Below are 257,500 nucleotides of genomic sequence, written 5' to 3'. Positions count from 1 at the left end.
GCCTGGGATGGTTTATAACACACACACACACCACACCACTGCAGACCATCCAGCCAGAGCCATGGTGTGACTAACCCAGCCTACAGACAGACGGGGGAAGGTACAAAACGCACAAGGCCAGCATGGAGAAGAACAAAACAGCAGAAAAAAGGTTTCGTATTATATTATTAAAAAAATGAAACACAGCCAGACACTCATTTGCTGAAGGAATTTGGAGGGGTGTGTGAGGGGCTCAGATCGGGGCTGTGTGCAGCAGTTCTGTCTGGTTCTTGCTTTGCTCAGTTTTGTAGATTTTGTGAGACGGGTAGCTATTGTGAAGGAATGCAAGGAGTGTTCCAGCTCCACCCCGCTGCCTGACGCAGTCTCAGGTGGCGCTGACCTCTTGGCCAGGGGCATCGCTATGAAGAGCATTCCAAAGTCACTCAAAGGTGAATCCCCCTCCCCAAAAAAGAATCTCCCAATCATTCAAGCTTCAAGATGATCATAGCTGTTCGAGAGGGCATTCAGGTGATATTCTTTCTGCCATCTAGCGATAATCTTTACCCCAACAGTTGCTAAACAACCTTTTGGAAATTTCCAGAAAAGGACCACAGACTGGGAGACATCGGTCTACTTAAAAACCTTTTTGGGCTTCGAGATAAGAAACAAAGGGGCTATGTGAGGCAAGCACCATCTTGTTTAGAGTCCAAACATTCTAGCAGTTTGGCAGGACGTTACATTGCTCTGTTGGTAGCTGCAGTCGAGTGGTTTTCCAGCGCAGTTTTAAATCAGTGCAGCCATTCATCTTGAATCCAATATTGTGGCATTTCTGATGCCTTTGTAATGCTAAGCTGTAAGTCACCTGCCCCCCTAACTTATTCGCTTTGGATTACGAGCACTCTTCATTATGTCACCCTTTCCGACTTCATTGTCCCTGAGTAAGACTTGATGATCGTACATGAACGTTAGCCGTACCTGCTGACATCTAACTGGAGGACTGACTCCCTCTGTGGGCACCTCCCCCTCTTTTCCCACTGTGCTGATGCTCTATACCTGTTTGTACTTGACTTATTAAAAACCCGAAATGCACCTCTCCATTCTAGTCTAAAAAAATACATTCGATGCCGAAACTTTAGCGCAAAAATGCCTCTGGGTCTCTAAGGCTTCTGGCTAAAGTATTGTTGCTGCAGTGAGGCAACTTTGTGGGACTTAAAAAACTTCAGACTCCTGGTTCAGAATTGTGTGAACTCTTCATTTCTCTAGAGTGCATGTTTCATCAAAATAATCAGAATGATTTTAAATATTTTTTAAGAAGTTGCTTCCCTATGTGTGTTTGTGTGTGTGTGTGTGTGTGTGTGTGTGTGTGTGTGTGTGTGTGTGTGTGTGTGTGTGTGCGTATGTGTGTGTGTGTGTGTGTGTGTGTACGTGCATGTGTGTGTGTGTGCAAGCATGGATTTGTGTGTGTGTGTATGTGTACATGTGTGTCTGTGAGTGTGTGTGTGCACGTTTATGCGCCAGAATGTGTGCATGTGTGCAGGCATGTGTGTGTGTGTGCACATGTCTGTGTGTGCATGCATGCAGGTGTGTGTGTGTGTGGTCACGTGTGTGTGTGTGTGTGCCTGCACCTATGTGTGTGTTTGTATGTGTGCATGCATGCAGGTGTGTGTGTGTGTGGTCACGTGTGTGTGTGTGTGCCTGCACCTATGTGTGTGTTTGTATGTGTGCGTGCATGTGTGTGATTATCAGAAATTAAGTAGAACATGTCCTCCTCCCAGCTGCTGTATGCGTGTGGTCGTTTGACCCTGCTGTGGAGTCAAGGGTCATTGCAAATCATACTAAATAAATCCTGACCCTTCTGACCTCTAGGGAACAAGCCTCACACTAACGCTCTGTGTGTGTGTGTGTTTATATGTGTGTGTGTTCAAACGTGTCTGTTTATTTCTGTGCGCATATGTGTTGTGTTGGTCATTGTGTGTGTTACACAGTGTATTTTACATTGTTTAATTTCATTAATTGCCTTGGCTGGGGGAGATGACATTATTAAAACACAGAGTGTCATTCAGCCCAGGCAACCACAGCAGTCTCTTAATTTGAATAGTTTATCATCACGACATCTGAATTTTGCCACTAAACATTAAACATGCCTTCAGAATTCCCTCAATTCCTAAATTCCAGAGTGAGCTAAATTTGGGTCCAGATATCACCATGAAGTGAGGACACATTTATAAAGTTTTATGAAAACTTTATAGAATGATGAGTTTAGGAGTCATTGCAGAAAAGACAGTGGTTAATCTAACACACTAAAACTCACTCACATAGTTAGTGATCTAGCACACTGAAACCCACTCACATAGTTAGTGATCTAGCACACTAAAACTCACTCACATAGTGATCTAGCATACTAAAACTCACTCACACTAAAACTCACTCACATAGTTAGTGATCTAGCACACTAAAACTCACTCACACAGTGATCTAGCATACTAAAACTCACACTAAAACTCACTCACATAATTATTGATCTAGCACACTTAAACTCACTCAGTTATCTAGCACACTAAAACTCACTCACAGTGATCTAGCACACTGACACTCACTCACATAGTTAGTGATCTAGGACACTAAAACTCACTCACATAATTAGTGATCTAGCACACTGAAACTCACATAGTGATCTAACATGCTTAAACTCACTCACATAATTAGTGATCTAGCACACTGAAACTCACTCACATAGTTAGTGATCTAGCACACTTAAACTCACTCACACGCTGAGTGATCTGGCAAACTTAACCTCCATCAAGGGAAATCTCTCTCTCTCTCTCTCTCTCTCTCTCTCTCTCTCTCTCTCTCTCTCTCTCTCTCTCTCTCTCTCTCTCTCTCTCCCTCAGCTCTATATGGGAATCTTGGTGTGTGTGTGTATGTGTGTGTGTGTGTGTGTGTGAGGCCCATGTGCAGTGCCTTCTATCTCAATATCTCGCCAAACTTGTACTAGTAAGACAGATTAAATTGCACCAAACATTCTGCAAACAAAATTCACAACATTCCAGTCCAGCTTGGTCTGAACTGAGTGTTGTGGTGTTCTGACTGACCCAGCGGTTTCCCTTGCCTCCTACACTAAAGCTTCCTTTGCTCTAAAGATGCTCTTGAAATTCATGGAATAACAGTCCACTCGTCCACCTGGTCTCTCAAAGGTCCAGTAAGCTGTGTGCAAACATGTGCCTCCACACATGCCTGCTACATCTTCTAACTCACTTCAGCTCTCTCAGCTTCAGTGGATCTGCCTTCACAGGCATTCACTGTTATACCTGCTTGGTGATTAAGTGCTGTCCTGGGCCTGTTTGACATGCTGCATCATTTCCCTGCAAGTATAGTGGAAAAGGATGCTTGTGGTGTTCCAAGGTAAAGTGTGCGTGGTAGAACTCTCGGTTGTAACAGGTGTAGACTATATCTTGTAAAGTGTGCACCCACATGTGACAGTCTTCTGGGGTTTTGTTCAACAGCACGTTTGCAGTAGTGTTTATTGAGCCCCAGGTTGTGCAGGACTGAGTGGTGGACTATGAATGTTTTGGTTCTAAAGCCAGATGTCCTCAGTCAGTTCCTCCGGAACCGGTGGTCAGTCGAGTTTTTAGTTATGTTCCTACTCCCCATACACCTGAATTAAGTAATCAGAGGCCACGCTTCATCACCTGGCCAAGGTGTGTTTGCGGGTGGAACCCAGTAAATATGCCATCTGGCTGGGTTTCCCTGGACTGGATTGAAGGTAACCAAAAGCTCTGCCAAAGCAACTGGGATTGTTGAGTGTAGTTCTATAATGATGGCTCATTTTGGCCTGGCCCCACAAATACTTTTGGAATTTGTTTGTTTGTGTGTGTGTGTGTGTACTGTCAGAGCAGAGGAGCTGGTCAGTATGGATGTTCTTTTCACGCTGAGTGAACCAGTGGTGTGTCTGCGGAGACACCTGTCTCCCCTCTCTGTCCTGGACATGCAGCTAATGAGGTGTTACACTTATAACAGCTGAGTGTCTTCAGAGCTTTATGGAGGTGAAGGAGAGAACAATTGTTTAATCAGCGTATGAGAGAAGCCTGCAGACAGACAGGCAGGGAGGATGTCTCAGATGTCTGCGTTCGACAGCTGTGTGCCACACACGGTTCCTGTCACTCTTTGTCCCTGCAGAAACAGCAAAGGAACAGAAGCTGCATTGGTGTCCTCAGAAACAGTACTGGAAACAAACACATACACAAACACACACACCAATACATGCACAGCAGTCAGTCCTTGCACTCAGAGAACAGATAGACACATGTGCACATGCGTCTCAGAGGACACATCTGCATAAATAGCCCCCACACTTTTGCTTTCCAATCAAATAATTTCTGGTACAACTATTCCTCAGAATATCTGGGGTTTATTTATAGCTCACTGTGATTGGACTCTTTATGGCGCTAATGTTTGGTGGTAACTGCCAGGAAAATCTTATCAGGTCTGCGTGTCGCAGTCAGAAAATGTCACTTACTGGACATTTCCATGCAAGGTTGTTTTGAGGGGATAAAAATGAAACCCTTGCTGTTGTTTCAGCCGTACTGGCCCTGCGGTCTGGCTAAATATGTGGCCGCGTGTAGGGTTCTGACCCATTCCTCTTGGGGTCACACAACGGCTGGTGCTGGTCGGAATACTTGGAACGGTTGCAGATGGTGCAGCAGTTGAACAGAACAGAAGAGGCGTCTCAGCTTGTAGCAACACGTTGGTTTACTGCCTTTATTCTCAGAGCTGCAATTAAGGATTACTAAACCACAAAATGTGCATTTCAGTAGCACAGAAACAATTAAAAACAACTCAGATCACGCTTTTTCACGATTTCCACATCCATATTTCTGGAAAAACCAGTATATCTAGTACATGGTGTGCAAATCAAATTATGTGCTAGATGTATTCTAAGTCAGAAAGCATGGTTTCACACATTTCTTGTTCAGGTGATAACAGTCACCATACATAACACTGTTCTGTTCACTTAGGTTGATTTAAATTAATAAGCTTGTATGGTCTCCTAATGGACTGCATTAACTTAAGTTCTAAAACTTTACTGTATTTTCATCCTCATTGGTTTTAATGTTTAATGGAGCAGGGGAGTGTAATATGCATTTTAATTCATCCAATAAAATCAATAAATCAGTCAAACAAAGTTGCAAAGTTAAGGGAGCAGCACAGTTGTAAATTGAGAGTTCTGTAAGATTTATTACTGCTGTATTTAAAAATGACTAAGTAGGTATTTAGGTATCCATCCATCCATTTAACATTCAGAGACAGACAGCTTAATATAACACATAGCTAGCCCACGTTCCTGAATTCCCCATTACTGTCAGCCAGGACCACACAGAGAGTGTCCTCAGCGTAAGATGAGCACAGAAATGTGTCTGTATTCCAGTGTTTTTCTCCTGCACTTAATAAGGCCTTTGTGAGTGGTTTTGAGAGATCAGGCTCCAAATGCCTGAGTTATCAGTCTGAAAAGCACATTTTTGTTGCTGGACAAGCATTTCTCACAATGGACACAACATTAATGTTAGTTCAAACATATTTTACAATATTTTTCAGATGCTTGTAGCAGGGGAGGGGAGGATCACTTCATTTCTTTAACAAATGTATTATTTGTTTCCATATTAGCTTATCTCATATACAGAAATATCTATTCAGTTAATCATACATCTAAGCCTACAAAAGTGGTAAGCAGCATGTTAAGGAATTTGGACTATATCAGTATGAGCCATGGAGAAGTGTAGTGGATGCTGTGCTTAAAGTAGAATAGTCAGCAGACTTGGCAATCACACAGCTTATGCAAAAAACATCTGAGTTGCTTTTTTATTCAGGGAGCTGCATCCTATTAACGGCTGTGAAAGGTATTGGAGAGGTATGAGAGCAACCCAGGAGTGTGTGTGTGTGTGTGTGTGTGTGTGTATGTGTGTGTGTGTGTGTGTGTGTGTGTGTGTGTGTGTGTGTGTGTGTGTGTGTGTGTGTGTCCGCGTTGGAAGACTTAGCAGAACATTCTCCAGTGTACTAGAAGCATGACTGCAGTCTCAAGCGTTTAAGATTTCATCATCATAATTAATCACAGGCACCAAAAACCACTTCATTTTTCCACCACCTCCTACATCCCCCCTTCTCTTAACACACACACATACACACACACACACACACATACACACACACACACATACACACACACACACACACACACACACACACACACACACACACACATATACACACACATATATATAAGTTCACACACACATGCATGCACACATATGCACACAGTCACTCAGACACACACACACACACACACACACACACACACACAGAGATCCCCACTGCTGTTTTTGCAGTTAGGTATGTGTCATTTGTATATTCATTACTGTGCATGTGTGCCTATGTGTGTGAGTGTGTGTGTGTGTGTGTGTGTGTGTGTGTGTGTGTGTGTGTGTGTGTGTGTGTGTGTGTGTGTGTCTGTGTGTGGGTGGGTGGTTGTGTGTATGTGTGTTTGTGTTGGGCGGCGTGAGTGGGTGAGCTGTGTAGTGGCTTATATGGTAACCCCTGCAGGGCTGTATGGCAAACTGCCTGTCTGACTAAGGTTAAAGGTTATGCATCACCCTGTCTCACCCTGATGTCTCTCTGTGTGTGTGTGTGTGTGTGTGCATGTGTGTGTGTCTGTCTCATTTAAGCAGACGTAATATATCTTCATTTTTTACTCAAGCGCATGCAGAAACACAGTAACACAAATAAACACTCTGCATTCATCATAAATCTGGAACATCTCACTAACATGTTCTGACACTCTTAAAGTATCTTTCTCTTTCTCCCCTTTTCTTCCTGTCTATTTCTGTCTTTACCTCTCTGTTGCTAAACAGGACAGACAAATGAGGAGAGACCAACAGATGCAGGTCTCACTGGAGACTGGTCCAGTGGCAGTGGTACCCTCAACCCCTGCTAACCAGAACACACACACACCCTATGCAGGAGTGCTTCCCAATATCGGGTCCCAATGCTATCCCTTGAATGTGCAGTGCGGGGGTTAGTTGAGCATCAGGAAACTACCATGTAAAAAAGTCTTATAGCAGCATAGTGAGTCACTGCACTGCAGTGTGACACAGGTCTGTGTTTACTTGAGAGGACACATGTAAACAGGACAATAGGAACTGGTCTATTCATTACACGAACCGGCACACACAAAAAGAGCCTTTTCTTTATATACTGATCTGCCAGATTGGTAAAAAAGATTCTTTTGCTTCCTACTTTGAAATTATTTACTGTCATTCCTTGACATTCCCCAAGTATCCAATTGTTTCATTCAATACACATTAAATAGAAATAAAGATGCAGACTCAGGAATTAATGGAAGAGAAGAGCTGGTCCAATATTTATTGATGAGCTCAAAGTTACACTCGAAAGTGGCATAGTCCAGAATATGCCTAACAGTCTCAGATGGGTTCAATCTTTAGAGATTTTCATGAAGTTCAAGTACATTTTTTTATTACACAGTATTCTCCAAAATTTCCACCAATATGTTCAAAACAGATCACAAAGCAATTGTTCAAGTCGATACCGTTATCTCCAAATCACGGTTTGTAGTACTTTTTTAAATACAATAGCTCCACCGGGTACCCGTCACAATAACATCGTATCTTTAGGGGGTATCCTGGCCTCCAACCTGGACTCGCCACAGAGGCCTAATTTGGTCATTCATCCTTCCCTTCTCCCCTTTATGGAGAAGTCAGTCTTCCATGGTTTAAGCATATAACTCATACATTTTCATGTTTTCTTTTTCTGTGGCAAAGAACATTACTTTTTATGTATTTATTGTTCTAAAACTTTTATGGATCACAGTGAGCTCAAGAGACGTTTCTAAGGTAATTTGGAAAAATTCTCCATAGATATTTTCCATTCATATGAATTATTTTGTTATGAATTGTTCATTTTCTGTGTCAGCTGCTGAGAAGAAACAGCAGTGATTCCCCAGCAATAAATGCAAAAAAGCCTGTGGTGTGAACACGCGTGCCTCTGGAAGAACCTGACGGTGCTACTGTGTGAAAGGGCGGGAGTGTGCTTCAGATCAAGTCATGTGGTGCTCCTGTGCACTGAAGTACGCTGGGCCGCGTGTGTAGCACACATTTCTAAAGGGCCTGCTCTTCCCTTCCATTCTACTTCTGCTTTTTGCAACCTTGAGAAAGAGTGGGGGGGGGGAGTGAGAATGAGAGAGAAAGAATGAGGGGGGGCGGGAGAGAGAGAATGAGAGAGAAAGAGTGAGAGTGGGAGAGAGAGAGAGAGAGAGAGAGACAAACCCAACACGGATTACCACTGAACGTGCCAAACACCTCTCAGCGAGTATATACCAAGACATCTTTCTCTCTCTTTCTCTCTCTCTTTCTCTCTCTCTCTCTCTCTCTCTCTCTCTCACACACACACACACACACACACACACTCTTTCTCTCTCTCTCTCCCTCCCTCTTTCTTTCTTGTTCTCTCTCTCCTTTTCAAAACAAAATCACACTGCTGCTTTTCATTTCACTGATTTGCACTTGTTCTCTTCCAGTACCCTGTATGTATTCCACCAGAGTGATGGTGGCTAGTTTGGCAGAGACCAAGCCGTGTGTGTGTGTGTGTGTGTGCATGTGTGTGTGTGCATTTGTTACACTTATTTGGCCGGTGTTAAGCTGGTTAGATGACTACGAGTTCCATATGGGCAGTGGAGACAGAAGATGAGAAAAAAGGGCTTTTAAAATCTACTGATATTACAATTCTGGAGAAAATGACATAACCCTCTTACATACATGTGCTGCGACAGCTTCTAAAATGCTTCTGCTTTTTGGTCCTTCATCCATACAAGGTTAGACCCTTCTAACAGGTGTGCATATTACATACAATGATGTCATCACTACTGAATCTTTTAGACTGGTTTAACATGGTTTAGCATAGAATTAAGAGGTCCTAACTTAGTTTATCCAAGCATTTAAAGAGTTTGACAGTCCTGCTTTTAAAATGACTCTTTCTTATTCACACTTGTTCATTTGGCAGTTGTTTTCGTACTTATTATTAAATCAGTGTTTTTAGATCAAATTTATGAACTGTACAGGACATTAATGAATATCATTACATGATAAAATGGTAAAACATTACAAATAAAATGGAATATAAATGAAATGCCACAACAGTTATTGGAAATCAGAATCATAATGGACAAACTATATCTAATAGGTTCAGCAACTTATCCCACAGAAACAGAATATCCATAAAGCACATGGAATATGACATTAAAGCAGTCTACAGACATAAATTATACACACTACGAGCTACATTCTAAGATCAGTACCTGTTTTATGTATACTTTTCTATTGCTCAAGGACCGAGAGAGGGAGTTCACACATCTGTTTCTGTGTCCAAGTACATCCCGCTCCAACATTTCCTCATCACAGCTCAACCCCCCTGCAGACCTGACTCTTCCAGCCCAGAGCCTCTCTCCATCCTGGGATGACCAATATCTCCCACAGACAAACTGACCTTACTCTGCCCTGTACATGTGCCAGCCAACATTTTGTATGTGTGAAAGTGTGTGCATGTATGGGTGTGTGTATAAATATGTTTGTGTGTGTGTGTGTGTGTGTGTGTGTGTGTGTGTGTGTGTGTGTGTGTGTGTGTGTGTGTGTGTGGCTGTTATGCATTACAGTAGGCAGTGTCGGATGGTGCAATAGGTTTTCAGCCTCTCAGAGGGGATGCTGGGATGCTGGGCTCATGGTCTTCCTACACTTCATAATGGAGCAACAATAGGACCATTGCCGCCAGTTTGGGGGTGCGGAGCACGGCTTCATGGGAAAGTGCTTCACTTTAGGCTCTTACTAGGGTCCAGAGGGTCTTTCTGTTTGTCAGTTCTGTCCTAAGACTGACGCAAAACCATCTGCATGGTGTTTGTTAATTGATCTCTTTGATGTAAATGTTTAATTGGCATTCATTCGGATTCAGTGTGGAGTCTGGCACTTTGGCCACTGTTTTATTCACTGCTTACTTCTCCATTTTAAATATTGTCATATTTACACACACACATACACCCAGGCCTTGGCATGTGTTAACTTGCCCTTTATTTGACATGACAAGCAGCCATAAAAGGGGGTTTTGTAAGGTGGGTGGTAAAGCTTTTAACTGAATTAGATCTCATATTTTGCTCATACTGTGCTCATATTTTGCTCATACTGTGCCTCAGGAGACTGAGAAGACTCCTTACTGGCCTGGCAAGGGGCTGATAAAAGCCCTGTGGTTACAAAGCTCCGAATAAACCTCGGAAACACCTCAGGTGCTGCTGCTTCCTAAAGCCTCCCCCGCCACACACACACACACACACACACACACTCGGCTGCACGTGGACAAGTTTGCATGTGTGTGATGTGTGAGACAGGCCATGACAGCACACTCCATTCCTGCAGAGTCAGAGGTCAACTCAGAGGTGAGAGGTCATATAGGAAACAAGCCCTTGGGCGACAGGGTGTGTGTGGAGGGCTTTGTCACCCAGATCAGGGTGAGATTGGGGTGAATAAGTTGGAGTAATAGGAAAGGTTGGAATCATGGAATGGGACAAGGGCTTTGGAGTTTGTGGGATCAGATAACAACTCTGGCTTCTTGTCTGCTCTTTATTTCTTGTTCAATAAGCACAGGATTCGAGTACTGAGTTAAGAGGTTATCCCAGCTCAGTAGTGATGTATATAAATGCACCTCTGTGAGTGCACAGTAATCCTGCCCAATCCTGTGCTCTATGTGTGTGTGCGCGTGCGTGTGTGTGTCAGTCCACACTCGGTGATCCTGTCCCATCAAGGATTGTCTGTTTGCAAAAAAACATCACACAGCTGGACTGAACGTTCCTGGCTTTTGTTGCCTTAATCAAACAGTGTGCTTGCCCAAACCACAGCTCCTCCACCCTCCCTCCCCACAGCCCCACACCCCCCACACCTCCTCTCCTCTTCTCCCTTTTCCTCTCCTGTGGCATGCTGGGTCAGCAGAGCGGGATGTGTGACAAGAAGGATCCTCCTCCTCGTGTTTCAGGCCCTCTCAGCCTATCTGCCATGTGGTGGGGCTTCTGGGGTATGCAGTACTTTCAGAACATTTCGGTTCCGGGTGGAAAAATTGGCCACATTGCTTATCTCTAAGTTTAGTTCTGGTCGATTTAGACATGGCTGCATAGCCATAAACATGTTTTATCTGACTGCTGATCTCTACAAGCTACACAATTTTGCATGTATAATTGTATCCACATGCAGAGTAAAAGGCACAAACTGACCCCAGGTCAGCACTCTTACTGAATTAGACAGGTAAACTCCATCCCATCCCCTATTACCAGCTGGTGCTACAAAGCGTTGCTGTCCTCTGATAGTCGCTGGCCATTTACCTTCGGAGGTCATATTATGTAGTTAAAACGTCCTCAAGCCTAATGAAGCAGTTCATTTCATTTGATGTTTCCTGCTCTTCTTCCTCCCGGTTCTGTCTTTGATTCTCTGAGCCTTTTGCTTGCTGAACTGATTTTTTCTTATTTTTTTCCTCTCATTTTTTCCACCTCTTGTTCTGCCTCACTCTCTCTAGCTGTGTATATTGGCTGCATATGGCAGTATGGGTTTGACCGGCAGTCACATATCTGCAAGCACTTGGTGCTCTCTCTCTCTCTCTCTCTCTCTCTCTCTCGCGCGCGCTTTCTGTGTGTGTGTGTTTTTATTTTATGTGTTCAAGTTGATGTGTATTTGTGTATGTGAGTTTATGTGAGTTTGTGTGTGTGTGTGTGTGTGTGTAGGGGAAGGGGTTATATGGCCAATATAAGCTGTTATCAAATCCAACCATCAGTATCCACTTGAGTTCCACCTCCTCCCCCGACAATACCTTACTCACCCTGTTTTTCTCTATCTCTATCTCGCCCCCACTCTCTAACCCTCAATAACCCTGCTCTCGGTTTATTAGCACCAGATTTTTCTGAATAAATAAAACTTGCTGTTTTCCGCTTCTCCCCAAACACTCAGCAGCCCTCACTAGTCCTGCAGATGAGAAATGCATGTACACAGACCATTTACATTTGTCACTTCATCTTAGTTCTGTTTCATGTATATGTTTTCCCTTATGTACTGGCCACAGGTTTATGGAAGGGACAGGGAGGCATATTTTATTGAGAAGTCACATCTTGTTGTCACATGTGTAGCCATGTGGTTTCATACAGCATTAAAAAAAATGTTGGCCCAACATTATCCTGGGGGGTTGGTTCAGGAGTGGGGGTGGTTCGTTCAGGAGTAGGGGGTTGGTTCAGGAGTGGGGGGGGGGGGGGTTGGCTCAGGAGTGGGGGGGGGTTGGTTCAGGAGTAGGGGGTTGGTTCAGGAGTGGGGGGGGTTGGTTCAGGAGTAGGGGGTTGGTTCAGGAGTGGGGGGGGTTGGGTCAGGAGTGGGGGGGGTTGGTTCAGGAGTGGGGAGTGGAAGCAGTGAATTAGCCTTCGGATCTTCCACCCACTCCTTCTCTTACTGTTCTGTCACTCACACCCCCACTAGTTTAAAAGACTTTGGGCCTCACTCTCTACACTTACTTTTTGTACAGTTCTTTGCATTCATATGTTACAACCATATTAAGAGGAATTAAGAGTTTTGGCACTGATGCATATAATGTAGCATTTCTATTATTTTAAACTTACATTTGTGATGAGACAGTACTGCTAAATCCATTATGTTTTAGCAATATCCCAGTCCTAGCACTGAACTTCAGTTCTCTCCCATTAAGCTTCATGTATCTGCCACGCCCATTAAAAATACATTTCTTATTTTACATTATCCTATAAAGTAAAATTATTCTGCATTACTATGGGGAAGTGTTTCAGAATATTTTCCTTCTCTGCTATTGGTAGCTCTGTAGGTAAGGTACTACTGCAATAGTAATTGATAGTTTCCCAGTTCAAGTCCCACCACCAAGATGTCACTGTTGGGCCCCTGAGCAATGCCCTTAACTATCAATTGCTCAAGCTGTGTTCAGTCATAATTGTTGCTTTGGATAAAAGTGTCATCTTAATGTAAATGAGTTCTGCTTAAGACAGTGTCACAATTACAGATTTGCAGAAATGTATGACTTAAGTTCTGGGGGTGACCATAGCTGTTGTTCTTTTATGGCCTCTGTAATATAAAATCAAAGTCCCTTGTTGTTACTCCACTGTATCAATGTATTGTATCACTTTTGCATCTCTCCACTGTTAATGAGAGGTCATTGCTCAGTTACAGTTAGCACACTGCCAAACCATCATAGCCTAAACTGATGTTTAGCTGCAAGCTGAGAGACATTCCTGCAGTACCTAACATGGATCTTCTGCCAAGAAACTAATTGCACACATTCTTCTTAATGTTAAAGTGAACCTTTAATATCCTTTAATAGCTAGCTGCCTACAGTTGGCAGCGCTGGTGTGGGATTGGCCTAGGTATGGATCATGTGATCCAGGTACAGGTACACAGTGTCGGCGTGGGGTTGATAAGTGGGATTGGTAAGGGTCATGTGATCCACGTACAGACAAGTTACAGCAGTGAAGGCATGTGGTATGTGGGTCAGTTAATAATGTTTGGTCCTAAATGTCTTGTTAGCCCAGTGGCCGTGTCATAGTGGCTGCAGGTGCTGGGAGTGGCCTATAGGCCTGTCTGCAATTTCACTTATCTAAACTATACATTTGGCCACAGGCTGTTAACCTCATTTTGCCTGCACCCTATTTGTAAGGATATCCCTGGGCTGTTTTAAAATTCCTAATGTCAGAAAAACTTGGCTCGGTGGAGCACAATAAAACAAGAACCTGCGTGGTTCACCAGTTTGTCTCACACCTTGCTGATTCTAAACACTGTTTAGTGCCTAAACATCCTGTCTGTAGACTGGCTTGACAGCTGGGGAAAAAAACTTTGTGTGGTGTTTGCTTATTAGTTAAGTAAAGATTTTCATGTAGCTCTTATAAGTGATATAAGCTTACGTGAAGTTGCTGCTAGCTACCGTTATTCAGCAAGTGTAACATGAGCAGTCGTTTGATAATTAGATAGCTAACCAGTTAGCTATATAAATAGTTGAATTAGTTTAATATTATAAATACCTATAATATCTACAGGTAGCATTAGTTAACTGTGGGAATTGTCTACATTGTATAAGGGTACAGATGATTTTATCTAAAAGTGCTCAGATTCCAAACTGTCTTGGCAGTCATGGGGTCTAATATGGCAAACCAGTCTGCATCACAGGCAGGTTTTTATTCGTTGTGGTATATGGTACAAATTAAAACTGACTGGGCCCAAAAACTTTGCCGTGTCAGTACTTTTTGTGCAGTTATTAAACATATTTATTTCTGAGATATATTCTATCAAGCAATGAGGTTCTTTGAACAACAGTGTAAGTGTGTGTATGTGGGTGTTTGTGTGCCTGCGTGTAGGTAGCTGGCCTTTATTAGTGTTCTGTCATCGCTGTTGCATGGTTCACATACCTCAGGGCTGACTTCTCTCTACAGACTGACCTTAATCAAACCATTTATTCTGTTACCATAGATGCTAAACACAGCAGAACTCAAGCAGGGAAGCAAGAATGGTGAGAGAGAGAGAGAGAGAGAGAGAGAGAGAGAGAGAGAGAGAGAGGGAGAGAGAGAGAGAGAGAGAGAGAGAGAGAGCCAGAGAGAGAACCAGAGAGAGAGAGAGAGAGAGAGAGACAGAGAGAGAGAGAGAGAGAGAGAGAGAGAAAGAGAGAGAGAGAGAGAGAGAGAGAGAGAGAGGGAGAGAGAGAGAGAGAGAGAGAGAAAGAGAGAGAGAGAGAGAGAGAGAGAGAGAGGGAGAGAGAGAGAGAGAAAGAGAGAGAGAGAGAGAGAGAGAGAGAGAGAGAAAGGCAGGGGGGCATGAGGCAAAAAAAAGAAAAGAAAGAGGGTGTTAGAACGGCGGGAGATTGTGAGTGATCAGTCTTAAAACATAACACTCACATTTGCTCACACTGGTAATGAATGAATGCGAGAGGCATGGTTTGCATTTTTGGAAGTAGAGTCCCATTAAGATTTAACTGTCATGTACGCGGGAGGACTGAGGCCTCCCTTAAAAGTCCAACCAAACAATGCGAGTGTGGCTGAAATGAGCGAGAGGCAGCTTTCCATTATCATTAGCCACAGTTAGCCCCTTTTGTGTCATTTTGATGTATTATTCCTTTAATTTGGGGTGAAGAGTTGTAACATCAGTTCAAGACAGAGCAAACTCCTTTCGAACAAAAACTAATCCCTAACATTTTCAGAAATGGGTTCAACTTTGGCTTATCCCAGATGAGAGTCGAGGGCGGGACCCTTATGTGTCTTGTGTCCGTGAGTCAGAGAGCTGGTCTGGGATCAGCACCTTTGTATATGTGTCATTATACTCAGCAGGAATGAGGAAATGAATAGGAAAAGACCATTTTTAGAGCAGCTCTCCCACTCTCCCATAAGGTTGAATTATTTAACCATCAGAACGCTGTGGTTTTACATCCTGCCGCCCATTGCACAATGTCAGCAAAAGACTTTGGCAGGAAAGAAAGAACACTGACAAAAGTGTTTTTTTTTTAAATCCCTTTGTATTTTCTCAAAAGACACCACTTTTTTTTACAACACAAATATGTGTTTTTACATTTAAAAAAAAGGAAATAAACTTGCTTTTGTATACACAAAACATTACAGAGAAAAATAAACTTCCTAAAGCAAACGGTGAACTTGAAAGTGGGTTTGAGTATATTTGAAATTACTTCAGTCCCTCACACTGTCTGAAGCCATCCAGTCAGTCCAGTTTAAATGTTTGGATGTGCCTGGTGCTGCACCATCTGTGTGCACTGGGTAGTGCTTGAGGAACTCCATAACCTGTGGCACAGGAGCCCAAAATGCTGTTTCCATCTAGTCTGACTGCCTCATACTGCAGCCTACTACAACGCTCTAGGCTGGGTTTTCCAGGAACAGATCAAACCTAGTGGTGGAGCAACAGTTTTTTCACAATACAACCCACAGACTCCTGTGCTGAGAACACCTTTCCCACCACAAAGCTTGTCTTGATGTCCTAAAATTAAATCTTGGCAATGCAGGCCATGCCCACTGCTGTTATAGTGACCTTCCAAACTACTGCCAAATATCCTTAGGTCGCTGGGTATTCATAACAACAATGTAGTCATGGCAACGGGCAAAGACCCTGCGGTATGAGACTCTAAATGACATGGTCTGTGGGGAACTGTCATTAAAAATAATTTAGTCCAAGACCAGGCTCAATATTGGCCTGCAAAACCAGCCCTTTGTGCAATAACTGGCAAATGCTCCACATTTGTAAACATGCACATTCATGCAAAATCTCCCTGCCACACCAGGGTTTCTTCTGTTGTTTAATGCTGCATTTGAACTACAAAACAAACAGCAAAGAAGCTTTGCTTTCTTTAGTGTTACAACATGATCGTAATTCTCAGTTCCAGGCAGACTACACATAAACACAAAGTTCACTTGGCTTTGAACCTTTTCCATAGCTTCTGTCAGCAGATGCCACGGACACAGTTAGCAAACTCTTGGGACTAACATCCTACAACATGCTCAGTCAGAAGGCAAGAAATCGCTACCCTCATTTTGGAGTTCACTTTAACTTTCCTATATGTTCTTAGTCTGTGCAATGTATGAGTGTACAATGTCTAAAAAGCACTTTTAAAAGATAAGAGCTTCAAAAGCAGACTTTAGTTTGAGTTAGTACTGCCCAGAACTATGTCTGTGGTGAACTAAGGTTTTTGAGGTATGGATCTGTTCTGGGTATTTGGAGTATTTGCTTGGTTATACTGGTTGAACTGATAGACTAGTTCTCCCCATAGAGCTGTACTGGGATAAACATGAAACCAAGGTGTTAAATTCACTTTTTAGACCATTGTTTTATGAAAAAAAGCACTGTGGGAAATTGAACATTCAGCTGTCACCAGAAAACAGTTAACTGGTAATGTGAGAATGTAAATGAAGTGTTTCAGTATCTGTTACACTGTAATAGAATAAAATGCTGCCAGAGTGAACAACATCCTGGACAGAAGACTGTGAATGAGCCTTTCTTAGATGTTTAAAAAAATGTTTGCTAATTACTAATTGTCTTACAATTACAAAGCAAAACACACAAAGATGGCACTTGTAATGACGTCAGAGGTTTCAGGATATAAAAAATGTCAGCTCGAATAAGCAAACCTTCACATAAAGAGCACAAAGTACAAAAAAGAGTAAACTGTCTCTTCATCATGTTACAATCTTTCACATCAAATCTATAAAAGGCCTGTAGAAGGAGAGGATGGCAGGTAGCTCTGAAGCTGCAGTACAAAGGAAAGGTAACTGAAAATCCGATCACCGATGTTCTCTGTTTGAGGCCTTTTAAAGAGTTTAAATGCTCAAATTAGTGCATGGTTTCTCAAAGGAACATAAACCCTCACAGACTCCCACCTCATGTCAGTGCATGTGTTTCTAGGGGAACAGGTACCCCTAAGTCCTTTTTAGAAAACCAGTCAATCCCATTCTTCTGTGTCAGCAAGTACTGAATGTGGTCTCCTCTTAAACTGATATAACTGCATTGATATTTGTCCTCAGTTCTGGACCATGATATCACCAATATCTCAGCAAAGGATGAGCAACAAATGGGGAGCTTGCACAAATTGAAAATATGCACAGAGAAGAAAGCCTTAAGTCTTAAGGTAGATATGTTAGAAGTGTTCCGAATTCCCACCCTACTTTTGTTTGCCCAGCTCTCCCCATTATCTCAGTACCAGCACCTGTAAATGCAGGTATTTCAGCGAAACACTGTGTGCTGCTCTTCAGAAACATACCACTCCATTACGTGTACTTTCTAGTTTCATTAGAGAGCAATGCAGTTGAAGCCTGACTTTTCTTTATACACGGGAAAAGGCACTTTTGATTCAGCAACGGTGAATACCTTAGTTGGCAATTGCACTTGACTTTGACAAAATTAACACTAAGGTAATTGCAATCTGCTCATTTGCCCAATGAAAATGCTTCACCTGCCAGCAGGGGTAATGGAGGGTCCGGAGGCCTGAGCAGCACATTTTTGCATTTAAAAAATTGGTGGTGTTCTGCCATCTGTGCTGTTGACTGCAAACTGTTCTTGGATAAGTGGGACAGCGTAATCCCTGCTGTTCTGGCACACTGTTGGGCAGGGCATGATCTCCGACTGTTTCTGAGGCCCTGTCCCATTCTCCAGGAATGTTTTCACTCCTTCTAGCTCAAAAGGAGCTGGCTCGCCTAGATCCATATCCACAGGAGATTTGGCCCTTCTCCTTTGCAAAACCACCACCACTGCCGCCACTATGGCCACTGCCATCACCACTGCCACAGCCACCAACACTGGTACGAGAGCAGTAGAGGAAGGTTCACTCTTATTCATTCTGGGTTCATGAGGAGGGGTGAAGATTTCAGCAGTGCGAGCTTCCATGCAGGAGCTCCCGGCATCTTCCACAGGCTCCCCCAGTGGACTGGCACATACGAAGTACGTGCAGTTGGGCTGGAGCCCTCTCAGTGTGTACTCTGGGTAGGAAGCAGGGACATTGAGATGGAGGGGTCTGCGGTCGGGCCCTGACAGGTTCCGATAAGTCAGGCGGATGCCGCGGATGTATGGACGAGACTCAATGTAACGGTGGAGATCCAGAGAGATGGAGGTGCTGGTGACGTGATGGGAGCTGATGTTGTCTGGTTCTGCTGTAGCGACCGTCACCACAGAGACCCTCGGAGACAACGGAGGAGGCTGGACCTCGTTCTCGTTCTCGCAGTATGTTCCAAATGTTGTTGGAGGGCATAAGCAGTCCACCTGCCCCCAATGGTCAAACCTGCATTTGCCCCCATTCAGGCAGATGTTTGAGGGACACAGGAGCTCCTCATATTTCTCAACACTGCCTGGAGAGGCAGGGACCTCGGGTGGGAGATACTGATTCACGTCATCCGGCTCCCGATCCGGATCGCTGGGGGAGAGAGCAGGGAGGAGCTGCGTGGTGCCCAATGCAGTGGTGGGATTTGGAGTGTCATGCTCGCTACTGGTGGTGAAAATGTTGGATAGGTCAGTGGTGGTGGGACAGCCAAAGTCCTTATGCTCCAGCTCTGCGAGCATCCGGCCAGCATTAGCAGGAGGGAAGTGACAGCGTGTATCTTCCTTCTGATTAAGTTCCACTTTCTTCTCTTTTAGCCAGCTGGGGAACCAGGCCAGTGGACAAAGACAGTTGAAGGGGTTTTTGGCAGCTGTGAGGTGCTGCAGCTTGGGGAACATGTGGAAGAAGCCCACAGGGAAGCCGTGTAGGTTCAGGTTACTCAGGTCCAGTTTCAGCAGCCCCACCAAGTTCTGGAAGTCTTCTTGTCTGAGCGGGCCAAGAGGGTTAGAGGCCAAGTTAAGGCGGATCAGCCCCTTTGCCGATTTCAGAGCAGGTGGCATCCCTGCCAGCTGGTTCTGGGACACATCCAGCTCATGGAGGTTTCCCAGGCTTCCTATCAATCCTTCGTCCAAAGTGGTAAGTCCCATCCCAGCCATCTTCAGAGACTCCAGGTGTGGTGTCTGCAGGTCAGAAGGCCTAGGTGCTGGGATGATGTTGAAGCTTAGGTCCAACAGGAGCAACCTGGGAAGCTGCAAAGCAGGAAGCACATTGATCTGATTACCCTGCAGCTTCAGCTCCAGCAGGTGCTCCAGATCCCTAAATGCATCCACATGGATGTTCTGGATATGGTTCCTGTGGAGGTACAATCTCTCCAGCTTCACCAGCCCGGCAAAGCTGTCCTTGGTAATGTGGGTAATGGAGTTCAAGGAGAGGTCCAGGTTGCGCATGGATATAAGGGAACTGAAAACCCCATCAGGAATCTCTGCCAGATTGTTCTGGCTGAGATCCAGCAGGTCCAGCTTGTCCAGACCAAGAAAGTCCTGCTGCTTAATGGAGCTGATGCCATTCTGGAATACATAGAGATGGACTGTGGAGGCAGGCACGTCGAGGGGCATGGAGGAGGAACGCCGATGGATGCAGAAGATGAAGTTCTCGCTTTTGCAGGAGCAATCCTGAGGACATGAGCTGTGGCAGTGCCCAGGGAGCACCAGCAGGGGGAGCAGGAGAATTCGCCACACAGATGAACTCAGCTCCATCATTGTCTCACTGATCTCCTACAAAATAGGAAACATTGTCAGAACCTCACTGAAATTTCCTGTACAATACATATATTTTCTCTGCGCACACAAATGCTGCACATTGTTTGTTCAGGCACATGCAAAAAAATTGTTTTTTTACATTTAGGCTTTAAAATCAACAGCAACATTTTAATTATCCTCTTATAAGACTATGACTGTGGCCAGAGAGTTCTATAAACCCAATATACATTATGGAGAGATCCTTCTGGATATTGCCAGTGACAACCAAGTACTGTAACTGACACCACTTTGCGGTATGACTGAAACTCTCCCTTCAGGATCTGCCAAAAGCAATGCTCGTTACACTGGTCTGTGGTACATGGTTGCACTGTTGACCTGGCCAGGATCAGAGACACTGTCTCAGAGATTCCACTGTTTGCTTGGCGATGTCATCATTCAAGGTTTAGGTCCATGGTGCTAAAAGTCACCCACTTTCTCTCTCGCTCTCTTTCTCTCTCTCTTTCTCTCTCTCACTCTCTCTCTCTCTCTCTCTCTCTCTCTCTCACTCTCCCTCTCAATCTCTCTCTCTCTCACACACACACACACACACACAAACATAAAACTAGCTAGTGCAAAGACAGGAAATATGCAGACAAATAAACGTAGGCAGTGGTGAAATATGAGTCTGTCAATATACCGCCACAGAAATACCAGCCCCACTCAGTTACACTTACATCCACGTGTACACACAAGTGTATGAGAGAGGGTTGTGTGTGGCCCTGGTTGTTCTACGCTGATATGCTTAATCTAGCCTGAGCTCATAAGCAGCACAGAAAGCACAAAAATAAATCATTTTTCAGTTCGTGTATGGTGTGCATAAAGGGCCCCTTTGTCAAAATCTGCCGCATCACACCATCCAGCTCAGCACTCTGACTGGTTGCTGAAGGCATCCAGCACAGGCTGCCTAGTGATAGCTGCTATCTGCTGTTGCCAAGGCCAAGGCCACGCAATATACAGTGTCTAGTGTAAACTGCAGGCAAGACTAAGTGCCCGTTTCCTGGACAAAGATCCATCCTAGTGCTAAACTAAAAAAAAAAGCTTTTAATCATCACTGATATTATAAATAAGTAGACGATTAGGTATAATCCATGTCCAAGAAACCATCTTTATTAGTAATATAGGTAGGCCCAGTCTAATTGTTGACTCAGCTCTTTGCAGAAGATTTTGAAGTATCATATGCTTGGTATTCCTTACTTCACTTTCTCTCATCTCTGTCTCTTTCAGTCTCTCTCTCTCTCTCTCTCTCTGGCTGTCTTTATCTTTCATATTCATGCATCATTGCTCTCTCACAATCCACTTTCTGTCTGCTGTATATTGTTTTGTAGCATAACAGGCATCTGTTGATGGAGGGGCTGAAGTCAATGGCCTTGTGTTGTTATACTAAATTCCACAGTAGAGAATCAACTTGACACTTTAAAAAGCACAACACAGAGAGGGCAAGAGTGTATGTGTAGTCATTTTTACAACCAAGTCACAAAGCACAAACCATGTGCATGTGTGTGTACATGCGTGTGTAGGCGTGTGTGCATGCGTGCACGTGTGTGTGCACGCGCAGAACAGAGCTTCTTGTCAGGCGGGCTGTGGATCAACCCCGACATTGGGGCAGAATCTGAGCCTGCTTCATTAATGTGGGTAAGCAGCCCTCATATCTCCCCACCCCCTCCTGTCTCTCTCTCTCTCTCTCTCATAAAACAGAATCTCAACAACACAGCAGGAATTTTTCAATAACTTTAAAAAGCCATCTTGACTAGGGGGGGAGGAACAGAGCTCCCTGAGGAAAATAAGGACTCTCATTATATTTCATTCTCTCTATATATCACTCTTTCTGTCTATTTCTCTCTTTCATTTCATCCCCCTCTTCCCAATATTAGAGGTTGTCAACTCATGGCCAGCAATATCTCAACACCTTCAGTCTCTGTCTGAGACAGCAGGGGAGCTACAGGCAGAGACCCACATACTGTGTAAGTGGAAGCAGGTGTAGCTGAATCACACAGTTCTCGCAACAGGTGTAACACCACGATGTGACCGAATCATTAGCTAATTATGATGCATTAGCTAATTATGCTCTCTACTCCTCCCTTCTGCCCTGTGTCACACACACAAACACATAGCATATATATGATATTACGTGTAAATTACATATACATATATAACATATATACTTTTTGTCATAAACACAATATGCCAGCACACATTCATTCCTTATAATGTAGCACCATAAAAAGCCTCATGTAACCCATCAGTAGTCCTTATCAAATGTGTGAGAAGTGTGTCTTTTTGTGTGGTCAACCCAAAATATCACTTTGGTTGTGGTCAAAGCTAGGGGTGGCCCAGTTCAGTCCTGGACATTCAGCACTCTGCAGATCTTAGCTCTAACCCCAGTCTTGCACACCTGATACAATGCCATTGGTCAAAACCTTATGATGCCATTACATTAAACAGAACTGCAGCATAATTGCAAATCATAAACATGTAATGAAGTTCACCTCCACTGCCCATCCCCTTTACAGCTGACTGGACATTTGAGCTCTTATGTAAACAACTAAATCCTCTGTTTTCTAAACAAATGGTGGAGCGAACGTGAACTTTGACCCTTAGCTCTTGTAGTGGAATGGAGATCTCAGCCAGGGGTCACAGGGGTTAGGCCTTTGATGTATATGAACAGCTGGGTGTGGCCTGTGCATGTGTACACACAGTCCCATGTGCTGTCAGACACTCTAGAGCACAGCTGGACTGTGTTACCCAGAATGCACTGGGCCAGTGCTTCAGAGTGACAGTATGTAGCAGAAACATACATGCTGCCTAAATTTTTTCCTTCTTCTTCTGATGTAAGCAGTAAATGTCATGAGTTAATATTAATGAGATGTAAAACAATAATTATCATCAGCACCCAATTACCTTACTGTGCTGTCATTTTAGTCTTCCAGAAACACAGCCTGAACTAAGACTGAGAGTAACAATAGGCTCCTACAATAGAAAAAAATGCAGTACAGAAGTCAGCAAGACACAACTGTCCACGAGACAATTAAAACTTGAGCTGGAAACCGGAAAGCCAGTTTTTGCCACAACAGACAGTTTTCAATAATAAAATGAGCACTGAATCAGCTCCATTTGCCATGTGCTTTGTTGGTAAACTCAGGGCGGAGTCTGAAATAGCTGCCATGTGCTTTGTTGGTAATCTCAGGGCGGAGTCTGGGGTAGCTGCCATGTGCTTTGTTGGTAATCTCAGGGCGGAGTCTGGGGTAGCTGCCATGTTGTATTGTGGAGAGTGGTTTTAAGCCACAATATAATCAGGACTCTACAATACTACACACAGAGATCAAAACAAAAGACCAGAGCTACACACTCATCCCTAGACAAATCAACACATGTCTTATGACCACACAAACACGCGCGCGCGCACACACACACACACACACACACACACAGAGTGAGAGAGGGGGGAGAGAGAGAGAGAGAGAGAGAGAGAGAGAGAGAGAGAGTTAACCCCATTTAAACACACAAAGACAGACATTCAGTGGATTAAGAGGTTCCCAGCCTGAAGCACATACTATAAAACACAGAGCAGCTTATTCTGTATTGCCCAGGGCTGCACAGGTTAGTGTTACACCGTGTGTGTGTGTGTGTGTGTGTGTGTGTGTGTGTGTTCGCATGCATGCGTGCGCAATTCAAATACTGCTTTCATGTCTCACACACACACAGCCTACCTGGATCAGGTTCCTCTCTGTCTGCTCTGGATATGTGCACATGTGTGTGTGTGTGTGTGTCTGTGTGTGAAACATGACCTCTCAGGAACATGGCAATAACAGAGCCAGAACATTTCAGACCTGCCACTGACACTATAGGATGTCACTCACCCCATTATATATATATATATTATACATACACTCACAGTATATGTATACACACACACACACAGACACCTACCTCCTCGCAGTGTGAGATGTATAATTCCTATAGTAGGGGTCATTGACAGACAACAGGTGTTGTAGCACACCGGTTGAAGTGATTTCTTGGACACATCCCAAAGACAATGCCAAGCTGAAGTCATGCATGCACCACAGGCGATATAAGATACAAGGCCTAGCTGCTCAAGGACCGTGTGGCTCCACCTATCCAGCAAGAACAGAACACTCACAGGATGCAGGCGATAACCGACCGATGCGAGGGTTCAGGCGATAACCGACCGATGCGAGGGTTCAGAAGACAAGAAGGACAGAAGGGAAGGCAAGGGACATTGCAAGAGGATAGAAACGTGGAACCTTGGAGCAGATGGGCTACAGCAGCAGAGGTCCACATCAAGTGCTATGCCTATCAGCTAAGAACAGGCAACTCAGGCTACAATTCATACTAGAAGATTTGAAAAACATGGCCTGGTCTGTTGAGTCTCAGATGGTAGGGTCCGAATCTGGCATAAACAACATGAAAGCACGGATCCATCCTGCTCTGTATCAATGGTTCAGGCTTTGGACCCCTTAATACCACTTATAATATAATAACCAGTATATATATATATATATATATATATATATATATATATATATATATATATATACACACAATCAATAGATGTCTTACTCCACATACAAACATACACACACAAAATTAACATCACATATGGCACCATATCATTGACTCATAGATACTGGAACCAGAATAACAGTGTAGAACCAGAATAACAGTTATTCAGGGATATGGACACACAAGGTGGCGGTGTGTGAGGACACACACCTTGGTGATGTGGGAGTGTGGCTGATCTTACTCAGGTCAGGAGCATCCAGCCAGATGTAATGAAACTCATAACTGACACATTCTGCTCCACCCAGCTTGCTTACTGCACTCACACAAAGACACAGGACCTCAAGTATTCTATGAATTTGACAGAGTGACATATTGTTCTTTCACTTATTAACTTTCTATTCACCTGACATTCACACCTCTGTCCTCCCATGTATGAAATGTCTGATTTCCTCTTACAGCATTCAGGCAAAGTGCATCTAAACACACACACTCACACACACACACACGCACATAAACATTGCTGCTTCCTCCAGTTAGCCTGACTGCTTATTTGTATAAAGCTATACACACATATATTATCTATTTAGATTGTGTATACTGTAAAGAGAATATTCCCCTTGCTGCACTGTTCTGGGGGTTAAGGGTTGGGCTTTGGCTCATGCCTGGCATTGTTTTATTCCAAAGAGCTCGAACTCAAATCTTCAATCAGTTCAGAGTTCTGGAATCTTGCGCTACAACCACAACCAAATAAACTCTTGAGAATGAGTGTTCCAGAACTTCTCTGTCCAGACGCCTGGCCACCAACAGCCTTCTGCGCAGAGCCGTGCAGAATTAGTCTCACTTATTAATGGTTCTCCTGAGAGTTACACTTAACACGTGTTTAGTACTACAACAGGGGAATCAGCAGTGAAAATGAAAACAGACATGAAAGGAGCGGTGACTTCTTCTCCATGTGTTTGTCTCTATGCATAAGAAATGTTATTCCAGTGCGTGGAATTACAGCACAACCATGATACATACGTTTGTAGCTATCCTGTGCAAAGAGTGTGTGTGTGTGTGTATGCGTGTGTGTGTGTGCGTGTGTGCGTGTGCGTGTGTGTGGGTGTGTGTGTGTGTGTGTGGGTGTGCGTGTGTGTGTGTGTGTGTGTATGCGTGTGTGCGTGTGTGTGTGTATGTGTGTGTGTATGCGTGTGTGTGTATGCGTGTGTGTGTGTGCGTGTGTGCGTGTGCGTGTGTGTGGGTGTGTGTGTGTGTGTGTGGGTGTGCGTGTGCGTGTGTGTATGCGTGTGTGTGTGTGTGTGTGTGTGTGTGTGCGCGTGTGTGCGTGTGTGTATGCGTGTGTGTGCTTTCACATTCCCAGAGGGAGATAATACAGCCCAACACCAATTCTGTGTTTGATGTAGTTCCATCTCTGTTTGCTTTACGTTTGCGTTTGCTTATATACTCTCTTCTCCTCCTCGGTTCTTTTCTTCTCCCTTCCTTTATATCTGTCCTCATGCCCCCACCCTCCATGCCAGGGAGTCAGGCACGCCAGCTTTGGTTTGACCTGTTCTGCAGGCCGCCTGTCATCGCGAGCTGAACATTCGCAATGAAGCTCGACATTTCAACTGACATCACCCACAGCACACGCGCCCACGCGCTCTCACACACACGCTTGCACGCGCTTGCATACCTGCCACACAGGCAACCATGCCAGCAGTACAGTCATGCTGGATTTCAAATGTAGTGTCTGGACATTTTCTGGGTTGTCTGGACATTGTCTGTGTTGTCTGGACATTGTCTGGTGTGTGTGGGTGTGGGGGGGGGGTTATCAGAAGTAAGCGGTTAATCTATCTGACGGAAGCCGAATATGCTTGGTGTGTGAGAATCAGAGAGGGAGAGAGAGAGAGAGAGAGAGAGAGAGAGAGAGAGAGAGAGAGAGAGAGAGAGAGAGAGAGCAAACCATGAGCAAGCAGGAACACACACCCTGCTCCATCCAGCTCCTGCCATCCTGCCTTCCACTCAGCATGGTGACAACACATGTGTGTGTGTGTGTCCTCTCCTAACCAGTTATATAGATTGTCAACTGTATAACTTTTTTTCCATCACATGGATGGATTGAGAAAATCTCACTTCAGTACAGTTCTGAGGTCTGAAATGAAGTCTTGAAGAGAAAATATGAGTGACTGAGTAACTGTCACTCTCAGTGGTGAAAGAACACAGCAAAGATGCTGTTTAGGGTTTGACTCTCAGACTGATCACCGTGTTCTGTTTGTTCTGGAACAGTGTTTGTATGACTAGTGACAGAAGCTTTCAAACACACATTCCCTCCACACACTTGCTTGGGTTCCTGAACTAGATTGGTCTGTCTGGGAGCCTAACACGTCCTGACATGTCTGTTTGATAGGTTAAGCAACAACCTCAGGGGTTAAAGAGAAGCAGCGGACACGCAACTACACACACACAAACAGAGCAGCTATATTCTTCATTTGCAGCTTCACAACTTCAGTGTGTGTGTGTGTAGCTCAGTTGGGTGATCAATGAGGCAAAACAGCTGTTTAAAAAGAGAAAAAAGACCCTGCTGTGTGTGTGTGTGTGTGTGTGTGTGTGTGTGTGTGTGTGTGTGTGTAAAGTGTTGACATGACAAGCCTTCAGTATCTTTGTGCTTACAATACCAATACACATGAAGGAAACTTAGTATCTCTCTGGCACAAAAGAGAATTTGTAGTTTTAGTGCACCACGAAGAAGGAATGGCATGTGTTTGTGTGTATGTGAGAGTGAGGGGGGGGGGAGATAGAGAGAAAAAGAGAGAGAGAGAGACAGGGGGAGAGAAAGAGAGCATTGGAGAGGTTGAGAGGTTTTATCTTTGAGTCCTAGTTTCTTTATCTATGTACTGACCTCTTATGGGAACAAATACGCTTCTCTTTCAGCCCCCAGTGTCAGCCACACTGATTGATTCTACCAAGGTCTCATTATGTATGTGTGTGTGTGTGTGTGTGTGTGTGTGTGTGTGTGTGTGTGTGAGAGAGAGAGAGAGAGAGAGAGAGAGAGAGAGAGAGAGAGAGAGAGAGAGAGAGAGAGAGAGAGAGAGAGAGAGAGAGAGGCCGCTGATTATGCACTGAAATAGTGCTGCTGTTAAAGTAAGATAGGACTCGCATTCTCACCCTTAACACAAGAGTGAATGTCCATGATTTCATGACCTTTCATAAGCACTCATGCTATCTGCTGAAATTTTGTGTGTTGAAGGGACTGTGTAATGGCAAAGAATGCTAAGCAGTAGTGGTTGTGCACACACACACACACACACACACAGGAAAGACCATGATGGGTTTTTTGGATGCTACCCTGTAGCAAAGTGTACTGAGGAATTTGTGGATAGACAATTCAATGTTGTTTTATAGCATTATTTCATAGGGCCTTGTTGCTAATGGTGTTATTTTATAGTGTTATTTTTAAAGGCATTGCTCACCTCTGTGTTGCCTTGAAATGCTACAGACACATACAGGATGTCAGAATGTCTGGAACTGCCTCGTCAAAACATGCCCTTCATGAAACACACTGCTCCAGTTCAGAGAGAAGATACTTCTCTCTTTCTCTTTCTCTCTCTCTCTCTCTAATCACTCCCTCTCTCTAATCGTTCTCATGTTTTGTCTAACGCAGCCCGAGGGGGCTGTTTATGGAGATGTAAGACGCACAGGTGAGAAACAGGGAGTCATTGCAGGTAGGATGAAGTGCAGGAGAAGGAGCAGGAGCTGGGAGGAGCTTGGAGGAACAAAGGCGGAGCAGAGGAGGAGCTGATGAGGATCTGGGAGGAGCACATGATGAGCAGAGGGGGAGCAGAGGAGGAGCTGAGAGGACAGACGGGCCCAGAGCCACTGTCAGACAGCAGTGGGTAACATGGATACTATCAGCACATGTTCTGTATTTTATCTTGACTACAGTAACTTATATGGTGCTATATACTGCCAGGTGGGAAATACTGAAAAGACATTAGTGAGATTAAGAGAGGAACAGAAGGGAGAGTGAGTGAAAGCGTCGGAGTGGTCATGCATGGTTGTGTGTGTGTGTGTGTGTGTGTGTGTGTGTGTGTGTGTGTGTGTGTGTGTGTGTGTGTGTGTGCGTGCACCCATGCATGTTTACACACACACACACACACACACACACACACACACACACATCTAATTAGGCTCTGATATACTGGCTGAGTAGAGTGGTGCAGGAAACACCTTTTCACAAAAGAAGCTCTTCATTAGATGTGGCTCAGTGGTTGCGAGTGCATGTTTGAAACCCGAAGGTCATAGGTTTAAATCCCAAGCAGCATACCAACAGCTGCATAAAGACATCCTAAATCATATTTTTTTGTGTGCTTTTTTCTGACTAGCCTGCAATAATGAGCACCTGGCAACTGCTGGTTGTCTTGAGGTCCTGACTGACCTTAAAGGAACGAATGCAGAGGATGTGGTGGAGTTCGAGTGAATCTGTACAACAAAAAGCAAACGGTTCACAAAGATCAGCCGTTAAGCATGGCCAACTAACCTACGAGTTACGGCCTGGGTCTGAGGCTTGCCATGCTGTTTATGCTTTTTACGTTTCTTTATTTGCTTTACCAAGCTCATGATTATCCTGTAGTGAGTATGATGTAGAGGGTCCTTAGGAATGAATAAAAAGAACTTCATATGTGCTAAGTTTTGGTTGTATTAAAGAAGTAATCCTTCACAAGCAGAGAATAAGAACTTCCATTAGTTGCCCTTAATATTACAAGCTTCTTTACAGTAAAGACCCACAATGCTGATGACACTGAAGATGCTGTTGTCTTTACTACTCACAGGGAATGCTTACAATTCACTTAGACATGATTGGCAGGAGCACCTGTACACGTATCTCCACACACACACACACACACACACACACACACACACACACACACACACACACACACACACACACACACACATATGTGGCCCCTAGAAGAAAACCACTGAATACCACGATCTGAAATGTGAGCACATCTTTACAAAACAGGAAGACTGCTTCCTAGTTCGTGGCGAAACCATGTTTTGGCAGTGCTGTATGTTTTCATCGAGAAACAGACCCTGCTGATATCTGACTCTGACACTTGAGTGACTCTTCATAAACTAATTAAGACATTCTCATAAACATTGGCATGTGCACACACTTTTGTATATACAACTTCTCATGTTCAGTGTTTTACCTTTACCATCCAGTTATTAACTCTGCAACTGCTAAGCTTCCACGCCGATTATGCCCCCCTCCCATTGGTCTTTATGGTAACGTGACCCAAGCACTTATTAGCTGACCCCGGGAATTAGTCCATGCTGACTTTGTCTGTGTGTGTGTGTGTGTGTGTGTTTCAGTGAGTGTATGTATGTATGCATGTGTGTGTATGTGGGTGTACGAATGCATGTGTGTGTGTGTGTGTGTGTGTGTGTGCGTGTGTGTGCGTGTGTGTGTTTGGCCGAGATTTAAGCTGTCACCTCTGAGTGCCCACTCCAGCAGCTCACAAGCCCTTAATTAAATTGCTGAGACACCGAGTCAGGAATGTTTGCTTGTTCTTTTTCGACCACTCTGTCCCGCATCCCTCCATCTCTGTCTTTACTTTTCTCATACGCTCATCCGTCACCCTGGGCCTGAGCGCCCACTCCATGCCCTGTGAGTGGGTGTGTTGGCAGCATGCCAGCACCCTCCACCTCCCTGTGACCACCCAGTCACCTTTTTGTGAAACTCCTTCTACCAGCATTTCTGAAGCTTCATGCGGTTCTCTGGTTCTGTACTACGGTGCAGAACTGTGGAGGCTGCTGTCAACAGCACAGGCAAAGCAGTGGTGAACGCAAGTTGAAATAAAAGTAGGTGATGTGTTAAGAACAAGCTACAGCCCACACGGGTACAGGGTACACGGGTTCTCACTGTACTGTAGAGAGTCAGCCTGACTGTCCTGTCCCAGGAATAAAGCACTGCTCTGTAGGACAGTTTCACAACCTTCTGTAAAATAAATAAATAAATAAATAAAGTGGCACTTAACAATAAAACATCTATATTTGTTGGACAAGATTCATCATTTAGTCCGTTCATACATTTAAACATTTAAGGTTAAGTCAAACATTTATATTCTGTGATTGCACTTTAAAAGTTTTCTTTCCCTCAGAACGTACTACAGCAGTCACCTTAGTCGCACGTATTTCTATGCTACTTTAAGATAGGATACAAAGCTTAGTATACTGTTCTAACAGTAAAACGGGCGTTTCATCAACGTGAGTTAGAGAAATTAGACAAAGTGAAGCTTTGAAGAGGACTCGATTAATCTCGGTCAAAGCCAAAATCGCATAGTGCCACTCAAACAAAGTTCCAAAAGGCGCTACTTAAGACTACTTACAAACAAGTTTCCCACAAGTCCTCTGGTTCATTTGAGAAAAGAATAATGGACCTAAAAACCGGAATAACAGAGCGTAATCTCCTTCACGCCCCGTGTAACTAAACAGATTTGCACCAGACCAATCTACCCCCGCTATTGGGGGTATTAAAGGGGGCATGTGGGGAGAGATGGGGATGCTTTGGCGGAGCCAGGCGACTGGTTTTAAAACAGTTACATGGAGAATTCCCAAATCCATTATCGCCTAGCGTGCTGCAAGAAGACCTCCGTAGCCCTAACCCGTTCCGGCCGTAGATTATAAAGGGTCGAATGATGTATAATTGTAGCGAGTACCTGCCAATATGTTGATTTAGGCTCTTTCCCCTTCTCCTCGTTCGTATTACTTCGGCACGTGGATCGAAACAATCAAAAGGGGATAAGACTGTTCGGCGTCAGTGTAATAAAACATGTCACGACACAGCTACTGCACAAGAACAGTCTGCAAGGTTGGCCGAAACAGAGCACAGCCGACTGCACTCGAATTAAGGTGTACGGAAAAAACAGTGGCGTGGCGTGCCGACAGCATGCGCGCATCGGAGAGGAAAGCTCGCGCAGGTAAGGTGTTATTGGGCACTGGTAAAACTCGGAAGGGTCCCAAAGTATGAAGCCAACTAAATGATTCACTGTTTTATTGTTAAAGCAAACAGGCATATTGTTTGCATATAATAATCTACTGATCTGGTTTTTGCACATACAAAAAGTTTTATCTATGTTCTGTGTCGTTCCAGAGCTTCTAGTCAAGCTGTAAAACGTTTAACTTATAAATTATAACTCGTCTTTTTCGTGCAAGTACAATGACATTAAATTACCGACTAAATAAATCTTCATCAAATACACAATCATCAGTAGAGAACAGGTTGGCTAAAACACTTACCTAGACAAGCAGCGATATGTGGCGCAAATTGAATGCGACCCTGTGGGGTCCCGTAAAATCTGAGAGAGCGAAGGAAATGTCTACTAGAAAGGTCGCTCCTCGCGCTCCTCACAAAGCTTCGAGACGCGCGCAATCTGGAGACCAAGAGCACGACAATATGCTGAAGAGATCCGTAGCCTGCTCTGACGCGGCCGGGAGTGACTTGGTATTTTCTGAATGGCCCGAGTCGGGACGAGCTAGCGTAATACTTCTGAAGTCTTGGAGAGGAGGAGCAAAACCTTTCATGAGTTCGCCGCGAGCGCTCCCCGCTGCCGGTGTTGGTGATGGCATAGGCGAGCATTGCAGTTCCCTCAGAGCTTTACTGAGACATTTATGCCAACGCATGGACTGTTTTTAAAATTGTCTTTTGCGCGCAGGAATTCTCGTGTAATCCTATCAATTGCACGTACGTTTGACTTTTTGCAGGCTACAGGTTATGTAGCGAAAGCTCGTGCACCGTCACGGTATACTTCCGACCCAGTACCCCAAGGGCCACGCCAAGTCCTATTTGAGCATGTGAATGTCAAATACTCAAAGAGGAATGGAAACGCGATCCGTCCTGCATAAGATTATCCTCGTGCTTGCTTCGACTTCACTGTGGTCTTCAGTAATATGAGGGGAACATTATACAGTTGTTCAACACCAGGCTGTATTAAAGGCATGGCTGTCCTGCAGACATAAGCCTCCGGTCACATTGTTTACACTGTTTCGTCAGCGATGAGCATGGTCCGTAAAATGATCTTGGTATTGAATGTAATGTTAGGGCTAATAGTACAACTACGACACTTTCGCAAAACCAACAAAGTAATTAATTGGAGGTCTCATATTCTTACACTGGTTTCCAATAGATAAGCTTACATTTTTGTTTGTTATCTTGCAGCGTACAATTTACATTTGCAAGCATTTTAAATACAGAGTTGTAATCGTTAATCGTTCTTTCCCTTCTTGTTGTCCTTAGAGTAGTTTGTAAATAGCAGTGGTTCCTTGTAAGGGTTTTAGATGCACGTATAAAGGCATCTGTATACATAACACGGTTCGAAGTGCAGCGCGTGGATTATCCCTGCGTACCTAAACTTCGGGTCCGGGGGGTCCATGTGCGTATGCGCTCTCACGTGTGTGTATATGTGTATGTAATGTACGATCTTGACTTTGGCTTCTCGTGAAACTCTCAGAGTTTACACTGCGAAGTTGAACTATTTATAAGATCACGCCGGTGCTCTCACCCAAACACAGCTCTCGTATATACTGCTGATGTATAAAACGGGATTATGACAAGTATGTGTGCATGCGCTCATGTACTTACGCTACATGTGTGTGTACATGCGTGTGTGGGCCTGCGAGCGTGCATACGTTTGTGAGTTACAAGCGTGTCTAAGCTTGTTTTTCAAATTTACATCTCATATGGAATATCATTATCAGCTGAGTGTGTGTATGTGTGTGTCAGTGTGTTAAAGAGTGAGGCAGAAACAGACAGACTCCTTATGTAGGACAGGAAAACACAGGTCCAGAGTGCTGATGGATCTTCTGTTCTGAGGCAGCATCTGTCACAAGACTGCACAGCTGCTAAAGATATGCCTCCTCACCCAGAATAGGACACTACCCCCCCACCCCCCACCCCCCCAAAAAAATACTCCCCATATTAACCCTCCATCAACAGAGCCGCCAGACCTTTAACTCATAGGATCAAGCTAGAAGCCTCTTCCTAACTATATTCCATTCCGATCTAGACTCCACTCAGTGGGCAAGCTAGAAGCAAAACTGGAGCTGGGTTGAGCCTATATTATCTCAGTCTAGCTGCAGTGTATAGAAAGGAGGTGTGCCATGCAAGAGTAATTGTCAGTGACAACCATTACCTTGTCTTCATGGACTGGAAGCACTGTGATTGGCCAGTGTGAGGTTATCAGCTGTGATTGGCCAGCGTGAGGATTGGTATCAACTTCCCTGTGAGCACTATGTCATATGAGTGTTCAGGTGGGCAAGTTTCTCATTAATCCTTAAAAACCATAGCCTTATAACTTTTAAAGTATAAGCAGTATATGAATTTAATATGTACTCTCTCTCTATGTCTCTCTCTCTCTCTCTCTCTCTCTCTCTCTCTCTCTCTCTCTCTCTCTCTCTCTCTGTCTTTCTCTCTCTCCCTTCTCTTTCCCCCGAAGATACTGTTTATGTCTACCAGACCTTCTTGCATAGTGGAAATGGCTTTATTCTGTTCCACCTCCCCCCCCCCCCACCCATCCTCTCTCCATCTCTATCTTTTTCTCCAGCTCATGAGTTATGAAGTTTGCCAGCACTGTCAGAAATATTCTCCAGGATGTTTGGAACAAGATGAAATGTTGATTTAGGATGCATTTGTGTGTGTGTGTGTGGTGTGTGTGTGTGTGTGTGTGTGTGTGTGTGTGTGTGTGTGTGTGTGTGTGTGTGTGTGTGTGTGTGTGTGTGTGTGTGTGAGTGTGTGTGTGTGTGTGTGTGTGTGTGAGTGTGTGTGTGTGTGTGTGTGTGTGTGTGTGTGTGTGTGTGTGTGTGTGTGTGTGTGTGTGTCAGGGGAGCCAGTGTTTGGACCTTAACCAGTTACTGTCTCTTACAAACCAGCACATCAGCTCACACTTTCTCTTTCTCTCACTGTCCCTCACTCTCTCACATTTTTCTTCTGTTATGTTATGCTAACTGCTATTCCCTCTTTAAGAACACCATGTTTAGAATTTCCTTTTATTCGTGTTGAGTTTCATCTCTTAGCAGAAATAATTTCTTTCTCCCCTTCTTTCTCTCTCTCTTGCTCTCTCTCCCCCCTCTCTTTCTCTCTCTCTCCCTATCTCTTTTTCTCTTTCCCTCTCTCTTTCTCTCTCTCCCTCCTGCTGTGTTAGTTTTTCTCTGAGCTGTGTCTACTCTGTTTGATTTACTCCCTTATCAGATAAAAAGGAAGGTCAGACAGGGCCTGAGTATTGCCTCAGAAACACATACCACACAAACGCACACACTCTCATAATATTATATATTATCTTTATAGGTGTTTAGTATTTAACTATTTATAACAAGTTAAAAAAACTGATGTGTTTACACCTAACCTAATCATAACCTTTACCTCACTAGCAAGAATAATACTTTGGTGGGTTTAGTTTTACAAGTAAAAGTTGGATTCTGTGTAAAAAGGTGAAATAATTCTAACATCGATCTGCCAACTAATCACATATCATCAAAATTGTTGTGCACCCCATGCTGGCCCCCAAAAAGGAAAAACAACACACACACACACACACACACACACACACACACACTTGGCATTGAGATTAAATAAATAAAGTATCTCATTCATTCTTACTGTCTGCCAGACCAAGTGTCTTCATGTTTGTCATTCTGTTCAGTTCAGAAAGATTTAATCCAGTTCACATTTATTTGTATACTGCTTTTTACAACAAATGACACAAAGCAGCTTCACAGAAATCATCTATACAGAGAATCTGGTTCCAGGCCTCTAATGAGCAATATGTGACATTTGTAAGGAAAAACTCCCTGAGAGTGTGAGGAGGAAACCCTGAGCTGAACCAGGGCACAGAGGGGGAACCCATCCTCCTTTGGTCTACACCGGATGGCAATCAACTAACACACAATGAATAAAGTTGCTTTTGCTTTTACCTTTAACTTGCTATAAAATGAAAAGAGTATCATATAAGCCTTAAGAAATTACTAGTAATTTTGCCTCTACTTTGTATTAATAGGCCTTTATATGAAATTATTTAACCCGCTGACATACACTAGATACAGAACTAACACATTAGTGTGTGTGTGTGTGTGTGTGTGTGTGTGTGTGTGTGTTTAAACATCCATATGCTCACACATCCACATGATTTTTCACTCTCACACATAAATACCCACCATGCGCATGGTCATCTTGCACTCTCTTTCTCACACACACACACACACACACACACACACACACACACACACACACACACACACACACACACACACACACACACTTTCCCATACATCTAAACCTAGCTCATCAATAATAAACAGATTGTTGATAGTTCCTCTATGACTTAGTTGACACTGGCGTGCAACCTGACAGGGTCTTGCTCATCTTTTTCTCTTTATACATGTGTAAGAGTATATGACTGGGGGAACTGGATCCTGATACATGCTCATGTTTTGATATGTTTCATGCTTCTGCCAAGTTTGCCTTGAGCAGGTGCAGATGTGTTACTTTCAATGCTATCCTATGAGGTTCTGTTAATTTTATTGCCATCCTGTGAAAATATGGAACAGTTGGCAAATTTTAGCTAAGCGAAACAGAATGTTTCCCTTAGACTATCTGGTTCCTTGTTTGTTTGCATGCACATATACATATACATGCACACACACATATATATGCACACACATATACATATACATACATATATGCATACACACATATATATACATATATAATATATAACATATATATATATATATATATATATATATATATATATATATATATATATATATATATATAAATAAAACATGATGTACATTTTCAGTTTTTAAGGTTCAGAAATGTTTAACCATTACTAGAGACAGGGAAGCTGAATTCAAACAGCACAGAGTCTCCTGTCCTAAGGGATGATGGGGTAACCAAGAGAGTTTCTCTGAGTGACTGTTCACTTGTGTAAGGAGAGAGAGAGAGAGAGAGTGTGTACACTGGGCAATAGCAGTTGTTTTTGTTTTGTGGTATTAGTGTGTGTTGAATTATTAATACTATTTTTCATAAGTGATAGTTGTATGGAGCTTTTCTGCAGTACCATGTGCATGCTTGTGAAATATTGCCAGTCTTGCTATTATTCAAAGCCCTCAAATTAGCTGCTGCTGCTATGGCAACATTTATTCAAGGTCCCAGTATTCCAGTATTCATATGTCCTGTGTGTGTGTGTGTGTGTGTGTGTGTGTGTGTGTGTTAACAGGACTGTACTGAGGCATCAGAGAACAGCTGTGTTTGTTTACCCTGCTTTAGAGCGTGTGAGACTCACAGTCTTACTGCACACATAGTGTGTATATGCTGACTGTGAGTGGTGAGAATGCATACAGTATTAATGCAGTTTGCAGAACTGTAACAGAGCTCCAGAAGCAGGGGTTATCTATCTGTGTGTGTGTGTGTGTGTGTGTGTGTGTGTATGTGTGTGTGTGTGTGTGTGTGTGTGTGTGTGTGTGAGAGCGAGAGACAGAGAGAGAGAGTGAGTGTGTGTGTGCATGTGTGTGCATGCGTGTAAGTGCTCTGTGTGTGTAACCTCGGGTTAAATGCGTTCCCACAGCCTAAAGTACATGGACACCCTATGCACCATGGGAACTCAGTAGCTAACCTCACTGCTCCTCTGCTGTCCCAGGCTCCCAGTGAAAGGTGAAGATATCTTTATTACATCATTCATCATTTCAGCCATCACCTTCTCTTGTTTTGTACACCAATTTAACCTGCAATTAAAAGAATACACAAAAAAATCCTCAAGCTATTTTGAACTGATGTGTGTGTGTGTGTGTGTGTGTGTGTGTGTGTGTGTGTGTGTGTGTGTGTGTGTGTGTGTGTGTGTGTGTGTGTGTAAAATAAAGCCTGTGGTCTCTCATGTTCACTCTCTCTCTCTCTCTCACACACACACACACACACACAACTCCCACAGGGACACACTACATATCACTGAGGCACAGAAAATAAAAACAAGCTTACTAGATAGATGTAACCCTTACCTCCTTTTCTCTGCTTTTCATTTCACAGTGTGTGTTTACTCTGAAATCATTTTCAACCTCCGTGTTTGTTTGTTTTTTATTTCAACCTAAAAGAAGTAGACTGGTATTGAATGGGAACTGAGTAAATGTCTATGATCTTCTGATTCAATTATATGATTTTTTTTTTATTTTTGGTAATGTCTGACTGTATGAAGTGTAAAATAAGATTTCAGGTAGAGGAAACATTAGATTGTGTTTGAAATTTTGGCTTTTATTAGCATTTATCTTAATGTATCAGTATATCTGTGTAGAGTAGCCCTTTGTAATCATAGTGTTCTATGGGGTCAAGTTGTCCAAACTCATCTAATTTTTCCCTCTGCAGGCCAGTTAGGCAGCATGTGGAAATCTACTCATACCTCTCTGCATATAACATTCCTGTGCTACTCTCTCAATAGAACAAAATTGTTTGCGGAGTTTTAGTTGTTAATCACAGATAGAAATTATACAGAAACCAGTAACATAGGTAAAAGCTCTTTAATGATGTCATTTCAGCTGAGATTCGAATTTGAACCTCAGTTGTGCCATGTGCCATTTACGTGTTTCATTGTGGCTCTACCTAAAAGATTTTTTATTTTAAAGCCTTCACAAAGAATCACTTATGAAAGGCATCTTGGGTAACAAACACTAATGTGTATGTTTATAGGCAAGGGTGAAGGTATTGCAGAGAAAACGCTGTCTTAAGATTGTTAAAATCAAAGTAATTCTCTATACAGCGTAGTAGGTTATCTCTGTTTTAAATTACGAGCCAGAAGACACAGCCATTAATCATAATGTGTTTTGTAGCAGGCTGTTGCCTGCTCTGCTCTTTGATGACAGACACATGACATGTTTGTCATGACTGTGCAGGCCTGTGCAGTTTGCACCCTTTGTTTGCAATTACATTTTTTCAGTTCCAGGAAAATGTTTTGTGCTGCCTTTTCTGTTAGGTTCTTATTAAATGAATTCCAGGTGGCAAAGAATAACGGCTATAAATGAGTCATAAGTCACAGTTTGTTTTAAATCCAAAGACAGAAAGTTCTCAAAAAGTGAAATGCAGCAGTTCAATTTAAACACTACTTTAGAATGGCAGAAAATAGCCTTATTTAATGTGTGAGTGGTGATAAATACACTTGGAAGGGTAAAGATATACCATACCAGGAGGTCAAGCATGTTCTTATGCCTGCTCCTATATGGGCAGAATGTTTTAGTAGTACTGTTATCATATGAAACCTAACGTACTCTTTGCCAGTCTGTATTGGCCATTCTACTGTTCTACAGTGGCACTATACTCAGATATTACTGAGTTATATAGATAATTTTCTTGGTTCTGTGCCACTTTTTTTTTTTTTTTTACATCTAAACTAGGATGAGATATTGATTGTATTTATTTAAATATTAACCGATTTCAATTGAAATTGAGAAAAGTTGTTTTTCTTTTCTGACAAGATGTTGTTGTTATGGTGTAGCTGTCTGCAATGCTATGACGTAATAGCCACCTCATCATGTTAGCTCTGCTTGAACCAGAATTTCAAGATGATGTTTTTACACATTTTTTTTTCCTTTTCAGTGAATTAATACCTATAAAAACATGATACATCTTCATATTCTGCTAATTCATCTGCTAATTTAAGGATGGGTTACATAACAAAATGCATTTTTAATTAATTTAGTTCCTCTTCTTATATCATCAATAGATACAAGAGGAATTTTGAAACCCTTAAGACACCATCACTGACACTTTCCACAGGCTAAATGGACAAGGCCTAATGTGGGCCTGTTTAGCTTAACGTGAGACTTGATAGTCTTGACAGTCCTTAAAATCATTTAGTGCCTTTCTAATTCGAAGCCCTTAAAACACGTAAAGAGTTACTTTCCAATGTACCATAAGTGTGTTATTTAAGTTTAAGTAATGTCTTGATTTAAGGTTGGTCTGGTAGGCTAGGAAAAATCAGAGAAAATTGGCTTACATTTGGAGAGAAGGAGACATGCCAATGGTGTCTATCGTTAAAGGGGTTTGGTTAGGAAGCCACTGTCACTGCATTCTGTACAAGACCTTATGGCATAAATATCACAACTGACATAATGTTGTTTACTTGTATTAATATTTTGTTTACAACTTAATTATCGGACTGAAGACTTTCAAAACTGTAGTAAATGAACTTGAATCGACTAACGTTATATAACTAATCATTGGGCTTATAAGAATTACATGAGACCTACATATAAACATATATAGAATATGAAAAATAAATGTATGATAAATTCTCACAAATAAGTTGCATGAACCGATTATAAATTCCATCAAATAGGTTACTTGCCTGCCCTATAATTCAGGGGAAACAGTCATTAATCTCTCTAAATAAGGTGGTGCTAAGGCGCTAAATGACGCGAAACATCTAAAACAAATAAAAAGCCCGTTTCTGCGGTTTCTGTCCCGAGGCGTTTTTACAAAACTAGCTTTGCTTTGGTTAGATTGACTATCTTAGCTGCTCTAAACGAAGATATTTTGACCGGTGAGATCAAATACAAATACATATAACTACAAACACAAGTAGAAATGGACATTAAGGAAGTTTCTCGCTTTTATTTTGAACCGCACTAGCTATGTATTTTAACTAGGTAACCAAAAAACAGCCACCTCCTGTGCGCTTAACGGGATTTTAGAGCTAAATTAGGTAACCCTAGTTATTTTAGCTAGCAGCTTTGTTACTGGTTAGAAAGCTATGTTGACAATTTTTTAATCATTTCTGCATTTGTTCTAGTTAGCTAGCTAATATTAAATTTAAACAACCTGTTTTGTTTTACTTAGCTAGCTAGCTAAATATTACAATTTAAGGCCACAATACAGTAGTAACAGTTGCGAGTTGTAGAGTTGCGAGCTAAGTAGCGTTAGCTAGGTTAGCTAAGCTATCTTGCTAGTTAAATGTTACGTCACATATATTAGCATACCAACATATCGTTAGCTAACTAGCTAGGCCCATCTGCTGTTATTTGGAAAATTTTGATATTGTTTCGGTAAAATTTAAATTAAATAACATGTTGGACCAAGTAAGCCAAGCCATGCCAATATTAAGATGATGCAAGTCTTTCTTAATGAAATTTACATACAAGAAGTGGATATCGTTTGTGTCAGTTGTGTTGAATTAGGTTGGTGCAGTTCGTATTCCAGTTAACAGGTAACACATTAAAGCACATATTTTATTTGGATGTACATATTATCACAGGTTAGAAGACTCCAGCTCTGTTGTCGACTGAAAGAAAGATAAACATGAATTCATTTTGACAGCCTTAGAATAATGGCAGATTCTAAGTCATCCACTTTTGTAAATCTCATCTCGCTCACTGACTAGGAAAAATGTATACTATATATCCAATGGTGTTCAGTCAGGCCCTTCTAACTCTTCAAAGAAGGGGTTACAAAAAAGTGGGCAGAAAAAATGTTTCAAAGGTCAATTAGTATATGTATTTGCTAACTTGCCAACTAACTTTGAATGGTGACTACAGATGAGACATTGAGACATACCTAACTGAAAAGAATTTGAAGGCCATATTTCAATGAAAATCTCACAATAGTTGAGGTTGGCAAACTCAACTATAAATCTTGGCCAGAAAGGAAACGTTATGTATATAGGTTCTATATAGACAAACTATGGGAAATATATATGTGTGTAATCTGTTTGGCCATAAAATAGTTTGGGTTTGTTTGTTTTTATAATGTCACTATATTAACATTATACATTAGATACATCACTTTGTATACTTGTCATTAGGATTACCTGTGGCTCACATTGAACTTGTAGTGAACTGTAAAATAAACTTGTGGACAATTTTTAAAAAGCAGAAGTAAAAAAAAAAAATAAAAGCAAAGTTAAAACAAATAGAGCAGGGATACATTTAAGCACAAAGTCCTATGTCCAGCAAGTAGTCTGGACGTGTGTGGATGCACTTGTGTGGTGTGTGTGTGTGTACGTGTCTGTGCACAGAAGATTGGGACAGGATTAAATTTATAGCCTATAGACTGGAGAGAAAAGCCAGGAGCTTTACAGTTCTTTATTTTATGTGTGTGTGTGTGTGTGTGTGTGTTTCTCTCGCACAGACACACACACACACACACACACACACACACACAGTGGGAGCACACGCATGAGAGAGGAGATGCTATAAGTAATTATTAGTAAAATAGTTAAGCTCTTTATTTAATATTGCATGTTAGAGCTGGGCATTTTGAAGGGCTGTTTTTTTTATTTCAAAAATTATTTACTGCATTATTGTTTTATTTTAGTGGAAACCAAGGAGTTAAGACTTTTGTTGTCTACTGCCATCTAGTGTTGCAGGGTAGCTGTGGAAGGTAGGTTTATGATTTTTTTTTTTAGCAGTGATAGTGATAGAAAATAATTACTTTTTTGGACTACATGCAAGGAAGAACAGAAAGCCTAAGAGTGCTAATGTGTACAAAACCCATATGTGGTAGATTAGTTTTTTTAATTGCTTATAAACATTTCTCTGAACATCACACATATTTCCCAAACCTAAAAACTCAAACCTGTTATACATACAAAATAATCTCAAAAGAGAAAAAAGTTAAAGAGTTAAAATGTATTTAGCAATTAGGAGGCCTGAGTAAATAATTATCATGCACCGTGTTTTCACATGTGGGATTGTGGTTTAGTTCATTTGCATACTGAGTTGTGATTGGTGACGCCATTGTTTAAGAAAATGAGACAGGTGTGTTCCCAAAGAGAAGTGTGTGCAGGGTTTGCAAAATTAGTGCAGAAGATTGTATGATTATGGGATTTTAGCATAAGGAATACATTTTTTATGTATTAATTCATATACAGTGCATAGCCAAATTAGAAAAACTGTAAAACAATGCTGCCATTAAAAGGTTTGGGTTTTTTGTTTGTTTGTTTGATTGATTGATTTACTTATGTTTTGTCCAGCCAAAATATGGAGTGTTACTGTATTGGAAGTAAATGTAAAAATGATTCCAGTGAGACTTGGCCCAAAACAAATTAAAACCTATAACTTGACTGATTTACAATGTAAAAATATCTAGTGCAATAAAGATTCGTTTTAGTTTAGTATAAAGCAAATATGAAAACTTTTTTAAAAAATGGCAGCAAATGGGCTAGTCTGTGATTGTATCCTCATAAACAAGATAAGGAGATGCACTAAAGAGGTTTGTGTGTGTCTACTCTGTCTATTTCCTAATTAACCTGGACACTCTCATCCAGTGCTGTCACTTAACTTCACGTTATTGCTTAGTTTCCCTGATTACTCTGCTTGCCTCTGCTTCCATCTAGTGGTTATAAGGTGTGGATGAGAAATTGTGCACTAGTACAATTGTTACTATTACCAAGGGCACAGAGGGTGGGGGATACATGTCCCCCCCAGTTTCATAGGCACCCCAATCAGTCTGTGCCCCCGCTCCCCCCTTTTTTAGGGGAAAAACTTCCGCTGGGTAGCATTACCTCCCTAATTACCGTGGGATGTCAAATGTTTGACATCACCTTTTAGCCTATTGTGATGGCCATCAGGAACTTTTCACCCTGTTTGCTAACTAGACATTGAGGAGTGTATGCAGTGCTATTAACATAATTGCCATGTCACTATTTAAAATACCCTAATTATTTAATGAAGGGTAACCTAGGTTCTAAAACATTTTATTTCAAAACAATTTATTTCAAACTTGAATACTTAAATATGTAAGTTTGCCACCTGGGTTAACTTTATGCATATATCCAGAGATGGGCTTGGATTGCTGATATGTCCTTTCTGTTACCATTCTAGAGTAATAAAATTAGTTGCAGTCCAAGCTGCCTCTGTTGTGCTTGTCACAGATGCAATCTCAAAAGATACCCATATAATCACATGGTCAGGTGATTCTTAAAAAAACAAAAGTGATATTGGAGACTCAGAAATAAGTAATGGCCAGCTGGAAGAACTGTAGAATTAAAACCCTACTATATTAGAAGTTGGTTCTAATTGTGTCTTCAGGGTCTGATAGAAGCATTCAACCTCTCCCCAGATGGTATGCACTGCACTTCAAGGCTTTTGAGAATGGTCTTAAAATACAACTTGTCCCTTGATCAGGCTGTATAACCTTTGGGATACCAAAAATGGACATGAATTTAATCAAAACCATTAAATTGCTTTTGCTGTAATGGAACACTGCAGGATAATGTGAAGATTGAAACACAGTAGTGAGAAGATAGTGCTGTAGTGTTTTTGACCATGGCAGCAGACCTACACAATTCAAGAGCAGATTCTCAAATGGAACAGACACAGCAGGAATAAAGCACAGTAGCACTAGAGGCACTTTCTGGTTTGGTTTGCCTGTAACTGCACGTGTGACAAGACTTGGCTGGAGTAGTCACATCTTTCTATAATCTTGGCTAGAAGAATCTCTGCATTATGTATCGTTTCCTCATCCTGGTGTGATCAGATATCCCACCATGTGACAACTCTAGTACAAGCTCTCTAAATTTAAAAGGTATGAAAACCTGAAGCATTTCATTGATTAAAGACTCTCTGAATAACACTTCCTACAAAAGGAAACCTTCCTGCAGAAGGTTAAAGGATGGCAATGACTTATCTGGATTTTCCTCAGGAACTACCAGTGAAAACAGGTTCTGCAGTGTACTATCATGCTTCTGTTTCCTTATTAGCTCTTCCCAAGACACCTTAAAAATAATGGACAACAAAACACATTCCACAAACTCAGTCATCACAACTCCCTTAATTAGTCAACAGTACTATCAGGCACAACCATCTTCGCTTGCTCCGTTGAGTTTTGATCAACATCTGGCTCAAAATCACAGTCGGTAATGACAAGCTGTACAGAGAGCTTATTGTCAACTTTGCCTATGGGTTGACCTGGTATCTGTATAGTATCTGTAGCAAAAGATATCACACGGTGATAAAACATGCTGGTTGACAAGACAGTCGAATGCCATACGTAAATCACTGCTCTTACAGTTGTTACTCAGACTCAAGACCAGGTGTATTACTACATATATTTCGATTTGTTCACACAATACACATGCATACATACATGCAAATACATACACAATCCATTCATTAAAAATAAAATGATAGTATTTTTATTTCTATTAATGACAAACATTGTGACAAAATGTATATTTAAAAAAAATATAATGTTTAAAAACACACACACACACCACACTGAACTGACAAAAAAAGAACTCCCTCTTAACTATTCGGGTATTATACTCCAGTATATCTTAAGGGGATATTCCCCTTATTTCCACTTATAGAAGCCAATCTAAACACAGTTGATTCAATTTATACTATTGCTTCACACTCACCCATCAATACATAGAGTGCCGTAGGGAAAGGAGCAGGACGTACAGACTCGCTCGACAGACAAACGTTTACAGAACTCACATCTAACACAAGCGGTGTACACAAACGCAGGCATGGTGGCGGTGGACAGAGGCACAAACAGGACCAACAACTGACAATAATGCACACTGACAAGGGTTTAAATAACTACAAACACGACACGACTAAATCGATGTAGGTGTGCACTTAACAACGTAGGCGTGGGTATAAATACACAGTTAATGCAGAACTCCCACTGCACGCAGTGGGCCATACCACGTGACCAGTGGAAGGGGCGAGTACCGTGGCAGACCAGTTGTCCCAAGGGAGGGAAAGACTACAGTAAATGGTAACCTGAGCCTGTCCATAAGACTGTACTAAAGACAAAATAATGAAGTGCCTCTTACCCATCATCTTAACCCTGCTTCACCCAAGACTCTAGGAATAGTTGATCAGCCTCATCATTATACATACATATATTATACACAGTATAAACATAGCATACAGTATTAGCCAGATTCATATATTTCTTTAATAGCTCTTAACAAGTCTACAGGCCCTGACGTGTCAGGCTATCTTGTGAACATATATATGAACTCAGTAAATCTTTTGCCTGGCCTTACAACTCTGCCACACCTTGTGCAAGTCACACTGTCTCCACAAGTACTTTGTCACCCTTGGCCTGTCTCCCTGCAGGAGGTACACACGCACTCCGGTTCGGTATAATAGCAAGCACCTGCCTAGCTCTAAATCACCCACATATTGATTCAACTCAACTGTCCATTGTGTCTGTTTCTCACTATTTAAACCCACAGGTCCCAGCAGACAGTGCTGCACATTAGTGGACTATACTTGGACACATTGAGATGGGGTGCTATGCTACATCCTGCTGTCTTGTCTTGTTTTGCTATGGAGAGTAAAGAGCACTATTCTTCAGCCACGCCTCTTGCTTCCTCTGTGTTGCCATTGCCACATACTTAAGGTATTTAACCGGTCTGAATTGTCCTGAGGCCAAATTTAACAGTAGAAGAGCTGTTATACTGAGACTGTTAGTCAGAAGCAGCTCTGCTATTACGGTAGCTTTGTAGCATTATTGATGTTTGGACCTTTTTCATTTGAAATTGTAAGTACCATGCCTCCAGCTACTGGGCCCTCTCACATGATGACTGTCCAGAAACATTTACAGTTACAGTACTGGCTGTGTATATACATGATTCATCACTCAGGTGAAACCCCTTTAAAGAGCTGCCCAACCGAGCTGTCAACTGATCACCAACCTGGTAGTTAGTTAAAGATAAGGAGGCTGCAACATCATCAGTGGAAAGTCAAGGTATTTGTTTTGCACTTGGGCTCTGTCCAGCAAAACTAAATTCCATGTAGTAAATGTGTTCATTATTTAACATGGAAAGTTGTCAACTGCGAGCATACTGCCAATTCACAGTTGCCACTGAGGTGGGACCTCCACAAAGTTCCCTTGTCTTCAAGGTTCCACAAAAAGAATATGAGCCAACCCTGAATCTTTCTTGGGACACTGTGTGCTTGAAGTCACAAGCAGCTTGGTATGGTCGGACATTTGTTTTCTGTGTAGTTGGAAGAACTTTCCTTGGCTCAGGAAAATGATCGGTTTTCACACTCAGATCTCAGGAAAAAACAAAAGACTAATGGGATCGTCTTCTAGGTCATCTATTACGATGGAAAGCAAATATAGACTGTCACAGCATGATCGATAATTTGAAACTACAGATGTATAGAGATTAGTAGGACTCTGGAAAAAGTTGGAGTACAAAAATGGGAGTCCTGTATATGAAATGCAAGGATCATACTGGGAGAGTTAAAGGTTATGTCCTGAAACACAAATGGTGTATGGCCAGTAAATCTTGACAGCTAGTCATCAGATCTCCGTTTGTGTCCATTGGGGCTAGTGCACCCTTGGAATTACTTTGCATTTATTTTTGGTCACCTGAAGGAAGGAATGGAGAGATTATTGTGGTGTTAATTGCAATGCATTATTTTACTAAATTAGCCCATACTCTCGCCAGCAACAACCAAACAGCACCGGTGGCATCCTAAGAATTGTGGAACAATTACAAAAAAATTTTATGTATATATAATGTGTGTGTGTGTGTGTGTGTGTGTGTGTGTGTGTGTTTATAACACATCTTGCATGACCAAGGAGCCAACTTTGAGAGCAGATTGGTGTCAGAGTTCTTAAAGCTTACAATGTAAAGAAGTCTCATAGTAGTCTCATAGAAGTCTCATTACCCCCACGATTGAAAGAGCCGTGGCCACAGATAATACAAACTCTCACATTCCTCTATAACTACAGTGCATGAGATGACTGGGTTTCCTCCGTTTTGTTTGTCTTACTTCCAGTGATCTTCCTCCCATTAGGTGAGGCAGAGGCGAATACATGTCTGTCTGTCATCTCAGAGGTCATTTCGGGACAAATGAACAACCCATATTACCAGATAGAGATGAGGAGGAGGAGGACTGCGGCTTGATTTTTATGACTTGGTTCCAAGCCACAGTCCAGACACATGTAATGTCACAGAGAATGTCAATGGCACAGTAACAAAAGCAAAAGGAGTACAGTCCATTTGAGGGTGATCATACACTCCAGACCATGTAATCCAGGAGAGAGAAATCATGGTAGTGTGGCTGGTACAGAAAACTCCTACCCTGAAGAAGAAGCAAGCATTGGGATGGAAGTGTTCACTCAAAGTAGTGTAGGTGCTGGGATATAAATGTCATTATGTAATTAGTCTCATAACATTACATGCACCTTAAAATGATTGTCATTTTAAATAATGTTAAACTTTATTTCTAATTAATATTAAAATGTATTTTTAAGTCAATAATTAATATCAATTTTCTAATTGAACTCACCAAGTTCTGAAGGCTAAGAATTTAATGATAGTGTGTTGGCTTTTATCAGTATCCAAGTATCAACAAATCAAACAATAGGATTCAATAAAACAGCCTTTTTGTAGATTAGTAAATATCAAGAGAAAATGAATCCTATCAAAACAGGCTAAACTTGAGTGAGATTGTGTGTGTGTGTATGTATGTGTGCGGGCATGTGTAAGCATGCAGGGGTATGTGAATGCCTGGGTTTGCTCTCACAAGGGAGTGCATGAGAAGGACAAGGAGTGTGTGAGACTATGTTTGTTATATAATCCAAGTATGTGTCCAGGGGATACTTGGTTTTTGCCACACTGCAAAAATTGTCCAGGAATAATTTGAGGAATTCAAGGTATTGACTTGATATGCAAATACCCCAAATCTCAGTCCAATCAAGCATTTGTAGGATATGTAATCTAATCTATAGAGGCCCCACTTCACAATTTACAGGATTTAAAGGATCTGCTGTTAATATCTTGTTGCCAGTTTCATTCTTGTACTATAGTATTACTATGCTGTGAACTTGTCATGTGTGCCTACTTAGTTCATGTTCAAGGTATTAAATCATGTCAGTACTATTTGGGTTTGAATTTATGTACTTGAATTGTAAACTGCTGAAATTGCTTCTACATATTTCAAAATATAAAATTCACACTTCATTAAAACAGATCACATGCACTCCATAATAAATATTAATCTAATCTAAAATAGTATGATTTTAATCTGGATTTTAAAACCTTTGCAGAGTTTGTGTTTCTAATATTCCCTAGAACACTATTCCTGTATTAGTTAAGATGGTTGTTGTTGATTGATCAGTGTAACTCATGGCATTTTGTCTTGCAAAAGCAGAAGTTTTCAATTTTTTTATCTAATTGTTAAAATTGTGTGCTTTGTGCTTTTTGCTTAGTTTCAATATTTTAGTAAAAATAGATAAGATTAAATGTAATACTACAAGGTAATACATTTAATATCACTTTACAGGGTTTTCCTGCCTACATCAACACAGACTGCCATACTTGGTAATATCTTTCCAGTAATAGACCAGCTCATCAGGGTTGTCTGTGACTACAGCAATAAGGTTGGCATAGTAGCAGCGACTGTACCATGATGGTGGGCTGACCACAAACTGTGCAGGGTTTGGAGGGTTTACAGGAGCTATGTGGAGTCGTTCAAGACACAAGCCAATATATGCATCCTCTATGAATATGGGTTTAATTTCTTTCGACACTTGCAGAATCTTTTTTGGCAGATCCATAGACATTATGTAGCACATGCCCAAAGGATAAGGTGGATACACAAAGTGGGGATACACACTGAAGGGTATGTAAAATTTGTTGGCTGGATCTCTGATGACAATGTTGTTATACCACACTTGGCCAGTGATGTAGTTGTTCTGAAGTACGTAGGGGCTCCGCAACATCTTCATTAGACCCTTGATGTTCAGCAAAATGTCGGCATCCACCTTCACTGCGTAGTGTGCATGGGGACAGTGTTCTGTCAGCCATTCCAGCATCACCATGGTTTTAATGGTCAGGTTCCTGTAGGAGTCTATAAAGTTGCTCTGCAGCAGGTCCCGGTGGTGCATGTTCTCCTGATGAACATGCGCCTGCAGAGCTTCTGAGTGTTTCCCACTTGGTAAGCCCAGTAGAAACAGAACCAGCACCACTCCTTTTTGGACCAGGCTGTCATTTCCCCATGTCTTTCTAATGGCAGCACGTGCTTCCATGTGGTGAGGTGCCACAGGAACGATCAGCACCAAAAATGGGTTATGCTGCCCACACTTCTCCAACTGGTCCAGGATGAAGTGGTATTTGTAGGGGTAAACCACATGGTATGATCTTTGATCGTTGATCCAGAGCTGAAACCTCTCTCTGGCCCAGGACTGAGTACTGAAGGTAATATAAACTAAGAAATTTGTCCCAACTATCAAGAACAAAGTCAAAGCACATTTCTTCTTTCTTGTGTACTTTAATGAGGTGCACTCCCACTTAAGGTTGCTGTGTGATTAAGGCAGAGAAATATAATCATTTTTCCCATCTTGTAACAAGACTAAACAAGCCAGCTGGCATCATACAATGGAAGATGGTTGCATACCCAACCCCACCCATAAATTGCTTGAAATTATGAAATTGCAGTATTTATAAGAAAAGTATACCTTTTAAGAATAAAAATGTACATATAATTTCTATACAAATTCTAAACAATAAGAATTAAATATATTGCTTGTTCTTTGAAGTTAACAAAATCTCTATTTTACTATTAAATTGCTAGTCTTCTTGCATTTTTTTACACCAGTTTCTTTAATGCTTTGCTTTTGGTATCCTTTCTTTGCTCTTGAATTCTGATATTTTAAATGTCTGTTGGTTAACTGGGGTGGGTGAAAATGGGCAATTCTTAGATCTTGAATAGAACATCGCTTTTTGCCTATATGAATAAGTGTTGACATAATAATGGAAGGTTTTTATGTGGATCTTCCATCAGGGCCTACCACCAGCCCAGCCATCCACCCCCTTGCATTCTATTAACAATATTTTACCCAGCAATCCTATTAGTGGGAGCAGCTTCTATAAAGAAACTTCTATAGAGAATCATGTATTTTCTGCTGCTATTACAGTAATTTATTAATTCACTTTTTCAGTTTCACACTTTTTAAAAACTTATTCTTCTGTATATTGGCAATAAATGTCTTACTATCAAATTGCAACACTTAAAAAATAAGTATTTAACTTTAAAAGTACATTGTTTCAAATTGGTAACCAAATATTGTAATATCAACTAGGAGGTCTTTGCTCATTCCGTCCTGTTAGCCATACCCTATGCAAGGTATTGCATGAGGAAAAATAGATTTAATCCTCACTATTCACAATGTATAATTTTAAATTCTGATACTTAATATTTTACATACAGATCTTGTAACTATATTTAATACTTTTGTCACAAAATTAGCCCCTTAAATATTCCACATCTTATTCTTCTTAAGTAGACCTCAAGCTAATACTATACTTGTATCCTTTAAAAACAGCAAACATTCTTAGTGAGCCAAACAAAGGAGTGGCTGCATTTTCGCAAAAAAGTACACCTTCCAGTTTTACTGGTAAACTGCAATGTCTGCAAACCTCCCTGAAATGCATGTTTAAAGTAACTTTACATTAATTAAGGTATAATTTAAGTTATAAATAAATAAAAAATCCTCCCTACATTGTTTTCTGACAAAGCAGAACCATTACCTTGCTTTAGGTGCACTCTGACTTTGGGTCCCAACTGGCATGCAGTGTTTTAGGCTTCCATCTTCTGTTAGTGTAGATAACATCTCTCACAACTTCGTCACTTTAATGGTGCACCTGTGTTTTGACAGCGTTCCAAATGTTGTATTTATTTTCTTCTACCAAACAAAGGGAGTTGCTTGAGTGCCAAAGCCTAGAGTGAAGGAGTCACCATCAGCACAGAACTTCATCCAGCCCAGGAACAGGATCTAAAGTTGTAATTTAAAACCAAGCTCAACAATTGACTCTAGTATAGACACATGAGGAACTGCTCAGAGCTGCACTGACCGTATTGCAAATGATGACTGAGAACAAATACACTCCAATGTCAGGGTGAGGAGGCGGAGCCTGCTGAACTAGAAATGTCTGAGGCTAATGTTGCAACAGGCTTTACATAACCTGGTCCCGGTGGTGCATGTTCTCCTGATGAATATGCGCCTGTAGAGCTTCCAAGTGTTTCCTGCTTGGTAAGCCCAGTAGAAACAGAACCAGCACCACTCCTTCTTGGACCAGGCTGTCATTTCCCCATGTGCTTCTATGTGGTGAGGTGCCACAGGAACGATCAGCACCAAAAATGGGTTATGCTGCCCACACTTCTCCAGCTGGTCCAGGATGAAGTGGTATTTGTAGGGGTAAACCACATTGTACAGCCCTGGAACCTCATATGTCTCTTGCTTAAGATTGTCATTCCTCCAGCTAATTAAGCAGATTCTGACCTCAAGGAAAAAGGTCCAAACACTCATCCTATTGCACTTATACCTCTTTGAAAGACTCTATTGCTTTTGAATACTAGAGAGAGAGGAAGATCCAAAGCAAAGTCAATATAAGCTGATGCAGCCTCTTTTTGCTTACTGAATGAGAGAGAAAAAAATACTCCTTTATTTAAAATAAATATATTTGATAAAGCTTGTATAAAAATACTCATACTAATTTACCATAAATATGTGCAGTAAGTAGAGAAAGTCACAGTCACCCTTATTAGCCCAGAAATAAACTTCTAACACTTGATTGAAATGAAAACATTTTGGCTTTATCCCACAGAGCAGTCAAAATGATCATTAAGAAGCAAAAGTCACCCAGTCCTTGCCTACATCAAGCGATCCATTCAGGTTGGATGAGTGAACAAGGGCAAAGCTAATCAAAGAGACCCATGTGAGCTTGAAAGAGGTGGAGATAGGATTAAACACTGTGATTTCCTATTAAACATTCTTATTGATCTTGGCTTTCACCATTGTTATCGTTTGGTACATTTGATGGTTATGTTGTTTTATTTACATTAGATAACTATGAATATTTACTGCACACACTAACAAATATTTTCAGAACTAAAAACATTTGTACAGTTTAATCAACAAGGTTTTAGATAAGATTAAGGATAAGATTAAATATCGTAGACTGTGTATAAGAAAAAAATTACTGGAGCCTTAATGGCCAGTTTTTTAAGTTTAACATAGCTTACTTTAAATCAGTTCTAATAGCAGTAAGAATGCATCTTTAAAAAGTTAAAATGTACTTTTGTACTTTTAAAAAATTTACTTTTTAGTCTAGGTTTAAAGCTGAACTATGTGCAAAAGGTTGAATTGTGCAAATCTAAGTCAAATTAGTGATGTGTCTATTTACTTGGAGAGTTTAAAACAAATATTAATTCAGTCATGGAAATAATATAAGTTTTGATTTACTAGATGAAAAAAAGGTTTGACTAAATTCCTGTGAGAATCCGTGCCTTTTATTTTTCTTACTAGAAAAGGTGTTTAAATTGAACAACCACATTCTGCAGTGTTAGCAAAAGCAAAGCAACAAAGAATACCCTGTTCCTAATCTGTTCTGATCCTAAAGATATGGGATTAATGCATTTTTTCTGTTAGCTTCCTTAACCATCATCCTGAAAGACACACACATCATAAAGAATATGTGACTTTATATTTCCTTTATATTTTATATCAGTCACAGACTCTGCATAGCCTTTCAGTATCTGATTTCAGTCAAGCAAGTGGGGTGCACACATACTTATATCATCTGTTTCTGAATGCGTGATGGGTTCAGGTTTATGCTGATCACACGCATCTTGGGGACAGTGCCGGTCAGATGAGTCTGCCACTTTGCCGTACTGGAGTGACTTCCACTCGCTAACTGGTCAGGTGTCCTTCCCAGTTCATCAGCACATAACCTGGGTGTGAGTGTGCTGACGCACATGAGCCCTGTTGTACAGGGCTTTGTTTACCCTGGCTAAACAAAGGCAGACAAACAAGAAGGTAGAACAGTATTTACACGTAGGTAGGACTTAGGGAGCCCCTCCTTGGTCAGCTCAGTTTTCCACCACTCTGCCTCTCCCTGATCTCCTTTCCAACATGGCGGGATTAAATTTCTTTGCACAGAACACACCCTGTTTTCATAGATGAGGGGGTTGAAAAATGTGTGTGTGTGTGTAACGATTATGAAGTGGTGTCATGGTTCCTCTTTAGTGGCACTGTGAAGCAGCTGTGTTCATAACTGCCATATTAAGCTCGGCCATGGGCTGAGCAAATCTCCACTAAGATCCACTAAGCTCCAATAAGCTCAGTTCAAAGGTTGTCCTGAACTCTGCAAGAGAAGGCGAGCCATAAAGGTGACAGGAAGAGGAACACTGAGCAATGTCTTTTACACACACACACACACAAGGAACTGCAGGTTAGTTACTGCAGTGTACTGTAGTAAGAGATGTAAAAATATTCAAAATTGTAGTCATGTAAACAGTGTTCCCAGAGAAACAGAATATTCTGGGCAGAGGTCCTTCATCAGATGTGCAAACAAAGTGCATCTGTATAGCAGATTAGCAGTAGGAGGAATCAGTTTATATATGAAAAAATAGATGTTTAACTGATAAATTTACATGTAGCACATCTAGAGAGGTTGCTGGCTACACTGGAAACCTTGTGAAAAATCTCAGAGTACACAATATGATACTACAGTCATGGCCAAAAGTTTTGAGACTAACACAAATTTTGGTTTTCACAAAGTTTGCTGCCTCAGTTTTTATGGTGGCAACTCTAGATTGTGAAGAGTGATCAGATGAATTGCAATTACTTGCAAAGTCATTCCTTGCCATGAAAAAAATCACTGCATTTCAGCCCTGCCACAAAATGGCCTGCTAACATCATTTCAGTAATCTTCTCATTAGCTCAGTAGAGTTAGCTCAAGTGTTAACGAGGACAAGGCAGCAGATATCACTCTGTCATGCTGATTAGAAGAGCAGACTTAGGAATGGTTTTGCTGAAGATTTTGCCCAAGAACACTGCCATGAATAAGGAATGATATAAAAATATCCACCAAGAGCAACGTCTCCAAAGAATTTGGTGATAAACAATGCTTCTTCCAGCATGACGGAGCACCATGTCACAAGACAAAAATGATAGCCAAGCGGCTCGGTGAACAAAACATTTACATTTACATTTATGGCATTTAGCAGATGCTCTTATCCAGAGCAACTTATAAAAGTGCTTTGTCATTTACTCACTGAATACATCCTAGCCAGTACAGCATGTTAGAGTCCAATATACAAATGATCTAGAATACTGTAGAAATACAGGGATCACTGCTGATGCCTAGAAGTACAAAATACATAATGTCTATCTTAAACAATGATGTGTAATAAACAATGAGTGGTTGAGTTGGTTAAACAACATCAGTGTAATAAACAATACCCTACAATAAGTAATAATTTAGTCAGTCAACATAGGAGCAGGATCAGTTGGCATTTAAATATTTCACGAATAGATGGGTCTTCAGTCTGTGTTTGAAGACTGCAAGCAGAGTGCTGTCCAGACAGAAAGTGGGAGTTTATTCCACCATCTTTGAGCCAGGACAGAAAATAGTCTTGATGCTTGTCTTCAATGAGACCTGAAGCATGGTATTTCAAGCCGAGCTGTACTTGCGGTTTGAAGTACTCGAGGTACGGATCGAGCTTTGACAATTGACCTCATGTATGAAGGGGCTGGTCTATTTTTGGCTTTGTAGGCAAGCATCAAGGATTTAAATATGATGGGTGCAGCTACTGGAAGCCAAAGAAGGGAGCGCAGCAGCAGAGTAACGTGTGAACTTCGGAAGATTGAAGACCAGTTGTGCTGCTGCATTCTGGACAAGTTATAGAGATTTGATGGCTCTTGGAGGAAGACCAGCAAGTAGTTGCACTAGTCTAGCTTTGAGATCTAGCTTTGAGATCTTCCTGTGAGAGAAAGGTCTGAATCCTTCGTATGTTACAAAGGAGGAATCTGCAAGACCAGGTTAGATTTGAAACATGAGTTGAGAACGATAACTGGTTGTTCAAAGTTATGCCCAGGCTACGGGCAGCCTTGGATGGTGATACCAGGGAGTTCTCAAAGGAAACTGTGAGGTCATGGTAAGGGTTGGGAGTACCTGGGATGTATAGAAGCTCGGTTTTCCTGGGGTTGAATTTCAAGTGGTGAGCTGTCATCCATGATGCAATGTCAATCAAATATGCTGAAGACCTGTGTGTGAGAGGGTGGAAAAGAAAGAAATAATTGAATGTCATCAGCATACCAGTGGTAGGAGAAACCATGAGAAGATATTGAAATTTTGGGTCCATGGTCAGGAAACTTCCCAGATCTGAATCCCATTGCGAACCTGTGGTCAGTCCTCAAAAAGAGGGTGGACAAACAAAAACACAGAAACTGTGATCAACTCCAAGCACTGATTTATGTAACAGCCGGAGTGCCGCAGGGCAAGGAGCAGGACATACAGACTCCTTCGACTGAGACAGACATTTATTGAAAAACACAGAAGACAAAGGCACTCACATAAAACATAAACGTTAAACATGAATACACGTACGACTAACGTTAACGATGTGAACATTAACAAAGGCAATGTGAGCAACGTGCATACGAACACTAACATGATCAATAACTGACAACACTGCACACACCAGCAGGGGGTTTAAATACATATAGACAAACAACACTAAACCATGTGCAGGTGTGTGCTAATAAGGAGGGTGTGGTTACAAACAAGACAAACAAGACTTCCCACTGCATGCGGTGGGCCGAACCACGTGAATAGCGGGGAGAGGAATAGCTTGTGACAATTAGGCAAGAATGGGTTGCCATCACTCAAGATTTTGCCCAGAAGCTGGTATCCAGCATGCCAAGGTGAATTGCGGAAGTCTTAAAAAAGAAGGGTCAACACTGTAAATATAAAGTCTTTGCTTAAACTTGATGTATTTGTCAATAAAAAAGTTGAAAAACTTATGAAATGCTTATAATTGTACTTCACTATAGTATAAACACCTGGCAAAATGATCTAAAAAAAAAACTGGGTCAGTCTCAAAACCTTTTGCCATGACTGTGCAAGTAAAAACAAAATTAAAAATAAATAAAGCCTGTCTTAATCTATCTGTTCCCCTCTTCTTCTCTGTAGGAATTACGAAATGCAAGTGTCTGCTCAGAGCTAAAATAGGTTCTAAACTGGGAGTGGTTAGAAGGCCCTAGCCTTTTCAGTCCATGAATGTGTGTTATATAACCCATCCACATCCGGTAGGAATATATATTGTGTCCTTGTGTGTGATGACCGGCAAGTACAAGAGGCCTTTTAGGCCATTGTTCAAAGTTACCGCTCACACTCACTATCAAACCTCTTACACTCACCATCATAGTCTCTCACTCTCAATATCATACTCTTTGGCATTCTTGATAGTGACTGAGATAGTTTGATAGTAACTGTTTGGTAGTGAATGTGAGTGAGGTTAATTGTGAATGATAGTTTGATAGTGAGTTTGAGAGAGTTAGTAGTGAATGAGAGACAGTTTGATACCGAATGTAAGAGAATTTAATGGTCATGTTTTCTAATTGACCTAAACAGTTGTAATTTACATCAGCAGTTGCAGATTTGCTTAAAATCAAATATGCCCTTAATTTCCTAACAATTACATTCTTTATAATGTAATATTAAAATTTTTTATCATAGACTCCATCTATCTAGTTATATCTTCCCACACACCCTCTTGCCAATCTATCTCCTTCAAGCTCGGGTCCTCTACCAGTGGCTGCATAGTATTTTAGCTGTTCCCAGGACTGCCCTCTTCTGGACCGAGATCTCTGATGATTTCCTGGGATCTGTAGGAGCCATTTTCCCAGTTTGGGGGTCACAGCACTTAGTGCTCCAATTATCATGGGAACCACAATTGCCTTCACCCTCCATATCTTTTCACCTCTTCCTTCAGCCCTTTGTATTCTCAAGCTTTTTGTGTTCCTTTTTCCTGATGTTGCTATCCCATGGTATTGCTAAATCTATCATTACTGCTCTCTTCTGCAGTTTATCCACCACTACTATGGCCGTTTGGTTAGCCATTACCATTGTGTCTGTCTATATCTGGAAGTCCTACAGGATCTTAGCATATTCATTTTCCACTACCATTTGGGGTATAGCCCACTTGGAACTTCCAGCCTGTACTTAGCACACATGTTTCTGTACACTATGCCAGCAACTTGATTATAGTGTTCCATGTACACCCTACCTGCTGTTATGTGCTGGATATGTGCTTGGATAGGGACATCTTAGCACAGCCTTCATCTGGGGTCCTGCCTAGTGTGGTAGATCCCAGCCTCTATTGATCTCATGTTCAGTGCTTGTTCCTGTGCTGCCATGTGTAGTGGGAGCTGCAGCCCCTGCTCCTACGACTGCAATAAACCCTAAGGTAACCCTAACACCCCTCGCAGAAGGTCTCCTTATCAAGATGATTTGGAATACCAGTCTGTGCCCTACTGCCTGACCAGACCTTCACCCCGGGCCTCCGAGAGGCCTTCTTTACCAGCACCAAAACTCTTTTGACTCTACTAAAAAGAGCACTCAATTCCCTTATCAGACCTTCAAAGCCACTCAGTAAGGAAGGTTTATTACTCTGCAAGGACACATGGCCCAAAACTTTACATCCCCAGATCTGGCCTGAGGAACTAAAAGACCATAAAATACCCTGCTTGTAATTTAAGGATGACTTCACAAACTGGGATACTTTTTTTCAGAATCATACTCGTACCCCTGGATCTTGGTTGTTTCATCCAGGATAGTGGTTTTGATGCCCACTAGTCCTCGCCCCCCCCTCCTTCCGCTTAGTTTCTTAGAGTGCTGGATTTGGGATGAAACCCTCCATGCACTGTGAGGAGTTTCCTTGTCTCGATGTCAGTGCCTTCTGTTTCCTCCTCAGGCCTGCTTATTATGACAGCGGGGTATCTGATGACTGGCAGAGCATAGATGTTGATAGCCCGGATCTTATTTCTCCCATTCAGCTGACTTCTCAGGACTGACCTCACTCTTTGTAGGTATTTGTCTGTAGCTGCTTTCCTTGTGGCCTCCTCATGATTCCCATTTGCCTGTGGGATTCCAAGGTACTTGTAGCTGCCTTCAACATCTGCTCTGTTGCCTTCTGGTAGTGTGATTCCTTCCATTTTAGCCACCTTCCCTCTGCTTTAACTATACGGCCACACTTACCCTGTCTGGATGATATTCCGATGCCATTGTTGTATATCCCGTTGAGATGGATTAGTGAATCAATGTCTCATTCACTTCTGGCATACAGCTTGATGTCATCCATGTACAGGAGGTGGCTGATGGCTGCTTCATTCCATAGCCAGTATCCATACCAACTCTTGGTGATGATCTTACTGAGGGGGTTCGGGCCAATGCAGAACAGCAGCGGGGACAGGGCATCTCCTTGGTAAATCCTGCACTCGATGATGACTCTTACTATTGGCTTGCAGTTGGCCTCTAGGGTTGTCTTCGACAGCTCCAGTTCTTAATGAAGGTTGATGGTATACAGCCTCAAGCATTCCAGGATCCATGTGTGGAGCACTGAATCAGAGGCTTTCTTGTAATTAATCCAGGCGGTGCACAGGTTGGTCTGTCTGGTCTTATAGTCTCGAGTGATTGTTCTATCTACCAGTGTTCTTGCCAATGCCTTTATGGCCCTGCTCATGTACTGAGCCATGTGCTTACTTATCTTAGCTACAGTGATGCTGACAGGAGCTTCCATGTTCTGAAGAGGCAGGTTATCAGCCAGTAGTTGAATGGAACTGCTCCTTTCCGGGGGTGTTTTAGGATCAGGTCTGTCTGGCCTTCAGTTAACCATTCAGGGTGGGTTCCATCCATTAGCAGCTGGTTGATTTGTGTTGCCAGGTGCTTAAGGAGTGCAGACAGGTTCTTCAGCCAGTAGGCAAAGATCATGCTAGGGCATGGAGCTGTCTTGTTTTTCATGCTTGAGACCTTTTATCGGATGTCTGTTAGCATGGTGGTTACTGGATCCTGTTCGTGGAGGTCGCTGTGGTCTGCTTTCAACAACTACTGGCTCTTGTTGTTGTGTGATGCCTCCTTCTCCCATATGCTTTTCCAGTATTGTTCAGTCTCTGGCTTTCATGGGTCTGTTCTCATGCTGTTACCCTACCACCAAAAGTATACTTTGGATGTATTGTGGGAGAAGATTCTGTTTATTCTCCTGGCTTCTATTTCTCTTGTGTACCTCTTCAGGTGGGCAGCCAGCATTGTTAATCTTTGATTGGCAGTCTCCAAGGCCTAAGGTATAGAAAGTGTGTTGTACTTCTCAGGTACCTTCATCACCTGAGCTGCATCAATATAATATATAATATATATAAAATTAAAAATTGTCGTAAAGTACACAGGACAGAGGTCCTTCATCAGCTGTGCAAGCTTAAAATGTTTTGAAACAAACTCATTTCTATGGAAATTGGGTACTGCAGTTTCTCAGTACACTGCAGTTTCTCACGTAGAATCTTCTTCGGATTTATACATATATACTTATACGCACTTTGCCTGCACAGCTGAAGGACCTCTGTGCAAAATGTTTCTCTGGAAACTGTACCACTTTACTACTATTTTGAATCTCTCTCTCTCTCTCTCTCTCTCTCTCTCTCTCTCTCTCTCTTTCTCTCTGTTTATACATTTATTTATTTATTATAGTAGCCATGCGTGTTGATGTTGCGTTCTCGTTAGCTATAGCTTGACATCACACTCACTACCAGTCATAAACTGGTCGCAACACTTTTCACCCTACAGGATTTGGACTTTGGCATTGTTTGAACACCAGAGGTCAGACTTGACAGGGCGAACCTGTTAAAATAGCACATTTTAATACAGTAGCACATTATAAACCAGTGTTCCTTGTATTTTCTTATAACTGCAGGGGAATCAAAATTTGACTGTAATATTTGCACAGTATTTTGCATTGTTTATGATTCAGTAATAAAAAAAATAATTCAGTAAAAAAGTAATGCTTTCATTTTATTTACTATATGATGAAACTACATTTTATTTACAATATATCTTCTTCACAGTTGTAAACTTTTGCTACTGATTTCTTTCAGTTGCAGTGGATTAATATTTTTTTTTGTGTGTAAAAAGATCTATAATTAAAATGTTTCTACAGTTTTTTTCTCCAAAGATTTAGTTTCAAATATTGTGACAAAATCAAATTGTGAATCCAGTATTGCGAATCGAACAGAAGCATGAACAGAGGCATCAGTACACCCCTATTTATCATGCTGGGTATTTTTCAGAATCCTGTGAGCTTCTCGGGTTGTAGCTATGTGAACAATTCACACATAGCGATCAAGAGCCGTTTTTCAAGCCCCGAGCTAACGCCAATTTTTTTCCATGACCTCCAAAACGTGTTGGTAAGCAGAAAATCAGGACTAAAATCATGTAGTGTGAACTCGGCATAAGAGGCGAATCAGAAACTGCTCATTTAAATGACAACTGTCTAGGCCAATCAGAAAACATGACTATTAAACTCTCACATTCACTATTAAACTCACATTAACTATCAAACTCTTACACTTTCTCTATTAAACTTTCTCATTCCCTGTCAAACTCTAATTCACTATCAAACACTCTCTCATTCAATATCAAGAATGTCTAAGAGTATGATAGTGTGTGAGAGAGAGTATGATGGTGAGCTTGAGAAATGATGATAGTGAGTGTAAGAGGTTTGATAGTGTGTGAGAGGTAAGTTTGAATAATGGCCTAAAGGGCCTCCCATAGGCTGGTTCAGCATATAGTTTAGTTTGCTGTATACCAGTAGCCGGCTCATCAGATTTCCCCAAACTAAAGAAAATCAGGATATTCCTGAGGGCAGTATGTGATATCTCTTGCAAGTCTTTGAAGAAAGACTTTGTGATCCTTGTTTCTCACTGTAAAAATGTGCACATTTGTGTCTACATGTACAAAGTAAATAACCCCAGAACTTTAGGTAATGCAAATAAGGACCTTTTAAGTAAAGTATGTTTTCCATTGCTGTACAATGCGTTAACCATAAATGCTGTAAATATAGTATTGTGGGTGATTTGGTTTGTGATATTAAAAACAGAAGCCAACAGAATTTTATAAAAAGCTGTTTTCCTCAAAATGAGAAAATTTAAAGAATGGGGATGCCTATATTATGTTGTTCTAAATATGAGTTTCTGAATACCACATAGGTTAGTGAGTTTGTTTCATTTTCATTGCTTTTATTGAAAACATTTTTCCATTGGTTCAACAACAATAGCCAAATCCTGGAAATTTAAAAACACCCCACATCTCCATGGCTTCAACCCTGAGTTCACTCAGCTCTCGCTTCCATTAGCCTTCTTTACTGTGTGTGCAGTGTGGGAATAGAATAATCGTGGACATAAAATATAACACATCATTTCGATTGTCAGGGACCATGACCAGTACAACCCTTCCTCCCTCCATTTTCTTCATCAAACCACAGCAGCATAATCAGATTTGCATTGAAAAGAAATGCAAATGTCCAAATTGGGTCTTGTGCGACTGCAAAACTCACCTTCAGTTAATTGATTATGGCTTATGCTGACTGTAAATAAAGGAAAGAAGAACTCCAAGAACATGTCAGTGGCAAGAAAAACTGGGAACTGCAGTGACAAGTAACTTGTGTGAAAGTCTTTCTGCTTTTGCTCACTTAGCCACCTAGTGGAAGCTGGTGTGCTTGCTTTGGGGACATAGCCAGTGTAGCTACAATTTTGTGTGTGGATTGTGCAAGGAAATTCTCAAAATAAATAAATCAGAAACATCAGTGAATACATGCATATCACTTGTTTAACAAAATTTTGTATTTAAGAATGTTCCATATAAAACCACATTTGTATGAAAGGTATTCATATATACGTGTACAAATATTCTTGTGCAAATAATTTCACGTACATATAAATGACACTTTAGCAGTGCCTTGTCCAGGATTTTGTACATGGATTATTTTACTCCTGGATAGAAAGACACAACCAAATTTCAGGTTAACCATCTAGAATTAACCCTCATAACATAGCAGAGTTGCAAACTACTCACTTAAAATTCTGAAAAAGTGAAAGTCTAAAGGACCTGTGTTCAAAGACGAAATAGAGGAGACGATCGACAATATGTGTACTCCACATCCAGTGACTCCAGTCAAAAGTCCTACTACTAAGCAATTATGTCAAGGGGAGAATAAAGATTCAAAAAAAGATATCCAATTCTGACATTTTGAGAGCAATCAGTGTGTTGAGTCAAATACCAGAGTTTGTTTGTTTTTTCTACTGGAGTATTTGTACTTTTACTTCAGTAAGAGGATTGTGTGCTACATGGATGCAATATACTGGCTAATACAGTAAACTTAGTTTCAGATATATTGGCCAAATTGTTTCAAATAAGGGATGACCTAATGGTTATAAATCATTGCATGGTCTGGCACCTCCTTTGCTTCCTGCTCTCCTTCATAGATATTCACACTCTTGCTCGCTTCGCAACACCGCTGCCAGATCACCACCACTACCACTGCTGGATCTGGAGAGGGGTCCAGCTGATAAGGTGAGTGCCCTCCTGGACTCGAGCAGGTGAAGAATGCAGCTTCAGTTTACTGTAGAGTGGGTGGAGTACAGCCCGGAAGAGAAAAGCTGGGTGCAGATTCTGGATGCCAACCTGGTGACCTCTTTCCATCAGGCGCACACGTCCAAGCCAGCTCACCATCATCCAGGCAGAGGTTGGTGGGATCTCCGAGGGTGGATGGTACTATCACTGTGCATCATTCACCCAGTCCAAGGCATATGTTCACTGCTATACACACACACACACACACACACACACACATACACACACACACGCACACACACACACACACACACACACACACACACAGACACTGCATCTTCAGATGTCCCTTTTGTTTGCCCTTTCATTTCTGCCACTTATTTAAGCCCACAGGAATGCTCAAACACATTGTTCCTAACTGCTGTTGCTATACACCCCAAGTGTTTATCAGTGCTCTGCTGCATCTCAGCGCCTTGAGAGTTAATACCAGCACTTTTGCTTTTCATTTGCCCCTTAGCCAGCTTGTCACTGTGCTTATCGTTTATCTTAAAGCAGAATAGACACTCCAAATGTGCACTTTGATCTTTTGTTCAAAGAGTGTATTTAGTAGGAATCTTTACATAACATATTTGTCACTAAAACCAGAGAAATGCCAATCAAAAAACAAAAGAAGTCAGACCCATCATGTAGACACCAACCACAACCTTCATTTTATTTGCAACTTGCAGAACCTCTAGGGTGACTTTTTGCTTGGCATCAGCTTATTTCTTTGTAAACTCCTCAGACACGCAAACCTTTATTCCTTAGATCAACATCATCACACTGAGCACATTAGAGATCACAGTTTTGGCACGGTCATTCCCAGCTCCCCTAAGTAATCAGCTGCCTCTGCGCCAGCAAAATCTCTTCTGTGTATTATGTTAGCAGACTTTGCAAATATGTTCGAACTGAATGAAAGTGGGGTTTTTTATTGTTATTTTATGAAAGCAATGGTATGTTGTGGTGCATTGGAAAGTGGTGCATTGTAGTGGTAGATTTAAATGGGAGTGGATTTAAATATGGATATTAGGGAGGTGTGAAGTGACATGTACTTTACTGGGAGCAGGCTCCCTTGGGTAACCTTGGAGAAAACGTGAGCTATTTACCTGAACCCTCTTCTTAGTACTCATGATTTTAATCAAGATTAACTTTGTGCGAGTGTGTGGTGCTTACTCTTGCATTTAAACTGGACCTACAGTATGCTGTAGGACTTGATCACTTTGGGCAAGCTAGAAGATCTTCCATATGGTTTCAAGATAGGGTTGTACCCACATGTAGCCTATGGTCTTCATTCAGTCTGTAATGGCTTTTGTTGGTTTGGTATAGCAGGGTCTTAATGCAGACAAAATCAATTACAATTAATATGTAGATATTGGATGAAAAAACGTAAAAGTAATCAATCAGTCTCCACTCATCAATCAGTTGCCAGGTAGAAGTAACAGAGCAGAGTAATCACCAAACTCAAGGACCAGACTTTGACACCTAGTCTAAAGAATTGTACCTATTTTAGTTATCCATGAATAGAATATGTGAGGATTATCCTTTTTGACCCTAGTATTTAACATAAGTCTGCTATTCTTCCATGGCAATCTGAATCATGACAGCAGTCTGATCTGCTGAGGCATTTCTTTTAACATTTCATGATTTTGAAAGTAACTGTCCAGAGTGACATCCTTCATTGTAACACCTGACACTATAACCTCACATATCATTGATAAGTTTTCTCTTGTATGTTTTCCCCTTAACCACTTCCCATTTTGGTTATGGGCATTTCCTGAATCTGACACAGTTATGACTGAAAATAAATAAATAAACAGTGTGAATACTCAGAAAGATACACGATGTAAACATAAGCACAATGCAGATACTATTTCAAATAAAATTAATTTCCAGAAAGCTTTCCATTAATAAGAAACTCTAAACATTAAATGCATACATCTGAGGCAGGACAGATATAAAATGTGGTATACAATTGCACACTGTCTATGTGTCATCCTGAGAAGGTCTCCCCCTGACTCTGCCACGTAGGCTTCTTTAAATCCTGCCAGATTGTGACCAACTCCTGTGGGGAACCTAGGATGGTAGTAATCACTCTGTCGAAATTGCTCTGTTGATAGTTGCCATCAAAATAAGTATGAAACTGTGAAGGGTCAGGAGGGGTTGAAGGTGAGACACCTAGCTTTTTTAGGCACAAACCTATGTACGCATCCTCTATGTTAAATGGCTTTAAATCTTTTGAGACAGCAACAATCCTCTCTGGGAGATCATTGGAGAAGACATAACCCATCCCCAGCAAGTAGGTAGGGTAGTACTCTTCAGCATATGATTCTATTGGCACATACCACTTGGAGTTCCTGTTCCTGACGACGGGACGGTTCCACATAACCATGCCAGTCATGTAGTTTTCTCTAGGTATGTCGGGGGCTAGCAACATGCTCATCAGGTTATCCAGGTTAAGGAACATATCAGAGTCAACCTTCATGGCAAAGGTTGCCTGAGGGCAGTGTGTGGCCAGCCAGTCCATAATCACCATGGTCTTTATGGTCAAGTTGTTGTACGTGTCCATGAAGTTGCTCTGGATGAGGTCGTGGTGTTGCTGGCTTTCCAGCCACAGCTGCTCCTGCAGCTTCTCATTGTCTGCTCCCCTGGGCAACCCCAGCAGGAACAGAACTGCCACAGTTTTACCGTGCACCACACTCTCGTTACCCCAGGTGCTACGGATAGCGTCTCTGGCCTGCAGCTGCTGAGGAGCCACCGGCACCATGAGAGTCAGAAAGGGGTTCAGCTGCTCACACTTCTCTGGCTCATCCAGGATGTAATGGTAGTTGTGCGGGTGAGCTTCGTGGTAACGCCAGCCTTCTACCTGAGTAGCACCTGAGACATCCTGCCTAGTCCTTGTTGTCACTTCTACTTCTGTGGGACTGGCTTTCCTTTGATTGTGATTTGACAGAGAGGTTGGAGTGAGTAGTGTTTTATTGATAGCATTGGTCCTCATGTAAGAGTGGAAGCTCCTGAGCCGTATTGTGGAGTGCCCCACGGGGATCTTGGACATGCAGATAATGACTAATGCTGTGAAGGTTAGGGAAACCAAGAATATGAAGACAGTCTTAAACTGGAACCTGCTGAGGCTGATAGTCATCTTCTGAGCCAGACTACAAGAAACAGAGAGATTAAGATGTGAAAAATCAATATTTTCTTTCTTGGGGTAAAAGCTTCTTTCGATTTTATTTGCTCTCAATTTCAGTTTGGTCATTTGAAACATGCTATGGATGTTTTTGAATGTAATAAGGTAATTATAACATAAATCTGTGTCTGGCCACTGACTTATGTCTTTATACCAGAACAAGATTTTAATATCTGGAAAAGGCTTTAAGTAATCGATTTTGTTTTACAACTGCTCGCAAATTGGCCTATATCAAAAGCCAGGCACGATCAGACAGTTGACAGTCCACAATGTCCACCCAAAACTTCAGTCTTGTCTACATACATCTATGAATCAGTCCTATCTAATTACAATTGCTTTATACAATTACACAATGTAATGATATTAGTAACTCAAATATGGTAAGAAAAACACCCTCAAAGTTGTGCATAGGGATCTGCTTTCTGCTGGAGATCTGCAATGTCATTTTGGAGCCTTAAATCTGCTAAAACAAATACAATTTACAGATATAAAACCATTTCAGCAATAGTTCAGCCCCACAGAGTATGTGGCAGCCTCTATAGCCAGTAATCTGTAGTAGCCAGTAGCCAGTCTTTAGGGGCAATGTAAATAGCAGGGAAACCACCACTCCTTTTCTAAGCCAAACTGAAATGCAGTAGGAATGTGGACTTCCTGTGCCACTGGACTACTACTGAGCTTTTACTTTACTGATGTCTTCAACTGAGGAGAAGCAGGTTATTCTACCCACATGCCTAGAATACTCTTATAACTTCATTTGATATATTATGGCTTTAGCTTTCAAACTAATACATACTCAGCATTCACATGTACTCTATGTGATCAACATGAAGCACACAGCTGAAGACTGTTTAAAACAAGTCTCTGATGTTAATGTAAATGGAAAATAAAATCTCTAAAATCTCGATTGTTGAATTAACCCTCTGAGGCCTAACACATCACCAGTGATATAGAAAAGCCTGCAACACTGCAGCAGTTAAATCAGAATATTTAACACTACTTACCAAAAACTATATATTAATTACAATAGTAAAAAAACAAGTCTTACCCCTGAGGGGTTAACACTTAGAGTGTTTATTCATTTGTCCTATATGAGCACTTGTAAGAGTTAAGAGTTAGTTAACACTTGTGTGTCTGTCTTGTGACCTAGCACAGGAAGCGCCTATGTGCATGGGTTACTGTGCTGAGGGGGTAATTAATTTACTTTCTTTAAAAAGGATGTAAGAGGGGGCAGATCTGAACATGCATGGACACAGCTGGGCATGCCATGTTCACCCACAACCCACTCCATTCATAAACCATCATTACATTTGTGGTCATGGAGCTCTTTCTCCATAATGGAGAGGAAGCATACAGGGAACAATAAATATTTTGTACAACATGGTGCACAAGTTTACTGGAACCAGTGAAGAACTTAAAATTCCATGCAATACTCATCGCTAAAGACCTCTCACAGTTCCTCAACAATGTCCATCTTACCAAAATTAGGATCACATTAGAACCAACTGAAAAGGCAGAACAATGGCTGCACTTCGTGGAATAGATGAGGAAAGTCTGTGTCCCCTGGGACCATATGCAGTTACACACTGAAGAACATTCTGATGATCATCGCTGATTCCAAGTGATGGTCAGGCCACATGTAATATTTACATGAGATATCTGAGGAAAGCATAATCTCAGCAAACAACATAATTTCAGACTCCTCACATCCCAGCCAAAGTCTGTCTGCCCCACCCGCAAATCATTTGGCAAGTAGTCTTACAGTATACTGTCTCAGACCACCAGACTCATGCAGCCATGAAAGTCCCATGCACTTATACGTTGAACCGCAGCTACACAGTGAACTGTAAATATTCACCTCATTCTTAGCACTAAGGCTGTCTTCAGATTGCCAGCCTTTTGATAGTCTGGGCACACATGAAATCCAATTTTTACAAATCAGATCTAAACCACATTTGGAAATGGTTTGAAATGAAATTCCAATCAGATTCCAGGTGTCTCCTGCATCATTTCTAGTGTGACAAACAATGACAATGTCAAATCCAGAGTAACAGAAGTGCTGGGAATTAAGAAGAGTGCCACAATCGATCCTGGATAATTTGCACTGTAAAAGAGAATATCAGAAATTGTTTGGAGGGCAAGAAGATGCACCTCTGTATACAAAATCCATGTTACCAACATAACTATGCAATTACATTTACCTGACACTTTTATCCAAAGCGATTTAAAATTCTGAGTGAACAGAGCTTGATCAACTGAGGGTTAAGGACCATGCTCAGGGGCCTAACAGTGGAAGCAGTGGGATTTGAACTGGCAACCTTACTAGTCAAGTACCTTAACGACTGAGCTACGACTGCCACTAACTCTTGCCACTTACATTGTTATCACAGCAACCTATGCAGATAGGTTGGTGATGTCTGGATAAACAAATCTGACCTGACCACTTGCAAATAACACTGCAGACAGTTATCTCAAAAGATCCAATCTGAGAAATGAATCTGATTTGCCTGCAGTCTGAACATAGTCTCACATTGCCACTCACTGAACTGTTAACTGTATTACTACCTCATTACTACCAGATGGAGACTGTCACCCCTGAAGGAGCAGGTAGTGTAAATGTGTGTACTGACTTGTGGTGTCAGAAGAAGGTATAGTATCATGAAGCCATTGGGAATCTCATTCATGAATGTGAATGTATTTGGTCTGGTGCTTAAAGCAGACAATTACTGCCTGGAAGACTTGAGTTTGAGGCGGGGTGTGGTTACTGCTTTAAACCTTGCCAACATTCAATATCTCTCTTTTTTATGGCTGTTCTCTGTACACTAATCTGTTACATTTACATTTACACTTACGCTCTTATCCAGAGCGACTTACAAAAGTGCATAAAATCTGTGGTGTTATGCTGTGAATTCTGTTTACACTACTGCTGTGCTTTGCATTCTGCATTCCCCAATATATTATGCTTTCTTTTGTATGTTCAGTATCACTTTGTTTGCACTACATGTCTTCAATGTGTTGAAGACAGGGGGATGAGAACTTCGCCCAAATGGAGGAGTTTAAGTATCTCTGGGCCTTGTTCACAAGCGAGGGGAAGAGGGCTCACGAGATGAGCCACAACTTATGTGCAGTGGCTGCGGCAGTGTGGTCTGTGTGCCAGACTGTGCTGTAGTGGTGAGCAGGAAGCTGAGCTAAAAAGCGAAGCTCTCAATTTCCCAGTGGGTCTATGTTCCAGCCCTTCCCCGTGAAGTCTGGGTAATGAGCGAAACTGGCAGATCATAAATACAATCAGCCAAACGAGTGTTCTTTGCAGGGTAATGGGCTTCTTTTCCCTATTGTCATACAACCCTGAAAGGGACTAAGCAGAGAAGGAGATAATGATGATGATGGTTGCACTTAAATATAAATTATAAATACTGCTATAACACAACTACTAAGTACATATGCACTATTATAGATTTAATGAACTGTAATAATAAAAATAATTCATGAATCTCAGTTTACACAGTAACAGCACAGGAAATGGCCATTTATCTCAAAGTGTACCTTTTATGTCATTACTGTTCACCGTTTGTGTCATTTTATCATAACACAAAAACATTGTTTGGATTATCAATGTGCTGTCCATTTCTCTTCAGGTGCAACTTTTACATCATACTTGTGTTAATCCAACAAAAATAACAACTGGGTTAATACCAATAAATGGAGAGTTTCTATTCTGTTACAATATAAGAAGAGTCATGTACACATACTACATATAGGAAGGTTGACATTTCTGCTTAGATAAGCTTTAGCTTGAATTACATTCCTCACAGTGATTAATATCTTTTTACAACCCATCAAAAGGAGTGTTTAATATTCCGTCAAAGCCATTGTATGCTTCTGTACCCACGTATGACAAAAGTGAAGTTGATATATTTTTATTTACATGAGGTGTACTACTGTATCAATCTACAAAAGTGCATATAGCTTTAGTAATTACCCAATGAAGGCATATATACATTATGTTTAACTACACAGGTTTTAGAGACACATTATATAAAGGGTGACAATCTTCATTAAGTATGAGGCTTAATTCAATTCAACACTATAGTTTTGATTGGCACGTATAAAATATACAATGGTAGTCAAAAATAATTGCTCAAATGTTGTTTCTTGTGTGATCACTGATACACACCAAAACATGCAATAAAACAGGAAATAAACAAAGTTATTAGTATTTTGTAGATCTACCTACTTTTAATAGCCTTAAAGCATTTTTATATAATTTCAGAATTGTTTTAATATTAAAAAGAGCTGCTTCCCATGCATTCTACACGGATTCTTTCTCTCTGCTAGTTACACTTCCCTGACTGGAAGCTACTGTAGCAGAATAAATTTTTTTTAACTGTTATTTATCTGCCAACAATGATTTTTACTCTGATCTTCTAGGGTCTCAACCTGTGTCAGTGGTCTTTCTTCTAAGCCACTGAATCAGTTGTTACACACTTCACATTCACAGCATTCAACACGTACTATGTTTTTAATTTTCCACCACATTTTGAACTTGATACAGAGCACATTCACACCAACAGAACACCTAGTTCCCTCTTTTAAACAAGTTGTCTTTAAAAACTGATGTGTGGTATGTTTTCTCTGTCTTAGTTGAAATGAGAACTTGTGGCAAAGCTGGCTTTTCCAAAGGAGAATACCCTGCCTGTTGAAAACACAGCACATTGTTCCCATGCAGCCCAAAGTCCCCAGCAAATATGTTGCTTTTAGCCACACACACCAGACGATTAGAGAGAGTAAAATAATTCCATTCAAATAGAGTGACAGATTCCTTTAAATAGAAGGAGCATAGAGATTCCTTCAACCAGAGTGAGTGGGTAGATTCTGTCAAGCCACTTCAGTGTAAACATCAGTGTACTGAATATGTGTATCTGAGAAATTGTTTTTGACTGCCAGTATAGAAACATACAGATATGGTATAATGCTCGTATGTATGAAGAAATTCATATGCCCATGTTGTCTTTCTTTTGTTTTGTGGATGTTAATGATTCTGTTGTTTTTCTGAAAGTCTCTGTGTTTTCTATGCTTTGCACCTCTGAGCAGGGACCAAGATCAGGAAGTAATAACGTGCTCTGAGTTAGGGCCTCCCAGGCACTCCTCAAGGCCAGTCCCTATCTATCCCCCCTCCCTTCTCTCCTCCTGTCTCTCCCCTGTGTGACGGCCCGAGTGCCGCGGGGCAAGGAGCGGGACGTACGGACATCGGCACTCACACGTAACACAAGCAGTGATCACATACACAGGCATTGAGACGGTGGACAGAGGTACAAACAGGAGCATGAACAACGACTGACAATAACGCACACACTGACAAGGATTTATATAACTACAAACATGACAAGACTAAACCGATGCAGGTGTGCACTTAATAACGTAGGCATGGTTAAAAGTACACAGTTAATGCAGAACTCCCACTGCAAGCGGCTGGCCATACCACGTGACCAGTGGAAGGGGCACGTTCCGTGACACCCTACTTCTTAAGTTTGATCACACTCCTGTGTTGTTGGACTGACTGCCTGATATTATATTAGACTAGTACCTTTCTTTCTGGTTAAGAAAAAAACTATCCAAAGTTTCTTCAAATAAACATTGAAAATCTGAGGATAAACACGGAATCCTGACCCTTTATTGCTGAATTTCTAACATGTTCCATAATGCTTCCTATGAATGCTGTATTTATAATACATTATATATGCATTTATAATGCAGTTTTTGACATAGGCCTGTATAATTACTCATAAGTTATACACAGTTTAAAAGCAAGAGTATATGACTTCATGAATACAGGTTTTTTAAAGCATTTGTTCATGAGAACATTATTATTGCTGTTGTTTTTTTCAATTGCCCTGGACCATTTATAAAGATATATAACACATCATTTTTATACCAGATCATTACAGGCTTTAAGTGAAGTGTGTTTTTAAGTGGCGTTTAAATGTGAAGGATACTTCATATCAATACATAATACTTTATGAAGCATTAAGTGCTGTTTACAGGCTTTAAGTGAAGTGAGACAATCACATCTAAGTTGATTCACAAATAGGACATTGTCACGGAATGCTCGCCTCCGGCGAGTCACGTGGTTTGGTGCAGTGGGCGGGTCATGTTCGTAGCCACACCTGCACATATCTGTATCGTTTTAGCCTTTTGTTTATTTAAATGCTTGTTGTTGTGTAAAGCGTTGTCAGTTATTGTTGATGTAATGTGTTAATCTAGCGTGGTAACGTGAATGTTAAATGATCTTATTGTCATTGTTAAATGTATCCGTGTTCATTGTGTTTGTGCAGTGTTAACCGTGTTGCTTTCGTTGTTTGTAATACATGTAAGTGCCCTTGTCTTTATGTTTCGATTAAATGTTTGTCCATGTCGAGGAAGTCTGTGCATCCTGCTCCGCGCCCTGCGGCACTCAAGCCTCCGCGTTACAGGCATACAACTTAAAGTTTTATGTATTCAATAATGTAAACAGATTTATTGTAAACATTAGATAAGTATTTTATCTCGTAATGTTAAAAATATTACTTAAAAACACATGTAATCAATATTATGACTTTATGCAGTTATACATGAGTTACTTTCAGTTTAATCCTTTCATTGTCACACAAAAAAGTACACAGAACTATTGCACCCCTGTTGATTCTTTTCTAGAATCCAAGTGTATATAAACTTTTAAGTTGGTTTAATTGAAGTTTAGCGAACTGTTTACTCGCGTAGTATGTCAGTAAGAACACCGTATGCAGTATGCAACCAAAATTTTTCCAGTACGAGAAAGATACCCGGATGACATACTACTTATGCCAAGTATTCCAGTACGTGACCAGAGTGATCAGTCTTCCTTGTGTATTGGATCCTATCATGGAACAATGATGGAAAATCTTTACCAAGTGGGCAGAACCTTCATATGGTCAGGTGACCTGGTAGTATGGTTTGCGTTTGTTGCATACTGGGTACTATACAGCATACTACTGTGGGGACCAGTATGCCCTATACAGTATGTAGTAGGCTGTTTTAACAGAGCCACTAACTTAGCTAGCTACGTAGATAACTAACAAACAGGAATCATGGTCAGCTTGACCATTGACCTATATACATGGATATTTGTCTGTGGATTTGACTAGGCAGAGTTACCCAGCTAGGTAACTAGCTGACTAGCTAGTTACACCCAATATAATTGGTGTTGGAAAGCAATTGCGCATGAAATGGCCACAATGGTAAAAAGAGGTCTATTTAAATATGCTTAGCTAGTTTCCTTTGAATAGTGAACCTAGGTAATTATGTCAGACATGGACAGAAGAAAGATGGCATTGTTACCTAGCATCTTGCTAATGCTAGTATAATCAACTGTTATTTTTCTAGTTAGCTAAATTCTACCTTTTTATTTAATCTATTTTACCAAAATAGCACTTTATTTTTTATTACTCATTCCTGATGAATGACTGGTAAAATGTTAGTCATTAATGAACTTATTCATTATAGCTTAGTGACTTCCAGTGAAATGTTGCCCAGTGTTCTTGCTTAACATGCATGCTGCAGCATCCCCAGATCATCATCAATCCTCCATCAAACTTCAAAGTGGGGGTGAGAAACTCTGGCTTGTAGGCCACTCCAGATCCCTGTATAACAATTAGATGACCTGGTGTTGGGCCAAGCTTAAAGTTGGACTCATCAGAGATGAGTCCTCTACAGTTTTCCAAACCTTAGTCTGGCTCTTCTTAGCTTCTGATGAAGGGCTTTTTTTCTAGCTTTCGAGACTTCAGCCCTGCACCTAGGAGCCTCGTTTGAACTGTCCTTGCTGTTCACTTCATCCCAGCTGCTGTTTGCCATTCTTTTTGTAGGTCACTTGATGTCATCCTATGGCTATTGAGTGACCTCTGGATGAGTTTGTAGTCATCCCGGTCAGTGGAGAGTCGTCTTCGCCCTCTTCCGGTCTGTAGTTTAGTTGTCCCCATTTTCTGCTGCTTAACCTTGTACTTATGAACCGCCATCATTGACAATTTAAGAATGGAAGCAACCCGATACTCATTCTATCCTCCTGAAAGTAAAACCAGGATTGAACCTTGATTCTCTTCTGCACTCGTAACATTTCTTTTGCACTCTTTTGGCATAGTCTATAGTGACTGTGTTAGAATTCAATAGACACTGGAATGGAATGGCTGCCTTACATGTAGAGATGCTGATTTAAAAGCTCTGTGTGTGTGTGTGTGTGTGTGTGTGTGTGTGTAGACCTTATGTATTTTGTACTTCTAGGTATCAGCATTCATCCCTGTATTCTACAGTATTCCAGTTCATTGGAATGTTAGATTCTAACCTACTGTACTGTACTAGGGTATATTCTATGAGTAAATGACAAAGCACTTTTGTAAGTTGCTCTGGAAGAGCATCTGCTAAATGCCGTAAATGTAAATGTAAATGTGTGAGAAAGAGAGAAAGAAACAGGTTCTTCATCGGCTGTGCAAGCAATGGAGAAATACTTCCTGTTTGTTCCTATTGTATACATATTGCATATTCAAATATATATATATATATGAACAGGCAGCTCCCCCTTCATGGTTTCTCTGCCTCTTTGTTTACCAACACGCACATGCCGGTGAAGTTGGAAGAGCCCGGATTTTATGCAGGACAAGGAAAAGGCACTTCAACCCACCACTCCCTAGTATTCTGCTCGCAAATGTTTAATCACTGGAGAACAAAATGGAGGAACTGATGGCTCAGATCAAGTTCCGGCATGCCATCAAGAGTTGCAGCATACTAGCGCTCCCAGAGACATGGCTGTCCCATGCTATACCTAATGAAGGCATCACTCCACCCAGAGGGTGTTTTTATTGTTGATGGGGATTTTAACAGGGCAAACCAGAACAAACCTGGAAAAGGTTCTGCCAGAATACTACCAGCACATTAAAATTCCTACCGGAAGAGAACAATCCTTTGATCACAGCTACACTACACTCAAGGAGTGTATACAGTTATAAACCCCTCACCTGCCCAGCTTTTGGAAAATCTGTACTACAGAACTACATAATCCATCTTAGGCAACAAACATCCAGCCTTACAGGACATCCATCAGTCCTGCTGCTTGAGAAAAATCAAAAAGATCCAGCTAGAGGGTAGCCATCCAGCACATGGCCTGCTCACCTGCTCAGCTTTTAAAAGGGCCTTAAGAGAGATTTCATTGCTTTGAAAGGCTATGATTAGCTGTTTTGCCTAGAGTACTATGAGGAGTCCTGGTTTTCCATCTATTGCTGTATGTGTGTCTGTATAGATATACATCTTGTGTTTGTTACATTTACAGCATTTAGCTGACACTTTTTCCAAAGCAACTTACTAGCAACCTTCTGATTACAAGTCAAGTACGTTAAGCGCTGAGGTACCACTGCCCAGTTTGTTTGTTTCTTCTGATTTTCTTTGTTTGGGAGCTGTAGGGGTGGGTGCCACCTTCTTTTGCCCCCTTTCTCCTGCTTTGATGTTGGGGAGTTAGGGAAGTAGTGTTGCGTTTTTCTTTTTGTTTCTCTTTGTTTTTCCTTTGTTTACTGTTTAGACATGCGTGATTGTGCGTGTGTGCTATTTGTGAATATTTATGACTTATGATATACAAGCCATGTTGGTTCAATTACTCTGAAAATGTTTAAAATGGTAACTAAAACTGTTATTATGCCATCAGTTATTCAAAAAACAAATGTATGGTCTTTTATATGAACTTTGGTATTGGTGAATGGCTATCAAATATTTTCCTCTACACACTTTTTAACACACAGGGTAACAACAAAATACTACGGGAACATTCATTCTTGACCACTGCTGTACCAGGTATCCAGATTTTCCTGTGTTTCCTGTTGCTTGAATGCCATTTAGTCACTAATGTCCTATTATGTATATGATAGGTGTTTGTGTTGACAAGTTTCTCAAGAAACTTGCAAATGAATCAAGCCTGCTCTGTAATGGACAGTTGGAATCAAACATTCAGTTCATGGGGCTTAATTTAATTTGAATATAAAATTTAAAGGAGAGACTAAGTAGGTATAAAGTTTGATTTATTACATTAAAGCTGACACTGATTTCTGGATAAATCAAGTTTAACACATGAAAATAATATAAATTCAAATATTCTAATCAGGTACAGCTCTGTAGCCCATTACACTGAAATATTCTGACAAACACTTAAATAACTCATGAATGTACAATACATCCTAACAAACTAATGAATAATTTACCACAAATCAAAGCCTAAAATAAGGTGATGAATTACCCGAATAATCACATACATATCTCGATACTTAAACCAACACTCACGGGTTGAGTCTAATATAATAAATATGTTTATTATAACATCAACCATTTAGTAAAGATTGACAGTGAGCTGAAGAAAAATAGAGACCTTCACTCACCTTAGCCAGGTACCCATGCTGGAGGACTCCTGTTGTCCCTGTGTGGGTGGCAGAGATGAAGGAGATGAGCACACAGAGAGATGATACCTCTGTAGGTGTACGCTATGTCTCAGGGCCCTAAGACTCTATGAGATCAGCGCTTTGGGAATGGCATCCCGTGGAATTCCAGAATTATGGGTTTGCTTTACCATTTTACCTGATTCAGGTGTTTGTAATGAAGGGGAGGAGCCAGGACTGAGAGTAATTCTCACACCAAAGCTGCCTGTGATGGGAAAGAGGCGTGTTTGCCAGGTACACACAGAAGCACTTAGTTACACAAGCAGCCTTTCAGGCAGTAAAAATGTTAATTATTTATGGCCTAGACTCAAAGACTAACTAAGTCTCAAAATCTTCTAAGTTGATGTAAAATATTACATTTATGGTAACTTTCAGTTTCCATAATTTTGCAGAAATATGGACAAATAACCAAACTAAATTTTCTGTAGAATTATTCCTTCCAATAATTTAGTATTTAATCACCAGCAGGTACGTCTTTAACTATTTTTCACATTCTTTTGTTATAAGATGGATGCTCAACATGAGATCAATCATTTTAGAGTGGAAGGAACACATGCACTAGCACACAGAGCAAGGTCTAAAGGGATTGGTTGCAGCCTTGCACAACACCACGATTTCCCTGACAACATGGAAACAAACTCTTTTTTAGTCAAATCAAGAAGTGAGAAACCCATTAGCACAAACACCTGTAGGCATAAACCTTGTATGTCAAGCTTAGCACCATCCTGGCTGAGATAAGTAAAGGCATGTGAATTTATATGTAAATTGTACATTTGTATATTTTTTGTATAAAATGTACATTGTTTGTTTGAGTGGATATACAATTGTATATTTTTTGTGTGAGAAGCTGAAAACAATGTTTGTGGGGATATGTGAGAGCGTGAGTGTGTGTTTGTGCTATCTGTGTATATTTATGACGTAATATTCAAGTAATTTTATTTCTCTGTGCAGTTTCTGAATATGCATACATCTGGGATATCACCTTCCAGGAAGGTAGAGGATTACCCAAATGCCCCTGAGGAAGCTCTTTTGTGAATGGTGGGGCTTCCTTTGTCACGACCAGCGTTACCTGACTGACAGATCTAACACTGGGCGTGTTACTGGGGCGTTAAATCCGCCTAATGACGAATTCTTCTATTTCTGTCGGCCGCATACACATTTATCTCCGTCTGTTTAAGTTGGTGAAAAAAAATCTGCCCGCGACAAAGAGAGCGGAGTAGTAACAGGGGGGAGTGCAAACGGTAGTTTTGGTTTAGCACTTGTGCAGCCACCGCATGCTCTTATCGCAAAACACCTGTCCAACACGATATTTTCTTCATTTCAAGCAGACACGTAAAGACACTTCCATTTTCTCACAATGGAATTTTCACCAGAAACATCACCCCACTAATCTAGAACTATATATCCCAATCACCTGATTTACTGTAAGGAAAAACAATGCTATTGTGATGAGTAAATGTGACTGTTGGTGTGTCATTACACACAACATTTAATTAAAATAATTACTCATATCAAAGTTATGTGAATATTAATTCTCATCATGTACCATGAAAAAAAACAATAATTGTATAATAATACTATAATATGCTAATAATATTTATTGTCATAATTATTATCGGTATTGTTAATAATAATTATTGTATTATTGTTGTTCGCTGAATGCAACTGGAAAGAGGTTCATGTATGATTTAATCCACCTCGTCCCAGGACAGTTTCGTCTCATCAGACCTGGGAAGTTTGCTTTTAGTCTCATATATTTGTCTTTACATAACCGCAAATGTTTTTAGGCACTGCTTTTTGTTTTTCCCTCCTGCCAGCCAGCATATTGGTCAATTCCTAAATTGTTTGAAGGATATGAATCACCTGGCAGAAAGAAGAGTTCAGTTCACCATTTACTGCGGCTTTGCCATTGATATTCTGATTATTAAGGATTTTTTGACGGCACTTAACTGCAACAATTTGACCAAGAGTTTCAGGTTTAATAGTAATTACATAATGGCTGGTAATTACATAGCAGATCTGAGTGAAGAAGCGGAGGCCACTGTTGCTGTGCCCTAAGCATGATGCTGGAGCCCTCAGTATCTGAGCGAGATCTGCAGGTGCCTCCTCAGGCAGATACAGCAGCCAGACCACTGGGTAGAAATAACATGGCAACAGTACCTGTTATTTGTTACACACCCCTCCCTTGTAAAAAAAATAAACAAAACACAGCTTTGACACGACTCTACATTTAACATATGACACTTTTTATTAGACATTTTTAGTCTTCGTCAGAATCGCCTTTAGCAAAATTTGCACCTCTGCTATCCTGTAAGGAACAATCTCAGGGAGCTGCCATCTGTAAACATGTAGAAATAGATTGTATGCTCAGCGCTAGAACCTCATGCTATCTGGGAAATATACATACAGACACAAGTGGCCTGATAGCTGCTATTCGTATATATAGATCCTGTACAAAACCTCAGGGACACCATGTGACATACAACCAACTAGAGTTTTATCACGTATTTTGGCATTACGGTTGTAGCCACAAGTTAGCTGACTGGTTATAGCATGTTTTGTGCAATTAAAGTCACTAGTCTCTTTTTCAAAGGACCTGTCTTTGACAACAAACAAGCTATTATTAGATTTTTTTTTTTTATTACTTTACATAAAAGCTAAAGGTCTAAAAATTCATCATAAGCAAAGGTTTACAGATAGCATACTTTAAGGGGTGTTTTAATATGTTCACATCCTTTCAGCCACACTGCTTTGTCAGTAACATAACCAGAATGTGCAGCAGGCGGTAGGCTTGGGATAAATATCTTTGCACGTTAGTGGAAAAAAGCGGTTTGACTACTAATCTAATAATCTAAGACCAGCATTCAAATAGCCTTATGGCTAAGTCCCTATAAGACATACACATTGTAACATATGTTCACAAGTGCAAGTGTATGTTTTAATACTGTGTGTTTACAAAGTGCAAGATGTGTCACAACCAGTCAGCTAACTCCTGAATATTACCGCTGCCCATCTGCAGTAAACTCTTACTAAAAGGCACTTGTTATTAATCAGTCACAAAGATATAAGCAGATGGCAGGCAACCCACTGTGAAGATTTAAATAAAGGTTCAAAGTGTTCAGATGATGGCTAAAATGGGCCATTGTCCATAGTTTTTAGATCCTTGTACAGTGACATAATTACATTTCAAACAAGTTTTTCATGCAGAGATTATGATGAACAGTAGCAGCCTTTACAGAGAACTAATGGTTCAGCTCTACAAGCTACTAAATCGACTGGAGTTATGAGACCTGCGAGCTCGACACTGGATGTGTCTCGTCTTAACAGCATTATAAAACCTTCTTGCATCAACAAAGGGGAAAACGTATACATGTAAGAGCAGAGAGTACAAAAAGACTTATATTTGATGATTCTGTTAGGGTGTGAGACGGATTTGCACACATACTCTTACTGAGACTATGGAGACTATGGACCTTATCCTTCTGTCTTTGTCCAATGTTCAGAACCTCCCTAGAGGTCAACATGCTTATGACGTCAAAGTCTCCGTTCATCCTTTTATCACCTGTGTGTGAATCATCTAGCTGTCAGCAGGCTTCAGGAACTGTTGCAAGTTAAGCAGGATCTGCCACACACTGCACTCTATGTAAAGGAGAACACTACCACTGGTTCAAAACACATAATGTAAGCCTATGGTCAGTGTTATTGACAGGCTCCTTTAAAAAGAAAACGACGACTACTATTGTGAGATGCTTTTCTTTTTGTGATCTGTTGGCATTTTCTAAGTCCTATACCATATGCCCAAACATCAGCCACACGCTAAGACCAACTCTACCTGAATTCCCACTGCTATTTGTTTCTCAACCATAGGTTCATATTTGAGGCCCATCGGTTTGGCTCTTATGGGTTGTTATGATGCTGACCTATAAGTGAGGCACAAGTAAACAGCTGGACTTGAATGAAAAGATGTGGATATGAATTCTGAAACTGGGTTTTTCATGGGTATCCGTGCACTCTGACTCAGAGTGAGTTTGTTCCTGAGAACAATGAGCTGAGTATGTATAGTAAATTCAACAATGAAGAAAAATGGCAAACAGTCCTTTCACATAAAATTCATATACTGGCAACTTTAGCTTTGTTTGATTTAAGGGCTTAGATGTGTATTAAATTACAATTGTATCTGTAATATTAAATTACAATCTTATCTTTAAGGAAGAATCATAGTGGCTTTTTGTGAAGCTGAAAAAAGAAGATAGTAGTTCTTGTTCCAAAATTGAAGTTGCTTAAATGAGTTCATTATAGAGTTTAGAGTTTAGTTGGAGCTAATTATCGTCCAGCTTTTAAGACAGTTGTGACATGGTTCTGGCTATTTAAAGGTGACCGCTGAACATTAACAGTTCCGCACACAGACATACACAAAGACACACACATTTACACACTCTTGCAGCTCTTTCTCTATTATTCCCAGATAAGGAATAAATATGTGTCTAAAGAGTTCTGTAAATATTGGCATGGAAGCACACTGCACGTCCTCCTGTATACTGTTGGCTGTTAAGCCCTATCAAAATACGACTCAAAGTGTCCCAAGTTTATCATTTCTAAATTGTCATTTTAGCAAATGAATTTGAATGAAGCTGATTCCCTTCAAAGCCAGCTGGCAGACTACATTTTCTTGAATCAAATTTAAAAGGTTTAGATGAAGAAAACTTTTTTTTTTTTAAGTTATTCAACTTTACATTTTTATATTGCACTGCAAACACACCTCCATGTGATTGACAGTTGATCACATGACCATCGTTCAGCTAACCATAGCCTGCCTCAGCATCATCATGCCTGGTGGGACAAACACCCAAGACAGAGTCTCATGCCCTGCTTCTACCTCTCTTTCTTCATCATCCTCATCATCATCACCACCTCTACCCCTCTGCTGTGCCCCGAGCGTGAGGGATGGAAGTATGAAGGGCTCGAGCGGGTGTGTCTTGCCCAAGCCCAGGGCCCCCCTTCTGTGGCTGAGCACAGCTCCCAGCCCTGGGAGTGCAGAGGCCATGGAGAGGTCCAGTGGGGGGGCCATGAGGGTCATCAGAGGCCCAGTAAAGGTGTGGAGAGCGTGAGCTCTGAGAAGGGCCAGCGTTGCTCCTGGTAACGCTAGACGAGCCCTTCCTGGGTTGGGCAGGCTTGAAAGATCCCGTTCCGTGCCCACACTTTCTCCAAGCCCTGCTCCCCCACCTGGGCGGCTCCATGACACGGGCAGTTCTGCCCCCGGCGAGGCGGGGGTTTCCTGGGCGACAGCATGGCCGTGGGCCTTGATGTGCTTGCGGAGGGAACTGGGGTCCGTGTAGCGTTTGTGGCAGCCAGCCATCTTGCAGCAGTAGGGCCTGTCCTCGTAGTGTGTGCGCGTGTGCTTGAAGCGGTCACTGGAGTTAGAGTATCGCTTTCCACAGCCCGTATATGGACATGCATAGGGCTTCTCTCCTGGGGGAAGGAGGGGATTCAAATGGTGCAAACAAGCCTCTTTAAACCTGTTTTAGGGAAAATAGACGTAAACTGTGTGTGTGTGTGTGTGTGTGTGTGTGTGTCACCTGTATGAGAGCGGGTGTGGATTTTGAGGTTTTCCAGCCGAGAGAAACTCTTGCTGCAAATGGGACACTGGTGGGGTTTCTCATTGGTGTGTGTACGAATGTGAATCAGCATCTTGTATCTACATAGGTGAGGCATTTGTTAACACCTTGAACACACACAATTAAGCCACCAAATGCACATTCACACGTACACACAGACACACGTAGTACAAATATTAGTTTCCAGGTATTCTTCCTGGTTCATGGATTGATGATCAAAAGGCTCAACCTATGGTTTCCACATGAAACAATGCTAGAACTATACTAGAACTGTACTACTACTAGGCCCAACGATGTAGCTATATACCACAGCTCTAGTATAGTTGTAGGATAGTTCCAGTATCGTGAGCAAAATCAGATACTGGATGTGTAAGAGAAAAGGGTTAGAAAGCTCACTGCATGTCTGAGTGGGATCTTTCTAACCCACTTCTAAACATGCAGCATCTGATCTTTCCAACATACATCTCTTACAGAAATGTGTTAGTATCTGATCTTTCCAACACACTTTTCTGGTCTGGTAGAACGAAATGCGAGTCAATAGCGGCCGCCAGTGGGACATGACACTCCCGACTCCCAGGTCTGGCCTTCTGGTCTCCGGTCTCGGTCAGCACTACCCATAACTGTGACCACAGTTCACCTCATGTTATTGTGCAGGGCTGAGAGCTATTTTAGAACTGTGGTGACCTAAATACTGTCCTGCCAAGAAGACTAACATGAACATTCTGGTAACGTTGGGTAAATGCTGTGACACCATGCACAGACACATGCTTCTGAATGATAGGCTTGAGCATATCGGCAGAGCTAATCAGTAGACTTTCACTAATTTATTCCAATTCTAATTCTCCATCATTTCCAACATACACCTTTCTGTATACTTAATGATCACACCCAGTAAACAAGGCACACATAAACATTTCAGATAAAGTACTATTTATACTTAGACAACTGAAACTGATGTAACTAATTATTCCCAACATCCGTTTTTGATAAGAGGATCTGAGAAGAACAGTGAACAGTGAAGAACTGGCACTGTTAATTGAAACTGAATATGGAAACAAAATAGTTCTCCAGTCTGCTGCAATGTCTCCCTTCCTTCTCCCGCATCATTAATTCCAGAGGAGCATGTCAGTTAGTGTACTGGTAGTTGTTTTTATTATTAGTTTTTGTATATGTGCAAGTATTTGTGAATGACAGCAGTGAATGACCTGGCATTGAAGCCGCGACCTTTGCGCGCGCACCCTTCCCAGTGACAGCAGTACCCAGACCTCCTCTCTGGCTTCACGTGGAACTCAGTCACATGATCCACCAGGTCCTGCAAGCACTCGAACAGCAGGTGGCACTAAAGAGTGGGGAGGGGGACATGGCTCTACAATCACCAAAGCATTTAAGTCACAATAAAAAAAATGTATAAGAAAAAACTCTGAGGTCACCTTGGGTCAGCCGTGTGGCTTTAATGGGACAGTTCGGCTAAAAGTGCCAGTGTGTCAGTCTGTGTATGTTTAAATCCTGATTTTTTTTTCCTTTTCTTTTTTTTTCAGTTTTATTACTAGTTACTTAAAGCCAGAGGCTTGCAAAAGGATCCATCACCAGTTCACATTGTTTGTTCTTCCCCAACCAGCAACAGCTTCATTTAAATGTAGTTATTTAGATGTAACCATAGTTCTGTAGCCACTGATTGCCAGGCTCTAGTGTGCCTTGGGGTGGACCAGAAGAGAAGCGTGAGCTGAGCTTCCCTGACAACCTCTGGACCAATCAATCGGCTCACCTTAAGCCAGCGACAGGCAAGCTGTTCATCCCCTGGTTCAGGAGACTCCCGTCTCTCCTGACGCTGACCAACTAGCATAGAGCGGTGAAGGCTGCCTCGGGAATCAACTGGCAGGAAAAACTGAAAACTTGGGGGTGAAGAAGCCCCATCCTCCAGGTAACTGATGGTCTCTGAATTCTGTGTGTAAAAAAAAAAGATGTGCATTATTATTTCATATAGTATATATCTTTGATGATTTAGAAAGTTGCATAAGTTCCGTGCGTAAGAACACATTTTAGGTCCAAGAAAGTGGCTTTGACCTGCTCTTGTTGGTGACAGTATGTAACTCACCACGGCTGGGGGTGGCGCTAGAGGACTGCAGCTAGAGTGAGAGTGCTGAGGGGAGGGAGGGGAGGGAGAGGGAGAGGGGGACGCGCACAGGTCCAGCTTTGAGGAAGGGGGAGAGTCCAGAACATCTTTACCTGCAGACACACAGGAGACAACCACACAATACCGTCTTTCTCTAATAGGTAATAATGTGATATATCAAGATAAACAACACGTGTAGTATTCTTATCAAGAGCGTTTGAAAAATATCATCACTCTCCCAGTGTTCCGTTCAGAAAGTACTAAATGGACTCTGAGCAACATGTTTACAAATGTAAGTCAACCATCAGTCTTAAAGCTATCATTTTTTACTTTTTTGATTAGCAGACATGTTTGTTTTATAGTTTTATCTATCTTTATAGCTTTATAGTTTTATATAAGCTGATAAAGTTGCAAGTCCAATAGAATAAACTAAACCAATATCAAACACGCAGCACATTAAGGGTTCGGACATATATTTATAGTAGAAGGGGAGGCTTCCAGTGATGTTTTGTTTTCCTTTGAGTTAATTTATTTACGGCTGTTATTGTGATTATATTGTAAAGTGTGATTTGAAAAAGGAAGGCAATTATCATGATATGAAAATAATCCTACTCTACATGTGGTTGTGTGTGTGCGTGCACTGACCAGTGTCAGAGCTGTGTGTCAGGCATAATATCTGGGTTCGGGCAAATCGTAGTGGAGCACAGATAGATGTTCTGAGTGCCCTATCACTTGATGAGATCTTCAAGTCCAGCGGTTCGTCCAATGAGAGCATGGCTAAGTCTCAAGGCCAACCCACCTAAACAGCAGAGCCAATAAAAGATAATAAGTGCAAATCGGAAATCTCTCTCTCCCTCTCTTGGTCACACACACATGCACGCAAAATGGCTCTCCTTCACTCTAATGCATAGCCTTTTCTGCATTAAAACAGCTGGAAAAAGACGTTCTAAATTTACTCCAGCAACTGTAAGTCATTTACATTTCTTTCTGCTAGACAAGCAACTCCCTCCACACACACACACACACACACACACAGTTTCATACTTCATCATGCATGCACGTAGTCCTGATGAGGTACAGTTGTTTGGGCATCTTGCCTATATCCACAGTGTGGCTGTGCGTGCGTGTCTGTCTGTGTGTTGGTCTGTGTGTGAGAGTGTGTGACTATAGAACACCAAGTGTACGGGCCCTCTGCAGCTCCCACTCTATTCCGTACGTCCTCCAGCACAAAACTCTGGTTTTTATTGTTGTGTGCCTGCTCCGTTGCACTGGTACACGGTTTCTTTCCCATCAGTATCATATGACTTTCTCATTAAATAGCACTTTACACACTGCAGGTTTTTGGTTGAGGTTTTCTCTGTTTCAGAGGAAACTCCCCTAAGTTCAGGAACGCAGACATTCGGCTCATGCTGGCCCCTCCCTGGTAACAAACACTCTCCCTCTCGCACGTTCCCCTTCTTCCCTCTCTTTTCCTCTTTCTCCTCCCTTCATTATTCTTCTCCCCAACATTCCAGTTTTTTGCTGGTTATTTTACTCTGTTCTTGCCTCCCTCCTTTTCTTTTCACCACTTTCCCACACACACACACACAGACACACACACACACACACACACACACACAGACACACACACACTCACACACACACACACACTTACACACACACACATGCACTTACATACACACACACACACACCCACACTCACACTCACGCACACATGCACACACGCACACACTCACACACACACACACACACCCTTAGGTGACTGATTTCTTAGTGTTCCCGTCATAGAAAACAAAACAAAAAAATTCTGCACAGCTCTCTAATGTCATCTTGAACATTTACTTACTGACACACGCTGGATATTAGTGACTCCCCCCACACACGCTGGATATTAGTGACTCCCCCCACACACACTGGATTTTAGTGACTCCCCCCACACACGCTGGATATCAGTGACTCCCCCCACACACGCTGGATATTAGTGACTCCCCCCACACACACTGGATTTTAGTGACTCCCCCCACACACGCTGGATATTAGTGACTCCCCCCACACACGCTGGATATCAGTGACTCCCCCCCACACAGGCTGGATATTAGTGACTCCCCCCACACACGCTGGATTTTAGTGACTCCCCCCACACACACTGGATATTAGTGACTCCCCCCACACACGCTGGATATCAGTGACTCCCCCCCACACAGGCTGGATATTAGTGACTCCCCCCACACACGCTGGATTTTAGTGACTCCCCCCACACACGCTGGATATTAGTGACTCCCCCCACACAGGCTGGATATTAGTGACTCCCCCCACACACGCTGGATATCAGTGACTCCCCCCACACAGGCTGGATATTAGTGACTCCCCCCACACAGGCTGGATATTAGTGACTCCCCACACACACGCTGGATATCAGTGACTCCCCCCCACACAGGCTGGATATTAGTGACTCCCCCATCTCCCCCATTCACTTACTGGATATTATACTGATCTGCCCCCCCATTGGATATTATATTGAGGCTATAACTTTTGTGTCTCCTCCCCTAATCCTACTAATATAACAAGGTAATAGGACATTTAAACACTAAAACACTGCTATACGGACCTACTCACACCTGCCGGCTCAGAAAGAAGAGCTCTTCTCATGGGTCTAGGAGTCCCTCTCTCCTTCCTCTCCTCTGTGCCCCCTCTCTCCATCACCCTTTCACTGGGCCTCCTCTTCTTCAGTCTCCTACATATCTTTTTGGGAGCTTGCCCTAATCTTTCAGTTTTTGTCTCCCTTTTTCAATTTTCACTCCATGTTTCTTTCCTTATCTTTCTAACCGCAGTTCAATCTGTTTGGGAAATGCTTCTCTGTCTTTCCTTCTTCAATAAGTTATATTTAAAAACATTTATCTCCCACTGTCTCTCTTCCTACTACCAGCAATCATTTCTTCCAATATTCTGATGAGCGACCTTTACTCAAATGATAAGATACACACCCACACTTATCTCAGTCTGTAAACCACCTGGAGTACAGGTGTCTCATATTCAACAGGAGTAGCACACAGACTCTCACTCACTCTGACAGCAGGAGGGCTGAACATAGAACAGAGCCAACTAATGAGTCACTATTAAGAAAGAGACATTACATTTAGCTGACACTTTTATCCAGAGCTACTTACAATTATGACTGAATATAACTTGAACAATTGAGGGTTAAGGGCCTTGCTCAGGGGCCCAACAGTGGAAACTTGAGAGTGGTGGGGTTTGAACCAGCAACCTTCTGATTACTAGTTAAGTACCTTAACCACTGAGCTGCTGCTGCCAAACACAGCTTCATGAAGATATGAAACCACACCCCTCCTGGCTCCCCCTGCCTCCCTTTTAATTTTAGGTTTATTCAAGGGGATTTTCAGGAATGGCCATACCTACCTTATTTTGAAGGACCATGAAAATAATGATAAGTTTAGAGCTATTAATTGGTGACCCTACCGTTAGAGTGATAGCTTTGAAAGTGTGGAGCTTGCTTTACATGAAAAAACCAACAGACAACCTCAAACCTCAATAGAAACCTTGGAGTCCATAGTGGACCCAGTACTCGACATTGCTCGTCTGTAAATAATGTAATTAATACCAATACATACTCATTCATAATTAAATGAGAAAGGTATGTAGTTATGTAGACATTTACTTAAAGATTAATTTAGATACCTTAAAACTGGTATAAGCAATCACCTGATGTACTCTTGTAGTTCATCAGCTATTGCACTGTGTAGTGCTACAGTCATACTTATAATTACGTAAGACGCTCTGGATCAGCACATTTGCCAAATACTGAAAATGTAAAATGAAGATGTTCTCTATGCCTTCAAAAAGTATAAGACACTTCATAATGTAAGGAAATGGGTTTGATAATTACAGCCTGTTTCTGAAATGGATAAGGAAATAGCTGAAACACTGACCTGATTTTATCTGAGGGACATGTTGCATTATATTAATGTATCCAGCAGCCACAGGTATTGGAATCATCTAACATACTGGGTTGTTCCATGCAAAGTCACCTAGACCTCCCACTTCACGTCATGAATTTTCTTGAAAAAAAAAATCATTTGAAAACGTATTAAATTTGTGAGACCTTGCAAAATCCCATATCTGTATTCCAAATAACCTTTTTTATTTTTGAAGCTGGGACCTCTGAGCCAAATTTCATCACTTTAGCAGTGCTTTGTATGTGTGTGTATGTGTAAGTCTCACCAATTCCCTGTTTTTCAATGAACTGGGTTGAAATTTGTACTGAACAAATTATCCGTAGGGTTTCTTGGATATTCAGTACAAAATTCATCCATCAGTTGAAAAACAGGCAGTTGGTGAGGCTTACACATGCACATACAAAGAACTGCAGAAATGGTTAAATTTAGCTCACATAGCCCAACTTAAAAGAATAATAACTAAAAGAAATTTGGAATAGAGCTAGTGGATGTTGCAGGATCTCGTGAATTCAGTAGGCTTTCACATAATTTTTTTTAAGGAAATCCAAGATGTGAACCCATAGGACCAGGAGAGTCTGCACAGAGTGACCCACACCGAAAGGCTAGGTGTTGCTGACGTGCATGACGTATCTCACGTCTATGCGCTGTATACAGAGGAAACTGTAACAGGTTCCAGCATGGCTGCCCACCCAGAAGTTGCTTTTGATTTCTTAAGAAGTAATACTGACGATTGTAGATTCAGTTACAGGAACCTCTGTGTATTTACATGCCGCTGCGCGTGCCGAGGTTTCAGTTCACCGCGGAGCTCAACTGTGGCTACCATTAGGGTGATTAACTGCACTGCTTGATCAGTCCATTCACGCCTCTCGCTTGCTTCCTGCGTCTGATGCCTTCCTGTCTGTCCTCTAAATCCCCGCATGTGTCAGCCAGGCTTCGCATGCGCCCACACGCATGTAGAGATTCCTCAGTGTGCCGCAGATTCTCTCCATTTGCTTTCGGTGTGTGCGTTTGTGTGTAGACTAGAAATGCCGAAGAACAGGCCAAGCTCATAAACAATAACAAAAACCAGCCGCGGGCACAACATGCCATGAGAGAGAGAGAGAGAGAGAGAGAAAGAGACAGATGGATGGGGAGAAAGAGAGATGGAGGGAGACAAGAGAAAAGAGTTAGAGAGCGTGAGACGGAGAGAGAACAAAATTCAAGCCTCAGCAAAATCTGTCACGTCTTGCCTCAGCCCAAGTAATTCAAACAGTACCACTGACCCAGTTGGTCAGTACTGCTGACTCAGTTCTGGTTTTGCACGTTCATTTACTATTTTCTTATCTATTTCCCCTTTGCTGGTTATGTTCATTTGCTTTGGCAATAATGTGACGTATACCATTCATGTCAATAAAACGATGTTGAACTGAGAGAGACTGGAAGAGATAGAGAGAGACAGAGAGAGAGATGGAATGAGAGAGAGATGGAGAGAGACACAGGGGAAGAGAGAGAGACATGTGAGTCTTTTGTGTTGTTGTAATCCAAGAGGTAAACTAATATTCTGTAGGCAGCCTCTGTTATTACACTGTCTGTCCCAGACACTCTCCTTTGCTCTGAGACCCACCCCCCCAGGTTATATTTTCCATTCGCTTTCTTGTTCAGGGAGGAATTCTCTGCATGTTTGTTTTGGAAATGCATTGCTCTGTGGGGACCACAATGTGAAAGAGTTTGTGTGTGTGTACGTGTGTGTGTGTGTGTGTGTGTGTGTATGTGAGAGAGAGAGAGAGAGAGAGAGAGAGAGAGAGAGAGAGAGAGAGAGAGAGAGAGAGAGAGAGATGGGAGCTAGCTAAGCGGCCAACGTTGGTTAACATTTCACAAGAAAAGAATGTCTGGTTTCATCTCTCATCCCCCCCCCCCCCCCCACCACCACACACACACACACACACACACACACACACACACGCACACACACACACTGTGAATTTTTACAAAACCACTAAACTCGATGACCTTCCCAAAATTGCTGGCACAATACTGAGTTACATCCAGGCATGTGTCAGAGGCTACATACACTCAGTCATATACAAAAGACAAACATTTCTTCTTAGGCCTTTCCCTGGATTTCGTTTTTCAGAAACTAGCAATGGTATTACAATTAGTTGCATCATGATCGCTTTTCAGTTTGGATTGCACTACCACGGAACTAACCCCCCCATCTCATTTTCCATAGCCTATCAGACGAAGACGTGTTGCTAAGGAACCAGCTCCTCTTATGACACTGAATGGTACCTGAGGAGGACTGCGAATGAATTAAATTATTGATCAGCCATTTGAAAACAAAGTAAAAAAAAAAAAAATCTGTCAGCTTTGCAATATATTCATGCGCGTTCTCTGTGCTTGAGGATTGAAAATGTTTAAATCTCACCGCGAACGCGCCCCGAGTCCGTTACACCTGTAGCTTTTCTCACGTGACCACAGCAGAATGCAATTGGGACGGATTTTATTACATGTACTTCCGCAAGGATAACTATATAAACATGATATGCATGTAAACGACAACAGTACAGTATATACGTGTATCCATGTATATCTATCTCCTCCCCCCCCAATCTCTCTCACGCATATCCAAAATAAAAAGACCGGGACTGTTGACAGTCAGTTCCATACGAAAAACGCGCGCCCTGCTCCTGATGGACGTCCATCAGGACGAGTACGGGATATAACGGCTCTGCCTGCGCATTTCCAGGGAGACTGAACTGTCCTGAGCTTTACCTTTCAGGATGGCTAGTCAGTCCGGCTTACGTGACCGCTGCGCTTCTCCGCCAGGGGCTCCAGACGTGCCGTCTGTCACTGGGACCAGACTCGTTAGGAGACGTTTCCTTCTGTAGATCCTGCAAAAAAAAAACCCGACTCCGGTGCCGAATAACGAACAGGATCAACAGGACAAAAACGGTCGAGGCGACGAGCTTCTCTTTATTTAGTCTTCTAGTACAGTTGCAGCCTTCGGGTGAACTTGTCTAGTTTTTTGTGTGTGTTATGTTGGTGTCACTGATAAACGACGCACTGAGTTAAATTTAAAATAAGCTTTCTAAAGAAAAATCTTTGACTTTTGTTTCTGAACAATAACAGAGGAGCGTCGCTTGTGTACGACGCCTGTCAGCTGTCTTCCTCGCGTGGAATCGTCTTGGATGGCATTCCGAGTGAGCGCGCACAGGGAGAGGGGGCGAAGAATGGAATTATGTTGTTTTTCCTCCAGATGTGCTCTCTCTCTCTCTCTCTGAGAGAGAGAGAGAGAGAGAGAGAGAGAGAGAGAGAGAGAGAGCGCAGCGGTTGTCTAGCTCTTTTCGCTCCGCGCGCCTGTGTCGCCCTCCCGTGGCTGCGGCCCCGGACACGTGATTGGGCTGCGCGCGCTGAGCCGAACTTCGCTCTACACGAGCACAGGAGAACCAGGGGATTTACGGTAGCAGGTTTATTCACTGTGACATATTAGTTTTTGCTTTGCTTGTTTTCAGAGAGGATCTTTACATTGTTATTTTAAAAATATTTAAGACATTTTTATGACAATTACAATTGTCTCGTGTGCAAGAGTACCCCCTGGTGGTTATACAGTTCAGTGCGTCTCGATAATTAGCCATTGCTTGCAAAAAAAAAACAAAAAACGGTCTGTTAAATTGTCTGTTTGTTTGGCACTGACTAAGTAATGGACATCTGTAATATCTTATTCAGGTTAAAACAAGCCCCAGTGAGAAAACATTCAGATAAATGGTGAGATAGCTGAACAGAGTTTTGGTTGTGCAGTCACTTAGTTAACTAGAGAGCAGTAAGTGGTACAGAACTGCCACCACTAGAGAAACTTGCTGGTCACTGATCTTTGGCCTTGCCCGTCGACCACACCTGCATGGCTGAGAGTCACAGAAAGACTACAGCCCCTCCCTGCCACTAGTCCTACCACTGCCTACTGACAGTAACCATGCAGGCAATTTAAATAGTTCTATAGCTTGGTAGAAGGTTTGATACATCTTTAAATTATAAAGTTTTGCCCCCTAAATTTATTATGTGGGCATTTTGTGTGATGAGTGAGACAACTGAGCTTAGAATTCTACATAAGCTTATTTGGACAAATATAACTTTAGATTTTTTTGTTGTTTTTTAATTGAAAATGTACTACTTACACTAGAAGTCTCGGGCGCACTTTCACTCAATCATTGTAATTATATGTACATTAATTACAACAGTTATACATTGTTAAACAATAATATTGTATTCTAATTTGTGCAGTGTCAAATGTTTGTAAAGCTGCTCTCTGCCATTTCTCTTTTTGACGCTGATTGGCCAAGACAGCTGCTGTCACTCACGATGGCTGACGTGTTTGCATCACCCTAAATGCCCCGTGTCCTTCTGCTGGGGTATATATAGCCCGCAGTAGAACTTTGGCACCCCTGGCAGTCGAAATGAAGCTCCAGCTCCCATTCTCTTGCTTGCTCACCCTGCTGGCCCTCGCCACTACGGGTAAGATTGTGTGTGTGTGTGTGTGTGTGTGTGTGTGTGTGTGTGTGTGTGTTTGTGAGTGATTGGCTGGTTGGATTCTCTATTCAGTGATAACAGCCCATAACATATACTTCAAAAGTGCAGAAGTCTTTGTCTTCAGTGAAGGTGTTTCTTATTGCCAAAGGGACTTGATGTGTGTTGGTCCCATTAAAAATGAGAGGAGAGGGAAGAGAAACACTGAAACTTTGCAGAGAGGAGAGAAAAACTAGAACTGCTCCTGCTCTGATGCACTGGGCTCTTGGTTGAAGTCCCCGCGATTAGTTGAGGATGACAGCAGTGTAACAGATCTCCCTGCAGCATTGTCTTGCATTGCGCCACATGCCCTAGATACAATACTGTCGTCTCCAACCCCAATTCGGTAAAAGCTATGAATCTGCGGACATGTGGAAGCCCCGGCTGCTAATCAGTTTGTTAATGAAGGCCAGGGTTCACGGAGGCTTCCTAATGCTTTGTTTTCCACTGGAAGTAAATGACTCTTTGCTGTGGCTGTTGAGCTGGTTCCCTTTGCCTCTGGCTGGGCTTCCTCGTGGTCGGCTCTTGCGGACAGCTGGAGAGCTGATCTGTGCTGAACGGTGGAGTAATGAAACTGAAAGCTACTGCTCTACTCCTCTGCGTATCAGCCTTCCTCACTAACTGCTTTAAGCAGGTGCTCCTCGCTGTATATCGGAGCCATTTCCGTTGATGGCATTCATTGTTGGGTACCTATACATTTCTGTTATACACACTGATATGTGTTAAAAAGATGTGTGAAGCATGTAAGTAATACATATGTATGTAAGAGATAAGGTCCATATAATCGTTCGGCATTCTGAAACAAAGTGAGAAATGAACAGGCAATATAAAAACTATGGGTCAGTTACGCATATTCAGTTATACACACACACACACACACACACACACACACACACACACACACACACACACACACACACCAGAAGAACAGGAACACACACAGACAAGTGGGTGTCAGCTGCTGTGAATCGTAACACCAGCTGATGGAAAGTGTGAACAAAATGCACACACACATACACACAGTAGCTTAGCCACATCAAAGCTGCTAGGTTAATAAAAAGCATATTACGTATCCAGGTGATTATAGTGGAAGTGGCTTAATTGATGTTTGCCCTGTATCACTAAGGGTGTTTCCAACACATCACTTTGTATGGACTCCTGTAATCAGAGAGCTTGCTGTCACATTCCTGCACTTTAATCTTCGGCTTTTATAAACCAAAAACATCACACAAGGCCAGTTTCCCCTGACACTGAGCATCCCAGAGCCAGGGGGCTGATCTTAGGAAAGCTATACATTCACTCACATGTAAAAGGCAAAAAAAACCCTGTTCTGGGATCAGTACAATCTAGGAAGGCTGATACTACTGTCTTTTTACCAGTGAGCAAAGGCTGCACGCTTGTAATGTAATACTGCGCCATTGCAATGCTGATTCATGTCTACATCAAACTGGGTCTCTGATGCATGGTTACAGAACTCACTCAAATGGTTACAGAACTCTATTTCTCACTCTGGCCAGCCAGTTATTAATCTGCACCAGCTGTTAGAGAAAGATGGGGTCTAGTCAGCTGCCCCTTAACAGTATTTTTCTCTCATTAGAAATAAAAGAAGGCAAACACTGATCCCAGACCAGCTAGAGTTTGACACATACAAGCCCTGTTCCCTGTTGCTCATGTCACTATGCTGAGTATTTTAGCCAGATTATCCTTGCTTGTCCTTGTAGTAATGTTCTCAGCCTCTCTGTCTCCCTTTCTCTGTTTCCATCTCTCTCTCTCCATCCTGTTGCTCTGAAACCAGATACTCTCTCAGGCAATAGCATGGCCATCTCTCAAACATTCTCACATACACAAAACGAATCACTTCCCCCTTATTTTTTAACTCACAGACAAACAAGCATGCATACACACGTGCAAGCACACGTGAACGAGCATGCGCCGCACACGTGCAAGCACACGTGAACGGGCATGCGCCGCACACGCGCAAGCACACGCGCAAGCACACGCAAACAAACATGCAAGCACAAGCAAACGAGCATGCACGCACACATTCCCTGCAGCTGCGGTCGCTTCTGTAGTCTCTGCATTTATTTCCGTCCTGCAGACCTTGTAGGGACATTCTTTGTATGAGCAGTGGGGGCAGGAGCCACTGGGTTTGCACAGGGCCTGTTTTAACCAGGGGGGAGTTGGAACAGGGGGAGTGGGGCTTTCACTGTGCTCTCCGCTAGCACACCAGAGTCTCACTCACGTAGCCTGGAGAATCCCACAAGCTTCATTCTTCTCCAGGCTTGGACCTGGGATGGGTTTCTTTTGTTTGTTTGTTTGTTTTCTTTATTTGTTTTCCTTAGTGCAGCCTATCAGCATATTCCAGTGAGCCAGAGGGGCACCCTGGTCAGTGACACATGCAAACAGCGTGTGCAGAAATCACACAAGCCTTTCTAATGGTTCTACGGTATTTGCGTGAAAACAATACACAGAACAAATTGTCAAAGAATCAAAGTAATGTGCAGAAAATGGAATTTTCGGTTTCTTCAAAATCACCATCCATTACGTCAGTAAGACGTGCAAACATAACATATTCATTTAAAACTAAAAAATAATGCCACTTAATCATCCAGGATATCTTTCCACTTTTATCCAACTTGGATAAACATACCCAGCATGCTGAGAGTGACTATTTTATGGACATTCATAAGATGTCCATTTTCATTTACATGTTTTAATACAATGTACTTAAATATTATCTGCTTGATTATTGTACCATGAAGCTGATAAACAATTTTATACAATTAAATCTTATACAATGAGCTACTCAAGTTTCTGACTGGTTGTGCGTGTTACATAACATCTCCCTATCACACATGCACACACGCACACATGCGCACACACAAACATAGTACTCCACTGTGACAGAACTGCTCATCTCTCTCTAAAGTAACCCTAACACATTGTTTGAAGTAATCTAATGTCTCTTGGGAGAGTCTTCCCCTTGTCCTTGACTGCATTAACTGTAATTTGATTAATCATCATGCCTGCCCCTTGAAAATATGACCCTGTGAGGGTTAACCTGTGCCGCTCCCATTTCGTACAGGGACCCTAAATCCAGGGTGACTTTTACAAGCTTCGTACTCATTTTGGTCAGTGCCTTTGAACTAACGAATGATCAGCAGTAGTGTGGAATATGGACTGTGTCTTAAAAAGAGCAAAGAGACTCCGAGAAATCAAATTTAAACTTTTGCCCCTCTGCCAGACACAGTAATGAAAATTTTTTGTGCATATTTATATTTAGAATTTATATGTTATAAATGACATATTTATATTTACTGTCATAAAAGCCGCAGTAATCAATTTAAAGGTTCTAGCTAACTTATACCAGACTTAATCACTGCAGGAGCCCAGCCCTTTTGTTCAGTCCCATGGTCTCAAGGTAGGCCATTCTCTGAAGCCCCGCCCTCCAAAGACATGAACGCTTAGTGCTTAGCATAGCCTTTTCTGATTGGTTAATACAGTCTATACTGTATTAACAGGCCGACTCTGTACTGAAGTGTAGTTGCTGATTACAGAGGTCAGTCAGAGACACATCTTCTTTCTCATTTCGGCTACTTTAATAGCTTGATAGGCAAAGATAGGCGAAGCAGGACACAAACGCCTAGCTGAGTGCATCTGATTGTGAGCTTCACCCAAGTGGACTTACAGTATCTAAAATGTATTTATTCTAAAGTGTAATACTACAGTGCTCTTTATAGCAATGCAGTTTAGAATAGTGTGCTATGCTCTGTAGTGTTTATAGCATAGTAGAGTAATGAGATGTGAAACACAGGGCACAGTTCTCATTATAGCAGTGATCAGCTAGCACACCACACACGCACAAGACTTCCCCTTCACCCAAAGGTATAGGTTTATTTTGGAGAGCCAGGAGAGTCCTGTTACATTGGAGTACTCCGTGTGTGTGTGTGTGTGTGTGTGTGTGTGTGTTTGTTCACACTCTTAGGAGCAACCTTGGAGGTGTAAGGACTAAGAGTATGAACACCATGAGTGAGACAGACTCCGCTGAGCTAATGAAGAACTCAGTGCTGCCCTCTGCTGTTTATTAACTCTGGTGACGCATTAGTAACAATAGCATATATTTGTATTACTATTTTTTTTTAGGCTGGGTTTAAACAGTTTGTGGGTGGATTGTGAGAAAGGTCTCTGTATCTGTAGATGAAATTCTGCACTAGCGGACTGCATGGTCACCGTGCTCTTGGCTAGCAGTGCAGTGTTCAGCCCGGGTACACTATAGCTTGTCTTTACATTTCTATGCAGATGGCCACATACTCAACCACACTGTCATCTGCGTCAAGCAAAACTGGATTGAATAAAAAGACAATATTTAGAAAATGTAAACCTTCAGATCCATGACGTGCACGCGCACACACACACACACACACACACACACACACACACACACACACACACACACACACACACACAAGCACTGTCTGTTCTTTCTCACTGCTATTTCAGGAGCTGTTTCATACCAATGGCATTTGGTGCCCATGATGAGGCTTGTCATTAGCGCTGACTCACCGAAGCAGGCTGGCACCTCCCATATACACGCTCGCTGTTAAAGCACACACTGTGTTCATTTTTGCTATGATTAGGGACATCATTAAAGCCATTAAAGGTCCTCCACCAGGGTGGAACCACTTGTCTAGCAGCCCTAATGCAGCGTCTGGAGGAGAATGGGTGTGCTCTACCTTGGAGAACACGAAGGTGGCCTAGTTTTGGCTGTAACGCAGAGCTGAATGGGCTAGTGTCCCGTTCAGGAACCCCCCCCCCCCCCCCGCCACCGACCCCAATGTAAGAAAACTACAGGCCTCTCCTCCTGCTCACATACAAGTGACTAAAGTCATTACCTCTAATTTTAAGTCTACTCTAAATGTAAGCTGTTGTAACTTTGATTACAATTTCTATACTTAATCAAGTTTCTTTTTCAAATAATGTATCATGGTGGAATAATGTGGGAGGCCTACTCTAAGTTAAAGACTGTCACTTTATTTACAACCCTGGTAGGTGGTGGTATTAAAACACCGCCGTGTGAGGCTGTGGAACCTCTAGAATATTCTCCACATAGGACCACCATGCCACTGGCAGACCTGGGGTCAGTTTCTAGGGTTTCCTCACAAGATGGAGTAAACAGACTGTCCCTATGTAGAAGCAGCCTTTTATAACCCTGTGGGGAAACTGGAGAGAGAAAGAGATCACAGAAGGTCACAGAACAGACATCAGAGCAGAGCTCAGAGCTTGTCATCCCGACACACCTCTGACATGGTCAGGCTGGCTCATTCGCCACTGTCACTCAGACAAGCTAGGCTCATGCAGCACACGCCTGCACTCACGCTACGTGCCTTTGCATGTAGGCGTGGCATAGTACACGCAGCACCGAACACATGTGCACCTAAAGCAGAACAGCGAGCCTTACTTATACCATTTAAGGTTGTTATGGTAACTGCTGTTACAGATAAGAGACTACGGTGGGTCCAGACCCTCATTAAACATTCGTTTAACCATGTACCTTTTATATTAGTTAGTTATATATTATATTAGTGATTTACCGTAGTTACTGAATGACGTGCCGTAAGAATACTATCTATGTAATAAGCCTGAGGTTTAAGATCTTAACTCATTCTCACAGTTAATTAAACTTTAAGAGTCAATTTTAAGTCCACATCATAAAAATTTAAGTCACCCCAAGAGTTAATTTAGCACTGTTGCCCTTAGTATGTAAGAAGGGTTTGTAATCTGAGCTTTTACTTCCAAAGACAAACTCTTCCAGACCCAAAGCATCACTTGGTTTGCTCCATGTTATGTCATGCGACAGAACTATTCTGGCCTGGGCACCAGCCATCTATTTTGATCTCAACCAGATATAAAGTCGTCACTGACACAATGCCAGCAGTCAGGCGATGGTAATGGGTTTGACATTGTCTTTTTGCTACCCTGATCCTGGAGTCCTGCTGGTGTTATGACACTGACATTTTATTTTTTATTTTTTATTAGATGGAATTGGTTCTGTTCATTTCTCTAAAACACTCTTCAGAATTTTTTTTGGCTTATAACAACATTAAAATAACGAAATCATGTAGTATTTCCAAACTCAGTAAGGCGCATGTTTGGTAATGTGTAATAACATTTGTAGTTTCATTTAGTAAAGTACAAATGTAGTAATATCCTGTTTTTTCCACATTCATGAATGAGGTGTGGATTTTCCTCTAGACTCAAATTTACCTAGTGTTAAGTCTTTTCTAGATTCACTGACTAAGGTGCAATTAGGTAGTGTGCTGTCTTTTTTAGACTCGGTGAACTAATGTGCAAGATTGGTAATTTCTTGATTTTTCTATTCAGTGATTAAATTGCAAGTTCAATATTCTCGTCTTTTCTATATTCAGTGAGTAAAGTGGCCTCTTGTCTGTTCTAGAGTCAGTGAGTGAGGTGTCCGACGATGAGCTGCTGGTGCGTCTGCAGCTGCAGTCGGAGAGCAACATGTTCCCTTGCTGCGATGGCACAGAGGAGATCAGCCAGAGCTCCTCAAATGACACACCTGCACCTGAACGAACAGTCTGTACACCCTGCACCTCCAACCCAGCCATCACCGGCAAGGAGGAAGAGGGAGAGGGGGTTTCAGCCGAAGCAGGCGAAAGTGAAGAGGGTTATGACCAGGACGACAGACAGCAGGAAGGGGAGCTCGAGGACAAAGAGCAGGAGGAACTGTTAGGGGACGAGGAAGAGGAGACACAGGAGGGGACAGCCGATTCAGACCTAGCGGAGGACGTGGCGGAAGATGATGAGACAGAGGGTGGAGGGGAACAAGAGGAGGACTCTCCTGGGGAGGAAGAGGAGATTTCCCAACGAGAAGCCGAGTCCGAAGAGGGGCGCGGAGTCCACGGACTTGTGGAAGAGGAGGCAGAGGGGGTGACTGAGGAGGAGTCTGAAGAAGAAGGGCAGCAGGTGACGGGGCCCGAGGCGGCAGACACGGAGGACAATCCTGCCGAGTTAGAGACAGAGGCAGGCCCTTCTGCAGGGCCCCCGACGCCTTCACAGCCTGAAGTGTCAGAGGAGAAAGCAGCTGCTAAGGCAGCGGAGGTGACAGTAGAGGACGTGATGACTGATAAGGAGCAGCCAGCTGGGGAGGAGGAGGCCCTGTCAGAGACCTCGAGACACAGAGACTCAGTGAAAGGTACGGTGCTCAAATGATGAGATTCCCTGGCTCTCTTACAGTTATGGAAATCAAAGAGTATTTTTCTGAATTCAAATAGATAAATAGATTATAATATTTAGAGTGTTGTTTGACCTACATGTAAAGAACACAGTATATACTGATCAGCACTTAACCTTCAGAGGAAATGAGCATCGGAAATAGAACAGAAACTTCTAGAATGAGGCAGAACCACCTTGTTTCTTAATAACGCTTTATTACTTTATAATGACCCGCAATATAAAAACAGCACACGGTAACATCAGCAGTGATAACTGATCACAGAGGTTCTTCTAGGAAGTAGTGTGTTCCTGCACAGAGAGCAGTTTGGAAGTGTACTGTATGTGCTAATGAGACACTGGTGTGTCTGTGTGCGTGTGTGTGTGTGTGTGTGTGTGTGTGTGGTAGGGCTGTGGTCAGAACAGTGCAGCCACTGCTAAAAGTGACAGACGTCTTAGTCTCTCTGCTCTCTGTGTTCTATGTCCTGACACGGCAGGCAGCGGGACTGAAATAGCGCCGCAAAAATAGCAGTAAAGACCCAGCAGTGCCACCACTCCGATAAAGGCACAACACTGGCCCTGATGTATGGGAGGTCACCAGCTTACACGCTTACACGCCACACTTCATTTCATAATTAGCCACACAGGCACATCCTTCAGTAAATATTGTGAAGTTTTCATGTCTGAAATGTTTGACCCTAATATGACTGAGGAATGAGTTCATGAAGCCAGCTCAAGGTCAGTGTTCTTAGGCAGCCCTAGATCACTACACAAACCATTAAACACAAATACTGTGTTGTTTACATGTTGCGAAAGCCGGTGTGTGTATGTGCCCTGATGATTTGGCTAAGTGCACAAGTAACTGAGCAGACGATCATATGAAACGTTGAGCTGGTACCATGCCAGGAAACTGATACTGTTGACATTGAGAAGAGTTGCCATGTTTCTGGCAGTAGAGAAGACACCTTCAGCGGGTCCTAAAATGAGGGACAGGTCTCACATTGATGACACGCTACGCCTCACCACAGCTGAGCCTTCTCGGGAGTTTTCAGGTTGGAAACATGCAACACATGCGCACCTACACACACACACACACACACACACACACACACACACACACATCCTGTGCTTCCCAGTGTACAATGTTAGCTGGGTTACCCTAGGAGGATGGATTCCCTCTTGAGTTCTGGTCCTCCCAAGGTTCCTTCCTTAATTCTGCCCAGGGAGTTTTTCCTTGCCACTGTCGCCTCTGGCTTGCTCATTAGGGATCTGCACCCAGACATTTGTAAAGCTACTGTGACAGTACCTGCAGGAAAAAGCGCAATGTAAATATATTTGCCTTGATTCTAATTCTCTTAAAAGTACACATGCGTGACAGGACTGTTGACAGAAGCGTTTAGCCTTAAGCCAGCATTGCCTGACTCTCTCTGTGTTACCGTCACAGCCGGGCACAGCAGGCAGAGCTGCAACTCACTCGATGGCTCATGTCTCTACTTGTGGTTCCAGGAAGCCAGCTCTCTCCGTAACGTAATAATAATCTCGCATGTCCTGATAAACAAGCAGGAGCAGGTCACTGGTGCCTGGAAGCTAGAACAATACAACCCGGATTACACAACAGCATCATTTCAGCGTTCAGATTTTGTGCTTTTGTGTCCGGTCTCTTTTCTTTCTTTTTCGTCTCTATCCCTCTCTCGCTCTTTATGGAGATGGATTACGTTGTTACCAAGACTCACTGTACCCTTAATAAGAATCATGGTGGACACACGATTACTAAATTAGCTTCTTCTTCTTCTCCTCCATCTGTCTCTCCGTCGTCTTCTCTCGTATTATTTCATTCTCACCAATCTTATTTCTGTCGCTCTGTCTCACTCTTCTTCTCTCTCTCTTGCGCTCTCTCTCTCTCTTTCTCTCTCTCTCATTCCAGCCACCCTGAAGAAACTACAGGAGATTTATCACATGGCCATTAAGCCTATGGAACAGGCATATAAATACAAAGAGCTCAGACAGCATGACGTGTCAGGTGAACGTCCCCCGACCTTTACACCTGGCCCTGCCCTGTCAGCAGTATCAGCCTACATACAGTTACACTCCTACACAGTGCTTAGAGCCTCGTGGACATGAGTCCTACATGACATTCTAGTGATTTCTTCTGTTGTGTAGTATGAAATCCTGCCAGTTTCTCAGTTCGGTCCCCTGACCTTTCCACATATGCTTTAGACAGAAGTGTCACCCTCTTGTGGCTAACACTAGTAATGAATAACTGTGTCTGTTTGCTATAGAAGCGGAGATTACCTCCAAACCCATGGTGCTTTTCCTGGGGCCCTGGAGCGTAGGCAAGTCCACCATGATCAACTACCTGCTGGGCCTCCACAACACCCCGCAAGAACTCTACACAGGTAACAGTCCACACAGTGGCCACTCTACAGACGTAACTCTACACAGGTAACTCTACACATGTAAAAGTCCACACAGGTGCCACTCTACACAGGTAACAGTCTATACAAGTGCAACTCTACATACGTAACTCTACACAGGTAAATGTACATATGTAACAGTCCACACAGGTGCCACTCTACACAGGTAACAGTTTATACAAGTGCAACTCTACATACGTAACTCTACACAGGTAAATGTACAAATGTAACAGTCCACACAGGTGCCACTCTACATAGGTAACCCTGCACAGGTAACAGTCTACACAAGTTCCACTCTACATACGTAACGCTACCCAGGTAACAGTCCACACAGGTGCCACTCTACACAGGTAACTCTACACATATAACAGTTCACAGAGGTGGCACTCAACACAGGTAACTACACAGATAGCTCTACACATTTGACACAGGTAAAGGTCTACACAGACAGTCTAAACAGATTTCTCCTCACGTGCACCGATTATGAGTGAAAACAAAATGGCGTGGCATAAATGTCAGGATGTCAGGAAACAATTTTCATCACTTCTTTGATCCTATTACTTCCATTTACTGTACACGTCATATAGTGATGCAATATCAAACCCCCATATACCCAAATGACCCAACACATCTTCCCTCTTTCTCCATGACTCTCTTCCCTATTCTTCGTCTCTTCCAATCTCACGCTTACTCTCACTCTCTCTCTTTCTCTGTTACTCTCTCGTCCATTTCCGTGCCCCGCCTTCCAGGGGCGGAGCCTACCACCTCTGAGTACACAGTGATCATGCATGGGGAGAAGTTGCGCACCATCGAGGGCATTGTGATGGCGGCAGACAGCTCCCGCCCTTTCTCATCCCTGGAGAAGTTTGGCCAGGGCTTCCTGGAGAAGCTGGTGGGCATTGAGATGGCCCACGAGCTACTGGAGCGCGTCACGCTGGTGGACACACCCGGCATCATCGAGAACCGCAAGCAGCAGGAGAGAGGTGGCGTGCACACACACACACACACACATCGAAAATCGCAGCAGGAGAGAAGTGGCACACACACATGCACATGTACATATACACACACTCTTACAAACTCTCTTACAAACACGCATCCAGGCAAACAAATTTACATGCAAAAAAATACATCACATTCAATAGTGTGTCTGTGTGTGTGCATGTGTGTGTTAATATTGCGTATTACATTACAATTTTGATTACTTCTACACCTTTACTAAGGTACACTGCTGTTACACCCTGGTACATAGAGTATATGCTAGTAAACTGGGAAACCAGCACTTGACCCCATCACGTGACCCCATCACGTGAACCTGTCACATTCTGTCCTGCAGGCTACCCCTACAACGACGTGTGTCAGTGGTTCATCGACCGAGCGGATCTGATCTTCCTGGTGTTCGACCCTACAAAGCTAGACGTGGGCCTTGAGCTGGAGACACTCTTCAAGCAGATGAAGGGCCGCGAGTCCCAGATCCGCCTCATCCTGAACAAAGCCGACAGCCTGGCCACGCAGGAGCTGATGCGCGTCTATGGCGCCCTCTTCTGGAACATGGCACCCTTGATTAACGTGACGGAGCCGCCCCGCGTCTACGTCAGCTCCTTCTGGCCGCAGGACTACACGGCCGACGCCAACCGCCAGCTCTTCAAGAAGGAGGAGATCTCCCTGCTGGAGGACCTCAACCAGGTGATCGAGAACCAGCTGGAGAACAAGATCGCCTTCATCCGGCAGCACGCCATCCGCGTGCGCGTCCATGCGCTGCTGGTGGACCGCTACCTCCAGACATACCACGAGAGGCTGGGCTGGTTCGGCGACCCGGACGAGGTGTTCCACGACATCGTTGCCGACCCTGACCGCTTCTACATCTTCAAGTCCGTCCTGGCCAAGACCAACGTGAGCAAGTTCGACCTCCCTGAGCCTGAGGCCTACCGCGACTTCTTCGGGGTGAACCCGCCAGGCGGATTCAAGCCACTGGCATCACACTGCGGCTGGTCGCACGGCTGCCTGCTGGAGAGAGTGGAGCGGGCCATCACGGAGGAGCTGCCCACTCTCCTCGCCAGCCTGGCCAGGGGGAAGGAGCTGGGAGAGGCTGGAATGCCCGCCACCGATTCCCCCAAAGCAGACGAGAAGCCCAAGAATCGCTGGCGGAGGCAGTGAAGGGGGCGGAGCAGGAAAGGGGGTGGAGCAGGAGCAGGAGGAGAGGGAGGAGGAGAGGAACGTTCCTGTTTTGGGAGGCACAGAAGCTCCGTCCGTACTGGACTCAGGGCAACAAGCCAGTGAATGATTGAGCAGGAGCTTGAGTGAATGAATGAGTGGGGTGGGTTGGGTGGATGAGTGAGTGAGTGAGTGAATGAGTGAGTGAATAAATAGATAAATAGGTGGATGGATGGAGGAATGAAGGAAGGGGTGAACTGATTAACGAATGAATGAACAGAGGACATGAGGGAATGAGAGATAATATTAAACATGGAATAAGTGAAAGAGAGAATGCTCCCATGTTCCAGAGGATGCAAAAATAAATCCAGTGAAACATAAAGCCATAAAGAGAATCCACAGGAAATGGAAAACAGTAACAATATACAGCCCAGTGAAGTCTGTCAGTTAGGCGTGTCAGAGTTCACTGGGCTCTGTGACGGTGCATGACCTAAGGTTATCTTCTCTCTTCACCAAATCACCACTAGATTCTAGATGGTATTCAAGATAGGATCTGATTGTAGATCAGAATTCTTAACTCAAAGTGAGAAATTATGAATGTCGCCCCTGGTCTTTTATTTCCTGTCCTTTCACTAAACCACTTCAGTTTGTAGGTTTTCTATTTGTTTCTGTCTATTTTCATCCAATGCATCTGGTTATTTTAATCGTAACTATCTTCATTGTTGTTTGAAAAGATTTTAGGCATGTCAACCACACTCGATCAAGAGGGCCCATTTTGACTTTGTAACTAGCATAGTCATGCCTCTGAGAACATCTGCATATGAATAGTAATTTTGGGGTGTTTAATTTTGAGGGTTTGTGCTGAATGTCTTTATTGCTGCATGTGAAATATAGTGTCACATTAAAGCTGTTTTTTTCTGTTGTTCACTGTCTCAATGCCCTAATTGAAAAAGGTGGATAATAGATGGATGGAAACTCCTTTGTAGAACATAGGTCTTACAATAACGTATTTTCCGTCCATTGTGTTAGAACTAGACTGGGAATAAATAAGATCGATGAAGAAATAAGTAAATTTACGAAAATGTCGAGCGATTCTCGCTCCAATTGCGAAATAGCATTAGGTGTCCACAAGGGGGCATCGTATGTTATTTAACACACTAATAAGGAAATGATGAAATACTCCCGATTCATATGAAGTAGTTAAATGTGTTGGGAAGTTGCATTTTAGAGTTGTCCCTGTGTTTTTCTCTTTGCGTTTCTCACACAATTACACAAGCATACACACACTTTTATAAATTACTATAAGAGAAAAAAAGGCTAAGATGGCTCACGATTTCAACTTTCTAAAAGTGTTACTACCGCATATATGAAACGTAGTATATACAACTTTTCAATTCAGAAGAAAAAGTGTGTCAACTGCTTTCAAATCCCACCTAAAAGTGTAGCATGTGCTTTTCTTAATAGAAGGCGGGAAAAACAAGTGAATTTCACTGCTCACTGATCCAATTTTTGTGCCTGCAGCGGCTCATAGATCCTAAGACCCAAACTATTTAGGCCGACCAGCAAAAAGGTTCAGGTCGCATCTGACATGTAGCTCTGGAGCGGCAGGGATTGGGCCATGGGATTAAACCATGACTGTTTTTGGATTATCTGATTCTTTTGATATCACTACAAATAATTACAGAATTCACAAGGAATGTCATTATTATGAATTTCTATATAGGTATGTGTTCTCTGTGATGGACATACACAGTCGCACACACAGCGCAATGAATATGTTCTTTATACTTCAGAAAATTTCTTCATTTTATTTCTCTTCTAAAAAGATATGAGATTATTCTCTTGTGTTTACTCTCCTCGGTGCCTTTCAAACTAGAGCCTTTACATTTTTTTATAAAACTTGGAGGAGATCTAAAAAAACCAACCAAACAAAAAAAAAAAAGTATTAAGCTCCGTGTTCCGGTTCTAAATAAAACGCAAAGTCCGCATTGTACGAAACTGCAGTGGAGGGAACCCACAAAGAGCTGGACCCCCGCGGACGGGCATGAAAAGCGCGTGGCGTAATTTATTCGCGGTGGAATACCCTCGTTCCCCGTGTGCGTGCTCGCCGCCGTTTGAAGTCTGACGTGCGCGCGCCCCGCCTCGCACCCTGCCCTCTATTTTAACACCCGTGGCCAACTCGTCCGCCCCGCGCGCCACAACACCATCTCGTTGAGCCCCAGTTCTCCCCCCCACCCCTACCCCCACCCACCCCCCAGTGCGTTCAGAAGATGGTGGAGGAGACCGCGGCGCCGCTGCCGCCGTCGTCGCCAGGATAAGGCACCGACCGATGCCGTCTGGACTCGTTAACGGCAGCAGGCTCGTGCAGACGAGGTTTTAGGCGACAGGGAGGAAACGCTCGAGCGGAACGGAAGAGGACGCAACACGGCGGCACGCACCAGCTGGCACGAGCATGCCAACGACAAAACCGGACCTGGCCAGGCTATGAGGGTTTATAAACAGAGGATATATCGCGTCTTGCTGGCAATTTGCACCGTCTCGGAACAATATGGAGGGGAATGCAAATGTAAAAAAAAAAAAATTTATTATCTATCGCGTGGAATTTTGAGGCGATAGGGCACGCGAGAGGAGGGCGTGCAGTTATTCGGTGCTGAACTCCGCGAGCGAGCCGCGTGCCGCCGCCGCGATGAGGCGAACGACGGCCTGAGGAAACTTTCCGTGGAAACGCCGAGGGACGCGTTTGTGGGCTCACGGCGGGACATTTTGGGGACACTCGGACTGAAATGATTGAACATCGCGCGTAAGTGATAAAGTGAGTAAGTAGAAGACAAACACCGTGGATACTTTTAACTCGCTTAAGTTTGCCAGAGTATTTTAGGTCGGTGTCAGATTCATATGTATCCATTTTCTTAATGTTGGCTACCAATGTTATTTTGACTTTTTTTGTGTGTGTGTGAGCCAGATGTTACGGCCGTCTCGCAGCTCCACGCCGAAGGCAACGTCCGTTTACTTCTTATCAGCGTTACTGCCCCAGTTTTTATACTCGTCGCGCCGAAGTCTTCAAATTACAGTCTGAGTTGAGCCCTTTTTGAAAGCAGCAATATTAACGGTTGATATCCGGAGTGGGAGTTCAGGAAAGCACGGGGCTCCTCCATGGAAACAGGCCCTTTTCTCCTGCTCGACGGGGCCGAGGTGGCTAACGGACTCTGGCGGTGAGCTTGGCCAGACAGAAGGTGGTGGAAAGCAACCATAACGTCGTAATGTCTCCGTTTGACTTCTCGGCAGAGTCGGTGTTATCGTTTAGCCCCGCTGTCCTAAAGTAGTCGAATGAGAGTTTAAAATGTCTATTGAGAATTGACGTGTTTGTAATGCGGAAAAAAATACGTTTTTAAAAACTTTTTTTGACGATTCTTTTCCCCGAGAATTGTGCCAGGTAGTTTTTTATAGGAGATAGTCCTAAAATGAAACGGATGAAACCAGCTAGAGACAGAAAGTAAGAAACAAATGTGTTGTAAAATCTTGTTGGTTTGTAAACATGAAAAGTACAACACTTTCACTGTCGGGCTGCTTCATCCACACATGGAAGGAGAATGTGAATTCTAGCATATCAAAGTACTGGACAGGGTTTCAAGGGAAGGACGCCGACGGATTAAAAAGCAGTCCGTTTCGGGGTTAAGACCGCTCGCTCTACGTTGCTCTCGATGGTATGGATTAACGATCGACGTTTCCCTGAGACCGAGTCAAAACGATGTGTTGCGGTAGGAAGGCCAAACCGGAGGAAGGCGTGTGAGCCCTGGCAGCGCTGGGGACAGGAGTACACGCCACTGCCTCAATGGGATCCGAGTGTTGACGCCATCCGGGCCTGGATAATGAACTGCACAAGAGTCTTAGTCGGTCCATCATAACGCACAGAGCACGGAAATACGTCTGTCCTGGCTTGGATTTAGGTCAGATCAGACCGTCTGATTTATTATTGTTTTGCTTCTTCTTTTTAACAATTACCCCCCCCCCCCCCCCCCCCCCCCCCCAAAAAAAAAAATCCTCATCATTTAACACCTTTATCTGTGAGGTTGCACTGTTGGAGCAATTGAGTTGATATGTGATAGCCTCATTTAAACTGTACACTGTGCACTTGTCATGGCATCGCAAAGGCAGCAGCAACTGTTCCGGAACTCTGAGGTCAGCTGCAACAGCGAAGGAGGCGGGACGGCGGTCCGGATTACTGACGCCCGCCCGCAGTGTCCTGCTTGTGTGGAGAGGGGGAGCATGAGTGGTCAGGGCACTGGGGGGGGCTCCAAGCCCTGCAAATACAGCATCTTCTCCAGCTGCAGCTCAGGTGAGTCGGAGCCGCGGCAGGCGGCGCTAACCCACCTGCGTGGGCAGAGGGCAATCCCGCTGCTGTTCGAACGCTCAGCTGGCCAGTGCTGGGACCCCAAGTTTGACTCGGCAATCCTGGAGGAAGCGTGCAGGGAGCGGTGCTTCCCGCAGACGCAGAGACGGTTCCGTTACGTGCTGTTCTACCTGACGGCCGCGGCGACTCTCTGGAGCGTCTACTTCGGGGCGAACAGCTCCCGGTGCGAGCCGGCAAGCTTTCTCCTCCCGACAGCGGTCTTCCTCGTCCTGTGTCTGCTGCTTTTGCTATTCACGTTCACGCGGCCTTACGTGCGTCTGCATGGCCAGGCCTCGCTTCTCCTCACCGCCGTCACGTTCGCGGTCACGCTGGCTCCGCAGCCACAGGCCGCCGCCTTTGCCCACGTGGGCTGGCCGGCAGGTGGGAACTGGACGCAGGAGCCCCCTGCTGGCTCAGAGGGTCCGTGCATCTCCCCTGTGGGGACCTTCTCCCTGTGCATGGAGGCACTACTCCTGCTGTACAGCATGCTCCACCTGCGCCTCTATGCTGCTGTGCTGCTAGGCCTCCTCTACTCTGTGCTGTTCGAGGCCCTCGGCTGGCTACGCTTGGGCCAGGCGGATGTGCGGGGCGGAGATGGGCCCGCCGCAGTGCACCTTCTGTGGCTGGTGCCGGGCAAAGTCCTCCTCCACCTGTGTGCGCATGCGATCGGCATCCACCTGTTCATCATGTCTGAGGTGCGTGCGCGCAGCACCTTCCTCAAGGTGGGCCAGGCCATCATGCACGGCAAGGACCTGGAGGTGGAGAAGGCCCTCAAGGAGCGCATGATCCACTCGGTCATGCCGCGGCCCGTCGCTGACGAGCTCATGAAGCAGGGCGACGAGGAGAGCAGTGAGGGTGGCGGCAAGCGTTCGGGCTCCGTCGCCGGCTCGGCCCCCGGCTCCGCCGCCGGCTCCGCCTCCTCGTCCAGCCCAAGGAGCAACAAGCGCAAGAAGACGTCCATCCCCCGCGGGCAGATCATCTTCCGGCCGTTTAACATGCGGCGCATGGAGCCCGTCAGCATCCTGTTCGCCGACATCGTGGGCTTCACCAAGATGAGTGCCAACAAGTCGGCGCCAGCACTGGTGGGGCTGCTCAACGACCTGTTCGGCCGCTTCGACCGCCTGTGCGAGCGCACGCGCTGCGAGAAGATCAGCACGCTGGGCGACTGCTACTACTGCGTGGCTGGCTGCCCCGAGCCGCGTGATGACCACGCCTACTGCTGCGTGGAGATGGGCCTGGGCATGATCCAGGCCATCGAGCAGTTCTGCCGCGAGACACTGGAGACGGTGGACATGCGCGTGGGCGTGCACACGGGCACCGTGCTCTGTGGCATCCTGGGCATGAAGCGCTTCAAGTTCGACGTGTGGTCCAACGATGTCAACCTGGCCAACCTCATGGAGCAACTGGGCGTGGCCGGGAAGGTGCACCTGTCTGAAGTGACGGCCGGTTTCCTGGACGACCGCTATGAGAGGGAGGATGGGCGGGTGGCAGAGCGCGCGGGCCAGAGTGTCACGGAGCAGCTCAAAGGTAAGGGTGCTCGTATGGTAAGGCCTTTCCATCAACAATGCAGAAGAAGTTTACATTTAACGCTGATGGTAAGTAGTGTGAGTAATGGCTTACTGTAGGGTTTGCATGAAATGATAAAATGTTGAACAGTAGCGATCTGGTCCCAACAAATTCCACGTTAGTTCATTCAGCTCAGCGTCTAATGCCTCAGCACTGCTGCCAGTATGGAGTGGAACAGTAGAGAGTAATTTTCTCTAGTGAATCTGGCGAATTTCATTTAGGTCATGAATAAATCAAGATTATTTGCTGATTTAAATTGACCCAAGCCTCGTGGCAGAGGTCAAAGTTAGCAAGGCTCAGCATTGCACTGAGCTAGAAACGGTTCCAAAAAAAGCAAATAAAAAGCCAAAAAAAACCTGACCAAAAACCAACACCACAGTGTGGCGTCGACGCCTGTAACAGGTCTGTGTTTGTTAGGGCTTGCCCCGGCCTCGGCTCGGACGGTATTAGCGGGTTGCCCTCTGTGTTTGCATGTCATGGTATGCTTTAGCTGTGCATATTTGCATGGTGGTGATAGCGACTGATAAGAACACAAAACAAGCATGGATGTGGCGGGCAGGAGCGTGGCGTGCTGAGCCAGGGCCCAGTTCAGGGTCGGCCCCGAGGCAGCGTTCCCGTCATCCCGACAGGAGTGATCCAGGAAAACGTAGGGACGTCGCCCGTCAGTCTGACTGCTCAGCGTGTCTGGATTGTTCAAGGTGACCACTGAGACAGAGTGGTCTGGAGCCAACCACTGGCCACTGAAGCTCCATACACTGGTTTTTAAACACCCCCCTCCCCCTTTTGATAGGGCTCCGAGAGGTCTGGAATGCTGACCTATGACCTTTGTAAAAGCATAGCTGTCGTAGGGTGTGTTTAGCTTAGCATGGCGGCTCCTGGCGTATAGCAAGGTTTGTAGGTGTCTGAGGATGAGTCTGGATTGTGTGGCGGAGACAGAAGAGAGATGCTCTTCTGTATACCTCGGTTGTAAAAAGTGTTTATCTGAGTTACTGTTGCTTTTCTAACAGCTCAAACCAGTCTGAACATTCTCCTCTAACCTTTGGCATCAACAAGGCATTTTTGCCCAGATAACTGCCACTCTCTATATTTTCGTGCTCTTGCTGTTGTTGGCTTGCGCTCTCTCTCTGTTCACCCTAAATTAACTCTGCAGGATTTTCCTCTCTCTCCATCTGTGCCATTTTGCGTTGGTGAGGGTCGCCTGTGTCTCGGGGCGGGCTGGAGGATTGAGCAGGGAGTGTGCGCTGATCCCCGCTGCTGGGTTTGTCCGGGTTGGTGTTCGTTGAGTTTTCTCACTCACTCGCACACACTCGGATTACAGCAAGGCCATGGTGAGTGGGATTGACAATCCAGCTGACCAATCATGTGAAGTTACAGGTTACAGCACACACACACACGTGTGTGTGTGTGTGTGTGTGTGTGTGTGTGTGTGTGTGTGTGTGCGCGTGTGTAAGTAACCATGTAGTTGAGAGGGAGGGAATGAGTGGGAGAGAGTGAAGGTTGAAGATAGCGTTTGTACTTTGACTCTGCAGCATTAGCCAAATGACTGGAGACTGTCTAAGGTGTTCAGCTGTAAAGGGCGTGTGAATGTGTATGTAGTATCAGCTCCTTAGCACTTTGCCCTGCTGTTGCCTTTCCAGCCTGCTGTTCTGTAATGATGGTTCACCACTTGACTCCCAGCAACCAGGGACTCAGCCTATGTATCCTCCCCAGTGAGGGCCATCCCACGCTGGAGCACACTGGCATCCCGAACCTGCTCTTGGACTCAGCTCACTTTCTTATATTTGTTATAATTATGAAATCGGGTTCCCTGCCTGGGCTGCGCTACGTAATAACACACCTCCTTCAGCACCGCTACATGCCTACTTCAGCCGTTGTTGCGCTCGAATCTTTCCTGTTAAGCATAGTCCAGATTTGAAGCCAAGGCCCCTTTGCCTGCAGGTAGATGACCACACTGCTGAGCCATAGTTCTCCAGTGTTGTGGGCTTGTAAGCTGTGTTTTGATTAAAAGCCTGATCAAGATTTTTGTTTTCCCCCTTTTGTTCCTTTCATCCTTTGTTCTCCTCAGCAGTAAACTCGAAGTTTCAGCCCAGCCGGTTTCACACATTGTTCGCTCGAGTTCCTTTCATTGGGCTCATCAGCGTGTCATTGTAGTGCTCAGTCCCATAAGCACGCTGGTGTCTGGGAAACGGTGTCCGAATGTAAATATGTTGCATCAGTGGTTAAACGTAGAGAAGGAAACACAAGAACTGGGGATGCAAATGGATCCTGCCTGGTCACAATGGATGACCTGTGTAAAGTTAGGAATAAACAGCAATTATCTGTCATGTGCAATCTGATGTCTCAGAAGTCCTGTGTGTCGCATGCCATTATGAGGGCTAAACCAGCCTTTAAGCAAAATTATAACGCAAAGTAGTTTGGAGTCTTTCATGGGTGTAAACCTGCGTGCAGAGAGCCCTGGTCCGGGAGGACTGCCGTTTAGCACTGCGCTTGCCAGCGAATGGCCTGTGCTGGGCTCAGCTCACAGAGCAGTGTGGCCGTGGAGACCCTGTGTGAACAGTGTGTCTAAACATGCACACACGCCATGGGTGCTCCCAGTTCAGCCGTGAGGAGAATTGTATCACTCTCTTTTCCATGAAGTAGCCTACTTTTGCTTTTAACTCTGGATGCTGCCTGACGTGTGTGTGTGTGTGTGTGTGTGAGAGAGAGAGGGGGAGAGAATGAGAACTATTCATTTGTTATTCATTTATATCTTCCCTGCCTGTTTCACTATGATGCATAAAGGGATACAATTAATCCCCGGTATGCATTTGCATTCACTCCTTTAGTGACAGTCCGGTAAGAGTGCATCATTGTCACGACACCCAGCAGTGACAACATCCACATCCTACCACAGGCACCACTACATTTAAAAATCCATAAGGCCCACTGCTCTGTGTCGTACTGTGTGTGTGTGTGTGTGTGTGTGTGTGTGTGTGTGTGTGTGTGTGTGTGTGTGTGTGTGTGTGTGTGTGTGTGTGTGTGTGTGTGTGTGTGTGTGTGTGTGTGTGTGTGTGAGAGAGAGAATAATGAGAACTATTAATTTGTTATTCATTTATATCTTCCCTGCCTGTTTCACTATGATGCATAAAGGGATACAATTAATCCCCGATATGCATTTGCATTCACTCCTTTAGTGACAGTCCGGTAAGAGTGCATCATTGTCACGACACCCAGCAGTGACAACATCCACATCCTACCACAGGCACCACTACATTTAAAAATCCATAAGGCCCACTGCTCTGTGTCGTAGTGTGTGTGTGTGTGTGTGTGTGTGTGTGTGTGTGTGTGTGTGTGTGTGTGTGTGTGTGTGTGTGTGTGTGTGTGTGTGTGTGGATGGATTAGAGGAATGTGGAAAGGGCACACACTCATTTGTGTTTGAATGGTGTGTTTTGTTTCTTTTGTAAAAGGTTAGGCTTTTTTTTGAGAAAGGAGCAGGTGTGGCGCGTGCTTAGAGACGAGATTAAAATTCCCTGGTGAGAGTAAGGGATTGGTGATTCGGGATTTTAACTCTGTGTCTGGCAGTTGCTGCAGTTAGTGGTCCTGTGGAGAGAGACTGCTCAGAATGGCAGGTTTGGTGAGAGGGGGAGGCGGGGGGCGGGTCTGCTTGTGGCTGTTCTTAGTTTGGCCATGAAATGTTTAGGAAGTTTTGTCTATTTGTGATTTCTAAATGCTGCCTGTTTTTGTGTTTTTGTTTTCCTTCTCCAGTGCCCTTTCTGTATGTCTGCTTTTTTTTCCCCCTCTCTCTCTCTCTCCGCTCTTCCAATTTGCCACTGTAGTTAGTCACCATGCAACTAATCAGCCCAGTGTGTTCCTGCAGATAAGGAACCACCCTCATCACACACTCGCACGCACACTCATTCACTCACACACACAAACAAGCAGCTTTTTAGGAGATATGACTACAACCAATGTCCTGTAAGTGTAATCTCTCAGTGGGGCTGTGGGCAGAGCATCTGTGTGGCCTGCACTGCTGGAGAACTGGAACAGTTAGGCCTGCGGTCTGAGGAGCTCCAGAAAGCTGCATAGGGTGGATGCCGCTGATGCGGCGCTGACCCAGGATCTGTGTCCTGAGCTCTAAACCTAATCAAGTTCCATTATCGGAGAACCAGGGAGGCTGATCTCAGATGAGTCAGGAAAAAAAAGACCACTTCCATTAACAGTGATGACCATGTTACCTGAAGACAACGAGTATCGACACACACACACTCATTGTTTAGTTTATTACTGGTCCTACCAGTCTGTTGCATGTGCCTTGCACACTACACAGCTATTTTTGTCTCCCTTGTCCTAACTAATAAGCAGTGAGGTCTGGCTGGTCTAATTTAGGAGTGGGTAAGGTGTGTGCAGCATGTAATGTAAATAGTCAATGTGGAACACGCCCTAATAAAAACAGAACTACACACCTTCTTTTAAAGCTAGAGTCACGTGAGCCTTTGGAGAATTCTCAACCCTTGAAGGAGCAACAGTGGAGAGACCTAAACTCTGACGAAAGCTAACAAGTCTGTTTGGTGTGGAGGGGGGCAACACTTGGCCTCCGGGAGGACAGATCCAGATTTTAGTTATGACTTCAACCCCTGTTGCATCATGACTGACTCTCGATCGTCCATTCTCTGTCTCCCTTTAACACACGCACACACTCAAAGGTGCTGCTACCATCCCTTTAAGCAGGCCAAGCAGAGGTTGTTGAGTGAGAGCAAAAGTATCCTTTTGTCAGGTGAAGTCACATTCTGTTCTTTGCTAATATGTCCTATTCTTTTTATCTTTGTTTGTCTCTAATTTGGAGACAAATTTGTCTAATTTGGCCAGGCAGGACGAGTCACACTCTCCAAGTGCCAGCATGGTTTAGCCACACACTATCCCTCTGACATTACCACTGGCCAATGTGTTTCATTGGCATGTGTATGCACGTGTGTGTATGAGTGTCTGCGTGTATGTGTATCTGCATGTGTTTACTATGTGAATCTGTATATTGTTTTTGTGTGTGAGTGAGTGTGTGTGGTGTATAGTGAGTGTGACTGCATTGGCATGTGTAGATGTATGTATGTATGGGGTGTGTGACTGTCAGGTGTGTGTGATTACTTGAAGTAATCAGTCGCATAAAATTACCTAAGAATTGTTGAACGTTTTAGTTAATATTAAATTGAATCTATCAGCAATAGATCAATATTGATATTTAATAGCAATAAAGTTCCAGATTGTTATAATCTTATCAGCCAAGTCAAACATTTATAGTCAATTCTATTGGTGATTATACTAATAATTACATTCTGAAGGATATGGACAAATAATGGTTCTGGCTTCACACCTCAGGTAACAGGGTTCAACATGGAAAATACATTTATTAGTCAAAACGGAACAACACCACAGTTATAACATGGGGAGACACTGGGTGAACGTGTGTGTGTGTGTGTGTGTGTGTGTGTGTGTGTGTGTGTGTGTGTGTGTGCTTAGTACACACATGTACAGGGGTGTTGGACTAGGAACCCTCTGCATGGTAAAGTGAGTCACAGGAAACATTACAACTGTTTTATAACATAATCACAAAGGAAATGTAGCCACCAATGTACACAACCATGAACAACAGATCCCTTTATCTTAGATCCACAGTGTTGTAGTGCCAAATGAAATCTCTACATTTAACACACTGAACCAAGCAGCAGTGCGGTAGGTCTGGTGTCTTCATGCAGCCCTTACATGCTTTAAGGTGAAGGTAAGGCTGAATCACATTATTCGGTCTGGCTACTTTTGTCATCCAGCTGTCGATCAATAGTTGTTCCCACGATGGTTGGCTCACTGATGTAACCCTGGGGAGGATTGCCGTTGACTTGAGGAGGGATTTGTGGAGGTCTGTTTTAATGCAGTTCTTTATGCTGTTTTGTTAGTGAATAGAAAAACCAGTTGAATAAACAAACTACAATAAAATAAATAAATGAGCGATGTTGTCGTGTTGCACGGTGCCCAAGGGCAGAACAAAGACCGCCTTGTCCACAGATGGGAGATGGTGGTGAGTGTTCTTGACTGTAGACATCAGGCCACTAGGCAGCAGCCAGGTAGAAATGGGGATTCCCTCCTCGAAAAGGGGTCCTCCCAGTGATGTAGAGGTCTGCGTCCTGTACGTGGGCAGTACCAGTCACGGAAGATCACCCCCCCACCCCCCATCTGTGGAGGCATGGTACCTACAGTAGTATGTAAGGGGGGGGTACAGGTGGGCAGGCTGATGGGCTTGATCGTTTCTAATTGGGAGGGAGAGTAAAGCGAAGGGTCACAGAATCATAAACTGTGTGCGTGCGCCTTTTGGAAGAAAGGTGGTGGAGGCTGTGTCTGCGCACACACATGCCCACAAACAAGTTTACATACCTGAACATTCACAAAGGGAGAGATCTCACACACAGCACAGGCAAGCTCACACAGTGATCCTTGATGAGTTGATTTACCTGTAGTAGTACAGTTATGATGTATATTGCAAAACACACCATTTTCCCACTCAATCACATGCACATGGTGGCACACACACAGGTCCCGTCAGGTTCTGTTGCATATGCGGACAGAGGCCAATGGAGTTTGGACCCTTTTGTGTGGGTGTGGGTGTGGGGTGGGGGGGCAGTACTAGGCCAGAGAGATGCCACTTTTTCTACTGCTTCCTATGCCCATCTCCTAATAATGTGATCCATCGTTAACTTTGCCTTAAAGCACGTAAGGGCTGCATGAAGACACCAGGCCTACCGCACTGCTGCTTGGTTCAGTGTGCTAAATGTAGAGATTTCATTTGGCACTACAACACTAGATCTAAGATAAAGGGATCTGTTCTGATGCTGCTCTCGCACGCGTTCTCTCTCTCACTCTCTCTCTCCCACATGCGAGCTTCCCTTAAGGCCTGATTAACTCAGCGTTAACCACTCTATGTTCAACGCTGTCGCTTTCTTAACAATGTAGCATGCTGTAGCATAACAATTTAATGGTTTGATCAAGACTTTGTTCATTCTTCATGGTTGTGTACATTGGTGGCTACTTTTCCTTTGTGATTACATTATAAAACAGTTGTAATGATCCCCGTGACTCACTTTACCACGCACAGGGTTCCTAGTCCACCACTCTCCTACCCTAACACGCACGTACACACAAGGACAAGCATGTGTACACAGTCGGTAGTTCACCCAGTGTCTCCCCAGTTGCCAATTTTCTACTGCTTCCTCTGCCCATCTCCTTTAGTGTTGTACACATCATAACCCTCCACTGTACTCACCCACTGATGAGCTTGTAATACTGTAATACTGTAATATTTCTAGCTTGCTCTGCTCCAGTGTTGGATTGAGCATGAAGTTAATTGGCTTTCACGTTAAAGTTTCTAGCCCCAGTGTGCTCGGAACTTTAGGCTAGAGCCTTAGTCCCACGCCCCCACACAGACGGGAGGGGAGGTTCTTTGGCCTGCAGAGCAGCGTGTGAAGCAGACGGGTGGAGGGGAGAGAGAGCGAGAGATGGTGGGAAGGGGGGAGGAGACGGTGAAAAAGGCAGAAGTCATCCTGTAGCTCATCACTCTGCCCTAATATGGAGGCACAACCACACACAGAGAGAGAGGGAGAGAGAGAGGGAGGGAGGGAGAGAGTGAACGAGAGAGACGGACGGACGGGGGGGAGAGAACAAGTAAAGTTAGAGACTGGGGAACGTGGGAAGTTGGAGACAAAGTGGGAAGTCAGCCATGTGAAGGAGAAATGGAGGTTCGGAGCAGGAGAGCAAAAAAAAAAAACCACAGATAGATCCCAAACCTTTAGAGTGCAGACTGATGAGGGGTATTGGTTTGTTTTTATTGGAGGAGTAAAAACACTTAACGGTCATCTTAAACATCTCTTTCCCCCCTCTTCCCACTGTTTCCCACTTTCATCAGTTTTTTTTTCCTCTTTCTCTCTCCATCTCTTGGTCTCTCCATCTTTCTCTTTGTCGATTGGTCTGTCCCCTCCGAGTTGGCAAGGAAACACTGTGGTTAGTCGGCAAGGGAGAGGGACTGCTTTGGCTTCAATGCCCCCACATGTGCACGTACACGCGTGCGCACACAAACACACCCTTTAATGTACACTGTAGCTGTATTATCGTGACGCTCCCTCCATGAAGTGGCGGCAGTCACTCAGGTCAGGGGTTATGTGACAGGAAGTGGTGTGATGCAGTGGGGAAGGGGTTGTCATTAAGGGTGCGTTCTGTTTATTGTAGAGTCAGCGGACACTAACGCAGGTATTCAGAGTTGCTTTTTTTTTTAAATTTATTTTATTTTTTTTATTGCCCCCTCCTCTTAAATCTTTGCTAAGTATTGGATATTCCTCTGTGGTCTAAACAGTAAACACACCTTCAGAGGCTGACTCCAATGGTTAAACCAACATAGATTTTAGGGAAACGTGCCAACACCCTCACAAATCTGAGAAAGCTGAACTAAAAGCACAGACTCAGCTGGTTGTGTGGAGTTGGCCCAGGCCTCTCCAGCCTAGAGGAGGAGAGGGCCCTGTGTGGAGATGAGTGTGTGTGGAGGTAACGTAGCAGGCCTACCTCAACGGCGTCTCGGCATGAGGGGGAGGGACAGGGAGGAGGTGGCAGGAGGGGATGAGTGAAAGAGTGACTGAATCCGGAGTGTGGCTTTGGGTGTGTATGAGGAATGTCACAGTCAGGCCATGTGGAAGGGAGAGGCTGTGTGTGGCTGTGTGTGGCTGTGTGTGGCTGTGTGTGGCTGTGTGTGTGTGTGTGTGGCTGTGTGTGTGTGTGTGTGGCTGTGTGTGTGTGTGTGGCTGTGTGTGTGTGTGTGGCTGTGTGTGTGTGTGGCTGTGTGTGTGTGTGTGTGTGTGTGTGTGCCAGCCAGCCTCAGGATGATGCCCCTCCAGCTGCTTGCTCACACACAGCACTTCAAGTCTTTCCATGACAGATATCCACACTCACTGATCAGGACAGTCACAAATGTATATCAATGGTGGCTCCCTTAAATTCATAGAGAGCTGTCCAGTGTGTGCTTGTGCCTGCCCCTTAGCACCCCCCACGCACACTCACTCATTTACTCACTCTGTCACTCATGCCATTCTTGCTGATCCTTATCCTTATGATCCTCTTGCTGAGGACTGATTCCAGCCTTCCAATGAACTCTAATGATTATTAACCTTCTATAACTGTTTTATGAATTTTCCAGGGTGAACTTAGCCTGACTGAGGGCTTCCAGGAAGTGTGTATATCCTATAGGAGTGAATGTGAGTGCATTATGTGCGTGTGCGTGTGTGCGAAAAAGAGAGGTAGAATTTGCTTGTCACTTTGTGCTATTTAGTCTAGAGAAAGATTGACCCGACTATCAGCTGTCGGACCATGTCATGGCCCTACCGTTGCCTGTACTCAGTGTGGTGCGTTCTGCCCTGTTAGTCTAGTTGGTTGTCATCGTTGCTGTTTTGGCCAATTGTCCATGTTGAATCGGGGGCAGCGGTTGGCCATGAGGGAATTTTCTGATTGGCTGAATGAGATAAATCGGAGAGAAACTGCATGTTTTTTCTACCGAGGCAGTGTGCTAGGCTAACACTATGCTACATAAAGTAGTTCTGTTGTGTGCTAACTATCCAGAGAACTGTGACGAGGTCAGAGGTCTTCCCCATCACGGAGCCAGTTACTGGACACTGTAATTGCATTAGTACCTGTTTTAATATTAAAGTTCTGGTCCCACAAGACTGGAAGCCCGAGTGGTAGCACCTGTTGTAGTCAGAAGGGCCCGCGAGCAAGCAAGAGTAGAAGGAGCTGTGGGAGAGAACGCCTCCTTTTGCACCGGCACAGAACATGCACGCATGTCATTCATCAGCTGCAGTCTGTCGGGTGTGTTGGCGTGTAAATACACACAGACGCCGACGGTCAACAGCGAGTTGACAGAAGGTGATCAACAATCGCTCACGGATGGCTTTAGTTATTCAGTGTCAGTTTGGTGTGTCCCTAGCCTTAAAGCACACACACACACGGCTAGGAGTGGCATCATGGAGCACCTTTGTGTGTGTGTGTGTGTATACGCGTGCGCAAATCTAAGAGAGAGACATCTCTGGGTTTCTCTCACACTCCCTGTGGTGCTCTCCAGAATGAGTGCTATCCTAAAACAGGGTGACTGATGAATTAGGGCGCAGCCCCAGAGACATACTGCCTACAGGCTTAGTAACAGGACCAGTGATGGGGCTGACAAATTCTTCTCATCTCCAGTGGTTGTATCACTGTGCAAAATCAGCACTCGACAGTGCCCATCCGTGGATAACACTGCACACACACGCTCTCTCTCGCGCTCTCTCTCTCGCTCTCTCATTCAAACTCAATGTTATCTTTAACTCTCTTTCTGTTTCTCATTAACAAGGCAATCTGTGGTGAGTCCCTCTAAAGGGCTTGTAAAAAGGGCTGTAGCAAGTCTTTAAACGCTTTATTTAAAGGTTAAGACCCTTGACATTTGTTCAACCCAAATCCATCTTTCAGTGTAATGCTTCACTGCAAAGTCAATATCCAGGAATGTGTCATGCAGGCAAAATGAACAGGAAGTGAAGTAATGGTCACACGACTGAACGGCCAATTAATGCATGAAAATCTTGACATATAAAATTCAGCTGATAAATTAAGCACAATTAATACTCAATGAAGAAATGTTGATTCTTGTGGATTTAACGATGTTAAATCGAAGCCAGTCCTAAGGCTAAAGTAGACCAAGGGCTGAGCGAGCTGAGAACATGCCCGGCCATTGAATACACCACGTGATGGCGGGCTGGATGGCACATGCTGGAACAAGCTGTTCTAACCAGTCCTCGTGCTGGCCATGCTGTGGCTGCTTTGGAACTATTACTCCCCAGGCACCTGGCTTGTCCTCATGTGTTTTACATCGTCAAGGCTTCATGGTCGGGTTTATATGTGTCTATATGTGGGCTGCCATGTTTTGCACATGTTATGGTGGTGTGGACAGATGGTATGTGGTTGGCTCAAGGTGATGTGAACCTAGCGTAAAGGTGTAATATTGATTGTCTTTTTATTTTTTCCAACACAATATTGAATTTATTTTTAACATTACACTGAGGCATTTAATGCTTTACACTGTAACTATACATTTGTGGGTCCTGTACCTGACGGTGGGAATCTGTTAGAGTGGTTTATATTGATGATGGAGTAATATGTTTGCGTGTGTGTGTGGGCAGGGTTAAAGACATACCTAATCTCCGGGAGGAAGATGGGCTCACAGTGTAGCTGTTCTCAGAACAGTCTGGGGCACGACTTCACTGAAACACCGAGTCCCTCTCCAAACATGCACACTTCAGACCTCTCACACTCCACCATGGCTGAACATGGCAAGGTAGGTCTTGCATGTACACTCACTCACACACACACACACACACACACACACACACACACACACACACACACACACCTCACTTTCCCAGGAATGCACCCACAGCATAATTCTGGGCTATTCCTCTAGGCTAATGATTCTAGTCTCTCTTGATTCAGCTCTCTGCATTTCTGCATCTCTCCCATGCTCACTCCCCCCTAGTGTGTGTCCTGTGGAGGGATCGTGGACCCTGGTTGGAATCGAATATCTGAGGAGGTCAATCCGAATGGCTGCCAGGATGAGTACAGGGCCAACAGCAGCAAGGTACTGAGCACAAACAACACCTTCCCAACACACTACCTCTCTCTCACTCACACAGTAACACCCTCCCCCCCCACACACACACACATTAGAACATTGACATGTTTTTAAATGTTCTTGAGTAAGTATTTAAAATGCCAATAAGGCGATTCTGGAAAAATCCAGACGTTTGACAGGAGACACGAACTGCACTTCATTACACATGGTGTAACTGACACATGGTGTAACTGCTGTAAAAATCGCTGATATACCACCCAGTACCACTCACCCTCCCAAGCTAATAAATAAATGAACAATTATGCCGTGTATATGATGTTTGTTTAGCTACATCACCCACCGACAGTAAAATGGAAAGCGTTTGCCGTCCGCTTCATCAGCGTGATGAACTACAATGTCGTCTGTTCTGTTTCTTGTTTAGCTTTTTGTTCTAGTGCCATGTGTGATCAAGCAGCTCACTGCTGGCTTAAACTAGCGTCACACCCCTCCGATTTGGAGGGGCGGGGCTATTTTGTCCCATCTCGTTCCATTTCATATCTGCAGAGGCGTGAAATGCAGGATAGCGTTTCAGTGTTTACGGCTGTCGGTTCTTAAACCAAAATTTATCCAAGATCCTGTTGACTCGGCACAACGGAATCTGAGCTATCGAGACCACGTGTAGCAAGCACGCAGTGTTAACACAGGAAATCCACAAGCAAACACACCACAAGGAAAAAGGAAACCTGTCCTGCTAACCCCGCCCCCCTGACCACCACCCCTTCTGCTCTCACCCTGCCAGTTCCCCACGGGGTGGAGCCCCAAAGCAGCCAATGGCCTGCTGAGCCCGCAGTGTGAGGAGGGTGCGAGAGCCAGCCAGACCTCCGTCTGCGACATGCTGCAGAAAGACGGGAGCTTGGGGACGAGTGGCTCCGCCCCTGGGGCTGGTGGAGGGGGCGGGGCCATGGATCACTCCGCGCTCATACCGCTCCGGACCAAAGGCCTGAGGGAGAAGAGCGACGTTCACTTTGTGGACGTGATCAAGGAGGACAGGTGGGAGGAGGGGGGACAGTAAGGGAACAGATGTTGGAGGGCCAGTGAGCAACTGAGAAGGGGTGCGTGCGTGCGTGTGTGTGTGTGAGTGAGTGAAAGAGATCTACTCTGTGTGCATGAGTGTGTGAGAGATCTGCTGTGATGAATGTGTTTGGGACAGTTTCTCATATAAGCTTTCACCTCTCTCGTTCTCTGTATCCCACACAACCCCCCGTACAGCCTGATGAAGGAGTATTTCTTCAAACCTCCGATCAACAAGCTGAGTCTGAACTTCCTGGACAAATCTCTGGAGTCCACCTACCGCGCCAGCTACCAGCAGGAGGTATACACACGCATTCTCTCTCTCTCTCTCTCTCTCTCTCTCTCTCTCTCTCTCTCTCTCTCTCTCTCTATCTCACACACACACACAAGCTTCCTCTTCGGCTTTTTCTCTCTGCACTGGAGTCCACTTGTTTGCTGCTACCATTAACTGAAGGTAAAGTGTCACAGCATTGCAGACTGTGGAATTAGACGGGGCTTTAGCCCTGTGGGTTTCTTCAAGAACATGCGTGTTAACACCATGAGTCTGCAAGTCTGGAAAAGATCAGAGATTTCAAGTTGGCATGTTTTTACAACAAGCATGCATAGACCTCTTTTGGCTATGTGAGGTATTGCGATCTGATTAAAGTCCCCTGCCTCCCTCTCTTTCTCAGGTGGTGAGCCATGCCTTTGTACAAACATTTGCGAGTCCCGTCTTCAGCTCTCTGCTGGACGTGCTGCTCTCGTGCGCTGTCTTCCTTGCCCTCACGCTCGCCTGCTTCCTGTACCCCATGGTTACCATGGAGATGCCCCCGGCAACCACATTCGGCCTGGCAGCAGCTGCCAGCTTACTGGACCTGGTCTCGCTCATCCTGTCCATCCAGTGAGTGAGCAACAAATATGAAAATCACAGAAAACAATAAAACCATAACTGAGGGAAAGGCCAGTCTCAGCCCTGGCTTTAATATCCTCCTCTGCATTCCTGTTATAGCCATTACAATATAGAGTTACAATGTTCTGGGGTTTGTTTCTCTGTTAGGAAATACTGTTTGCTTAGCACATTGCTTGTATTTCAGAAGCATTGCTAGTATTTTCAGAACGATCAAAATGTATTTCAGAAAGATTTTTTTTATTATTCTTTAAGAGGTGCGATTTTTAAAATAAAAATTACTTGTTTAATCATTTGTCAAAAAGTAAGGCAGCATTTTTTTTGCTGCTGCTGTGGAGGCTGCTGGTGGTACTTGGGTGGAGGTAGCACTGCTGATACCCCACGGGAGTTTAGTGAAGCAGGATGTAGTCACATTGCTCTCATGAGTTCTGATAGACCATGGCAGTGAAAAACGTACATTTCTTGCTATTGGATTCAGACTTTTGGACCTTACAGTAGAGATCTCTCTGTTTACAGATCAAATAGTTTGACATTGATTGACATGTAAATAAAACTGGACGTTAGTGTTCTGTTTGAGGCTTTCTATGCTTGGGACTGTTTTTAACGCTTGTTTGTCCCCCAACAGAATGACCTTCTACTTGGACGGCGTCTCGAGCTGCACGCAGGCCTTGCTGAAGCTGGTGTCTGGCTGGGTCCCGCGGCACGCCATCGGGGCAGTGCTCGTGTCTCTACCCGCTATATCCGTGTTCTCCCACCTGGCCTACAGCCGCCACCTGCCCATTCAGGTGGGAGAATGAATCAGAGACGGGGCGACTGACACAGGGAGACACTTGATCACATGCTTGGATCCCTGCATGGTTAGCCTGCACACTGCTGGGCCACTCCGGAGCAGTGTTGGCTAAAATCTGACCAGACGTTATCAAACACAAGTTCCAATACTTATGACCAATCACACAAGAGCGTTGTGGCTGGCACTTGCTATTTAGTGAGAGTTTATAGATTAACGGACACTGACGGTTAGTGATTAAAGGGTAATTAAGTAGTTCAGGATTTGATGTTTAAGTGTGTTACACAATACCATGGGATTGCACCACCATGACCTGCTTGACACATTCCTGAATTAATCGAAATGCACTTCGTGGTGGGGGGGGGAGGGGGGTGTAAGGAAGCGTGCACATAAGTAGTATTTGTATAGTCTAATGTAATGTGCGTGATCATGTGCAAACAAGAATTTGTGATTTGATTTTGGTTTTTAACTGAAGTCCTGTTCTGGGTGCTGGGTCATGTTTCTCTTTGGTGCCTATAGGTGCTGATGTTCCTGTGCTGTGCCATTATTATTGCCATCATTCAGTACTGCAACTTCTGCCAGCTCAGCTTCTGGATGCGCTCTGTTCTGGCCACCGTCACCGGAACCTCTCTGCTCGCTGTGCGCTACAGCGCCCCCACTAAGCTGAGGTCAGACACCTTACTGACTTAATGGTACTGAGGCATGCAGCGGAGGGTAAATTCATGTAAACGTCATTTATGTGCCTTATTGTGAAATAAGAATTTACTGAGTGAAAGTCCACAGTAGAACGTAACCACAAAGGCTCACAAAATACTGAGGAAAAAAAAAAAAAAAAAAAGAACTGGACTAAAGTCCATGCAGCAAGTTAACATCTTAAATTAGTACATGTGTAATGTTGAAGAATTGTATACAATGGACAGAAATTATGTAGCTAACCATCAACTTGTACAACTATATACCAAGACCAAACTGATATACCATATACAAAGGGGGGATATTAATTTTACAGCCATATTGGTTTATTAAATTTCACATTAGAAATTTAAAAAATGATGATAAAACAAGTGGCAGTTCAGTTTGCAGGAAGTAATAATAGATAGATATGCTTGGTTTGTGTGTTTAACTGATTTTTGCAGTTACTGGGCACACACTGAGGTTTAGGGTTGTGCTGAAAAACTCAAATGAGTCCTAGCCATCTTAAAAACACCTGAAAAGGTGTTTGATTTACATCTGTATGATTTTAATCCAGTGCTAGGCTTAACCTGCATCACAGAACCAGGATGAGTTTGTATTAGCATGCTTTGTCTGATGAGTACATGGATATCTCTGGGTTCACTTCTCAGTTTAATTTGGATGGATCTAAATAGCTGTGGTTGGCTGCATGACAATGTTTTGTTCATGTGCAGTTGCAAGTTTAGAGTCATGGTAGCGCCCTTTCCAATGTCCTTTTTCCTCACTGTGACTTTCTGTCTTGCAGCTCTAGTGAGGGGTTTCCAGTATCTGGGTAAGTGTGCCTTTTTCCTGTCTGGGAGGTGGAACTAACTGCAGAAACTAGCTGCAGAGTCGCTGTTTGGAGGCTAGCTGAAGTGTGTGCTGTAGAGACTAACCTGCTCCACTCGTTTAGATAAGCCCAGTGTCAGGGATGGCCATTACAGATGCTGCTCTTTCGTACTGGACCTTTGTATAAACTTAAAGGAGAGGCCTAGCAAAAAATGCTAACGGTGCTACTAATAAACGCTAATGGCCACCAGTTATGCAAATGGTATTTGTCTAAATCATTTTCACTTGTTCAAACATTCATGTTTTTCAATGTTGAATTACAAGACTCACACTCATGAAGGAATCACTTTGTCAGTAGCCAAACATGTGCCACCTTCTCATGGCCTTATGTTGTGGGTTTTTTGTGACATAGTTGTGACATAATTATGAAATGGTTGTGATGTGGGATGAGGGTACTTTCAGCTGCAGGGCTTTATCCTGAAGACCGGAAAAAAACAACAAAACAAGCAACAGAACATGAGAAAAATCCAGAGCTTTGTTAGGTCTCTGTGGTTCTGTACTATCTGTGGCAGAACTAAACTCTGTCGTTGATTTGCTTTAGTTTTTTCTTTTCCACTTTCAGGAACCTGAGTAACGAGAGTGCTGCTACAGGTTGGCCAGGCGAGTGGGCCCCCACGCCGCTGGACCTGCTGGTTCCAGAGGCTGTGCTCTCCTTCTTTCTACTGCTCCTGCTGGTCTGCTTCCTCAACCGAGAGTTCGAGGTCGGCTACCGCCTGCACCACCACGGCAACGTGGAGGCCGACAGGCACCGCATCAAGATCCAGAACATGCGGGACCAGGCGGACTGGCTCCTGCGCAACATCATCCCCATCCACGTGGCGGAGCAGCTGAAGCTGACACAGAGCTACTCGAAGAACCACGACAACGTGGGCGTGATCTTCGCCAGCATCGTCAACTTCAGCGAGTTCTACGAGGAGAGCTACGAAGGCGGCAAAGAGTGCTACCGCGTGCTCAACGAGCTGATCGGGGACTTCGACGAGCTCCTACGCAAGCCTGCCTTCTCCAGCGTGGAGAAGATCAAGACCATCGGCGCCACCTACATGGCGGCGTCGGGCCTGAACGGGCAGCAGTGCCGCGAGCAGGCGCACCCGCACGCCCACCTGTGCGCCCTGTTCGAGTTCGCGCTGGAGATGATGCACGTAGTGGATGACTTCAACAAGAACATGCTGGGCTTCCAGTTCAAGCTGCGCATTGGCTTCAACCATGGCCCGCTGACCGCCGGCGTCATCGGCACCACCAAGTTGCTGTACGACATCTGGGGGGACACGGTGAACATTGCCAGCCGCATGGACAGCACGGGCGTGGAGTGTCGCATTCAGGTGAGCGAGGAGAGCCACTGTGTCCTTAGCGAGATGAACTACGCCTTTGACTACCGAGGCACCGTCAACGTCAAAGGCAAGGGGCAGATGAGGACCTATCTATACCCCAGGCTCAACGAGAGCGGGCCAGGGTCTGCACACCGGCTGGCCAGGGCGCCCGAGCCTCAGGTAAAAGAGGGTGGCATTACCGAGGACTCCACTGACAAACTGCCTGGCGCAGGACTCTGCATGACCTCCAACATGTTATCTGCTCCGCCGCCTGTAGTCGACCGCTTTCAGTCCTCCACTTCCGCCGGTGCCTGCCACAACAGCTCTGAAGTGCCACACGGACCTACCACGGGCCTGTTCAGGTCGACCGAAGAGTGGCACAAGGATGCTTTCAGAGACCACACGCTCATGGAGAAGGCTGTGGAGAGGTGCCCTTCTCCTCGTCCGTCCACCTTCACTGGCACTCAGCCGCCGTCGATAGCACAGCTAACCGCTCCACTGGCCAGACCAGAGACACCTTTACAAGGAGAGGAAGCAGAGGAGGAAGAGGAAGCGAACGAGTGTTCGAGACTCCGAGTGGGAGAGAGGCTTTGATCAGCTCTTGTGGCTTATGATCTTTATTGCCTGCCCCCATCCTGTCTGTCTCGAGCAGGAGAGTATATATTAATGAGGTTCACCTACTGGGGTGCCTTCGTCATCACATGTTCAGTGTAGCAGTCCATCATGTGACTGCATGTTTGGCTTCTTGTTTAAAGAACGTTATGACAGAAAAAGTGTTATGTTCTTTGGGGGTTTGCTGTGTGGATCACAGTCTGGCACACTGAATGGTGGAAAAAGAGGGCAGCGAGCTTAAATTTCTGATGTTTTCATTGCTTTCACTGTGTGTTGTTTTTTGTGTGTGTGTGTGTGTGTGTGTGTGTGTGTGTGTGTGTGTGTTAAGTGCCTTCATGATAAATGAGTAAATGAACATGATCAGTGAATTAATTGAACAAATCAAATATGTTAGAACAATATTAGCATGCCATTGAAGACCGCAACAACGGACAATTCCATAGTTATTTTTCAAAAATTATTCTTTTGCAGTGCGCATTTCAAAATTATGGCAATTTGAGCCGTGACCTTTAGCATGAACGGGGCCAGTCGTTGGATGTAAGTAGAAGTATTGAATCCAAGTTCTGAGGAATATAATTCTATTAGATTAAATTGCATCCTGAGGCAGTCACTTTTCTTCTTTCACAATAGAGTGCTACAAAAGACCATACTAAGGAAAGTGGTCAAGTTTGATTTAAAAAAAGAAAAAAAGAAAGAAAGAAAAGAAAAAAATGTAAAGAACAAGATTGTGTTTTCAATTTGAACTACATTTCTATGGGTTTTGACAAAAGACCACGAGCTAGGACCTTGCCTAAGCACAGGAATCTGATCGCGTTTTGAGAGGGGAGGGGAAAAAACAAAACAAATGGTGACTTGATGAACAAATGAGAGACGAGGGTGCTGTGTAGGTTGTTGGAACGTAGCTATAGAGTAAGAGTGGGAGCATAGCCTCCCACTCCCATGGCATGCAGGCTGGCAGGGGACACACACACTAAAGGGAGGGTACCGTGGGCACGACGACCAAGATCTCGCGTCCTCCCTTCCACATTGGCAGTCAAAAACTCCAGCAGCACAAATGCATAGAGGCAATGCTGTTCAATCTGTGATCATTTTCCTGGTGAACACTTTGGATTGTGGGTTTGGTTTTGTTTTTTTAATGAAGTGGATTTGGTCATGGTGGAGTTGGTGGTGATTTTGAATTTATGACTGTATGGTGGACTTTCTCGTCAGTGTTTGCCTTCCATTGTGCATCAATGCACACCAATACAGCGGAAGCCATTTTTAATAAGAGCCTTTTTTGTCAGGCCAAAACACAAAAAGGAATTTAAGGGAATGCAGTAGAGGAATTGAAAGGGATTTTTTTTTTTTTTTCAGCAGAGAAGCATTTATCATTTTAACCTGGTTATTACTGTGAATGACTTGTTCTCAGAAGACTTTTCTATTGATTTTGATTCTTCTTTCTTTTTTTTTTTTACAATTTCAAGTAGTGTTCAATCAAAGCACAGGGAAATTTTTGGTTTTCAAAACCTTTTAAACAGTGAGGACTCCTAATGTTGAGATTGGATATTGTACATTGTGCATTGTCCTGTTTTTCATTATACACAGTCATCAGGATTTGTTTTCACGAAATTGTGCCAGTAACTTTCGGTTGCCTGCCTTCTAGATTGAACTCTCTGAACTCTGGATTCTGTTCATGTAACGCTGGCCTTGGTCAGGAGTGATCTACTGTATTGGTGCAATTTGAATTGTCACTTTAAAATTGGTTGATATTTTTGATGCAGTTGAATTTTCAGTAGAGCTTTCATTTTTTAGTGCCTTTTGTTGTGAGTGTGAGAAACTGATTGATTGATTCTGATATTGGTTTTATGGTTGAAATTACGAACCTTTCTGTGTGAAGATTTCCCTGGACAGGGTGGTAGCAGTGGTGGTGTGGTACATTTTTAATCATCTACCTTGCTTTATTGCCCTACCCCATCATCTCCCTTGTTCTTGTTTCTACCTGGGAACACTAGAAAATGATTTGTCGTATGTCTCGTGGTGGGCACTGCCAGATAACACGAGAATCATTTCCCACAGCCTGGAGAAGGTGTTGGTCCTCTTTTCACAGAGGTGAAATTTGTTGCTACAGTATGTAATACAGAATCATGAAGTAGCGCTGGCTTTTGATGAACGATCATTGAATTTGTCTTTTATTCATAGAATGGGGCTCCAAAACAATCTAGTGCCTTCACCCACCTCCCTGCACACCCCCACACCCCATTTTTATGTTTGACTGACCGAAGTTTGCTTGCAGCTAATTAAAGTGTTATTTGGTTGTGCTTTTAAATTCTGGATACCCTTTTTCCAGAATGGGGGAAAAACAAAAAAAAAACAAAAAAAACTAAACACTATCTTGGAAATGGAAACTTTGGATTGGATAAGGGATTTTGCTTTTGATGTATTTTATGGTGCACTGCTTTTCAACCACACTTGCGTCTGAGTACTAGGGTTACTTCAGATGTTATTGTAGCACTCTATCAGCATTTTTTTTTAAAAAGCAAGCTGACAGTATTTAAACCTAATTACTTATGCATAGTTATGTGTCCTTTTTTTAGTATCAAGTGAATTTATATTTATGAATTTATATGGCTGGTATGGAGTTATTGTGCGGTCACAGGGCCTGGTGTTGAGTGGCGAGTCATAGAAACAGGTGACCCAGCACAACTAATTGCTGTTCTTCCTGGGCAGCTCAGTGTGCTCTTTCTCCCTGACTAACCTGAACACGAGCACCTGCTATATTGCTATGGTGTTAATACCCTGTCTGCCCCTGTCTGCGTGTTACTTAGCCATATATTCTGAAAAGGGAAACGCCACAGCATAGAAAACCCTGGAGAAATACACACATACACACACCTCTTGCTCTCAGTAGCATGTGGAGTCCTAGCATGAAGTCAGAACAAGTTTCAGTGTTCTGAATGGGTTTTGTAAAAGATGTAGATTTGTTTTATGGGAGCCTAAATAAAGAGACCTAATCTTGCCACAAATCATTACGCTGATGATACTTTTACTGTACCAATAATTTTCGAGCCACATAACTTTCACTACTTCATTTCAATATCCATCTGATTTAGGAATGAAGGCTCTGGTTCTGTATTGTCAGATCTAAACTGATGCAGAAAATGTGCCTTCATGTTTTAAAACTGATTTATGTATCTCAGATCAATATAACTAAAATTGATGACATTCAGTGTGGTACCCGGTTGTTTAAAATGTGCCATCAAATCTACCTTTAAAAGAGTATTATATTTGCTTGTGCCATATGGGAGCATCTTTTATGTATACCAAAGAGATTGGCAATGTGGACTTTTAATTTGTTATTTGAGCTACATGGACATGATTTTTTGTCATCAATGTTTGCCATTTGTTTATTTTCATGTAGTATATTTGAATTTGAGTCATTTTTAATGATTTTAATTTTATTGCTACCTTTTTGTGCACATTATACATTTAATCCATAAATGAGCATAATCTGTATACATTTGCACAATTCACTTTGTATGTACATATCCATATCTATTTGTTTTATCTGTATTTTTAAAATGGAAAATACATGTGCATGTGTCAGATTTTGAGAACAAGAAAATTATCGTTGCCTGTGTATGTGCAAGTGTGTTCTAGTGGGAGTAACCAAGTGTGTTCTAGTGGGAGTGACCTAGACCATAAATGTACACAAAACATAAGTGGGTTTTTCTTGCAGGACTGGAAATTACAGTAAAGTAGGGGGAAGAAATATACATTTTATTTATTTATATATATATATATATATATATATATATATATATATGCCCTACTTTATTTTCATTTTCATGAACCATCATTAAATCTGTGTTTATTTATAGAAGCAGCTCTATATACAAAATAGAAAGCGTGGCCCTCCAGTTTATGGGTCCCAGCTCCATGTAGCCTATGTCACCACTGGGTCAGCCTTGCTGTTAGCCTTCCACATTGTCTCAATTTCTTTATTCAGTCCCTGGTGTCTTTCCAACTTTTATATTCCTTCGTTTGGATATGTTCATCACATTCAGTTACATAATGCGCATAAGGAAATTAGGCGGTGAGGTACTATATCTAAAGGTAGGCTGTTTTAATAAATTCCAGGCCAGCCGGTAATGCAGGAACAGCAGCAATGGCAATGACGAGCAAATCTGAAAATTCTCGTTTTAACCTTCACAGGAATAAAGACCAGAACGTTCCATAATTAAGTCCATTCCGTCTCCTTTAGTAGAGCTTACTTCATTTGGTGATGCCTTGTGCCAGATTACATTTTAACAAGTGTACTCAATTGCATCATAACTTGATCGTTATCACATTTGGAACAGATTAATATTGTTTTACAAGTTTAATCGCTCCAATCGCCCCATTATGTAAAGCTGCGTTTGTGTTCCTTTTTTTGAAATTGATAAAATATGTCAGAAAAGTGCCTAGTGTAAGGCTATTTAAAGTGTCTGGAACATGAAGGTAAGAATGATTGATTTAAATCATTTTGCCATCTGTGCAGCAGGCTATGTGCCCACTGGAGACTATGGTCAGTCTGTTTTGTAGACTGAAATTCAACAGGAAACTTGTGACTGAAATCACCAACTTTCAGGGACTCCGTAACTTCTGTCCATTGGTAGTGGCCTAGCGCCCCTAGTGGTCACCCTCAGGCGTGTGACGCACACTTCCTCACACGGGTGTACGTGGGGCGTGATTGCGCGAGCCCCTCCCCCTCGCTCTATCTGGAAAAAGGAAAAAAAAAAACTTTTTGTATCGAAGGAATCAACAGCCGCCATCTTGTCGCGGCTCGGAATCAGGATTTCGATACAGCACTATTTTTTATTTTGAAACGGCGCGTCCGAAGCGAGGTTTAACGACATCGTTTGGTATAAAACGACGCATTTAAATCACAACGAAGAGTATTTTGGCGAAAAATCCTGGAATTAATCGGTGTTCGTCGGCCACAAAACCCTCGTATATCTGATTTCCCCTTCAGAGCGGCGCTTCTGTCCGTATCTCGTTCCGAACAGTATTGTTTACTGGGGAGTCGTCGGAGGACAGACAGCATCGAAGGGACAATTTTGCAAAAATATACAATTTTTATGCAATTATGCATTTTTAAGGAGATTCAAACGGTTTTTGCACGAAAATGTTTGACGTCAAAAAATAGGTTGTTTGATGATGCAAATTTAGCGTCGCCTGGGGACACATGCAAGAATTCCTGTGGATATTTTAAGTTCAATTTTAACTTTATTTCTCGAAAGGAAATATTTTCTGGAGGTAATTTAACGATGATAATGTGGGTGTTGGGTGTTGGATTATCATGGGGTGAATGGCGGTGGCGACGCGGGGCGCTGTTGTTGCTTTTTTGAAATCCTTACTTGCTGCTAGCTAGCTAGCTAGCAAGCAGGCTAATCGGCAAGTTGGCTAGCTAGCTAGTTAGCTAGCTAGCAACTCTCCAAAGCGTGTAAGAAAGTAAGTTGGTGGAACATATTTTTCTGTCGAAAGGATTTTCATTTTTCGATTATATGGTGAGAAGTACATCTACCTACTGAAATGTCTGAAAATCTGCTTGATGTTGGACCCCCAAATCCAAAGAGAGCGAAGCTGACAACACCTGCTCTTTCGTCCGCCTCAGATGGTCCAGGTAAGGCACAGGCCTGTGTTTACGTTGATCTAATAAACACCGAAGTGGTTGTACAGTGTCTTTGGTGTCAGGAATCGTTCAGATATTTAGCTAACAAGCCAGGTAATAAGACTGCCATTTTTGTACAGTAGGTTATCTTAGCTAAGCTATGTTGCGTTTTGTCACAAGTCAGGTTGCTACCCGAGTTACTTTGACTAACCACTTGGCTAACTAGCTAACTTGCTGCCGTGAACTAACTGGCTAACGTGGGCTCACGTTGTGATAGCTCGTCTGTAGTTAACAGTACGTGCTTAGACAGTTGAAGCTTCCCCTGTCATGACTGACGTGACAAATTCCTTTACAGTAATTTGCAGGGAAGCAAAAGTATTTGATACTCATCCAGAGCATCGTAAGATAAATACATTTGTGCTGTCACTATAAAGGAGAACTTTGTACAAAATGTTGTATTTTCAGTCCACTGTAGCTAGTTTATACGAAAGAATCGTGCCGCTGCTACTTACTTGACCGCAAGTCTTCCCAGCTGAACATGTCCACTTAAAGTGACTCGCCCGTAATGTACTATTGCATCATTTTTGTAAGCACACCCCAGGACATTTCGGATCGTTTTTCTGGTTTCGTAATATTTTAAATACAAATGCATTCATATTTCAGGATGAAGCTTTTTCACTTCGTTTAAATATTTCACTGTTCTTGCAGCAAGCGCTACAGCACACACAGATCTTAGATATGCAGGACAGTGTGCTTTGAGGCGAGCAGGAGATCATCTCAGACATGCTTGAGACGTTCCTATTAGGTCTTCACATTCTCTTCTGCAGGCGAAGCTAGGCAGATCTAAACAGCATATGTTGGCTGTTATTTTGAAAAATCATAAGTCTGCCAAGTGTGTAGTTGCCTACCTTCAGAACTTTCATTTTAAGCAACAGGACATCTGTGCCATAAATGGATGGATTTATAATAGGAATTTTACATGGCAGTTATGAGAGCATGAATTAATAGGATGATGGTATCTAGTGCAATAACCTGAGTTTAAAAAGAATTTGACAACATTTATTCTTGTCCAAATAGTTATCTAATTAATTACATCTGTATTGTTGTTGTTTTTTTTTGGGGGGGGGGGGAACCTCTGCAAATCAGTTGTAAATATTATTGCATGTTAAATACTAATATTTCTCATCAAGGTAACAACCAACCTGAAGTTAACCTACTAGAAGACGCTTAACAGCTGCCCCATCATCTTATAAATTTAAGACCATATGCATGGATCATCTTCCATACTCTCTCTCTAAAACACACAATTGTTGACCGCTAGCCTTACAAAATGTGTCAAAAAATAGTAGCTTCCAACATAATTGCATGAATGGCAATCAGAGCTGTTTTTTTCAATGCTCACATGGACCATGCTATTGTTCCATATGCATTAACTGAGTAGGGTGGTATTTAGTTGAAATCCTACTAATGTTAGCTTTAAACTTAGAGTTGTAGGTCAGACATAGTTCCAGCATACACAAGTATGTTAACAAATAGGTTATAGAAGAATACACTGTTTGAGACTGCTTCATTCTAAACTGTAGAGTCAACCACCTATGTTATGAATATACTCATGAAGTATGCTGATCTTGGGATTTTAAGCAGTTATCCGCTATTAACGATCAGTGGTGTAGGGCTGTAATAGTTCCTTGGAGTACTGCAGCTGTGTGCTCTGCTCTCTCTTTTTAATAGATATGTTAAAGTATCAAAATGGAAGGGGGCAAAGACCCTTTTGTTGCCTCTGCTATGCATAATTTAGTTGGTGGTGGTTGTCATAGCTATACCTCCCACAACTGGAATTAAAAAAAAAAACAAAGGTTTAAAAAGGGTAAAGATTAGAGTATGTTGATAATGAAAAGAAAGCGTGCAGAGAAGTTGCATTTTGGTCATAGAGTACAGGGTGGGTTTGTAACATATAGCAGATGTTTAAAGGTTTGTAAGTGAGTCTTTCTGAATGTGCCAGTTTACATTGATTAGCATGTCTGAATGTTGGTGCACTGTCATGTGTTCACAGATTACAGAAGAAATGTTGTATTGACATCAGAAGTGAAAAAAAGATTACATTCTTATTTTAAAGTGTGTTTGGATTAGGAGTGCAATGAATAGTTGATGTAGTAAACTAAAATTGATGACAGAATTAGTTTCAGGTTAATTTAATTGTCAGTTTGCCTTTGTTTTTCATGGAATGATCTGACATGTAGGCATTACCGCTCACCAGAGTGAATAGTGCAGTCGCAACACCTTCACAACCAAAATCCTCCAATATGTAATGGCATTTCACTTTTAACTTGGCCAAAAAGGTTGTGAACTGCAACATTTGAAAATCTGACTTTGTCTGGCATTAGAGCACAGCAGTTATGCCTGAGCGTTTGAAGAGGCAGCACATCGGCTGTCTGGATATTGAATACTCAGCTCGGTAAATCAGTTAGCTAGCTATTGTTAAAGCTAATCATGTTACTTCACATTATGAGCTATAACATTTTCTATCTTAAAATATTTTTTTATTCAGCAGTGGTTAATGGTGTTGAACACACTAGAGAGCGGCACTGTAATGGGGGTAGCTGTAATTTAATCCAAAGTTATGGGGACAAAACAAAAGATGTTCTGGGAATTGGTATAAATGTTAGTGTTCTGTTCCCATGGGAACAGTGATGAAATGTATTAACACTATGGTAGCAGTGTGAATGCAGTCTTTCACATGGTTAAATCCAAAGCGTTCCCATCTTCTGTACTGACACTTTTTTTCTTTACATTACATATAAAGTAGTGCTTAAATATGCCCTCAGTTTATAATTTATATGTTGCAATGTTGGCATGGCGACATTTATGTCCAGAGAATGTCTTGCTACTGAGTGCACAAGTTTCTAAATCGCAAAAAATTCTACAACTCCTATGCATCTGTGCCCAATGTGGGTTGCAATCAAATGAGTTCTAATGATTTATGGGTTTGTTGGACCTCCATTTGAACTTGCCTTTTGATAAAAACGTGACACCCTAATAACTCACACCTTCATTTATTATGAAACTGGACTTGTAGGGGGACATGATTTATTTAAAACAATTTCAATGTGCATTTCAATATCTACACAGGATTCTAAAATTACCAAAAATATGGCTTGAATGTATTTTTGTAAGGAGTGTTGGAGTTTAAAAGAGTATTGTTAATGTTTTTTCCCTGACAAATGTCTTTTTTATATCAAATGCAGTCTGAAATGCAGTCTGAGCGGAGCCTGTTACACAGAATGCGCTTTTCTGTCCTCACCCTCTGGTTAATTTATTTGACATTTTAGATGGTTTGATTCATTTGATTAAGGAAAACTGCTGTAGTTTAATTTTATTGTTGCTAATTTGCTTTTCCTTGGATTTAAAATTTATTTACCTCCCCAAATCAGGTGTTTAGATGTGTTTTCAATTTGAGAATTTCCTCAAAATGAGCCATTAGTTGAATGAGGTGTGGGATTTTTAGTAAAAGATTTTAATCTTCATAGGGAAAGCTGAATAGGTATTAGGTAGACAATAGGAAAAGGTGTATTTAAGCTTCTACACATGACTTCTGACTGTGTAAAAGGCTAGAGATCATATACTGTAGTAAAACACCTCAAGGCCTCTTAAGTGTAACAGTTCCATAACTGAGCCATAGAAGCAGTCACGTTTGGTTGTTTGTCTGTAGGCCTGAATATTAATTATATAATCTGGAAGAGAAAAGAAATCGCATGACACTTCTGTGTTGCATTCTGCATTCTATCACTATTTGTCTTGTCTTGTACAAGTAAATAGAATGGTGAAATAAAGGGGGAAAATTAAACTTGTATTTATAGACTAATTTCCCATGTTAAAAATGTAAATTGAATATTTATATTGGTACTATTATGAAGATATTGATTTCTTCATTGTTCGTACTGTTCCTTAGTTGACGAGATTCTACCCTCTTATGCATATGTATGGTATATATCTCCTATTTTTTTAGCCTTAATGAAAGTTGACCATGCCTATTCATTCTGAAATAGTTCTGTTTGATGCTTCATATATGAGACACACTGGTTCATTGATTTGGAGCTCCGCATGAAGCAGAAAGTGCATATGTGTCTGCTGCTAAAGTCCGGACCAGTGAATTGTAGCTGTGAGACCTCAGAGGTCTGACAGATGGGTTGGGAGGGGCAAGAGGGGCACACGTTTGCTATCCATCTCCTGAATGGAAGCTCCGAAGAGTCGTCACTCCTCCAAATGTCATGTAACCTTATGCCTGGCGTCCCCAACAAAGGCCAGAAGTCAGGCCTGGGAGGTTCTACCAGAGTAACCCTGCTTGCAGCGCTGAGGCTGGGAGAGGTGGGGCAGCTCCAGACTAGCGGCACTGATGCTTAAACGGCCTTTATTTGGCTTTGAGGAGCTCAATGTGGCTTCGTAGATTGCGTTTACGCTGAATAAATGTTGCAGAGTTTTATGTTTATAGTCTTACTTCTTAAATGGTTCAGGACAAGCTGTCCAGGTTCCTCACTAGCCGTTATTCTTGAAGTTCCATGTTCTTTAGGCTTCGCAGAATGAAACTGGTCAAAAATCATCTTAGGATGTTGAGAACCATCTGGTTAGGACTGAATATTATGGACAAAATGCTATAACCTACTGTTTTGATACGTGTGATTGTTTAAATGGATGTAATTTTGCAGAAATTGCTATAACTACAAACAAACGCTATGCAGTATATGCACTATAACATTAACATTAATCTGTTCTTCCTCCTTGGTTTGTGGTATAGAGGTAACAGGGAATAGTGCATAGTAAGAAAATATAACAGATGTGATACTGCTGTTGTAGCTGTGCCTTTTGTAACATTGTAAAACACACACTGATGCGTGACATCTGCAAAATGGTGTAGTATATAGCTTGTGTGGTGGTATTTATTGAAATTACTGTCTTCAAATGTAGTTCCTTTTTAAAAGCAGAAAAGTGATAAGTGGAGTGCCTTTTGTGGGGACATGAAAATAGAAGACTCACGTGACATTAGAACTTCAACAACACACAACTATTCCCAGCGTATTCCCAAAACTGGAAGAAGCATTCAGCAGCCATATTGTTGACATTCCATCTGCTGGTCTGTGTGCAGTTAATGCCCAGTATGGCATTTTACTTGAGGATATCAAGAAAAAGTGTGATCTGTCACAGCCCTTTGAGTCTCAGTTATTCGTTATTGCCCATGATAATATTGCCATAAATGTAATGTCTGGATGTTAGCAGATGCTCTTAAACAGAGTGACTTAGAAAAGTGCTTTGTCGTCTACTCATAGAATTATAGATATTGCATCAGCATACAAATTTCAGGAGCTGAAAGCCTACAAATTGCTAGAAAATCTATGATTGTTTTGTGGTAAAATCATCAATATTCATTCTTTTGTACCATCACAATCAAACATCGTGATGGCAAACTTGACCAGTAGCTACGTAGCTGTTTTTGATGGGGTTAATCAGCTGTTATTTTTGACATTAACTTAAGATAACGTGGCCCATGCTAGCATTTTGACATTCTCTTAAATTTGAGCCTTATATGTAACACAATTTGATCTAAATCAAACTTTTTAGGACGTCGAGCTAATTTAACACCAAATTAGTTTTTACAGTGTAAAAAATTAGGACAAATAGCAATAATTGCATCAAGCAAAACAATTATGGGGAGCAGGGTGTCTAAGGGAGACACAAGCAGAATGTTAGCTAGCTAGCTTTGGTAATTGTGAATTACTTCTCAACACTAGTTAATTATCTAATGCAAAACTGTGGAGTTTACCTTTCACCTAGCTAGCTGTCTACTTGTGAGTGCAAACTAGTATTGGGAGATGATTGAATGTATATCCTGCTTATTCCTGCCATCCAAAGATTTCAACTCCAGTGGCTGAGGTCTTCAGTCTACAGGTCCTCACAATATCAGACAGCCAGGATGCTATAAAGGCTTACACCATAGTGCTCTAAGGCTCTGTGAGCACCACAGTCACCGTTACATGATGGGTGGTATGTCAACAATATGGCCAGGTCATGTTAACAAACTGGCAAGCATACTAGCTACAAGCAACAGATTTCTTCATCAGTTAACTACAGCAAGGAGAAGGCTGCTTGTGTTAGTACCTGCAGTTTCACATGTCCTAGGCTGTTATGCCAAGCTCCTTATTGCTCACTAGTGAAACTAAAGTGTTAACCTGTACTCCCAGTCAAAACTGACAGTTTTCTGAGCCACCTTGTCTTATCATGAGTGGTTATCTTACAAGTACAGAATATAGATTTCAGAAGCTTTGTCACACCTGCACTGATCAGACTAGTTGCAAATTCACAGGAATATTTAGGAATATCTCTATCTAGTTGATCTGTAGTGTATGGCCAGTTCCTACACACCGTTTGACATGAATTAACATAGACAAAGTAAGAACAGAAAACCTTTTGCCTAGAAAACGCACTAACAATGGAAGCTTAAGCGGGGTGTTGAGTTGTAAATAATTAGGGATGTAACAGTACATAGAATTTACAGTTCGGTACACACCACAGTTTGGACATCGTGGCTCGTTACAAGTTTGGTACAGATGCATAAGGCTAGGTTTATCTTTCATTTATTTTAAACAGACAGTAGTGAAAGTTGCATTTTGTTCCACCTAGTATCATATAGTCCTCCGATAGTAGCTCGTACTACTACAGCAAGGGTGAACATGCACTGTCGCATAGTTTTTTATGTAGACCGGATAAAAAGCAATAGGTCACAATCTGCAAAATTAAAAAGAATTTCTTATGTTATTAAAGTACAAAATAAATATAATTTTTAAAAATGTATTTATTCCATTTAGGCTATATTTCAAGATTCAACATTTAAGCCCAACCTCATGAAATGTATATGCAAGTTGCTCCTGTTTTGTTTTGATTGACAAAGTTTTATAGAGAATTGCATTATTTCTACATCATATACAAGTTGTGCACCCACACAGAAACATTTTTAAATGCCTGTATTATACTGCTTCAAGAACTGGGTAAATGTACTCGTTTTCAACGGAATGTTAGCATTTAGCATTTTGGCTAGTTTGGCCAGGGAATGATGGAGCAATGTGTATGTACAGTTCCATAAATGTATATGTCTCTTCAGTCAGCACCTGCTACACCTGAATCGTGTCCATAACCTTTTAATTTAACATGGATTTAAAACATTTCACTGATCTTTCAGCAGCTACATCACAAAAACAAAATATTTACATTTGTTGTATAATTAATATTTGGGATAATTACTCATATTTTCATTATTATTAGAGATAATATCTTGCCATAACTGTCTACCATAACCTTCCACCTGTGTGTTTATAGTATTGGCTTAATTGGTTTAGGCATGGAAGCAGGTGCCCTCTGATTTGGTCATGCTACCTGAGGTAATGTTGGCAGTGATGGCTCTGGTTGAGGATGCCTGTGGATCTTGGTGGGGACTGAGGATGCATTGATTTTATTGTTAGTTTTTTCATAATTACTGTTTTTTGTTAAAATTCACTATTCACGTTTTTGCTGTATATTGTTTGTAGAGGACCGGTTCAGACATATTAACATTTATGGCTTTTAGCTGACGCTTGTATCCAAAGCAACTTACAGTATGAGTGAATACAACTTGAGCAATTAAAAGTTGATGGCCTTACTTGGGGGCCTAACAGTGGTATCTTGGCAATGGTGGGGCTTAAACTGGCAACCTTCCGAATATGTCAAGTACCTTAACCACTGTGCTACCACTGCCCCAAAACAAACATCCATAATCTGAAAATGTCACATTCATAACTCCAGATTTCCCATGATCATTTTTTTCAAAATGGACAATATTTTCAAATTAACACTTTGTGTTTCATGTGGCAGATGTAATGCTCTCTGAGGTTGGCTTTAAAATTCAGACCTTGTAGTAAACCTGTATAAGTTTAAGTTTCTCCTATGATAGTTTGTTTGAGGTCGCATCCATAACACTGCTATGTAATTTTATAGTGCAAGTCAGTTTGGAAGATTGGCCATTATTCAGCTATAGAGGTTATGCAATGTTATGCAAACTAATTCACTGAGCTAAGCTTGCCCATGCTCTGAGGCATTTCCAAGTTTTAGCCCAAAATTGTCTCATCTGTAATGCTGGAACAGCCAACCTACTTTTCCATACAGAAGAATCTAAGGTAATGCCTGCTATAACTCTGGCTGTGGATAGCACGAAACCTTTGGGGAAAACAGAAGTTGCCAAAAGTGCTTTTACTGTGATGCTCTGGTGTTTGAAAGTTGTATAAAAGGGCAAAAGAATAACTTTGCTAAGACGTTTTCTCCTTTTCTACGGCATTTGTTGTTTGAGTGAAATGGTATTAGTTTTGCATTTGTTATATTTTTTATATATTTTGTTTCCTTATATTTGTCAATTGCTCTTAAGGAGACCCCTACATTTTAGATATGGTAAGTTTTGTGTAGTAACAATCCTGTTGTATATGAAAGTCTGGTGTTTTAAAGCTGAGAAACCGGTTTAATACTAATATCTGATATCAGTTGAGGAACTTCATTTTGTGTTTGTCAATATCTTTTGAAGTCAGTATCTTTTGAAGAGGAAAAAATTTAGTTTTGTGCTAAAGTTTGAGGTATGTGCAAATCGTGACCACCCGGGGCAAACAAAGCTTAATAGATATAGTTTTCCGCTATCAAACTGATGAGAAACGTAATCGTTACAATCACACTACTTGATTATGCATTTCAGCATTTTTTTACTACAACTCAAAGAAAAAGTTACACTGAACTTAGGAGGGGGGAGGAATGCAGCTTTCTAGTACATGCTAATGGAACATTTCTTGGTGACAGCACAGTAAGCTCAGCGTACTGCTCCCTCGGTGCAGTTGGACAGTTGTGCAGACATGAGCTCGTCCCTGCCGAAGTGCTCGAGTCTGTGGTGTATCTGTAGTGGTCAGCTGCTATCTGACCATACCAGCCCCTGTCTCTTCCTGCTTACAGCCACACCCCCCTCGAAGCTCAGCACCATCCCAGTCACAGTGGCATGGACCCATTTAGTAATATTCAACAAGCGTCTCAGATTTAGCTGGTCTGGGACGAACTTTTCCCTTTCTATGCCTTATTTGTCCAGATTTAAAGTGTATCTGATAGAGTGGTCAGTGAATGTATATATTAGGCCAGTGTTTGTAAGGAAGTGGTCAGTGATTTTTAAATACAAAGTTAGTTTATGTAGATATGAGGTCAGTGTTTCTATTGATGTGGTCAGTAACTGTAGGTACGAGGTCGGTTTTTCTAATGAAGTGGTCAGTGACTGTAGATACGAGGTCTGTGTTTGTAGTGAAGTGGTCAGTGACTGTAAATACGAGGTTGGTGTTTGTAATGGAATAGCCAGTGAGCACATGTGAAGTAGGATTTTGTCCAGGCTCCGCCTCCCTGCATGCACACGCTCTGTGCAGGCACTCTGGTCCACTGCACACGGTTCCACTCTGGCGTATGTTCTCTCGCCTCGTCTCTGAGAGGCACATCTGTTATGAGCGGCCTCCTGAAACCTGAGCAGTTCTGTGCCGCACCCGACGCCGCTCCAGTGTCTCTGCGTACGCTGCAAGAGACGAAGAGACCTTCCAAAACCAGACAGGAACGTAAGCACACAGCCGCAAACGAAAGGCTTGCTGATCCTTCCCACCTCCTCATGCTCCGAGCGTAACCCTTCGGCCAGAGTCATTTAATTATTGGTCGTGCTCTCGAGGGTTTTGGCACCCTTGAAGTTTTCTGGTGTTGGAGAGGTGAAACAGTTTGGTTGCATGTGTAAACTGGAGAGCAGTTTGGAATTTTCTCATTTAGTTACAAAGTCAGTACCATTCGGTTTAGGAGAGAGGCAGAACATGTAGGGGTAGATGGGTGAGAGGGTTAGGGAGTTGTGGTGGATAGAGGAGAGTGTGTTGAGAAGGAGGGAGGAAGGGATGGGGCCATTCCTGTTTTTGCCTCAGTTAAAAAGCATTTAGGTGGTTTTAGCCTGTCTTTTGAAATTATATTTTAGATTTTTGCCTATGTTGGAGCAGAGCGGGGAAGTGTGTGTGTGTGTGTGTGTGTGGGGGGGTGTTTTGGGTGTAGAAAAGGAGAGTGGGGGGGCAGCATGGGAGTTTGTTGGGGAGAGAATGGGGGGGGTGTTGGGCAGTGGGACAGTGATGGAGGTAGCACAGTGCTGGTGGTGGGGTTCCTTCCAGCCGTGTGTGTCCTGAGTGAAGTCACAGGAGTGCTGCACCTGTCCCAGCCCAGACACCCAGCCCACACACTACCCCGCCCGCCATCAAGCAACAGCTGCAGCTGCCCAGCCAGACTATTTATAGTCCACCAGCCGCGTGTCTGCAGCCAGCTTTAGAGTGTGGGGTGGGTGTGTGTGTGTTTGTGGTGGGTGAGGGGAGTTGTAAAGAGTGAATGAGGAGAAGAGAGGGAGGGAGAGTTAGGTTAGTGCTGTGACGGAGTACTAGAATGTGAAGAGTATAAGGTTGAGGAGAGCAGAAGCATGTTGGAGGGGAAGAAAGTATTTCAGAGGTGTGTGTGTTTGTGTGTAAGTAAAAGAGAATCTTTCAATCTGATCAGACTGGTTCCCTGCTGGGACTTCCAGCGTCTCAGTGCTACCAAAACAATGCTCTGCTTCCTGGCCGTGCTCCAGGAGGGAGGGGTGTGTGTGTGTGTGTGTGTGTGTGTGTGTGTGTGTGTGTGTGTGTGTGTGTGGGAGAGCTCTAGTGTCTGCCTGGCAGAGAACTGAATGTGTTAAGTCTCCACAACCCTGGGTGTCTGTGGGTGTGTGAATGAGACGGGTGAGTGTTAGTGAGCCTGTGTGTGTCTGTGTAAGAGCAATAAAAGAGAAAAGGATGTTCCCCTCTAGAGTCCCCCTTCTGTGGAGCACCTGCCAGCCGTGTATGTGCGCGCGTAACATGCTGGCATGTGTGTTTACTCTGGGGGGCAGGCAGATGAAGTGCCCTCTTTACTGCTGGGTGCTCTGTCCTATTCATGATGCATCTGAATCAGCTCCAGTCCGGAATGCTCTGAACCTCTTTTGTTTGTTTATTTTTTTCTTTGCTTGTCTTTTTATTATAAAGGTCGGCCTTTCTTTTTTCCAAGCATAAACAGCCAAGAAAAACAAACAATTTTGGAAAATGGCTCTTTAATTCTGAGTTGATGTGCAGTCATTTTGGCAAACAATCACATCATCTGATATAAATAATCTAATGTGATCAGGAACAGTACCAGCTGAGTTCACCTTCGTTTGATCTCTAAGTCAGCTCGAGTTGCTTCTGTGCAACTCGTGCTCATTAAAATCATGCCGTGAGTACAGGTGAAGACATGCTCTATCCCTTGGGTGCTTTCTTCTAGTCAAGCCTGGCGGATTCTTGTTTTTGCCTTATAGTTAAAAATGGTTTAGATGATTGATTTTTAGTCTGGGTCTTCAAATTATATTTTACATGTTCTGTTATACTGTTTACAAACTGTGGGTTTGAGCTAGGTGATTCTAATAATGACTGGTGACAGTCATGGAGAATGCATTTATTAAGTTAAAAAACAGTAAAATTACTGTTACTGAGTTTGTGCACATTTATCAGCCAAGCAGAAAGGGTGAACTCACATTTTAAAATCTGTAGGTCTGCCAGCTGATTCCTAAGCAACATTAAAACTGTCCTGTGAAGGGTTTTCACCGACACACCAGCATTTGTCATTTTTGCTGTTCAGTTTAATGGAGGTTAAGATGACGTGCACCAACACACTGGGGTCCAAGGAGTCCCTTTCATAGCTGTGTGTCGTCACTGGAACTGGGAGAAGGTGATCCTAAAAGAGCTCTAATCTGTAGTCACTGCTCTCGCATCTGGCCCTGGTAGTGTCTTAATGATCAGCGTGTGTAAGAGGGGAGACCTGGCAGGTCTTTAACACACTTGCTAGATATTTAGAGAACTACACAGTCCAACAGCACTGAAACGCAGCCTGGTTTCCTTCTGTGATTCTTTTTTTTTTAATATATACTGTTCCTTCCCTTCTTGGTAAAGAACTGATTTAGTAATGTATTGCATTTTACCTGGAAGAACAAGCTGTGTATTTTCAGTTACATGATGTTTTGTATTTGTTTTGTCTACATTGACCAGAGGAAAGTGAGCCAGTCATGCACTTACCCCTCCCTCCCTCTCTCTCTCTCTCTCTACCAGGAGAGCTGAACTCTTTGTCGTGGGATGATCTGGAGAGTAACCTTCCTGACGAGCTGATTCCGAACGGTCCGAATGGGGACCTGAACCTGATGGCCATGCCCTCCAACGGCGGAGGGACGGGCACAGGCGGGCTAGTGCCCGATGCTGCCGCCAAACACAAGCAGCTCTCGGAGCTTCTGCGTGCGGGCAGCAGCGCCAGCCTGCCCCCAGGGCTAACCGCCGCCAGCCCCACACCTACGTCCATGGGTGCCCAGCTTGGCGCGCTAGGCAAGAGCCCCTTGGGCCAGGGCTCGCCCTCACACCCCTCTCAGACGCAGAAGCCAGGGGCTGCTGCCGGCACACAGGGCAATGGCACGGGGGCCGGCATGGGCCTCAATGCGGGCTTTGGCCAGGCCATGCTGAACAACGCCCAACCACACGGCCTGATGGGACAGAGCACGGGTGCCCAGCAGGGGCAGGTGATCAACGGGACCCTGGGGCAGGCCGGGCGAGGGCGGGGTGGGGCTGCCATGCAGTATCAGGGTCCCGGCATGCAGGGGGCACCCTCTGTAGGAGCATCAGTGGCAGCAGGCGGAGCAGGCAGCGTGCTGGCAGAGACTCTCACGCAGGGGGCACAGCAGATGGGCATGAACGCACAGCAGGCTGGCGGCATGAGCAAGGTGAGACTGCTGGCTGTTATTACCGCTTACTGTCTGCTCACAGCACATTGGTGTTTGTTAGAATGCAAAACATACCTTTGTTGGGGGAAGAAAAGTTTAAAATTACCATGGACGTTTTGTATGGACTGAGTGTGGGCAATATCGATCAGTCAAGCAAAAAGTTTTGGTTTTTTTTAAACTGCTCAAAATATCTTTGACCGTTGTAAAATTGTTGTTCGGCGACTTATGGAACTGTACAGCTACTGTTATTTGTACCTTGCGTCTCAATTGTTTTCTTGGTTGGGCTTTCTATCTTAATTAGGGTCAGTAATGGAATTCCAAACCCCTAATGTGCCCAGCCGCTTTGTTTAATGCAGTAATGAACGTGACTGCAGTGGAAACACTAAACAAATTTCAGACCTCAAACTCAAACACCTATGCAGGGTGGGGCAGACATTGATTGTGTTGTACATAAATCTCATGGGGTATGCAGGAATGGCGGGGAAAGTGAACTGCTATGTCAACTGGTTCTGTGATGGACGGACTGCTTCATGTGGACAGATGAGAATAGAATACATTGTCTATAATACGAAGGACAGACTGAACTGGCAGCATGTGTCAAAGGTTGCAAGGGTGTGTGCAAGATTATAATCCAAAGCAGAGGGATGTGTGGGTGTATGCGTACAACTGCTCCCAGTGTAGCATAAGAACATCAAGACCTTTTCTAAATGCAACACTGAATGTATTCTGGCATATTCTTGTTTCCAAAGGCAACACTGAATGAATTCTGTAATATTCTTTTTTCCAAAGGCATCACTGAATGTATTCTGTAATATTCTTGTTTCCAAAGGCATCACTGAATGAATTCTGTAATATTCTTGTTTCCAAAGGCAACACTGAATGAATGCAGTTACATTGTTGATTACAAAGCATCCAGTGGCAGTTGCAGACCAAGCAGACAAACAGGAAATCATTTTATTTACAGCTCTGTTGGTTCACTTGACCAACTCAACACATTAATGGGTCAGACATTAGCCCCTCACTCGGCTGCGCCAAAAGGATGCGATACACTGCTTTTGATGATGAATGTGATATTTAAAAATGAAATATTGCTATGTTAACAATGCACATACGATAATATCGTAAATAATCCAGCACCAGAAATGGAGGTAGATGATTTCGCACTAAACTTGGAAATTTACTAGGCTTATGACCATATGATTTTTATACGAGGTAGTGACAACTGAGTCATGTTATCTGAAATAATACAGGAAAGATCAAAACAGTTATATAATTTTATCACCAGTTAGCATTATAGCTATGAACAGCATTAGTTTAGCATGGTATTAGTAGGCTAACACTTAGCTTACCAGCGAATATCAACACACAATTTAACGTCAACGTCTTTTTAAATTATGAACAGGTTAATACTAAACCAGCTACATATGGGACCATAGGAGCTGTAGGCTCTTCATATGCAGCATTCTCCTTTAAACTCTGCTGCACTACTCTGACATGGAGCTGTGGAGGTGGTAGGTTGCAAGTTCAAGCCCCACCACTGCCAAGTTGCCACTGTTGGGCCCCTGAACAAGACCCTTAACCCTCAATTACTCGTTATATTTAGTTGCTTTGGATAAAAGTGTCAGCTAAATGCCGCAAATGTACATTGTAAAGCTACGTGATCAGTCTGTTCCGTTTCACTTAAGCAGGCAGCTTCTTGCACCTGTTTTGTTCAAGTTTTCTACTGTTATTGTGAATGCTTTTGGCCAAAAATAATTGTGTAGTGAAAATCTGATGATGACAGCCCTAATTCAAAGGATGAAAAACCAAAAGCAGAGCTGCATGGGTGACCAAACTCATCCCTGCATAAGGGGGGGAGGGGGCTATATCTGCAGGCTTGGCACCCTCCGCGGCTCCGCCAGGGCTGCCCAGCTGCTCCTCTGTAGGGACACCAGAGATTCCTCACTGTGTGTCCTTACCAGACACCGCTGCTCACATAATAGGTGGTGTTGTTTACAGCTAGAAATTCTTCATTCCCCAGTGAGTGTGCTTTTAAATTACAGAGCATTTTCATTAGTATAGAAATTAATGTTTCAACTGTTAATTTGTAAGTTTGCTTACTAAGAAGTTACATAAATGTACTGTCGGCAATGACCTAGTCAGTACATTATGTTACATAGTTTATGCCGGTGCAGTTCGATCAGCGTTCAGTTTAAAAACCCAGATCAGCTCTTGGATGAAGGATAAGTGCTGGAATGTGTTTGGAGGGCATCAGCCCAGCGGGTCCTGAACGGCACTGCCACATGGCTGCTGCTGAATAGGCTCTCCCTCTCCACCTCAGCGATCGTGTCACTCACCACTGCCTGTCTGAGATGGGCTGTCTGACAGCACAGGGCCGGTCAGTGCAGTGTGGGGTAAGCACCAGCCAGCGCACACTCTACATTCTGCTCCCACTCCCAGCACACCTGGGCCGGGTAAAGTAGCTCGCTGTTGCCCTTGCTCACCTCCTCCAGGTGGACTGGGCTTGGGGACCCGCAGCTCTAGACCAAGAAGCTCTGAAGAGCCCAGAACCCAGTTTCACTGTGAGCTAAATGAATATGGTGACTGGAATGTGGTGAATGTGATCTGGAGAAGTTGTCGAGTTTCCCTTTAGCATTAGATATGTGGGAACTTAGTGTTGGCATGCTGCAGCAATATTGTGTTGTTGCGTGCAGTAATGCATTGTTTTGTCCATACTAAAGCCAAGTTTTGCAGTTGAGGAGTGTTTGTGTGGCACTAATTAATCAGAAAGCGGACAGTTGCCTGTGCCCTTGCGAGAGTGTGCGCGCGTGTGTGTGTTTTTGGGGGGGGCAGCAGAAAGCGGTGTGTTTGCCTCACAGCAGACACTACTGTGGTTTCGCAGGAAATCGAAGGGAAGCCATTCTGCCGTCTCGCTCTCACGTGTCGCTCACTAGTCCTACCACATCAGAGCATGGCTGGGGTGTGTGTGTGTGTGCACGTATGTGTGACTGCTTACCACATTTGGGGGGCCTCTTTCTATGGTTTTGTATCTGTATGCAACAGCAAGACTCCATTTTAAGATTAACGTAATATATATAGGATTGTGTTTTAGCAATGGTACTATATTTGCCTAAATATCAGCTGATATATATTTTATTAACTTGGTGTGTGTTGCAAGAGTGGGAGAAAATGAGGAATTACTTGTTAAATTTTGAGATGGTAGTAATTGAAGGTCGTGTTGGCTCTTTGTGTGCGAATTACTAGACACACTAGAGCTGACACAATTGGTCAAACATGATGGTTGATTATTCGCTATTTTAATTAAACCACATAAGCTCAAACCATTAAACAGAATGGCTCAAATCTGGTTGGTTTTTTTTGTTTGTTTTTGTTTGTTGTTGTTGGTTTTTTTGCATTATGTCCATAAGGGCACCAACCCATATAGCAAGAGACATAAGTACTTGTAAAGGTATATTTCTTTCCACATAAGCATGTATCTTTTCCTAATTTTCCAGAAAGTGATTAAACCATGGGAGACTAGTAGTGCATGAAGCTTGCTAGCCTTCTAGCCTTCAATATTCTAATTAGTCAATACAGCAGCCTACACATCTGTATTTTTGTTTAAATAAGTTTAAAAGCACAAAATTCTGAGATGTGCAACAACAAATGGTTTACCCTGAAGGATAATTTACAATGAAGTGCCATCAAAAACAGAAAAGTAGACTACTGGTGTTCTTGACGCTAGAACTCCCAAAACACTAGCTGGCTAGCTGTGCTTTCATGCCCACGTGAGAACTGATGAGGGAAACATATGGTCATGATAGTGCTGTTTTTATCCACAATCAAATAATAGAATAGTTGGTATATAATGTAGTAGGTAGGAACAATACTTGGGGTTCAATTCCCGTCCGGTCAAGTGCTTTGTATTATGCCAATAAGAGTCCTTGGTCAGGAGTCCTACAAGTACATTCTCCTACCTCTGTAACATGCTTGAAATTGTAAGTCATCCCCCAAATGCATAAAATGCCAAGGTAATAATTTGATTATACATTTGATTGTTCGTTGACTGTAGTAGTAGTAGTTACGGAGGGGATAGCCTAGGGAGCTCCAACTCATGCAACCCCACACACACACACAGAGGGAGGGATGTTGAAAAGCGAGTAACAAATCTATATGCGAATGAGTGCGGGCGGGGGAGGTGCATGCTTTGGAGTTTCTGTGAGCGTGTGTGTGAATGTGCTCAAGCGTGTAAGACTGGAAGGAGAGGGGGGAGGTGCTGCGTGTGGTGCTCAGCTGGGCTCTTTTATCTGGCCTGCTGGAGCGTTGTCCGTGACGGAGAGCGTGCGGCCGCTCATCTTTAAGGGCAGGGAGGAGGGAACCCGAGGGGGAGGCGGTCTGGGAGCCGTAGGACTTGGAGAGGCAGGGCCCGTTCCAGGTTTCCTTGTGTGCCCGCTGTGCTACAGGACCTCCAGTGAAGATGCTGACACTAGCCATGCTTTAAGAGCTCCAAACACTGCTGTAGGGCTTCCAGTCTTAGGCAGCTTTCTACAGGGCTCATGCCTGCCTTCAGTCGTCACCCGATTAATAGGGTTGATTAATTGCCATTTTGAAATAATATTATATATAAAAGTACACTGATAAAGGTACATTGCAGACAGAGTGTAAATGTAAACAGAGACAATACAGAAAGTAACAGATGTTAAATGTTCATTTAAGTTTGTTTCTAAATTTATTATTAAATTTTTTTAAAAAGGGAAAAAATGTAATTGTTATAAAAAGCAAATGGTCATTGCTCTCTAAATATTGTCATCGGTCACTAAGATCTCCATATCGGTCTCTAATACTCGACTTTGCTTTAAATGATTTACCTTTTAAGCAGTTGTTGTTATTTGTTTGTTAGACATTTAAATTTGTTCATTTTGTTCTGAAAGAACAGAAAGAAATGTTGAGACATGACCTACATGGATTGTTTTCTGTCAGAATAGTCCCGCTTTACTGTTACCATTGCTCATGTGTTCTGGCCCTCCCTCTCTCCCTGTAGATGGGCATGCCAGGGGCCAGTAGCCCGTTTGGCCAGTACCAGACAGGAGGGCAGCCATTGGCAGGAGCAGGTGTGAACACGCAGCTGCAGAGCAAAGTCACACTGCAGAACAGCCTGCCGCCCTTCCCCGCTGACCTGAAGGGCGGCAATGTCACCACCGTGCCAAACATGGTGAGTGTTCCTCGCCCCTCGCGGTGCACTTTGGCCCAGCCGCGTGGCTCAGGTGCCCTCGGTCCCCCAGCGCAGGAGCAGCAGGGCTGAGCTGGCATCCTGGTGTCTCTCTGCATCCTCACTTTGCTCCGGTTGTTGCTGCTGCTGTTTTAACTTGATTATTTTTCCTTTCTGAATCTGGAAAAAAAAAAAGAAAGGAAAAACCCTTTGTGTTCCAATATAGTGGCAGTTCCCCTGACGTGCTGCTGCATATTCACACATCTCTCTCCTTTCCTCACTGTTTCTCATTCCCACTCTTCTGTCTCTCCCTTTCTCCTGTTCTTCTCTCTCTCCCCCTCCCTCTAGCAGCCTCCAGGTCAGCAGGTGTCTGTAGGGATGGTAGGGGGTCAGGGTGTGGCGACGGGCCCCACGGCCGACCCGGAGAAGCGGAAGCTGATCCAGCAGCAGCTGGTCCTGCTGCTCCACGCCCACAAGTGCCAGCGTCGGGAGCAGGCCAACGGGGAGGTGCGCCCCTGTGCCCTGCCCCACTGCAGGACTATGAAGAACGTGCTCAACCACATGACCCACTGCCAGGCCGGGAAGTCCTGCCAGGGTGAGTTTCAACCCAACTCAGGTCACAGGTCTGTGTGCGTGTTTACACACTTGTGGGTTTGTGCCACTGTGCACGTGTACGACTGTTTGTGTGTGTGTCTGTCTGTCTGTGTGTACAACTGTGTCTATGCGTGTGTGTCTGTGAGACTGCAAGAGTGTGTTTCGCAGGGGGTGTTGAAGATGTGGAAAAGTGCTGCTACTGATCTACACTCACACAGTGTGTTTAATGCTGCTTGCTTGCTTGTTCGGGCAGGCTGCTCTGATATTCATTAGCCATTGGTTAGAGTGGCAGGTATCATTTCATCAGGCAGACACGCACATAAAGTGCATTCACTAATAAAGTGCACGTACGCATGCACAAGTCTACACACCCACGCGTGCACCGAGCGCGAGACTGCAGAGCCATCCAGCTCATTACACTGCCTCCTCTCTGCTTTTCTTCTTTTTTTGTTTACCTCCTTGCTCACTCACTGTGACACCAAACACTCATGCACAAAAATGTACACGCACACATCCAGTGGGGGAGTGTGTGTGGGTGGATGTGCGGGAGGGTTAAATGATGCTTAAAAGCACATGGAGACTAGTTTGATCGGTTATGCCACTGGCTTTAGGGGTGTGTTTATGTACATTTTGTGTGTGTGGGTGCTGAAATGAAAGCTTCCTCTCTGTGCAAACCGATCCTTTAAGCAACCTGTTTGAAACTGAAGCGGCTGTCGGGCATACCATCTACTTCTCTGCCTCCTCAGGCAGCACGTAGTTGTGGCCTTGAGCACACTGACTGTGTCAAGCACACATGCCCCAATAGCACAGAGTTTGTGTTCATGTGTGTTTACGAGGTCTTTTGAGCTGCTACATTGCTCCACAGGTTCCACTGGAAAGAAGACAAATTTTGACGCTCCCTCTCTGTCTCTCTCTCTCGCATCATCTCTCTGTCTGCAGTGGCTCACTGTGCCTCCTCCAGACAGATCATCTCTCACTGGAAGAACTGCACCAGGCACGACTGTCCTGTCTGCCTCCCCCTCAAGAACGCCAGCGACAAGCGCAACCAGCAGCGTGAGTATCCGATCCTCAAAGCCTCCTGCTCTGTTTCCGAACCGCCTCCTCCTAAACCTCCTCCTCTTACTTGACCATGTTATGAGGCTTTTGCTATCCTAAACCTTTCACTCCCTGATACCATGAGACTAATAGCAGGTTGTTTTTGATATATTTCTGCCCTTGTTATTTTTGCCGTTCTGTTAAATCACTCCTCTCATGTGCCTCTCCTCCCTCTTCCTGCATAAACTGTGTGTGCTGCACCAGTGCTGTGAATCCCCTCTTAAAGCAAACCTCTGCTAGGACAGAAGTGGTTCTGGACCTGCATGAAGAGATGATAATTAGGGGGGTTTGTGGTGTGAGGACTCGTGCTGCTGTGGCGCTGCCCCTCCTAAATGATCCTAAACTTTTTTAGTTTTGTTTTTTTTCCCCCTTGCTTCTCTTTCCTTTGCTTCCTAAAATGGTCATTGATGCCGAGATCATTCAGAGCTCATCGTGCAAATAGTAACCTTTCTGTATCTGTCGTTTTCTCTCTCCTTTCATCTCTGTCACCCCGCCCCAATTTCTATTTCTCTCTCAGCAATGCTGAGCTCCCCCAGCACAGGTGTGCAGAGCTCGATGGGTCCAGTGGGTTCAGGTCAGCCCACGGCACCGGCACTCAGCACCCCTGCACCCATTGACCCCAGCTCAATGCAGCGGGCATATGCTGCCCTGGGGCTCCCATACAGCAACCAGACGCCCACACAGACGCAGTCGTCCACACAGCCGCCCGGAGCAGGCCAGCCCCCAACACAGCCCGCACAGACCCAGCACCAGCAGCAGATGAGGCCACTCAATGCTCTTGGTAAACACACAGACATGCGCTCAAATATCTACACTCACACACACACAGTTTTCCATCAAGGGGAGGCTGCTGACATCCACAAAAATACAGTCTTGTTAAACTGACCAGGTTTGTGACATTATTAACTGGTATCATTAACTTAACGTAAAACAAATCTGAAGGGTAGGTCACAGGTCTCAATTGTGTGTGTGTGTGTGTGTGTGTGTGTGTGTGTGTGTGTGTGTCATGTGCAGGTGCTAACCAGATGAATCTAAGTGGGGGGACAATGGGGCTGCCCACATCGGAACAGGCCAAGCTGCACCCAGACACCAACATACCATCCACTCTCAACGCCAACAAGTAGGAGACAACAAACTCTTAACACAAGTTTACCAATTCAATCACTGTGCTGGCTTATAAGTTCTGTTTCAATTTAACTGCACTGAACTTTCACTATTGTATGTAATACTATTAATTTTAAATAATAATAATTTAAATAATATCATTTTAAATAGTTTCAATCTAATTCACAAGTTTAGACAGCTTTAGGCTCTGTATATGGTACACTAAATGGTCATTTACTGCTGTCCTGTATTAAGGGTGTGATTACTAAGGGACATCTTTTAATGAGGGCTAAATTTGACAATCTTGTTGCATTACTCATGAATTTCTATGAAATCATTTGACTCCTAAATACACACACATACTAAACGTATACAGTCCATTTACAAGTGAAGTCCCACGTCGGGGAGGGGGGTGCCATTGTACTTTGTAAAGGAGCATCTCTCTCACTCTCTCTCTCCCCTGCAGCCAGCTGATGTCGGACAGCACCACGGTGGGTGCTCTGGGTAGCGTGCCCACAGCAGCTCCGCTGCCCACAGGCGGGGTGAGGAAAGCCTGGCACGAGCACGTCACTCAGGACCTCCGCAACCACCTCGTCCACAAACTGTTAGTACTGCTGCTAATGTTCCACTGTCTGTTCTTAGTACAGCTGCCATCTCTCTACTATCTGCTGTAAGGCTGTTAGTACTGTCCTGTGGGCTGGTAGTACTGCTGTTTACAGCTTACTTTCTTTCTCCACACCTCATTCATTTTCTATTCAATGTTAACAGTGGGGTGTGTGTGTGTGTGGGTGTGGGTGTGTGTATGTGTTACACAGAGTTCAGGCCATTTTCCCCACTCCGGACCCTGCTGCTCTGAAGGACCGACGGATGGAGAATCTGGTGGCATATGCACGGAAGGTGGAGGGAGACATGTACGAGTCTGCCAACAGCAGGGTGAGGACACGAACAAACACACATGTGCGTCTTGCGCCTGCTGCTTTAAGTAAACCTCACTGAAGGCACAGGAGAGTACCAGCACTTAAAATAAGTATATAGGTGTATTTTGGTTGTAAAGTGTTATGTGGAGAGTTCCTTTAGCTTACTGTGTGTATGTGTGGGTGTGTGTAGGATGAGTACTACCATTTCCTAGCAGAGAAGATCTACAAGATTCAGAAGGAGCTGGAGGAGAAGAGACGGTCTCGTCTCCAGAAGCAGATCATTAACCAGGCGCCTATGACCGCTGCAGGGCCACAGCAGCCCACACTGAATCAGCCCAGTGCCCTGGGTCCCAGGCCACAGAGTGAGTTACACACGTGCACCTGAACAAGGCACAATCACCGTCATTCTTGCATACTAGTATGTCAGTCACTGTATTAGAAACACTCTAGGTTTACAGTTACAGTCTATAGCCACATATTTTTAATTAGTCTATAGCCCGTATGCTTATTTAGTCTATAGCCCCTATGTTTTTAGTTAGTCTATACCCCTATGTTTACACCTAATCTATAGCCCGTTTCTGTTGACTTCTCTATCCCTTCATCAGTGGCCAGTTTCTGACCACAGGACCACTGCTGGCTGAATGTTTGGATGATGGAGCACTCTGAAACATGCTGTGTTTAAACATTCCAGCAAAACTGCTGTGCCTGATAAATGTCTACCAGTCCAACCAGTACCAGTTCAACCACCACAACCATGTCACTACCATGTCAATGTTGATATTATGTTGGTCCAATGTCCACATAACATCTGGTCAGCAAGGGTTCTGTGGTCAGTCATTTGGTCGTGATAAACAGGATATAAGGTTGCTAATGAACAGTACGTGTGTCCAGGTGGACTACAGATTGTAATTGGACGCTTAGAATTCACCTAGAATCCACTTGTAAGGCAGGTGAACCTAATACAGTGACTAGGGACTACCTATGCAAGGAAGGCATTTTTCTAGAGTTTATATACACTTTCTTACACGTGTGTGTGTGTGTGTGTGTCTGTCTTTGTTCAGATGGTCCTGTGCCTATGCCCAATGTGCCAAATCAGATGATGAACCGCATGCAGGTTACCCAAGGTACTGCTCCGCTTAACTCAGCTACTGACTGCTCGTTTTCTGCATGTGTGCGTGCAAGAGAGGTGAAGTTTTGACGGGTGTGTTCACCTAAATTGTGTGTTCTCTGTAGCTGACTGAAAAGATCCATACTGTGCAGGTTGATTTGCATCTTACTGTGTATGTGTGTGATTTTAGGGATGAACCAGTTTAATGCGATGTCCATGCAGAATGTACAGATGTCCCAGGCTCCAGTGGCGACTCGGGCTGCGTCTCCGATGGGTCACGCACAGCAGATGAACATGAGCTCTGTTCCACAGGTCAGTGTCTTGCGCGCACACACTCATTCATTCACTACCGTACATTATTTTGACAGGACCATTTTCCCAATGTGTGTCCTGTCAAGATGACTGAACTCTTTCCCGCCTTTTGCGTTTTGCTCAATGTCTTTATTTTTTAAATGGATCGCACTTGCTGCTGTTTTCAGATGGGTATGTCACCCACACGGATGGCCCAGGCACAAGGCATGCTTGGGGCTCACAGTGGGAACATGGTGGCTCAGACCACCAATCAGACACAGTTTATGCAGCAGTTTCCCGCCAACACAAACACCATGAATGTCAACATGGGCCAGCCCAACACGCAGGCAGCTGTCACGCAGGTGAGGGAGAACACATGAACACACACACAATGCATAGTCTAGTTTAACATCCATGCATTCATAACTTAGGATGCCTGTGAATCTGCACACATTCACATTTGCGATTCCATATTGCAACCCTATTGCATCAGTGTGTGCATGCGTGCTTTCATCTGCGCATGTGTGTTGCCATCTTCCCAGCAGCCCCAGAACCTTCCTCTGAATGCACTTGGCCCACTGGGCCCACAGATGACCTGCCCCGCACCGCCCCAAACCCCCCTCGGTGCCACTCCGCCCCCCAACGCAGGCTCCGCCTCTGCCGCAAACCTGCCTGCCCTGCAGCCCAATCAGGCCAGCACGCCCACTCCAGCACCTGCCCAGGGCACCCAACCGCACCCTCAGCCCCAGACGGAGCTCTCTGCCCAGGCACTGCATCACCCTGGCACCCCTGTGAGAGCGCACACACACACCTTCATCCTCCACCCTGTTCTCTCTTCCCCAGGTTCAACTCTGGGCTGCAACAGCTAGACACCATTTTTGCTTGATTCTGAGCTCTTATGACTGAATCACTTGGTCCTGGTTCATAGTGCAAAAATGGGGATAAGCAGGGCAGTCTGTCACTGTCTGTGTGTCTCTCTCTCTCTCTGTCTCTGTCTCTTATTCAGAGTGGTGATAACCGAGTGCTGACCCCAACGTCGGCAGCAAGTGCAGACCTGCATTCTCAGCATGGTGTGTCGGAGGTGCCGGCCACAGCAGCCGAACTCAGAGTGGAGCCCAAACAGGAAGAGCAGGACTTCGAGTCTGGTGCTGTGGAAACCGATGCCAAGATGGAGGTGGGGGGACTGTTCATTTGTTTCGGGCCGTTTTTGGCTTCTTCTTTTTTTTACATAGCTGCAAACCAGTATGAATTTCTGTGACTGCCTTTATTTTAAACATGCAAGACAAACCTCAATTATAAGGCAAAAATAAATGAACTAAAGGTCTAATGAGTGCCCTGAAATTTAAAAAAAATCTGCCTATAATTGTTTTGGTAGTGTCCAATTAGACACTCATTACGACACCTGAGACTGAGCAGGGTGATCGAAGCGCACCTTTAACATATCTGTTAACCTTTCATTGCTGAATTTCATATTGCAGCTGTAATTATTGCAATCACAGTTAACAGCTGATATACTAAAGAACAGTGAACCAAGCAGGAAAGAGTCTTTCATGCAGTCTTTCATGCAGTCATGTGAGCACTCTACTGCCACATAAACAACTGCTGCGATGGATAAGCGAGCAATAGTTTAATGACACCGTGTATAGAAGGTGGGCGTTGTTGCAAACGCCCACCTTTATCTATGATGCCTTAAGAAAAACAGAACTAACTGGTCAGCATTTTGTACATATTCACCTGCTCTGGGTCTAGTTAGGATAGGGGGGGCAAGGATGTTTCCAGATCTCGGGACCAATCCAGCATTTACGTTGCATGGATTGAATAGCACAGGTGGAGTGCTAAGGAGTCTTTAAACATAAAACTTATGATTTTTCCCACAGGCAGAGGACGACTCTGTCTCCCTCTTGGTCAAGAAAGAAGAGCCAGATGGGACAGAGGCCAAGCAGGAGCCTATGGAAACGGAGGACAAGAAGACAGACGTGAAGCCGGAAACCAAAGAAGAGGAAGAAGGCGGGACGAATGGCACGATGTCCTCCTCACCTTCGCAGTCTCGCAGGAAGAGTGAGTGTGTCTCTGGTGAATGTTTTACAGGGAAGGCCAACCTGGTTGAGCGAAACAAGACGAAAGCTGGTGGAGACAGGTTTGCGTGTCCTCGTGCTTATAATGCTGACCCCTGCAAGCCTGCAAGCTCATAATGCTGACCCCTGTCTCAGTTAGCTGTGCTATTCTTTAGTATGCTTGAGTAACGTATTCCTACATTTTAGCATGCTAGACATGCCCATGCCTCATCAAACCTCGGCTTTGGGAGGCATGGCCTAAAAACTACTCTAAACTCTGAGAATAATGCTGAAGATTTTAGTAAAGAAATGACGTGTAAGTAGAAATGGCAATAACGGCCTGAGAATGAAAAATCTTGTCTCTCTGTCTCTCCCTGTCCTCCAACCCCCCCAGTCTTCAAGCCAGAGGAGCTTCGGCAAGCGCTCATGCCCACGCTGGAGTCCCTGTACAGACAGGACCCCGAGTCCCTGCCCTTCCGTCAGCCCGTGGACCCAATACTGCTGGGCATTCCCGTGAGTACTCCTCACAAAGGACAGGCGATACCACTGCACCTCTGCTGTCTCACAGTAGATCTCCCTGAGCATACTGCAGTTGACAAAACATTTACCACATGAATATTTCATAAAATTGACATTTTCACTAGTTGTAGAGAGTTTGTAAACAACAAACTGTCTTGTTGCATTATCAATTTAAAGTTGCCTGGTAACAAAGAGCTGATTGGATGTTTGTCTACTATGCCCTTATCTTATCTTATCTACTTATTTATTTATACAAGTTGTCTTGAAGTGTTGTAATAGTATATTGACATATTGGCCACCTCTGACATGGTGACTCCACCGACACACCTCAATCACTGTGCTAAATCCCGACTTATCCCGCATGTCTGCCCTCAGCGATGTGCTCTCTTTAAATGCATGCATGCACTACTTCCTGTTGCTGTAGTGTGCATTCATGAAAGGCCACATATTGTGTGATCCATGTGTTTGTCTATGGTTTGCTAAACCCATACACACTTTAAACTTTTATTAATGCTGCTACTAAGTCAATGGCTCTCAGACAAACCACAAAAATGTCCCTGGAGTGAGTGGGGAGCTCACTGGCCAGTTTCAAATATTTCCGTTTAGATCCCTGTCGTAAGGAATGGTGCTCATGAGCATTGAGGGAGCGCGCATTCCTTTGGAGTCACTGCATGCCAAAATGTAGTGTTATTTTTAATCTCAGCTAACAATCATCATGATCACAGAATCAAACAAATGAATCAGTTACCAGTGCTGGCTTTTTTAAACATGTTGTGACTATTTGAAACACCTTCCTGTCCTTTGTAGCGTAGTGGCTAAAGAATCTCACTTCGTAACTATAGCCTGTTTGATGTGTCTGCAGGACTACTTCGACATTGTGAAGAACCCTATTGACCTATCCACCATTAAGCGAAAGCTGGATACAGGCCAGTACCAGGAGCCCTGGCAGTACGTGGACGACGTCTGGCTCATGTTCAACAACGCCTGGCTCTACAACAGGAAGACATCGCGTGTCTACAAGTACTGCTCCAAGCTGGCCGAGGTATTCGAGCAGGAGATCGACCCCGTCATGCAGGGCCTCGGCTACTGTTGCGGAAGGAAGGTCAGTTTGCAAAAAAGGACTGCAGGGGTGGGTGAATGAGTGGGTGAACAAGATAATGAGTGAGTGGGAGGATGAACTGGGTGAATCAGTGTGTGTGAGGAGGTGAAGTGAGTGGAGTGAAGGCGAAGAGGGTGGATTAATGGGTGGGTGGGAGGGTGAAGTTGAGAGTTGCTTGGTGGGTGAGTGAGCATGCGTGTAAATGGGGATGGGTTTATTGATCATCACAATCAGGGCTTTGAAAGAAGATCAAGGGCTTGCAGAACTGCCCTGTTCACTGCTGTCCCTGCACTGAGACAACCAACTGAACACTGAAGTGCCTGTTACTGCATTCCTTCAGGCCTGGAAATCAGGAACTCTGGGCTGAGACGTTGCTAGTTATTGAACATTTAATTGGTTTGTTTTGTGGGTGGGTGGGTGGCTGGAAGGGATGGTAGGTATTTGGGTGTAAGCTGGATGGGTTGTTTGCAGTGGGTTGGTTTGGGTGTGTTTGTGTTTCCTCTCTTCACCGTTCTCTTTTCTCCCTTACAGTACGAGTTCTCCCCTCAAACGCTGTGCTGCTATGGTAAACAGCTTTGCACCATTCCTAGAGACGGCACCTACTACAGCTACCAGAACAGGTAAGTGGACTCCCTACCAGAATAGGCGGTTGGGGGGGGGGGGGGGGTGTCAGTCATCTGTTATTTTTGTTGTTGTATTATTATTATTACTACTACTACTCAAATCCTTCCTCAAATGTATCATTTGTCTTGGCGCCTTTTTCTATAGATTTTGTAAGCCTATTTGGACTGCATCTTGTTAGAGGATGGTGTCTAAGAAATATAGTCACACTTTCTTTCTCTTACACTTTCCTTTTTTCAATTTTCATTCATTGACAGTTAAATTATGCACGCTGTCTTATAGAAACGCACTTTTTTTCAATTAAATAAACGTATGGTTACTCATAACGGACTCCCTTGCACCCCCTGCAGTATAGACACTGTCACTGCAGTCGTTGCGCAAGCCATCACTGCTGCAGAGAAACTCGGAAAAAATATTTTTAAAAATTTTATCAAAGCAAGAATGGTAATAAAATATGGTGACAGTTTAAAAATATCTATGTACCTGTAACCAAATAGTGTGTAAGTACACATGCCAAATTGAATAACTGCTGTGCACAGGTATCATTTCTGTGAGAAGTGCTTCAATGAGATCCAGGGAGACAGCGTGACACTGGGGGATGATCCTGCTCAGCCACAAACGTGAGTACTACACCAACACCCTCTCTGAGAGCTCTACTCTCACCAGCTCTAATCTGACTCTTCTTATCATGTGAGTTATTCATTTAAAAACACGATCAGACAGATAAAGCTATCACCAGTTTTTGTTAACAAATTTACCAAATCGATTTAAGAGTTTTTGATATCTTCTCTTTGAGAGTACAAGCAAGAATATGAACCAAGGGGATTATATATTGTCTGTGTGTGTATGAGCAAACTAAGTTAAATCTTTTTTTTTTTTTTTTTTTGTAGAAAGTTGTGATCTATTTTACAATTTTGTCCTCTCTCTCACTGTAGTATGATTTCTAAGGACCAATTTGAGAGGAGGAAGAATGACACACTAGACCCTGAGCCGTAAGTACATCGGCACGTGTATACTGTCTGCAAACATTCAAGTTCCCATTGTGCCATAATCCAGACCTAATGTTTTGTCAGTGTAAAAATGTGCCTTAACAGCAGGCCTGTGTAATCATATAGCTCCCAAAGGCCTGTGACATGGTTAGAATGCTGCTTAGTAGCGCCACCTATTGGAACCACTGCTGGCGATGGACACACCAAATCTGAACTTTTACAACCAGTTTGCTGGATGCAAATAAACTCAGCCATTATCAAAAATGAGGGTGAAATTTAGTCTACTAGGTTCCAGATGTCAGGCTGTTAAACCTACTCTCACTTAGATGCCCAACCTTACAGCACAAAAACATTTATTGTCTTGGGTGTAGTAGCTTTGACAGTAGTCCTGTAACACATGCGTGCCTGCATGATTTTTATCTTGCCATCAGTACTTGCAGTTAGTGCATCACAATTGGGACACTTGTAATCAAACACAAGGAGAATCATGTTGCTCTGATAACGATAATTGATTTCTATTCTATCCTTAATCCAGGTTTGTTGAATGTAAAGATTGTGGGCGCAAGATGCATCAGATATGTGTGCTACATTACGAAGTCATCTGGCCTGCTGGGTGAGTCATTCAATTCTCAGTCATAAAGTCTGCATCTATGCCCACATAGGAAATGCGTCTCAATCAGAACTGATGGCCATTTTGCCTCTATAGCTTTATCTGTGAGAACTGTTTAAAGAAGAGCGGGAAGACAAGGAAGGAAAATAAGTTTTCTGCAAAACGTAAGTGGCCATTTCTGCAATGTGCTTTTAATTTACTGTGCATGAATGATCTAAGTGACGAGGCAAAGGCCATGGCAATGCTACCTAAACATGCATGTATCGTGGCTGACGAGAAAACGCCTGAAATTTTCCATTGTCAAAGTACATCACGGCATACTACACCAAGTCTTATTCCTATGGACTGTGTGTGTATCAGGGTTGCAGGTAACGCGACTGGGCACATATATAGAGGACCGGGTGAATAAGTACTTGAAAAGACAGAACCATCCAGAAGCTGGCGAGGTGTTCGTACGAGTAGTCGCTAGTTCTGACAAGACGGTGGAGGTCAAACCCGGCATGAAGGCCAGGTAAACCCTCTGGTTTGTAAAAATATGAATATGAATATATCTAGGCTAGGTAAACCTGACTTTACATTAAGGCCTCTTAAACCTTCTTGCTGTATTTCAGGGCCAGGTAAACCCTCTGGCTGTATATGAGGGAACTGATTGGAATCATAGGGCCATGCCTGCATGTTTTCTTCCTTTCTAAAGAGTTTCATATCGAGGCAGGCAGCAAACCTTCCTACAGCCATGAGAGTGTATTGAGAAGCAATTAGGAAACTAGTCAAAGAGCAAATCTCTTTAGGGTGCCACACACACACAGAGAGAGAGTGTGTGTGTGTGTGTGTGTGTGTGTGTGTGTGTGTGTGTGTGTGTGTGTGTGTGTGTGTGTATGTGTGTATGTGTGTGTGTGTGTGTGTAAGTAATAAAAAATTATTGATAACCTGCTGTACTTCTAGGTTTGTAGACACTGGCGAGATGGCTGAAAGCTTCCCCTACAGAACCAAAGCACTTTTCGCCTTCGAGGAGATTGATGGAGTTGACGTGTGTTTTTTCGGCATGCATGTGCAGGAGTATGGCTCTGACTGCCCTTTCCCCAACACCAGGTACAACCGCACACACTTGCACACAAGTACACGCTCCATGTTAAGAGGCCTGCCGGGTGATACTGATGGTTTTCTTATTATCGTTGCAGACGGGTATACATATCATACCTCGACAGTATTCACTTCTTTAGACCTCGCATGCTTAGGACAGCTGTCTATCACGAAATCCTCATTGGCTATTTGGAATACGTCAAAAAACTCGGGTATGTTTCCTTTTTTCAGTTTTGTGTATGTGTCTCATTTTTCTTTCTTTAAACTACTAATAACTAGTAATGGACTAATGACTGATAATAGACGTTGTCATGTAGGCCCAACTTGGGTTTTTGATATTTCTCTATAGGTATGTGACGGGGCATATTTGGGCATGCCCTCCCAGTGAAGGCGACGACTACATCTTCCACTGTCACCCTGCTGACCAGAAGATCCCCAAGCCCAAGCGCCTGCAGGAATGGTACCGCAAAATGTTGGACAAGGCCTTCGCGGAGCGGATACTGCACGACTACAAGGTACAGCTGGCCCCTACCACTGCTCCTTCTCCAGGGCTTAATCACAAGATGCAAAAGAGGGGACGTTAACCCGTCGAGTCTGTATACATAATGCTGGTATGCTACAGGACAGAATATGGATTGAGGATTTCAGATGGTCATTCTGACAGTGCAAGTACATTTTGACAGGACATCTTCAAGCAAGCGACTGAGGACCGTCTGACTAGCGCGAACGAGCTGCCATACTTCGAGGGCGATTTCTGGCCCAACGTCCTGGAGGAAAGCATCAAGGAGCTGGAGCAGGAGGAGGAGGAGAGAAAGAAGGAAGAGAACACGGCAGCATGCGAAACCCCGGAGGTGACCCATGACCTTTTAACCAGTGTTAAGGCTGCACCCTCTCTCATTCACTGTGCGCTCTTGGCCGTCATCTGTACATGACCTTTATTAAGTCACTGTAGTACAATCCTTGCACACACAGTAGTACTAAAATTTTTATTTTAGAGATTTACCATTAGTATGCTGACTGCCACAATAATTTGTTTGGGTCTGCAGTCTCGCTTGTTTACCCCCTACAGCATGCAATCTCATCTGTTCCTCTTATAGGGCACACCCGGGGACAGCAAGAATGCCAAGAAGAAGAACAGTAAGAAGACAAATAAAAATAAGAGCAGTGTCAGTCGGGCCAACAAGAAGAAGCCTGGGATGCCGAATGTAGCCAATGATCTGTCCCAGAAACTCTATGCTACCATGGAGAAACACAAAGAGGTGTGATGTCATTTTTTTATTTGCACATCCTTTGTCAGTTTCTCTCTCTCTCTCTTGAAAAAATATAGCATCGACCCTGGACTGAATTCCACTTAACTTGCCCCCTGACCCCCCCACCCCCAGGTTTTCTTCGTGATCCACCTGCATTCTGGGCCGATGGTGAACACGCTGCCACCCATTATGGACCCGGACCCGCTGCTGACCTGTGACCTGATGGACGGGCGGGACGCCTTCCTGACGCTCGCACGCGACAAGCATTGGGAATTCAGCTCTCTGCGCCGCTGCAAGTGGAGCACCATGTGCATGCTGGTGGAGCTCCACAACCAGGGCCAGGACCGCTTCGTCTACACCTGCAATGAGTGCAAGCACCACGTGGAGACACGCTGGCACTGCACCGTCTGCGAGGTGAGGCCCAGACACACACATGCCCTCAAGGGGGGGAGGGGGTGTTGAGTGAGGTCACCAGGCTGGTGTTGCCTGGGTTACAGGATTAGCTCACACCAATACTTGCAAACCTTAAAATAACAGCAGTTTTTCAGGAGAGGGGTAAAAAAAAAAAATCCTAAGATCCATGTAGGTTTGTTATGGCGTGTAGATTAGTTTAGGATAATTTCTAGAGTCCTGGATAAAGTATCTAATTGACATGAAAGGAAGCCCTTTGAATTTTAAAAAAAGGTCATAAGAGGCAACTGGGGTTTTTACTGAGGTAAAACACAGGTGTGTTTACTGAGGTACCATTGCTTTCCTTCATATTAACTGTAGTGCTTTGTGTTTTGTTATTTTTAACATAATATGTAGTACCTTATGCTGCACAGTAAATCTGGCTGTGGTAAAAGGGCTTATTAACCAATAACTTCAGGTTGCTTTTTACAGGACCAGAGTCTTAGACCCAGATCAAGCCTTAAAAGCCTTAAAAGAATTTCCAGTGGTGATTCACCATGGGCACAGAGACTAGGTCCAATACTTGTCCAGGAGTTTGGTTCATAGACAAGTTCAGTTTTCTGGATTGTTATGGTCTCCACTCGCAAATTGAATTACTTCTTTTCCCTTTCAGGACTTTGACTTGTGCATCAACTGTTATAACACTAAAGGCCACGAGCACCCAATGGTTAAGTGGGGTTTGGGTCTGGACGACGACAGCAATGGTCAAAGCGGAGAAGCCTCCAAGAGCCCCCAGGAGAGCCGGCGCCTGAGCATCCAGCGCTGCATCCAGTCACTGGTGCACGCCTGCCAGTGCCGCAATGCCAACTGCTCCCTGCCGTCCTGCCAGAAGATGAAGCGGGTGGTGCAGCACACCAAGGGCTGCAAGCGCAAGACCAACGGCGGCTGCCCCGTGTGCAAGCAGCTCATCGCACTGTGCTGCTACCACGCCAAGCATTGCCAGGAGAACAAGTGCCCCGTGCCCTTCTGCCTCAACATCAAGCACAAGCTCCGCCAGCAGCAGCTCCAGCACCGGCTGCAGCAGGCGCAGATGATGCGCCGTCGCATGGCCTCCATGCAGGGACGGAGCATGCCCCAGAGCAACCTGCCCTCCCCGCCCCCCTCTACCGCCCCCAGCACGCCCACGCCGCACCAGCAGCCACACACGCCCCAGACTCCGCAGCCTCTCTCCAACCAACCCTCCACTCCCAACGCTGGTGTCATGTCCCCCGGCTACCCTTCTGGCCCCCGCAACAGCCAGCCCCCCACAGCAGCCTCGCAGGGCAAGCCCGGACCGCAGGCCTCCCCCCTGCATCAGCAGCAGTCACCTCTCCCCCAGACCCCCCAGACCCCCCAACCGCCGCCCCAGCCGCAACCACCCCCACAGCAGCACCCACCGGCAGCCGCTGTCAAGATCGCAAGGCACATAGAGATGGTGGCTCAGGCTCAGCAGAACCAGAACTACCGCATGACCATGAATGGCCTTCCCATGAACCACCAGCAGCAGCGTATGCCCGGCCCCATGCAGCCGCCCATGCAGATGGTAGGGCCCCGCGGGCCACAGGTCATGCCTGCCATATCGCCGGGTCAGTGGCCTGGAGCACCGCAGCCTGGCATGCAGCCCGCCCAGCCGCAGGTGCCCGCCCCGCAGGTGGCGCCCGGCCCCCAGTCGGCCATGACCCTGCAGAGACCCATGATGCCCCAGCAGCCACCATCGCAGCAACAACAGCAGCAGCAGCAGCGCATGATGGTACCGGCCCAGGGCCAGAGGCCCCAGGCGCCCCAGCGGCCCGGCGCTATCGCCCCCAACGCCCTGCAGGACCTACTGCGCACGCTCAAGTCACCCAGCTCACCCCAGCAGCAGCAGCAGGTCCTCAACATCCTCAAGTCCAACCCCCAGCTCATGGCTGCCTTTATCAAACAGAGGACGGCCAAGTACCACGCCAGCCAGCCACAGCAGCAGCAACAGCAACCGCAGCCGCAGCCACAGCAGCCAGCACCGATGCCGCCGCAGGGCATGCACCCCTCGCAGCCTGCGATGCAGGCCATGGCCATGCAGGCCGGGCAGAGACCAGGCATGCAGCCCCAGCCCCAGGCCGCGGCGCAGGCCATGGCAGCCCTCGGCCCACAGGCTCCGCTGATAAATCCAGCCCACGCCAACAACCCCCAGCTGCAGGAGATCTATCGCAGGCAACTCCTGCGGCAACAACAACAACAACAACAACAACAACAGCAGCAGCAGCAGCAGCAGCAGAGCGGAATGGCCCAGCCGCACGGTCCATTCCCACAGGCACAGGGCACCGCCCCCAGCTACTCGCAGCTCCGCATGCAGCAGCAGTTGGCCATGCAGGGTTCCAGCGGACCCATGGGCCAGCTCCCACCCATGGCCCAGATGGGGCAGGCTGGGCTGGGTATGGACAGCACACAGAACCTCCTGCACCAGCGCATACTTCAACAGCAGCAGCAACAGCAACAGCAGGCGGCTGTACTCAAGCCCCAGATGGGCTCGCCTGCACCGCCAGGCCCCATGAGCCCACAGGCCCACCTGCTCTCCGGCCAGCCCATGGCTAATGCGCTTGGCAATCAGGTGCGCTCACCTGCACCCGTGCAGTCACCCCGGCCGCCGTCGCGGCAACCGCCGCCACCGCATTCCAGCCCATCACCACAGGTGCAGACGCAGCCTTCTCCCCAACATGCTCCGCCCCACTCTGGATCGCCCCACCCCAGCCTCAGCGCACCCATGCCGGGCGCTATGGAACAGGGACACCTAGGCACACCAGAGCAGAGTGCTATGCTCCCACAGCTCAACACCCCCAGCCGAGGGGCGCTGGCCAATGACTTAGCCATGGTCGGAGACACCACGGGGGACACGCTGGAGAAATTTGTGGAGGGATTGTAGCGATTTCTGCGAATTAGCGCCGCCCACCTTCCCCATTTTCCCTCACCTCCCCTCCCCAGGTCCTTTATCCTTCCCCTTTTTGGCCGTTTTTTGTTGTTATTGTTGTTGTTTTTGTTTTTTGTTTTCCTCTATAAATAATTTTTGTACTGACATGTAAAAAGTTCCAAAATATGTAAGTTTGGGGGGGGGGGGGAGAGCAATGGAAAAATAAAAAAAAGTCATCAATCCTAGGAATGTTGATATGTTTCCTAAAGCAAGACTGATATTTCTTCCTTTGAGTTGAGGAATTAGAAATTGCTGTTTAAAAATAAATTTAAATCACAAAGAATATATTTTTTGGTTGAGACCAAATATGGTCGTTGTTTTTTTTTTTCACATTTTTGGTGTTTTGTTTTGCATTCTTTTCGGGGGGTATGGTTTCATGCCTGCTCTTTTTTAAGAAAATTTACAAAAGTTCATTATATTATTCATACCTTTTTATTTTGTACCCTAACTTTAAAACATTTGTGTTCAAAGACTGTAAAATAATTTGTCTGGGAATTTGGGCAAGGTTTTTTTCTGCTCTTGTCTTTCCTGGCGATTGTATTCTAGTGTTGTACCGTTTAATTTTTTGTTTTGTTTTTCAGACATGCATTTTGGAGGAAAACCCTCCTTTCCTCATTGTGAAGTCTTTTTGAGGAGAACTATTTGTTTGTGTTGATAGGAACTGGGCACACACACACGTCAAACACAATACATCAACAACCCCAAGAGTATGTGTAAACACCACCATCTCACTGGCCTGGATCCAGAATTTCTGTCTCGCAGATGTAGAAAATTGTTGCTTTTTGTCCTGATTTTGTGACACAGATCTATGAGTATAAAGCGTGAGGGGAGGAGGCCCTAAGCTGCGTGGGTCTGGAATGAGCCATCACTGGTTGACTGCTTTTGGAACACAGAGTTCTGCTATCGACCCTCATTCCTCTCACACACAAACTTGAACTGGGGCTCCACTTTTCCTCTCGGTGTAAATCATGCAAGTTATTACGCAAAATACTATAAATATAAGGAAGAGAGAATGGAATCACTGTATAAACTGGTTAAAAAACTTATTTCTTACTTATATACCATATTGTTAAATAAACTGTGTGCAACAGATCAAATCTACTTTTGCTTGTTTTGTCACCGTTTCCCATTTTCTTTCTTTCCATTCTCGGATTGGATGGTGCTGGCATGTCAACTAGTGAACAAGGATATGGTTGAGCGCAGTACTGCAGTTAAAACGTCCTTTAGACAAAGATGGTTTTTGTACCAGAAGACTGTTCCTCAAGGGACTCGAACCCATTCCCCTTGTCTTTGGAACAACCATGGATCTGTTTTTCGATGCAAAGCACATCATGGAACTGGTTTGTCATGGTTAGAAAGCAGGAAATTTTGCACAAGGTAGTGGTGTCACAGTGGTGCTTCACAACCACATGGTGTCCATGTTGGTTATACTCTCCGACAAATCGGGTCCTATAATCCAGTCCTGTCCTGATCTTCAATAGTTCTAGTGGCTAGAACGGTATTACTTATTCTGTAATCTGTATTAAGATGCATTGCATACTGGTCCTGGAGGGCCAAAATATGAATGATGGCATCAGGTAATTAAACCATCTGCCCTTCTACAGAATCCACAGGTCTGCAGTCTTGAGATTTAGATTGAACAATTGAAGTTACAAGCATTGTGATTGTAGGAACACTTGACCACAAAGGCAGATCAAAATCTGTCCCAAAAAAAAGTACATTTTACAAGTGAAAACAGAAATTGCTTTTTAATTATTTTTTTAAAAATTGGTTAAATCAGACTTGATCAAAAATTAATCCACCCACAAACAGTGGGAAGGAATTGTGTGAAATAACATCACAAATTAGTGTGGCTGGGAAATGCGTTACTGTGTAGGCTGTGTTCTGATATGGTTAAGAGTACATGCATGAAACTGAAAATTGAATTTTTACATTTTTAAGTGAAATATAGGTCTTCGCACAGCATGTATTACACTAGGTGATTAGTTTTAAAGAATATGTGTGTACAGCCTGTTATTAAATTAATGTGCTTGAGGAATCCTATTTGTCCAAAAACCTGTATTTTATTTAAAAATTGCATTATTCTTAAAGGTCCATATGTCTTGGCTATGACTGCATCTATAAAGTGCCTGCACAAAACTGCATTTCACAGCCATAGTAGCTAGTTTTGCTACAGGCTTTAATTAGCAAGATAATCAGTAGCCTTAAAGGTAATATAGCATGCTGGAGTACTTTATATCGTTACTTAGCTAGCTACCTACCTGAATTTGTCTAAAACAATTTTTTTCTAAATTACTTAACAAAATATTCAAATATTTGTATTATTGTGAACATTATAAAAAATTAACTTTCAATCTCAAAGGAGATATTTTACAGTTAAATTACTATTTAAAATTTAGCATCAGCTAAATTCTTAATTTGCAGTGTTTTCAAAGTTGTTCTAACAAACATACTGAAGCCACATAGCTATTCTCCTAAAGACGGGTATACACTTTCACAAATCATAAAAGAAGTCTCCTGACACAATGCACAAAAAAACGAAATTTTAACGTGCAATCTGTGACCCAAAGCATACGATTATCTTCTGGCAGTGTCAGCAATTGTGCTCTTAAATCTGATTTGGCCTGTAATTAAGTTAGGTTGCACTGCGATCATCATGGTGATTGTGCTGTTTCATATGACAACCACAGATTCTAACTGGAATTTTAAAAAATACCATTTTTCATCAAGTTCAGAGAGCTTTTCTTTCTTATTAGTTAGTTATATTGCACCTTTCTCATATCCAAGGACACTACAATCAACACACACAAACCGGTGAGAAATGTTCTCTCTCGTAGAAACTCCACCCAAATAGGGTTAAATCCAATACCCTGCACTGAGAGGCATATTTGCTAAGCACAGCTGGTGAGCCAGCCAGGAGGGACTTTCCAAAACAAAAAGTGGAGAAGATAAGTAGGTAAGTAAAACTCTTTTCTGTCTTTATATTGTTACTTTTAGGTTATACTCTCATTTAAAAACCTATAAAGACATTTTACATACCTCTAAAAGTTTAAGGACATGGATAATCCTGGGTTATTTTTGTTCTATCATAGCAGCAAGATTTTAGGCCACATTTCTGGTAATCTTGTGAAAGTTCTGAAGTAATTAAAAATCCCAAACTGTTTTGGAAGAGTGGCATAAAGAATATAAATTTAAGTTTCTAAAGTAATTGGAACATATTGTGTGTTTGGTAAGTTTCTAAAGTAACTGAACCGACATGTATGTTTCTAAATTACCTGAAATGTGGACATTTCTAAAGTAACTCAAACGTCTAGTAATAAAGTATCAATGTAGTATGGCAGTAATAATGTTACAGTTGTCTGTACCCGAAGCAGTGTGACTGCGTCCAATGTACCTTACGGTATTGTAACATAACCAGATAGTGTATAGTCATTAAAACAGATTTGCTTCTAGACTATTACATCGAGTGACTTTTACAATGGGGAAACTAGTTACTAAGAATGCTTCACGTGAACTACTTGACAGGATTGAGAATACTCTGGATTATTTTATTACTGAGCTGTGTCCTGAAAACGATTCTAAAATGCCCAAGAATTAGAAGAGGAAAATTGCTAATGCGCATCATAGGATCATTGCCTCAAACAAATTAACTAGGAAAAGATTAGGGGAAGTAGAGACCAAGGGAGATATACTTAAGACAAAATAATGTGCTTCACTCTTGGATTGGTGAAAGCATAATGTCTATTAAAAAATACCAAGCAGGTCAAATTATTCTGAAGGAAGAATGGAAAAAAAATTAATCTCAGCCTTTAGGATTGACAATCCTAGGCTTAATCCATGTGTTGAAAAGATATCAAATATGTTGCAGCATGCAAGAGCAGCATGCCAGATTATGCTGAAAACCATGACACCAAATTCAGTTGAAAGAGAGGATTATAGGCCAAGGTTCCTCTGTTGCATGTAAACCAGAGTACAGCATCAGCACCAGATCAGAGCTGAAATGGTTGTTGGAAGGAAGCTCCTCAGTCCCAGAGCTGATGTGATCAGGGCTCTGACTGCATGGTTAGATTCCCTATAGCGCCAATCCATTCTACCCCTATGGTTCACCTTGGTGGGGAAGAGAATGTAGCTATTGTTGTTAAGACACTCAACCCTATAGAGCTGGACTCTTTGACTAATAGCTTATGAAAGTTTAACCGCTCTAAATGTGTGTTTGAGAGAGTTAATGAAAGAAGTTACACTTATATAGCACCATTCATGGAACCCAAGGATGCTTTACAGTGTGATCCTTTGAAGTTTCTAGAAAAGTTGGAAGAGTATGTTGATGTGCACAGATTAACAAATACAGACCCTCATGGGGTTTTGATTTTGATTACGTGTCTCCCATTTACTTAAGCAAGGGCCATTTCAGACAAGATAAAAGGTAAAATTACTGATCAAAGAGAAAGGAAATTGGCTTTGCTGGATGTCTTGGGGACAAGAGTTAACTGGGAGAAAATCACTTGCAGCTGGGAGGTTACAATGAAATTTCATCCAGGACAGTTGCACTGAGGAACTCTCCAGCTGTTTCTATGAAGTAATCCAGAGGGCGAACATGATGATACTGATTAAATATGAGTCCAATTCGCCTTGCCAACAACTGATACCGTCAGCCCTCCAATTCACATCCCTGCCACAGGTTTTCTTATGAACATCAACGGGAGACGAAAATCCATGTCCCAATTTTTTTGAACTACAAAAATGCCAATCTTTGCATCAGCACAAATATTTAAAAGGTGTGAATGGATAGTAACATTCCTTGAAATGGCCTGATGCTTCCCGGATGTATGGACGTTACAGTTTTTTAAATAAACAAAGAGAAGTGTGGACTTTCATTTTTGACTTTCTCAGAGTAGGTGAGTAGGCAAGTTATTTCTGAGCGAGGACGATAGCATGGTCTCACTTCTGGGAGAGGAACATGGGCAGGTTGCTGGGGCTATGTCCACTTTCTGGAACTGACCTTGTATGCGCTACGCTGTGTGCACCATTATTAGGCAAGTTGTATTTTTGAGGATTCATTTTATTACTGAACAACTACAGTGCTCTCAGTCAATCCAAAATCTTAAACCTCAAACCTGAATATTTAAAAGAGTGAAAGTGAGGTTTTGTCTTTTTTAGGACAATATCTATGTGCCTAATTATGGCGCAACTATTAGTGTGCAGAATTATGCAACTAAGTGAAAACGGACATTTTCCCTTCTCACTTGTTTATTTTCATCTGTTAAAGTGATGATAATAAACAACTCAAAATGTACAAATAAAAGCTTATGACATTAAAAATAATCAGTCACCAATATAGCCACCCTTCCTCTCAATAACCTTCCAGTCATGAACTTTGTTTGCTATTCTGTTGACTATCAATTTTTTTGCAGAAGCAACCACAGCTTTACTGTTTTCCTACACCATAAATATCCTGTTTAAGAAGGGCCCAGAAGTTCTCAAAAGGGTGTAGGTCAGGTGAGGAAGGGGGCCATGTCATTATTCTTTCATCTTTAAGGCCTCTACTGGCTAGTCACACAGCAGTGTACTTCGATGCATGCGATGGAGCATTGTCCTACATAAAAATCATGGTCTTCTTGAAAAATGCAGGCTTCTTCCTGTACCACTGCTTGAAGAAAGTGTCTTCTAATAACTAGCAGTAGGTGTGGGAGTTGATTTGGAGTCCATCTTCAACCTGAAAAGGTCCAACTAGCTCATCTTTAATAATATCCCACCTCCACCTGAGTCAAGTGCAGCTCTGTGCCTGTTACTGATCCATGGGCCCATCCATCTGGTCCGTCAAGAGTCACTCTCGTCTCTTCAGTCCATAAAACCTTTGAAAAATGTGTCTTCAGATATTTCTTGGCCCAGTCTTGACGTTTCACCTTATGTGTCTTGTTCAGTGGTGGTCGGCTTTCACCCTTCCTTACCTTGTCCATATCCCTGAATCCTGACCACCTTGTACTTCTGGGCACTCCAGGTAGGTTGCAGTTCAGGAATATGACCACACTGGAGGATAAAGGGTTCCTGGTCACTTCACGTTTGATTCTTCTCAAATATTTGGCAGTTAAACTGCGTCTTTTTTCTCAGCACATTTCTCGCGACCCAGTTGACTATATACAACAAAACATTTGATGGTTCTGTGATCATGCCACAATATCTTAGCAATTTTAAGAGTGCTGCATTCCTCTGAAAGACTTTATACAAGTTTTGACTTTTCAGCATAAATTAAATCTCTTTTTTGCCCATTTTGCCTGAGGAAACGAAGCTGCATAGTAATTATGAACAGCTCAATATAGTGTGCTGATCTCCTTAGGCCACACCTTCCCTCATTACACAAATACACATCACCTGATACGCTTAAATTCTATTAGCAACCAACTTTATACAGCTTGGAGTTGGAAAATATGAACAAAAATGATGATATGGTCAAAATACTCTCTTGCCCAGTAGTACACACAGTGTAGTTTACACGTGAAAGCTCACGTGTCTTAAGTGCCAATTTTGGCAGTCATGACGATTGCAGGATGTGCTACATCTTTTCATGTCAAGGCTGGATCCAACAGGAATGATTGAATGTTGCAACAGCTTCAAATGCCTTGAGATCCAGGACGTGCTGATGGATTTAGATCACACATCTACCAGGGAGTTCCTGCTGCAACCAGAGCCTTCTCAGCAGCCTGGAATAACAACCTATGTGCCAACTTCAAATCATCTTGGGTTTATTGTATAGTCTGACTGTCAGCACATGGGAGATCGCACAGTCTGTCATGGAATTTGTTCAAGATCACAGTGTAAAGCCAGCTTCATGCATTTGCTACATCACACTATGAGATTTTTGCAGCTGAAATCTCAACCAAATTCCATTACATCTAGAAACCTTCACTTATCTGAACGTAAATCAACCAAGTCTTCCTGGACACTTCCTACAGGGCATTTTAAAGCACAATATTTTAATACACATGAAAGAGAAATTAGTGAAATATATTTCAACAAACCTGCAAAAAAAAAATAAAAAAGCATCTACCAAAGAAAGAATACTCTGCATATAAAAATTTTAACAAAAGTAGTGACATTGTTATTAAGACAGCTGATAAGGGTGGAGCTGCTGCAAGAAGCTCTTCTTTACAAGAAGCTCTGACATCACTCCAAAGTTACAGTCTTCCACTGTCTATTATTAATCATGCCATTTCACCGGACACCTGCCTGATTCTGCACGGAATCTTATTGTAGATAATCTTCACTGTAGACGTTTCTCGCTACTCCCTAAAAGGAAAATAATCCTGGATGTCCTATTGTATGTGCTTGTTCCTGCCCAGTGGAAAATAATATCCCACTTTTAAGCCAATATGAAGAGTCCAGGAATACTTAGCAAACCAAAGGAAACAAAACACATGATGGCAAACAAAGATGCATGCTATAAAAACCACAAGTAACGATAAGAACTACCACTACCGCATGGATTACAATAGCCAGCAAACAGACAGGCAACAAGGCAGGGTTTACATACACAGGGCAATGAGGAGTAACAATGCACAGATGATACAAATGAGGTGAAAACCAAAACAAGGACTGGAACAAGAATGGAGAAAATGAACCAATGACATGAGAAGCCATGACAATAGGGTGCTAGGCAGTAGCCAATCATGACACCTTCTCGGAAATATACATGGACTATTGCACATCCTGGCGTAAGATAACATTTTTGGATCTCTGGTGAATTCTGGAAATTCTTGTTTTAATACCACCATCTATTATGAACCTACAGACTCTACTATTTACAATTCTTTACATTCAAAGGCCTGCAAAAACCCAATCACTTACTCATGGCTACTAGGCCGTAAGCATATTTGCAGTTAGATTGAAGACTTCCTCCAGAAAAATTATGGAAATGTGTGGATAACTGTGGGTTTCCTATGGAAGTCATAGTTGCCCTTGCTCCTGTTTCACCTGTTCAGAATGGTTGCACTGGCCTATAAACAAGAATTCCTTTGCTGCTGATTTATCATCCTGCAAATAAAACAGTGGCTCATAATATACATAAACACTTCAGAATTTTCCAGGATGATGCAGAGACCACATCCCCTTTAAGGATCCTCCATTAAGACATGCTCGTTAAGAGTGAGATAAATGAACATTCATGTAATAACAGGTACTATAGCCTGCAACCACTCTAGATGTGCTACATTTAAATTGATTAACACAGCCACTTAATTAACTGGCACAAAACGATCAATTGTCATCACCCATTCCTCCCCATGCATCACTTCTGGAGTTGTCTACTGTATTAATTGCAAGAGATGTAATCAGCATCATATTGGAGAATCCAAGAGATTGCTGTTGAACACCTTCAGACCATCAGAATTAAGGACGTTGCCACTGTTGGGTCCCTGAGCAACACCCTTAACCCTCAATAGCTCAAGTTGTATGATGGTCCCATGATGGTTCCTGCTTTCTGAAGTGTGTGTGTGTGTGTGTGTGTGTGTGTGTGTGTGTGTGTGTGTGTATGTATATATATATATATATATATATATATATATATATATATATATATATATATATATATATATATATAAAATAGTTATTTTTATTTATTTATGTGTGTGCGCCATCTCACGCAGAGTTCAACAAACTCATTGTGCTCTAGGCGCCAAACCCGAGACACGTCCACTGCCCCCCCCCCCCGCAGCCACACACACCGCACCTTCCCCGTTCCCAATCTCCTGATTATTAATTACATACCCCTGTCTCTCGCTTGCCTTTTGTTCTCTTTATTTAAGCCTACAGTAACGCTTGACAAGTGCTGCTTGTTGTGTCCTCCATGCTGCATTAGACACCCCTGCTACTCTATTAGTTTTTTTTTTAGCATTTCAGCCAGCTCGACGTGACTCGCTTCCTCCCTGCTCCCGTCACAAGCTCAGCTCCTTCCCCCGACTGCAGGCGATCTCTGATGCGATCTGTGCCCAGACTCTTCTCACGTAGCTTGTTGGTTTATACAGTCAAAAATAAAATTCTGGAATTCATTTAAATATGACATCCGCAACGGTAAGAGTGACCGAGTACATGCTGAAGCATCAATATGTGTTTTAATGTAAATTTAACTTTAATTTTTTTTTAAAATTATTGTTATTGACAAAAGTAGCAGCTTGAGCTTTTGTAAGTTTAACGGATCTTTTGTAATAGCTTGTTACTTTGAATTTGGTTTAGTGGCGGACATTTAATTAATATTCACGGAGAGTGGCGTGTCGTCTAAAAAAATATAATTTAAGAAAAGGCGGAGGACAACTTACTTTCACTTTTACTTTTGAACGAAGTGGAATGACGTGTTTAAAACCTTGTATTGGCAAAGCTGTCCTTTCCCAGACCTGCTATTATTTTCCTGTCTACTAATAATGAAACCCGACAGTCACTTACTAGTCTGATTTACCCTGACGTTTATTTATGCCCTTCAAATGGTTATTAAACTATACTCTAAACCCTATAATCCTAAAATATGTGGAAAAAAAATACGTGTGCATTTTATATGCTTGTAGTATTAGTTCACAGAAACGTTATTTGGCCAGGAGCTAGCTAAAAAGCATGTATACTTACTGCGATCCAAATAGGTAGTCTAGTGCAAACGTTTATGTTACTCTTGGAGGAGGTTTTGACTTTTTGATCTTGGCTATTCTGTTGTGTGATAGTGGAACTGAAATATCCATCAAGTCTAAAATATAATACAAACTTTTTCATTTGTGAACTGAGGTTTGAAGTACTTGCATGAGGTCATCTTTATTCACAAAATGAATACACTTATTTCTATCACCATTTAAGGGCCTTTGCAGCAGCTGCCAGAGTACTGATCAGAGCAGCAAAGCCTCCAAGGAGAGCCGGCGCCTGAGCATCCAGCGCTGCATCCAGTCACTGGTGCACGCCTGCCAGTGCCGCAATGCCAACTGCTCCCTGCCGTCCTGCCAGAAGATGAAGCGGGTGGTGCAGCACACCAAGGGCTGCAAGCGCAAGACCAACGGCGGCTGCCCCGTGTGCAAGCAGCTCATCGCACTGTGCTGCTACCACGCCAAGCATTGCCAGGAGAACAAGTGCCCCGTGCCCTTCTGCCTCAACATCAAGCACAAGCTCCGCCAGCAGCAGCTCCAGCACCGGCTGCAGCAGGTGCAGATGATGCGCCGTCGCATGGCCTCCGTGCAGGGCCGGAGCATGCCCCGGCAGCTGCCAATACCACCGCAGCAGCAGCATTTGGCTGTGCAGGGAAGCATCCGCGAACATTCTGCAAAGCTTCGCAGGACCCGTGGAGCCTGGTGACTTCACCGAGCACTCCCCAGTCTGCTCGCCTACAGCCTTTTGCTCCTTCTGCATAATTTGGCTCTTAGGTTTTATGCATTTTATATTTATTTTATATAAATGATATAGAAAGACCTTATTAAATCTAAATGCCTGCGTATATACATCATCAGTGTGTAGGTTAAAAATTGAATAATAATTTGTCACACAAACATCTTGACATATTGTATCAATTGATTACCTGTTAAAGAAAGTGAATCAGCAATGTGGACCAATGGTACAAATCTGCACATCTGCACATCTCTTGTTAAATGCGTGTGCTTTCATATCTAATAAACTCATGCTTGAAATTCTTGCCATAAGTGTCAGTTTATCCTATTCGTATGTAATGAAAATAAAAAGGGAAAACATGCGTTTGACTGAATTGAACATGGGTGTGAAATGAATATTTTTAATACTCTGAATGTAAATAATTTCCTTTAGTGAAGGTTGAATTTCCAAATATGAATTTGTAAGCCAAAGTCACGTGGCGAGTCTTTACCATACGTCACCGGAAGCAGAGCCAGGCGGTCGTATTAATCGCTAGGTAACTACTGGCTCAGTAGGTTATGTTTTATAGAAAGTAAAAACAGTTTTACAGTCATTTCACCAGGACCCATTGTAATTCGTCTATAATAAGTATAATTTGTAAAAGCAAATTGTCTTAACTAGCTATTGTGGTGGCTACTTTGGCTAGTCTAAAAAGATTAACGTTAGCTAGCTAGTTAGCTAAGATAGCTATCAAGGTAATGTGAGCTAGCGGCATTATTCTTCAGTGTGATTATTTGCTAGATACAGGTTATCATAATATTTATCACATCTGTTCCCGATGAAACCTCAAATTAAGTATTTGCGAAGTGAACATTTAAGATAGCAGTAGTGGTTAAACGTTAGTTAGCTATACATATCAAAGGCTGACTTAGGCAGTCAGCCAGTACGTTATGCTAAACTAATTGGATCTTGTAGATGTCTACAAGGGAGATACTGCAGTTGTGTGTTTCGCTAACTAGCTAGCTAGATGACTGAAATCGCTCATGGACGATTCAGACCAGGACTTTTCTGTCCTCTGCTCCCGGCTCCTGAAAAGAGTGCGACGAAAAGGCGAGTCTGGCGACGACAAGACAGTAGCAGCCAAAGATGAGGAATCGGATTCTCACGTCCAAAACACGGCGGCAGACGTCGTGTCGTCTAAACGTAAAGCTCCCTCTAAAAGGAAAAGACACAATGATCAAAACGATAGGCCGCTGCACGCTAAGGTGACGGGTAAGACCCAGCCTGATCGCCTAACAAATAGAAGTTCACAGCTCACTATGGATGTAGCAGTGAGCACGGACGCAGAAGGGGCGGGAAGTTCCTCTGTCGGAGAAGTTAAGGAGAAGGTGCTCCGGCGAATGAAGCGCTTTAAGAGAGCCAGTCCACCTCGCCTCCTGCACAATGAAACACCTCCTCATCCTCCACCAGGTAAGAATAAGTTTAATAAACCATAATGGCAGTGTTAATAATCATAGCACAAAAGTTGTCCAGTAGGATCATTCTGACAGACACGAAGACAGACAGACGGACATAAACTGGCAATTTAACTTTGCATATCATCACACACTGAACTGCTAGCAGAAGTAGTTCTGCATAGCCAGAGCAATGAATGCAGTTTTGGAATGCCACTGTCATTTAAATCCAGTACCTGTTTCTGAATGGGTGTGAATGTGCACCAGGGCCCCTCGATCAGCCAGAGAGCGATGAGCTCGTGGCTCTGCGGCTGCAGGAGCAGTTGGACCGTGCGGCCCAGGCGGAGGTGCATGTGGAGGAGGGAGGTCTGTTCTTCTGCCAGCTCTGCCACAAAGACCTGTCAGCCATGAGCCCTCGTTTGCGCACACAGCACATCAACAGGTAGCTCGGGTCACTCTCGCCAACCCCCCTGACCAAAGCTCGGCAGGTGCCACAATCTGCCAGTAGCTAACATGTTAGCAGGCACCAGAGGCATTTAGCTGTCATCATCCAGCTAAGAAACCTCAGTTACAATACAGATACTGTAACGACGTTTGCAAGAGTGAAAAGTCAAAAGAGCACAAAATTGAAAACCACATTTACAGTACAGGTACCACAGTGCAGTGTTTGGAAAATGAGTTTTTTGTTGTTTGGGCTCTGTATTCTAAACACCTGAAAAAACAAGGCACAGAATACCAAAGTGCACAATTCCACTTTTAGCTAATCTCTTCATATTTACATCTTTGTTAGGTGAATCTTAAATGAGTCAAAGCTGATCTTATACATCGCAGCCCTCTTGTTTAAAGAGGTGAAAAGTAATTTGAAGGATTAACATCATTGTACATGAAATTATCATGTTTAGTACCAGCTTGCGAATCCATAGCTGTTGGTGATATTTACAGACCTCAGCAGATGCTATATTCCATAGTGATGCTCCTCCAGCCTCATATTACAACCATTTCCAGTTCTCTCTTGGCTCACTTCGTTTCTATCTTCATTCTCATCTTCAGCGGAACTCATCTCACTGTTCCTTCTGGCTGCTGTGTCACCAGTAGGGACCAGTGAGCTGGTTCCACTGGCAGCCGAACACATTAGAAACAAGCTACCAGTTTTTTACAGGCCAGGTGTATTGATTTGCAACAAGCGCATTTGTTTCTGAACTTCCATCTAATACAGATGAATCTGTCACATCCATCCATAAGAGTATAAGCTTGTGGTCTAAACTTGTCACGTCATGGTCATTGTTTCATATTGAATCCTGTGTGTGCGATGATGTCAGTGGGGCCTGACACATTACCTGGACTGTTTTTGAGTGCCTTACATCCCAATATGTGGGACACATTTAAAATACTGGCACTAGAATGATACTGGAAAGGGGGAACAGTACCTGAAAGCTACTCTATGGAATGAATGCAATAAGTTAAATAAATCTATAGCTGAATGTATACCTGCCGATAAAGGTGATGAAATAGAAGTGTAAATATGGATTATAATCTATATTCTTTTTATGGGTTATATATAGATATTCCAAGCTCGGTTAGGGGGGGCTAACAGTATGAAAGGGCATGTGGGGTGTTACAGGGACAGACAAATTAGGTCGGTTCAGTTTGGTTGTTTGTCTGTGCGGCTGTGTTGTCTCCAGATGGGTTGGGTGAAACAGACTTAGCAGTAGTCTGGATAAGGAGCCAGTAATCACTACATGAGAGAAGTTTTAAATGCTCTTGAGCTAGTAAGCACTTTGTTTAATTTGGATGTGTGGACACTTGGGTCAAGGTAAACTTTACTTAAGGAAACAAGGGTGAGCTGGATGTGCTGAAGTACAAAGCTAAAACCAAAATCCTAATAACCTTCACCGTACCTAGAAGCACTGTAGGTACCACAGTTAACCATCCCAGTCAAACAGCAGCGATGAGCCCCGGAAAGGAGCTCTGGGTTTGCAGACAAAGAGCAAAGCAAACATACCATGTGTTTTGGCCAATATTCACACTGCAGGTAAAAGTGGCTCACATTCTTTTTTTCCTTATCTTATTCACAATATATTCTAAATGTAGCATATCTGATATTAGTGAACAGGTCAGACTAATTAAATCTTTCAGATCCGCTGTCTGTTTAGATTCGCATGCCACAAACCTGATGTATGAAATTTCAGCACCACATGTTGGTGTCCCAAATCAGAACTGAAAATGTCAGATTCATGTGATTTGGGCCACTTACCTGCAGTGTACACATAGCCTTTGTCAGTTCTGTTCTGTTTTGTTTTCAAGCTAGATCTACCCTGTAAGTTGTATGGATTCCTGACTTCTTATGCCTAAATTTATAACTCACCCATTGAAGTTTTTGTCTGTGATATGTAATCACTGTGGAGTCTGCAGTGTTCCTGGGTGCTCTGTGAGCATTCTGACAAAGCCTACCATCATACAATACAACACATGCATTTGTCTACTTACTCTATGATATGACCAATGTGCCAGTGTAGTGTAGTTGTATTACGATTTGTTTTATTTTTATTTGCTAATTCTGGCTCTGATTGGTTGCAGATGTCTGGATAAGAGCGAGAATGCTTCTGGAGTTCTTCATCCGGCCCCGCTTCCACCTCCTTCCCGCCCACGGCTGCCTGAGTGTCCTATCTGTGGGCGAGGGTTTAAATCTGAAAAGAGTCGCTCTGTCCACCTAAAGCGCTGCGCAGCCAGTATGGGCGTGTCTCCGGCTGAGCTGCTGCACGCCCTACAGAGACAGGCTGCTGAAAGTTTGAGTGACAGTGCAGCTATCCAATTGTAAGGAGCTCAGTTTGAAATATCTTTAAGCATCACAAATAAGTTTTAAATAAATGTTAAAGTTTTAAATAGGACTTTAAACATTTCTATATGATTAGGAGATATGTTTGTTGTGCCTTCAAGCTTTGATTATCGCTGAATTAAAACAACTGTGACCAAAGGATTAAAGGGTATAACTTCAAGCACTTTTTTTTTTAGACAGCAGGCGGGAGGCAATAGGATGGCAGAGGCATCCGGCCTGCCTGTGAGGAAGAAGACAAGGAGGAAAGCCCCGTGCATGGATGAGGACACCATGGTGGCTCTGGCCCTGTCTCGCTCTCTGCTGGAGCAGGAGAAGGAGCGAGAGAGAGACAGGGAGGAGGAGAGACAGATCCAGGCACAGCTGTCAAGCTCCCCTGCAGCTGTAGCTGCACCTCCACCTCCGGTCCTAAAGTGGAGACCTGCAGCAGGTAGCTTACTTGGTAGCTTACACTTAGTCACTTAGTTAACATAAGTGCCATGAAAAGCATTCAGATCTTGGGAAGTTGATGTCTACACTGAATCTACCAGTGTAGCTCCAGCACCAGGGTCTGTTGTGTGTTTATTATTTGCAGTCTAAGTTCAGGTTTTTTGAGCTGCTGTGTAGCTGGTTCATGTCATGTCATAAATCTAAGTGACAGAGGTGCTCAGCTCCAGGTTTAGAGAGCTTCTGTCTTGCACAGGTTTGATTCAGGCCCTGACATGTATGATTCCACTCCAGAAATTTGGAGCTTAGCTGACAGTTTGCGTGCAAAGCTCTGTGACACCCCAGGGCTGGCAGTGGACATCGGTTCTCCTTAAGGTGTGAGTCGGGGTGTTTCTCGTGCTGTTCCCTCTCAGGTACGCGACGGGGGAAAAGGAGGAAAAGTGTACCCGCCTCTCCCCCACCCCTCCTTCTGGTGCAGGACCCCCAGACGGCTTGCCGTCGAATCCAGGAACGCATCTCCTCCCTGCTGCTCCACCCCAGAACCCCCACTCCGCCCACCCCCACCCTGCCCCCTTCCAAGCTCCCCACACGCGCACACAGCACCCCCATCTGGCTCAAGAGTGCACTGCCCGGAGGAGGGCCAGACTCATTGTGTGAGTTTTACATTCCAGAGCTGGGAGCATTCATACAGCCATGGATTGGATCTGAGGTAAGAGAACACATGTACACACACACACACACACACACACACACACACTCTCTTGCCAGCAACTTTATTTAATAGCCGTGCACTTGCTGTGCACTTTTCAGCTCCCTTTGTCTTAGAGGTGCATTTTACAAGTGTGCAATTACAAACTTTACCCCATATGTTGCTTATTGCTGGTCATTCTCTGACCACTGCTACTGCAGTGACATAGTTGCGGGTGTTGAGTTGGTACACAGTTCTCGTGCCCAGAAGTGCTGCTGGGTTTCTACTTGGCTCAGGGTTAGAGCTGGGTCCTGTGGTCAGAAGCTGACCACTAATATGGGGCTAGAGGCAAACACAAATTGTCCATGGTGAATGATAAGCTATAGACTCTGACTGAACTGTGTAGTGTTTATAAAGCTAATAAAGTAATGTTTATTAGAATAATGTTACTAATAAAGTGTTGTTTATAGTGAGTATATACTGTTGCATATATACATATGCAGATTTTAAAGTCACATGCATTTAAAGAAATACATCACACAAAAATGCTGACATAGATCACAGTTAATGCAAATTAGAGTTGCCAAGGTAGCATTGTCTAATTTGCATAACACTAACTTGTGCATTCCTGTCTGTCAGTACATAGTTATTATCTTTCCATTAGTCACTCTTAGGTGTTCTGTCTTTTCACAGAAAAAGCCACCTGTGTGCTCTGAGAAAACTCCACAGAAGCAGCGTCCTGTACCCACCACCTCACAGCCTGCCTCCACTCCACTCTCCCTGGACCAGAGAGCAGCTGAGCGCCATTCTACCCCTGCTAGCCTCACCCCAGACCTGGGCATGCCCGGCACGCAGGCCCTGCGCGACCTGGTGGAGCTGGCGGAGGAGGGCATGACCCTCACCCAGTGCACATGCCCAGGTGAGACCCCTCAAACCTATGAGGATAAGCACTTATGGTTGCAAAGACAGAATCTGGATTAAGGGTTCAATCAAGGGTTCATTTAGTCACGTGACCAATTAACACTAGTACTCTAATGTATTCTACATCACTGAGTGCTTATTTAGGACTTAATCCCACTCAGTAAGCATGAAACACTGATCTTGGACCAGCCAGAGACGTTATGACACCGCGGTCTAGTTGCTCATTTTCCTTCTCCTGTCTAGATCCAGAAGCTGCTGTGGCTGAACTTCCTCCAAGTGGTTTTGTCCCTGAAACTGCAGAGACCACAGCGCCGTCTACAAACACAGTAACCTCACTAACACTTCCCCTGTGATCTTCCTCATGTAATGACAAGTGTAACTTAGATATGCTTGGAGCAAAGCATTTTTAAAGCTTCATTTAGAACTTAAAAAGCAGAAATTCAGGGGGGTTGACAAATGTTGCTCTATTAATTGTGTAAGAGTTTGTTCAGCCTGTCTGAATGAACACTGTTGATACATCTGCCATGTGTGCCTCCTTACTACTGGGACAAGGCTGAAACTCAAACCTAGACTAGAACTTTTTGAACCCCAAAAGGGTTGCTTACTTGTTCTTATTACCTGTTTTGTTCTTTATTGCTTATTTTGTTCTTGTTGTGCTGTCTGAGGTCAACCAGAGGAGGACGAGCTGACTCTTGGTTCCTTTCTCATGCTCTTGGAGCGTTTTTCCTTGCCAATGTTTCCTTTGGTTTGCTCACTGGGGGTTTGGACATGTATACCACTGTTGTAAAAAGCACTATATAAATAACTTGTACTTTACCTTTGAAAATGGTTTCATTATCAAACTAACCAGTCCTAGAAAAAGAATCCACTCCCACAGTGTTCCATGAATGCTGACTATAATCTAGAAAAGTGTTGCAAAGTATTCTTTATTCCTGTTTGTTTGTTTTGTTTTTAAATATGTAGTTTGTTTGTTGCAGGTGACTGTGTCCAGGCTGTGCTCTGATCTGGGCAGTATGGTGAACAACCCACAGCTCAGTGATGTACAGCTGCAGGTGGACAGTGGGGAAGTCTACTTCGCTCACTCATTCATGCTATACACTCGCTGCCCTCTGCTGGTTAACATGGTAAATGCACCCTCAATTTGCTTAGCCATGTTGTTAACCTAGTTGTGCAGTCCCTTTCTTTTACATGCCTGTGTGTGTGTGCGCGTGCGCAGGTCCATAATGCAGGTTTCGGAGTGCGGGAGGAGGATTTGCCCCATGCCCACAGGGTGCTGTTGGGTGATGTGCCAGGAGAGGCAGTCTATGCCCTGCTGCATTACCTCTACACTGCCTGTTGCCCCCTCACACACACTCTTTTACCCCACATACTTCAGCTAGCCAACAGGTGGGTGGAAAGAGTGTGTGTGTGTGTGCGTATATGTGCACATGTGTGTGTCAATGCAAATTTCCATGTGTGAGGGTTTGCTTCTGCATGCATGCTTGCATGCGTTTTGTGTGGGTGTGGGTGTTTTAGGTTTGGCCTGTCTGAGCTGCAGCAGCAGTGCGAGCTATACAGCAGACATCCGGAGGACCCAGGGGAGGAGGCGTGGGATGTCTGCCCAGCCCAGGAGTCTTCTCCTGGGCCACAGCACAGCTTGGCTGAGTCCCAGTTCCTGGAGCTCCTACGGTCCATGTGGCAGCACAATGAGAGTGATGGCGAGGAGTTTGGAGAGGCAGGGGGAGCGGCAGGAGAGGCAGAGGAGGAGGAACGCGATGGTGCTGATGGAGAGATGAAGGAAGAGAGAGTGGACGAGGAGGAGCTGGAGGAGATTTACGAGTTTGCAGCTACACAGAGGAAGACGGAGCTCTCAGCTGAGATGGCTATGGACAGCAATGATGAGGAGGATGAAGGGGTAAATAACGGCTTCAAACAAATGCAACGTGCTAAAGGAGAAGAGGAGGCCAACTCCAGTTGCCATAGTTACAGACTTGGAGAGGGTGGGGATGTGGCTGCCATGGTAACAAGTCCCTCGGACATGCACCATACCCAGGGTCCGCATGCAGCTGTTCATTTAGGCACTAGTACCCATGCAAGTCCAGAAGGATGTCCGGAAGCCAGCCCAGACAGGAGCTACAGCCATCTGTTTTCCCAGTCATGGGGGGAGTACGCAGAGCCATCTCAGACCTCTACCCCTCCACCTCCGCCTGCTGACCAGGCTAACGCACCCGGCGAGGTGATTGACCTGTCCGTCAGCCCAGCAGCGGAGGGTTCCGGAGAGATGAGCGAGTTGTCCCTCCCTGTGGCCGGTGTGTCTCCAGGTGATGGAGAAGGAGATGGTGCAGAGCAGAGCACAGGGGGCAAACCAGCTTTGGATCACCAGAGTCAGTGTCACAGCACCACCACTCCTCTTCCCCCTTCATCCGCCAATAGTCCTCTGTGTAGGCACTCATCCTCAGGACACATGAGAACCTGGTCCAAACACTCATCTAAAGGGCCCAGTGTCAGCCAGCCCGAACCACTCTGGTTAGTACGTGGTTCCGGGCCTGATGTCAACCCTTCAGGACCCAACTGTAACCAACCTGAGCTCATCGTCCTCTCTGACAGCAGCGATGACATGGATCTCGATACCGCTTCTGGCAAGGTTTCTCCACACGGGTGCGCCTTCACACCACCTTCCCCATCTCCTCTAAGACTCAGTCAAAGCCCCACTCAGATTAGAGCTAAAGACAGGGTGGAGGTTAACCTCTCTCCTAAAAGAACAAATATGACTGACAATAATGCATCTGTGCATGTAGAGGGTCACAAATCTGACCAATCAAAGGGCAGTCTGTGTGGCTTAGGTAGGGAGAGCATGATGGATGGCTCTGCTGAGGTTTCCTGGTTGATCCCAGCGACTCCAGAACCTTCCACACGTACCAGTTCCACACAGACCCACTGCAGCATGCGTCCCACTCAACTCTTCCCCAAAGCTCTGTCTTCAATCTCCTCCTCCTCGTCTTCCGCCCATGACATCTCCAAAGAGACGTGTCGCTCTGCACGCGCACACTCTAGCTCTCTCAGAGAAAGAGTAACTTCCTGGAAAGCATGTCCAGATCAGTGTTCTCCTAGACAATGTTCCAGCCCTGGTGTCCATGAATGTTCTCCAGATTTCCAAAAGCCCTTATCCCACTCCGGTGTCTCCCATGCCTTGCGTGCGACCCTTTCTGATGGGTCACGTGGTGACTCTGGGAAGTGGACTCATTCCCATCCCCATTCAGCCTCCAAGCCCTGCAGCAGCACTCCCCTCCATTCAGACCCTCCCTTACAACCACTCGACTCTCTTGGGTCTCCCCTTCTGAGAGGCTGTGAGCTCAGACCACAGGCTGGCTCAGGGCGAAAGGGAAGCCAGTCCTCCAGGGGCCTCCGACCGCCACACCTCAGCCCATCTCGGGGCTCCTCGTCCCAGGCCGAAGGCGCCGACCCTTGGGAGGAGGAGTGCGAGAGATCCCCTCAGTGGAAGTCCCTGCGCCATCGAACCCTTAGGGACCCTGCAAGTGCAGAGATGGACAGAGACGCCACGGACATGGGGACCAAAGAAAAGGAGCAGCTAGAAATGAAGGACTTGGAAGTACGATGTGAAAATGAAGTTGTGAAGGACGCAGAGGAAGTCTCTGACGAGAGGGGGACTTCCTGGGCCTTGGACGAGCCACCCATCGCATTCAGTGACTCGTGGGGTCTGGCTGGGACAGTCGGAGACAAGGCAACTCGCTTGAGTCTGAGACCGGACAGCAGTGATTATGAGTGCGCTTCTCCAGAACACAGGGGACAAAGCAGGACTCCTTCACACACACCCTCTATTACTGAGCAAGGAGATACCACCCCACCCAGTTCTGAGGCTCCACCTAACCACAGCTTGCCAGATCCTGAGGTGTGGGACAGCTGGGAGGAAGAGGAAGAGATTGAGGATGGAGCTGCTCTTCCTCTCTCTCAGCGAGTGGGTGCTGTGGCGCTTACAAAGAGAGTGGCTCAGCTGAAAACCCCAGGTAACAGACGGGGGCAATTCATTTTGCTCTTTTGGCAAAAAATAAACACAGGACCAAGATTAGTGGGAAAGTTGTTGGATATTATATGTATTAACCTCACTGACATTGTAATGTTCAACTGCTTGTGGATTAAAGTCTTGATCTTGTTAAATCTAGAGTTGGGTTTGTCTTCTGAAAAAATCTGTCGGGGATTAATGTTCTTTTGTGAATGGTTATTGGTAATGAATGTATTTGGAACTTAAATCTATTCTTGATCCTTACAGTGGTTTGCAAGAAAAAGAATCGAGCCCCACTGGAGCCCATCACACCCATGCCGGGCTTCTCGGACATGGACACACCTGAACTCAAGACCAGACTGAACAGGTGACATGCTGACTCTATAATCAATATGCCTCAGAACCCAATGAATGAAATGGAGAATTGGTCAAAAATTACACTCACTGACAATTTTATTATGTACAATAATGCTTGTACCAGGTTGGGCACCCTTTAGCCATCAGAAGTGCCTTGATTCTTTGTGGCATAGATTGAACAAGGTACTGAGATTTTGGTCCATATTGCCATGATTGCATCACACAGTTGCTACAGATTTGCTTGATTTGGTCATGTGAGGACATGCACTAAAGTTTCATACCATTAGTTGTCTTCAGTTCTTTAGTGGCGGAACCTCTCAAAGTTTTTATATTTTATATAAGCATGTTAATATTAACGTGCAGATATAAAACATGTAAAGCAGGCAGATGGCCCTCAATATATATTTTATGTCTGCACTTCAGTATTTAAAACCAAGAACACAATAGTATTATGGCATGGTTCAGAACTCACCTCTTTAATCACTACTGACCCTGCAGGTATGGCGTGCGTCCCCTTCCGAAGAAACAAATGGTCTTGAAGCTGAAGGAGATTCACCAGTACACCCACCAGCTAATGAGCTCCGAGTCCGAGGAGGAGGCCGATCCCCTGGCCTGTTCCACAGCCAGGCTCCACATGACTGCTCCAGCCCAGCAGCCTGCACTGCTCACCTTCAAAAAGCCCACCTCACCCCCTACTGCCTCTCCCAAGAAACTACAGTTTGGTGATGATGAGCAGGACACACTCCCTCAGTCTCAGGATTCCAACACCTCCTCCACAGCTGAGTCGGACAGGTAAAAATACCCACACTGATTATGCATGTTGTGTGTGTGTGTTTTACCCATTTGAATGCTGTGTGTGTGTGGTCATTTTGTTGGTGTAACTGTTCTTTCATCTCCAGGTCGAACCCGGAGCTGTGTCGTTCGGATGACGACGACTCAGACAGTGACAGCATCACAGCGTCTCAGGCAGCCACCCGTGAGCGGGACCAGCTGGCGGCCACGCGCTCCTTCATCCTGTCCGACCCGCTCCTGTACAGGCAGGTGCTGCAGTACCAACCACTCTCGCTGGCCTCCCTGAAGGCCGCCCTCCGGACAGCGGGCATCCGGCTGGGCACCGCCAAGCTCCTGGACTTCCTCGACTCCCAGTGCATCACCTTTACCACGGCCAAGCCAGGCCACGCTGCCCCCTTGCGCAGGAGAGCCCGTGCCCGAGCACCTGAGCATGCAGGTGGGAGGGGGAGGAAGAGGCTGGCCAAGCCAGCTGAGTGAGCTGCATGAGAGGGACCACAGAAGCGGTCTGGGCTTGGGTCTAGGTGTAGCTGGAACTGAAAAAGCTGCATCTTCAATCGTTGTCCGTGCTGGAAGGACACGCTGAGGTTTAATCCTTGTGCCTCAATCCTGGTCTGAACGGTGTAGTGTTTTTCTTTTCCTGCTCCAACACCCAATTTAAATGCACAAAGGGTCTGTTAGAGTTGGCAATTTGATTCAGATGAGCTGCGAACTTCTTCAGCCCAGCACCAAGCCCTATGTGAGCGGCGTGCCAAAACTGCGAGAGTGATGGTGCAGCCAGGGCCTGGCTGGGAGCTGCAGCTCCATCTCCTGCCTCCACAGGGGATCAGGCACTGGGTTAAAAGAAAAGTTAGCACTGGCATTTAAGCAAACGTTGCTCATGTTCACTTGTGTAGATCCTTTTGTTAAAATGCAATTTGATACCAAAACTAATTTAAACTTCTCAGTGAATGTCAAACACTTCAACAAAGCCCTCTGTCCTCTATAATGTAGCTTACAGTTTAGTTCATCTTTCTTTACAACAGCTTCCTGTCTAATATTTTGTTTTGTGATTTGGAGGAAAAGAAAGTGCTCAGTCTTTGGAAAATGATTTACTGTTTTTATCTATTTTTCACTTTTCTTATGCAAAGGCCAGCCAAGAAAAACAGACATTACATTTCAGCACACTTCAGATACAAACAACCAAAAGCAGAAAAAAATCTCAGCTCCTCATCTCCCTCTCTCCCTCGCCCTGTCTGTGTGCGTTCACGTGTGAGACCATCCAAGTACACGCGTGAGAGAGACTGGCCAGTCAGGCAGAGGGGTCTGGAAATGGTGGATATCAAACATCAGGTTGACGCTTCTGTCTGTGTGTGGTGCAGTCCGGCCTAGAGTGAACACATCCTCTCGGCTCACCCGGCGAGTTAACCCCCCCCCCCCCTCACCCCAACCCCCCCCACACCCGTCAAGACAGGTTAGCGATGTTGGCCAGGAAACGCTGAGCCCACCACTCCTCCAGATCAATAGGCACAAAGTCTGTAAGGAGGAGAGGAAGGAACAGGACATGACATCAGGACAGCTCAGGTCAGACAGGAACTTCCCAAACTGAAAGCAAAAGTGAGATATAAAAGGAAACACAGGGGTGGATGTTAAAATTGGTATCTACTGGAATTCAACTCGTGTTTTTAAACAGAGCAATCCAGGGTAGTGGCCAAGAGGGGGTGTGGTCACATTCCACGTTTCCAATAGTCACAAATGCATGACGCCCAAAGATAGCACTCAGGCTGCTGAGAAATCTGGATCAGTGTAGCTTAGGGTTTAGTGCTGTGAAATGTTTGTGGTGTGCAGGGGTGAACTCTGCACTGATTCCAGTCAGTAATACCATGAGAACCAACTGCACGATGATAGTGGAACAGAGCTGTGAGAGAAACACCAGTCTTATACTTTCCACACAGGTCTTATCCCACTCACTGCTTTGTATTAGACAGTATGTATAGTGACTGACTTTTCATGCTGGGGTTGGGACTCCTCTCGGCGTACTGCACTGGGCCTTTCCCATTCTCCGGCTGGGCTCCCTCCCCAAGCATCTGCTCTACCTCCTGCCAAGCTGTAAACACACACACACACACAGTGCTTTTAGCATCAGCAAATGATGCTCTAGGGCATGTCTCTTCATCTCTGGCCCTGGCAGTCTACATAGTGCACCTGACTGACTAAGACAATACTGGAGGAATTAGTGTGATAGAATTTGGGTTGGAACCAATTGCTGCAAAACGACAGAGCTGTGTTCATTTAGCAAAGTAAAGCATTCTCTTCATAGCCTTCAATATATTTCACTGCCACCAGAAGTCAAACCCACAGGTCTTCTTGCCAGCCCCCAAGTTCAGCTTGAGACCCCCATTAAAGTGTCCATACAATGGTAACGCCACTGGTAAGTGCACCACTGTGGGTGAAACGCCTGGTGTTGCATCATCTTATAGGAGGGGTCTGGCTTGATGGACGTTAGTTTTGCCAAGATAAGAGGTGCAAGCCACTTTCACTGAAGGCAGTTTCAAACTACCCAATTTAGGTAGTAATTTAGAGTGTGAAGTAGGAGATTGTGCAACAATTATTTCAGGAAACTCACTCCTATAATGTTACCTTGCCATACAGTAAATTATTTTAGACAACTAGTACAAAACTGGACAACACTATTCTTTGTTTAAAGTATACTTCCGTGGGTCTTATGCATACAACCTACCCTGCAAATGATTTCTGAGCTGTAGATTTGTTATCTTTTCTAGCATGGACGTGACCTTACTCATTCCAAATAAAAGCAGTTCGTGTGAAAACCATGAACTGCCACATTAACATCAATCTCAACCTGGCATTCTAGTCTCACGGCCAGCGAGTGGGGCTCAACCTTGCTCTTCCTCGCGTAGACAGCGATGGCCGGTTTAGAGATGCTATAACACAGACTAAGTAAAGCGCACACCGAAACACACAAAAGGAGACGGTCAGTGTAGGCTCACCCTCATACACGAATTTGACATTCTCCTCGTGTGCGGGGGTGAAGCTCTCTTCTGTGCTGTCGTCTTTCGGTGAGGTCGATCTGTGGTAGCGCTTGCCGTTCATGCGCTGAAATACAAGTTTTGGCCTCCGAGAGCTGGAAGCCAAATGTAAAGATTGCAGTAAGACACCATCTCGGGAGTGAAAACAGTCAGAGCTTAGTTCACAAACGTCTCGTCACCTCACGTGCCGCTGTCAAGAAGACCCTCTGCGCATTTTACTGAAATACTTCCTTATGCATTTTGTCTGTATGGTGACTGGCAAGAAAATTAATGAATTGCGTTTTGCTGGCTTGCGTAAAATAAGTAACGCAAACCTTGTTTTGTTGTAAAATATTTATGGAAACTTTGCAGTGTCTCTTAACCAAAAGTAACCAACCTTGACGCTAGCTTACTCTAGCTAGCTCGCGGATTTGCGTTTTGCAACGCTTAAGCATGCCCTTCGGTCACAACAACGGCCAGAGCTCTCTTACAAATCAACCCGAACGTCGGTGAATTATTAAATAGATTATTTACCACGAATCGACACATGCTTTGGACGTTTTTAATCGGTGTGCTGTGGTATTCCAGCAGATTCGACACGCACGGCGACAGACACATGCGTAGCACTGGCTACGCTGACAAGGTCAAATTGCTTCATGCTCACGCACGACCCGACACACGTGTAATCCAACTTCGCGACTTCGGTCAAGTTTCCTTTCCTGGACAGTGTGCGACTGAACGCGTGTTAAGTCTGGCGGCAGAGCCGGAGGTGTTTGGTCAGCATCAGCGCTTTAAACGTCGTCCCTGCGGCGCCACTATTACCCCCCACACGTGCGCTGGTCATAGGACACTGGACTACATGCTACAGAAAACTTCAGCCAAGTTCACCACTTACGCCGAGTCCAACCAGTGGATCTGGTTGTGCTTCAGATCGTTGGCTTTATTCTCAATCTGTTGCGTGGGGCCTGAAAGAAATAATGGACAAATTCTTAAAAACGAATGAGAACAACGTAGGCTCTTTGCCCAGCGATGTTTACTCAGTTAAAACCCACACGCCTAATAAATGGTCTAGTCATTGTATATGCAACTTAGTAAACCTGCATAAGACAACGTAACATTCAGTAAATGATACATTTCAATTAAATACATCTGTCCTAAATGTGCCGTGAGGTCTGTGCTTTTGTCAGAGATAATACTGTAATATAGCGAGTCATACCCGTTCTCCGTTGAGTAACAAGTTTGCTGGGACCTCTAGTTATTGTGTACATCATGTGAGAGCCAAGTCCCCTCGAACCCCCCGGCACAAAGCGACACGTTTCACCGTCCACACAAGGCTTGCAGATTGGTAGAAGAGGCAGTGTCGCGATTATACAAGCACCACAGACCGTCGTGCTGGGTTTATTCTCCGACGTAAGCCTTTTGATACAGCCACCGTGAAGCAGTTAGACGAACGACGTTTTGGCCTAGGTCAGCTGTTGTCGGTATGTCCGTCTCTCCGTTACTTAACGCAGCCGAGAAGTTGCAAGTGCTCTTGCTTTACCGTCTCCTTTTCACGTCTAGTCCCAAATCAGCAAATGGTCTTTGACCAAACGCCTTTGTCGTAAATCAGCTGCTGTTCTGGATGTTCTGTATGCAAGCGCCGTACATGCACCGTTCACGAGTCTTAGGTAGGTCATTCAAGGTGAGACCCGCGTTTCCACAGAGATCTGTTTCGCTCTCCGTGCAGTGTCCTGGTACCAATGTTAAAAAAAATGTTGCTTTCCACACGAAGGGCACTGGACGGTCGGCACTGTTTTTGAAGTTCAGACGACACCACGCACACTGCGCACGCCGCTAACAGTAGCCCCCGCCTCCCGTGGCGTCACTACACGCCCCTCCACGCGCTTTAGGGAGGAGCTGCACACAGGTACCTGCACCCTTACGCTCCGGGTTTAAACCGCACCAAGCGTGCATATGGGATCCTTATATAGATGACAGGTTTGGTGTGGTATGGGCCTAGTTACATTATTTTGAAATCTACCAGTATCACAAGAATCGTGAACATGTTTATGCATAAATGATGCAAAAAAAACCCAACAAAAAACAATAATATTAGATCTATGCCCACCAGACATGCATAACTGTATTACTGTAAAACGATAATAGTAGCATAACTATGTAACTTCGACCAGAGTAATATAATAATGATAAGCGTAATTATGCGCAGACATCAAACGCGCCAGGGCCAGTTGATGCGGATCAGAGAGAAACGTGAAACGCCTTAACCCAGTAGGTGTTTGGCCTAGTCAGCGTGCCGTATGTAGGACAAAGTGCATAATGGGACTTGTTGAGCTGCGGAGCTCCAAAAACTCCATTAATGCTGCAATCTGACGCAGCTATTTCATCACAGCACGTTACTCCCTTACAGAGCTGATAAAACACAAAACCAATCCTTCAACAATACATTTTATTGTTAAAATTTTCCATTTTTGATTCATTCAAAAGGCTCAAGACCCATTATTGTTTAATGTTAGTTTATAAATCCTTTTTTGAAGGATTCAAACTGTATGAAAACAAACCCTGGTTGCTTTAAAAAGACCATATTGTGATATTAACCCTCAGGTCCCTTAATGACAAACACATTTCCCAGATTTTTGCAAATGAACCCCTACGATTTTACCTAACAGAAGTCGTAAGCAAAGCACGTATCATAAATGATCCCTCTAAGAGTGTGAAGATAAGACAATTTGAAATTCAGGGTTACAGCTGCTCATTAAAATAGCCTGATAGCTCACCCAGATTACAGTCAGGGATTGTTATTGCTGTTGGTCCATTCTGAAAATGGAGACAGTACTGATTTTAGATGTCTGTAACTTGCACAACCAAACTTCTGGAGGACTACCCTCCAACACACTATAACTAATCCAGGTGAGAAAAAAGTGTGTGTAGATTAGACTTTGAAATAAGATATAAGAGGGTAGATCAGCGGCTGGGTAGGACTCATCAGTGCTCGACTTTTTATCCTTAAAAATCCATTAAAAAAGACATAAAATCTCCTTTTGTAAGATGATAGCCAACCACCTGGAAGCTGAGGGTTTAAGATGTGGCTTTAAAGGGGAAACAGAAATCTGCAGGCTTTTTAATGCTTCAACCCATACTGAGGGGCTGAGTGGTGAACTCTGCAGCGTATTCGGTTGTGAACTGTGTTGATGAGTGACCTTCCCTGTCTGCTGGGAAAAGCCCCACATGATCAGAAGGGTTTCATTACAGAAGGAAGCCCTTCAGATTTAAGTAGCAAAACTGCACAATGACAACAGAGGTGGAAAAGGTCAGATTCAAGGAGTTGAGGACATGCACATATGGTCTCCTGAGTTGATAATCAGAGTACATTTTAAGTTTCTATGAATTACTAATGTTTATTTAGTCTTCTCCAACGCCTAGTGTAACACCCTTATTTACCCTTCATTACTATCAGGTGACTATAAACACCCCATTTGCCGTTGCACTGTTAGGAAAGGTCAACAATAGCATGTGCGGGCTCTTCCGCTGCCCCCCTGCCCAATTGTTTTCACCTTATCAAAGACCTTATTTGGAAAAGTACCCTTTTTCCTTTTTTCCATTTTTCAGTGTAACTTCAATCATGTTTTCAGCCCAAAACATTTTCTGCTGTTATCAGGAAGTAAGTATGGGTGAAATGTTTATATAACCAAGTCTTTTACATGGTCACTGATAATCTTTACTCTAAACTGACTGACATGGCATCAGTAAATATTCAAGGTGTATTGTGTAGTGTACTGAGGAAAAGCATTATGATTTTAAGGCCATAGCTTTCTCAAAAATGTCCTGTGTGTGTTTCTGTGGATGTATATAACATCAAATAAAGGTTGTTTGCATGTGTGTGCAATTTGGGATTGTGTGTGTATGTGTGTGTGTGTGTGTATGCGTTTAGCGTTGCAGCAGTCAGTAGTGAGGCTCGCAGTCCTCTGTCAGGCTGTCTGTGATGTAGTTGATGTTCAGCAGTTGTTCGTAGTATCGTTTCTCCACAGCCGTGTTCACTGTCCAGGCCACGACGTCCACCCCCCGCTCAGCCCAGTACTGCACAGTGTCCCTGAAAGGACATGCATGCATGGAGACACACACATGGATTCAAACACACACACACACAGAGAGCAGGCTACCCAGAGTAAGAGTGCTGATTTATAGATTGATAAATATAATCACATAATTAAGGGCACTGACCCTAGATCAATATGCCTTGATAAACAGGAACAGCTCTGCATCTAAGCCATTAAGCATCACTATCTGTGATCTCCCAAGTCTCTTCACTCCATTACAGCTACCAAATGACGGTACAAGACTCACTTCCGTTTTACTGAAATGTGCCTAAAAATGGTTTTAGAGTTAATTCTGTTTCTGCAAATGCTTACCTAAAATTAACCAAAATTCCTGTAAATGGGGGGGAAAAGGGAGGGACCATAAAACAGACAGTAGACTCCTGTGCACGCTGCAGCAGCTCACATATGTGAGGGACAGAGACTCACGGTGCGATGTAGTTCTTCTGTAGCAGGAAAGCAGACACACCACACAGGTTCCACAGCAGATGATGGTGTGCCCAGTCCAGAAGCACGTCCAGCAGCTGCATCCACTGATGTTTCCATGATGATGGGAACCGTGGCGACCCATCGCCAAAGCGACTCAGGCTCCAGGGCCGGTGTGTCAGAGCCGTTACGACCTCTGGGTCAGCCTGTCGCATCTGCAGGAGGAAAGGCAGACAGGAGGCACATTGGGTTCTTCTTAGACACCTACTTGATCCTACAGCCCATGACCTGCAAACTAATTGAACATTTCAAGCTACAGGAATGGACCGTCAGCTCAGTAATGAGAAATGGTGGCTGTTTTGTTAAGTGAGCTGAAAAAAAGCTTTTGTTTTCTAAACTAGTCAATTCAGGTTTGTAGGATATCTTCAGTGTCAAGAGCAGTTGTGTCGCCGCCGATCACAGAAATATAACTCACGTGGTACCTTCAGGGCTTTAATAATCACAACTGAAAATGTCTGCGTTCAGCCATCATCACTGGCCAACAGTATGGGAGTATAGTTGAGAATACAGTGGTGTTAACTCTGCCTGATTGGGCTCTGATTCAGGGTGGTTTATGGCGTGTGATGCAAACCAACAGCTTCTGCTGTTGTACTTTTAAGACATTTAAGCCCACACTGCACCAGAGTCCCTTTCCCCATATCAAGACTGCACCATATGGAACAAAAAATGATAGCGTGGTTATACTCCTACAGGTTGTGACCGTCTCGATTATATTGCTACAATTTGCAATGTGTGTGCAATATGCCTTGCATATATGAAACACACACTTGATGTGACAACAGTTAAAGAGTCACCTCCATTATTTTCACAAAATAATTATTGTCAAAACATTTATTTGATGTTAAATTACAAATCACACACAGAATACTCATCTGAGGTTTGTCAGGATGTTTACATCTGGCAATTAAAATGCAGCAATTTGTTAGACAGCCCAACTGTATATTGCAATAATGATTAAAAAACCCACTGTGTCGTTCAGGCCTGCTTTGCAGCAAGTCCACATATGTCACTTTGGCGGCCCAAATGTCTTAATGGAAGGGTACTGTGGAAGTGTTACCCTGTAGATGACTTTGGGCTCAAACGAGCAGACCACACTGGAGTTGTACAGTACTGGGTGCTTCTGGTACAGGTGTTTCAGTGCTGCAGCTGCCTGGTAAAAGAGCAACAGTGATCAGCACCAGTTGTCTGCACGCACACACAGAGCACTGGCTTCTCTCCACTGGATTCTTTAATCCAGCATGGAGAGAGATATAGAGGAATATGTCTTGCCAGTGACTGTACCTCATCTGGGTGACTTTTGACATCGAAATAGATAATCAGCTGGTGTTTAATGCATTCCTCCACTGCCTCCTGCAGAGTCGGAACTTTCTCTCCTCGGAACCGGTCACTAGGAGAAACCAACGTAAACATACTCATTGGTGGATCTAGTGGCTAGTCTTAATTTGGACTGAGGTGACACTTTCATATTAAACATGTTAAATACCAGTTACATGCAAATCTCACAGGTGTAACAAAATGCAGCTGTGCAAGAGGAAAAGGTGAAGAGGTGAGATGAAAAAGACTACTGGAAAATATCCAAAATATATGCAGCAAATATTTCTTTTGACAAAGCCAATTTAAAAATGTCCCTCCCTCCCTCCTTACCTGAGTCTATGTTTGGCTGCTGCATCCAATTTGCCAATTTCGGCGAAGTGCAGTTTGCTGAGTGGTCCTGATCCATTGGTGGTCCGGTCCACAGTCTCATCATGCATTAGGATTGGAATCCCGTCAGCGGTGAACTCCAGATCCAGCTCCACTCCTGTTGCTCCATTCGCACTGGCCTGGAAAATGCGTAGGTGAGTACATGAAGTTTGATAGTCACAGAGACACTACTGGCAATTGAGTCATGTGTTACACAATGCAAGAAGGAACCACCAACCATGTTCTTCTACAGGCAAACGACTCTGTTATTCCCCTCGCAAATGATCAATGAAGAATGTACCATTTCAAAAATATTTGTCATCCCAAAGTGTAACTCTGCAATAGCGTCATTGAGTTTGTCATTCTTCCACCTATAACGCATTACAATTGTTGCTAATTCTTTACAATCGTGCGCAGTACAAGTTCGCCTCTCACTGACAGCTTCACCTTAGACTGGGGGGGGGGGCGTCTAGCGAAAAGCTACAGAGAAACAGAAACATCTACTGAAGCTTTCGCGAATTTGTGCCGTTCACGATTACAAATCAGAGGAAACAAAGCACCACCGTCTGTATTCACAAGCAGCGAATCTTACATTTAAGCACTCGAGAACATGTCAAATCTGCAAGGCACGACTCAACTGGCATCCACACATAAGATTTCGTTATTTGTCAACTTACTGCTCTGATAGCTGCTATGGTGTTCTCTGGCGCGTCGTGTCCACCGGCCCGGTGAGCCACCACCGACACGCCGCCGGCCGCGAGTTTAGACACGGGCCGCAGAACCTGCCTCGAGCGATCGGCCGGGAGCGGAGGGAAGCGGAAGCTCGCCAGAAAGAGGTAGATAGAGAGAGTGATCCCGCTAGACCAAACGGGCCTCCTTGTTCCCAGCAAAACCACAAAGAATACAGCCGAGAGGCAGGCAATACCATCCCCTAACTGCAGCATGCTCCAAATATAAGCGTTACCCGCAAGAGAGAATCTTGCTGACGTTTACTCCCACGGGTTTACGGTGAAATAACTTCAGAATTTTAGACGATTGCATTTAAAATAGGCCGAGATTGCTGGCGGAAACACAGCATTGGATTTTAATGGATGAAGTTCTAAAATAGCAAAATATCCACAATAGCAAGCTGTGGATAGCCGCAACATCGTCCCGTGTTGTCGTGTAGAGGTCGTTTCACGCCATCTCGACTAACGTGCCGACGTATAGTTGGTGTAGCGCAGCAGCTGAAATAAGGAAACAATAAGGAAATAAATAAGCAAACAACCCATTTTTATTTTCGCAAGGGTATCTTTTCGGATGTCTAACACTTTAAAATTTAAGAGTTATATTTCAACATTATTTTAATATAATTTAGTGCACTCGAATAAAGCCGAATTTTATACAGTGCGGTATAGATTTGCTGATTTACAAAGTATTATTTTCCCCAAATGTGCGCTTATGAATTGTAGATTATAGAATTTATACAAACGGAGTTACTGTTTCTCACCTCTGTATTCACGTTGATTTGACTTCTGGCTTTACATTTTCACTCATCCATGCGTAAAAGCGCTGTTGGTGAGCATTTCTAACAGGTGCATACAACGGGCATGGTAAATCATGCACGAAACCATATTATTGTAAACTAATGGGTTAGTTTGTACGAGATATCGAAAGTATTGGCACATATAAATAAAACATTTGAAGTACATTTACACCATTTCCCCTTTCCCTCTTTTCCCCCCCGTTATTTCTTTAAAAACACGGAGACTATTATTTTGAAGAACCTAGTCTCCTACACGGAGATTATTAGTTTGCATTTGTTCACGCGTTAAGGCCAAAATGGTGAGTGATTTAGCGGTTAGCTAGCAACGTAAATGTAACTAGTTGTGAAAAGTCCAGTTACAGGAAATTTAATATATTTTGCCGATGTAGATGTGAGCAGTAAGAGCTCCTTCTGAGTCATGTTTTATAGATTTAAAGGGTAGCAGCCTCCTAGTCTAATTACCTAACTAACCTCTGCTAGCATTCTTAGCGGTTAGCTGCTTAGAGCCTGTCTATGTATCTTAGGCCTATATAACGGAACTGTTTACAGATATGCCGACTACAGAGATATACAGAATAGGGAATAAACTAGACGTAAATAAAATAAGATAAAATACAATGGAGCTTATTGTAAAAGTATAGATATAGAGGTATAAAAAGTAATACTGAGTATGTACTTGTGTACGAGGTCTGAAGAGACATAATGTTATATACAGTTTGTTACTGTGTGAAATGGCCATTTGTAAATAGATATAGTTTTAATAGTTATAGCTATAGTTACATGCTGTAACGAAGGGGGTGCTAGGTTATTGGCTGCAGTGCAGGGTGTCCATTGTTGTTAATGAGGGCTACAGCTCTGCTGAAAAAGCTGTCCTTGTGTGTTGTTATGCTAGTTTGGATGGACTTAAGTCTCACGTTTACATTTATGGCATTTAGCTAACGCTGCATTCCTAAGCGTCTTATGATTATGACTGAAAAATAACTTGAGCAATTGAGGGTTAAGGGCCTTGCTCAGGGGCTCAACAGTGGCAACTAGGTGGTGGGGCTTGAACTGGTAACCTTCTGATTACTAGTTCAGTACTTAACCACTGAGCTACCACTGCCCCTCTAAAGAGCAGGAAGGCTTTTTCCTGAAAGGAGGTGTTAGAAGAGTTGGTGGGCTGGCCATGATTTATTTTTCCAACACATATGACTTTTATGTTGTATCTGTCCTGAAGTTTTGAGGAGGAGGCAGTCTTCAGTGTGTTGAGCCTCAGGTGGCTGGAGTTGAACCAGGACACCAGCAGCTCTCTGTGGGTTATGAGTTTGACCACTGAAGAATCATCTGCAAACATCAGGAGCTTCAAAGATCTTTGGCGGTTCAGTCATTGGTATGAACATTGGAGAAGAGGAGCAAAAGCACAGTGAACCAGAACTAAAGTTCAGGACGTTTGCTGTGTGTTTTCCCCAGCTGCATGTGCTGTGTTTTGTCCGTCAGGAAACCTGTGATCCACTGACAGGGATCTGGCCCAGACAGCTGAGTGAGTCAGGCCTGCAGAAGCTCTGGGATAATTGTGTTAAAAGCCGAGCTGAAGTCCACGAACAGAACCCTTGCATAATCCACAAACAGAACCCTTGCATAATCCACAAACAGAACTCTTGCATAATCCACAAACAGAACTCTTGCATTGGTGCCTGAACCGTTGAGATGCTTTAGTATGAAGGGCATGGCCAGGCAAACTGTTGCCAGCAGAGGTGTTGCCTCTGTACACAAACTGCAGGAGTCCAGTACAGAGACTGAAGGAGAGCTGTAGTGTGACAGTCGCAAGATGCGCACATGAACGAATCCCTGACTGCACTTGCAGGATAACTGATAAAGGGACAGATGAGGCTGTTCCTTTCTAACTGGTGCTGCTGTGTAATAGATCATAAGTGCTGTTTTTACTTTCTGTCTATTGTACTGATTTAACTTGATGGTGATATTTAATGGTTCAATCCATTTCTTAACTATGAAAACTGGGACATTCTGTAGGCAACCTTGACCAATTAAGAAAAATGTCTCAGTGAATTTGACTGGTAATGACTAAACGGTCTTTTCTCTTTGCAGTTAAGGTGTCCACATTTGCTACGCACCACCCTGTGGTTATCAGCACCTGGACGCCGATTTCCTCCGTCGTCTCGGCGTACCATCCAGCTCCTCTTCCGCTGCCGCACGCAGATGAACACACACGTGCGAGTTCCATGCGCAAGTCGGATGCCGCGAAGCAGGCTGGAGCTCCCACCACCGCATTCGCCCGCTCTCGCGGGCTGTGCCAATCTCGCCTCGCAGAAGTACTGCTTAATTTACGCATTTCCTGCCATCAAAGGGCTGCGGGTGCTGTCCCGGCTCAAGATAATTCAGACGGGCATCACAGTTGTTATCCTGCCCGCCGTGGGTTATTTTTACCTGCAGGGACAGGTTTCACTCACTCTGCTCAGCTATGCCACGGGCGTAGCTGCGTTTGCCGCTATAATGCTGTGTGTGATGAGTTACTACATCAGGCGTGTGGTCGGGATGATGTACCTGGACCACACACACACCACCCTAAAGGTGTCCCACCTCTCTTTCTGGGGACACAGGAGGGACGTGTACCTTCCCGTGTCTGACGTCATGACTCTGGGAGATACAGGGGACTCCCTGGGCGAAACCGTCCTGCGGCTGAAGCGTTACAGCAGCTCTGACGTGCTCTATTTCTCCACCAGGCTGGGCCGAGTGGTTGATGAGCGTGGCTTTGAGAAAGTGTTCGGGATTTTGTCGTGATAGCCTTGTTTTGGGTTTTTGTTTTTTTTAGTATTCTGTTTGGCATTTAATCAAAACTTTAAATGATATTATGTATAGAGTATTATGCTCTCCTATTTGGATGTGTTAAATTGTTTTTTACAGTCAAAAACAGTCAAAAAGCATTTTACTCACAGTCAGTGTGGAACAGCTTGAGCTCAGATTAACCCGCACATATTAAAAACAAAAGAAGCAATGCAATTGTGCGCTGTGTTTACAGTGAATAGTGGCAGATCAACCAGTATATGAAGAAAATAAGTACACTTTATTCAAAGAGAAACAGCCAGTTTTCCACCAGCTCTAATCTGTCTATTAGGTGTGGTTATTTGTTTTGAGAGACCTGTGTAAATAACACTACAGTAAGCAGGTTGGCTAATGACAACATACGTGTTTACTTCTGAGCATCATGGAGTGACAAAATCTTACTTTTGTTATATTTCTAACATGATAGTTAATCTGTTATAATATTCATGTGAGAATAAACATTGAGACTGCAGAGTAAAAAAAACCCCCAACAACCTGCAACTTAATCTGCAGGGCTAGCTAGCAAAAATGTCTATTTCTTGTAATTAAGTTGCTCTAGCAAGAGTTGACATGTTTTAGCTAATAAGAGCTGCTGGGCTGGTTTGGTTGTTTCAGGGTCACGAGGACTCAGAGCAGGCAGAGGAGCTGGTGGAGTTGATTATTAATGCACAGCCTCTTGGTGTTTGGATTTTACCAGACTCTTTAAGTTTGAATGATTTAGACTTTGGCTATGTGGGGGTGGGTTGGGGTGACCATAAGTAAAAGATGCTTAACAGGTAAATTGAATTTAGGGAAGTTTGAATATATTTTGTGCATGCTCTCACATACATATCACACTATATTATGGAAGTACATATAGGTAAATCAGGTAAGCACAACATCTGCAGTGCAGACAGAGCTACTACAGTGGCCGTCACTGACTGCAAAGCAAGAAGAAAAAATTTCGACGCTCACAATAAGAGCGACGCACCACCTTGTGGCAGCACAAAGCAGTTTACTTTAGGGCTTTTTTTTCCTAGCTTGAACACAGTCTGCCGATTTCCTAAAACCAGTTTAGAGAACCTTGATTACTGACCCTCTCCAATAATCCCCAGAATCCATTTTAAATACTTAATTCATGCTTTGGGGCAAACAAGAGGCTTTGATAGTGCACATGATGTACAAATGAAACAGAACTTCATTGTTAAATGTTTTATTACCCTGCCTGATTAACAGCCTCAGCAAAATGCAGAACATGCCACAGGCATAAACAAGTTGTATTTCTGTACCAAAAAAAAAGAACTTCAGTCATAAAAATATCACATCTTAGCCCTTAAAGATCACCACTCCCAATTAACGTTTACTTTCAGTGGTAGTAGGAAAGTTCACATAACTTCATAGTAAGCATATTCAGACTCTAATACCACTACACCTTTCCTGGCAGACTGGTGTTTAATGTGTTAATTAAACCATATCCACTTCATAGCAAGGAACTTCTGTAAAGCATCGTCTCAGTACATCAGTTATGAGGGGAACTGTGGATTTCCTTAAACCATTACTGCCTTGGACCTGCACACTCAGCACAGTCAGCAGATATATTCCGGGAAACCTACACCCAGTTAGTACAGCAGACAACAGTTTTATTACAACAGGAACAGGAGTGAAATGTGTTGTGCTATACTTTTCTCTATCCAAGCATGTGGTGGAATTCTAGATCGAAGAAGCAGTCGCCCTTACTCAAATCTACAGGTAATCATTTTAAGATGTAACAGCTGGTCTGATCAGCGTTAAAGGGTGTTTTGGACTAACGTCACTAGGGGATCTCTTCCTCTGACCGTCTTTCTCACCGTTCACTTGCGTCTATTTAAAAAATTTTAAAAATCACACCACTTCAGTACATTTGTCAAAGTGAATATAAACAATAGTATGGATAAAAGCTTAGAGGTCAAATCTGTGGAACAGCTGAGGTTATCACTTACTTTTAAGTCCTTCCCCATTTCTCATTGGTCTATGGCATCCCATGTTTAATCACATGATATACCAAGCAGCCAATCCAGCAACTGCAGCGACCCATGTCACCAGGAGCACCTGGGCTGTTGCATGTGTGAGCAGCATCCTGGCCAGCTGACGCACACGAGCTGTTTTCCCCCTCACCGCTGGACATGCAGGGAGAGAATGGTTTGTTACAGAACCAAACACCAACAACAGCTAATATTCAATCATATATTCAGCAATAACATGACTGTAGTCTGTCCTGCAACAACAAAAAATGATCACACTCTTGCACTGAGATGTAGACAAGATGATTAATGAACATAAAGAAGTAATTTGGAAACAACTGTCATGGCCTTGTTCACATAATGCTAAATTAACTCCATCGAGGTTAACTGATTATCAGTAACATTAGCATTAATTGATAATGCACTTCCTACAGACAGAAACTGCTACAAAAGCTGTCCTGTCCTCTCACCCATCTGGGCAGCATAGTAGGGGCATTTACTAATGTCTCCTCCCATGTCTCCGTGGGCAGGTACACCGCTGTCCTGCACCTCTTCCTTAATACCTTTCCCAGTCTCCTGCAGCTCCTCAAACACCTGGATAAGAGAGTGAGGAAACACACAAATCTTTCCTGTCAAAATAAACTCCACTGTCTTTGTGAATAAATGGTGTTATGTAACTGTATACCACAGTGTTTCTTGGCCCCAGAGATGTCTACTTTAATTTCAAGGTGTCATTTTTCGTTATTTATTTACTGTTCACATGTATTGTTATTTAAGATTTCAACATTAATCACATCTTACAGACATTTTTCAAGCATTTTCCATTACTGGTACTGGATAACCACTGCACAGAACATTTGTTTCTCCATCTCACACATATCTGACTCAACTAGTTAGCAAATTAGCAAGCCTGGCGTTAGTTTAAAGTGGAGGCTGGGAAGCAGACAAAATCTGAGCTGGAGCAGACCACGGTCAGTTATAACGATGTAACCGATATGAATTCCCAGTTCTCTTCCATTTGGACCTCAACTTTATGGAAAACTACTGACACAACAATGGCAGGACCAAAATAAATTAACACTGACTGCAGTTGAAATGGGGTCTGTTATTCCTGCATAATGACCAATGTAAGGGAGGCACTTTAAACTGTAGCATGGGCTTACATCAATGTTCTCCTGCCCACGGCCAGGTGCACAACAGTGTTTTCCACATCAATCAGCCATGATTCGATTTAAACGAGGTGCACTAATGAAGAAAACCACCAACATGTAGCCCTGTGCTCCTTCAGGACACGAGCTATGAAACGGGCCTGACTGCAGTACTGAACCTGACCTCCTCACCTCCAGGTTGAATCGGAAAGCCAGGTTGGCCTCGGCCACCAGCCTCTCCTTCATCCTCACGTCCACCTCCAGCTCGTTCAGCCGGCTGCGGTAAAGCCTCTTAAAGGCCGTGGGGCTATGGATGCCCTCGAAGTGATAGAACCGGACCCCCTCGCCGCTCGCCGGCAGTTTCAGCGCCCGCTGCGCTACCCTCTTCAGCACCTGGCCGCCGGAGAGGTCCCCCATGTAGCGGGTCCAGGCGTGGGCCACCAGCAGGCCTGGATCATGACGCCCCACCCAGCGGATGCGCTCCACGTAGGGCTTGGCTGCCGCCAAACAGCTGACCCGCTCCCTCCAGCCTGGCCCGTACAGGTACTCCAGATCCTCGGCCAGAGCTTCCCGTCTGTGCAGCTCAGAGGGGAAATACACAGCGGCAAACATGGGGTGGTCTTTGTGCCTCTCGATCTCCTGCTCAAGGGCAGAGTACACATAGTAGAGAGCAGCTGTGCCGAGCTGCAGGGAAGGAAAGATAAGCCACATTTAATCAACATTTAGCGTCAAAGTTTATACTCATTTTTAATCGATCGATGATTATGACAATGGCAAATATAAACACACTGCAGTCCAGAATTTATGTACAAGTTAATTCCTATACACCTAACCATCACATCGAGGTGTTAACAGTATTCTGTACACAGACCTTAAAAAGCTCTCTCTTTATCCTGCCTCTAAGGAAGTCCTTGGCGAAAGGAGAGTTTTCAGCTCGGTCATGGGCCTCCTTAGTCCCTGCAGTTAGATACTCGGACAGGTCGTCAGGGCTGAAAGGCAGACAGGTGGGAGCTGGGTAGAACGTTTCACCCAGCCGAACATGCAGATTATGCAGATTCACCCACGCGGATTGCGAACACACAAAAAGTTACTTTATTTGAAAGAAAAAAAATGTCCATGAAATTCCACATAATTTAAGGGAAATTATCAACAAAAAAGAAGTTTCCATGTACTTCTTGAGACTATACTTATGGTCTGTCTTTATTACATATAGGGGAAGAAACTATTCTATTTCCCACTTTATTACAGAAATTGAGAGTAATAGAATATATCCAAACACACAGACACAAAACTATTACACATTCTAAATAATGTGAAATAATGGTAACAGATTTAGAGGAAGAAAAAGAGAAAAACGTTATCTTGAATTGGGGTCCTCTGCAAACATCTCATAGTAGCTTTTTAAGCGTTGGGCGGGGTGGGGGCAGCACTAAAATGGTCTACCTGAGAATTTCTTCATCGTCGTCGTCTTCATTGTCAAAGCCAGCGCTCTGCGCCAGCGTCACATCTGCTGCGGCCATTCTGTTTAAAACCCGTGCTCACGTGCTCACGCTCGTGCGGCAGTGAGCAGTGCGCGCGGAATGCAGGCCTGCTGAGTCACCTCAGCACTCACAAAAGCGCGGAATGAAAAAAGCAGGAAGTGAGAAAACAGCGACCGCTGAGTTCACTGTTTACAGGTAACCTCGGGCTTCCTACTCTGTCTGGACGAACACTGAAGTGTTACTACAATAGCGTGGGCCTGACAACATATGTCCTCGGTTCCTGTGCGCGGGGTTGCGCGCCCGGTTTCCTGCAGAATGTGGTTCCAGAGTCGGTGCTATAACACTCAGTTGTTACAGTCTTCAAAGTGCCACCATAAACAAATTTAAAGTAAATAAATAAATAAACATTTATGCAAAATCGCTTAAATATTGTAGTGTAACTGTAAAACAAATTATTGCTAGGAAACAATCACTTTAACAACTATTGATTTAAAACTATGCTTGGTGTAAAGTAAACTACCTTGTTCTGGTAATAGTTTTGAGTCCTCGCGGTGACGCGCGAGCGCGGCTGAAGTTAGAGCTGAACGGCACTGCAACAGCCAAAGCCCGTCACGTGCTGTCTGACCGCTAAAGATAGGACGAACGTGTCTGCACGCTGCAGACCTCGTCTGGTATATTTAGATGAAAACCTCACCAAGCCTTATTACACTACCAGGTAATAAGCTTTTGACGTTCGGGTCTTAAAAGGGACCGTTTACAAACGCTCGCAGTCCACAGATGCGACATTTTCTGGTATTGCTTAAGGGAAAATGTAAGAAAATGTCCGGAACTTCTATGACTGCTATTGCCATGTATATTAAATCTTTAAGCTTGACGGAAGTAGTCTTCTGTGCTACTGAACTGTTAAAGGACTATTTTTGCTGTTTTAATTTTTTTTTTCTTTCCCTCTTGATAACGTGTGAAAAATGTTAGGAAAGTTAAACATCAAATATATATATTTTAGTTAACTTTAATTTCAAGGTGTCATTTTTCGTTATTTATTTACTGTTCACATGTATTGTTATTTAAGATATCAACATTAATCACATCTTCCTCTATTAAATAATGGGCTGCTACTCAGGTTTGTATAGGTCACACTTTAAATTGTAGTTGTCAATTTTTACCACTTGATGTCAGTAAATACTTAGGTGATGACTTGTAGTTTTCGGTTTTTGAGCGATGCTACGGTACCACGGCGTTTCGGGATACAAGGACTCCGGTAAGCGTGATCTCTGTATGTATGTCTGAGACTCTGAAAACTCCTTTATTTGTCTCGAATGGACATTCTATGGGGATGGATATACTAAGCAAAATAAACTAACCTGGTCCTATAAGATGCCGTGACTTATTATATACCCTAAACTAAGTCTTATAGGCCTAAGTGACCATGCCAAAAACTGTCTTGATGTCCCTTTGCATCATTTGTGCAAACTAGGCCATATTGGAAAACGCACTGCTACGTTTGCAAAATATCATTGTTTTTGTGAAAACATGGGCGCGCCTGCGTATCTAGGAATGTGCAACCTGTGGCCTACGTGCGCCTGCATCTTCGTGATCAGGCCACCAGACATGCGTTTCACCTCTAACAAAGGAACAAAGCTGGAACATTGATTTCCCAGTTTAAAACGTCCGAGTATTGAATGGCCTTCTGGCAGTTTTATAGTCCTTTTAAGTCTTCAAGTACCCGCGTGCTATAGGAAGTCCACTCTTACTTGTTTTTCGTGCGCTGCCTGAGGGCCGCCCAGCTCGAAGCGTGTAGCGAGGACGGGCTTCCTTTCATCAACAATATTACATTGACCTTGACTCCACTGTCGCGCTGTTTCATATTCAATACAATTTCCCGTGTTTATGCGTTTCCCCATCTCTCGGACTCCAGGGCGATTAGTCCGCGAGCTGTGTCAGGCTGTGGTATGAACAAACCGGGGGCATTTTTCCTGGGGGTGGGGGGTGAGCTCATTAGCGGAGGCCGCGTGTGCCAACGCATGATCTTATTTCCCGAGGTCTCGGGTCTTCCCCTACCAAGCGGGTGTCGTCGCCACCATCGATTGTTACCCTGCGCCGGGTTGCTCGAGGCTCGGATTCGTCATTTAGATATTTTGACCCTCGCATTGTTTGTTCTGTAGTTATTTTCGGCACAACACGTTTGTCTTGTTTTATATGGAAGGGAAAAACCTTCCCGTCTCTAAGGATTTCCCTTGTTTTCTGGAACAAACAATTTAGCGAAAATAATCCATAGAGAGAGGGATCAGTGATGCATCATTCTGAGCCGGTGCAGCGCTTAGGCCGTAACCGAGTCAACTCTCCACCTTGTTTTTAATGCACGGTGGCAACACGTATAGCCCAAGACCTATGCAAACACAGTTAAGCACAGCCAGAGTCAAGCAGGCAGAAAAGGCAGAGACCAGTCTTGATTTAATCACACTTTATAAATACAAGTTGGAAACATGCACGCTCTCGCACGTTAAACTGCCTACAATCTGACTTCGTGGAGCTGTGTTTAAGAGGCTGAAACTATTGCTAAAATGCCCGCAAGAACGTTTGGATTTAATGTTTCTTACTTTTGCCAACTCCTGTGAGCGCCATTATTTTTTCCATCCCCAAACAGGGTGACACTAGCCGATGGCAGTCTTATTTCCCATGCACAATACCGAATACCGCTTAAATAGTATCGGTACAGCTACAGTGAAAATGCAGGGAGACGAGACAAATTCTCGAAACAGGGTGTGTGAGGATAACGAGCTATGTGCTGAAAACAGGACCTCCCAATCCAGTGGCCTCTGAGCTGTGCAGTCTGACTCCGTTACGATGCGGCATCCCTTCAGCGCCCCTGCTGCGGCTGTCCGCGAGACACTCACCAGTAAGGCCTCTCATCCCAGAGGTCAGGGGAAGTGGCACTGGGGGCAAATCGCACACTCCCTCGGCGCTCTGTAATTGGAAACATGACTAGCGTGGCGCTGAGGAAACACCGCGGTTTTCGCGGTGTCATTCGGATAACAAAGAGAGGAACGCGTTTGCATTAGGGGGAGCGCGCTGTGTGATTGCAGTTTGGCATTCCCGCTCGCGCTGCGACACTACATCATTACCATTGCGCAGGTGGGAGACTATGAATGGAACGCGGGAAAGCGCCCCCCACCCAACTCCTGCACCACTGGTGCTAAGAACAATAGTCTAATACCGGACTGGCTGGTGCCTGTAAGACTGTAGAAATGTCCCAGTAGGTTGGCTTCTACAATGGCCAGTCAGGCGCCAGTTCATGTAATATCGACAAACAGTTGGATCGTTTTCTTGGCCCATTTACTGAAATTGTCCAGCAGAACCGTGTGAAAATGGCTCTAAATGTTTTCTTCTGATAGTTGCATATGTCCTGAAAGTTATAGTTTGGAACAAAAAAAGACCCCCCCCCCCCCCCCCCCCCCCCACCAGGGTTAAAGTACCAGTGTAAATGGTTTTCTATGTAGCAGATGTTGCCACTCCAAGCCAAATTCTGTTGCATCTTATTACCTGGCTCAGGTGCAGTGGGGGATGGAACCCAACAGAACACACAGACTGACTGGTGTTTCGTGAGAAGCAGAATGGGCACAAGCGCCTCTAAGTGCTTGATGTGAGATTCTGAGCCCAGTGTTTGTTCAGTTGCCTGTGACATCAGATCCAGTGTGTCATTCAGAGTGAGCTACAGGACCCTCGGCACGGCAGAAAATCCGAGGTGCTTCGTGGTCCGGTGGACCCTTCTCCGGGGAGGATCAAGTTGTGCCGAGTTGAGTGGGAAAGGTGATGCTACCTCTCATCAGGAATAAACAGAACATCTGTGCAGTGATGGAATGTGCAATTTGATTTGTGTTGTGTGGTTTCTGTGTTCTCTGATCTGTCAAAACACAGTCATGGGGTGGGGTGGGGGGGTGCCTTCAAACACTCTTACAACACTCGAGCTGTTTGTTTAATTCTGACATGCTATACCGACAAATATTTATATCAGCATATTTTTATGTGGAGCAGATGTGTCCAACTCCAGTCATGGATGACTGAAGTCCAGGCAGCAGTTCACTGATTCCTTTGTGTTAGAATTACCTACAAAGATAATTATTTTCTGTATAAATCTGTCCTTTTGACACATTTTATTTTAACATGGATATGAGGCACTGCAAGCAAATTAAAATCAGTTTCTCCAATGAAGTGATGGAAAAATTCAGTGATGGAACATGTGTGCATAAGAGTTACTTTTTTATGTTTTGCTGTAATTTTCCATTACATATGATCTAATATTACTGTTTTTATATGGTGTACCAATACTGCTTGCTCTTTGAATATGCTGTTTTGTTTTAATGATAGACAAATGTTCTTTCTGGAGAAAGGAACTGTCTTGAGAATATGCTCTGTATCTAAATAGCTCTGCTTATTTACCTATATGTGCCGATGTGTGAAGAAAAGAAACTGTGTGCGTATCAGCATCTAGACTCTGTCACCTATTCTGAGACGCGTGCCCCAGGGCCCTGCGAGAGGACAGCCAGGTCCACAGAGGATGATGGGTATTTTTGCTAACACCCTGCTCCAATGCACCTGATGGAATACCTGATTTAGCTAAGTGCATGTGTTGGAGCAGGTGAATCCACGACCTGTGTTGAGGTCCAGCCCTCCAGGATGAGAGTTGCCCCCACCTATCCACACTTGGCTCTATAGGTCTGGACTGAAAGTGTAAAGTTTGAATGCAGATGGCATTTATTTGGATCTAGATTACTAAATTACACCAATTAAAAAGTGTAATCTTTACGTTAGCCATGGAGTAGAAAAGCCTCAAATGTCAAAAATGCCTTTTTAGAAAAATCTAGTGACTCAGTTGAAACAGTAGTAAATGAAAGAAGCTGAACGCTGACAACACCCCGTGTTGGCAGGGTTGGGTTGGTATCTGTGGGCGTTGCTTTCTGGCTAACCCAGTCCCAGATCATTTTATCTCAGAGTGTAAAATCCCACACATATACGGGCGAGAAGAGTGTGAAACAAGTGGAAGATTTGAGTTTTGTATGAAAATAAATCACTGGGACAGTTATCTCTTGTCTCTTTGTTCTGTGTGCTGACCTGTTAGCTGTAGCGTGACGCCTCATAGCTGAATACAGTGTGCTGCTTTGGCTCCAGCTTTGACTATTGCTTTACATGTCAAAATCTTCTCATCTTTTTTTTCCCCCTGTATCCAAATAGTCTCCTTTCCAAACTTTCATCAGGAACATCTAGCTTGATATCTTTCTCCTGGGAGATTTGTCAAGAATCTGAGAACTTGCAAATGAGCTTATAGATGTCCTTATTTTTTCATGAAGGAAAATTTAACTTCTTGTGAACTAAAATTTGCCATATTGGGACCTGTTTATATATAATTCGAAGTTCTTAATTTGCCCTTATATGGTCAATCAACTGTGCTGCATATATGCTTGACAGCACACGCTGGGTACTTTCATTAAGGCATTGAGTCATATATAATAAAACATTCTATTGTTAAAAATAGCAACTACAGACATTGTGATCTATATTCTGATTTCTCTTGCTGTCATGAGCAACAGTATGAAGACTACAGTAGGGAGACTCTAATGTTGGACAGTGTTTTTTTTTTTTCCCCTGAACTGTGCAGTGTACTTATGCGTTTTTAAACAAAATTATAAACATTTGTGTTGAGATTCAAGTCTTGAACAAGTGGTAGGAGAACAAGGAACAGAAAGACCTGGTAAATCGCTCCTCAGTTGGTCAATTCTAAATCGTACAGACTTTTTGGGGTTTTTTTTGGGGGGGGGGGTGCTGCCCCTCCTGCTGTCCTTGACAACACAGCTGTTAGAGATTAAATATGGAGTGCCAAAAATAAGCCATAAAAAAAGATGCAACTGATGAGTGAGAATAATGTAAACGCTGGTACATACACATCCTTCAGAGTAGAAGAGTAGAACTAATGCTAGGCTGCCTTGTTCAGGCAGTAGCGTGGTGTAGTATGTTTGTAGTACTGTGGTGTTGTGCATTACCATGGAGGACTGTGGTGTTGCTGTTAAATGTGCTTTATTGCTCTGTGGACTGTGTGTAGCAGTGAGAATTCCACACATCCATAGTGGAGTGGGCTGTGTGTAGTGGTTTGAATTCCACACATCCGTAGTGGAGTACCTGTACAAAAGCAGGCAGGCCACAGAACTCCACCCACATCGGTGATGGAATGAACTCTGAGTACGAGAATGGCTTTAGCTCTCTCACCTCTGTCTGAGTAGGGGTTCAGTTATAATACACCCACACACAATACTCGTGGATGGTGAAGGAGTGACCAACCTGTTACCTGTTCTTGGCATTAACTCTTTCCCCATTCCCAGTTCTCTCTCACACTGTCTGTCTCCCTGTCTCTCTCTCTCTCTCTCTCTCCCTCCCTCCCTGTCTCTCTGGTCCTCAGTTGTTCTGGCAGGTGATTTGTGTGATTAGTGGCGCTTTGTTGGGAAGCTGGAGTAGACAGCCGGTCTCAGTCAGACAGTGTTGGGGGGTTTCCCTCAGTCCATCTCCCACTGAGCAGCGGTCAACAACGCAGGGACACAATGGAGCCAAGCCCAAGCTGCTGAACTCCCCTGTGTGCACGCACACACACATTCTCTCTCTCTCTCTCTCTCTCTCTCTCTCTCTCTCAGGTCCAGTATCTGTACACTATCATTGCAGTAGTCCTGTGTGTGTGTGCGCTTGTTTGTGAAGGTTTGTCCCCTGAGAATTCCTATACTGTACCATACAATACCCAGTTACCCAGGGCTAGTTTTTTGTTTACTCTGCACTCTTGCAGGTTGTTTTGGTTATGTGTATATTCTTGACCCAGCCTATTGTGTTGTAGACACAGGGTAGGACTGTGAGAAGGGATGAGTGTGTAAGGTAAAGAGGTTCCTGAAACACAAGAGTGTTTGAAAGTGCCATGTGCTTATAGGTCAGGAATGTGTGGGAGGAACACACTAAAATAAAAGGCGTACACCCCAGTCATATTACTCTTTTGTCCCTCTCTCGCTCGCTCACACTCACACATATCTAAGTGACTGAGACGGATGAGCCACAAGTTTACTAATTTGTCAACATCACCTTCAGTTAATGAACATGTATATGTAATGAACAACATGAGGGGTTACACTGATCTGAAGGCAGTGTGAAGGTTATACTGATCTGAAAATGCTGGCTTTCAGCAGTTGCATGTAATGTAATAATAATGTAATAAAATGTTTTTTTTTTCCCATAACAGATGGGGAGAGTCAGCAGTAGTACATGTCTGCATGTGCGTATATGACATTGTCACAGTTGCTTTCTGAAGAAGAGTGAATGTGTGTGTGTGTGTGTGGTGTGAGTTGCAGAGAGAGGATGCGTGCGTGCGTGTGTGTGTGTGTTCGTGGTATGCTCACGTTACATTTAGTGTGTGTTCCTGTCTGCTGTTATCACACTTCTGCTGTCACCAACGTGTCCGTAGCGATACGGTCACTCGCCAGTCTGCCCTGGTTCCATTAAGTGTACATATACCCAAACCCACACTATAGCACACTACGCACACACACCCCCAAACCCACACTACAGTGTGCATACACATACCCACACCCACCCACAGTACAGCGTGCAGACACTTTCAGAGAGTCCTCACTCACTCATACCCTCAGTACACACATAATATGCCACACCATCAACACGTATATACACTCTGTGTAACTTATTGTGCAAACTGTGTGGCTCATTATGTGTTTTCCCAAAACAAAGCTTCAGGGGCAGCACTTTACTGATGAACACTAGCACAGGTAAACACCTCACCTTACAAACACAGCATTTACTACTGTACTACTGTGTACTAGCTCTTTATCTAGAATGTACTACTGTGTACTAGCTCTTTATCTAGAATGTTCTATCGTGTACTAGCTCTTTATCTAGAATGTACTATAGTGTACTAGCTCTTTATCTAGAATGCACTACTGTGTACTAGCTCTTTATCTAGAATGTACTGCTGTGTACTAGGTCTCTGTAGTATGTACTACTGTATCCTTGCTCTTTGTAGTATACTGTATTTTAGGTATCTGTGTAGTATGTACCTCTGTATACTAGCTCTGCTACTGTTTATTAGGTATTGCATGACTCACTACAGATTTCAGTACTCACACTAATTACACTAATTACTATGTATTGGGTTATATTTCTCACTGCATAGTGGGTAATAATGTGTTGTAATATTTGGTATGTAATGTACATTAATAATGTGTATTATTCTAGCTCACTAATCACTCACCCTCAGGATGGCTCTTTAAAGCCCTTCTGTATTTTTGGCAAATTGGTTTAACGTTCCCACCGCTGATGTGTTGAATATATGACTACTGTGTCAACATCAAGCTGTTTATCCTTTCCGTTCCAGTTTTAAACATGTATGATATTCTTTCTCCGTGTGCCATCTATAAGAAGCATTCGGTCAAACGTCGGCTTGTTATTTCACCATCCCTGTTATGTGTGCTGTTTGGGGGGGGGGGTCTCGATAGCCTGGTTTTCATCCACTCGCAAAAACCCAGCCAGGAACCAAAACACAGCCCGCGTACACCTCGGAATAGCTCGCGCTGAAACGGCGTACCTCTCCCACTCTGATTGGATGGCTTGATGAGCACTCTGCTGGTGGCTCTAATGATGACGAGTCCCTGATTAAGCCCCTCTGTGTCCTGCTAGATGTCTTCTTGTCGGTGTACAGTGTGTTTGTTTCTAACAGAACCCACCCGCTCCATCTGGCTTGTTTTACACTTGCCTCCACCTTCTGTCTCTCCCTTGACCCCCCCCACCCCTCCCCTGTCCCCCGCTTTCTGCCTTTTGACCCCTGGTTTCCTACTCCGAGCATATTTGCTCAGCTGCAGAGAGCGGACAGGGCCGTAGGGCACAGGGCCCCGACGCCTTTAATGGCTTATCTGTATACTGGGTCCCCAGGCCACTGTGATCCACCCCACACGCCCTGGTTTATTGTCCCTCACACCTGCCGCTTGCTCCCACACGCCTCCTGCACGCCAGTTTCCACCCAGCGCACACGTTGGCCCCCACGCTGGAGGGCAGAGGGCGGCGGCGATGATGACAGCCGCCTGGTTTAGTGGAATTCCCACCCGTAGAGCCGAGTGGCGTGAAGCGGCTTGGATCAGAGATTATGCAGACTAAATCAGTAGTAACCACTGATCTTCCTACTGCCTTGATCATGGAAACAAGAAAGGCAAGAATTGCAGTTGTCGTTAGCAACACCGACCGTTAACACCAGTTAACACAGAGGACGTAGAGGCGAACTGTTCGAAATATGCTTAGCAGAATCTTCTATAAGCGTCTCCTTCACACCTACACCCAACAGTTATTAGCTACACCTGTCCTATTAGTTTGCTTTATCTTGTCACAAGCTTTGTTTCGGTCACTCTCTACCCCCGTCATTACCGTTCAGTTTCTATTGCTCTGTTTCCGATGACTAGATTCCGATGAGGCATGATTCCTCCTCTCACACAGCCTGGATCTGTCCTGGCAAACGCCTCCCCGCTGCACGCTCTGGTCAGGGCGCAGAATAAATAAGCCCTCTGCTAGACCGCCCGTGGTTCCAGGGATGAATCAAAGTCTCTTTACTCATCCACTCCGAGCAAACGAGCGCGACAGGCGGTCTCCTTTCACCCTGCTGCAGCATCTACGGCCTTTCCACCGCGGGCCCTCCACTGCACCTGAGGTTCAAGCATGAATTTGCAAATTAGGATTAACTGCATCACTGTAACCGTATCAAGTGTCTCCTGCCTTGTTTGTATAATCCCATGTCTTAAATCTGATCCTCTGCAGAGCGGGACCACACAAAGGAGCCCTTGTGGCTGGCCCTGAGAGTTTTGGTCCTGTATGGGAACCATATGGGCCCATAATGAAGCTTTGGGCCTGGAGAAGGTCCCGCCAGGGGGCCGGAGCGCTTCGTGTTGTACGGAATGGCAAGGAATGGTAGACCATGGAGAAAACACTTGCTCCTTACCGTACCTCATTATTCCAGCCTCGGTGGGCTTGTTAACTACCGATGTTCTTTGCTTTATTACGTTTTTTTTGTTTATTTATTTTGGGATTGAGTGTGTGTGATTTTTGTGTGTGTGTGTGTGTGTGTGTGTGTGAGAGAGAGAGAGAGAATGTTGTTCTCTCTCTTGCCATTTTCTCTTTTACAATTTTCCTTGATGTTCTCCAGATTGGCTGAAGTGTGTGTGTGTGTGTTTGTGTGGGTGTGTGTGGGTGCGTGCGCACGTGCTGCATTCCTGAGCAAACAGACATTCATCATACACATCATACATTCATCCATCCCCGTCACTGGGATATCTGTGCGGAGTGGGTCTTCGACCAGAGGTTGAGGACAGTTGAGAAAGCACAGACGCGGGTCCGGCTTTTCAGCCTCTGATTAAACGTAGCGTCTGTTGTGTGGGATGCGGGGAACTCCACACATACCATATGTTACAGTCATAAGCCGTTTTATAAACGTTTGAACCATCACGGAAGTTTTACAAATTTGAAAGCAGGTGGGCCAGGAAAGCATGATGACTGGAGGGCAGAGCTACCGTCAGATTTCAGATTATTAGAGTCCTCCTGGCTGTCGTTATTGGAGACAGGTGTACCTCCAGAGGGCAGGGGACAGTGCGATAAAAGCCCAGTTTCTCCTGGAGACAAGCAAGCTGAGAGCCATCATGGGAAACTTGGCTGAAGGACGCAGTTTTCTGTTGTGTGTTAATTCTGAAGTAAGATTTCACTGCCCCTGTTGGTCTCTGTGTGTGTGTCCTGATCTGTTTGTGTGTGTGTGTGTGTGTGTGTTCATTCTGGTCTCTGAGTGTGTGTGAGGGTGTGTCTGTGTCCCTGCTTGGTTCCTGGTCACATTGCCATGGCACTCGGTTCTAAACCTTTTTGAAAGTCCGTTTCTAAACCCAACTCCAGAAGCTCCTCCTAATGGAGGTCAGTCAGTGACTCCCATGCAGTCATTTCGATCACTTAAACATCTCTGAGCTGTGCACCCATTATAAGTGTACCAGTATTGAATCAAGCCTCTGAGATGAAACTGTAAATTAAGTTTTTAAGTGATTCCATACAGGAACACAGAATTCTGTATACAGTAGCTTTAAATGTGACTTTCCCTAATGGTTTGACTTTTAATACACCCCTATTAGCCTCTATTAGCCTCTATTAGCCTCTTAAACTTCCGGTTGCTGTTTTGTTGGAAACCCTGCATTGTCAATCTTTGCACAGGGCAGGGATTATGACATACTGTCTGATGTACTCATACTGTCTCATACTTTTAGTGCCAGAGTCAGTGTAGTGCAGAAAACACATCTCGCATGCAGCAGGACTGATTGCGTGCAGGGTTTTGGTCCACTGAGACAGGAGCTCAGGTGTTTGTTCACTTGCTCTCAGTTTTCAAGCAGGTCCCGCGTCAGGAGCAGGACCTTTGTGGATAAGACAGCTTTTCCCTGCATTGCATGTATGCCCTAACACCCAGGGACAGACACGGGGGTTCGCTGCTGCTGTCCGGACAGTATACTCTTCCCAGGTCGCTCCTCTCCAAAAATGCACTTCTATGAGGAAGTCGGTCGGATCTGGACGGCACTGCGGGCCTGCTGATGGCCGGAGTCAGGGCCACGCTTTTGTGGATGTAATGCAGCACGCCGTCTCCGACGTCAGCACGGCTCTCCTCCAACTGCGTCTATTGAAGAGTCGTTCGTCTCACTTGTCTGCGGCCTGGCTTCGTGCCGCCGCTGTCCGCTCGAAGGACTGGACTCCAAGAAAGCTTTAAACACGATCCCACCAAGAGCCGGCCATCATTACTCTAGGAAAATATCATTTTTATTGCCTTGACGACAAGCAAGATGTAAGCGTGCTAAGTCAAACGCTGTGTCTTATTTTATCTGTAATATCATCATATAGATGTGCGTTCAGTTTAAGGTTAAGCTTCCAGTGGGATGCTGTTACATTCAACACTGGTCATATAAATAGGAAATATTATATCTGGCCTAGTTGATACAAAATATTACATGCTATTTTATGAGTAAGATCAGGTTTTAAAGTGTTTGGGAAGAGTGCAAAAAGGTGATGAGAAATTTATTATTACTATTATTATTATCATTTGTTATAGTTGCTGTATGCAGTGACGCATATCTCATATACTGTGCTGTCATTCTTTGAGTGCTAGTGCCCAGTGTGGACTTTTGAGGTTTTTGGGGCGCTTTAGGGAGTGTTCTGTTGTGATGCTTCAGTTTCATCCTACCTCCCCCACTGGCCTGTTTCCATGGCTACCAACTCACACTGAAAAAACTGGCAGTGTGGTAAGTCCATTTGGTGCGTTTAGTGTTTCTTATCAGTAGTAACCCCCCCCCCCCGGTACCCCAGAGATAGACAGTCTCTCTCTCTAAAGGAATTATCGCATTAACCTGTCTGGACATTCAGCCCTCCCAATCCCGTCTCCGCTTACCCCGTACCCCCACGTAGAAGACCCCTGTCAGGCCACCCCCCCCCGCTCCCCGGTACCCCAGATCGATGGGGCCCAGCAGGGCTCGCTCCTCCAAGAGACACGCCGCAGCGCTCGTTTTCCCATGTTTTAAAGGATGGGCCGTCCAAATGGAATCCCAGAGTCCGAGGGCTCCATCCGTTAGCGTCTCGGCTCTCCCAGCCGTTGGTCCGCCCTCCCCTGTGACACTATCCCCTATCCACTATATGCGGAGACCGGTGAAGAGTGGCTCGATTCTCAGGGAGATGAGGGGCGCCTGCCAACGAGGGGGGTTGGAGAGGCCGGACCGCTGTCCCGTGGCTCTGGACCGGGTCCCGTCCAGCCTGCTGCACAGCCTGGGAGCTGAATCAGAGGGGTTGGAGCTGGGATATGCCGAACTGTGGAGATGTCCCAAGACTGGAGCAGTGCCCCACTACATCATATGGCCATATGTTCACACACGACTGTGACTCTACTAATGCTGGCAGCTTTTTGACGGCCCGTTCTTGCTACCGCAGTGTGTGGAAGATCAGCAGTCTGCTGGCACGTGACTGACTGTGTTTAGCAATCAGCTCTATTGTAAATAGTTCCAGGCCACATCTGTGAGGCTATAGGGGATAACATGATTGACTCTGTATAATGCGTTCTCTTCAGTCTTAACAATGGTGAGTCCAGGTCTCAGATCTGAAAAAACCGTACGTGACACAATTTAGTGTTTTTAGCGTGGTTATCAATCCCTTAATAAGTTGAATCAGGTGTGTTAAGTTTAGGGAAAACAGGAAACAGTCCTGAGAGGTGGGGAAAGTTGTCTGACTGATTTAAAATGCTAAAGGGGAAGACCAACAAAAGGTCCCATTAATCCCTAATATGTCAGAATGTTCTGACACTAATTTGGCAGAGAGTCAGGGCCATGTGTGGTCGGAGCCTGCGTCGGCCGCACTGGGACGTCGAGGCAGTCACCCGGAGAGTTAGCGAACGCTGGGCCAGACGCCCCAAAAACACCCCAACCCTATGTCAAGGAGGAAAAAAAAAAAAAAGAGTACACCCTCACGTCAGACGGACATCGGGTGCCGAACGGCCGCTGCTGTTTCCAGCCTTGGTTCCGTGACTGGCCATGTAATTATGCCGGGAAAACCCGTGGGAGTGAGAGCAGGAGAGTGACAGCTCCAAGACATGCCGCACCACAGAGGTCCACGAAAACCCCTGCAGTGTGAGTTATATATTTGTTCAAGGCTCTCCATTCGTGACATGTTTCTAAGTGAGTCCACCAAGCTGCGGCTGAAACTGATTTTGCTTACCAAAGTAATTCTCACCCCAGCGAATGCAATGGAATGCGTTGAGACACTGTTCAGCTAGACAGAAATTTGCATGATGGGAAATGAAGTTTAAGGCTTTGTGCTCCGAGGCATTGGCCAGCTGCTTTGGAAACTTTGACAATTCTTGACCTTGAGACGGCCTTGGGCACAATTTTTCCCCCGTTAATCTTTGTCATTTTTGAAATTCATAGGATTAATTGTTGGTTGGCGTTGCTCCTGGACGGACTGGTCTCAGCGGGCCCTCCCTGGAGCTTTGCAGAGCCAATTTTAGCGTGGTCTGATCTGATCAGGGAGGTTAGGGGCACAGGGGCAAAACCGTACCATTCATGGGGCTCAGAGTGGGGGCAGAAGGGACAGGAGGAGAGAAGGGTAAAAGAGGCTAATGCACCAGATGAGGGCAGGAGAAGGGCAGTAAAGGGGCAGCAGAGAGGACAGGACCAACTAGCCTTCTGTGTTGGTCTTTTCAGTCGCTCCATTCTGTCACATTCTGTCTTTTTAAATGAACTTGAAGATGGATCACTTTGCAATTTGTCTGAAAGTGATTAGAATTGTCAAAAATCACTGCAAATCACTCAGTCCAGACAATTACATTTAGCAAATGAAAAGGTTTTGATGTTCTAAGTTACAGAAGCATTATTTTTCTTTTTTCTTTGGCACTCTGCCACCCTCCAGCATGGCAGGAACGTCCCGCCACCCCGAACGTCTTCATAAATCTCTAAATGCTATAAATTATATGTAGATGTTCTATTTATAAATTTGTTAAACTGTATTTATGAACATTTTGTATGCAGTAATTTATAAACAACCATTACTTTTAGTTTTATGACCCAGTTTTATGACGGTTTGTTGCTTAATGGAGTTTTATTGCTCTAGGCTGTTTGTTTTCTTTTTGGGTTTTATCTGTCAATCAGGCGTAAATCTCCTCTGTGGCCAGGATGTTGAGTGACTGGAGTTGAGCTGAACCGTGCGTGTTGTGGGGTCTGTGTTTATGCAGCCCCGTGCCTAAGCAGGAGTGTGTGTGTGTGTGTGTGTTTTTTAGCGTGCGTGCTTTTCCCCTCTTCTCGATCCATGTCGTTGAAGCGTCCTAGGGTGTTCGGCCAAAAAATTAATCAAGCTACCCAGTCTGGGGTCCCATGACCTTTTGACCTGTGCGTGGTCAGTCCTCGTGTCTGCACAGACTTGCCCTCTGTTCCGAATTGTCTTGTTTACGCCGGGGCGTTTCCCTCACATGCATATGTATACGCATGTTTATATAAAAAATCTGCTATGCTGATATTGCTGTGATGGGCTCCCCAGACAGTACTATATGATCATAGATTTGTGAGTGGTACGCAGTGGTGATTAATCCTTTCCTGTTTTTGCTCCTCCAGGTGGCTGACGTCCCGGGACCCTTTCTGCCCTGGCTCGGTCCAGAAACCCCCAGGCCACATATCTCATCGTCACACCGCCGAACGCTCCGGCCTCGTACTGACTCCAAAAATAACTTCCCCTTGCCACGGTAAGATAGCGGCCAAACCCTGCAGGTTGTTTATGTTTGCGCGCTGCTCACGGGGTCACCCGTTCAGTCTGACTCTGGGATTAGAGAAGGTTGCCTCGAAGACACCGAGTAATATGTGAAAGCCCCTTTGTGTGCAGTCAGTGGTGTCGAGTGGGATTTTGGCCTGTTAAATCAGTGCACGAGAGTGTCGCCTTGAAAGATTTGGCACGGAGGACAGAGTTAAAGCTATTATTTTAGGCTTTTAAGAGTGCGGATATGGCTGTTAAAAGCACTGGAGCGATTTGGACTTGTGTTTAAGATCCTGTGTAAATACGGTTCTGTGCTTTATGGAAGGGGCAGAACTGTTGGGAAGGTCGTTAGGCTGTGGCCGTTCCTGCATCTCGTGGAGACGCTACTCCTTTTTTTTGCAGCCGTAAAAGGATTGGCGACATCTATTTCCAGTGGTCTAGGACTCTGCATGGCACAGTGGACTCGTCACTCCATATTTCACCCATTAATGCGCAATAAGCATGTTCTCTCTGCTCTGGAGCAGAGGGCAGTTTGAGGCATTGCTTTATATAACAACAGCTTCCTGCCAAGAACGCGGCAAAATCCCGAACCCATGTCACCATTGGGCGGCTTCGCGTTGGAGGTGCCGTTTGACCTCAGGAAGGCCGGCTAGTGAAATCTGCTTCCATTTGAGCTGCCTGCTTTGACGAGCCCCAGCAAATGCAACGTGTCAGAAACCTATTGTATCCAAGCTGCTTCCAGAGCCACTGGAACACATTAGGAAAGCTGCAGATGCCTGATACACATCTCTGCAGGGGTTTTTGAATCTCCCAGCTGCCGGGTCTGATGTTGCCCAGAGGGCCGTGCAGTTCTGACGACGTTCATTCACAACTAACGGTACAGATCTCTCGCTTTCACTTTTCACTTAGCTGCTCTTCTCAACCGTGCAAGAATCCTCATTCTGTGTAACTGCAAATAATGATTCTAACACCACTCAGACCTGGACTCAATTTGTAGTAAGGAGAGCCCGTGAACGTGCAGACACTGTGCTGACCTGAAGCATCTGGCTGACATGGTAATCCGTAAGAACTGATCATACATCTGTCGTAAGAATAATGAACAGCCTTTGCAGTTTATAGGAGACTTTTGTAAGGCAGGGGGGAAAAAAATCAGGACAGCCATAGGTTGGTAGATAAATCATCTCATTAAAATCTCATCAATAAAGCTCGCCTGCGCGGGGAAAGCAAAACAGGGTTTGAATCGTCCAGCCCTCCTCTCAAGCACTCTTTCTTTTCTGTCTGTCCTTCCTTCACTTCCCTCTCTCTTCGTGTCTGTTTAGTCTGCACAGTTCTTAGAAATGTGAACAAGGAAGCCTGTTTTGCAGGATGCCTCAGTGCAGCCCCGTGAGCCCCCGACACTCGGCACCAAGCTCGCGTGAAGCCCCCCGACCGTTCCACATCGTTGCGTGATCGTGGCTGAGAGCTGTGACCTCGCCATGCCATCTGCAGCTATGATTCACATAAAAAAACAACAATAAAAAAAACAGTACTGTCATCTTACAGGACAGTGGCACGCTGAACAGGAAGCAGGGTAATGACCAAATCGCTCCAAATGTCAAGACCCAAAAGGGCAGCCTTGACTGTCAACGTTATCCGCTCAGTGGGAGGAATCCTACTGGGCAGTGCAAACTCCTGAATGCACAACGCACATATCCGTACGGAGCAACTCCGTTAACGGAGTCGTGCGCTCTCAGTTTAATGGCCGTGCTCAAGGCCAGCCCGTGTTATGTTCCTCTCTATGGAGCGTCACTAACGTGCATGCTCTGGGAGCGGAGACGAATCACTCAGCGGTGGTGGAGGCCTACAGCCTGTCCGGGGAAGTGATATGCCGCACCCACCAAGGATACGAGGGTCTGCTGTGTCATTTGACCCTGGTGGGATCCACTACCGCACATTCCCTGTCTGTGCTGTCTGACAGCCCACCACCCCAGCGCCTCACAGGGATTGCGGGCACAGGGAAGTGCACTTAGCTAATAGGGAAGCTGCAGTGCTTAGTGCACTCCGAGCACGTGGGCGTAGGTAGTGGGACGCGGCCGCGGTAAGGGGCTTTCACAGCTCTGTATGGTTCCCATTACTGCTGAAGGGGTGTTATTAACCTTTTTAGAGCTGTCCAGAAAAAAAAAGGCGCTGAATCAGTCTGGATAAGCCTGAGGTCTCCGGAGACGGCATCACTCTGATCAGCTGTGCCCCAGGGCACTGGATTCATCCCTCTGATTCAGGCTGAGCTTGTAAACCAAGCGTGTGGAATGTGTCTGTGTGTGTGTCTGTGTGTGTGTGTCTGTGTATGTTTGTGTGTGTGTGTGTGTGTGTGTGTGTGTGTGTGTGGAGTAATATCTGGGTTCATGCAGGAGGGAAGGTCTCGAGGTTGATTTCACTCTCGTCCCAGAGAGCAGAACAGCTCAGGCGTGCTGGGGAGAATCAGCACTTCCTGTGTGGTTGCTGGCCTGTGTCGTCCTCGTCAACTCGTCATCCTTAGCTTAATCTCATCTGAAAGCTCCGTCTGCTCCTCGTGCGGGGGGGGGGGGGGTGGTTCCGTGTGAATGTGTCATTGCAGACTGCGTGCGCACTTCGGAATAGTGGGGAATGCTAAGCATTCGGTGACTTTCCTTTTGTGTTCTGTGAGTAATGCACCTTCCTGTGTGTGTGCTGTGTGTTCCGTGAGTAATGCACCTTCTTGTGTGTGTGTGTGCTGTGTTCAGTGATTGATGCCTTTTCTATGTGTGTGTGTGCTGTGTGTATTCAGTGACTGATGCACCTTCCTGTGTGCACACTGTGTGTGTGTTCAGTGACTGATGCTGTTTCTGTGCTTGTGCTGTGTGTTCCGATGTGTTCCCGCCTCTTCCTGCTACTGCGGGTTTGGACCAAACCTGCACTAGTGAAGCTTTAGTGCTTTTTTCCTTTGATTCTCTCCTCTCCATTAACCTCCCTGTGAGATGCTGTGAGGGGATGCTGGAATTTGGTTGTGCTGTGACCTAGGTTTGGGAGGGGTCAAAGGGCATGCTGTGGGTCAGGGTAAGAAGGATTTTGGCATTTGCTTTCAGTGGGGGTGAATTTACCTGAAATGTGCAGGTGTGAGCCCTGCTTCTGGAACACAGAGAACAGTGACAGACTGGCAAGAAGTTATGTCTCACGCAGGGAGCAGCAAGAGCAGCAGCTAAATGCCGTAAATGTACATGTCAGGGTAATGTCAAGTGGACCACGTGTGTGCAGACACACACATTGGACAGGGTTACATGTCATGCACCGCCAGAGAAAAAAACCCAATAACATTTTTGGTTTTCAATACCTTTATTGGAAAATGTGACTAAATATATTCATCTCAATTCATTATTACAAACTGTGAGCGTATAGATGTATAAGAACAAAAACATTCTACAGGAAGATGCGGACGCAGAGAGCTGCTCCAGATCCTGATTCACATTGTCTGGGGAGAACGATAACGATTTCTATAGCACCTCTTCAGGTTCACGTTAGGAAAAGGGGATTTACAGGCCATGTCCTGGTCTGGGGTCAGTTCCGTCACGTCAAGGCTAACTCAGACGGTAAAATGAATCAAGGTGAACTCAAAATCTGTGTCAAACTCTATCAGTGAATTAAAAGTGCAAGATTGCACTTCTGTGTTGATTTGGCTGAAATGAAAGAGCCCTTGATTTCTGGGATTTGACCCCACGGTCATAGCTGTTTCCCACAGTTCCTTGTGTGAGGCTTTAAAAAAAAATGCCAGTACATTATTCCTAAGAACACTATCTGTAATTAACTACAACAAAAACAGGGTATGAATCAGGTACGTTGTGGCTTTCTGCGGCCGTTGGCCTCGGCGCTTGGAGCAGAAACACCCTCTGCACAGCCACGCCAGGCCCTTTTTAGCAACACAGGAAATAATACACAGCAAGAAAAGGCACAGCAGTCAAGTGCTTGCTGGAGTAGCCTGATAACAAGCATGTTTTGGCTCTTTCAGAAGCCTCCCAGTCCCTCAGAAATCAAACCCACATATTAACTTTTTTCTTTCTTTTTCAACATAATTACACCATTAAAGGGGGAATTTAAAAGTGTAGCTGTGCATTAGCTGGCAGTCCACTGGTAATAACACTGTTCCACTGTGGCACACTAAACAAAATGCTTTTTGTTGTTGTTGTTTTTAATGTGTCCAACCATCAACCCTTTTATAATGTTCCTTTGTAATTATTTACATTTAGATGCGGCATTTGATTTTTCCTTCTAGTATACAGAATGACATTCCAAGTGATTATTAGTATTAATATAAACATTAACATGAAATGTTACCTGTGCCCAAGCCTATAATACTCTCTGAACAATTTCTTCATACAGTTCCTTGTGTTCATAATTAGATTATACAATAAAACGACACAAAAATAAATCCCTCAATGAGTAATTAATTCAGAATCATAGCTGAGTGGCTCAGTAGGAGAGCGCCTGCCGCATCATTCAGGGAAACGTTAAGCACTGAAAGGGCTTTACACATTTTCGTCATTACAGAAATGGCTGTCCAACATTCTAAACACCTCGTTCTAAACAGGTTCTCAAATACTCGGAATATTTACAGTTTTTCATAGGTTAATATTTAGGTAATATTTGGTCCCCTTTTTCCACTGTTCCCGTGTGAAGTCCGGGTGGCCGATTAGTACATGGGAGCTTAACATTCACAGAAAATATAATGCATCCGTAATACAAAACTGAAATGCTGGATCACTAAAAAGTTTGACATCTGTAGAGCACATCTACATAATCATGAAATATAAACTAATTTAATTTGCTTGGAGGCGTAGAAATGCTTTCTTTTGGTGATCCAGCTGTTATGAAACTAGAACAGAAAGAAAATCAACATGGCAACAATTTGACCTGTGGCAGAAAGTCAGCGGGCTGCAGGCTCTGCTTGTGAGGAGGGCGACAGTACTGACACGTGTTCCATACCAAGGTTTCAGCTGCCAAGATGTGATTGCATTGATGTGAAAGTTGCATTGTTGCAGACATGCATGTAATTAACAACAAAACAAACAAACAAAAACAAACCGAAATAACAGAACATAAGGCTGACTCCGTCAGTGCATCGCTGTAGCAAAGCAAGATATTTGTGTCATGAGTCTCAAAGTAGCGGCTCAGTCTTGGTTCAGCTCGCTACCTGGTTTGCCATGAATGTGGAGATAAGGGACTGACTTTCTAATATTGACTTAAAAAATCTTTAATTTGTTACATCTAGCATTTGAGCTTAAAGCAACTTTTTGAAGAAGAAAAAAAAAAAAAGACTACTAATGTGATTTAACATGAGGAGATCAGGTTGTAGAAAGCTTTGCCCACTCGAGTCTGCTTCTGTTTTTGGCAGTGCATTTGTAGCATGGGATCTGTCTCCCTGTAGGGGGCGCAGCTGAGCCATCTGTCAGCATGCAGATGTGCTCTTAGCACCCAGAATCCAAGCAGTCCCTGCAGGCATGAGGGAGAAGGACGGCTGATCCAGGATCAGCTCCTTTCTGAGGTTACGGGTCTGGTCATCTGGGACTAAATAGCAAAAGCTGATCATAGGTTAACATTACAAATTTAAGAGCTGCAGGTATGATGCATGTCTGTCTATCTCTCTGACCCCCCCCCTTGAATATGTCTCTTGCAAACACTAACTGATGGCTACCTTTTTGCTCTTATACAATCACTCAGTTCTGCAGCACACCAGCATCAGAATGAAAAGTCTCAAAGCGTCTGGCACAGTGGTGCTGTGGGTGTGGGTGGGTGGTTGTGGTGTTGGTTCTGATGAGCTGTAGTGCTGGCTGCGTGCAGAATGAAAGGCGTTTTAAGCGAAGTGCTGTTTGTGCAAGCAGTCCACAGATGGACAGGTTAAGTGTGTGTGTGTGTGTGTGTGTGTGTGTGTGTGTGAGAGAGAGTGTGTGAGTGAGAGGCAAACATGTGGTACGTATCTCTGCAGAAGTCAGAAGCCCACACCCTCTCTCCTCACACCTCTGTGTTTAGTTGTTGCGCTTTTTCGATTTTCTTATCCTGTGAGAGTGATAGAGAGAGAAAGAAAGATGGAAGGGAAAAAGAAAAAACATCAACTTCCAGACTAGCATCTCACATCCTCATGTACGGCGCTTATTCACCTACCTCACGTCCTCACGTCCGGAACTTATTCACGTACCTCACGTACAGCGCTTATTCACGTACCTCACGTACAGCGCTTATTCACGTACCTCACGTCCTCACGTACGGAGCTTATACACGTACCTCACGTACAGCGCTTATTCACGTACCTCACGTACGGCGCTTATTCACGTACCTCACGTCCTCACGTACGGAGCTTATTCATGTACCTCACGTCCTCACGTACGGCACTTATTCACGTACCTCACGTCCTCACATACAGCACTTGTTCACGTACCTCACGTACAGCGCTTATTCACGTACCTCACGTACAGCGCTTATTCACGTACCTCACGTCCTCACGTACGGCACTTATTCACGTACCTCATGTCCTCACGTACAGCACTTATTCACGTACCTCACGTCTCACGTACGGCACTTATTCCCGTACCTCACGTACGGCACTTATTCCCGTACCTCACGTCCTCACATACAGCACTTGTTCACGTACCTCACGTACAGCGCTTATTCACGTACCTCACGTACAGCGCTTATTCACGTACCTCACGTCCTCACGTACGGCACTTATTCACGTACCTCATGTCCTCACGTACAGCACTTATTCACGTACCTCACGTCTCACGTACGGCACTTATTCCCGTACCTCACGTACGGCACTTATTCCCGTACCTCACGTCCTCACATACAGCACTTGTTCACGTACCTCACGTACAGCGCTTATTCACGTACCTCACGTACAGCGCTTATTCACGTACCTCACGTCCTCACGTACGGCACTTATTCACGTACCTCATGTCCTCACGTACAGCACTTATTCACGTACCTCACGTCTCACGTACGGCACTTATTCCCGTACCTCACGTACGGCACTTATTCCCGTACCTCACGTCCTCACGTACGGCACTTATTCACGTACCTCACGTACAGCACTTATTCACGTACCTAACGTCTCACGTACGGCACTTATTCCCGTACCTCACGTCCTCACGTACGGCACTTATTCATGTACCTCACGTACAGCACTTATTCACGTACCTAACGTCTCACGTACGGCACTTATTCCCGTACCTCACGTCCTCACGTACGGCACTTATTCACGTACCTCACGTACAGCACTTATTCACGTACCTAACGTCTCACGTACGGCACTTATTCCCGTACCTCACGTCCTCACGTACGGCACTTATTCACGTACCTCACGTACAGCACTTATTCACGTACCTCACTTACAGCACTTATTCACGTACCTCACGTACGGCACTTATTCCCGTACCTCACGTCCTCACGTACCGCACTTATTCACGTACCTCACGTCCTCACGTACGGCACTTATTCACGTACCTCACGTACAGCACTTATTCACGTACCTCACGTACAGCACTTATTCACGTACCTCACGTACAGCACTTATTCACGTACCTCACGTACGGCACTTATTCCCGTACCTCACGTCCTCACGTACAGCACTTATTCCCGTACCTCACGTCCTCACGTACCGCACTTATTCACGTACCTCACGTCCTCACGTACCGCACTTATTCCAACTGATCGGCTGTTTGGTGGTGAGTTTATTTTACATTTATTTCATCTTTACAACGCATGACTTTATGATTGATTTAAAAAAATCACCGACTATATATTTAGAGGTCAAAGTCTAAGGTAACGGTTTCTCACTCAGCATTTCCCCCCACAGTGTGTCTTGCCCCTTCACCCTGTCCACTTATAGAGTGCAGTTAGTTCACACTTGTGGGTACTGGGCATTTAAAAATGTATCTGACTCTCAAATATTTTTTATTTAACAAGCTTGGGGCGGCAGAGGAAGCAACAAATGACATTTTATCACGTGTACTTCACTACTTATGTAATGTACTTCTACTCACTACATTTTAAAACCAGTCTTTTTTTTTGCCACGGTCTCCCATCCTTGGCTTCATGGTTCCCATGGCGCTAATTAGCACCATGTGGTTTTGTTTTCATTCTTGTTTCGGTTTAGTCCCTGCCTTGCCTGCCCATTTGTGCATCTCCGCTCTTCCTTGTGTTCGCGTCGGTTCTCTTTTCTTCTGATTTTCTTGCCTTATGTTGCCAGTCGTGGCTGTGCATTAGTCTTGGATACCCTCCTAGTCTTCCCCGTTTAGTCTGTCTTTCTTATCCAGTTTCATTTCATTAAGCTCTGGCTCTTTGACTGTGGTCAGCTTTAACGACATTCGTTATTGGATTACCCTTAATAAACACTGCTCAGCACATGCATCCTGCCTTATCTTCCTCCTCATCACTTTTTAATCTATTATTCAAAAAAAAATTAAAAAGTCAGGCAATGTCTACTCAAACACCTCACCAAGCGCCACGTTGCTAGCCAATTGAAATCCCGCTGCTCGAAACAGAACACGGGACGTGTGATCCTTTTGAGATCCACACATTTCTACAAGTCACTTATGCGTGGCTATGAAGTTTTTGCTCTACAATAAAAAATAATTTGTATGATTTTGCAGATGATGCATACAGGTTTAGTATAAGCTATTATTTATGCACAACATTCAAAATAATATTTAGAAAAGCGTTTTAAAGACATATAAAAAAAAAAAAATTCAAGTACATTTAAGTGCACGTACTTCTGTACTTGAGTAAAATAAAAAACCCATACTTCAACTTTTGTATCTTCTGCTATAACAATGCTTTGCCCCGCACTAATAAAGCTAAAGCTGATTGGACATTGCTCCTCTGCTGAGCACTACAGGAGGCCCATCATGCATCACTGCCTCATTAGGCCAATCAACTGCTTGTTAGTCTTGGGTCCTGCACAGTCTGCAGCAGTTTATTCAGCATCATAAAGTTCATGTGTATGACACCCAAAGTAGGTTTAAGATAATAATGTGCCGTTCCAGTGCAGTCAAAAATATAATATAATTATAATAAAAACAAATAACATTTAGATGTATATACCACAGAAATTTCACAAAAATATCAAATAACTGTCATTTAGATTCCAAATAATACAATGTATTATTTGTGCCTTAATTATTCTAAGAACATCACAGATAAAAGCATTAATGACTGAATGACCTTAGTGATATTTTGGTTGTTCATGCTAAGCTTAGAGAAGCCAGAACCTGGAAAGATTCACCAGCCAATTACAACACGTATTGATCCAAAGCAACTTTCACAAGAAAATGTAAGCTTACTGCAATGCTGAGTTTTAGTTCAAATCTGTACAAGTGTAGTCCAAGGGGAAGAATAGCATTTCCTTGAACGGGATCTGTTATAGTGAGTGGTTTGTCAACACTCTGGGAGTATTCTGTTCGGTGTGTGTCTGTGTGTGTGTGTCTGTGTGTGTGTGTGTGTATGCGCGCTATATACATGTGGCCTTTTTGAGCAAGGGTTTCCTCCTTACTTGCTAATGGCGTTCTTCAAGTACTGTTGCAGCCATTTGGTGTTGGGGTTGATGCAGACCTCCCTGTTGTTCTTCAGCTTGGCACTGGTAACAAGAGAGAGATTGGAGCAATGAGGAGGAGATAGTGAGGTAATGGAAGCAGAGCATGAGACAACTCCAGAGAAAGACCTCTGATTTGAGATGTAGACCTTTAACTCGCTGTTGGTAATGAGAGACTGATAAAGAAAGGTATCTGCTTCAGCAGGAAGCTGCTGTGCCTCGACTTGGCATCCGATGAGGTCAAGAGAGTGAGGCTGGCATAGGCCACAGATCCCTTTTGGGAAGGAGAACCAGCCAGTTGGTGATCTTTTCTACATCTGCGCCACTTCCACTTAACATCTGGCTGCGTTTAATCTGGCCTGACCACAGTGGACACACACTGGAGGCTCGTCCAAGAGCCGTACCTGGTGTGGAAACGGTTGCTTTTTGTTTTTGGACTGAAGCAGCTCTGAACGGAGATCGCTAATGTATCCTTAGTGAAATCATTTATTTCCAAATGTGACAGAAAATGCTTTATTAGAGTACTCTAAGGCGGCGCTTACCAATCGGTTGCCTAGTATGTGCAGGACTTTTCCAGTGCCAATACATGTGATGTAGCTTACAAATGGGCTTGCTAATTAACTAATGAGTTGCATTAGGTGGGGAAATACTGTTGTAGAGTCCCTCCAGACTCATCATAAAGGCTAATCGAGGCATAACCTGTGCTCACAGCAGGATTTTCCTCTGAAATCCCCACAGCAATACCCCTGTGTCAAAATATCACAATGTTCATTTCAGTCTTACTGGACACTAATGAACACTGTAAGAATGACTGCAACACCAGCACTTGAAGTTTCCAGGAAACAGCCCTAGGAGTTCAAAACTCTAACTTTCCAATAACCGCTTTACTTTAGATGAAATAACAGTAAATATTAACGTCACTGCTAATTAAAAATAATTAAACCCAGTGTAAAGGCCCTGATAAAAATCACCACCTCACCAGTCCTTAATTAATCAGAACCCAAAAGCCCAGCCAACGACACAGCGTGGTTGACCAGAGCTGTCGGAGCGTGGGGGAGGCCGGTGGTCTGGGTGCATGCCAAGGGGGGGCAGCGTGAGTGGTTGTGAGGTGAGTGATGAAGTAAATATGAGAGAACGGGTGAGTTTCACGGACACGTAGTGACTGGAGGCTACTGGAGACTGATGGCTCTTTTAATCACATGCCTCAGTGTGATGGAGACTCCGGGGAAAGCCTGTAACCTTTTAAGTCATCTATCTGACAAAGAGAGTGTGATACCTCACCTCTCCACACACACACACACACACACATACTTCACACATATTGCAAATGCAACTGAGAATGCACATCACACAGGGCATGTGCGTACTCTCAACCCACACCCTCTTTCTCTCTGCCAAATGCACACGGACTGTAAGTGTGCCCACAAGCACAAGTTCATATATAATCACAAATGCAGAGACACATTCACCTTTTCTCTCTCTTCTACATCTTTCTCTCACACCCACTCACATCACTGCATGTCACACCTTTGCGCCAAAAGGTCATGTTTGAGAATTAACAGCTCAGAGGGACAACAGCTCACACAGCTTTGCAAATTAACCACATCCACCCCGAGCCCCCCCCCCACCACCACACACACACACACACACACACACACACACACACACACACACGCTCCTATTCCGTCTGAGCAGATGGTATACTCTAGCAGACACTAAATCCCTGCTTAAACCAAACCATCCACAAATTCTACAAACCAACTTCTGAATGTAAACAGAAGTGTAACTGGATCTGGACTTCTCCCCCACTGCCTCTTTTGTGAATGAAATCAAAAGTTGATCGATTTGTAGTGTTCACTGTGTTTATTTTTGGTTTTTCCCCCGTTTTGTGATTTGAAGTGCTCCTGACTGAGTTCTACCGGACTTAACTACTTATAGGCCCGGTGTCTGTGTGAGGTGTCTGTGGGCTGAGACAGAAACAGCAGGCGGTAAGCACAACACAGCCAGGAGTAATGCTAACAGCAAACAGGGTGCTGTGTTTGTGTGTGTGTGTGTGTGTGTGTGTGTGTGTGTGTGTGCAGAGGGGTAGTATTACTGCTGCCTCCCTTTCATCTTCTTGCTGCAGTGTCCTGGGGGTCTTTCAGAGTCCCCGGTACTTAAGATTCAGAGGTGAATTCCTGTAGAAAAACCGTGCTTAGTTGATGTCTGTGTGAGGGAGGGTGATGTGTCGCCCCCCGGCGAAAGTTCTGTCCTAGTCTAACCTTCTGTCTCACAGTGACCCCTGACGACCCTGTTAACCCTTCGTCCTCTTAGTACTGGCCACTTTTGACAGTTTTTAGATCGTCAAAGCATTTTAGATTAATACGTTCCAGATTAGCCAAGTAATGCCAAATGTTGGTGAGAAAGAGATTATGGAAAGGCACTCAACAAGGCCAGCAAAAATCCAGGCATAGTATGACCCCTGATGATTTCCTAAAGGTTGGGGGAAAAAGCCAGTCCATAACACGTCATTCACTTCCAGTCTCCCAGTCATGTGGTTATCTAGATCTTCTGATAAAGCGTGCACACACACACACACACACGCTCATTTGCATCCTCTCTTATCACAGCATCTTATAGTGTTACAAAATGTTCTGTATTTGAATAAGTAACAAATGCCTTCATTGTCTTACAGCCAAAACTTGCTAACGTTTGCATTACGGTTCCCTTAACCTAAACCATATGGTTAACATTAACTATAATATGTAGTTAACAAACCCTGAACTAACAACATTACTGGGTCACTCTGCTTATAAACAGTGCACTTTTTTCTGGCAGACTGCACAGTCCACCTTGGTGGCACTGACCGTTTTTAGCGTAACCTGCCGACGTCAGTTACGTCAATTAACGGAGCATCTCCGTGCAGCTTTTCTAATGAAGCGTCGTCATACTTAAAGGCGCGCATTTGTGCGGCTGCTCGTCCAGGATGGTGTTAAGCCAGAGCGGCAGTGCTGACACTTACATTACTTGGAAGGGGCAGTTGGGCGTGTGGAGGAACTTAATCTCGCGGATGCTCCTTTGCGGCACGGTGTGGAGGGTTGCGCGGCACCAGCAGCGCTCCACCAGGCTGATGGGCTTGGCTGCGGGAGAAACGCACTGAGCGTTAGAGCGTGCAAAGCACAACCTGCTACCGCCAGCTGGGTTTGAACTGGATTTATTTTCCACGAGGCTTATGCCAGTGGTGAACATTTTTGATCGGGTTCGTGGTCTGAAAAGATACAATCCACGTGATGGTAAAATAAAATGATGCTAACTGAAACATTATTAGCGAATATGTATCGGTCCAATATGTAACTACCGATTATAAGTTAAGTGACTGTATAACTCTTATGTTCATTAGAAAATGTGTTCACAAAATGTAAAACAGTTGTACATCGATTTCAGCGGCTAGCTGTTTCTCTGTATAGATTATTGGCGTTTGTAGCCTACTTACGTGAAACGTATTCACAATTTAAATAGCAAGTGATTTACAGTCAATAAAAATGTACCCTCGGCAATTAAAAAAAAAAATTCAGATGTAAACTACCACATTGCACAACATATTTGCTTTTAACCTCTATCCCACATAGCAAACATATCTGTGGGAACCCATGCGTTCACCTGCGTCCACTAGCGAGATCATTAAAATTAGATTAGGCTACTGCTTTTCTTCCGACTTGCCTTTAAACAGGTCTGGCTTTTCGCTGCGGGTTCGAAGCAGAGAAGTGTCCTTAACAGTTATTGATGGAAAGCTTTCCTATTCTAGTCCTGCACTCCACGCCGTCCTCGAGCTTGGGCTGGAATCCGCGCGCCTGATTAACTGTCTGAAGTGCATTCTCCGCGTGGCATCACGTCGTCTTGGACCAAGGTGGACTGTGCAGTCTGCAGCACACACCTCGATTTAAAACATTTATCTAGTCCTAGACTAGTCCTTCGCTAAGCTAGTGTCTCCATCTTGCACGGGAAGAGCGGACGAAGAGCGCGCGAAGAGCCACAGCCGTCCTCGCGCATTACCGGCACCCTTTCTCATCTTAAATGCCGCGAGCAAAAAGTAATTAGCAAGCAAATGAACTTTTTTTCTTCTCCATCACCTCAATAGATCAACAATTACAAGAAATTCCCAGAGGGGAAACCTTTCTCTGAGAGCCGAAGAAAAGTTCGCAAAGACGACCCTGCACTTAACTGTTCCTGAAAAAGTTCGCGGGCTCGCCGAAATATACACAAACAAACAAACCACACAAAACCCAAATCAAATTAAGCTCTACAGCGTGATGCTACATGCACAGTTAATTCATATGCCTCCTTTTGTTAGGATACAGTATGTCACTTGGAAAAAGAGCAGATTCTACCTGCAAAGGAGAATTTGCAGAACAGCTTTTTCCATCAATAAAACCTTCATAAAATCACAAATCTCTAAAGGAATCTGCTGGATGCTGTCTTCTGAATTAAACCAAATGCACACCACCAAACCACCAGTACAACATCTTACCTGAAAGACTGTTTTCACACTCACTCTTGTCACAGGGACAGTAAATACACACACATGTACATGCATATTGAAACTAGCATGTAAAATGCTGATGAGTAGATAAATTAAGATAAAAAAAAAAAGTTCCATCTCCCTGCGTCACGTCTGCGACTGTCAGCAGAGAGCTGATCTTTGTGGAATGGCCATCTTCCACAGTAACTTACCTTCAGTCTGTGAATCCCTCATTGCTACTGTCAAAAACACCACCACTGCCAGCACTTTGACATCCATTGTGTTGGAGCATGCAAAGGGTGAGTGAGCAAGTATGTGTACGCAATTGTGTGTGTGTGTGTGTGTGTGTGTATCGAGAGCTTTTGTGTTTCTCACAGCTTCCAGGACACAGTGTGGTGCCTGGGTGCTCAGCAGTTGTGCTAAGACTTGAGAGCGGCAGTAGAGCACTCCCACATGCTGATGAGGAGGAGGAAGAGGAGGAGGAAGAGGAGGAGGAGGAGGAGAGAGAGAGAGAGAGAGAGAGAGAGAGAGAGAGAGAGAGATTGCGAGCTAGTGAGCAGAGAAAGTGAAGGGATGTTGTGGACCAACTAGTCTTCTTAGCAAGGCAAACTTTGCCAAGGAAACTTCCTCAATTAAAATGTTTTACTGAGCCTAATGTGACTGTCCACCCACACCCTTTTCTCTCTCTCTCTGTCTGTCTCTATCTCGCACTGTCTCTGTGTCTCAGGCTCTCTCTCTCTCTCTGTTTCTCTACTGTTACCTCAGCATTGTTCTTGAATGTCAGCTCTTTGTTGCTGATTGTTTATTTTCACTTATCTGGCGCTGATCTCTTTCCTGTTCCTGTCCCAAATCAAATACCTCGCATATCTCATTTAAAATGTCTTCTGTAATAAACGGATGTCAACTGTCAATTTCAAGTGTAGGGTGTGTGTGTGTATTTATATCCCACAAAGCTGTCAAAGTAATGCTTACTGAGTGAATATACGCAGTTTAGCGTTTAACAGGACATAGGTGTTTTTATGTTATGGGAATGGACTATTACCTTTCTGGGACAGAGCTGGGAGTCTCGGTGCGGAGGTGAGGGGGCGTGTCGCAAAGATGCCGGCCAATCGCGGATTGTTGCGACCGAAATGTCTGTTTTTAGCCAGCTTTAAACACTGCCTTTGCTACGTTATCAGCAGTACATTTGCTGTGCTTTAATTAACAGCTGAGATGCTGACCTGAAAATGAATATTTCCTACAATCTACAAATAACACTTTGAAAATGCAACAGTGGCCTAAATATATGTTATATTGCACATGTATAATATAAAATAATGTTTCAGTGTCTAATCCGCCGTTTAAGTCGGTATATGACGGTGACTCGTTGCGTTTTAATCAGTAGCATTCGGGGCTTCCTACATTCCCTTCTGTTAGCTGCACAGAGCACTGGGTTAACAGCTTTTATATATATATATATATATATATATATATATATATATATATATATATATATATATATATATATATATATATATATATAAAATTTTTATTTATTTATTTATTTTTCGCACACACACACACACACACACACACACACACACACACACACACACACACACACACCCCACACACACCTAGAATCTTCTTTGGATATTTTATTAAACGGAAAGTTTCTTTAAAGAAGAGACGCACTTTGCTTCCACCGCTGATGAAGGATCTGTCTGAAACGCCCTGTTTCTCTGGGAACTCTGTGCACTTTACTACAATTTCTCTACATCTCTTACTACAGTACACTGAAGTTACTCACCTAGAATCTTCTTTATATATAGTGAGTGTGTGTGTTCTGCACAGAAGAACATTTGAACACACAGTGAACAATACAGTGTAGTATTGAAGTATTGCAGCATATGAAGTATTACAGTTGACTAAGGTATAAGCTATAAGAAATAATTTATAACTGCTGCAAAATAACTGAGGTCATCTGAAAAAAATGTTTAAAAAATGTTTGAAAAGTTAGCATAATTGATTTTCAGATGCTTTAAAATTCGAGCACCGACTCATTTTTTTTATTTAGATTTTTCAACCTTTATATCCAAATAGTTTTTTTTAAATGTTTTAATTTTTACTTTTTTGACATTTTCGTATACTATTTGTACATTTTTCTTGTCCTCCTCGTACAGCTTACGTGGTGGAGACTTCTTTAGCGTCCTGTCGTTGAGGTGACGATGCTGGAATGCCCCTCTCTACAGTACTGCTAGCCGCGGTGACAAGTTTTTATCTCACACAAGTTTAGAAAGCAGCCTTTCAGCTCCGAGTGTAAAGTTTCACACCAGTGTTTCCCTCCTTGGCTTCTCACGGTCAGTTGACTGACAACCGTCATCTGACAGGAACGTAGAATTTATTGCGCCCGTGTTTGATTCTTAACATTTTTGCTTCAACAAGAACAAGATATCTTTATTATAGGAAACGTAATATTTAGCATTAGAAATGTCTAGTACTCTCCTATCTTTCACACACTTTTTACATTCCTTTACATTTTTTAAACGAAGCCGATGAGTTGTTGAATATATTTTTTTTCTTACACACACGGCAAAAAAACAAAGGGTACAGCCATGCGAGGAAACGCCACCGCCTGTGCAATATGCATTTAAAGCATTGGGCGTTTGAAGTGTAAGAGATTGGAGAGTAGCACTTCGGCGATATACCTCTTTTGTACGCAGGTGTGTCATAGCATTCATCAACACCCAAACACGCCCAGCCTCAGACAACCTCTTTTCCATATGGATCGCGGAGTTTAAGATCACATCTACAGTTTATTATGCTTAGACTTGGGCGCTGATGTTTGTCGCGGATTAGGAACAAGACTTGAGTAGGTGGCACGTCAAGAGAATTTTCCCTGTCGGCCTTTAACCGTGGTAAAGCAAAAAAAAAAAAAAAAAAAAAAGTCGTGTCTCCCTTTCGGATAGTTTTCGGATATTAGTTAAATACCGAAAAATTCGTTTATAGCTCAATGAAAAGGATACGGAAACTGTCTTCACCATTCGGTATTTAAAATAATTTTGAAATTGTTCACCGAAAGCTGAGTGGCAACTTCTGAATGCACAGAAAATGTTCAAATCAAAGTAAACTAGACTAATGGCGCTATAATAGTAACAGAGAGTAACAGTAATAGTAAAATAACAGAGAATTAGCTCTTGTTATAAATTACTGGCTATGTGTTCTGATTTTTGCATCGTTGGAGATGCTTTGACTAATGGGATGTGTTGGTGCAGGAAGGTCTGAAAGATTCTGTGAAGGTGCTGTGGGTGAACGGGGCAGCCAGCTTCGCTCGGGCCTTGATGAGGTCTCGAGGACCTCCTGCCGACGAAGGGCTGCCCTTTAATTTGCCTCTTTAGACCAGGACGGGCCAATGAAATCACAGGCACGCCGGGCGTTTTGGAGGGCTCATGTAGTGTCAGCCCCCCGAGTCTATATCATTGTCTTCATTAGGATATTAAAAGCAAACAGCTGGTCTTGGGTCAGTGTGCAAACCCTGATCCCAGGACACAGGAATGCTGGGACAGAAACTGCTTAATTCAGTCATTCACCCATCTAATGTGCACTTTGATCCAGCAATCATACACAGGACCTAGATGTGTGTAAAGGTCCTCTTGATGTCAAGACACTGGTATACATTTTAAGATGCTAAATGCTGGGGACCCCCATTTAGGTGAGCTGCTTCTTTTTGACTATTATGTCCCCTATTGAGCCTTGTATCATTTGAGAGAGAAGAAAAGACACAGAAAAGGAGGGTAAGGGGGCATTTCCTTCGCGGCATTGTGTGGCAGAGGGTCCGGCAGGCTTCCAAGAAATGCTTAAAAGAGACATCCCTGTCCACCTCTGCTCCTCTCTCCCATAAACCACACTCGTCCGTTCTTATATTCGTTAAGCCCCATCTCTATGGGCCCTGGAGGAAAGCAGCTCGGGGGAGGGAGCTCCTACATGGCCCCTGCCCCAGCGAGGCTGAGCCTAGCCTGGGTAACGGGGGGTCAGGGACAGACGGCGTTATTTACTGAACACAGACGCAAGATGATGAAAAGGACCTGATCCACCGAATCCCCACCAACTGTAAACGAACATGCACACGACGTCGCAGACCCGATGTAAGCCGGCAAGCGCAAGCGTTACCATGTCGTAGATGTTGGTTTTATAACGTGGCTCTTGGGCTGCAGCCCCGTAGACCTGCGCAGTTTGGTGCTCTTCCTGCGCTGACCCCTGGGGGCGAGATTTAAGGGGGCAGGTGGAATCCAGCGCAGTGTTACAGCACTGCTGTACCTGGGAAGCAGAGCTTCTACAGCCGCACGTACAGCAGACCTGAGCCGCACAGGACGCCCCGAAGAATTCCCCAAACCACACACAGGTGTGACGGACTAGCCCGGGTTGTGTTGTTATTTATAGAGGAATTCTGGCGCGACGATGTGTTAAAACATGAGAACCGAACAGTTTTCTTACTGGATCTCTCCCACAAGAGCAAGGGAAGGGTTTAAGGGTGGGGCTCCGGTCATGCCGTTGGATGAGACCAGAACCGCTCGTGTTTGCATCACCGTTGCTGGGCTCCTATAGCAACTAGACACCAGGGTCATTCCTAATTGACATCTCGGCTTTTTCTTAGACGACATGTGAAAAGGCATTAACAGGGGTCTGGAATGCATTAAAAACAAGATGAATTCGAATGGGAGTGGTGTGTGAAGGTTTAATGTTTGCGGGTGTTCCAGTGTAGTAACTCTCATTTTGGGTTGCATTCCATAAATTCACGTGTTTGTTAATTGGTGTTTTTAAGAAGGTTGTTGTGGAGTCATTATAAGGGAAGCTTTGCTTCCAAGACTTTGTGACATTGACACTCTCTGTCATATTTTTCGTTGACAGTTTTAAAAAAGTATTCTGCAAAAGCAAAAAAATTAATGTACTTTGAAAATGTTCGCATGCGTTCGTCTGAAAATGTTTTGTGTGTTTTTGGCAGTTCATTCTAGCTGTCCCTGAATGAAAAGATTTGTGTTCAGTATGGAGATATATGAAGAAAATTCCAGGGATTAAATGCAGCGTATTGTAGTAAAAGATGCAGTGGTAATCCGAGCACTTTGCTTCAACAGCTGATGAAGGAAGTCTGTACGAAACATCCTGTTTCTCTGGGAAACCTGAGTACTGGTTTAAAGCCGCCATATATTTTTATGGAACCGGTTCATGCATGTATGCTGCAAGCCAGCAAGGAGCTTTTTCACGTCAGTGTAAGAAACAGGGATTCTTCTCGCGGCAGGACAGTGAGTCTGTATTGGCCCAACACAGTAGTCAAGCAGACTCCAAATATTTAAAGACCCTTCTGGTTCTTGAGATGTATAGCATAAAGGGGTATTACGCCTTTCTTATTTAAAGACAAAATGGTCAAAAATGGTCATTACTGCAGGCGCATCCATATATGGTTCATAAAATGCTACTTGATCTCTGGTGTGGTGGCATCATAATAACAATGTTTCCATGCTAAGAATGCAGGGAAGGGTCCCTGTGCTTCATTTAGGAACCCCATGTCACTGACGTCAAAGTTCAGCTCCCAGTGCATTGTGGGCCCGTCTGTTCCCACCCCGAGTCCCAAACCCAGATAGAGACAGAATTTCACCTCGGTGTAAAACGACACACTTTTAATTGGACAGAAGTTTCCCAGTATGTAATATATTATTATAAGGGCAGCTTGGCCCAGATCTGAACCTCCTAGTGAGCCAGTCTCAACTGTAAAGGCTTTTGCATCCTCTTCCTCTCTCTACGATCGGTGTCACCCAACAGCCTCGGGGTGGTTCTGATTACAGTGGCATGCTCTTAGTTCCTCTTAAATTCCTGGAGTCCACGTCCTTTGATTTTTTTCTACCCAACTGATCATGTCCATCAAACACACCAGGAGATGAGACCAGTGCGTCAGAACAGTGACTGTGTTGCCTGGGTCGCAGCTCTGGATCTCCCTGCTGGCACTCTCAGCTCCAGCAGGTTTGACCCACTTAGTGCACCGGGTTCACACGAAGTTGCTCTTACAAAAAAAACAACCTTTTTTTGTTTTGATTTGATTTTTTGACTTATGCCCTCTAGCTTTTTTTAAAGTTCTGATGGCAGAGCCGTCCACTGTAATCATGTGGACATTTGGTAATGATCAAACCAATGCAGTGTGCTACAGCAGACTTTATAGGGCCCTGTGTGTTGCGCTGAATCAGCGTAACGGTGCTTTAAGTAGGAACGATGAGTCTTATTTGTAAGCATTCAGAGGTGAGTAGGAGAACAGGCCCATTAAGAGCTGTGATGTGATCTAGGGAGATCCTTCAGCCAAGAAGCTGGAATTGGAAGCAGACATTCTTCATTAATCATCGCTTTCTTTTACGTTTTACCTTCGCTCTCCCTCTGCCGAACGCTCGCGTCGGTACGTTATCTGGAGCGTCCGAAATTTGATCTGTTTTCGTAGCCCTAGCAGACTCGTGCTGCTTCATCATCACATTTTCCTAAAACTGTATTACAGATGAAAACAGAGAACAGTTGCTGCACCACTGTCCCCACAGGTTAACTTAAACCAGCCTTCCCGGGCTCGTGAGCGCCGTACACATGCCGGATCCCCCCCCTTACCCTGGCGAGTGCTTCTGGTGTTGGCCCGGTCTCGTTAGGTCAGCGAAAACAGCACAGCTGCCTCGCAGGCCGGGGGATGGAGGGAGCGGGGTCAATGTCCGAGCAGCTCACGCGGAGGGTAGGAAAATCGCACCACCTGTCAAGAGCCTCGGTCTGTGGATTGCCGCACCACCTAAAGCAGTCACTTTTAAACGGCCGTGCAGCTGGAGGTGACAGGACGGTGGGCACTAATTGGGATTGACGTGTGTTGCGGTTAAGGCTCCAGTGCTGAAGGAGTTGATTTCAAGCCGTTTGGGTGGCTGCGGGTTGGAGAAAGGAGGCGCGGCGCTAAAACGCATCCGCCCTCGGCTGTCTGCAGAGAGCTCTTGTTTCCTTATGATTTACTGACTGATAAGTTAAGTCCGCTGACCCGACTGGAGATGGTTAATAGTCTAGAAGGCAGAGGTTCCTGATCCGTATTGTAAAGCCACGTTTTGGACTGTTCCCGAGCTTGTGCTAAATAGCTCCTGGCAACTGCTCTGGGAACCGCTGATCTGGTATGCAGGATGAGTTAGGAAACATTGTTCCTCCCTATTTCTTTCTATTCTTTTTTTTTTTAAATTATATATCCATTATGACTGTCATCTAGCATTCAGACTGGAGGTGGATCACTGGCTGGTTCTCAAAGCTGTTTCAGATTCACATCATTCCATTAGATCACACTGGATTTCAGTCCAGAGAGCAAAAGCCTTCTTTGTCTAACAGGACTCAGGCTTGACTAGATTGATCCCAGATGAGACTCAAACTCTGTAAATCACTGTCTGATCTGATCAGACGCATTGACCCTTGGTGTATCGGTGAACTGCTACATAGTGTCCTTTCCTGCTCTGCCCCCCCCTAGGGGGGGGAGCCCACAGGAAGTGACATGTAGATAATGTTTACATTCGGTGCAGACTAGCTGTGGTGGGGGCGTTTGGGCCAGGACCGACTGGTTTCTAATTAAGAGGGCAGATTTTTCGCAGCAAATAGCATGAGACTTTTTTTCCCCCGAAACATATTTAATAAATAACATATTAAGTGATTCAGCATAGATTTACAGTGTGAAGCACAGGATCCTGTAACTCCTGGTTTTCATCAGTTGTACTCAGGCTTTTGACAGGAGACATCCATGTGCTTCCTCGTATATATGTATGACTTATGTATCACAGAAGTATAAAAATGGATCATGGACCAATTTCCCCCAGAAGTTCCCCAAACTTGCTGTTTTGATAATACTCAGTTCAGATGTTCTCAATGCTACAGTATGTTTGGGACATCTGGTGTTAACCCGTTTTACTGATGACTAACACATGGATCTTTAATAACATGATTAATGCCTGAGTTGGAGTGCAGTCTTTGATCAACCCTCAGTGGTGAAACTGATTTCATACAGTTTCTGAAATCTTGAGCGCACAGTTTGGGTGGACCAGGTCTAACGTAGACAATCTGTTTTTCCACAGATTCACTTCTTCAGTTGTGTCTTCCTTTCAACATTGTTCAGAGATGCTCCTTCAGACTCTTGTTCCACTCAGTTTGAATCTTCCTGTGTACATTTGCCCCCCGCCCCAAAAAAGCCTTGATTGCCAGGTTTTTTTTTTTTAAGTGAGACAGGGGTCGCATAGCCATGCCATTGTCCAGTGACACCCAGCGTGACCCTACGAAGCGGCCGGAGGTCAAGCCTGAGGTGGGGGTGTGTGTGTTCAGGCTCTTCTGAATGCAGAACCAGATGACCAAGTGGTCGCTTTGACGAGAAACAACAAAGAAAAAGAAATGAGAGAGGGAAGGATTGAGAGAGAGCGAGAGAGAGGCAGAGAGGGAGAGCGAGAGCGAGAGAGAGGCAGAGAGAGAGAGGGAGCGAGAGAAAGGGAGAGAGAGAGATTGGCAGCTTGTCAAGGTGGAGGAGGAGAGTTCCTGCCAATTTCCAGGGCTCTGGAAATGACTGAGTCTCCCTAAGAGAGACATACTAAAGCGTCAGCCTCCAGAGCGTCACCCATCAGACATTATATCAGTTTTGGTAGCAACTTCAACGATTTCAGTAGCCTTTTTTATGTTGGATTAATAAGGAAACAGAGTGCAAAGCCACATACAACATCAGTGTGATTCTCAATGATAGTTCGTCAATTAATAGTTTCTTCATCCTTTCTTTCTATCTCCATTTCTCAGCCCCCCTTTTTGAGCTTTCATAACTTGTTTGAGCAGACATCATGCGCTGCTTAGGGATGATAGCCGGGGCTTCGTCTGGGACAATGTGGTGCCCAGCTCTGTGTGAAGGAACTCGACATGCAGCCAGGAAACCAATCACAGATCCCTCATTCACTGATCCACCCCACGTTACACTCTGAGGAGTGACGAACTCTGGTTACACCCCCCCCCCCCCCCCCCCCCCCCCGCAGAGACTCAGTGGGTACGAGGATGGATGATCTGCTGTGAGGGCTGGCAAGGTGAGGGGTTGCCATGGAAAGGCACTCCATGCTTTTCCAGGTGAGGATACTTCAGCCAAAGATTCCCGGCTCCCTCCAATAGTTCAGTTATTTCCACTTTCCATTTTAGATCAGTTCATTCTAAACTCTAACATGCATATACCTACAGAGTTAATATCTGGCCTGAAATAAGTTATTTCGAACCTTAATTTGAGGTACCATTAAATCATTGTAATGGATTTCAGTCTGCCAACAAAAAGACTTTATGTTGGAGGGTTTGCGAGGTCTACTGGAATAAGCCTGGTTCTGTAGCAGCTTGTGTTCCTCTGTGGTGTGCATAGTGCCATTTTTGTAAGCTGTGATGTCTGACAAGGAGAGAGCTAACCCATCCTAAGCCTGAGCCCAGGCCTCCGCTTGTTTTGCGTCTTCGGCAGAGTCAACACTGTGCGGGTGGCTTCCGCCATCTGCTGACAGATGGACTCATCGGCGCAGAGAGCCGAGGGGTTATGGAGGCCAGTGGCCAGGGGCGAAGTGACCACTGCCTTGCTCTCTCCCTCTATCATCACTCTAACCCCTCTTGGTGTCAAACACCCCCAGCCAGGGCTGTTAAACCTGTAGGGAAGGGGTGTGGGGGGGGTGTGTGTGTGTGATGGAGTTGTAAAGGTGAGGGTTAGAAAGGTGGAGTAGATCCTGCCATGTAGACCACAGCAGAACATTCCATCCTGAGAAGCCACTGGCTGCCATGCCGAGGGACCATGGTATAGGCTCAGGCCGGGTACTTCTGACGTCCTGGGCCACACAGGTCACTTCCTGCGTTGTTACGCGTACCAGTGTGCTTCACTGATTTCATTTTGCATCCTTCAGCCGAGCTTTCATGTCCTAATCAATCTCAAATCGGCTTTGCTGTTTCCTAGATGGAGATAAAAATAAGTCCGTCTCCTGGGTCTCTGTGGGCTACGCTCAGGGATGTTCAGTGGACTAAACTGGCCATCTACAAGCAAAAGGGCCAAAGGTCTGTATTCATGAGTATCTTCAAAGATGATGTAAAAATCCAGCTGACCCAGGATCAGTGGTTCTCCTCTAAGTAGTTCGATAAACAGACGCTGGTCTTCTTGAGGGATGAGGGAGCGAGATAAAGGGTCAGATGATGGCTGCCCACTGTGACCCCCCAGGGCGTGGGCCCACCCTTCCCCACAGCTGCAGCTGTCTCTGCGAGAGAGACGGAGGGTCTTTGTTCTTCAGGTAAACGGAGGGATGTTCTGTTTGCCGTTCCATGCAAAACCAACCCACCCAAAGACCACCGTCACGCTTCACTGTCGTGCCCGGGAGCCTCGCGCTGGGTTAGGGGCGTGTTGCAGTTGACTTGAGTTCCTTGTATGTGGTTTTAGGCTTCCTTACTTCCCTATAAATGCGGTCGGACCCGACTGTCGTCTGGTGCTTTGTTTGTCTAAATAGGGCTGCGTGTCATATACAACCCTGCAGTACCATCGAGTATAACCACAACAAGGCCAAAAATGTTTCCATGTCAGGATTTAGTGGTTTATTTGTTAAAATATCTGAGAAATTAATATAAAACAGCAACTAGTGAATACAGGCCCATGTCTGTGTTACCTTCATTATTTGCTAACCAGCCAGAAATGGCCAGAAGTAAGAGCACAATTTAAACGTTCTGGTCATTCGAGGCCTGTGTAACTCACACTCTTAATGACTTGGACACACACACACACACACACACACATCTGAGTACAAAAAGGGAAAAAAAAAAAAACTCAGGTACTTCTGCCTGCATGCTAGACCTGAGGTGCTGAGTGAATTATAGACACACACTCTTTCTCTCTCACTCACACACACTCACATGCACTGACACACATGTCTACCTGGTCTTACTGAAGTTCTCTCTTAATGAGCAGTTTGATTCATCATCACAGAAGCCTAATGGCTGTTTAAGGCGGTAAATGTCTGACTGCAGAGCTGCTAACTGTAGTGAACGTTCAGAGCAAGGACGGGTTTCACGCTCACTAGGCTTCCGTAGCAGAGCCGACACCGCACATGCGCGGCTGTAAGGTGTTGGGTTCTAGCGGGATCCTTTTAAATGGCCTATTTTAGCACAGTTAGCGTGCCAGAGACACAAGGGGATTCATGAACTCAGCTTACCAGAGGAAGAGGATCGTGAGAGAGAAGATGAAGAAGAAAGAGAGAGGCTGGGTGAGTGGAGGGGAGGAGAGAGTTTGTGGGTCAATTTAAATTCCCCCAAACTTGTTTCTTCTGAGCGCTTTGTTTCTGCTGAGCACCAGCAGAAGCAGAAATCTTCTCCATCTCACCAGCTGCCCTAAAGGAAATACGAGTTCCTCTCTGTCTGTGCTGTTTGTGTGTTTTAGAGATCGGTTCTCTTCTTGGGCATTGCTACACGGCCGTGCTGGAAGATTGTCGCTGCTGAGAGAGGAGCAGCCTCCATTCACTAGGGGAGCGTCTGGAGTTATCCGCACATTGGCAGCAGGGGAAAACAGTGCAGTCCAAGAACAAACGATGGAGATTGCACAGATGCAATCAGTGTGAAGTTTATCCTGATTCCCTGCTTCCTGTTTGGGACCAGCATTCCTGGCCGTCTCTCGGCAGCATTTGACCTTATTCAGCACTTGAGTAGGAGGGTCCATATGTCCAGACTTGATCTTCCAGTCCATTTCTTCTTGAAGAGAATCAGTGAATTGAAAACAAAAGATGTGCGCGTGCGTGCGTGCGTGCGTGCATGCTTCTGTGCTTGTGTGTGTGCTTTGTAAGTGCGGGTCTAAGATTTGATCTGGATGTGACGGAGTACGTAATGCATTTGTGTCCACATATATCTGATGTCTTCTTTCTTTCTCTGTATGAGTGTGTGTTTGTGTGTGTGTGACTGTGTGTGAGCATACGTGCGTGTTCACACGTGTGCATCTGCTTGTGTGTGACTGTGTGTGTATGCTTGTGCACACCTGTGCGTGTGGGTGTGTGGGTGAAGCCTTTAAATGGGCCGTATTTGGAATAATTTACATAGAGATATATCAGCCCCAGTCCCCCCAGTCTCTTCAATACACAGACTCTTCTCACTCATTATCAGTTTATTGGAACACTGATTCCAAGCATTACCCATCCACATTTCGAAGAAACAACTTAATGAGTGGGACAAAATGATTTCAAGATGCGCCTGGAATGAGAAAAGACCTCAGATTGGATTAAGAGCCTACAGTTAGCCAACGACAGGAGAGAATCCTGGTCCGGTCTTCAGGAGGGCAACGCTGCAGCTACACGCTGGTGTCGGCTCAGCCTGCACATCCAAACGGAGCGATTCAGAAGCATCCAGATGCTATGCCTGTACGGAATACGTTAATATGAATAGACTAAAACTGGATTAAAAGAGTGATTTGCACTCCAAAGTTTGAATAACAAGAAAGGGGGTTGAAACGGGCTGCACGTTACTCCCAGGTTTCATCCAGCACAAATGGATGCAAGGTGTTGATACTGGGCTTCTAGTCAAAAACCAGCATACTGTTCTGCTTTCTCAAATGGGAACCTTTTTAATATTTGCTGTATGAGCCTTGCCCTGTATCCAAAAGTATCACAGATTTTTCTGTTGTGGACTTTTTCATTAAACGCTATAAATAAAGAAACAATCTAATCAAGTGTTAATACACACATCCAAGCGCAAAATCTACTACATGCAAGTTGGAAAAATAAAGTCTCCACTAACAGTAGAAGACTTGATTGATATGTGATTGATTTAGATATCACAGAACATTAGCAGTACGTCTGTGAGGTTCTTGTTTTGCTCCTGAACTGGAAGCGGTTTGGAAGGAAAGTACTGTGCACTGTTCAAGACATCCTGCAAGACAGCATGCTCTCTTAATGTCTTTCACCTTCAGCATTGACTGGTGACAAGCTAGCGATTCCTGCAGGTGCCTAGCAAAAAAATATTTCACCTGGAAATGGTTAAAGCAGTGTCCCAGACCGGCGTGACGGTCCGTTTCCGTAACGAGGCCACTGGAGGTGAATAACGTCCATATTAACACTTTGTCTCTTGGCGTTTCTTCTCTGCATCCGCCCTCTCGTCCTGACCTTGCCGTCGCTTCACAGCTGCGGCCCCCTCGCTCGCCTCTGGAGCCGAAACGAACTTGCTCGTGTAAACATTTGGATCCCTCTTCTGAGAAAATGGTTATTTTGAATCAGTCAAGGTACAAGTCCACATGTGCGATGACTGCGAAGGTTGTTCCTCACGACCTTCTGCACAAGGGGAGCCCCCCTGGCGGACCCCCGAAAACACACAGCATCTGGAGCAGAACCCGTGCCGCTGTGTTCTCCGTCTCCAGCAGATCAGTCCTAATTACCGAGGAACGACTCTGGGGTGCCGTTATGGGAAATTTATTAGAAATTGATTTATGAAATGAAATGCCAATTAGACTGAGAAATAAATTCATCCAGGAGAACTCCCAAGAAAAACACGACTCGGGTTCCATTGTTATCTAAACGGCATTCTCGTGTTCTAATGTGTTCGGTGAAATAGATCAAACTGGGTGCAAAGGGAAAATCCTGTGAGGTGAGTTCTGGGCCTGTGTGGGTTTTATTAGGCTTTGTGTATGGGTAAGATGTTTTGTCTGTGTGTGTGTGTGTGTGTGTGTGTGTATGTAGTTCCTAGCGCCTGCCGTTATCTGATACGTCCAAAGCCCATCTCTGTCAGCAAGACAGGCTAATAACTCAATTACACCACGCTGGCTGCCTGCCTCGCCGGCACACCCACATCATCGGCCCTGGCCCTGGACTTTAAGGATTTAGCCCCGCTAACCTCTGAGATTGGGGCTCAGGAGAGAGTCAGAGCGGTGAGCTAGACTGAGCTCAAAGGCGTGTGTGGGGGAGATCAGGAGGAGACTCAGATCGCCTTTGTGTTGTCCTTGGGTGGCATTCGGCACTTTGAACAGCACTTTCCTGGAATGCACACTTCTTGAATTCTCAGCGGGGCTTCTAGAGTCAGAATGGCTCGTTAGGAATGGTACTGACAAGAGGCCATTGTTGCATCATGGTGCAAACTCCCGTCTGTGTGCTGCGCGTTCGCCCCCGGTGTGCCAGTCCTGATGGGCTCCGAGCTGTTTGAGTGCATCAATACGGAACTAAGAGGGTGGGAAACAGTACTGAAACAGACTCCTTAAAAGCTTAGAAAACTGCAAAAGTAAAAGCCTCTTCTTTGTGTAAATGTCACACACACACACACACACACACACACATACACACATTGTACCATACAAGCACTCGGATGTTAGGAATCCTCTGATATGGACAGAATTCCATGGATGTCTGACTTCCGGCGCCAGCAGAAGTGGACTCCCAGGACCAAGAGTGGATGTTGGCTTTGGGTTGTTCCCTGCTCCCCTCCTGCCTTTCATGGCCCTGGCACTTTTGTTCACTGTCCAGCTGAGACGCGCCGCCTGTTTCCCGTTCTGCTCTGCTGACTGCCCCTCAATGCAGCGCCTCCGCTACAGAGCGTGGAGGCCTTGACCGGCGCTCCTCTTTGAACCTCCGAATGCGGAGGCGCATGGAGGAGCGCTCGCTCTGCATGACGCCTTCGGAGATCCCAGTTATCAGCCGTTCAGGGGACAAACTGAGGTCAAAGGTCAAACGCAACTTTAAAAAAACAAACAAACAAACAAAAAGCTTTCTTTGTTATGGATATCGATGGTTACAAGCCGCAGCCTCTTTCTTAGTGGTGACGTCCTATTTCAAGATCAATACCAGCATATCAACAATAGCTGCATCACCCCACTGTGTGTACAAGGTAAAAACAAACTAAAAAGGATTTCTCAAGATGGTGCCTATAAATGTAGCACATTGTTGTTCTTTGGTGATGGATGTTTTGCACAGTGGTCGTTAGCTGAAAAGATCAAGCGCAAACACGTGTGTTATTGCCATTGGCTTTAGCGCGCATGAGTCATAAAGACCAAAGGCTTCTTGCACAGAGAGCAGGCATCAGGGCCAAACAGGGCCACCAGGGGCCACTCTGTATTCAGTGATCATGTGGGTGTTAGAGATTCTCCCCTTCAGCGACTTTGCTATTCTTTTCTTCCTTTCTGTTTCCTTTTCTGTGACTCGTATGCAAAGTGTTCTATAATCGGCGTTCTGCTGTGCACTTTCTTTCTGTGTGTGTATGCACACTCCTCCTTTTATTCCCCTCCCCCGGTTTGGCTGGCAGCTTTGGAGTGGATTGTACGACCCAACAACCTGTAGCTCCTCGGATCTGCATTTCATCCCTGATCGACCACAATTAGAGTGTGAAAGACACATGCCACTGCCCTCACACACACACACACACACACACACACATACACAGAGTGTGAGGCTCCCAGGGGCCGCTCACACTGCAGGGGCGTGCTGGGGCCACACCCAACACCCGAGGAGTCTGAAAGCAGTGCGTTTGATCTCTGGCCCGCCGAACGCAGCGGGAGAGTAGCGGGTAGTGTAGCGGGAATTCCCCCTCACGCGCTGGCAATTCCGGAGCTCATCGGTCAGTGTTCCGTCATACCTGTCACACCGATGCTACATCCGCACTCTGGTGTCCGAGTCGGCTGTTACACGTGGAGTCAGATGAGAGCTCGAGGAGGGTGAATCTGAAATCAGGAAGCTCTTCCGGGGGCCGGCTGGAATCATGTTTGTGCAGCTGCTTGGATAATTGCTCAAATTGTTTAAGTAACCATTAAACCTCAGTGACAGTAAAGAACTCTCTCTCTCTCTCTCTCTCTCTCTCTCTCTCTCACTTTCTTTACTCTCTCTCTTCCCTCCTTCTTTCTGACTCTCTCCCTCTCTGCTTCTCTCTCTCCTCCCCCTCTCTGTTTCTCTCGCTTTCTTTCTTTCTCAGCTGCTTAGATAATTGCCCCCCCTCAGTCTCTTTCTGTCTCCCTCCCCCCGGAAAAAAAATCTGACAGCTGCACTGCGCCGACATTCCTGTTCAGCCTCCTGTTTGTGAGTTTAGCGAATCTCACCTGTCTTTAGTCCAGCACAGAGTGCTACTGGTGTAGGATGTGACCTGCTGTTTGGGTAATGAATAGTGTTTTCCTCACATCTGAGAGGGCAAAAAACATATTGATATTGATCCAGCTCTTTCACACATTATTCCGATTCCTGGCGCTCTTGCTCCCAACAGACTCCGTACTGCAGTCCAGACGACTCATCATCCCAACGTCCAAGGTGCTGGTAGCAGCTGAGGACACTAGGATTCTAAGACCCTTTATGGTCATTCATACTGTGCTAGGTTATGACTCTGGGCAGCTGAATTTACACTTAAATGTCATTTTATGTAGTGTAAAAAAAAAATACGAAAACAGAAACACCCTTAAATTATCCAGAGTAACTACACTCTGTGACAAACTCACCTAGTCAGATATACCCCCACCGTGTATCCTACAGAGGACCGGTCCTGTACTGACCTCACGCACCACAAGCAGTCCGTTGATCACCTACTCATTTTGCTGCTTTCTGATTACCGGCCAGAGGGGCCTCTGGGAAATCTTGTCCCATTCCTCACAGCTAGTCCGCCACGGCCTGAATCAACAAATATGCCACATGCTAACATTACCAAGATCCGCGTCTTTACACGACTAAAAGAGCTTTTAGTCCCGTAGCCAACCGTGGTCTGATCTTTCTCTGAGTCTGATCTATGGCCGTGCTGCTTCCCTCAGTCTGATCTATGGCTGTGATATTGTGGCTTAGCCTCCCGCCAGCACAACACAGCACTCTAATGGATCAGATCACTTCAACCCAATAGAGCTAATGTCACTAATGGTGAATGCATGTTAGCACGTATACTCTCCACATCAAATGAGTGGACTTATGTCTTTGATTGCCTGATGATGATTCTAACATTAACTTTATGTGTAAAAACCCTCTTATTTGCATGGCTAGGTTAACTGTTTTGCCTGTCAGATCCTACTGACTTCTGGTATATGCCTGGAGAATGTAAGCAGCTCAAACCCCCGAAACCAGCCAGCAGCAATCATTACGTTCTGGAGTTTTACCTTTTGGTATTTATTTATTTTCTCTGACAAAATATATTGCCAAGTGCTTGTCTCCCATTGGGCCCTTAAATATCTGAAATGTAAACACAGGCTTGCTAAGAGATGAAGGGGTCAACTAGCATAAGCTGCTGAATTAGCACTGAAGTGCACTGAGCAGTCTGTGGGGAAGAGCGCTGCCAGTGAGCTCCGAAATGGCCATACACTCCTGGATTAGTGTTCTAAAGACAACAAATAGTACTTAATCCTGACATCATTGGTTAAGTGTTCTTTTAGGGCTGGGTTTAGGTATTAGATAGTGATTTACATGCCTCTAATGGGGGACTAAAGGCATGGAAGTGCCCTGACATCAATGTCACAGAGATCTAGAACTTTGACTGTAAAAGGCATCTTGTGTTTGTCAGGTCCCGCGCGGAAGGTGTGATGAGTTCTAGAGGGCTCGGTACGTCATTGTCTGACACCATAAGGGCGTTCTAGGCTTGTGATGCGTCAGTTAACTTTATCATGGCTAGTAAACCTCTGCTGATCTCTGGGATGGTGGGATGGCCATAAAACACAGTGTAAAACATGCAGGAATGTGGAGAGCAGCTCAGAGCGGGATCTCGCTGGCCCTTAATGCCCATCTGGTGAGTAAATGGACACCTTTTGGACAGGCAGCTTTACAGCTCCCCCCACTCCCATCCTGCTCTAAAAGGCCTTGAGCTGCCTCTGAGGGTCCTGTTTAGCCCAGTTCCATGTCGCAGTCTTACTGAACCATGACCTGGAGATCATGGGCAGTGAGTGAGTCAGTGAGCCAGAGAGTGTTTATAGGTCAGTGTATATGTGTGTGTGTGTGTGTGTTTATGGTTCAGCATTTGTCTGTCTGTGTGTGTGTGTGTCTTATTTGTGTTCATGGGTTGTTGCGTGTTTCTCGGCACACTTTGCTGCCCGGATTTGTGCCACCATTCTCCTCTACAGCCATCAGGCTCCAGCCAACCCTCTTCAGGCATAAAGCAGTCAGGCCCTGCCCACCTTTCTCTAGTGGCTATTGTCTGGACACGCCCATCCTTCAACTGTACAGCCGTCGTTAGGACCTGACCTTCTCCTGAACAGCCACTGTCAGGCTCCGCCCACTCTTCTTCAACATGAGATCGTTTACGCAAATGCTGCTTCGGCCCTCTGTGGCTCCCCGGGACGGCCGTCCCGTGAGATCGGGACGGAGAACAAACACCACAGCATTACTAACCACAGACACTTCATCCTGCTTTACGCCTAATTCTGCCTGAAAAATACTGCCCAAAAGTACGCAGTCCACACTTAGGATTTGCACTCCCCTAACTGCAGAGTGACAATAAAAAAATACATTTGATTTGATAATACAAAAATGAACCACTTCCAATTTTAAAAACTTTTTGAAAGTCTGACCCCTCCTCACCTGGCTGTTTCCTTTGGGTTTAAATGTTTAAAGAGATGCCTGTGCTTTTGTGTGTGTTTGGGGGGTTGGCGAAAGTGGTTATGCCTGCCTTTGTATAGGGGCTTAATGGAGATTTTATCTGATAAGACACTGGAGGAGAGCATGCGTGTGTGCGTGCGTGTGCGCGCACAGGCATACATTCCTCATTTATCTGTCTTTGAGCAGAGTCAAGCCAGAGCTATTTTCATACCTGAAATACGTCCTATAGAACAAACACACCGCTGAAGGCACTTAGCGCTGTTTGCAGAGCAAACAGTAGCACATGTGGAAATGAGTGACCGTGGTGTGGTGGTCTATGCTCACAGCTCCTGCCTCCTCCATGGTGACAAGCTTCTTCTGCAGGACCCACCAGGGTAGCTTTGAGGACATTTCACTTCTAATTGACATGAATTAGAGCCCCCTCTCTGAATATTAGGGTATGGTTACTGTCAGCATGTGCCTCTGTGTAGGCACAGATGACCTACACAGGATAATCAAGTCCAGAATCAGGACTTGCGTCATTCTTTGCATTTTCAGCAGTTTTCT

The 257,500-nt window shown here is 44.1% G+C and overlaps 14 protein-coding genes across 23 annotated transcripts; 6 read left to right on the top strand and 8 right to left on the bottom strand.

Annotated features, from left to right (window-relative positions):
• Positions 1 to 15,561: 15,561 nt before the first annotated feature.
• On the bottom strand, positions 15,562 to 32,474 carry vasna (vasorin a). Of its 3 annotated transcripts, none has more exons than XM_027015399.2 (2): positions 31,977 to 32,474; positions 15,562 to 20,150 (listed from the first exon to the last, which is right to left on the bottom strand). In XM_027015399.2, the coding sequence occupies exon 2, from the start codon at positions 20,133 to 20,135 to the stop codon at positions 18,072 to 18,074; it is 2,064 nt and encodes a 687-aa protein (XP_026871200.2). In that variant the 5' UTR covers positions 20,136 to 20,150; positions 31,977 to 32,474; the 3' UTR covers positions 15,562 to 18,071. The 3 variants fall into 3 exon arrangements, with proteins under 3 accessions (XP_026871200.2, XP_026871201.2, XP_026871202.2); XM_027015400.2 differs by lacking the exon at positions 31,977 to 32,474 and adding an exon at positions 31,067 to 31,141; XM_027015401.2 differs by lacking the exon at positions 31,977 to 32,474 and adding an exon at positions 30,601 to 30,625.
• A 16,513-nt stretch (positions 32,475 to 48,987) lies between these two features.
• LOC113580692 (beta-1,3-galactosyltransferase 2-like) lies at positions 48,988 to 59,273 on the bottom strand. Its single transcript, XM_035521145.1, has 3 exons — positions 59,237 to 59,273; positions 58,885 to 59,035; positions 48,988 to 49,879 (listed from the first exon to the last, which is right to left on the bottom strand). The coding sequence occupies exons 1-3, from the start codon at positions 59,271 to 59,273 to the stop codon at positions 48,988 to 48,990; spliced, it is 1,080 nt and encodes a 359-aa protein (XP_035377038.1).
• Positions 59,274 to 65,120: 5,847 nt separating this feature from the next.
• Positions 65,121 to 74,338, bottom strand: zgc:194330 (uncharacterized protein LOC798349 homolog). Its single transcript, XM_027015411.2, has 2 exons — positions 74,223 to 74,338; positions 65,121 to 66,282 (listed from the first exon to the last, which is right to left on the bottom strand). Exons 1-2 carry the CDS (start codon positions 74,336 to 74,338, stop codon positions 65,121 to 65,123), a joined length of 1,278 nt encoding a protein of 425 aa, XP_026871212.2.
• A 4,679-nt stretch (positions 74,339 to 79,017) lies between these two features.
• On the bottom strand, positions 79,018 to 91,679 carry glis2a (GLIS family zinc finger 2a). Its single transcript, XM_027015395.2, has 7 exons — positions 91,246 to 91,679; positions 85,166 to 85,319; positions 84,503 to 84,633; positions 84,173 to 84,349; positions 83,613 to 83,746; positions 82,369 to 82,487; positions 79,018 to 82,261 (listed from the first exon to the last, which is right to left on the bottom strand). The coding sequence occupies exons 2-7, from the start codon at positions 85,293 to 85,295 to the stop codon at positions 81,588 to 81,590; spliced, it is 1,365 nt and encodes a 454-aa protein (XP_026871196.2). The 5' UTR covers positions 85,296 to 85,319; positions 91,246 to 91,679; the 3' UTR covers positions 79,018 to 81,587.
• Positions 91,680 to 92,876: 1,197 nt separating this feature from the next.
• Positions 92,877 to 105,756, top strand: LOC113580703 (sarcalumenin-like). 2 transcript variants are annotated; one of them, XM_035520831.1, is made up of 7 exons: positions 92,877 to 92,982; positions 99,488 to 100,246; positions 101,220 to 101,315; positions 102,188 to 102,283; positions 102,543 to 102,659; positions 103,427 to 103,660; positions 104,014 to 105,756. In XM_035520831.1, exons 1-7 carry the CDS (start codon positions 92,925 to 92,927, stop codon positions 104,832 to 104,834), a joined length of 2,181 nt encoding a protein of 726 aa, XP_035376724.1. In that variant the 5' UTR covers positions 92,877 to 92,924; the 3' UTR covers positions 104,835 to 105,756. The 2 variants fall into 2 exon arrangements, with proteins under 2 accessions (XP_035376724.1, XP_026871213.2); XM_027015412.2 differs by having other exon boundaries at positions 101,217 to 101,315.
• A 3,108-nt stretch (positions 105,757 to 108,864) lies between these two features.
• On the top strand, positions 108,865 to 132,254 carry adcy9 (adenylate cyclase 9). The gene is made up of 10 exons (XM_027015394.2): positions 108,865 to 110,748; positions 121,995 to 122,149; positions 122,348 to 122,449; positions 123,222 to 123,472; positions 123,692 to 123,794; positions 124,165 to 124,373; positions 125,005 to 125,164; positions 125,686 to 125,834; positions 126,644 to 126,670; positions 127,289 to 132,254. Exons 1-10 carry the CDS (start codon positions 108,969 to 108,971, stop codon positions 128,625 to 128,627), a joined length of 4,275 nt encoding a protein of 1,424 aa, XP_026871195.2. The 5' UTR covers positions 108,865 to 108,968; the 3' UTR covers positions 128,628 to 132,254.
• A 1,167-nt stretch (positions 132,255 to 133,421) lies between these two features.
• Positions 133,422 to 170,135, top strand: crebbpa (CREB binding protein a). 3 transcript variants are annotated; one of them, XM_035520767.1, is made up of 31 exons: positions 133,422 to 134,286; positions 146,484 to 147,142; positions 152,163 to 152,333; positions 152,682 to 152,925; positions 153,864 to 153,977; positions 154,537 to 154,800; positions 155,034 to 155,139; positions 155,590 to 155,727; positions 155,939 to 156,056; positions 156,231 to 156,402; positions 157,102 to 157,164; positions 157,339 to 157,460; positions 157,628 to 157,801; positions 157,982 to 158,230; positions 158,446 to 158,613; positions 159,317 to 159,497; positions 159,888 to 160,006; positions 160,875 to 161,114; positions 161,643 to 161,731; positions 162,272 to 162,352; positions 162,668 to 162,724; positions 163,257 to 163,334; positions 163,428 to 163,495; positions 163,692 to 163,842; positions 164,274 to 164,420; positions 164,510 to 164,623; positions 164,761 to 164,926; positions 165,095 to 165,262; positions 165,509 to 165,670; positions 165,794 to 166,075; positions 166,725 to 170,135. In XM_035520767.1, the coding sequence occupies exons 1-31, from the start codon at positions 134,196 to 134,198 to the stop codon at positions 168,987 to 168,989; spliced, it is 7,221 nt and encodes a 2,406-aa protein (XP_035376660.1). In that variant the 5' UTR covers positions 133,422 to 134,195; the 3' UTR covers positions 168,990 to 170,135. The 3 variants fall into 3 exon arrangements, with proteins under 3 accessions (XP_035376660.1, XP_035376659.1, XP_035376658.1); XM_035520766.1 differs by having other exon boundaries at positions 152,679 to 152,925; positions 157,985 to 158,230; XM_035520765.1 differs by having other exon boundaries at positions 152,679 to 152,925.
• Positions 170,136 to 177,866: 7,731 nt separating this feature from the next.
• On the top strand, positions 177,867 to 179,688 carry LOC118240450 (histone lysine acetyltransferase CREBBP-like). The gene is made up of 2 exons (XM_035520976.1): positions 177,867 to 178,097; positions 178,866 to 179,688. The coding sequence occupies exons 1-2, from the start codon at positions 178,083 to 178,085 to the stop codon at positions 179,352 to 179,354; spliced, it is 504 nt and encodes a 167-aa protein (XP_035376869.1). The 5' UTR covers positions 177,867 to 178,082; the 3' UTR covers positions 179,355 to 179,688.
• A 206-nt stretch (positions 179,689 to 179,894) lies between these two features.
• On the top strand, positions 179,895 to 191,921 carry slx4 (SLX4 structure-specific endonuclease subunit homolog (S. cerevisiae)). 2 transcript variants are annotated; one of them, XM_027015387.2, is made up of 13 exons: positions 179,895 to 180,833; positions 181,085 to 181,259; positions 183,395 to 183,631; positions 183,830 to 184,080; positions 184,490 to 184,785; positions 185,458 to 185,683; positions 185,929 to 186,011; positions 186,663 to 186,809; positions 186,902 to 187,071; positions 187,201 to 189,689; positions 189,953 to 190,052; positions 190,541 to 190,834; positions 190,942 to 191,921. In XM_027015387.2, the coding sequence occupies exons 1-13, from the start codon at positions 180,407 to 180,409 to the stop codon at positions 191,309 to 191,311; spliced, it is 5,265 nt and encodes a 1,754-aa protein (XP_026871188.2). In that variant the 5' UTR covers positions 179,895 to 180,406; the 3' UTR covers positions 191,312 to 191,921. The 2 variants fall into 2 exon arrangements, with proteins under 2 accessions (XP_026871188.2, XP_035376715.1); XM_035520822.1 differs by having other exon boundaries at positions 185,929 to 186,020.
• mcrip2 (MAPK regulated corepressor interacting protein 2) lies at positions 191,917 to 195,695 on the bottom strand. 2 transcript variants are annotated; one of them, XM_027015391.2, is made up of 5 exons: positions 195,056 to 195,694; positions 194,735 to 194,804; positions 193,822 to 193,955; positions 192,816 to 192,917; positions 191,917 to 192,346 (listed from the first exon to the last, which is right to left on the bottom strand). In XM_027015391.2, the coding sequence occupies exons 1-5, from the start codon at positions 195,108 to 195,110 to the stop codon at positions 192,276 to 192,278; spliced, it is 432 nt and encodes a 143-aa protein (XP_026871192.1). In that variant the 5' UTR covers positions 195,111 to 195,694; the 3' UTR covers positions 191,917 to 192,275. The 2 variants fall into 2 exon arrangements, with proteins under 2 accessions (XP_026871192.1, XP_035376716.1); XM_035520823.1 differs by having other exon boundaries at positions 192,326 to 192,415; positions 195,056 to 195,695.
• Positions 195,696 to 196,268: 573 nt separating this feature from the next.
• Positions 196,269 to 201,675, bottom strand: gde1 (glycerophosphodiester phosphodiesterase 1). The gene is made up of 7 exons (XM_027015410.2): positions 201,586 to 201,675; positions 200,774 to 201,322; positions 200,061 to 200,236; positions 199,698 to 199,803; positions 199,474 to 199,566; positions 198,360 to 198,571; positions 196,269 to 197,926 (listed from the first exon to the last, which is right to left on the bottom strand). Exons 2-7 carry the CDS (start codon positions 201,038 to 201,040, stop codon positions 197,779 to 197,781), a joined length of 1,002 nt encoding a protein of 333 aa, XP_026871211.2. The 5' UTR covers positions 201,041 to 201,322; positions 201,586 to 201,675; the 3' UTR covers positions 196,269 to 197,778.
• Positions 201,676 to 201,839: 164 nt separating this feature from the next.
• tmem186 (transmembrane protein 186) lies at positions 201,840 to 204,613 on the top strand. Of its 2 annotated transcripts, none has more exons than XM_035521009.1 (2): positions 201,840 to 201,920; positions 203,707 to 204,613. In XM_035521009.1, the coding sequence occupies exons 1-2, from the start codon at positions 201,918 to 201,920 to the stop codon at positions 204,397 to 204,399; spliced, it is 696 nt and encodes a 231-aa protein (XP_035376902.1). In that variant the 5' UTR covers positions 201,840 to 201,917; the 3' UTR covers positions 204,400 to 204,613. The 2 variants fall into 2 exon arrangements, with proteins under 2 accessions (XP_035376902.1, XP_035376901.1); XM_035521008.1 differs by lacking the exon at positions 201,840 to 201,920 and adding an exon at positions 203,163 to 203,517.
• Positions 204,614 to 205,617: 1,004 nt separating this feature from the next.
• On the bottom strand, positions 205,618 to 209,636 carry hmox2a (heme oxygenase 2a). 2 transcript variants are annotated; one of them, XM_027015403.2, is made up of 6 exons: positions 209,012 to 209,636; positions 208,440 to 208,557; positions 207,761 to 208,252; positions 206,891 to 207,014; positions 206,400 to 206,576; positions 205,618 to 206,280 (listed from the first exon to the last, which is right to left on the bottom strand). In XM_027015403.2, the coding sequence occupies exons 1-5, from the start codon at positions 209,086 to 209,088 to the stop codon at positions 206,449 to 206,451; spliced, it is 939 nt and encodes a 312-aa protein (XP_026871204.2). In that variant the 5' UTR covers positions 209,089 to 209,636; the 3' UTR covers positions 205,618 to 206,280; positions 206,400 to 206,448. The 2 variants fall into 2 exon arrangements, with proteins under 2 accessions (XP_026871204.2, XP_026871203.2); XM_027015402.2 differs by having other exon boundaries at positions 205,618 to 206,576.
• An 18,045-nt stretch (positions 209,637 to 227,681) lies between these two features.
• On the bottom strand, positions 227,682 to 238,917 carry cxcl12b (chemokine (C-X-C motif) ligand 12b (stromal cell-derived factor 1)). The gene is made up of 4 exons (XM_027015407.2): positions 238,655 to 238,917; positions 236,946 to 237,063; positions 233,906 to 233,989; positions 227,682 to 230,415 (listed from the first exon to the last, which is right to left on the bottom strand). The coding sequence occupies exons 1-4, from the start codon at positions 238,719 to 238,721 to the stop codon at positions 230,385 to 230,387; spliced, it is 300 nt and encodes a 99-aa protein (XP_026871208.1). The 5' UTR covers positions 238,722 to 238,917; the 3' UTR covers positions 227,682 to 230,384.
• Between the last annotated feature and the right edge of the window lie 18,583 nt (positions 238,918 to 257,500).

This window comes from Electrophorus electricus, chromosome 21 (genome assembly GCF_013358815.1).
Source record: "Electrophorus electricus isolate fEleEle1 chromosome 21, fEleEle1.pri, whole genome shotgun sequence".
In the NCBI taxonomy this organism is placed as follows: Eukaryota; Metazoa; Chordata; class Actinopteri; order Gymnotiformes; family Gymnotidae; genus Electrophorus; species Electrophorus electricus.
The sequence above is the reverse complement of the archived record's forward strand: the minus strand, read 5'-3'. Positions and strand labels throughout refer to the sequence as shown.

Coding starts and splice junctions, on each gene's coding strand:
- vasna (XM_027015399.2), bottom strand. CDS start 20,135: ATGATGGAGCTGAGTTCATCTGTGTGGCGAATTCTCCTGCTCCCCCTG.
- LOC113580692 (XM_035521145.1), bottom strand. CDS start 59,273: ATGGAAGCTCCTGTCAGCATCACTGTAGCTAAGATAA. Junction 59,036..59,236: donor CATCACTGTAGCTAAGATAA/GTAAGCACATGG, acceptor ACCTTCATTAAG/AACTGGAGCTGTCGAAGACA. Junction 49,880..58,884: donor AAGATCATCACCAAGAGTTG/GTATGGATACTG, acceptor TATTACCTTCAG/TACTCAGTCCTGGGCCAGAG.
- zgc:194330 (XM_027015411.2), bottom strand. CDS start 74,338: ATGGCGGTTCATAAGTACAAGGTTAAGCAGCAGAAAATGGGGACAACT. Junction 66,283..74,222: donor GACTACAAACTCATCCAGAG/GTCACTCAATAG, acceptor TGTTTCTTGTAG/TCTGGCTCAGAAGATGACTA.
- glis2a (XM_027015395.2), bottom strand. CDS start 85,295: ATGCTCTCATTGGACGAACCGCTGGACTTGAAGATCTCATCAAGTGAT. Junction 84,634..85,165: donor GACACACAGCTCTGACACTG/GTCAGTGCACGC, acceptor GTGTGTCTGCAG/GTAAAGATGTTCTGGACTCT. Junction 82,262..82,368: donor CCACACCCGCTCTCATACAG/GTGACACACACA, acceptor TCCTTCCCCCAG/GAGAGAAGCCCTATGCATGT.
- LOC113580703 (XM_027015412.2), top strand. CDS start 92,925: ATGAAGCTCCAGCTCCCATTCTCTTGCTTGCTCACCCTGCTGGCCCTC. Junction 92,983..99,487: donor GCTGGCCCTCGCCACTACGG/GTAAGATTGTGT, acceptor TGTCTGTTCTAG/AGTCAGTGAGTGAGGTGTCC. Junction 102,284..102,542: donor CAGACAGCATGACGTGTCAG/GTGAACGTCCCC, acceptor TGTTTGCTATAG/AAGCGGAGATTACCTCCAAA.
- adcy9 (XM_027015394.2), top strand. CDS start 108,969: ATGGCATCGCAAAGGCAGCAGCAACTGTTCCGGAACTCTGAGGTCAGC. Junction 122,150..122,347: donor CCATGGCTGAACATGGCAAG/GTAGGTCTTGCA, acceptor ACTCCCCCCTAG/TGTGTGTCCTGTGGAGGGAT. Junction 123,795..124,164: donor GCGCCAGCTACCAGCAGGAG/GTATACACACGC, acceptor TCTCTTTCTCAG/GTGGTGAGCCATGCCTTTGT.
- crebbpa (XM_035520765.1), top strand. CDS start 134,196: ATGTCTGAAAATCTGCTTGATGTTGGACCCCCAAATCCAAAGAGAGCG. Junction 158,231..158,445: donor TGCATCACCCTGGCACCCCT/GTGAGAGCGCAC, acceptor TCTCTTATTCAG/AGTGGTGATAACCGAGTGCT. Junction 163,335..163,427: donor GAAGTCATCTGGCCTGCTGG/GTGAGTCATTCA, acceptor TTGCCTCTATAG/CTTTATCTGTGAGAACTGTT.
- slx4 (XM_035520822.1), top strand. CDS start 180,407: ATGGACGATTCAGACCAGGACTTTTCTGTCCTCTGCTCCCGGCTCCTG. Junction 183,632..183,829: donor GACAGTGCAGCTATCCAATT/GTAAGGAGCTCA, acceptor TTTTTTTTTTAG/ACAGCAGGCGGGAGGCAATA. Junction 186,810..186,901: donor GCCCTCTGCTGGTTAACATG/GTAAATGCACCC, acceptor GCGCGTGCGCAG/GTCCATAATGCAGGTTTCGG.
- mcrip2 (XM_027015391.2), bottom strand. CDS start 195,110: ATGATGTACACAATAACTAGAGGTCCCAGCAAACTTGTTACTCAACGG. Junction 192,918..193,821: donor TGTCAAATTCGTGTATGAGG/GTGAGCCTACAC, acceptor GTGTGTTTACAG/CTTGGCAGGAGGTAGAGCAG. Junction 192,347..192,815: donor TCCCAACCCCAGCATGAAAA/GTCAGTCACTAT, acceptor TCCTCCTTACAG/ACTTTGTGCCTATTGATCTG.
- gde1 (XM_027015410.2), bottom strand. CDS start 201,040: ATGCTGCAGTTAGGGGATGGTATTGCCTGCCTCTCGGCTGTATTCTTT. Junction 199,804..200,060: donor GCAGCCAAACATAGACTCAG/GTAAGGAGGGAG, acceptor GGTTTCTCCTAG/TGACCGGTTCCGAGGAGAGA. Junction 199,567..199,697: donor TCAAAAGTCACCCAGATGAG/GTACAGTCACTG, acceptor CTCTTTTACCAG/GCAGCTGCAGCACTGAAACA.
- tmem186 (XM_035521008.1), top strand. CDS start 203,485: ATGAGGCTGTTCCTTTCTAACTGGTGCTGCTGT. Junction 203,518..203,706: donor TTTCTAACTGGTGCTGCTGT/GTAATAGATCAT, acceptor TTCTCTTTGCAG/TTAAGGTGTCCACATTTGCT.
- hmox2a (XM_027015402.2), bottom strand. CDS start 209,088: ATGGCCGCAGCAGATGTGACGCTGGCGCAGAGCGCTGGCTTTGACAAT. Junction 208,253..208,439: donor TAAAGAGAGAGCTTTTTAAG/GTCTGTGTACAG, acceptor CCTTCCCTGCAG/CTCGGCACAGCTGCTCTCTA. Junction 207,015..207,760: donor CTTTCCGATTCAACCTGGAG/GTGAGGAGGTCA, acceptor TCTCTTATCCAG/GTGTTTGAGGAGCTGCAGGA.
- cxcl12b (XM_027015407.2), bottom strand. CDS start 238,721: ATGGATGTCAAAGTGCTGGCAGTGGTGGTGTTTTTGACAGTAGCAATG. Junction 237,064..238,654: donor GAGGGATTCACAGACTGAAG/GTAAGTTACTGT, acceptor TTTCTCCCGCAG/CCAAGCCCATCAGCCTGGTG. Junction 230,416..233,905: donor TTGAAGAACGCCATTAGCAA/GTAAGGAGGAAA, acceptor TCACTCTCACAG/GATAAGAAAATCGAAAAAGC.